Source organism: Aythya ferina (assembly GCF_964211825.1).
Source record: "Aythya ferina genome assembly, chromosome: 28".
NCBI classification, from domain to species: domain Eukaryota; kingdom Metazoa; phylum Chordata; class Aves; order Anseriformes; family Anatidae; genus Aythya; species Aythya ferina.
In genome coordinates this window covers 1,630,337-1,897,774 of record NC_140325.1, presented here as the reverse complement: position 1 = coordinate 1,897,774, position 267,438 = coordinate 1,630,337, and the positions used below count along the sequence as shown (strand labels likewise).

General features: G+C 56.6%; 21 protein-coding genes and 10 long non-coding RNA genes across 50 annotated transcripts; 16 read left to right on the top strand and 15 right to left on the bottom strand.

The window, feature by feature from the left end:
- Positions 1-2,670: 2,670 nt before the first annotated feature.
- On the top strand, positions 2,671-3,729 carry SP7 (Sp7 transcription factor; the record flags this gene model as incomplete). The annotated part of the gene is made up of 1 exon (XM_084500031.1): positions 2,671-3,729. The coding sequence occupies one exon, from the start codon at positions 2,671-2,673 to the stop codon at positions 3,727-3,729; it is 1,059 nt and encodes a 352-aa protein (XP_084356157.1).
- Positions 3,730-7,452: 3,723 nt separating this feature from the next.
- Positions 7,453-13,553, top strand: AAAS (aladin WD repeat nucleoporin; the record flags this gene model as incomplete). 2 transcript variants are annotated; one of them, XM_084500002.1, is made up of 17 exons in its annotated part: positions 7,453-7,575; positions 7,659-7,786; positions 8,132-8,190; positions 8,293-8,384; positions 8,659-8,705; positions 8,879-8,977; positions 9,212-9,412; positions 9,644-9,787; positions 9,925-10,045; positions 10,436-10,560; positions 10,806-10,866; positions 10,964-11,054; positions 11,479-11,572; positions 11,696-11,763; positions 12,570-12,651; positions 12,866-12,950; positions 13,176-13,553. In XM_084500002.1, the coding sequence occupies 17 exons, from the start codon at positions 7,453-7,455 to the stop codon at positions 13,314-13,316; spliced, it is 1,761 nt and encodes a 586-aa protein (XP_084356128.1). In that variant the 3' UTR covers positions 13,317-13,553. The 2 variants fall into 2 exon arrangements, with proteins under 2 accessions (XP_084356128.1, XP_084356129.1); XM_084500003.1 differs by lacking the exon at positions 9,212-9,412.
- On the bottom strand, positions 13,544-14,861 carry LOC311424694 (uncharacterized protein). 2 transcript variants are annotated; one of them, XM_084500038.1, is made up of 2 exons: positions 14,360-14,861; positions 13,544-13,618 (listed from the first exon to the last, which is right to left on the bottom strand). In XM_084500038.1, the coding sequence occupies exon 1, from the start codon at positions 14,779-14,781 to the stop codon at positions 14,452-14,454; it is 330 nt and encodes a 109-aa protein (XP_084356164.1). In that variant the 5' UTR covers positions 14,782-14,861; the 3' UTR covers positions 13,544-13,618; positions 14,360-14,451. The 2 variants fall into 2 exon arrangements, with proteins under 2 accessions (XP_084356164.1, XP_084356163.1); XM_084500037.1 differs by having other exon boundaries at positions 13,589-13,728.
- Positions 14,862-15,010: 149 nt separating this feature from the next.
- MYG1 (MYG1 exonuclease) lies at positions 15,011-18,312 on the bottom strand (the record flags this gene model as incomplete). Its single annotated transcript, XM_084500030.1, has 7 exons — positions 15,011-15,432; positions 15,537-15,718; positions 16,347-16,469; positions 16,558-16,707; positions 16,863-17,022; positions 17,104-17,216; positions 18,139-18,312. The coding sequence occupies 7 exons, from the start codon at positions 18,310-18,312 to the stop codon at positions 15,246-15,248; spliced, it is 1,089 nt and encodes a 362-aa protein (XP_084356156.1). The 3' UTR covers positions 15,011-15,245.
- A 1,033-nt stretch (positions 18,313-19,345) lies between these two features.
- VDR (vitamin D receptor) lies at positions 19,346-55,551 on the bottom strand. Of its 4 annotated transcripts, none has more exons than XM_084499995.1 (11): positions 55,491-55,551; positions 51,170-51,335; positions 37,541-37,612; positions 36,021-36,171; positions 30,459-30,589; positions 23,226-23,410; positions 22,879-23,002; positions 22,323-22,494; positions 21,713-21,864; positions 20,689-20,805; positions 19,346-20,602 (listed from the first exon to the last, which is right to left on the bottom strand). In XM_084499995.1, exons 3-11 carry the CDS (start codon positions 37,602-37,604, stop codon positions 20,343-20,345), a joined length of 1,356 nt encoding a protein of 451 aa, XP_084356121.1. In that variant the 5' UTR covers positions 37,605-37,612; positions 51,170-51,335; positions 55,491-55,551; the 3' UTR covers positions 19,346-20,342. The 4 variants fall into 4 exon arrangements, with proteins under 4 accessions (XP_084356121.1, XP_084356123.1, XP_084356122.1 ...); XM_084499997.1 differs by lacking the exon at positions 55,491-55,551 and adding an exon at positions 53,687-54,086; XM_084499996.1 differs by lacking the exon at positions 55,491-55,551 and adding an exon at positions 51,522-51,646.
- A 5,992-nt stretch (positions 55,552-61,543) lies between these two features.
- On the top strand, positions 61,544-66,204 carry TMEM106C (transmembrane protein 106C). Of its 2 annotated transcripts, XM_084499748.1 has the most exons (8): positions 61,549-61,622; positions 62,583-62,792; positions 62,898-62,961; positions 63,477-63,636; positions 63,730-63,870; positions 64,115-64,164; positions 64,443-64,496; positions 64,902-66,204. In XM_084499748.1, the coding sequence occupies exons 2-8, from the start codon at positions 62,594-62,596 to the stop codon at positions 65,059-65,061; spliced, it is 828 nt and encodes a 275-aa protein (XP_084355874.1). In that variant the 5' UTR covers positions 61,549-61,622; positions 62,583-62,593; the 3' UTR covers positions 65,062-66,204. The 2 variants fall into 2 exon arrangements, with proteins under 2 accessions (XP_084355873.1, XP_084355874.1); XM_084499747.1 differs by having other exon boundaries at positions 61,544-61,622; positions 63,477-63,870.
- Positions 66,205-68,600: 2,396 nt separating this feature from the next.
- On the bottom strand, positions 68,601-88,451 carry COL2A1 (collagen type II alpha 1 chain). Its single transcript, XM_084499965.1, has 54 exons — positions 88,349-88,451; positions 85,322-85,534; positions 83,629-83,645; positions 83,327-83,359; positions 83,162-83,194; positions 82,976-83,029; positions 82,739-82,840; positions 82,574-82,651; positions 82,242-82,286; positions 82,067-82,120; positions 81,901-81,954; positions 81,716-81,769; positions 81,464-81,517; positions 81,298-81,351; positions 81,144-81,188; positions 80,966-81,019; positions 80,789-80,833; positions 80,623-80,676; positions 80,394-80,492; positions 80,153-80,197; positions 79,230-79,328; positions 77,983-78,036; positions 77,453-77,560; positions 77,309-77,362; positions 77,110-77,208; positions 75,849-75,902; positions 75,662-75,760; positions 75,508-75,561; positions 75,322-75,375; positions 74,986-75,039; positions 74,839-74,892; positions 74,680-74,724; positions 74,316-74,414; positions 74,107-74,214; positions 73,950-74,003; positions 73,814-73,867; positions 73,659-73,712; positions 73,506-73,559; positions 73,308-73,415; positions 73,098-73,151; positions 72,956-73,009; positions 72,532-72,693; positions 72,326-72,433; positions 71,896-72,003; positions 71,642-71,695; positions 71,404-71,511; positions 70,816-70,869; positions 70,596-70,703; positions 70,391-70,444; positions 70,120-70,227; positions 69,749-70,037; positions 69,428-69,615; positions 68,872-69,114; positions 68,601-68,758 (listed from the first exon to the last, which is right to left on the bottom strand). The coding sequence occupies exons 1-54, from the start codon at positions 88,428-88,430 to the stop codon at positions 68,612-68,614; spliced, it is 4,467 nt and encodes a 1,488-aa protein (XP_084356091.1). The 5' UTR covers positions 88,431-88,451; the 3' UTR covers positions 68,601-68,611.
- A 10,145-nt stretch (positions 88,452-98,596) lies between these two features.
- SENP1 (SUMO specific peptidase 1) lies at positions 98,597-114,156 on the bottom strand. Of its 3 annotated transcripts, none has more exons than XM_084499972.1 (17): positions 114,025-114,155; positions 113,225-113,349; positions 112,323-112,395; positions 112,065-112,224; positions 110,709-110,865; positions 110,398-110,501; positions 110,073-110,320; positions 109,860-109,914; positions 109,496-109,534; positions 109,319-109,403; positions 108,927-109,073; positions 108,563-108,694; positions 107,964-108,167; positions 107,036-107,115; positions 101,482-101,566; positions 100,995-101,090; positions 98,597-100,404 (listed from the first exon to the last, which is right to left on the bottom strand). In XM_084499972.1, the coding sequence occupies exons 2-17, from the start codon at positions 113,336-113,338 to the stop codon at positions 100,342-100,344; spliced, it is 1,842 nt and encodes a 613-aa protein (XP_084356098.1). In that variant the 5' UTR covers positions 113,339-113,349; positions 114,025-114,155; the 3' UTR covers positions 98,597-100,341. The 3 variants fall into 3 exon arrangements, with proteins under 3 accessions (XP_084356098.1, XP_084356100.1, XP_084356099.1); XM_084499974.1 differs by having other exon boundaries at positions 114,069-114,135; XM_084499973.1 differs by lacking the exons at positions 98,597-100,404; positions 100,995-101,090 and adding an exon at positions 105,350-105,417 and having other exon boundaries at positions 101,524-101,566; positions 114,025-114,156.
- Positions 114,157-115,923: 1,767 nt separating this feature from the next.
- PFKM (phosphofructokinase, muscle) lies at positions 115,924-123,757 on the top strand. The gene is made up of 22 exons (XM_084499968.1): positions 115,924-116,119; positions 116,867-116,940; positions 117,047-117,124; positions 117,362-117,551; positions 117,737-117,902; positions 117,986-118,030; positions 118,117-118,225; positions 118,767-118,862; positions 118,958-119,050; positions 119,149-119,274; positions 120,251-120,315; positions 120,546-120,609; positions 120,682-120,828; positions 121,079-121,149; positions 121,237-121,324; positions 121,422-121,574; positions 121,672-121,836; positions 122,580-122,641; positions 122,717-122,828; positions 122,930-123,029; positions 123,149-123,254; positions 123,370-123,757. The coding sequence occupies exons 1-22, from the start codon at positions 116,029-116,031 to the stop codon at positions 123,515-123,517; spliced, it is 2,349 nt and encodes a 782-aa protein (XP_084356094.1). The 5' UTR covers positions 115,924-116,028; the 3' UTR covers positions 123,518-123,757.
- A 311-nt stretch (positions 123,758-124,068) lies between these two features.
- ASB8 (ankyrin repeat and SOCS box containing 8) lies at positions 124,069-127,443 on the bottom strand. The gene is made up of 3 exons (XM_084499987.1): positions 127,123-127,443; positions 126,102-126,206; positions 124,069-125,658 (listed from the first exon to the last, which is right to left on the bottom strand). Exons 1-3 carry the CDS (start codon positions 127,237-127,239, stop codon positions 125,026-125,028), a joined length of 855 nt encoding a protein of 284 aa, XP_084356113.1. The 5' UTR covers positions 127,240-127,443; the 3' UTR covers positions 124,069-125,025.
- Positions 127,444-128,213: 770 nt separating this feature from the next.
- On the top strand, positions 128,214-132,186 carry LOC311424651 (uncharacterized protein). 4 transcript variants are annotated; one of them, XM_084499979.1, is made up of 4 exons: positions 128,214-128,561; positions 128,639-129,032; positions 129,163-129,258; positions 131,406-132,186. In XM_084499979.1, the coding sequence occupies exons 1-4, from the start codon at positions 128,376-128,378 to the stop codon at positions 131,966-131,968; spliced, it is 1,239 nt and encodes a 412-aa protein (XP_084356105.1). In that variant the 5' UTR covers positions 128,214-128,375; the 3' UTR covers positions 131,969-132,186. The 4 variants fall into 4 exon arrangements, with proteins under 4 accessions (XP_084356105.1, XP_084356106.1, XP_084356107.1 ...); XM_084499980.1 differs by having other exon boundaries at positions 128,214-129,032; XM_084499981.1 differs by having other exon boundaries at positions 128,214-129,036; positions 129,166-129,258.
- A 742-nt stretch (positions 132,187-132,928) lies between these two features.
- ARHGAP9 (Rho GTPase activating protein 9) lies at positions 132,929-140,078 on the bottom strand. 3 transcript variants are annotated; one of them, XM_084499971.1, is made up of 18 exons: positions 139,862-140,074; positions 138,769-139,099; positions 138,404-138,597; positions 137,512-137,736; positions 136,977-137,057; positions 136,718-136,828; positions 136,582-136,643; positions 135,923-136,010; positions 135,689-135,784; positions 135,339-135,437; positions 135,134-135,257; positions 134,938-135,051; positions 134,467-134,565; positions 134,308-134,385; positions 134,123-134,176; positions 133,896-134,030; positions 133,709-133,814; positions 132,929-133,437 (listed from the first exon to the last, which is right to left on the bottom strand). In XM_084499971.1, exons 2-18 carry the CDS (start codon positions 139,067-139,069, stop codon positions 133,257-133,259), a joined length of 2,148 nt encoding a protein of 715 aa, XP_084356097.1. In that variant the 5' UTR covers positions 139,070-139,099; positions 139,862-140,074; the 3' UTR covers positions 132,929-133,256. The 3 variants fall into 3 exon arrangements, with proteins under 3 accessions (XP_084356097.1, XP_084356095.1, XP_084356096.1); XM_084499969.1 differs by having other exon boundaries at positions 135,134-135,437; positions 139,862-140,078; XM_084499970.1 differs by having other exon boundaries at positions 135,134-135,437; positions 136,989-137,057; positions 139,862-140,078.
- A 1,190-nt stretch (positions 140,079-141,268) lies between these two features.
- On the top strand, positions 141,269-146,967 carry MARS1 (methionyl-tRNA synthetase 1). 2 transcript variants are annotated; one of them, XM_084499966.1, is made up of 22 exons: positions 141,269-141,421; positions 141,552-141,642; positions 141,741-141,819; positions 141,922-142,056; positions 142,216-142,291; positions 142,376-142,548; positions 142,669-142,781; positions 142,927-143,043; positions 143,645-143,848; positions 144,006-144,207; positions 144,309-144,383; positions 144,467-144,637; positions 144,725-144,820; positions 144,904-145,021; positions 145,245-145,458; positions 145,530-145,661; positions 145,757-145,861; positions 145,937-146,120; positions 146,219-146,290; positions 146,382-146,408; positions 146,514-146,627; positions 146,708-146,967. In XM_084499966.1, the coding sequence occupies exons 1-22, from the start codon at positions 141,319-141,321 to the stop codon at positions 146,858-146,860; spliced, it is 2,754 nt and encodes a 917-aa protein (XP_084356092.1). In that variant the 5' UTR covers positions 141,269-141,318; the 3' UTR covers positions 146,861-146,967. The 2 variants fall into 2 exon arrangements, with proteins under 2 accessions (XP_084356092.1, XP_084356093.1); XM_084499967.1 differs by lacking the exon at positions 146,382-146,408.
- Positions 146,930-148,347, bottom strand: DDIT3 (DNA damage inducible transcript 3). Its single transcript, XM_084499993.1, has 4 exons — positions 148,216-148,347; positions 147,888-147,935; positions 147,610-147,774; positions 146,930-147,519 (listed from the first exon to the last, which is right to left on the bottom strand). Exons 3-4 carry the CDS (start codon positions 147,748-147,750, stop codon positions 147,106-147,108), a joined length of 555 nt encoding a protein of 184 aa, XP_084356119.1. The 5' UTR covers positions 147,751-147,774; positions 147,888-147,935; positions 148,216-148,347; the 3' UTR covers positions 146,930-147,105.
- A 2,681-nt stretch (positions 148,348-151,028) lies between these two features.
- On the top strand, positions 151,029-151,963 carry LOC311424667. The gene is made up of 3 exons (XR_014686150.1): positions 151,029-151,137; positions 151,360-151,451; positions 151,538-151,963. It is a non-coding gene; the product is annotated as an uncharacterized lncRNA (long non-coding RNA).
- Positions 151,964-152,170: 207 nt separating this feature from the next.
- Positions 152,171-158,503, bottom strand: LOC311424660 (uncharacterized protein). 3 transcript variants are annotated; one of them, XM_084499992.1, is made up of 7 exons: positions 158,468-158,503; positions 153,795-153,931; positions 153,551-153,610; positions 153,382-153,446; positions 152,871-152,937; positions 152,654-152,700; positions 152,171-152,345 (listed from the first exon to the last, which is right to left on the bottom strand). In XM_084499992.1, exons 2-7 carry the CDS (start codon positions 153,921-153,923, stop codon positions 152,204-152,206), a joined length of 510 nt encoding a protein of 169 aa, XP_084356118.1. In that variant the 5' UTR covers positions 153,924-153,931; positions 158,468-158,503; the 3' UTR covers positions 152,171-152,203. The 3 variants fall into 3 exon arrangements, with proteins under 3 accessions (XP_084356118.1, XP_084356116.1, XP_084356117.1); XM_084499990.1 differs by having other exon boundaries at positions 152,654-152,937; XM_084499991.1 differs by lacking the exon at positions 158,468-158,503 and having other exon boundaries at positions 152,654-152,937; positions 153,795-154,070.
- Positions 158,504-163,996: 5,493 nt separating this feature from the next.
- LOC311424668 lies at positions 163,997-169,243 on the top strand. Its single transcript, XR_014686151.1, has 2 exons — positions 163,997-165,934; positions 167,209-169,243. It is a non-coding gene; the product is annotated as an uncharacterized lncRNA (long non-coding RNA).
- Positions 169,244-171,308: 2,065 nt separating this feature from the next.
- On the top strand, positions 171,309-174,691 carry LOC311424671. Its single transcript, XR_014686155.1, has 2 exons — positions 171,309-172,077; positions 173,377-174,691. It is a non-coding gene; the product is annotated as an uncharacterized lncRNA (long non-coding RNA).
- A 1,344-nt stretch (positions 174,692-176,035) lies between these two features.
- Positions 176,036-176,697, top strand: LOC311424665. The gene is made up of 3 exons (XR_014686147.1): positions 176,036-176,173; positions 176,396-176,487; positions 176,574-176,697. It is a non-coding gene; the product is annotated as an uncharacterized lncRNA (long non-coding RNA).
- A 6,821-nt stretch (positions 176,698-183,518) lies between these two features.
- Positions 183,519-204,935, top strand: LOC311424653 (uncharacterized protein). Its single transcript, XM_084499984.1, has 10 exons — positions 183,519-183,636; positions 183,826-183,866; positions 184,388-184,472; positions 184,613-184,725; positions 185,227-185,394; positions 185,758-185,844; positions 202,535-202,674; positions 202,889-203,258; positions 203,665-203,747; positions 204,339-204,935. The coding sequence occupies exons 3-10, from the start codon at positions 184,445-184,447 to the stop codon at positions 204,439-204,441; spliced, it is 1,092 nt and encodes a 363-aa protein (XP_084356110.1). The 5' UTR covers positions 183,519-183,636; positions 183,826-183,866; positions 184,388-184,444; the 3' UTR covers positions 204,442-204,935.
- Positions 186,625-192,792, bottom strand: LOC311424666. 2 transcript variants are annotated; one of them, XR_014686149.1, is made up of 3 exons: positions 191,535-192,790; positions 189,756-191,491; positions 186,625-188,456 (listed from the first exon to the last, which is right to left on the bottom strand). It is a non-coding gene; the product is annotated as an uncharacterized lncRNA (long non-coding RNA). The 2 variants fall into 2 exon arrangements; XR_014686148.1 differs by having other exon boundaries at positions 189,756-192,792.
- A 9,521-nt stretch (positions 204,936-214,456) lies between the features above and the next one.
- Positions 214,457-235,039, top strand: LOC311424658 (SUN domain-containing protein 3-like). Its single transcript, XM_084499988.1, has 8 exons — positions 214,457-214,574; positions 214,764-214,804; positions 215,326-215,410; positions 215,551-215,663; positions 216,165-216,332; positions 216,696-216,782; positions 233,973-234,200; positions 234,607-235,039. Exons 3-8 carry the CDS (start codon positions 215,383-215,385, stop codon positions 234,691-234,693), a joined length of 711 nt encoding a protein of 236 aa, XP_084356114.1. The 5' UTR covers positions 214,457-214,574; positions 214,764-214,804; positions 215,326-215,382; the 3' UTR covers positions 234,694-235,039.
- On the bottom strand, positions 217,563-227,765 carry LOC311424664. Its single transcript, XR_014686146.1, has 2 exons — positions 220,694-227,765; positions 217,563-219,394 (listed from the first exon to the last, which is right to left on the bottom strand). It is a non-coding gene; the product is annotated as an uncharacterized lncRNA (long non-coding RNA).
- On the top strand, positions 219,388-220,537 carry LOC311424672. Its single transcript, XR_014686156.1, has 2 exons — positions 219,388-220,008; positions 220,043-220,537. It is a non-coding gene; the product is annotated as an uncharacterized lncRNA (long non-coding RNA).
- Positions 235,040-235,249: 210 nt separating the features above from the next.
- On the bottom strand, positions 235,250-237,001 carry LOC311424552 (uncharacterized protein; the record flags this gene model as incomplete). Its single annotated transcript, XM_084499845.1, has 6 exons — positions 235,250-235,424; positions 235,733-235,779; positions 235,950-236,016; positions 236,461-236,525; positions 236,629-236,688; positions 236,873-237,001. The coding sequence occupies 6 exons, from the start codon at positions 236,999-237,001 to the stop codon at positions 235,283-235,285; spliced, it is 510 nt and encodes a 169-aa protein (XP_084355971.1). The 3' UTR covers positions 235,250-235,282.
- Positions 237,002-239,991: 2,990 nt separating this feature from the next.
- On the bottom strand, positions 239,992-246,184 carry LOC311424655 (SUN domain-containing protein 2-like). The gene is made up of 10 exons (XM_084499985.1): positions 245,766-246,184; positions 245,335-245,405; positions 244,788-244,831; positions 244,273-244,313; positions 243,880-244,018; positions 243,194-243,278; positions 242,941-243,053; positions 242,271-242,438; positions 241,821-241,907; positions 239,992-241,249 (listed from the first exon to the last, which is right to left on the bottom strand). Exons 1-10 carry the CDS (start codon positions 245,813-245,815, stop codon positions 241,112-241,114), a joined length of 936 nt encoding a protein of 311 aa, XP_084356111.1. The 5' UTR covers positions 245,816-246,184; the 3' UTR covers positions 239,992-241,111.
- A 3-nt stretch (positions 246,185-246,187) lies between these two features.
- On the top strand, positions 246,188-248,068 carry LOC311424663. The gene is made up of 3 exons (XR_014686145.1): positions 246,188-247,200; positions 247,385-247,444; positions 247,549-248,068. It is a non-coding gene; the product is annotated as an uncharacterized lncRNA (long non-coding RNA).
- Positions 248,069-248,196: 128 nt separating this feature from the next.
- On the top strand, positions 248,197-248,823 carry LOC311424675. The gene is made up of 2 exons (XR_014686158.1): positions 248,197-248,341; positions 248,650-248,823. It is a non-coding gene; the product is annotated as an uncharacterized lncRNA (long non-coding RNA).
- Positions 248,824-249,037: 214 nt separating this feature from the next.
- On the bottom strand, positions 249,038-257,921 carry LOC311424551 (SUN domain-containing protein 2-like; the record flags this gene model as incomplete). The annotated part of the gene is made up of 13 exons (XM_084499844.1): positions 249,038-249,460; positions 249,861-249,998; positions 252,771-252,809; positions 253,381-253,467; positions 253,831-253,998; positions 254,501-254,613; positions 254,754-254,838; positions 255,441-255,579; positions 255,834-255,874; positions 256,349-256,392; positions 256,896-256,966; positions 257,327-257,503; positions 257,893-257,921. 13 exons carry the CDS (start codon positions 257,919-257,921, stop codon positions 249,374-249,376), a joined length of 1,218 nt encoding a protein of 405 aa, XP_084355970.1. The 3' UTR covers positions 249,038-249,373.
- Positions 257,922-258,042: 121 nt separating this feature from the next.
- On the bottom strand, positions 258,043-258,814 carry LOC311424673. Its single transcript, XR_014686157.1, has 3 exons — positions 258,542-258,814; positions 258,228-258,319; positions 258,043-258,141 (listed from the first exon to the last, which is right to left on the bottom strand). It is a non-coding gene; the product is annotated as an uncharacterized lncRNA (long non-coding RNA).
- Positions 258,815-259,816: 1,002 nt separating this feature from the next.
- On the top strand, positions 259,817-266,621 carry TROAP (trophinin associated protein). 3 transcript variants are annotated; one of them, XM_084499976.1, is made up of 9 exons: positions 264,152-264,635; positions 264,898-264,944; positions 265,033-265,296; positions 265,375-265,448; positions 265,537-265,614; positions 265,696-265,782; positions 265,894-265,998; positions 266,087-266,179; positions 266,390-266,621. In XM_084499976.1, exons 1-9 carry the CDS (start codon positions 264,199-264,201, stop codon positions 266,543-266,545), a joined length of 1,341 nt encoding a protein of 446 aa, XP_084356102.1. In that variant the 5' UTR covers positions 264,152-264,198; the 3' UTR covers positions 266,546-266,621. The 3 variants fall into 3 exon arrangements, with proteins under 3 accessions (XP_084356104.1, XP_084356103.1, XP_084356102.1); XM_084499978.1 differs by lacking the exons at positions 264,152-264,635; positions 264,898-264,944 and adding an exon at positions 259,817-260,129; XM_084499977.1 differs by lacking the exon at positions 266,087-266,179 and having other exon boundaries at positions 264,146-264,635.
- The last annotated feature ends 817 nt before the right edge of the window (positions 266,622-267,438 follow it).

Sequence of the window (267,438 nt, the reverse complement as noted above, 5' to 3'; positions counted from 1 at the left end):
CATGGGACCCTTGGGATAGGGATCCCCAAGACACAGGACCTTCAGGATATAGGACCCCTGGGATATAGGATCCTGTGGGTTACAGGACCCCTGGGGTACAGGACCCATGGGATACAGAACCCCACGGGATACAAAACCCCATGGGATACGGGACCCCACAGGACAGAGCCCCCCGGGGTGGGTGGCATCGGGGCTCGGTGGCTCCGAGGAGCTTTTCAGCCCTGGGATTTGGGGTCGTTTCCAGATGTGTCCCCATCCCCGTCCCTGCTGCCACCGGGACCCCCGGGTACGGCACCCAGGGGGACAACGGGGTCCCGAGGCACTGGGACACGGAGCGCTGGGACGTGGTGCTCCGGGACCTGCCGTTGGGGACACGTCTGTCCCCAAAGCTGTGGCACCCTGGCCACGTCTTCCCCTGGCACGGGGCCACCCTGGGACAGCCGGGGCCCTGCGGTGACACGGGGCTGGCACCAGAAGCCACCACGGTCCCTTGGAGCCGTGGGGACCAGGACATGGGGACACCCACGTGGCTTGGGACGGGGACCCGGTGTCCCCCTTCCCCTCCCTGTAGGGCCTGACCCTCCCTCCTGCTGTCCCTGTGCCCACCTCGGTGTCCCCCCCAGCCCAGCGGGGTCCCTGCTGTCCCCAGGGAGGGGACAAGGCTGCGGAGGCGAGGGGACAGTGCCAAGTGCCACCTCTGCCACCGGCTGTCCCCTCCAGCTCCACCGTGCGAGCAGGGGGAGCCAGGGCCTGGCCGGGTGAGGGGTGGTCCCCAGGGACCCCCCCCAGGGACCCCCACGTTTGGTGGCCGTAGGATGGAAGGAGCCGGGAGCAGCGGGGATGGGGAAACTGAGGCAGGGGCTGATTTGGGTCCCGGTCTTGGGCCACCCGCTGAGGTTGGGGCTGGGGGAAAGGCACCGTGGGGACAGGGACTGGGGGCTGGGGACATGGGGTTGGGGACGAGGAGTCAGGGAATGGGGACGAGGGAGCAGGGATGGGGGTTTGGGGACATGGGATGAGGTTTGGGGACACAGGGTTGGGGTTTGGGGACATGGGATTGGGGTTTGGGGACATGGGACTGGGGACAAGGGAGCACAAATCGGGGACCAGGAGTGGGATTTGGGGACCTGGGGTCGAGGAAGGGGGATGAGGGACTGGGGGCAGGGGACAGGGGCTGCGCTCTGGGGACCTGGGGATTGGGACCAAGGGGCTGGGGACCAGGGATGGGGTTTGGGGACCTGGGCTTGGGGACCAGGGGACGGATTTGGGGGACTGAGGACTGGGGACCACACTCCAGGGAACTGGAATTGGGGACCAAAAACCACAACCTGGGGACCAGGGACGGGGAACCGGGGCCACCCCGACGGCAGGGTCTGCTCCTGGATATTTGGGGGGGGGATGGCAGGGGATGGGGATCCCCAGCAGGGTACAGGGGACAGGGCACAGACCCGGGGGGCACGAAGCCACCGCAGCCACCGGCCCCGGCAGCAGCCACTCGTGCAGCGAGCTCGCGCCGTTCTCAGCCCGCGGCTCCCCGGGGCGCCGGCCCTGCTCCTAATTTCCCGGCGCAAGCGGAGCTGATTTATGGGAGGTTTACACTATTTTAAGCGTGCCTCCGTTAGACGCTCGCCCTGGTTTTAATTACCTCGGCTCTCGCGGCAGGGCAGCGTTCCCGGGGCACAGGCCTGGCCCTTGTTATCCTTGGAGGGCCGGGAGCGCGCTGCGGCCGCGGCCGGGGCCGGCTTAAAAATAGGAGCAATAACCGCGGCAAAGAGGGAAGGGGGAGGAATTAAAAAAAAAAAAAAAAAAGCAAGAAATGAAATTAAAAAAAAAAAAAAAAAAAGCCACAAAGTGGGTGAAAGGAGGGGAAGAAAAAAAAAAAATGAAAGGGAAAAAAAAAGCTGGGGGTGCCGGCGGCGGGGGGCAGCTCGTGATGCCCGGTCTCAGCCCGGCGGCGCGGGGCTGCAGCGGCTGCTGAAAGCTCAGGGAGGGAATAAAAGCAGAGGAAGTCGCCGAGGAGGGGGGAGGCCGCAGCGTAATTCGATTAAAAGGCCATAAAGGCAGCAGGAGCCGAGATTGGGAGCGGGGGGAGGCGGCGGGGAGGGGGCTGCGGGGTCCCCGCTGCCGGCACAGCCTCGCTACGAGCCCTCGGAGAAGCCCCTGCTCTGGGGGGCGGTGCCCGCAGCAGGAGGGGTGTGGGGGGAAACTGAGGCACGGGGGTGCGGGGAGGGGGGTGGTGGGTGTCCCTGGGGTGCTGGGTGTCGGGGGTGTGGGTGCTGGGTGCCCGTGGTGCAAAGTGCCAATGGGAATGGGTGCCCCAAGGGTGCTGGGTGCCCTGGGGTGCTGGGTGCCCCACTGCACTGGGTGCCCCATCATACTGGCTGCCCCATCATACTGGGTGCCCCAGGGTGCTGGGTGCCCCATTGCAGTAGGTGCTGGGTGCCCCAGAGCAGGGTGTCCCCTTGCACTGGGTGCCCCAGTGCAGTGGGTGCCCCCAGGAGCAGGGTTCCCCATCACACTGGGTGCCCCCCAGCACCACACACCCCCCAGCACCCCCTTCCCCTCTCTTCTAACCCCCTTTTTTTTTTTCCCCTCTTCCCGCAGACCACCATGGCCCCGTGCCCTCGCTGACGGCCGCCCCCTCCGCCAGCACCCTTGGGTGCCCCCGCCATGGGCGACTCCTACACCGCCGCCTTCCCCAGCGGCCCGGGGCTGCTCTCGCCCTCCGCCAGCCCCCAGGCATCGCCCGGTCCTTACGGCCCCGATTACGGCCCCTTCGGGCACCCCTTCCCCGCGCCCGCCGGCACCCAGGAGGTGTTGGGTGCCCCGGTGGTGGTGGCCACCAAGGGGCACCCATCGGGCGACTGCTTGCCGGGCGTCTACCCCTCCCTGGAGATGCCGCACCCCTACGGCTCCTGGTACAAGGGCGGCATCGGCGGGGGGCTACCGGGGGGCTCGGGGCCGGCGGCCCCGGCTTGGTGGGACGTGCACCCCAACGGCGGCTGGCTGGGGGGGCCGGCGGGCGCCGAGGGGCTGCAGGGTTCCCTGCAGGGCCAGCCGGCCCTCAGCCCCCCCCTGCCCGCTTACGGCTCCGATTTCGGGGCTCTCAACCCCCCGCCTTACGCCGGGGGTCCCGGCGCCACCCCGCTCCCCAAAAGCGGCTTGGGGGACGCGGGGGGCAAAGGGCCTCGAGGCGGGGGCTCGCCGGGGACCGGGGGGCGAGCGGCTTGCGACTGCCCCAACTGCCAGGAGCTGGAGAGGCTGGGGGGCAGCGGCGGCGTCGGCGGTGTCGGCGGCGGCGCGGGGGGGCTGAGGAAGAAACCGGTGCACAGCTGCCACATCCCGGGCTGCGGCAAGGTGTACGGCAAGGCCTCGCACCTCAAGGCCCACCTGCGCTGGCACACGGGCGAGCGGCCCTTCGTCTGCAACTGGCTCTTCTGCGGCAAGCGCTTCACCCGCTCCGACGAGCTGGAGCGCCACGTGCGCACCCACACGCGGGAGAAGAAGTTCACCTGCCTGCTCTGCAGCAAGCGCTTCACCCGCTCCGACCACCTCAGCAAGCACCAGAAGACCCACGCCGAACCCGGGCCGCCCAAAACGGCCGGGGGGGCCGCCGAGCAGCAGCAGCAGCAGCAGCAGCAGCCCCCCGCTTCCCCTCGCCGCCCCGCCGCCGCCTCGCCGGACAAGGACGCCGGCAGCCCCGAGGCCGGCAGCTTGCTGGAGATCTGAGCCCCGAGCCTTCCTCCTCCTCCTCCTCCTCCTCCTCCTCCTCCTCCTCCTCCTCCTCCTCCTCCTCCTCCTTTTTCCCCTCTTCCTCCTCCTCCTTCCTCTTCCTCCTCGCCGGGGATATTTATTTCGGGGTCCCCCCCCCCCCCCGGGGCCGGCAGCCGCTCCCCGTTATAAATTATAATTTATGTCTTAAATTATGGCGAGGGGCGCGGGGCGGGGGCTCGCCGAGCGCCGGGGGGGGGATTTTTGGGGTGAGCGCCCCCTTTTTCTCTCCCCCCCCCCCACTTTTCTCGTCTCGCCGGCTGTCTTGGCCCCGCACAGAGCTCAGGGACAGGGTTTGCCCCTTCTCCTCCGCCTCGTTAGCACGCCCAGGTCGTTAGGCGCTGATGTACCCCCCCCCCCTCATTAGCTGGCTACCCCCCCCCCCCAAAAAAAAAATAAAATAAATAAAAGCAATAAAGGGATCAACCAGGAGCAACAGCAGCGTGGTGCCCCCATCCCTTCCCTGGGGGGAAACTGAGGCACGCGGGGACGTGGCTGCATTGGGGACCTGGCCCCACAAAGTGCCCCCAGCCCCCAGGGGATGTCCCTGCTCGGGGTCACTGCAGCGTGAGCAGTGCTGGGGACAATCCCGTTGTGTCCCCTTGTCCCCCGTCCCCGCGTCCTGGTGGCCCCGTGTCGCTGTGCCCTCGTCCCTCTGTGTCCCCATCGCCCCGTGGCCCCGGGTCCCAGTGTCCCCATGTCCCCGTTCCTTGCGTCTCCCCATTCCCAGCACCCTGCAGTCCCGCGTCCCCATAGCCCTGTGACCCCGTGTCCCTATTGCCCCGTGTCCCTTCATCCCCATAACCCTACGTCCCCCTGTCCCCGTGTCCCTGCATCCCCATAGCCCCGTGTCCCCATAGCCCCGTGTCCCCATGTCCCTGCATCCCCATGTCCCCAGGCTCAGGGACCACCCAAGCCCCTTTTGGGGTCCCATCGGGGTCCCCCACCTGCAGTGACCACGCGGGCACATCCCACACATGTGTGCCCCCCCAGCCCCGTGTCCAACAGCCCCGGGGACATCCATGCATGGGAACACGCGACCCCATGTGTGTGAGGCGCCCCGTGCCTCAGTTTCCCCACGGCCGGTGGGGGACACGCGGTGACGGTGTGGGGCCGAGGACCCCAGGATTTTGGGCACCGCGGGCTGGCAGCACCCCCACGCCCCCCCCCCTCTTCACTGAGCAACCCCAGCGCCTTGGGTTCCTGCCAGGGCTTTGAAGCACCGAGCCCCATTTTGGGGCTTTTTTTGTGTATTTTTATTTTTTCTACAAAACCCAAAAAAGCCACGGAAAAAGGCAGAGGAAGGCGGAAGCGGCCTCGTGCTCGGCCGCCTCCCATCCCAGCGCCCACGGGGCCGGCGGCGGGTCCCCGTGCCAGCGTGGCGGGGCCCCGGGTGCCACCACCCCTGGCCACGTGTGCCACCGCGCGCTGAGTCACCGCGCCTGGCAGGGACCCAGGGGTGCTGGGGGGAAACTGAGGCACGGGGACGTCCCCAGCCATGGTGACGCGGTGCCACGGCGGGTGACAACGCCGTCCCCAGGCTGGCTCTGCCACCTCCTCGGGCCTTGAATTCGGGGTGGTGGGTGCCAGCTTGCACGAGGACCCCCCACCGCCGCTCCCCTGCTTGACACAAGTTGGCTTTTTTAGGGGTTTTTCCCCCCAAAACGCTGCTCGCTGTGGGTGGGCCGGTGCCAACGGGCGCCGAGCGCATCCGGCCGCGTCCCCGAGCCAAACCCCGACCGGAGCCTCCCCAAACCACGGGGAGCCCAAACCCACCCTCGCCCCGCTCTGACGGCCCCCCAGAGCCCCCCACGGCGGCGCGAGGTTTCCCAAACCCCCAGGGTGTGTTGGGGGGGGGATTTTTTTTTTTTTTTTTTTTTTTTTGGGGGGGGTTCGGCTCCAACCACCGCGTCCCAGCGAAGGGAAGCCGCGAGGCCACGCCAGCCCTGCGGTGGCTCTGATGTCTTCCAGCGATCGGCGCCGTCCAAATCGTTGTCTCCTATCAAACCCCGCTCGCTCCGTAACGGGTGAGGAATGCAGGGCCTCCCGCCGCAGCCCCCTCCGCCAGAGCGTTTATTTAATATCCTGAAAAAATTAAAATAACTTCTGCGGCCGCTAAGGCAAACACAGAGATAAATGTAATAAAAGCGAGCCGAAAACGGGAGGGAAGGAAAATGAGAGCCCACGAAGAGGAGCTGGGAGAGCTCCAAGCCCGAGGGGCTGGGCTGGGGGGAGCGGGGCGGGCACGGCACCCCTGGGACCCCAGTAGGGGGTGTTCCCATATAGGAACCCCTGGGACCTCAATAGGGGGTGTTCCCATATGGGAACTGACGGGACCTGGGCACCCCTGGGACCCCAGTAGGGGATATTCCCATATAGGAACCCCAATAGAGGGTGTTCCCATATGGGAACCTCTGAGACCCCAATAGGGGATGTTCCCACATGGGAACCCACCAGACATGGGCACCTCTGGGACCCCAATAGGGCTAATTCCCATACGGGCACCCATGGGACCTGGGCACCCCAATAGGGGAGCGTTTCCATACGGACACCCATGGGACCTGGGCACTCCTGGGACCCCAGTGGGGGGTGTTCCCATACAGCACCCACAGCACGTGGGCACCTATGGGACCCCAACAGGGGGATATTCCCATAGGGGCACCCCTGGGACCCCAATAGGGGGGTGTTCCCATACAGACACCCCTGGGACCGCAGTGGGGGGGTGTTCCCATAAGGGCACCCATGGGACCTGGGCACCCAGGGGACCCCAAAACGGGGCTGTTCCCCTACAGGCACCCATGGGACCCGGTCCCCCAGGAGACCCCCGGACGGGGGGGTCCCGCGCAGTCCCCCACGTGCAGGGGGCGCGCCGCCGGCCCCCACGTGCCGCTTTCCCGCCCCCGCGGCGGCGCGCCGCCTCCCTTAAAGGGGCAACGCCATCCGTGGTGGACCCCCCCAAATATTTCTCATCTCCCGTCGCAGCGCGGGGTGCCCCGAGCGTCCCGTACAGAGCTCGGCTGGGGGGAGAAAACAACCGGGAGAGGAGCCCGGTGGGAGTGGGGCGCCGGCCCCGCCGTGCTCCGGGAACTCTCAAGGGGCCGCGGCCGCTTTAAGGCCCCCCCCACCCCCACCGGGGAGCGCGCGCGGAGCCGTTTGGGACTCGCGGGGAACCGGCGGCGGGAACGGGAACGGGAACGGGGAAGGGACCGGGACCGGCACCGGGACCCGGGGGTCGAGCTTGGAACCGAGGCAGGGCCGGGGACTGGGGACCGGGACCAGGAGTGGGGAAGGGGAAGGGGAAGGGACCGGGGACCGGGCCTGGGACCGGGACCGGGACCGGGACCGGGACCGGGACCGGGACCGGGCAAGGGCTGGGACAGGGGCTGGGGTAGGGGTCGGGACACCGGCACCGCGGAAGGGACCGGGAATGGGGCCGGGAACCGGGACTGGGGACCAGAGACTGAGGACGGGCAGGGGAAGGGCTGGGGACCGGGACCGGGACAGGAGAAGGGGCTGGGACAGGGACAGGACCGGCACCGGGGCAGGGCTGGGGAACTGGTACTGGACCGGGACCATGACCGGGACCGGGATCAGGACTGGGACCGGCACCGGGGACCCGGTACCAGGACCAGGACCATGACCGGGACCGGTGTCTCCTCTCCCCGCAGGCCCCGGCTCAGGATGTGCTCCCTGGGGCTCTTCCCCCCTCCGCCACCCCCGGGCTCGGCCACCCTGTACGAGCTCAACAACGTCCTGGTGTGCGGCCGCCTGTGCGAGCCGCTGCCGCTCGCCTTCCAGAGCCAGGTGAGACCCCCCGGGGTGGGCTACGGTGGCCACCCCTCCCCGTGCCCCGTGCCCTGCTCACGGTGCCCGGTTTGTGCCCGCAGCTGGCGGGGCTGCCAGCCCTCAGCCTGCCCAAGGACGGCCTGAAAGCACCGGGCCGGCTGGAGCACGGCACCCGGCCGGCCTTCATCCACCACCGAGAGGCTCTGTGGAAGCGCTGCATCAACGCCTGGTGAGCCCCAGCACCACCGGGGGGGGGGGTTACGACCCCCGGGGGGTACGGCCCCGTGCTGCTGTTTCGCCCGGTGGCTGCCCCCAGCCCCGTTAAACGCAACCTGGAGGCTCCGTTCCTGGAGATGTGCCCTGCTTTGGGGCTTTTCCGTGCCGGGGGGTGAATGCCCAGCTCGCTAAATTGGGGTTTTGTGGTGTAAAAGGGAGCTCGGAGCAGCTGGGGTGGGTTCTGGGGGGGCTCAGGGCCTCGCAGTGGGCACGGGGAGGTGACCCGGGAGCAGGTTTGGGATGGGGACGCGTCCCCACAGCCGTGTCCGGGGGAGGCTCACGCGGCTTTCCCCCGCAGGCGGGACGCGGGGCTGTGCGGGCTGCTCAAGGAGATCGCCAGCGCCGAGGAAGAGGAGGGTGAGTGGGGGGCAGCTGGCGGGGCTGGGGCATCTCCGGGGGCTCTCCAGGCCCCCCTTCGCTCCCCCGGTTGCCGTCCCATCGTGCCCGTGCCCCCCGCAGGTCTGCAGTGGCTGAAGACGGGCTCGAGCTCCGCTCTGGCCGTGTGCCGCTGGCTGTCCTCCCTGCACGGCTCCCTCTTCCCCCACCTCTCCGTGAGTTTGTTTTTTTTTTTTTTGGGGGGGGAACCGGGGATAACGCGGTGCCACGTCCCTGCTCTGGGGGCTGCTTTGGGGGGCGGGTGGGGGCTCGCTGGCTGAAAACACAGCAAAATGTTCAAAGTGCTGGTGGCCACCTAAAAACACCGTAAAGGGAGAACAACGGGTGCCAAAGGGGTGTGGGGGGAGCGACGTGGAGCTGGGGGGGAGAGGGAAGGGATTTGCTGCCAGCTCCGGGCTAACTTTTCTCCCCGTCTGCCCCTTCCTGAAGCTGACCAGCGAAGACATGATCGCTGCCTTCTCCCAGGCTGTCGACTGGTGAGTGCTGAGCTGCGCGAATTTAGCAGAGGAAAAAATTTGCAGGGAATTTAGCAGAGAAAACGACCCCGCCGAGCGGCGGGAGGGAAGGGTTAGGTGTATTTCAGCAGGGACCTTTTGGGAGCTGCCTTTGGTGGCCCCGGGGTGTCACCGCTCCCCATCCGTCCCCGCAGGGCCGGCTGCACCGTGCGCGCCTTCGCCTGGCACCCGCACACCAGCAAGTTCGCGGTGGCGCTTCTGGATGACTCCGTCCGGGTGTACAACTCCAGCAGGTGAGGAGGCTGCTGCCTGCCCTTAGCCCACCCACCCGAAAACACCTCCAGCACGCTCCCAGGACTCCTCCAGCGTCCCCATCCCCGTCCCCGCGCGCTCAGGCTCCGCTCCCGTCGGTGCCACCCATCCTGAGAGCTCTCAGGAGCCCCCCTAGGGCACCTCCCAGGGTCTCCAGCCTCAAACTCTGTTTCTTTTTTCCTCCCGGGTGCCCTGCAGTCTCCTTTCTCCTCCAGGTCTCCCCGCTCCCCCGGCGCGTCTCGGCAGGCGTGTAAAGCCCTCCTGACGAGACGACTCCGCCGCCTCGTCCTGCGGCCCCCCCAGCGCCTCCCCGCTGAGCCGCTCTCCCCCAGCTGGGATTTCAAACCCGCAAGTGCCAGAGCTCCCCCCGGGACTGGGCTGTGGGGAGCACGGGGCTCGGTGCTGAACCACCTGAGGTGTGCTCCGGCTCACCGCGCCGGTGTCACCTGGCTGGGGTCCCCTCTGTCCCCCCCTATCCCACCCCAAAAAGAAGCAGGTCACAGCGGGGCACCCTCACCCTAGGCTTTTTTTAGGCACCCCGCTGCGGTCAGAGCTGGAGAGAAGGACCCTGGGAGCTGCCCCCCGGGTGGGGTGAGCGCTCCACTCCCTCTTTCTGCCCTTCATCACGCTCTCCTCCTCTTCCTCAGCGCCACCATCCCCTCGCTGAAGCACCGCCTGCAGAGGAACGTGGCCGCCGTGGCCTGGAAGCCGCTGTGCGCCTCCATCCTGGCCGTCGCCTGCCAGAGCTGCGTCCTGGTCTGGCACCTGGACCCCACCTCCCTCTCCACCAGGTGCCAGCCCCCCCCCGGGGGGCTGCTGCCGACCCCTTTTTGGTTGGCTCGGGGTTAAACGCAGGGAGATCACGGCGCCGGGATGCCAGGTTTTGGGGTGCCAGCAGCTGGTTTTATTTTCCTCTCCTTCCCTCCAGGCCCTCGTCCGGCTGCGCCCAGGTGCTCTCCTACCCCGGGCACAGCCCCGTCACCAGCCTGGCCTGGGCTCCCAGCGGGGAGCTGCTGCTCTCGGCCTCGCCGGTGGACACGGCCATGCTGGTGAGCTGGGGGGGCTTCTTTTGGTCAGGGGAGCTTTGTTTGGGGAGGGGGAGGCTTCGTTTGGCCAGGGGGGCTTCATTTTGTGGGGTGCTGGAGCTGTCAGCCCACTGCTGGGCCACCTTGGAGGCTCTACGTCCACTGGGGACAGATGGGATTTCCTCAGAGAGTGGTTTAGGTCCTGAATTTGAACTCAGGTTTCCTCAGGGGGAGGTTTAGGTCCTGAATTTGGGGCGCTCAGCCCTGAAAGCCTCACACCTCGCTCCCCGATCCATTCCCCAACCTTCCAGTGTCCCATTTCGGCCCATTTGGCCAATGTCAGGAGCCGTCCCCGTGGCTGTGGGGCTGTGCGGTGTCCCGTTACCCTCCCAGCCCCGTTGTGCCCCTCTCCAGGTGTGGGACGTGTCCACGGAGAACTGCGTCCAGCTGCAGTGGTTTGGGGGCGGCGGGGTCACCTTCTTGGCTTGGTCGCCGGATGGCAGCAAGGTGCTGGCGGCCACCCCCTCAGCGGTGTTCAGGTGAGCTCCTGGTCCTGCTGCTGCTCCCCGGAGCTGTTTTCTCTCAGCCCTCTTTAACATCCTCATTTCCCCTAAATAAAGGGCTCTGTTTGTCTCCTAGCCGCCCCCCTTCCCCCTGTGACCCATGCCGAGGGGGGTAAATTGGGGGTTAGCTGGGTCTGGCCTCTCGGGCTCCTCTCAGGGAGGCAAAAGCGGGGCAGATCCCCAAAATTTGTCCTGCTCACGTCGGGCTGCTTCTCCTCCAGAGTCTGGGAGGCTCAGATGTGGACGTGCGAGAGGTGGCCCACGATCAAAGGGCGCTGCCAGGTAGGACGGTGCCACCAGCGGGCGTTTCATCCCCCCCAACGAGCCACCAGCTCCCCAGCCGTGGCGGCGGGCGCTGACATCCCTCTGTGCCCTGCAGACGGGGTGCTGGAGTCCCGACGGCAGCCGGCTGCTCTTCACGGTGCTGGGCGAGTCCGTCATCTACTCCTTGTCCTTCTCCGAGTACAGAGGTGAGTCCCCGAGGTCCCCGAGGCGCTGCCTTGCTGTCAGCCCTGGCTGGGGTTGGCCACAAAGGCTTTTTGCTTGCTAGGACATGCAGGGAAGGGTGGGGATTCTTCCACAGGTTCCTGGGGGCTCCCAAAACGCAGCTCGGTGCCGATTTTTCCCCCTTTTTGTTGCTCCTTGCTTTGAGTTACGGCCTTACAGTCACTCACAGTTTGCAGGGAAGCTTTTACACTGCCACCACCCAGCTTTTTTCCACGAAGGCAGCTGCTCCTCGCGCTTGTCGAGGGAAATCCTTCCCTGTCCTCCACCCCAAACACAGGCAGATGCTGCCGGGACAGCGGGAGGTTCCTCCACAGCTGCTGCGGGAAACAGAAATCGGGCGTCATGCTGGAAGCAGATGTGATTGAAGGCAACGAGTTTCTCTTTCAGGGGAGATGCAGGGGCAAGTGGGGGGCTCCAAAACAGCTTCCATCGTGGCAGATCTGTCGGAGACCACCTTCGAGACGCTCTACGGGGAGGAGAGGTGGGTCTGCCCCTGCACAATGCTTGTGGGGGGGGGGGCGGAGGGGGTTTGTGCCCCTCTTTCCAGCAGCCCCCGGTGTGGGGGGCGTTGGCGGGGGGCTCACCGTGCTCCTGCGGGTTCCAGGATCGGGGGCGAGGTGCACTCCATGGTGTGGGACCCCACCGGCGAGCGGCTGGCGGTGATCATCAGAGGTAAGGGCGAGGTGCTGCCCCCACATGGGCTGTTCCTTGCTGATTTCACCCCAAAATCCTCAATCCAGTGGGCTGGGAGCGAACCCCAGAGGGGTGAGGGGCCAGCAAGGTGGCACCCGCTCCCTCTCCTTCCTTCCCCACCGGGACTTTGCTGCCCTGAGTCCCTTGGCGAGGGAGCTCCGTGCCCTGTGCCAGCCCAGCCCGAGCTCTCGGTGTTCCCGCAGTGCCCGCACTGCTCCTCCAGCCTCTTGGCTGTGCCAGAGGAGCAGCCCTGGGGATAATCGAGCCATTCAGGCCCTCCTGGCTGCAGCCGGGACGAGCAGTGCCCCGACACAAAGCAGCCCTTTGAGGGAGCACCGAAAACGCGGTGCTGGGGACGCTGCCGCTTGCCTCGGCCTCCCTGCGAGCTGCCGGTGGGGACAGGGCCTGGGTTGCATCAGAACCACTGGGTCTGAGCTCAGCCGCTTTTATTTTGCCCTGCTTCAAGCTGGGTGGGGAGAAAAACACAAGAGGGAAACCTTGGAGGGTCCCAGGACTCCTGTAGCTGGCTCCTCCCCATCCTCTGCGCCCATAGGGGTAGAAAAAGAGAAAATAATCACTGGGTTTGGGGCACGGGGCCCTCACATCATGCCCTGAAGGTTGGGGTGTTCCTAAAGGAGCGGCCTCAGCTGCTGCCCAACCCCTTCTCCCCCAGCTTTACCTGCCTGAGGGCCGATTTTGCTGCCCCCAGCCCGGTTTTGCTGCCCCCGGCGCACCCCTGGGACCACCGGGGGCATCCTGACGGCCGCTTCTCTCTCCTCCCGCAGGGAATCCCGACTCCCCCGGCAGCCAGACGGTGGTGGCCGTGTTTCGTACCCGCAACAGCCCCGTGTTCGAGCTCCTGCCCTGGTGCGTAGCGTGCCGGGGGCTGCCTGGGGGCTGCCCACCCGTGGGACGTGGTGGGGAGGAGGGAGAAGACGCTGCCGTCCTTCACCGCTCCTCCAGGCAGCGTTGTTTTCCCCCAGAATCGGTCATATTGCCCCCATTTTGGCCATATGACCCTCCAAACCCTTTATGTGGGGCCCCGTGGGGGTGCTGACCTCGTCTTTCCCTCCCCTGGCAGCGGATTCCTGCGGGGCGAGCAGGACGCGCAGCCCCAGCTCATCGCCTTCCACCCCTGCTTCCAGCAGGGCGCCCTCCTGACCGTGGTGAGTGGGGCTCCGCGTTGCCAGCAGCTCCTGCAGCTCTGTGAATAACGCAGGGGCTGCAGCACGGGGTTAAAAACGTCCCCAAAGTGTCCCCAAAGTGTCCCTGGGTGGGCAGAGGGCGAGGAAAACGCCTTTGTCTGGGTTTTGGGGAGCTCTGGGACTCATCCTGCTCCTCCAGGGGGGGTTTGGGAGGGTGGTGCTGACCTCTGCTCGTGTCTCCTCCAGTGCTGGTCCACGGGGAAGATCAGCCACGTCCCCTTCTTCTTCGTCAGCGCCCACGTGCCCTGCGCCAGCCCCGGCCGCAGCCCCGTGGTGGCCATGCCCAGCGGCAGCGTGAGGGAGCAGCCCCTCTTCTCGGAGCTCTGAGCCCCCCCCAGAGGCTCCCTTTCCCCAAAAAAACGGGGCTGGGGCGCTCCCTCCGTCACCTCCCCGGGCTTGGCTGCGGGTTCCTCTTCCTCCTGGGACACAACAACGGGGCTCGAGGGGTTTTTGGTGGCATCCGAGGGACTTTTGGTGGCATCTGCTGCGGGTTCCTGCCCCCCAGGTGCTGGGGCGGGCAGCTGGGGGTCGGTGCTGCTCGGATTAAAGGTGATTTTTCCTCCCCTTTGCCTTTTCTGCACCTCGCTTGTTCCTCGCACAAAAGCAGCCCTGGGTTGGCCTTGGAAGTGCTGCGGGGAGCAAGTTCCCAAAGCTGTGCGGGGCTGGGGCTGGTTTTGGGGCTCTGGCGGTGCTCCGTGGTGCCAGGGGTGAGGCTGAACCAGGCCAGCCACGGCGGTGCCTTAATTAATAATTAAAGCAGGTTGGAGGCACCTGCCACAGGGTTTGGGTGCTCTCAGTGCTGCAGGGGTAGGGGTAAGCCTTCGGGGGGGGGTCTGGGTGCTGTTTTGGGGTCGAACAAGGGCTGCTGTGAGGGCTGGGGTGTCCTTGGCCAAAAATGCAGCTTTTGGGCTACAGCTGGAGGGTGTAGGAACCACCTCAAGGGTGTGAAGAGCCACCCCAAGCGGCACAGAGGCTCTGTGGCTTGCTCACACCCCAAATTTTGGCTCCTGGGGGCTGTGAGGGGGGGGCTCGTGCTGGTCCACGTGAGCCCGGCCAGTGCTGAGGCTTTTTTTGGGGAGCAGATGGGCCCCGAGCAGGGATTAGCCGTGAGGGGCAGCGGGGTTAAAACCCAGGATTACACACGGTTAATCCCCGGGATTACGCTGTAATCACCCTGCTAAAGCCTGGGGTGGGGGGAGAGGTGATGGGGAGGGCTTTGGCTCCCCCCCCAGCTCTACAACACCCCCCCAGGACCCCCAAAATGGGGCAAGGACCCTTCCCCCCCCCCAAAAAAAATCCCCTCCCCCTGGGGGCAGGAGGGCAGCAGCCAGCTCCCAGCCAGGGGTAAAAAAAAAAAACGGGGTACGAACCCGCTCCGGCCGCTGGGACAGCTCTGGGGGGGGATTTCACCCCTCGGGGGGGGCTCCCTAATTTTCAGCTGCCTCCTCCTCCTCCTGGCACGTCAGAGGACGGTGCTGAGCGTCTCCTCTTCCTCTTCATCCTCCTCTTCCTCGGGGTTTGGCCGCTGGCAGGGCAGCGCCCGCAGGTACTGGAGGTGCAGCCGGGTCTCGGCGCGGCTCCTGCGCACGTAGCGGCCCAGGCAGGCGAGGAGGGCACCGAGCCACCCCCCCACGGCCACCAACACCCCCGCGTCCGGGGCCCGCGGCCGCCGGCTCCCCGTGGCCGTCTCGTTGTGGCCGTCGGAGGGGGGCAACCCCCGGGGCCCCCCCATGGGGCAGCGGGGGCAGCAGGGCAGCCCCAGGGCCAGCAGGAGCAGCCAGGCCGCCCGCATCGTCCCCGAGCCGTGCTGGGAGCGAGGTGGGGGCCCCGTGTCCCCCCCCAGGACAGCTGGCTGCTGACGCCCGGGCTCCTCAACCAGCTGCAGATGGGACAGGGGGGACACGAGGGGGGGTTTGATGCCCTCAACCAACTTCTCTGCCCCAATTCCCAGCCCCGCTGCACCCCCCCTGCTCCCTGGGGTGCCCACGGACGACCCCCAGCTGCCAGGGTGGGAACCGTGCTGGGACCATACTGGTTTTTACTGGTGTCAGGGCTGGGCAGCTGCAGGTACATCGCAGGAACAGGGGCAAGCTTCTGAGCATTGGATCCTAAACCCCTCTCAGTCAGTTCTCTGCGCTGGCACCAGTCCCACGCCGTAACTGGGACCAGTAAAACCCCAGTGCCGCTGCCTCAGTGTCCGGCTGCGACTGCTCTGTCCCGGGGGGGATTTTTGGGGGTGCCCCCAGTCCGGGGACCTCATTTGCTTTGCTCTCCAGCCTCGTGCCTCAGCGCCAGCGTCCTGCGGGCCATCTGCAGGGCCCCGTCCCGCGTGCGGTTGCCGCCGATGAAGCCGCTGGCGTGGACGAAGACGCAGCCGGGGATGGCGGCGAGCTGCGACAGCTCCTCCTCACGGAACCCCCGCCACGGCTCCGGGAGGGGAAGGCTGCAAAAAAAAAAAAAAAACAAAAAAAAACATGAAAAAAAGGGGAATAAGAAGGTGAAATCCCATCCCAGCTTGGTGGGGGGTGTTTAGGGCGCGGGGCTCACCGGCTCTGGAAGGTGTTTGGCCCCACCGGGACGCTCTGCACCCGCCACTGCCCGCTGCGGTCAGGGAACAGCACCAGCTGCAGGGGGGTGGGCAGCTCCAGCTCCTTCTCCAGGCTGAAAAGGTGCTCCTTCCACGGGCAGCCCCCCTGCGGGAGCTCCAGCACCGCCCCGCTGGCGTCCACCTGCGGGGGGGACACGGTGTGACAGTGCCCTGGCATCAGGGGGGGTGCCCACGCGGCCACGGTGCTGCTGTGGGTTCGGATTCTCTGCCTAAAAGCTAGAGGGAAGAGCCCCCCCCTGCCCCCCGATGGGTCCCGGTGCTGTTGTGGGGGGGTAAAAGCATAGAGGGGGGAGTGGGGGGCACGGGAAGGGGTGTGGTTGGGGATAGGGGTGTGTATGGGGTGGGTGAGAGCAGGTTTTGGGGTGCAGGGGGTGATGTGGGTGGAAATGGGGTGCAGGGGGTGCACGGACACAGGGTACAGGGATATGGGGTGCACGGGGTGCAAGGATGTGGGGCGCAGGGATATGGGGTGCAGGGATTTGGGGCAAGGGACACAGGGATATGGGGTGCAGGGATTTGGGGTGCAGGGGGTGCAAGGATGTGGGGCACAGGGATATGGGGTGCAGGGACGTGGGGTGCAGGGATAGGGGGCACAGGGATTTGGGGTGCAGGGGCTGCAGGGCCATGCCCCATGGCTAAGGGGCTGCGCGGGGAGGCTCAGAGCGAGAGCAGGGGGCCCCTCACAGCCCCGGGGCTCAACCCCACTGTTCTGTCCCCCCCCCAAACCCCAAAACCAGCCCCGGGATCACCTCAAAGCGCCGCCGGATGGCCTCCTCCACGAGCGCCCGCGCGGGCAGCCAGGCCCGGTGGTAATAATCCAGCCTGTCCAGGAACTCGCCCCCCACCAGCTCCAGCGCCCGCTTGAACCCTTCCTGGGGACGGAGAGATTTGGGGGTCAACCCCGAGGAATTCATCCCCGTGGCCCCCACCCCCTCGTGTCCCCCCCCTCCCCGTCCCCACCTCGGTGTCCTGCTCGGGGTCGTTCCAGCGGGGGTTGAGGCGGCCCACGCGGGCGCTGAGGTGGGTGGTGAGGGCGTAGCGGGGCTCCCCGTCCGTCTGCGCCACGCCGTTGTCCACGGCGTCGATCTCCTCCACGAAGTTCTCGTAGAGCTGGGGCCAAAAAAAAAAGAAAAAACAAGGGGAGGGGGCACAGGGAGGGGGGTCAGCCCCGTCTGGAGCGAGCAGCGGGCGCTGGGAGGAAGCGACCCCAATGTTTATGGGGTCACCCCATAAAAAGCTGGTGGGGGGAGCTCCCCATCCCGTACTTTATCGTAGAGTGCTGTCACCACGGGGCCGTCCTCTGGTTGCCCCAGGAGGTTGGCGAGGATTTGGGCGCCGAAGTGGTGGTAAACCAGCCCGGCGCTGCTCAGCTTCGTGGTCCAGGGCTTGCTGGGCTGGAGGCTGTGCATGGATAGGGCGAAAGACCTGCCAGGGAAATGGGGTCAGCCCCAAAGAGCCCCCCCAGCCCCTAAGCGGGGAGCCTGGGGTTGCAGGGGGGGGTCTCACCTCTGGTGGTGGTCGTAGCGGTGCCGCTCGGGGTTGTATTCGCCCCCCACGTCCACCACCACGTCGCACTCGGCCAGGCGCTCGGGGTCGCGGGTGCGCACCACCTCCGCGTCCTGCGGGGGCACGGGGTGAGGTTGGGGGGGGGCTCAGGGGGGAATTTTGGGGGGGTGGGGACCTCAGGGTGGCCGCCAGGTGAGATTGGAGACCCCGACTGCAGCCCCCGGGTGGATCTGGGGACCCTAAGGGAGGAGTGGGGACCCCAGGGTGGTCCCAAGGATGTGGAGGGGGGACCCCAGGGTGGGACCAAGGACCTGAATGGGGAATGGGGACCCCAAGGGGGCTGCCAGGTGAGATCGGAGACCCTAAACGTAGCCCCTGGTGAACCCAGAGACCCTAAGGGAAGACTGGGGACCCAGGGTGGCCCCCAGGTGGGACCGTGGCCACTGAGGTGGGATGGGGGACCCCAGGGTGGCCCCAATGAAGCTGAGTGGGGACAAAAGACCCCAAGGCTTCCCCCAGGTAGAACCAAAGACACCAAGGGGCAACAGGGGACCCCAAGGAAGCCCCCAGGACACCAAGAAGGGGGCTGAGGGACCCCAGGGTGGTCCCAAAGACACCGAGGGGGGGACAGGGGACCTCAGGGTGGCCCCCGGGGTGGTCCCAAGGACACTGAGAGGGGGCAGGGGACCTCAGGGCGGCCTTCCAGTGAGATCAAAGGCACTGAGGGGACATCGGGAGCCCCGGGGTGGCCCCAAGGACACGAAGAGGGGGGTGGAGACCCCCGGGGTGGCCCCGGGGTGGTCCCGAGGACTCCGAGGGGACCCCGGGGAGGCCCCCAGGACACCAAGGGGGGGTTGGGGGACCCCAGGGCGGCCCCACAGACCCCGAGGGTGGCCCCCAGGTGTCCCCACGACCCCTGAGGGGCTCCTCGGGAGACCCCAGCGCGGCCCCCACAGGGACCGGGGCCCAAACGGCGACACCGGGGCCCTAACGGCGGCCTCGGCTCCCTCAGGGGGGGGCCGGGCCGGGCCGTACCCGGTATCGGGGCAGCAGGCGCAGCAGGCAGCACGCCAGCACCTCGTCGCAGTGGAAGGTGCCGTCGTGGGTGCCGATGCGGGGCGCGGGACCGGGACGAGGCCGCTTGGGCCCGGCCCCGCTCCCGGTACCGGCGGCGGCCATGACGGGGAGGGCCCGCGCGGCGCGGCGCATCACTGCGCATGCGCGGCGCTTCGCCGCTTTGACTGCGCACGCGTGACGCTGCCTCGCTGACTGCGCACGCGCCCTCGCCCCGCCCACGCCCGCCCACGCCCTTTTGAACTGCGCATGCGCCGGCCTCGCCCCGCGGGCACGCCCCCGCCCCCTAGCATCGCCCTTCTGCTCTGCGCATGCGCCGAGCCGCGCCCCAAGTGCCCCCGCCCTGCCGCCCTGCGCATGCGTCAAATGGGGTGGGGGGGGGGAAATCGCGGCGCCTGCTACTGCGCGTGCGCGGAGCTGCGGGGGGGGCGGGGGATGGAGGGGGGACATGAGGGGGACATGGGGGGGATGTGGGGGGCTAGGGGGGGATATGGGGGGACATTGGAGGACGCATGGGGACATGGGGGGGTCATGGGGGGGACATTGGGATGTGGGGGGGCGTTGGGGGACACAAGGGGGCATGGGGGGACACATATGGGGACGTGGAGGGATATGGGGGGGACATAGGGACATGGGGGGGACATGGGGACATTGGGGGGACACCAGAGGATATTGGGGGAACATTGGGGGACACGGGGGGGGGCATGGGTATGACATGGAGGGACACCAGGGGACATGGGGGGGCACAGGACACAGACATGGGGAGAACGGACATGGGGGGGACGTGAGCATGGGGGCCATGGACATGGGGAGAATGAACATGGGGACATGGAGGGACATGGAGAACACGGGGGGGACATGGGGGACATGGGGGGGACATGGGGGACACTGACACTGGGACATGGGGAGAATGGACATGGGGGGACACCAGGGGACACGGACACTGGGACATGGGGACACGAGGAGCATGGGGCACAGGGACATGGGCACGGGGACAAGGGGAGAACAGTCATGGGGACATGGGGGGGACAAGGGGGGGACATGGGGACAGGGACACGGGCACGGCTGGACAGAGCATGGGGGACATGGGAGGAGAGCTATGGGGACACGGGGACATGGAAGGACACGGGGACAGACAGACAGACAGTCCCCAAAAACCAGCCCGGGCGCCGTTCCCAAGCGATATTTATTTGCACAGAGCAGCATGTGGCAGCGGTGGCTGCAGCGACCGACCCGGTGTCGTGTCCGTGTCCCCCCCCCCCCTATAAAGTGCACGGCCACCCCGGTGTCACCACTGTCCCCGGAGCCAGGACCTGGTGTCCCGTGGAGAGGGGCGGCCGTGGGGGGAGGGTTTTGGGGCCTCCGGGGTCCCCAAGCTGCCCTCCCCGAAGGCCACCTCTGGAGGGGGGGGGACAGCAGGACACGGGGCACCCCCGGTAGCCTCAGAAGTCCCGGTATGGGTGCACAGGAAACCTCAGCGTGCCCCCCCAAGCCCCCACCTCCATCGTTAAGGCGATGCCTCGTTAGCCCATGGGTGGTCGCAGACCCCAGCCCCACAATGAGGGCTCGGGGGGGCGCTGAAGGAGACCCCCCCACCAGCTCCGCTCCCCCCAGCAGGCAGTAGTGTTAGGAACGCAGCTCGGCTGCTCCCAGACGCGTTTTTTTCTCGTTTTTTCTCCCCGTTTTGCCTTGGAGGAGTGCTTTTAGCATGACCACGGCGTTTCCCTGTGGGGATTTGGGGTGTGCCGCCCCGTTGGCATCGTCCTTCGGGAAGGGGGGCGAGCGCGGGGGTCCCTGGGGTCCCGGAGGGGAGCAGGAGCCGGCGCCAGCAGCTCCCCGGCGCCACGGATGTGCAAAACCCCCGGCTTCTGCCAAAAAGCCCCGAGTTCTCAGGTCAGAAAGAACCGATTCGAGGCAGCCTAGCCTCAAAAACATCCAGAAAGGGATAAATCAGCTCCGGCGGGTGAGAAAACCGCTGGCGGAGGTTTCGGGGACAAAACGTGCAGGTTTTGGTCCGTGCCCGCTCTGCAGCCGTGGACGTGCCAAAGCAGGAGCTGCAGTAGTGTGAAACCAACCCCTCCGTGTCCGAGCTGGCACCCGGGCTCCCCGGGGGGAGGCCGAGCTGAATTCGGGGGACGCCCCCCGGCTCAGGGAGGCGGCGGGAGTCAGGAGATCTCGTTGCCGAAAACCTCGAGCACCAGGGGGGTGAGCTGCATGCTGTGCTCGGGCTGGAAGGAGAGGCAGCGGTACTGCTTGGAGTGCTCCTCGTTGAGGCTGCGCAGGTCGGCCAGCTTCTGGATCATCTTGGCGTAGAGCAGGCGGCTGCCGGGAGGAGGGTGGCGGCAGCGGATGTAGGTCTGCAGGGTGTCCGAGAGGCGATCCTGGATGGCCTCCACCAGCGAGGTGTCCTGCACGCCGGGGCGGTCTGGGGGAGGTGAAAATGGTGAGGAAGGGACGGGGGGTGGTGGGTTTTTGGGGGGTTATCTGGTGGGATGGGGAGCTGGAGCCTACCCGGGGACAGGATGCAGATGGCCATGAGCAGCACGTGCTCTTCCTCGTGAAGGTTCAGCTTCTTCAGGCCCACCTGGAATTTCACCAGCGGCTCCAGCAGGTCCATGCTGTGGCCGGCTGGGGAGAGAGGAGCCGTCAGCACGGAGCCCCGGGACCACAGCCCGGCTCCCCTGGGGCTGGGGGGCGAGCGGGGGGCTCGGCAGCTCCTCCTTCAGCACAGCAAAGGGAGCAGGGGGGTGGAAGGGGACTTCTGAGACAGCTTCAAACACGGCTGTTTATTTTATTTTATTTTACTTTACTTTATTTTACTTAGTAAATAAATTATTTATTATTAAATAAATAAATAAATACATAAATAAATATTTTTTTTACTTAGTAAATAAATTATTTTACTTTATTTTACTTTACTTAGTAAATAAATTATTTATTATTAAATAGATAAATAAATACTTTATTTTACTTTATTTTACTTTATTTTACTTTATTTTACTTAGTAAATAAATGATTTATTATTAAATAAATAAATAAATAAATAATTTATTTACTTAGTAAATAAATTTTACTTTATTTTACTTTATTTTATTTTACTTTACTTTACTTTACTTTATTTTCTTCCTGATGACACTTTTCTCCTTAGCAGGAGATCAGGGAGCAGGTTATTTTGCAAGCCACAAGGCCGATCAGCCCACAGGCGTGTTGCCCCCTTATCACCCCCGGATGCCCCCCGTCCTGCAGGAACATCACAAACCCCCCCAGGCGCCCCGAGCACCCCGCCAGCAGCTCTCACTCCTGCCCTCAGCAGCCCTGTGCCTGCTCCCAGCGCTCTGCCTGGTTTCCTCAGGACCTTGCTTTGGGCTCTGTGCCCTTGCACCAAGGATCCTGGCATCCTTGGGTTACCCTAAATCTCTTCCAAGCGCAGGCAGAGATTTAAAATCCACAATATCTGCAAATCTTATCCCCCCTGCTGGCCCCCAGGGGACGTCTCCTGGCCTGCAGCAAGCAGAAGGCCCGGCAGTGCCCTCACCTTGGGTGACATCGCTGACTTTGTACTTGAAGTCAGTGCTGCCACAGGTCCACGACATGTCCTCGAGGGTGAAGGACTGGTTCGAGCGCAGCATGATCACCTCGATGGCGCTGGATTTCAGCAGGGCGATCTGGTCCTCTGCGGTCAGATCCCTGCAGGGCAGCAAGAGGGCGAGCTGAGAGCTGGCCACCACCAGCGGCACGCACCGGGTCCCGGCGGTGACCCCATCTCTTCCCCATCACCCCAAATTTCTGGGTGATTCTGCAGCTGTATTTAATGAGGGGCTGCACCCAGTGCCCCGGGCACCAGCCTGACTCTCACTGGGCTGGAGTTAGAGGGGATCGGAGGTGCCCCCCAAACCAGGAGGGGCACCGCTCGCACAGCCTTGAGCATCTTTCTTGGGAGCTGAAGCGTTTTGCTCACATGGCTGAGAGCTGAGGATAGAAAAGGATCAACCCCAGGAAGGAGGAGAGAGAGAAAACACGAAGATAGGAACAGAGCTGGGAAGGAGACAGAGCCCTGGAGGTGAGACAGAGGAAAAACGAGTGGGATGGAGTCCCTGAGGGCAGAAAACCACCACAGACACCGGGTCTGGGAACAAAATCCTCACCTGAATCCCGGGATCATTTTGGCAAAGCCGATCACCTTCTGGATGCTGTAGCTGACCAGGTCGGCCAAGTGGGGCAGCATGGAGAGGTGGGAGAACTCGATGTTCATGGAGGAGCTCTCGTCGTTCTCCTCGGACAGGACCAGGTTGGAGAACATCGGGGGCTCCACGGACTCTGGGGGGGGGTCAGAGGACGGAGGTGTCATGGGGACATGGGGACAGGGAGCGGTGCCAGCCCGAAGCAGGAGCGGTGTCCGTCCTGCCAGGGGCTCCCTGTGCTGGGCGTTAGGAATGGGGCTGGGAGGGCACACACAGCCCAGCTCCCCTTACCCCGGAGGGATGAGATGCTCAGAGGGCCACGCTCCAGCCGAGCACTTAATGCCTTCAGCTCACAAAAAGCCCTCTAAACACCCCCGGGAGGCTCTTTGAATTAAATACATTTCCCAGGAGAAGTAAGAGAAGTGTTTTACCCTTGGCCAGACTTCGAAATACCCATTCCCCTTCCACCCCCAGTAGCACATGCACACCCTGAGCCCCCACGGGGAGGTGAGAGCAGTACCGGGGAACGTGCTGAAGGCATCGGAGCCGAAGGCGTCGGTGGAGTCCTCGGAGGAGAAGTCCTGGGTGAGCATGGAGGACGACCGCGCCGCCACCCTGCTGCTGGACCTGCTTCTCACTGGGGGCTGCAAAAGAGAGAGAGTGGGACGTGAGGAACGGGGCTCGCCTGCAGCATCAGGATTTTTGCACCGGGATTTTTAATGGCCAAGGAGAGATCACGGGATGAAACTGGTCGGGTGCAGTTGTTGGGAACCACTTGGGGTTGCTGGAACCATTTGGGGTTGCTGGAACCGCTTGGGGTTGTCGGTGCTGTGCACGGGAACTGGGGCTGGCGCTCCCCTCACCTACCCGAAACTTGGTGAAGTCAGAGTACGTGGGGTCGTAGGTCTTGTGGTGGGCCTCCAGGAGGATGTCGATGACTTTCTGCTGCTCCTCCGAGAGCTTGGGCTTCAGGCTCTCCTTCAGCGCCTCCTCCTCCTTGCGCTTCAGGATCATCTCGCGCTTCCTCTGGACCTCCTCGTCCGTCAGGATGACTGCAGGGCCGGGAGGAAAGGGGAGATTTACAAACAGGCGCTGGGAAAACGAGAAGGAAGCAGCCCAGGACCCCTGCGGCCGGCAGCATCCCTGCCACGTCGCCGATCCCTCCGCTGAACCCATGCCACCCCGTCCTGCTCCGTGCCCTCGCCTGCCGGGTCACGGCTCCCCACTACGAGACCGGCGCCGTTTCCAGCCCGCTCGGGTGCTTTTAGGCGAGGACAGGGTGCAGCGAGGTCGTGCTTGCTCGAGTGCAACCCTCCTGTTTGCTCTGGGCTCTCGGCTGGAAGAAATCTTGCTCCTGCAAGAGGCGGGCCAGAGGGTTCAGCCGGCTCCGGCGCCGCTTTGGGCTGCTGACAACAGAGGGAGCCCGATGCGGCGGCACCGCGCGGCATCCAGCGGGCCACCACGCTGCAGCAGGCAGTCTGGGTGTCCGGCAGCACTTCTGCAATACCTCGGGTATTTTTAAGCTAAAGGGATGTATAAATACACCCGTATATTGCTTATATTACGGGGGGGCAGAATTCATCAGCAGCCAAGGGAACCGAAGGCGCTACGCCAAGCTTCTCCCGTTTATTTAGGGATGGGAGCACCCCCGCAGGAAATTTGGGCTCCGAAGTTACCTTTCCAAGGAGCTTATGGAACTGAATGCCCCCCAGAGGGTCAGGGAAACACCAGAGAGCCACAATCATCCATGGGGGTCGCAACCACTCGTCCTCACACCGAGTCCCACCGGGGACTTCATGCTCCCAACCCGCGGGTCCTAAAAATAGCAGTGCCCCTTGGTGGAGACGCTATTAATCCTACAACCAGTCATTAGCAAAAAAAACAACAAGCACCTTATCTGATGACAGGAGGCTTTCTGCCCTCTGCGGAGACGTGGCGTGGGGCGAGCTGGGGTGGAATTCGCAAGGAGGGGTCGGGGCTGGAGGCTGCAAGGAGCCGTTTGCAGTTCCCGGCCCCTTCCTTCGGCCGTGTTTAGCCGACAGCGTTTTTCCAATACATTTTCGAACTCGCCCAACCTCCGAGGGGATTTAAAGATCTGGGAGGCTCGGGCCAAGAGGTCGCTCCCGTGACCGGCGCGGTGCGGTCAGGGCTGCAGGGAGCCGAACTGGGAGCTCGCCACCTCCCGTCCCTGCTGGAATTGGGGAAAAATCGGATCCATCCGGGTGCTGCGTGCAACGAGGGAAAATCCTTGGCAGAGGAAGGGGAGGGCAGGGAACAGCTCCTTGTGGGGCTGGGGGTGAGGACAGAGCTGAAATTGGGTCTTGTCCGGGTCTCCCACGCTCACCCCAGCACCCAAAACAGAGGAGGAGGAATTGGGAGGGGAGGATGAGGATGGGGCAGTGAAACCCGGCTGCCTGGCCCGTCGGAGCAGGAGCCCACGCCGCCTCCATCGGGAGCAATTACAGGTTAACTGGGGCTTCGGTGTGACCCTGCTGCAATCAGCCCTATTTAAAGGCTCGGCGTAGGAAAGCTTTGCTTTTAAAGGGCTGGCAGAATGGATTTGTTTCTAGTGCCTGCCAGGAGAAACACTGAGGCAGCAGCAATTCTCGCTCTGGTGGGAGCTTCTGAAAAGCAAGAGCATCTCCCAGAGCATCGCCTCCACAGGGGAACAAACACCAGCGAGGTTCGTGCCCCCTGGTCCTGTCCCCTAAGGCACACAGATATCCCTGTACAGGGTCTGCACCAATTCCTGCCTGTCCCAGGGTTTTGGCTTGGCCGACCACGCTGGGGGCTCTGAACCCACTGCAAATCCACCAGCGACGCTGACGGAGAGGGGCCGTGGCCAAAGCTGGCAGCAGGTCCCCGTTTGGGTGTTTAATGCTCTGATAGGACTTGCCGGAGCCCACAGGAGACTAAAACCCAAAGGAAGCCCTGCAGGCAAGTTGAAAAATCAGATAAAGCGGGGCTGCGAGTCCCTTCCAGCCGCGCACTGACACGGCGCTGCTGGTGCAAGCTGCGACAGAGCCCAGCACCAGGGGATTGGGAAACGGCCCGGCACGGCTGGGGAAATCGTTCCAGGTGCCGCCGGGGAGCAGCAAACCCCGAGCACAGCTTGGTCTGGGGAGGGAGAAGCGTTACAGCGGCGCACGGGTGAGGATGCCAGCGCGGTTCCTGGGAAAAAAGGATTAGCATCTCATTTGTGTGCTCAGGAGGACGGATGCGGCCCCGCATGCCCCTGCCTGCCTGCTCCTTCCCCTCGAGATCGCCCCAGCTCCGCTCCTTTCCCCAAAGCCGAGCTGAAAGCATCCAGCCCCAGGCTCCTGGCACGGGCAGAGCGCTTGTGGGCTGCCCTGACCCCAAGCCCACGCGGAGGCTGAGATAAAATCTGCCCATCGCTGCTGGACAGACGCGGGAGCTCTCTGCAGACACCACAAGGACAGCAGGGGAAGCCACAGCCGACCCCAGGGGTTGTGCTGGGCTTACCGAGCGCCGGGGGATGCCAAAAGGAGGGACTCGGCCCGTCGGGTGAGGAAAGGGGCAGCTGAACAGCAGCCAAAAATGAAATTTGGCAAACATCAGGCACGAAGCGCGCTGGCTGGATGTCGTGCAAGCATTTCAAGCCCCACGGCTTGTCCCTCGCCCTGTGACAGCCTGCCTGGCACGGCTCTCGTAGCGGGGTGAAATTCGGGATCTCAGCGGGACAACAAGAAGCAGAAATGCCCCTTGCAGCTGCAGTGAGCTGCAGCTAGACGAGGGCTGAGCAGCAGAAACAGCAGCGCTTCTGTGTTTAACACCACAAGGATGAGATGCACACACTGAGGGCAGAAATCCTCTCTGAGCAGCTCCTCAGGGTGCTGAGACCTTGCTCAGCTGCCACGGGCGCCCAGGATCGCTCTGAGTTCACCTTCGCAGCTGCAGGAGCAAAGCCAAATTCATCCCCGCTGCCTCTCCCAAACCGGTGCCCTCCCCATGTCCCCCAAATCCCAGCTCCCACTGCGGAGCCCTGAGCACCTTCATCAGTGGGACACGGGGTGGTTTGAGATAACACCCTCTGGGTGTTATCAGCCAGCGGGGACGGGACAGGACGAGGGGTGACACGGCCAAAACTGTGCGATGGGAGCACAAACTGCAGCAGGGGGGGGGTTGGCCGGGCAGCACACGTCTATGGCACGTAGAACTGGAGGGGAGGAAGGCTTGGAGCAGGAAACAAAGCAATAAGCAAGCAGCGGGGCTTTAAATCACGGGTCTCGGAGCCAAGCGGAGCAGCCCCAGCGGCTGCAGGGCCCCCGGCTGCCCCCCACGGCTCACCAAAGCGATGCGCGCACAGATTTCGGAGAGGGCTCCCCAGCTGCTCAGCCCCCGCTGCCTTTCCAGCCTGCCCTAATTACGGGGGACACCGGCTGCTTCCAGCGGGCGCTTCGAGCCCCCGGGGAGCAGATGCCCCCCAGCCAGCCCCCAAAGCCCAGAGGCCACCGGGTGCCGTTTTCCCGGCCGGCTGCTGCTCCTCCTTCCCTCTCGTGCTCCCTCTTTGCCTCTCGGCCAGCCTCTGGCGTCAGCACGGGGCCCGGCGTTGCACAAGGGCTGTCGGGGTGGGGAGTAAGGGAATAAGAAAAATTCCACCTTTGGGGCCCTGGGGACGCTGCTCGGTTTCGAGTCCCGCCGTCTGTTCGGGGAAGCGGAGGAGGGCTGCAGGCACCAGCTCCCTCCTGGCGCCCCCACGGCCCTCGCCCATGGTCCCACGGAGTCGGGAAATTCCCTTTTCTCCTTCCAGCTTCTCCTCCTCTCTCCCCGGCTCCCAGAGGATGACTTTTTATTCTCCTCCCTTTAGGGGATTTTCAGTGCTGAGATCATAAATTGGGCCTGGTGGTGAGAAAGCTGAGCATCACCTGCTCGTGACTGCAACCGCAAGCCTTCTCCTTGGGAAAGGGGAAAGTGGAGGAGCAGCCCCGTGGGGCGCAGACCCCAGGGAAACCAGACCTTGCTGTGACATCGGGGACGGGGATCACCGATGTCTGAGGACCTGCAGACAGACAAACGGCCCCAGGATGCAGAGTGCAGCTGGGAGCCTTCCAAGGAGACTCCCTGATCCAAGCTGACGGGCACTGAGACAAGCACAAAAAATTCCCCGGCAGTAACACAGCGGGGAGAGGACAAACGCAGCGCCACGAGGCTGCTGCAGCAACACGTTATTTATCTCCCTGCTTTGCAGCAACACCTTTAGACCGTGCAGGCACGGGGCAGCTGAGGGGAAGCCTGTCCCCTGTCCCCGCGTGCACACGCTGTAAATATCGGAGAGCTGATAAAAGCCAGGGGAAAACAGGGCAGAGACACCAAGAGAGGTGAATCGCCTGTGGGTTAGGGGTGGCTGCGACACCCAGGTCCCTGGAGGGATGGATGTCCCTTCCCGAGTGCCAGGCAGCTGGCAAAAGGCAATTTTTGAGGGCAAAAGGGATAACTTAAGCATTTTCTCGCCACCCAGGCAATAGGACCCTTGGTGCTGCTTTATCCTAGGAGGAATCAGTGGCTAGCAGGCAGGGCAGGCAGTGGTAACCCCGGGGTGGAAACCTGTCCTCATTTACCCCATCCAAAGAGAAGCAGCTCCTGAGCACGTCTCCCACCACCGTGGCTTCTCGCCTGGGCTGCGAGGGGGGCTTTGCCTCTGCTGATCCCCAGCCGCTGTCAGCTTGCCCTGTGCTTTACCCCACGCAGATAAGATGGGTGGAAAACCACAAATATTTGCTAACGCTGGCTGCAGAGAGCTCGGGGTTGAACCGCAGGCGTTGCGGCAAGGCCGGGGATCATCCCGACGGCTGCTGCTGCCCCCAGCCCGGCCCTGACCCTCGCTGCTCCCATGCGCTCGCCGGGCTCAGAGCATTCCTGCTGCCCTCCAGCCTCCACCTCGTCCCCTCCCCGGGGAGTTTTTTGCCTGATTCCCTTCGCCTCGTCGCCCTTCTCCAGCCCGTCACCGCAGCATCGAGCCCGCTGGCGACGTCCCTGCAAACGTGGCTGAGGACGACGTCAAAAACCAGCCTGGCTTTTAGGTCCGAGCACCCCAGGACCCAGGAAGGAGATGGGGCTGCCTGCACCAGACCTCAAATTAACGCAAGCACAAGGCTTGTCAACATCTCCCCTCTTCCTCCTCCTCCTCTTTACCCCCATCTCGCTCTTATTTCTGCTTTGGACCCATCGGCAGCGGAGCAAATCCAGCCCGTCCTTGCCCGTGGCTGTCCTCATCGCCACCAATGACAGCCGGGGGAAGACACCAGCTCCCGTCCAGAGTTTAAAGATCCCCGATGCGACCTATAAATAACAGCAGCACACCTTGTCCCCACTCATTTCACCAGCAGCAAAGTCCGCAGGAAGGTTATTTTTAGGCTCCTTGGTCAGGTTTCATTAATTCAGTAACAATTTGCTAAGGGGGTCGCTTACAAGTTAACTCCTGCCCAGAGCAGGCGGGTCCTGGGCCCCAGCCGGGGCGCGCTGCCGCCGCTGAATTTTCCAGCCCTTCCCAGGTAATTAGCTGGTCCAAGTCAACACGTTTCCCTCGTTAGCAACGGCTGCACCAAATGAGCCGCAGCAACCGGAGCTGAGAGCTTCCAGCAGGCAGCTTTGTGCACTGGGGCATGGCAGCGCTCTCCTTTCCAATAACGCGGCGCCTTCTCTCCGCGCGTCGTGATTACGAGAAAACATTGGCACAAGAAGCACCATCAGAGGAGCCGGGTCTCTGACCACCCTGGGAACATCCCAAGAGGCCTCCGAGATGGTTTTTGGTGCAGAAGGTGCCTGCTGGTGCTGCCCCAACCATGAAAAGCTGCAGCAATAGGTGCCAAAGCAGCAAAATGCCAAGACCGCGCTTTGCACAGAGCATTTTTTAGGTTGCTTGGTCGGCTACGGAGACGGGGGCTGGCTCGTTGCTCCTGTCCAAACGTTAATCTGAGCATTGTTTCTGTGGGACAAAACACAGGATGTGGTCTGAGCTACCGTGGGCTCACCCACCTCTGTACTCACACACGAGAAGGGTTCCCGTGGTGCGCTACCTGCTCTTCACCTCTCCACCTCTCCCCAGGGCATTGCTACCAGCTTAAAAGGAGACCCAGGGACCTTCTACTCCTGGGGATTTGCTTGATCTTTGTGACACCTGGAAATTTGGGCATTTTTTTCCTGCAAACACATGCAAGTTTTGCTTTGCTGGAGGAGCCAGACCTGCGTTTCGGCGGCGCACCGTGACGTCAGGCGCTGTTTGCTCTCTGCTTGTCGCGTAAGGACACCAGCAGCACTCCGATTTTCCAAGCTGGTTCCAAATCTTCAGGTCCATCAATCACGGGACACAATGTCCTGTTTGCAGAGTCTCCTAGCAGAGGGCTGTTATTTTGGTCTGAACGCTACGCGAACGCCTGCCTTCTCCTGAAGACTTAAGACGCGGAAAGCGCGTAGGAGGAAGCGTGTCAAACAGCTTTTATTTTTAAAAGCTGCTTATCTAAAAATATCGTTGAAGAAAATAAATATTTGGACAACATTAGTCTGTTTGGATTGGGTTAAAAACTACTTTGCCTCCCTCTGCTATTTGCTCAAGTCTCCGCCGTGCACGTGGCCAGGTGGCCAGGCTCACGTTGCAAGAACAAAGGCCCAAAAAAAGGGCCCAAAAGGTTTTGCAGAGCAAAAAGTCAGCTGATTCCACGCTGAATCGCCACCAAATGGCAAACCAGTGATATGGGGAAGCCCGTTTGGTTCTCCCTGCCTCCGGGACAGGGTGAGGAGCTTGTGCTGTGCCAGGCCGATGGCTTTGCAAGGGCAAGGCTGCGAGTTAATCAGCGACAGCTCCGGATGCGCTCCCCAAGGGGCTGCCCTCAAGCAGCCCACAGAGACAGCCTGGCTCTGGCACGGGCAGCTAACGGCCACGGGAAAGGCCTCAATCATTAAATGAGCTCCTCTCAATCATTACCCACCACGTCCCCTGCCCTTTGCATCCTCGCCTTACGGAGCTTTTACAGCTTTACGCTCGCGCGCTTTCCTTCCGTGCCGTGCGTTGATTGAGAAGGAAAAGGACGTCGGAGAGCAAGGCAGGTCCCTTCCCCACGGGATGCCCGGCTGCATACTCACACTCCTTCATCATGCCGATGTCCACGCAGCGCTTCAGCCGGCAGGCCTGGCAGTGCCGCCGGTTGTCCTTGGTGATTTTGCAGTCGCCATTGAACGGACACGTGAACATCGCCTTCCTCTTCATGCTTCGCCTGGAGAGGAGCAGAGAAAACACCCCGGGTCACCCAACTCAGTTTTCGGTGCACAAAAAGGCTGCTCTGGACATTGGGGGAGATGCATCACAAACCCATATCCCCCAAATAGCTGGAGAAAAACCCCCAAAGAAAGGGCTCTGACCTGACGCTGTGCAGCTCAGCTGGTCTCCAGCAAGGACCAAGCTCGTAAGGCTGCACCTGGTTGAATACATCTGTGGTTTGATCCCTGAGGTCCAGTTGTTGCTGCACAGCATGGGAAGGATTCCTTCTTAAAAGGACACAGCCCAGGGGTTCGACCACCACTTGCCAGCTTTCTGGTCTCAAACTTCCTTTGAAGCTGGAAAGGAGGTGGAAGGATGGCAGGGAACCCCCCACCCGAGCCACCAGCAACGAAAGGAAAGCAGAGGGCAGGCCAGCACGTACCAAAGCGGTGTCATTAAACATTTACCAGCCTTTAAAGCCCGGCTTTGCTAGAATAACTGGCTGGAGTGCATGTTTGCGTGTGCACAAGAAAAAAAATCTCACTGCAGGATACAAGAGAAACAACACTTAACATAATAACCTCTTCTCCACCAAAACCACACCGTGCCACGTTAATCCGCTGCTACAATCAGGCCTGTAAATCTTCCAAGTACAAAGGGTCAAAGCCACAGCTCCCAGCAAAAAAAAACTCGCCTTCCTGCGCAGCCATCCAGCGCGACATCCACTAATGACACATTGCAGGCATAGCTGAGCTCCTCCATTCAGGGCGGTTTCGGAGATGCCACATCTGGGCTTTGGAGAAAGTTACTCAACGACCTCCCATCGGTGAGCAAAGCTGATCTTGGGCTGCAAGCATCTCCACGCACGCTGCTCACATTAAGTGAAGGTGGAGGGAAAACAAACCCAGCACCTCCAGGCTGGAAAGTCGAAGCGAGGATGCTCAGAGGGGCAAACGCAGTGGAAAAGCCTTTGGGAGAGCGCAGAGCTGAGATGCAGCTTGGGTACAACATCAAGAAGCCAAACCCAGCCACCCCTGAGCAGGTGCTGCATTTCAGAGCCTGGAGGAAACATCCTCTGTGAGGAGGAGCAGTGATAAAATCCCCTCATGGTATCAAACAGGGGGTGCAGGACCCCGAGCTCCCCATGCAAATGACCCTGGGAGAAGGCAGAGAGGCAAGGGCAGACGGAGCTCCAGTCCAGGACCAGCGCCAAGGCTGCACATATAGGGTATAAATATACGTTCCTGGGCTGTTCCAGCGTGCAATTAGAGGCTGCTTTAAAAAGAGAGATGTAAACAACGAGGTTTTGCTCTCCCTTCACCTAACGGATGAATAAATGCATTTAGGAAAACGAACACAGGCGAGGCTGATGGCAGAGCCTCCACAACCTGCCTCACGCAGCGGTGCTCGGCTTGAAATTCGTGTTTCCCCCAGCAGCCAGCTCTCAGTTTTAATCATGTTTCTCTGGGTTTTCCCCTTCCACCAAGGCCAGCGGTGCCTTTGCTTTCCCAGGAACAAGGACAAACGCTTCCCAACCCAGGGGCAAAGCAGGATTTGGAACAGAGCACACTGGAGTCTCCCAGTTTCGGTGAACAACTCGGATATTTTGAGTATCTGGAGCAGCACCTTCTCCCCTACAGCCCAGGGCAAGGCTGCGGAGGGCACAAACAAGAGAAAGACAAGGCCCTGGGGCAGGGAAAGATGTCCTGCGTGCAAACCAACATTATGGTTTTGGTATGAAAATTGCAGCTTATCCAAACCCAGGGCGGCTGGGCACAATAGAGGGTTTCTGAGCAGCCGCTTCTCTGCCCTAGGGGTCGGCGGCTCGTGGCTCCGAAGTGCCCGGCCTTGCATCAGCGGCGTGGAGCACACAGTGTCCTGCTCCGGTGTATTTTTGTAAAGCCCCAGAACTGGCCATTTCAAGGCTCGTTTAGATCCACGTCCCAGGCAGGCTGCCGAAGGTTAAAAATAACGAGATCCCTCCCTGCGCAAACGCAGCCTGCGGGTGGGAGCAAACACAGCCAGCGGCGAGGGAGCTGGGCTCTGCCCAGCAAGGAGCTCCGAGGTCTGTAAGCATCTGTGGGGAAAGGGACAGCGTTTCCATGGGTGTCCTCCAACACAACCACTCGCTGCCTGTGAATGAGGAGCACCAAGCACTGCAAGGCACGGGGGGACACCCATCGCTCGCAGGACGCCCACCCTGCAGGGACACGGAGCCCTCCTGCTTCTGCTGCACCCAAGGGGACTGATCATCAAAGGGAGCCTCTGAATTTTTGTTGGCAAGATGAGATTTTGATGCACGCAGCTCTCCCTACTCATAACCAAACCCTGCAGCCACCTTCTGATCACCGTGTCCTTCTCACCAGCCCCAGGAGCTGGCTGGGAACCACACGGCTGGCACACTGGGGGTCTTTTGGGCACCAAGACTGTGGCAGAAGCACTATTCCCTGAGAAACAGGGCATGGCCAAACTGCTTGGGATCGGATAATTCCCTATTCCTTCCCCGTGCTCCTTCACAGCCCCCTGTGAAGCCCACCACCAACAGCCAAGCCAAGGCTTGGAGCAGAGTGGTGGCTCTAGGGCACTACTCATATTTTCTCCCCCAGATTCCACCTGCTCCATCCTCCGCTCCTGGGAGCTGGTCAGACAACTGCCCCTTGCCCCCAAAAATGTCTTTAGAGAGCCCCTGGCATGTTCTTGCTAGGGAAATAGATCAGGAGCAGCCCTTTGAAGCAAGCCAAGGAGCAAGATCAGTGCTTGGTTTCTTCTGCTTGCTTTCCACCCCTTCCCTAGGCAGCCTGGGCATCACCTTGGGCTGGTGCACGCCTCCTGCTGGGTGCTCAGCCCCCTTCCCCAGGGTCTGGGATCGCTCCTGGCCTCTGCATTACCTGGATCTTCGCATCCTTTCCTCCCCACATACTTAAAAACCACAGACAGGGCTCTCAGGCTGCCTCCTCCCCTCCAGCAACAGCCACGTGGCTGCAGGAAGCCAACACAAGGGGACGGAGTGTTTTAAGCTAAACACCTCGTGGCCCCGGGGAAGCACAAAAGGAGAGATGGATTTATTTTAAAATGCCAAAAAAAAAAAAAAAAAGTCAGCAAAACAGCTTCATGTAGAGCAGCGCAAAGAACAATTGGGGAGGATTATAGGAGTGGGAGATGCAGTGATGCAGACAGGATGGGTGGGGAGCTGGTCGGTTTTGAAACACCCGGAGCCTTTCCAAGCAGCTCTGCTATTAACACCCGGGGTCAGGGCGCTGGGGGAGCCCGGGACTACTGAAGAAACCCGAGGAACCGCAGATGCTTCAGCCAAGTCCCAGCAGAACAAATCAGCGGGGTTTGGCCGCATTGTGAGAGCCCCTGAGCAAACAGCAGAGCTCAATAAAAGGCCACCGTTGCCGTTGGCATCATTAATAAACAGTGGACTTTGAAGCAAGCGGCCAAAGGTTGGCTCGTGCCTGTTTGTGCTGCGGGTTACGTGCACGTCGGAGCACCCAGAGGTGCCCGTAAATTCCTAACGCCTTTTATAGGGCCATTAAACCCGGGACCCTCCTGGGTGATTTCACGCTGGATTAATGCTGGGAAATCATAGACGGCTACGGCCCCGAGGCAGATGAGAGCGACCCAGAGGTCCTTCACCCTCAGCTTTGCTGCTGCAGCTCAATATTCCCAGCTGCTCGCCCTCTTTTAGCTCCTTCCAGTGCAAGGCTGACCCCCGGGGAACAGCCACCAGGAACTGGCACCTGTGCAGCCATTCTCCAAAAACCTGCTCAGGGAAAACAAGCAGATTTCTATTTTTTTAATGCATGTAAGCACAAGCTGGTATAAAGCACAAGGTGCTTGCAAAGGGATCCTTAGCTTTTCCTGGGGGTGTTGTAGGGGTCCAGGCTCCCCCGCTGCAGTGTTCTCAGGCAGAAAGCACTCGGATCTCATGGCAGCAGCAAGCATTAATTAACTCCACGGTTGAAAATGGCTTGTAAACAAGCTCGTTTCAGCAAGAGGGAACACACCAAGACCTAGCGCGGGGACAGCGTGTCTGGGAAGCTTGATTAAAAAACATGGAACGAGCCTCAAATTGAAAATAAAGGCCTTATATGGGGCATGAAGGGCTAGCTGAAGATGAGAGCTTCTCACCTCATTAAAACGTCTGCTCAGAAATACTGTCACAATCACACGTCGTACATGGCTACACCGGTGAGATAATAGAGAAAGGGGAAATGCAGCAGCACTGGAGCCCTGTCAAGGGTTTGTCAAGCAGCACCAGTCATTGCAGGGGTCGAGAGCCACTTCAGCGGCCTCCGCAGGCACAGGGGGGACGGGGAAGGTTGGGGACCCAAACCAGAGCACGGAGGAGGGCACCTGAGAGGAGAGCTCCTCATTTAGCAGCAGCGATTGAGGAAAATGTTGTTGCTCAGGTTGGCCAGGGTTCAGGCAGGCTGCAAGCCTGTGGTATGTGAAAACCCCCATCTAGCCCCGAAATTCCTGCACGAGGAGGAGTCATGATTTTGCTGTGAAAGCCCGGGCTCTGCTTGATGTAAGAGCCCTGCTCGGCGTGCAAAGCCTCCAGCTCTGCTCTTTGCAATCCCCCAGCCACCTGCTGCTGCCATCTCATTACAGTGCAAAATACTTGAGCAAGGCTTTTCCCAGCCAGTCCCACGCCAGTCATTATCTTACTTGGTCTCACCAGCACTTAGTCATTCTCTCACTTGGTGCAAGCGACCCGAACTCCCACGTGAATGGCTCAGCACCCTCGGTGCAGACACACGGGCCGCTAACAAACATCCACAAACCTGCGGCCCCCACAGCCCTGAGATGTTTTCGCTCTGGGACAAGCCAGGGACTGCTCAAGACTCCCACCTGGCAGTGGAAAAAAGCCTCGGAGGAGCTGCACGTCCAGCCTACAGCTGCTTTGGGCTCCAGGAGCAGGGACGGAAAGGCTGCTCGAGCTGGGGAGGGAGCTCGGTGCCACCTCCAGCAGCGAGCAGGTTTCCCCATGCATCCCCCACCACAGAAGCGTGCAGAGCTTCTGAGCAGACAGGCTGCTTTAAAGACAAGCTTGTGCCCAGCAAACCAGCTTAGTTCTCAAAAAACTGCTCATTTCAGGTGTGTTTTTCCCATCCCATAGTGTCCTAGGGGCTTTTATGCTCCTGCTACGCAGCGCATCAGCACACGGAGGTCTGCAAGGCTCCCAGCGAGATGGTTATGGGGAAAATTATTCTGCGGAAGTGGATTGCCACGCCAAGCCACAAAAAGGGAAGTGCTTTGGGGCCTCTCTTGTTGAGATCTGCAGGCGTATCAGCTGGTTGCAGTGCGGGCACGGGGCTGGCAGAGCTGCCCGCAGCCCAGGTAGTGAGCCGCAGCCAGGCAGCACCTCAGGACCAGGTCACCTTCTCCTCAAAGCTCGAGGACGGCAGGGTAAGACTCCTTCTCCCCAGAGATTTGCTCACCTGAAGAAGCCCTTGCAGCCTTCGCAGGTCATGGCGTTGAAGTGGAAGCCCGTGGCCCTGTCCCCACAGACGCCACAGATTCGGGGCACGTTCCTGTCGAACTCGCCGGCTGGGTCGGGAAGCGACGTGCTGGCAGCCACGGTCTCCATGTCTGGGGGAGCAGAGGAAGGCAGGTATTTATTTGCAGCTGTCAACAGCGTCACAAAAAGCTAATTAGGTGCAAGCAAAGGAAGCCTCCTTGCACTCAACGTGATCTGATGAGAAAAGCTTCCAATCCCCCCTGCCCATGCTCCCAGCCTTGAACACACCGCAGATCGTGCTCGCATTTACCTGCTGTTCTTAGATGGGAAGGGTCCTACAGCCCACCCCAAACCCTGATCTATTTTCCCCCCCACACTCCTTTGTGTTTGTTTTCAAGAAAAAGCCTTGAAAGGACCCAAATTCACCCAAACCAGAGCTGCAAAACCACAGGGAAAGAGGTCACACCGCCTGCCAGCTAGAGCAGAATTTCCCTTGTGCACAGACAGGAAGCGACACCAGCACACTCATGCCAGCTCCCGTAAGTGCAAAAAATCCCAAACGCAAGTCAACTGAACGTTGTTTAAAAAAAAAATCCTCAGCAGGGACGTAAACAAGGGAGGAAGGAAACAGTGCTCCTAGTGCAGAGCATGTGCAGCGTAGCTGAAATAAATATTAGAAGGGAGCTTTCAGTAGGCTTTCCCTGGCTTGTGATATCCACCGGTACAAGTCTATCTGCTGTTACAACGACAAAATATCTAAAAACCAACAAGAAAATAAAGGTTAGGAGCTTCCACGGGGCCAGGTCTTGGTAAAGACCCCACAGTTGTGTCTCCAGGTGGCACCACCCCACAGCTCAGCTCCTGTGCCCCTGTGTCCCCACGCGCAGGACGCGTTATCCCATTTGTGCATCTCAGGATGAGAGATTTTTAAGTTGATTCAAGAGCTTCAAGAGAGCTTTTTTCCTGTTTTTTTTCTTTTTTTTTTTTTTTCTTTTTTTAGTTTTATTTATGTATATTCTCAAGAGGTTGCTGCAGATAGCTGCTGTCTAGGTCTAGTCTGCTCTCAGCTGATGCATTGTCCTCCACAAAACATCGTCAGTCACCGGGTGACTGCAGACAATGAGTCTGGAACAAAACTGAGCTCAGAAAAAACAAACAGAACAACAAGAGCCCAACCCTCCAGAGCAATTTAAACCCCACTGTACATCTACCAGACAGCTGGTGCTTGATGCCAGAGAAACCTGGACTCCTCTCGACCTGCTGCTGGGGACAGAGCCCTGCAGAGCTTGGCCACGAAGCCCCAAACCCTGCAGCTGGCAGCGCACGAGGGAGATGTCCCCAGAGCACCTGGGGACCCCTGGGTCCCAAAGCAGCTGCAGCAGCTCTTGGTTCTTGGTTTTTTTTTTGTGTTTCTTGCTTGAAATTTAGCATGACCAAGGCTCCTCTAGCTAGGGGTCCTGCACGGAAAGGGACAGGAGCCTGAGGAGGGCCAGCGTTTACCTGGGTCTGGGAGATAAGCCATGTCCTGCCGGTGCGTTTCCCAGGAGCTCTGGAGCTGGGACATGGAGCCACCTGCAACGACACGGATGGGACAGTCTGAGACAGCTCCGAGGTCGATGAGCCGGGGCAGACCGACCACAGCTCGCACCCCGAGCAGCGTGGGGTGACCTGGAGGCAGCCAGCCCCACCGGGCACCGCTTGTTGGGTTCCCACCGCGGATCCGGGAGGAGATGTCGCAACGCTCCGGCACGTTGCTGGGGGAGCCCGGGGAACGCAGCGAGAGGGAGAAAGAGAGAAAGAGCAAGGGCACGGGAAGGAAAAGGCAGCGCGAGCCGCACGGCTCGTTCCCTTCACCTCGGTAATATTTCCCTATAAATTTAAATTTCACAATTCAGCCTGTCAGGCGCTCAGCGGCGTGCGACCCGCCGGCTCGCGGGGGATGGCATGAAGCGGAGCTGGATGGCTGCTATAAACGCGGCTCCTCGCGCAGCAGAGCACGCGTCTTCAAAGTCAATGGGATCACTGCGGCGCTCAGAGCCGAGGACGGGGAGCTTTTGGGGGTTTTGCTCCCTCCTCACGTCACTTGGCTCTTTCAGCTTGCAGACGGAAGCACCTCACCGGCGCTGGGCTAACGCGGTCTTAAAATAGGGACAGGAAAAAGGTTTTTGGAGATAGGGAAGAGGATTTAAGGTGCTTCGCCTTCCTTAAGGTTCCCTATCTCGGGGAGCAGGGAGCTGGGTGGTTTATCCTTGGGGGTCACCACACTGCTCCTAACACAACCTCACAGCCTGAAGCGATGTCGGTGCCAGAAGAGACCCCTGCGGGGACCCCAAATCTCACTCCTGGGTGTGCAGCCACCTAAAGCATCCACAGACACCACGACACCCGTGCTCCTCCAGCACCTCATGCTGCTCCTGCTCTGCCCCCCTTCCCAGCACCATGCAGAGGGGCACCAACACCCCCAGGATGAGGAAAGCAGGCGCTGGTGGCAGCCTAGGGGAGCTCTCCGAACACCCTCATCACGCCTCTTGCTCTCTGCCAGCTCTCGGTTAAGCAGCAGGAGGTGATTTAGCAGGAGGTGATTTGGTCACCGCCGCTCGTTAGGGAGCAGCAAGCCTGCGCCGGCCACAATTCCCGCAGGGATGGTGGCGCGGCGTCGAGCTGCCATCGCAGACTTCTTGGAAAACCTTACTCAGCCCCATCACGGCCGTGACGTCGGCACGCGGGGTGGAGCGCACGCAGGAGTTTCCCCTCCACCCCCACGAAAGGTCGTTCATTCATCAAACGTGACATTTAGCCTTCACCTCTTGGGGGGGGAAAAAAAAAAAAAAAAAGCAAAATAATTTGTTTTAAAAGCGCTGAGCTCTCCCCACTGGGCACCCAAAAGGTTAAACTAGTTTTGCAGCAGTCATAGCAAAGTTTCGGCGAGCTGGCTTGCAGAGCAGCTGTGATTAGTTAAATTTAAGGTTTTGCAGCACCTCAAACCCAAGGCTCCACAAACAGGTCAGGAGACGTGATTTCCAGTGACCCTTTTTTAAATTTTATTTTGTTTCCCCTGGTTTGTACAGAGCTGTAGCAGCTCGAACAGCCCCAAAACGCCAGAAAGGAAGGCTGTGTGCTCACACTCAGTCACAGCACCCTGCTGGGATGCTGCCAGATGACATTCGGGGAAAGGAGCAGCACAGGAGCTGCTGTGCCCAAGGTTTAAGCCCCTGGGAACCGCTCACCTGCTGGAGACACGTTGAGGGGGGAGAAGAGCACAGCTCGGCCAGCCAGCTCCATGCAAAGCGCTGCCAGCAGCTGCTATTTCAGCCAGGGCTGCGACAGATCCCACGTACCCGGGCTGAGACAGATGGGGGGATGCTGAGAGCGCAGGCACAGGGCAGGAGGTCAGCAGCCGTGCTTGGGGAGAGCTGGGGAACAAACCTGGTAGGAGCAGAATGCCTGGAAACATCCTGGGGAGGGGGCTGACATTCCCCAGTTGCGCCCAGTTTCCTTCGAACTGGGGTAAAATCATCCTGAAGATGGGCATAATACCCTTTGAGCCATAACAGCCACCAAACCCACAACCTGCTGGCCATATGCTGGGACAGCAGGCAGAGGTACGAGGGAAAATTTGAGCAAGAACTGAGTGTAGGAAGTTACCTGCTTGTACCTGCTGCTGAGCCCAAGGGAGGCAGCATTCTCTGCTTTTAAGCCCGTATTTATGTCCGAGTTCCCCCCGGTAGGAAGCATTTTTCTGCAGCGTTTTCTCATGCTTTATCACTTTCCTTTTTCTCCTGCCAGCTTGCAGTTGCAAAACCCCGCGCTCGCGGCTCTTCAAGGCTTGGCAGGAGGGAGAAGGCTCCGGAGGATGACGGCTCCTGCTGGAAGCCTTACTCACCCGCTCCCAGCGTCTGCTTCCTCCCCAGCACCAGGGCGCTGAAACGCTGCCCTCTGACAGCACGTTCCCCTGCTGGCATCAGCAGTGACCGGAGCAAATGCTAGCACGAATCCAGCCAGGACAGCTGCTGCACAAACCCCAGCTCGCCGGGCTCGGCTTCAGGTGCCCCCCACTTTCCCAGGAATGCATTTTGATTTTGACATCAGCTCCCAGGATAGGAAAAGCCTTTAAAGAGTCTGTTTGGGGCTGCATGTGCAAGGAAAACCCAGCTTGCTGAAAGCAACAGGCAAGTTTACAACTAGAATCAAGACCAAGGCTTTGTCTGGCCAAGGGTGCAAATATGAGGAGCCTGTATCCAGCCTCCCATGCCCAGGAGGCTCCGGCTTCACCATCATGCTAAAGTTTTGGGGAGAAAGCGAGCCAGTTAAGGAACAGCTGAGCCTTCCCCGGACAGCGCGGGTGGCACCTCCTTGAAGAGGCTGTGAAGCCTTCAGTGTTTTGGAGACTGACAACCTGAAACCTTCTCAGGACGCCGAAAATACCGTTACAATAGCAGGAAAATATTTGTCAAGTTCTCAATATCTTTGTTCCCCCATCGAAACGCATTTTTGGGTTCGCTTCTTTGCCAAGCAAAACAAAAGCTTTACCCACACAGCCTGAAAAGAGCAGGCTGGCTCCTGACAAATCCTCACCCCAGCGCCGCTTCGACTTGCTGCTGAGGACTCTGCTTCGTTTTGGAGAGGCCCGTTCGTTCACATGGAGGTTTTTTACTATTTCCCTGGCTCTCACACTCAATTCACACCACTGCTGACACGCCAAAACAAAGCGGTGCTGCTCCGTGGAGCATCCCCAGAGCCGCTGGCAACGCACTTGCATCTTGAAGATATTCCAGTACAAATCAGCCTATTCAAAACATCCAGTCACGGCACGCAGGCAACCCCTTTCTCTATTAAAAAGGCAATTAAATCATTTCCCTCTGTAGCTCCAGGGAGCCCTGCTGCTGCTCTCTGTGAGATTTATTAGGGAGCTGACTGACAGCCTCCCAGGAGGACGAAGCGCTGCTTCCACGGGCGCATCTGGAGCCCAGCACCGCTCCGTGCGGGGACAGTGGCTGGATGGATGGAGCAGGTGAAGCTCCCTGCACCACGTTCCCCTCCGTTTCTAGGTTAGAAGCACGCTGTCATTTCTTTTTTGCAACACCCAGAGTGGCTGCAACATCCGGGGAGCTGGGCAAGGAGGCTGTCGAGGGTGGCAGAGTCGGGAGACCGGCAGCTCTTCCTCACCTGCTGCAAGCCAGCTCCTGCCACCCCTTGCCCCATTAACCTGATCAGATGTTAAAACCCTCCTGGAGCGCTACCAACGCCCCCAGACCGGGGCTGGAGGCGCCTCCGTGCCAGGAACACGTAAGCATGACAATTCCTACCCCGCAGAGGCCAGACACTCCCCGTCTGCAAGCAGTGTGTCGCTGCAGTCAGACAGCTGCGGGGCAGCTGGAGGAGCCAACGCCATCAGCCCCCAGGAGGGCAAAGGGACCCGAAAACCCCGCTCGAAGGATGCTAATCCTGCTAATCGGGGCCATCCAAACGCTTCGTGGTGTTGGACAGAGCAAGCCCAGGGACATGGGAAACTCGATCACAGGCACCCCAACGCATCCTGGTGACGCAGCTGGGAGCAGACAGCGGTGCCTTGGTGACAAAACGCAAATAAAGCAGCTTTGATGGAGGGGGATCGGGTCCGTTCTCAGCCCTGCGGGGCCCTTCCCACCCACTGGGGGTGGTGGGGACCCCGCACCATGGGGCGTCTTTGCTGCTGCACCCACAGCTCTGATGGGGTGAATGGGGAAGCAGGAGGGGGGAAGAGGGGATGTGTGGGTTTCTTTGAGTTTCCACGGCCATCGTGCTGATACCGCCTTTCCTGGCTCCTTGGGAAAAGGGTGACAGCTTTCTGAGGGCATCAGAGAAACCCAAACCCCACAGAATAGCTCCAAGAGACCTCACAGGCACACAGAAGCATGCAACCCTCCAAAATCTGTCCCTCACCCCTTGGTGCAGCGACACAGCCTCAAGCAAACACGTGCACGGGGCAGGTCCAAGGGCCGGGGATGTGTTTCCTCTTGCCCCACTGCAGGCTGGAATCTGGGGCTGGAGTCCAGGCACAAACGGCACCAAGAGGCAGGAGAAGGAGCAGGGGACACCGTGGCCAGACGAGCATTGTGAGGCAAGCCCTCAACAGCTTTCCTAGCTTGGACAGACAGGAGAAAAACATCTGGCCATACACAAGCTCTTTTACCACATCAGCCAAGTATCTTTATGGGATCTCACATCGCAATTAGGCAACAAATCCTTACATGTGCAGGTAAAAGCAGAAAATATTTCGGAGCGCCATTCCCCTGACGGGGAGGAATGAAGTAAACAGATTTCCAGATTACCGCTCGGGCACAGCGTCAAAAATACCTCCAACCTGACTCCTCGCTGGCACGGCGCTTTGTCATTGAGGCCACGAAGAGGTAGCCAGAGCCCACAGTGCAGAAACCCCGCTGGATCCGCGAGCCGAGGACACCCCCAGCACCAGATTAGCAGAAATAATATCACTAATATGGGATTTTTGTGAGCAGCGGGTCCTTCCTCAACCTCACCTTCAACAAAGCAGCTTCACGTGGCCGCAACTGCAATAGCTGGTGGATTGTCCTTTTTTTTTTTTTTTTTTTCTCATTTTTAGCTTGTATTGTGGCTTCGTGGCACAAGCCAGTACCTGTTGGTGTCACCTCGGTTGTTTGTAGGTACAAGGGGGGATGGAGGAGGTCTCGTTTGAGCCCACCCAGCCCAGGCTCTGCCCGTGTTCCCAGCCACGACCCTCTCCAAGCCACTCACTCTCTCTTGATGTAAGAGCTTGCAGACAGAGCCAGCTCTCAGGACCGGCTGCCAACTGGGATGAGCAAGCGCGGCACACCCCACCTGCCCATCAGCTGCCGATAAGGGTAATTAATAAAGGCAATTAACAGAGACGAGCGCTCGGTTACGGCATCACCGGAGCGCCCACGGAGCCCCCGTCTCCGCCTGGAGGAGCCACCACAGTGGCAGAGCTCACAGCGAGCACTGAGCCACACGGGGGCTGCTCTGGGCTCCCCCCAGACATCGGAGCTTGCCAAGCCCCTTTCCTACCTCTGACCAGCTCCTGATGCCCACCAGCACGGGGAGGGTCTGTCCTGGGGACACTCGCCCAGAAGCGATGCCCAAAATCGCTCAGAGCACCACCCTGGGGTGAAGGAGCTGTTGCGTTTTAGCATCACGTATCCGTGATTCATTTAGAGATCCAGAGCCCCAAAACATTTCTAGAGCAAGAGCAGTCATAAAAGCTTTCAGATGGGAGCAACGTTTCGGCAAAGCCTTGTTCTCATAGACTCTGATTTCACAGAAGACGTCGGGCAATGATTCAGCACCGACACCGTGCAGAAAAGTCTCTCACACACCTCGAGTCCACATAGACATCACTGCCTCTTTATGAACTTCAGTGTCCTGGGTAATTTTGGCCCTTTGTCCTACGCAGGCACAAAAATATTCCTACAGTAGAAGCCAGTCCCAACCCCAGTGCCTCCAGTCTGAGTGGGTAACCACCAAAATTGCTCTTCTCTTTGCAGACTTGAGCAGCCCCAGCCTGGGGCATCCCCAAAAGCAGGGTCCAGCAGCACTGGGGCCCCACACGGGTTTGGGGGTGAAGCAACCAGCTCAGCCCCCACCAATGCCCTGCCAAACGGGGGCTGGTTTCCAGCAATGGGGTGAACAATTCCCATTTCCCCTCACGGGAGGTGACAGGAGACGACCACCACGTGCTTTAAAGGGGAACAGGAAGGCAGGAGACGCCTCTCCCAGCCCTGTCTGAGTCCTTTTTCCTTGTCTGGCACCAAACCCCACGGGCTGAGAGCCCCAGAGCAGAAACGCGGGGTTTTAGCAGGAAGAATGCCCCAAGCGTGGGGGGAGATGCAGCTGGCACCAGCTCCAGCCACCACCCATACAAAAACCAGGAAAAAAAAAAAAAGAAGAGGGAAGGGTGAAGGTTTGCCAACTGATAACATGCACGCAAGGCAGATCAAACACACCCGTGCTGGGGCAGCTCACCCCAGGAACAAGGCAGTGGCTTTGAGCCCCGGTGCCAAGACGTCAGCCCCCAGCACTCGACCCCATTACCCCACCTCACGAGCGATGTTCCCCGTTTGCTCCATCCCTCCTCAAAGCTCCCCCTCCAAAGTGGCCGCATTTAAGGTGCAGCAGCACATGATGGTGCACATCCACAACTGGTGCACGTTAATAAAGCACGGCCACGGACGTTCCCTGCACCATGAAGGAGAAGCAATGCCACCAACCACCGCCTCTGCACATTTCAGGAGGGCACACGGGTGCTTTGGGAGGGATGCCTGCCCTCCCCATGAGCATCACCCGCAGACGCCGAGTTTATTTCACAGCCTTGCAAGGACCGAGGCTTGCAGAGAGCAAAAAAAAAACCTGGCCACGCAGCCTGAGGGTCAAGGGACAACTTAGCAAACAGCACAGCACCGAGGGGAGAGCGCCCACGGCAGCAGGGCGAGCTGCAGGCTGCCTCGCTTCCTGCGCAGAGCCACAGGAGGATGTTAGTCATGAATGAGAAGTGGTAAGATGACCAAAAAAAAAAAAAAAAAAATCATCAGATCCATGCAATGAAAGTTGTGCTGGTTTCCCTTGGCCCAGAAGCTGTTGCATGTGTTTGTGATTTGTTTCAGGAGAAAGGCAGCTGGTGGATGTTAAACTGGATTATCTCCAAAATGGTTTATGTGCTGCACTCACAGCAAAGTGATTTAAAATTCAGGCACAGCTGCCAGCCTGCTCTGCCGAAAACACGGTGCCTTGGTTATGCCCAAACCCAGCTACACAGCATCCAGAAAATCATTTATTCCTCCCAATCTGCTGGGAGGAAACACAGAACACTGCATTTCCACGCTCACCACCAGCCCCACACTGCTCTGACAGGGCACCCAGCCCTTCCACACCCAGCTCAGCAGCCAAAACCCACGGTGCTTCCTCAGCTGGGCTCAGGTAAGACTGACAGAAAAGCACTTTTTGGCTCCAGCACAGAACGAGCTGGTTTAGACCAAAATCTTCCCGGCCCTTCCTGCACCCAGGAGCACCTCTGCTGGTGCTGAGCACCCCGGGGAGCAGCAGCCAGGGTGACACGCTGCTCCAGGGGCAGTTCTGGTCACTGATGCTGCTCTTTACAGAGCACTTGTGCCCTTGCCACCCCAAAACCTGCAGGGCATGGAGATGGTCACCACCGGTGCAGCCCTTCAGCCACATCCGAGGGGTTTGTTCTGTGCACTTTAGTCTCTAAACGGGAATCCTGGTCTGTCAAAACCAGTCCAGAGCAAACACATGTGGCATGTTCATGCCTGCACGTTGGCCAAGCTGCTGCCAGGATCCCTTCCCACTGCAAACCAGGGCTAAAAACACCGCAGGCAGCGTGACAGCAGCGTGGGAGCCCAACCTCATCCCTCCTGAGCTTGGGGCTGGAGGTGCCACACGACACCTTCAGCCCCGAGGTCAGCAGGAAGGCAGGTGCACGAGCACCAGTTTGCAGGAAGGATTTGGCCCCTCGTGGCTCTCCAAAACAGCCTGCAAGTTGCTCTGGGTTCGGTGGAAGGGCCTGATCCTGGCTGTGCCTCAATCACATTGAGCTGGCCCCCGCACGAGGTGCTCCGAGCGCTGGTCCCTGCGAAGGTGCAGCAGTGGGATTGCTCCTCTGGGGAAAGCTGCTTAAGGCAAAACAGCTCTTTAACAGCCAGCACCGTCCCTGCCTCAAATATTCATTGGTTCATAGGGAAAAAGAGGGACAAAGTACCAAAAAAAAGTCATTCCTGCTATATTTCACACCCCCCCCATATGTCTATGACTTACTGCAGGCTGTGGAAGCCGAGGAAGAAGCCATCTCAGCCTGATCCCAGCTGCACAAAGTCCTGCTTGGCTGTCCTAAGGTGGTCGAGAACTACAGAATAAAGCCAGCTACGGGAAGCTACTCACAAAAAATCAGAATAAACAGTCAAGATTGGAGCTCCCGAAGGCACCTCAGGACGTGCTGAGGCTGGGAGCGCTGCGGGCTGTCGCTACTGAGCCATGTTTGCTTTTCAGATGGACACAGTGAACAAATACATGTTTATTGGCACGGCCTCTCTCCAAACAGCACCGCAGCTGGTACTTATGTCACCCGCTACGGCTTCACCAAAATTTACCACCATCAGGGGACTCAGGAGCCAGGCATTCGCTCCCCCCGAGCTCCCAGGTGGGAATCCGGCAGGTTTGCAGAGCTGGCTGAGCACGAAGCCCTCACAACAGCGGGGAGGGCTCCGAAATTAAATCTCCACCAGCTGCACCGCGTAGCGCTTGGCATTAAGGTGCTGTAACCCTAGCCCATTCACAAATTATCAGCAGCAGATGTCTGCCTTTCCTAACCTTTTGGCTCGTCGTTTTAACTGCAGACAGGAGCAGCGTGCAACAGCCATTTCCTTCTTCCACATTTCCACTTCTTATCTGGAGGAGTTATTTCTCCAAGCCAATGTTTCCAATGGAAACTCTGCCTTCAGCTTAGTCAACATGATTTCCACGCTGATATCTCTGTTGTTCTGCCCGCGCCGTTGTGCCTCGGAGTAACAGCAGCACATCTGCACCCAGCTAATTGCAGGGCACGGCAAGGACAGGGCAAAGGGAATGCTTGGTCCTAACAAAATCACAAGAGCAATTATTTCCACAGATCCTTCCCCGTGACACTTTGTGTCCCCTGAAGCCTCCCTGGGTTTCAGTCACCCCTTCCTGTTGCCCCAAATTGCTTGTGTGCTTCGGCTGTGCCTTCGTTTCCCAAGCACTAATACCTCGGTGAGAGCAGCCGAAGAATCCTCGCTCTCATACACCAAAAATTCAGGAAGGACCAACGGAAAGGAGCTGTCCCTGCATGTGGCAAATACCACACTGCTTAAGGGCTTCTCCCCTATTTCGAAACGTATGCAAACAGGTTCTCGTGAAGAATGCAAACTGCTCTATCCTTCTCCAGAAGGAAAAAAAAAACAAAACAGATCACACCAAGAATATACAACCCCCCAGGAAGTTTGATATTGAAAATCTCTTCTCAGATCAAGTCTATGCTGTTTTTTTGTTTGTTTTCTGCTGGAGATGGAGGACAAGCAATAGTATTCTGCAGCTCGCTCAGCCTAGAGGTAACGACCTGAAGACGTGACCTGGGGAATTGGAGCCTTTGCCCCCTGACACAGAGCAAGTGCCAGGAGGTGCCTGGCCACCCCCCAGCAGAAACAACTCACAGCTTGCTCCAGACCACCAGGAGAGGGTGGGAGGGCTGGAGAGCCACCCGAGCTCGGTGCCAGCGGCTGCAGCCACAGCCAGACCTGACAAAACCAGGTCAGGTGTTACAACAGACATTCCTCAGGCTCCTGCACCGCTAAAAACAAGGGGGTTAAAAACAGGCAAGCACTCGGATATCAAAGCTCCGGGAAAACAGCTCCTCTTTGCAAGGTGCCAACCTGGAGCTCTGCAGAACGAGTCCAGAATTCAAGGTCTTGGGATTCACAAAATCATATCATATGCAGAAAAGATAGGGCCCTTCTGAGGCTGCCGATCTGCTCCAGTGGCCTTTGAAATAATAAACTAATTGACTAAGATTCCAGTAGATAGAGAGCAACATCTGAAGTCGCTCCCAGAAGCGGAGAGCCGGCAGCTCTGGTCGATTCGTGCTGGGAGCAGATGGTAGGCGCTCACCGCGAGGTGCCGAGAACACCCAGCCACACTCACAGACCTACCTTGTGACCAAAAAAATAACACCTTGTGAAAAAACAGCAAAATGTAAGCCTTTTGCATCAACCTAGACGCGTCAAGCTGCTCTGATGGCAGACTTTCTACCCTGCTGCGTTATTTCCTACGCTGCTTTCAGACATTCATTAGGGTGGGGAAAGACACTGACGTGGAGGAAGCCACATTTGGAGAAGCAGCAAGTGACAGGAGCTGATTTGTGATGGATTAGTCACCTTAAACCAACACCATAGAAACACAAGCCTTGACCAGCCCTCGTTACAAGAGGCAGGTAAACCCCGCAGGCTTCCCCGCTGATTTAAAAGAGCTCCAGCTTCACCACCAAGCACATTTCCCAGGAATTTGGCATTACGGCAGACAGCAAGTGCCACCATGAGTCTTACTGCTGAAAAGAGAAAAAAAAATAGCTTCCAAAACACAGCATAACAGGACCAAAAGCCTCACCTGTGCAATCAGGCAGGAAGTTACAGCACAGCCATGGCAGCTGCCAGCTTTTAGGTACGATGGGACCTGGCATCAGCGCATCCCTCGACCTGGGCTGGTGCATCCCTGGGGGCTATTTCCAGTTTGTGGGAGCAACAGACCGGAGCACGCCACCTCCGAGGCCACCCCACAGTCAGCAACATTTGCATGCATGCAAATGCCAGGGGACAGGAGCTGCAAGGGAGCACCTCTGGGACCAAACTCTCCAGCTCCAGTCCCTCAGGGGAGAGCCCTGCCTTGCACACAGGCTCCCGAGGCTCGGCTTGCTGTCGTGCTGTCTCCTCATTGACTCACGACTTGCATTAATTCTCTACCTTCGGGTCATCCCACTTTTCATCCACGCTGAAGCCCAGCCTGCTTGCTTGCACCTTTGGAGCCCAAGCATTCCCAACAAACCTTAATTTCCTTGCGAGCCACGAGCAGAGCAGCGATTCCTCAGCAGATCTCTATCGGCTGCGTAAAGGACAACCAGAAATGCAGCAGCCACAGGTTAAAGCAAACAGACAACAGCACCAAGCCAGAAGGGGGAGGACGGGGACATCAGAGCAAGAAGCAAAACAAGAGACACGGAACAAAGAGGCCATCTCACCGAGGAGAGAAGAGATAAAACAAAGGGACTGTGAAACCTTAAAATTAACTGCAATTTTTCTTGAAAAAGTTTCTCAAAATCACAGCAGATCAGGGACCCTAAAGAAGGCAGCAGACCCATGAGCTCGGTGGAACCCTCGGTCCTCCAGGATTTTTTTTTTTTTTTTTTTTTTTTTTTTACCTGCAATAGGTGCCCGGGGAGCAAGGCTACAAGGAGCTGGCTCCTAGGTCGCTGCTTCTCGTGCCTGTCTGGACGAGCCGATGGGCAAATTCAGGGCTCAGCACAGCTGCAGCACGTGACGTCGAGGCAGAGTCATGCCCTGCCCTCGACAGGCAGTTCCTTCTCCAGCAATTTTACTGCTACTTAAGGAAGTGAGTGGGTGAGCAGGGTTAAAATTGTTCCCCTCTACTCAGAAAAGCAGAATTACCCGCAGATTTCTTCTTCCCAGAGATGAGCTGTAGGAATCCCGTTACCCCACAGCAGCCGGTTTCGGTTCAGTTTGCCTCGAGCCAAGTGCTCTGACCAGGTAGGTCTGGGCTGCACAAAGTCTCTGTGCTTTTAACCACCGTGGTTAAACACTGCTCCGACCTGCCAGGAATTAAACACCGCTGCTCCCACCAGCAGGCCCAGGTTACCCACGGATTTCGGCACCACCTCAGGTCCAGCCTCATCCTTATCGTCCCTGCTAAGTTTTCACAGCAGAGATCCCAACCAGGGCCACAGACAGGTTTTGTCACAACACGCTTCACTGGTTTGAAATTCTGTCATGCATGCAAAGTTAAAAAAAAACTGAAGGAAGGGCCTCTCGCAGTGCACATCCAGCAGCTCTGGTACAAATACAGGGTCTCCTACCCTGCTATAGTGAGCAATAATTTATATTTGAAGAGCAGGCAGCCCAACCACGCCAGCTTTTGCACCCTCTAACAGTAATTTGAAGTCAGTGTCAACAAGGACAGCGTGGGAGGCACCACCAGGAGCAGGGCAGCAGCCCGGCACAGAAAAACAGGTTTCTCCTCTGTCCAGCACCGAGCAGACCACAGGATTACTCGAGTGTCTGAGCACGAAGCCGAGATGCTCGGAAAACAATTGCCTCTCCTTCAAGCGTGCCAGCCAGAGCACAACTTGAAACTCCAGTTATCATGCTGCTTTTACGCAGACACGTATGGGAGCTTCCTGCACCCAGACCCTGGGGCAAAAGGCTAGAGGAAAGCAGGGCACAGGACTGCCAGGCTGAGCAGTTCCCCTCTGTATGAAAGAGCCCCCAAAGAAGAGATTTAAGCTCAGCATCGGGAACTGGTCAGCATCATCTCCCCCTTCAGGGTAACTCAAGCTATCAAATCATGGATTCGTTAAGGCTGGAAAAGGCCTCTGAGGTCATCTGGTCCAAGCATCCCCCTACCACCAGTGTCACCCACTAAACCACGTCCCTGTGCACCACCTAGAAAACACAGCTGGAGTCACATCAACCTTCCTCTGCACATGAGCTTGCTTACGTTACTGAATCCTTCCTGTTTTTCTCTCATCATCCTCAAAACAGAGTGAAAGTCAACATTTTTGTTGGGGGAACTGCAAGGCCCAAATATTCCAGTTTTAGGGAGTAGATAAGCACAGAATGGATGGCTGCTCACGTACTAAGAATCCCTTAAAGTAGGGGAAACGGGACCAAGCCAAGCTTTTTCCCTACAAGCACACAGGGATTAGGGGACAATGGGGACAGAGGGAAGGCCATCGTGTCCCAAGAGGTGTTTTCCAGGGCTCGGGAGCGAGTGCTGCTCACCCTGAGGCCAACAAGCCCGCTAATGCCCGCAGGCCTGAGCGAGGGCACCACACTGTTCCGCAGGGCTAAGCAAGTCTAAATATAGCCGGTGCTCGTATCTTATCTGCTTGCTGTTAAACGGGCGTATTGACGAGGCGATAAATGTTTATGAGGAACCGTCTGTGTCAGCGCTACCCATGCGGGGAGGGGAGGAGAAACCCTCCTGGGCCTGGACATGACCGCGGTCCCCAGGGCCCCGTCCCTCGCCTGGCAGTGGGTGACGGGGACACGAGGCACGAGCCCACCCGGTGGGCGAGGGAATGGGTGCCCCTCGGCACCAACGATTTCCTCGAGAGGGCAGGAGGAGGTGGGAGAAGTGATAAAGCTGCTGTTGGAATTGCAGCCCTAGGTTGGGAAACCAAAGTGCACCCACAGGAGCCCAGCCTGCACCGACGGGACGGGATGGCCCAAAGCAAAGGGGAGAGCAGGCTCCTGCTGGGCAGACCCCTACAAAAAGCCGTGGGTTTGTCAGGAATACAAAGGCAGCCTGGTTAAGAGCACCTCTGTCAACCAAACTCACCTTGTTCGACACGCAGGCTCACCAAAAACCTCCGGGGGCTGGAACCAAGCCACAAGTGGGGCTTTGGGTTAGGACAGAAGGCACGCAGCAGAGCCAGGCGGTTTGGGATCGCAGGTCAGAAGTCAGGGCAGCAGGTCCCAGCAACCAGGGCAGGCAGCACAAATTCCTGGCAATGAAGGAAGGGCTTTGAGATATACAGATAAACGTTCCAGGTATTGTTTTTAATTGCTTTTACACCCCATTTCCAATTATTAGTAGCCAAAAGTCACTTGCATGCGCGAGGTGGTTTAACCACCACTAAAAGCCACAGATAAGGAAACTGCCTGTGAATTGTGGCTGATTCAGCAAGCACCTGAAGGGAAGGCAGACGCATGCAGGAGCAGCACCAGAGGTTACCAAGCTGCCTCGGTTCTTCAGAAGTCACGACGAGGTCTCCCGACTGCCCCAGGAGACCCGTTCCCCCACCACAAAGCATCTGCTTCTTCAGGTCACTGCTGAGAAGCCCTGTTTTAAAGCCTGCAGAGTCATTGACCTTCCTTATCTCCCTGGACTTTTGCTCTCCTTGTCATTTATATTCCTCACGCCCTGGTTTAACCGTCCTTCCCCCTCCCGGCCCCGCGGGCTGTGCCGGTGCCAGATGCTCTGCGGGCAGCTCCACGCCTGTCCCGGCGCTCCTCAAGCTCCCTGGTGGGCTTCACTTCCCATGGCACCGTCCTGCTGCCGTGTTACCACCTGCAGTTTGGGCTTCCCTTCCCTAGGGAAGGGATTACAACACTGAGAGCCCGCTAATCTCCCAAATCTGGAAAAAGGGGGGTTGTTAAAGCGGGGTTCCCAAGTCCCCAGGCTCCATTTACACTCACCAAGGGCATTTCACCCTTCTCATGAGCAATATCGGGAGAGAATACAGTCTCGAGAGCTGAGCAGGAAGAGGGGAAAATGATGCAGGACAGCACTAAGTTCTTCCACGGTGCCTGCTCAAGGCTTTCATGCATTCACAACTCTGCGCTCAGACTTGTTAACCTGCTGCAACGTCTGTCTAGCGTTCGGGTGTCTTATTTGGTTGCCTTTAACCAAGACCTGTGGTTTCTCACATTAAAAACACGCTACTTTTCATTTCCACCTGGTTCGTCGGTGTCCCCCTCTGCCCCAGCACGTACAACCTGAGACAAAACTTAACACCAACAGCCCCGATCAGAGGGACGCCTTCCACGACGGCAGCATTAACACCCAGCTACAAGCCTCAGATCTCCCTCAGAGGTCTCAGTGCCTCTATTTGAAGACACAATTCTTGCTTTTCTCTCATTTGGGGGTTATCTTTTAACCTCTACCCTTGCAAAGAATTGATGCCACTGCCTCCCATGCCCTCCAAGGGGTGTTGCTGGATAGCAGTGGGTGCCCACAGGTCAGGATGAGCACCACGTTTGCTGCCACGCCAGGGAGATCACGGCTGGAAAAGCAACACGGAGGGCGACTGGGAAACTCATGGAGAAGCTGCTACCTCTCGAGAGCAGGCTCACGTGAGAAAACCACCAGGAAAAGCCAGGTCCTGCCCTCCTTGGGCTGCAAGATGAGGAGTCACCTCTCACAACCAGTTTTCCCCAGCAGCCCGGAGATGCGGCAGCTGCTTTGCCCCAGATCTTTCAGCCCGGATGGTGAGCGCGAGCCGTTTCGCATCAGTTACGCCATCCCCAGCGCCGAAATGCTCTGCTGCCACTTCCTACCCCAGGGACGTGGCCAGGAGGCTGCCCGAAGGGGCAACCTGCCCCCCGTAGCCGTGGTTAGAAGCTCGCCAGCCCACAGAGGCCGGGGCAGGCGCTTGCCCAAATTGCGGGTTCCCAGCACCTCCGGCCGCAAGGAGGAAACGTGACACAGACGGCCCCGTGGGGACGGGCACGGACCCTGCCCAGCACGTGGGCAGCCCCCACGTCAATATTTAGAGGCTGTTTGCATCTACTGCCGCGTCACGCTCAGATACTGACGGGCGGCACGCAAAAACAGGCAACTGCAACGTGGTTCCAAATCACGACACCCCGTGCTCAGCACCAGCTTCCACAGAAGTGGGGTTTGAGCCCCAAAACGCCACGCAGTCCTGGGAAAGCCCCTTTCAGCAGAACCCAGTGCCTGTCCTCACCTTGTTTTTATTTATATATATAAATATATATTAAAAAAAACAACATATGAAGTGTCTATGACCATAAACACTCGCGGAACCCTACGCTCAGACGCTGCATGGCAGACACAGACCCACCTCCAGCCACTCGAGGAGGATTATTTATCTCCCAGTGACTTGACATTTCTGTATTTCCCCTCTGAAAAGCCACAGGAAGTTTGGGCCAGACTGACTGCGCTCCGGCTCAGTGACAGCAGGTTAAAAATTATTCTCTCTGGCTAGAGGTGCACTCGGGAAGGAGAGCCGCTCCTCCGAAGTTAGTCATTAAGAGAAAAAAGAGCTTGGATTATTTCGGATTAAGTACACCGGGACTGGGGAAGAAAACACCTAGTGAAAAGCTAACTCACCCGAGGCGAATTCTTGACTCATGAAAAACCTTTTTGTGCCTTTGTTACTTGAAGTGCTGCTGCGAGATCTTGCACCTGATGCGTTCGCAGACGGGATCTCGGGCAGACATCCGCGCCGCCCCCTGCACCTGACAGCTTTGGGTTTTCCCAGCTCCTCGGCTACGCAAATCCCCCAAAATCTCAGCCCACCCCACTATTTTCACCCGGTTGGGTACACCATCCCGAGACCCCATCCGAAAGCTACAAACTCGATCCGATTCAACCCAGCAAAGCGGCTGCTTCGGAGGAGGAAGACTTCAGAGGAGGAAGAAGAGGTTTTGGCTAAATGAGTAATTACAGCCCCAACGTCCTCCCACAGCGGGCTGAGCTCACGGAGGCACCACGGGGGCAGCGTGGCCGGCACGGAGGAGGAACCGAGGGGGTCCGTGGGGGGATGTCCCCCCTTCGGGAGGGGACGCACGCGGCCCCGCTGCCGGCGCTCCCTTCGCCGAGCCCTGGGAGGAAGATGAGTCAGTGCCCAGCTCGCGTGGGAGGAGAGCGCCACAGAACGCCGGGGCCGGCTTCTTGAGAAAAGCCGTTTCCGAAGAAACTTTCAGCGCTGAAGGCTCCAGCCTCGGTCAGCCAGAGGAGGAGGAGGAAGAGGAAGGCTCAGCAAACCGGAGAACGGCACCTCTGACACCCTACGGCAGCCCCCCGCAGCACCCTTGGGTGCCCAGCTGAGTCCGGGGAAAGGAGCGCCCCTTCCTCGGGTGGGGGACGCGGGAAGGTCCCCAGTAGATTCCCAGTACCCCCATTATCCTCGTGCTGGGAGCTGGTGGCTGAGAGGTCCCGGCTGCTGTGGGATCGCTCACGGGCAGCCCAAACCCATGGGGGGATTACAGCGAGCGCGGTGGGTGCCGGGGGGGGGCTGACAGCTCCCCCAGCCCCCCAAAAGCACTAATGGGGTAATCCAATTAAGGACACTGCTTAAAGCTGGTCGTTAATGAGGCGCTCACCTGATTCATTAACTCAAAATGGGATGGAAACCCCAAAACACCAGAGAGGTGCCCGGAAAGGGGCGCACGTGGCTGGGGCAGGGGGACAGGCGAGGTCCCACCCCGGGGAGCTGGGGGACACGGGGGGGGACACGGAGCTGGGGAAGGGGCATCACGGCAGCACGGGGCACACAAGGGGGGCCCAACACAGCCCCCCCAGCACCCCCTGGTTCCGGCCAAACCCTCAAACCCCAAACCCAGCAATGGGGGGGGGGTCTGGATGTGGACCCTGACCCCCCATCCCCATCCCCAAACCAGGAGTCACCCCCACAGGGGGGTCGGGAGGGTCAGGGACCCCCCCACCCTAAGGTAGTCCCCCTGCTCCCCCCATTTCACCCCTCCTGTTCCTAAGAGAGCCCATTTTTGGGGTGGAATCCCTTAGCATCCCTTTTGGACTGGGGACTCCCAGTATGGGGTCACGGGGGGGGAACCCAAATTTTGGGGGGGGGGGGGCACAAAGCACCCGGGGACCCACACACCCCCAGTATCCCAAATGAGTACAGAGGCACGCTGAGCACCGGGGAGCCCCGAGCCCATGCAGGACCCCCAAACGGGGAGGTCACCCCCCCAGAACCCCCCAGAGCCATGGGGGGGGTCCCGGTGACCCCCCCAGCACCCCTTAAACCACTGGGGGGGGACTCCAATACCCCCAGCACCACGCACCCCTCACCCCACAGCAACCACAGCGGCGGGCACCGAGTGGGGGGGGTCCCCAAAATGCCACCATCCCCCCCCGTGCCCCCTCCCTACCCCCGGTACCCCCCCGGTACCTGCGCTCCCGGCGCTGCCTCCCCCTCCCTTCCCCCCCCGCCCCGGAGCCGCCTTTTGACGGGAACCCGCCGGCCGCGCGCCCCGCCCCTCCCCGGGGACACGCCCCCCTCCGCTAAACCACGCCCGCTTTCCCTAAGGACACGCCCCCTTTGCCTGAGGACACGCCCCTCTCCCCGCCCCCGCCCCGTCCTGCCCCCGCCAATGCCAGCGCGGCACCGCCTCGGCACCGCCCCCTCGCGGGCGGGCCCGCCCTGACCCCGCCTCCCATGCCCGTATAAGGTAATGAATAGGTGAGGCCACGCCCTCTGGGGGCGTGGCGTGGGCTGGCGGGAGATTGCACGTGGCGGCCCGGCCTGGGGAGCCCGGCGGGGGGGGGTTCTCAGGCCCCCCGGTGCTTTGGGTGCTGCTGCTGCAATTGGGGTGCTGCTGTTTGGGGTTTTGGGGTGCTGCTGACACAATTCAGTGCTTTGGGGTGCCGCTGCTGCTGCTTGGGGCTTTGGGGTGCTGCTGCAATTGGGGTGTTGCTGCATGGGGGGGTTGAGATTCACCTGCGTGGGGGTTTTGGGGTGCTGGTGCTGCAGTTGGGGTGCTGCTGCTGCTCGGGGCTTTGGGGTGATGCTGGATGGGGTTTGGAGGTGGTCTGCTTAGGGGTTTGGGGTGCTGCTGCAGTTGGGGTGCTGCTGCTTGGGGCTTTGGGGTGCTCTGCTTGGGGCTTTTGGGGTACTGCTGCATCTTGGGGCTTTGGGGTGCTGCTGCTGCAATTGGGGTGCTGCTGCTTGGGACTTTGACATGTTTCTGCCTGGGGGCTTTGGGGTGCTCTGCTTGGGGCTTTTGGAGCGGGGCTGCTTGGGGGAGTTGGGGTGCCGCTTCTTGGGGTTTCTGGGGTGCTGCTGCTGCTGTTTGTGGCTTTTGGGGTGCTGCTGCTGCTTGGGGGCTTTGGGATTGCTGCTGCTTGAATGGCTTCACAGCCATTCCAGAAAGTTCAGCGGGCTCTGCGTGCAGGGGCATGCAGTTCTGCGTCCTCCTTTCCACCTGGCTCTTGGTCAGCCCTTTACTGGGACAGGGCAAAGACCACCAGTACAACGGTGTCCCCCCAGCAGCCCGGGGCAAACATTTTCCTGGCAGCACCGGGTCCTGATCACGTTTAGGTGTCCTTGCAGTGTCTCACCTTTGCTCTGGTGCCTTCTGGAAGTTCAGGCGTCCACGGGGCTGGCCGTGGGTCAGAGTCTCCTTCCCTTCCGGATTTCTAAGCGACGAGCCACCCTGTACCAGGAGCACTCGCCACATTTATCACCTGGCAAGCGGACTCCGTCTCGTCTCTGCAGCTGCAGCATCTGCCGGGCTCGTCTCCTTCCTCTCCCATTTTTGGGATGCCACCCAAGAGACCTGCCACCGCAGACTGCAAATCCCCTCTCTGGTTACAGCTCTTGGAGAGCTCGTGGATTTTTCTGATGCTTAGATCAGATTAAGGGCAGAAGGAGAGCTGATTCATCCCTGGCCTCTAGACTAGAGATAGCAGCATCTGCAAGGGCCCAGGCACAGCTCCAAGCACTAGAGACAAGTAAAACCAAGGGGGGGCAGGTTCCTGCAATGTTTGCAGCCTCCAAGCTGCTCCGGCCCCTCGCTCACCTCGGTGTGGCCGGGACTTCACATCCTGCATGAACGGACCCCGTGCGAAGCCCTTGGCACGTCTCGGGAGCAGGGGCCTGCAGGACTCCGGAGTTTGGCTGCTCCTGCAGGTCCTGGGGGTGTTTGGGACCGTGCAACCGGCCAGGTCCAAGTGCTGAGCTCAGCCACCCAAAATCCCCTCGCTGGGGATGGAAGGAAACCTGGAGGATGCGGATTCGAGCTGAGCTGTTTCAGCTGGTGCTGCAGCTCCAGCCCAAAGCCACTCAATCTTCAGGGCAAGTTACACCCCCAGGCTGAAAAACTCAGGATATTTGGCAGTTCCTCCCTTTCCATCCTCCAAAACCTGTCCAAGGTGCAGACATCAGCAACGTTTTATAAAGCAGCACGGAATGCTTCGAGAAAGCCCCTTCGTGATCTTCCAGGGTTTACTAAGGGCCCCTAAACCCAAAATCCTCGGAGAAAATGAGCCGCCGTGCTGATGAGCACGGGCGGCCGCGCCGCCGTCATGGCAGACGGCAATCAGCACCCCGCAGCCGTGATCACTGAGTTCAACAGCTTTAATTCACGTGGGGAAAGTGCTTTGCTAAATGTTTTCAAATTGGTTTAATGAGGCCAATCAGAGAGAGAGAGAAAAAAATAAAAAAAAGTCTGGGAAGAAACGGGAGTTCATTAGAGACAATTTGGTCACGCAGAACTTTCTCAGGGAACAGGGAGACGAAGGGTGGGGGATTTTGTGCAGAAGGATGCCCATCCCCAGCCCACCGCTGCTGAGTTTAAACCTCAGCCATTTGTCTGCTTAAAATCCATCCTAAGGCTCGACACCGCATGCTTCTCCCTGTCCTTGCCTGAACCAGGCTGGCATGATGTTCCTTTTGACCCCAGAAATCCTGCTCCCAGCTGAACCCCCTTTTGCATGCTCTTTCCCACCCCACTGCAGTTCAGGAAAGGGAATTTCAGGGCTGGATGCAGGCAGAAGTGGGATGGGATGGGGTTGGGGCTGGGATGGGGATAGGGACAAGGATGGGATGGGAATGGGGATAAGGATGGAGATGGAAATGGGATAAAGATGAGAATGAGGATGGGGATGGGGACGGGGACAGGGATGAGGGTGGGATGGGAATGGGGATGGGGATGGGGATGGAGATGGGATGGGAATGGGGATAAGGATGAGAACGAGGATGGGAATGGGATGGGATGTGGATAGGGACAGGGATGGGGATGAGCATAGGGACAGCTCTCCCAGGGTGTCTCCCACACTTGCTCCATCCCCCGGTGAGCACAGGGCTCTCAGGAAGCAATCACAACACCCTGCACAATGTGGGTATGTGGGGCTGGGGGAGCCCCGTCCCTGCTTCCTGCCCATCTGGACTGGCTTGGGAGGGAAAATGAGTTTAAAACTAGGAAAAAAAAAAAAAAAAAAGGACTGATTCAGGACACACATCCCCTAAAATGTCTTTGTGGCATCCCCAGGACAGGACAGCACAGCACTCATGGCTTTGGCGCAGCTTCTGCCCCTTTGGGATTCTCTGTTGTCTGCTATAGGGTTGAGCTCACCCTTCAGGGAGCCTGGTGAAAGCCTCCCTCTCCACACCCCTCCCAAAATGCTGTTTGCAGCCTGTCCGTGTGGGTGTCTGTCTGCGTGGTGCACATCCGCACCCAGGGCATGCAGCAAGCGGGTCCCCAGCTCATCTGGGGGGCACTGGGGGATGCGCAGCCCACCCAATTAAGGGGAGCAATTAGCGTGGACAGCGAGCCGGGGAGCCTCCCTCTTGCTGGCATTTCACTCCCGGGAAGAAGAGAACAAATGATCCATTAAGTTTCCATCGGCAGCACAGGTCGATGGAAATATTTTCTTGCCGTAAACTTAATTTTTATGGTTTGGGCGATTATGAGGGGAAGGAATTTGTTTTTCCACTGAGCTCTCACGTTTATTGTGGCAGAAAAAAAAAAAAAAAAAAAAAAAAAGTGATTGCATGGGAGGCTCTGCAAGTTTATGAGCATCCACTGACCCAAAAGGATCATTTTTTACCTGCTTCTGTCCCAGAGCTATCGGGGCTGGAGGGGATGAGAAGAATTAGGTGGTTTGATTTTTTTTTTTCCCCATTAAAAAATGGTTTTTTTTGGAACTTGGGAACTGGGGCAGGATGTTTTTTTCTGCTATGTTTTTTTTTTTTTTTTTTTTTTTTTTTTTTGTGCATCTGGGGTGCAGAGCCCCTAAAACCCCGATAAATCGGTGCAAAAGGACCGGCACCCCCAGCAGCACGGAAATCCTTGGGGAAAATGAAGGAGAAGGAAAAGCCGAATTTCTCCGGTGCCAGGAAAAACCCTGCGAACCCAGCGACTGCAAATGAGAGGCAATTTCCCCCTTAAACGCCGCGTTTTGGGGTAATTTGTCTGCAGCAGCGCAGCCAGGTTCACTTTTCCTCAGCCGAACCCGGCGGCAGCGAGTCCCCGCAGCGAAGCCCCGCGCTCACAGCCGGCGCCTCTGAGCGCTGTGGGGGAAAAAAGCCTGGATTTGGGGTTTAGCAGCGGGGTGCACCGGGTGCTGGTGAGCTGCTGCTGCTGCTCCTCACCGGCTGAGGCGACATCTAGTGAGGCTGCGGCGAAGGATGGAGTGTGCCGGGCATGCACGGCCCCGTACCAGCACCCAGGGCCTTACATGGCCCTACACCAGCACCCATGGTCTCATATGGCCTCATACCAGCACCCAGGGCTTCATATGGTCCTGCACCAGCACCCAGGGCCTGGCACCAGCACCCATGGTCTCAAACGGCCCTACACCAGCACCCAGGGCTTGATATGGCCTTGCACCAGCACCCAGGGTCTTGCACGGCCTTGTACCCTTGCACCAGCACCCAGGGCCTTGCACCAGCACCCATGGTCTCACACTGCCCTACACCAGCACCCAGGGTCTCATATGGCCCCACACCAGCACCCATGGTCTCGTATGGCCCTGCACCAGCACCCAGGGCCTGGCACCAGCACCCGTGGTCTCACACGGCCTTACACCAGCACCCAGGGTCTCATATGGCCTTACACAAGCACCCAGGGCCTCACACGGCCCCACACCAGCACCCAGGGCCTTGCACGACCCCACACCAGCACCCAGGGCTTCACATGGCCCCACAGCAGCACCCAGGGCCTTGCACAAGTATGCGCAGCCTCGTGGGGTTTGCACAAGCACACGTGGCTTCACACAGCCTCATACTGGGGGGGTGTGCCCCCATAGTGGTGCTGATGGTTTCATACTGGGGGGTGTGTACCCGTACTGGTGCAGGGAGGCTCCGTACTGAGATTGATTCCCCAGTACTGGTGTGGGGACCCTCATACTGGGATGGGTGTCCCCATATTGATGGAGGAGGGTTCATACTGGGATGGGTGATCCCATATCGGTGCACGGGGGTTCATACTGGGACTGGTGCCCTCATACTGGGATGTGTGCCCCTATACTTGCTGCTGGGGAGGGGTCATACTAGGATGGGTGCCCCCCATACTGGTGCAGGGGGACTCTGCACTGGGGTTTGTGTCCCCATACTGGTGCAGAGGGGCTCCGTACTGGGATGGGTGCCCCCATACTGGTGGAGGGAGAGCTTTGTACTGGGATGTGTGCCCCCATACTGGTGCAGAGGGGCTCCATACTGGGACAGGTGTCCCCATACTGGTGGAGGGAGAGCTTTGTACTGGGATGCATGCCCCCATACTGGTGCAGGGGGGCTCTATGCTGGGATGGGTGCCCACATACTGGAGCAGAGGGGCTCCATACTGGGATGGATACCCCCATACTGGTGCAGGGGGCTCTGTACTGGGCTCAGTGCCCCCATACTGGTGCAGGGGGCTCCATACTGGGCCGGGTGCCCCTATACTGGCTGGGCAGGGCTCATACTGGGACAGGTGCCCCCTCCACTGGTGCAGGAGGGCTCCAGACTGGGATCCTCCCCCCGCTCCCCCCCCCCCCTCCGCGCCACGCCGCGCATGCGCGCTGTCTCCCGGCGCCCACCCCGTGTGTGCGCATGCGCGGGCAAAGAGCGGCGAGCGCGGGCACTGCGCATGCGCACGAGGACCCGCCCTTACCTCAACTATACCCCGCCCACCAGCGCCCCCTCCACCCGGGACGTTAATGCGCATGCGCAGCTCCGGACACGCCCCTCAGCCCCACCAACGGGTGTGGCCGCGGACCCGCCCCTCTGCCATCTAGCGCATGCGCACTGAGGGAGAGCCGCGCCCAGGCGGGGCTGCTGTTGTCGTCACGACGGGGGCGGGGCCCACAGCCCCCGCCCACTGCCTCGGGGGGCGGGGCGATGACGCAACGCCCCGCCCGGCGCACGCAATGGGCGTGGCTTCAGTTAGGGGGCGTGGCCAGCGAAGATCCAACTCCCTTTCAGCACAGTGCGCATGCGCCTTCAGCGGAGGGGGCGGGGCGATGATTAGGCTCCGCCCCCTTCTTCCGCCCGCGTCGTCGTCATAGCAACGGCGGCTGCGCGGCCTGAGGGGAGGCGGCGGCGGTGAGGGGGGGGGTCGGGAGGGGACCCCCTGTGGGCCTTGGGGGGCTTTGGGGGAAAAAGGGGGGTGTGGGGGCCTCTTTTTGGGGAAGGGGGGGGTGTGGGGGTCTCTTTTTAGGGTTGGGGGTTGAGGAGGTCTCTTTTTAGGGGGCTGGGAGGGGGGCTCTTGTTTTTTTGGGGGGGGTGAAGGGGGCTGTTTTTTGGGGAGGGGGGTGAGGAGGGCTGTTTTTGGGGGCTTAGGGTTGAGGGGGGCTCTTTGGGGTGTGTGTGAGGGGGGGCTTTTTGGGGGGGCAAGAGGAGTTCTTTTTTGGGGATGAGGGGGTCTCTTTTTGGGGGGTGGGGTTTGAGGGGGTCTCTTTAGGGGTGGGGGCCAAAGGGGGTCTCTTTTGGGGTTTGGGGGTGAGGGGGGTCTTTTTGGGGGGTGAGTTGGGCCCTTTTTGGGGGTGTATATGAGTGGAGGCTCTTTTTGGGGGGCCAAGAGGTGGTCTTTTTGGGGGAGGAGGGGGTCTGTTTTTTAGGGGGGGATACAAGGGGTCTCTCTTTAGGGGTGGGGGGGCAAGGGGGTCTCTTTGGGGGATGTAAGGAGGTTTCTTTTTGGGGCTTAGGGTTGAGAGGGTCTCTTTTGGGGATTGAGCATGAGGGGCCCTCTCTTTTTGGGGAGGGGTTCTTCCTTTTTGGGGAGGGGCGTGGGGGAGCTGAGCCTTTGAGGTGCTCCTGGTGGGGTGCCTCTGCTGGCAGGGTACTGGGGGAGCTCCCCCTGAGGCTGAAAGTCTCTGGGGTGGGGGCTGGACCCCTGGGGGGGGGGGATTCTGACTTGAGGGGGCTTCCCTAAGGGGTGCTGGGAGGGGTCCCAGCTGGGGGGGCTGCCTGAGGGCTGGGTGCTTCCCCCTGTGCACATATTTTGGGGCCGGGTCTCCTGGCCTGCCAGAAATCGTCCTTAATGTCCCTTGTCCCACATCACAGGCTTGGCAGCGATGGGGGCTGCGCTCTCCCCCTCGGCTGGCAGCGCTGCCCCCCGGCAGCAGAGGAAGGCTGGCGGTGACGACGATGATGATGATTTGCTCGACAGCAGGGACCGCAAGGAGGACATCGCCAAGTTCCCCTACGTGGAATTCACGGGGCAGGACAGCATCACCTGCCCCACCTGCCAGGGCACCGGCTGCATTCCCACGGGTGAGCGCTCCCCTCGTGTGTAAAACCAAAAAGCAGGGGGCAGAAACGCTCCTTGTTGAATTTTCCATCTCCAACTCGGTTTTCGTGCTCTTTTTTGCTTTCCAGAGCAGGTCAACGAGCTGGTGGCTCTCATCCCCTACAGCGACCAGCGGCTCCGCCCGCAGAGAACGTAAGTGTGGAGTAAGAGTAACTGCTCCTCTGTGAAGAGCAGACAGGGCTTTTTTTGTCATGTAGTAGCAGAGCTCAACGCTCTACACAGTCTCCAGCCTTTCCTTCACCCTACTGGCTTGTTTTCACCAAAATATGCTAACAAATGCGACTTTTAACTCTAAATATTTCCTGTTAAATCCCACCGTAGGGGTGAGCATGGAAACAATCGTCCCACTCACAGCCTCTGTCCCCGTGCTCTTTACTGAGGGTTTTAGAAAGAAACCGCCGTAGCAGCAGCAAAAACGTGCACTGAAAGCACCACGGGGACAAGAGTGATTCTTGAGGCAGTTTACTTTTTGGTAATGAGTAGCTAAAGGGTGATGGTTTTGAGCAAGATCGGATATCGAAAACGTTCGAGCAGCACTTTGGGCCTCTTTCAGGGAAGGACAAATGGGTGGTTTTTCGCTGGGTTTCAGCTTCGTGAGGTCCCACGGTCACAAGTGTTGTTTTTGAGCCCTTCCCTGCCTCTTCCAGGAAGCTCTACGTCCTGCTGTCGGTGCTGCTCTGCCTCCTGATATCAGGGCTGGTGGTTTTCTTCCTCTTCCCCCACTCCGTCCTGGTGGATGACGGTGGCATCAAAGTGGTTCAAGTCTGGTTCGACAAGAAGAACTCAGTTGTCGTCCTGGCCATCACGGTAAAGTTTCTCTGCCCCTCTCTTCCCGAGGGAACAAGCCCCGTGCTGAGCTGCCCAGGAGGTCGCTGCTACCTCTCTCCCCTTTCTTTCCAGGCCACCTTACGGATCAGGAACTCCAACTTCTACTCGGTGGCAGTGACCAGCCTGACCAGCCAGGTGCAGTACATGAACACCGTGGTGGGAAGCCAGCAGATCACCAACGTCTCCAGCATCCAGCCCCTGAGTGACAAACTGGTATTTGACCTTCTTTACACTCATAATAAGTAAAAGCATCACTAAATCGTGTGAAACCTGTCCAATATTACAAGTTACCTTAAATATTGTCTGTCTATACTTAAAGACAGACATTTGCTTATCAAATACTCATGGGCTGGGCTCTGTGCACGCCAGCTGAAATGTAATAAGGTAGAAAAGAGCCCAAAAGGGATGGATTGAAGTGAGCACGCAGGCTGCATGTGGACATGTTTTTCTTTTGCAGGTGAATTTCACGGTGAAGGCGGAGATGGGCGGACCTTTCTCTTACGTGTAGTAAGCATTCACTGTTCTCTGTGTCTGGCTGGGGAGTGGGAAGGTTTCAGATCCTTTATTTAGCATTTGCTCAGGAAACTACCAGCTTTCTGCTAACTTTCTGAAAAGTAACTTTGCTAGAAATTACTTGAAAGGTTGCTCTGTGAGGATGTTGTGATGGGGTTTTGGACGCTGTCTTGAATTGAGTTAGCACCGAGGGGAAAACAACATGGGAAGGTACCGAGAAGCAGGCTGCTTAGCCTGTGCTGACCTACTTCTTTGTTTTTGGTCTCTTCCAGTTTCTTTTGCACGTTTCCCAAGGTGAAGGTGCATAACATCGTCATCTTCATGAGGTAGGCTGCTTTCTGCGCTGCTCCTGACTCAAAGGGGAACTGCTGCCACAGCAGATCAGGGTGCACGAGGAAAATCCCGCTTGGCAAGCACCCCGGCCTGGTTCCCTGCGTCAGCTTTCATGCAGACCAGTTGACACAGTTGGGTAAAATGTAAGGCAGGGGGGAAAAGGCACCAGATTGCCCTAAACTGAGTTCCCACGTGATGGGTGGCGTGGGGCTGGACTCACCAGCTCTCCCTGCAGCGAGCAGTCCTGGGTGCCCTCACTGGAAATCTGAGAGGATCCACAGCTTTTGAGGGTGGGAAGAGGAGTTTTGTGATGAATGCAGGCTGCTGGTGGCTTTAATTTAACAGAGGGGTCTCAGCCCCTCGTCCTGTCCCCTCTAAGCCTCTCTCCCTTCTCTCAGGACATCAGTGAAGCTCTCCTACATTGGGCACGTGACGCAGAGCGCTTTGGAAACCTACCACTACGTCGACTGCAGCACCAACTCCACGGCTGCCCCCGATCCGCTGCCTCTGCCAGCCCCCTCGACGCAGGGCGCAGCCAAAGCCTGGAGCAAGCCCTGAGCTCGCTGCCGCTGCTCCCTGTGAAATCCGTAGCTGTAGAAAGGACTGGGCACTTTCAAATGGAAGCAGAAGGGATCGTGACTGACTTTGGGGGATACTTGAAAGCTCTGGGGTCCCTCTTGCACTCTCTGGCATGCAGCTGGGCTGCGTTGCTGGCCTGTCCCTCAAATCCACTTCGGGTGTTGTTCGTGTGCAGGCAAGCGGGTCCCTTCCAGAGTAAGGGGCCTGCTGGGCCTGCCTTCCTCTTCGGTTCCAAAGAACTGGGTTTTGGGTAGGGAAACCGGATTCTCAAGCTCTGTGCTTTGTGGTCCAAAGATCTAGAGTTGAGTTTTGCAGCTGTTCTGAAGCTTAGCACCATACCTGGTCCTTCCAGAACGAACTAACAAGTTCTGAGCAATTAATTTATTCCAGTTCTGCTTGGTGGCGGTGTGTCACTGGCATGTTTCAGAGCAGAACTTGATTTTAAAAAAGGGATGAAGCTTTGCCAGGAGCACACAGGCAAGGCGTTCAGGCTTTCACCTGTGTAATTTGCACTAGGAGGAGGAAAAGGAACTGGAGCCAGCAGGGCACAGGCGTTCCCCCTTGCACAGATTCTTGATTTTTGGCAGCTGAGACCCAAACGCTGCGGCCCCGCTGAAGGCTGCTGCTCGGTGTGCAGGGGGCGTTGGGCAGCTGGGGGGTCTCTGGTGTTTGAAACTGGGGAATGCACAGCTCAGTGCTGCTTTGTACTCCTGCCTGCTGCAGATTTAAACTGATTTGGTGGAAGGTTTGGAGGGGGGGGGGGTTTCTTGTTTCAAAGGCTCACCTCGCAGGAGCCAGGCAGTCCCGAAGGACGGTAAAGCAAATAAATCCGCTGTGAAAGCTCAGCCTGCTGCGGTTCTTCTCCAAGCTTCTCCCCCCCGTTTGCAGCTTGGAGGGTTTCATTCTGCCTCTGCCCTTTGTAGTTCTTCTGGAACCCGATCACTGCAGCCCCCCGCGTTTCCTCTCTGCACGCACCTACGCCTTTCTCCAGCCCTCTGTCGGAAGCGAGCGCGTGGAAGCACGGTGCGGGCAGAAGCTGTAGGGGAAGGGGTCTGGTGTTTCTCAATGAAGGACGCTTTGTTTTGTGCGAGTGTGAAATAAAAATACCCTGTTGTTTTCTAAGAGGTGGTGTTTTGGCCTCCAGACTTTCTAGAATTGAGTTATTAAAGCGGGGCTGGAGGGTGCTGTGTGGGGTCACCTCACTGGACATGAGGAAATGCTGTGACCTGTGGCAGGCCAGCTTTGTCCTAGAGAGTGCACCTTGTCTCTCGTTGATGATTTTGGGCAACAAGGGCCAAGAAACTCAAGAAGTGAAGCCGTGGAGCCCCCCAGGTGCCTCTGTTCCCACAGGGGACAGCGGGGACAGGATTTGCAGCCCCGCACTGTGACTGTCACACTGCCCCTTCCCCAGTCACAAGCCTCTCACACGACTTGGTTTTGTAAAACCCCTGTTCCCTTCTCGTAATTATGATGAGCTGAGTTTTCTTTGAGGAAGATGAGGAAGTGCTCTGCTCTGCCCTTTATCCCATTTGCTTCCTGCCCCTTGGCAGCCTTGCAGCGCCTGGTCTGGGGTGATTTGGTGTCCTCGTGGGTGGCAGAGCCCCTTGCTCCCCTCTTCGTGCTGCAGATAACCGCTGCTCTCCTGCTCCAGCCCTTAAAAGCAGAGCTGCTTTTAGCTGGGAGGTTTTTGGGGGGCTCGCTGGGTGCCTGCAGGAACCCAACTCCTGCTGCTTGGCCGAGCAGGAAAAGCGCCGGTGCGAGCGAGAGCCAGAGCGCTGATAATTGGGGGTGCCCTCCGGGTCATGTGGCAAAGCACTTGGCCTTTTAAAGGGCATTTATTGTGAAAATCCTTCTTAATCCTCCAATCCTTTTTAATGAATTTCTTCTGCCAATTTTTTTTTTTTTTCCTAAAAATCCCAGCCCTGGGAAGCTGCCTTAGGTGCTTTAGCAGGAGGGGCTGCTGCCGCGGTGCCAGCTGTGAGCGTTTAAAAGCGAGGTAAGGGCCCTGAAGTAGCATTTTTAAAGTTTTTTTTTCATCCTTTAAAGTCATAATTTCTCTTAATGAGCCTGCGGTACCCGTGCTAGCGACTGAGGAGAAAAGCTGGGGTTTTAACAAAAGCACCATCACGAAACCTGCAGCCCCCGAGCCAGCAGCTGCCCAGTACGTCCTGCTCGTAAAGCTGAAGTTTGCAACTCTTGAGGGGGTCAGTGGGCTAATTTTCTTTAAGATAGTTTAAAAAAAATAAATAAAAATCAACTAGTGAGGCTTTTCCTCTAATTAGCAAGCTGCTTAAGAGCAGCACTTACATGTGTAGCTTTTTATGAAGCCTTAAAGGCAGAGCTGCTTTTACAAGTCAGGGTGCGTGCCCTGTGGCTGTGAACGCCTCCACCATCAGGGTTGCAAGATCTCTCCTTAAATTGCATTTCTGCGTGGCCAAAAGGGGACAAATTCCTTGGGGACGAGGGGAAGGAGCATCAGGGGGCTGAGGAATTAATCCCTGCACCTGGTTTTTGATGGGAATGATGGAATTACTCATCTCCCAGGACTCCGTCCACCCACAAACCTCTCCCTGCTCAGCCCCTGGTTCCAGCTGTGCTGACCTGCACAGGATGTGGCCTCAGCCTCCCTTTCCCCACTGGTTTTACTGGTTTCCTCCAACTGGTGTCCCTAACCCAGGCCTGGAAGGGAGATCCCTTGCCTCAAGGCACCCCGGTGCTGGTTTGGGGTGCAGGGGGATGAGCAAACCCCATAAACCCAGCTGCTGTGTTCATGCCTGGTGCTTTCGAGATTTATCACTTAAAGCATTTTTCCTTCCTTTTTTGAAGGTTTTGTGTTATTATTTTATTTTTTTTCCCCTTTATATGAGGTATTCTTAACCCAGAGAGTTTGAGATTTGACCCTAAACCCCGAATGGCCCCAAAAGAGGGGAAGGGCAGGGGTTAGACCGCAGCCAACACCGTGGGCGAGAGGAAAAAACACTGCGCACATCCACTTGACTTTCCACCAAAAGTTTTTTTTTTTTTTTATATCAACTTGATGTTAAAAAATACAGACTTGTTTTACAAGAATAGCACCATTTGTGTTGTATTATACATTAGCACTCCTGCTGGTGATACACAGGGGGGAGGGAAGGGGCTGGGGCGGGGGGGATTCGTGATACCTGCATTTGCCAGATCCCTTTGGCGGGGAGGGGCCGTCGTACATGCCAGTTAGATTCCCACCTCCACCCGACCTAAAAAATAGGCCTTCCAGGAAGGCAATAAATAAATAAGCCCGTGGTTTTATGTCGCAGTCTGCCCCGTGACGGCGCTGGAGGGAGGCGGTGGTCCCAAGCGCGAGGACCGAGGGTCGTGCCAGCCATTCAGTGCAGAAGTCGTTGGAGTGATTGGGAAGGACGGGTCCTTGGGGTGGGATTGGTTTTCTTTTACTGTATTGGGCTGGATTTCTTTTTTTTAAAAAAAACAAACAAAAAAAAAAACAACAAACCAAAACAACCAACGAACAAACACACAAATAAAACAATCCTTTTTACAAGAAGCAGACGGGGCCGATATCCACGCCAAACTCCTGCTCGGCGCCACCAATGTCCATAGGTGCAATATCTACAATGGGCAGGCGCGAGGTCTTCTGCGACCGGTACTCGATGACTGTCTTGCCCCATTTGCCAGTGTGTTTCTGGGGACGGAACGAGAAGCAGGGATGCCGTCAGCTGCTCCGGGGCCATCCAAACCACCGGGCAGCATCGGGGGTCCGGCCGCAGCCCCCCAACTCCGTCCCCACCGCCTTACCGTGCAGCCGTCCTCCAGGACGCTGTAGGTGAACCTGCTGTTGCCCTCGGCCCTGATCTCCACGTCGTTGGAGCCCTGGATGAGGAGGGCTTTCTTCAGGTTGCCCGTCTCCTCGTCCATGTAGGCGATGCTGTTCTTGCAGTGGTAGGTGACGTTCTGGGAGCCCTCGGTGGACAGCAGGCGGAGGAAGGTCAGCTGGATGCTGGCGGTGGTGGGGGAAAGGCTCTCATCGCCGTAGCTGAACTGCAAGGAAGAGGAAAGAGAGGTCAAAACCCGCGGGCATCATCACGGCGGGTTATTTCCAGCCACCCCTGGGAAGGGACCGCCGAGTTTTGTGCTCCCAGATGGCTGCAAAATCTTTGCCAAAAACACAAAACAACAAAACTTTGACTTGCGGAGCCAAATTGACCCGACTCCACACATTCAAGCTCATCCTAACCCAGCTGCTCCTTCCTCTAACAGCCCTAACCCACCTGCTTCCCACCACATCCACCGAGACGACCCCAAGGAGGGCGTCCCGCGTGGAATTCACCCCCCAGGCAGGCCTCCCACTTACGTGGAAGCCGCCGTTGATGGTCTCGGCGAACCAGACGTGCTTCTTGTCTTTGGTCTTGCTGCTCCACCAGTTCTTTTTGGGGATGCTGCTGGGGGTCGGGTAGACGCAGGTCTCGCCCGTCTCCATGTTGCAGAAAACCTTGATGGCATCCAGGGTGCAGCCCTGGTTCGGGTCGATCCAGTAGTCTCCTGCAGCACAAGGGGGGCACAAACAGCTCGCTAAGGGGGCTCGGGGGGGTCGGGGCGAGGAACCCCAAGGCTGCTTTTGGGTGCCTGGGGTGGGAAGGAAAGCAGGGAGAGGGGAGGCGGCGGTGCCTCGTACCGCTCTTCCAGTCGGGGTGGCAGAGCTTGATGTCGCGGCAGGTCCTGGCCGGGTTCTTCTTGGAGCCCTCGGGGCTGCGGATGCTCTCGATCTGGTTGTTGAGGGACTTGAGGGTGGCGTCCACCTCGACGTCGTGCTGCCGCAGCCCGCCGGCGGCCTCGTCCGCCCGCATGTAGCGGATGGGGTCGGGGCCTTTCTCCGTCTGACCCAAGCCGGCGAAAGCTGACATGTCGATACCGGTGCCGGGAGGGCCGGGGGGACCGGGGGGGCCGGGATTTCCAGGAGGACCCTATGGGAAGAAGAAGAACACATCGTGAGGGGCTGCTCAGCCAGCCGGACCCCGTGCCCTGCCTCCTGCTGCCAAATCTCACCGCAGGGCCGGGTTCGCCGCTCCGTCCGCGGGGGCCGGGGGGGCCGATGGGGCCGGGCATGCCGTTGGAGCCGTCTTTGCCGGAGGGGCCGACGGGGCCGGGGGGACCCTAGGAGAGAGCCCCGAATTCGGGGGGTCAGGTCGGTGAAGGAGCAAAGGGAAGGGTGTAGAGCCATGAGCTCTCGGTGGGGGCTCGAGGCTGGAGGTGCCCGGGGGGGGCGTTGGGAGCTCCTTGGCCTCTCGCCACCCCAAACGGCACCGTCAGGACTTACTCTGGGGCCGGAGGGACCAGCAGGACCAGCAGCGCCTTGGTCTCCAGAAGGACCCTGTGGAAGAAGCGAGGGTGGGCGGCTGCAGCAGGCTCAGCCCCAGCAAAGCCTTCGGGTGGGCTCGGGGGTCCCTCGGTGGCCGCAGAGACCCCCAAAGGAGCTGCATCCTGCGGCTGGGCTCAGCGCTGAGATCCCAAAACCAACTTACGGGGGGGCCGGGAAGACCCTGCAGTCCGGTGAAGCCACGGTGGCCCTTCAGCCCTCTCTCTCCAGCCTCTCCAGTCTCACCTTTGTCACCGCGAGGCCCTTGGGGACCCTAGGAGTGGGGAAGGGGCCGCGTCAGGCTCAGGGTGGCAGACCCCTGCCCAAGGCACCCAGGACCCCATGTTTCACACACGGGACGTGCCAGCAGGCGCAGCACCACTCACCGGCATGCCTCGAGCGCCAGCAGGACCGGAGGGACCCATGGGCCCTTGTGCACCCTGCGGGGAGAAAAAAGGGAGTCAAAAGGAGCCGGGACGGGGGTCGTGCCAAGAGGTGCCAGCACCCCGAAACATCCACAGCCTCGGGGCTGGGATTATGGAGGTTTGGGGGGCGTCTGAACCAGCCCCAGGCACCACACTCCTGTTCCCAGCCCTGCTGGCATCTGTGACAGTGAAAAAAAAGTCTTAATGGGGCTTAATGACAGCTTTAAATATGCTCAGCCAGAGCATGGGAGCATGGAAGGAGCCCTGCAGGTGCCCCGGCAGATTTTGCCTGCTTACAGCTCCCCAGGCTTGCTCTGAAGGGGGCTGTGGGCACTGATAGCTCCTCGGGAAGATGCTCTGAGATGCAAACAGCTCTCGAGGCACCGCTGAATTAGCAGCAGCCCCTAACGGCACCGCCTGGCTCTCCCAATTACTCCAAGCAGCTAATTGCTCCCGGGGAGCCGCTGTCATTTGCTTGCTTAATCTGTGCACGGGGTGGCTGCCGGTTCCCATATCGAGACTTTAAACCCAACGAGCCCTGGCACTCACCGTCTCGCCTCTGTCTCCTTGTTTGCCGGTGGGACCGACGGGGCCGGGAGCGCCGGGGGCACCGGGAGCGCCGGGGGCACCCACGGGGCCGGTCTCGCCGCGATCGCCCTGCGTGCAGACAGCGGGGTGCTCAGATCCGTGCCAAACTTGGGCTTTTTGGGCTCAGATCCGTGCCAAACTTGGGGCTTTTTGGGGCACGGAGAGCAAGCACCAAGGCGGGAGCCCGCAGCAAACTCACCTTCACGCCAGCTGCGCCGTCTCTGCCTGGGGGGCCGTCAGCACCGGGGTTGCCCTGGGAGGAGAAGAGGAGAAATTAGCACCCTGGGATGAGCACCAAGTCGCCTTTCGAGGCAAAAAAATGCCGGTGGAAAGGTGCCCGAGAGCTCCAGGAGCTGAGTTATGCCTGGGATGCTCAGCGATGCCCGGTGCAGCCGTAGCTGGAGGCACCGATCCGCTTCCCTATTTTTTTTCCCCAAGGAGGGGTTCGCCTACCTCACGCCCAGGCTCGCCAGCAGGACCTGTGAGACCGGGGGGACCCACGGGGCCGGGGGGGCCTCGGTCGCCCGCAGAGCCGGGTGCTCCTTGCTTTCCGGGTTCGCCCTAAACAAGGGGAATGTGAAGCGTGTGAACGGGAGAGACCCCGGCACAGCCTTCGCCCACCGACGGGTTTATTTTGAGGCTCCCAGACCCCGCTGCATCCACCCAGCCCTGATATTTCCCCGTCCCTTCTTCAGGGCTTGCACCAGCGGCTCCTGGTGGGGAGAAGCCGGCCCTGCACAACTCCACCCAGCACCCAGACACGGAGACCCCAGGGTGCTCGGGCAGCACTGAGTGGGCTGGTGGCCCCAAGACGTGCCTGGGGTGCTGCAGCCCCCGCGTTTCACCCCCCAGTGAGGGTTCACAGCCCCCAAATTTGACTCACCGATGGCCCTGGCAGCCCGGGGAAGCCTCTCTCGCCGCGCTGTCCGGGCAGACCGACGATGCCGCGCTGTCCTGCCAAACCTTGGGGACCGGGGGGACCATCGGGACCCTGCGGGGAGGCAGAGGGGGGGCTCAGACCCTGTGGGATGGCACCACGCAGCCGGGAGAGCACGGAGAGAGGTGTCCCCCCCCCTCCAAAAAGCTCACCGCAGGGCCGTCCTCTCCGGGTTCGCCTTTCTCGCCAGGGGGGCCAGCAGGGCCTTGGAGCCCGGGGTCGCCGGCACGGCCCGGGGGACCGGCGTCGCCACGAGCACCCTTGGGACCGTCCTTGCCAGCAGAGCCAGGGGGGCCGGGGGGACCTGGGTTACCCTGCGGGGGAGGAAAACAAGGTTGGTGCAAACAGAGGAGGCTTCTCCACCTTCATCGCCCACATCCCGGTGCTGCTCGGGGTCTGGCTCTGCTCCCGAGCCTCAAAACCCTGAGAAAAATCCCTTTTTAGGGGCTGAGGAATGGCCACGAGCAGCCTGGAGTCCCAGAGCCCCTGTAGGGATGCGCTGTCCCCTCCGCCTGGCAGGGGGCAGGAGGCACCCGAACCCTGGGTGGGGGCGACCCCAGACACCCCCCGACTCACATTAGGGCCGGGTGGTCCCACGCGGCCGGCGGCTCCGGGGAATCCGGTGGCTCCCTGGGGAAGGAGAGGAGAAAGGTGGCTGAGATGTGACATCCCGGGGCTGCCCCTTCCCCAGCCCCCTGCCCACCCCCCCGATACTCACGGGGGGACCCTGAGCACCGCGGGCTCCTTTGGGACCAGTTACACCAGTGGGACCCTGGGGAGGAGAGAAAAGCAGGTTGGAAATGCTCCTGGGGGGGGCTGCGACGCCTGCAGTGGGGCCGTGTCGAGGCCATGCCCCAAATTTCGTGGCGCGGGGTCTGCCCCAAATTTCGTGGTGCGGGGTCTGCCCCAATTTGGGGGCTGTACCCACCTGGGGGCCGGGTGCACCCGAGGGACCTTGGGGACCAGGAGCGCCGGCGTCACCCTTCTGCCCGGGCTCTCCTTGCTCGCCTTTGGCACCGGGTTGTCCATCGGCGCCCTGCACCAAGGGGGGGGGGAAAAGCGGCCGCCGTGAGCGGGGAGAGGATGCTGGATGCGTGTTGGGGGGGGGACAGGGCTAAATACTCACCGGGGGGCCAGCAAATCCAGCAGGACCGGGGGCACCGGGCTCGCCACGCTCGCCCTATTGGGGACAGATGCCGGGGTTAATGGTGGGGATGGGGGGAGCGCGGCCAGCGGTGTCACCGCCAGCACCCTTGGGGGCTGTGGGTGTCGCACTTACGGGGGCACCGCGGGCACCGGCAGCGCCAGATGGACCGGGGGGGCCGGATTCACCCTGGAAAAGAGAGGATGGAGAGGTGGGGGCGTTGGTGGCATCTCCCCGGGGAGCACCGTGGGGGCGTCTCGGTGCAGCCGTGGGGTTGGCCGGGCTCTCACCTTCTCGCCGTTGGGGCCAGCGGGGCCAGGGGGGCCGATGGGACCGGTCAGACCCTACAGGAGAGAGAAAAATGAGGACGTGGCCCCCACCAGCACCCTTGGGTGGCCACTTTCACCGTGTCCCCGTCCCACTTACGCGTGCGCCGTCCTTCCCTGGAGCTCCCTCGGGACCCTTCTCGCCGACGTCTCCCTGCGGGGCGAGACGGAGGTGCCATGAGCCGAGCCGAGCCCCGACACCCTTGGGGACACCCCCGGGGACACCCATGGGGTCACCCACGGGACGTGTCACCTACCCGGTCACCCTTGGGGCCGGCGATGCCAGCTGCTCCTCTCTCTCCAGGCATTCCCTGCAGCCCTGGGGGTCCCTGGGCGCCGTTGGGGCCGGCCGGGCCGGTTGCACCCTACAGCGGGAGCAGATTTGGGGTCATCAGGGTGCTCACGGCGGCACGGATCCACGGGGGGGGCACTGAGCCCCCTCCCAGTGGGTCCCCTTGTCACCCACCTTGGGTCCGTCGGTGCCTGGCGTGCCGGGGAGCCCGCGGGGACCCTGCAGCCCTTGTGCGCCGGGGGAGCCGCGCTCACCGGGGAAGCCGCGTTCGCCCTGGCGTGGGGGGGGGGGACAGCGTTAGAAAAAGGCCACGGTGGGGGTCGTGGGGTCCTCGGTAAGGACGTCAGAGGGCAGAGCATCCGTCCTGGAGGGGACTGGGGTGTACTGGGAGGACTGGGGATGCGCTGCGGTGGAGGCTGAGCCACCGGGACTGGAGGAGCATTGGGTGGGGGAGGACGGATTCTGCCCGTTGCCCCCCCAGACCCTCCCCATGGGACAGAGAGAGGGGTCCCGAACCCAATCCAGGAGCGATACTTACTCTGGGACCGACGAGACCGGGGGCACCGGCTTCTCCGGGAACACCCTGAGGGGATGGGGGAAGAGCCGGGGGTCAGCACTGGGGGGGTCTGGGGGTGCTGAGCCCCCATGCGCAGCCGGGGGGGCGATGGGGAGGAGGGAAGGAGGGAGGGGGTCTCACCTGGTCTCCGGGTTTGCCGCTCTCTCCGGGGGGACCTGGTGGGCCGGGCAGCCCCTGGGGGGGCAAGAAGTGGGGTTAGGGGGGTGTCCACGAGCATCACCCCCACCCCAGCACCCTGATGCCCCCCCCCGTGTGCCCCCCACTCACCTGGAAGCCGGAGGGACCGGGGGCTCCTTGCTCTCCTCTCTCGCCAGCGGGACCCTAGGGAAGGAGGGCGGTGACGGCCCCGAAACCCCCCCGGGGTTTCAGATGGGGAGGGGGGCTTCACAGCCCTTCGCCCACCCCAAAATTTGGGGGAAAACCCAAAATCACAGCGAGGCGTGGGGCAAAATCCCTGCACCCCGACCCCGGGGGTCTCGCCCACCCCAGATCCCCAGCATGTGGGGGGTGCCCAGATCTGGGGAGGGTGGGGGGGGGCTATGACCCCCAACCCCGTGTTTCAGGGAGGTTTTGTCCCCAAAATAAGACGCTGGTGACACTCACAGCAGGTCCGGGGGGGCCGGCAGCTCCTGTCTCACCATCCTTGCCAGGAAGACCCTGCGGAGGAGACCCCCCCCCACAAGCTCAGCTCCATCCCGTGCCTCAGTTTCCCCCCCCGGGGGCTGTTTCAGCTGAAGAAGCCCCCAGGAGAGGTTTTGGGGAGGGGGGGGGGCAGCAAAACCAACTCACCCGCAGCCCCGGGGCACCGGGCAGCCCTTTTTCGCCAGCTTTTCCAGGCTCACCCTAAAGGGAAGAGAGGGGCGGTGGTGATGGGGGGGGGCCTTGGCCTTCGCAACCCCATTTTTTTGGGGCAGAAAACACCAGAAAATGCCCCAAAACTTACGTTAGCGCCTTTGGGACCGGGGAAACCCATCACACCGGGCTGCCCGCGGGCACCCTGAGGGCCGGGGGGGCCGGGGCGGCCGTCCTCGCCGGGAGAGCCCTGCAAGGAGGGGGGGACGTCAGTGTGGGGTCACGGCATCCCCCCCCCCCTAAACCTCGAGACCCCCGCCCCGTGGAGCATCACTTACGGTGGGGCCGACTTTGCCTTGAGGTCCAGCATCGCCGGGGCGGCCGGTGAGACCCTGGGGAAGCAAAATTGGGGGGGCTGCAGCGGGTGGTGCCCGGGCAGGGGGGGGACACCGAGAACCCCATCCCACCCGGACACAGTGGGGAAGGCTGTTGGGATGGGGATGGGGCTCACCTGGGGGGCACAGGGGGCTGCGGACCCCCCCCAAAGGGCAGCTTTGGTGACCCCAAATGCTTCCCGGCTAAGCCCCGAGTGTTTTAGGTAGCCCCAAGGAGCGTCGTGGCAAACCCCAAAGAGCCCAGGAGCCTCTTTGCTAAGCCCAAAGAGCCCCGTGACTAATCCCAAATGCACCCAACCTCACCCCAAAGAGCACCTTAACCCCAAATGCACCTTAACTAGCCCCGAGGTGCACCTTAACCAGCCCCAAACGGCACCTCAACCAACCCCAAAGAGCACCTCAACCAACCCCACAGCATCTTTACTACCCCAAAAACATCTCAGCTAACACCAAAGGGCATCCCAACAGGAGCTGAACCAACCCCACCGAGCACCTTAATGCCCAAGAGCGTCTTGGATAACCCCAAGTGCTCCCGTGAACCAACCCCAAAGGCACTTCAACCAACCCCAAATACTCTTTAGCCAACCCAAAAGCTCCTGAAACATCCCCAAATGTTTCTTAACCAACCCCAAACGCCCCTTAATCAGCACAAATGGACTTTGACCAACCCAAAATGCACTTTAACTAACCCGAATGCCCTTTACCCAACCCAAATGCCCCTTAACCAACCCCAAACGACCCTTAACAAACCCCAAATTCCCTTGAACCAACCCCAAGTGCCCCTTAACCAACCCCAAATGCCCTGTGACCAACCCAAATGCCCCTTAACCAACCCCAAATGCCCTGTAACCAACCCCAAATGCCCTGTGATCAACCCCAAATGACCCTTATCCAACCCCAAATGCCCCTTAAACAACCCCAAATGCCCCTTAAACAACCCCAAATGCCCTTTACCCAACCCAAATGCCCCTTAACCAACCCCAAATGCCCCTTAACCAACCTCAAATTCCCTTTAACCAACCCCAAAGCTCCTGACCCCCCCACCAGGAGCCTCCTTGCAGCCCCCCCCCCATCCCCTCCATCCCCCTGCCCCATCCGCTTCCCCCCCATCCACCAGGAGCAGCCCCAGCCCTTTCCCCCCCCCAGCCGCCCCCACCCCAGGGGGGGTTCAGGATGCGCCCCCCCCCCCCCCCCAAGCTCTTACCCTTGCTCCGGGCAGCCCGGGCTCTCCGGGACGCCCGGGGTCACCGGTGGCACCCTTGGGACCGGCGAGGCCAGCGGGGCCGCGTTCACCCGGAGCACCCTGTGTAGGGTTGGGGGGGGGCACAGGGGTGAGGTTTGGGGGCTCTGGGGGTGGGCAACACCCCCAGGACCCCCCCCACCCCATAACCCCGACGTCCCACCTTGGGTCCAGCCAGCCCGTCTTGCCCGGGGAAGCCGCGGTTGCCGGGAGCACCCTATGGAAAAAGGAGAGGAACAAAGGTAAAGTGAGGGGTTTTTTGGGGTTGGGGGGGGCAGCATCTCGCTGAGGGATGGGGGCCACGCACCCTTTCTCCGGGGGGGCCCACGGGGCCGGCAGCACCGGGTTCCCCACGGGCTCCTCTTTTGCCTTCCTCCCCAGCCGGCCCGGGGGCACCTTGGGGTCCTGCGGGGCCCTGAGGAAGAGGAGCAAAACGGGTCAAAAAACCAGCGATTTGGGATGGGAAAAGGGTTGGGGGGGGGACAACCCGTAGACCCCCCCCCAATTCCCCAAACACCCGACCCGCGTGTCACGACGGCGCCGGGGCTCAGCGGCCCCCCGGCGGGGATCCGGCCCCGCGCATTGAGGCTGCTTAATGAAGCGACGGGGGAATGTCCCCGGCCCCCGGGGACGAGGGGGGGGCACGGCGCGGTAACACAGCCCCTATTGTTCCCCCCCCCCCTTTATGGGAGAGGAGGGGGGGGGACGCTGCCCCTCGAGGGGCCTCGTTAGGGGAAGAGGTTCGTTAGCCGAGCCGGGTGGCTCGCCGCAGCGGGGTCTCCAGCGGGGTGGGGGCTGGATTTGTGTGTGTGTCCCCCCCCCGTCCCCAAAACTCACCGTCTCGCCCTTGGGTCCTTGCTCGCCTTTGAAGCCCGCGATGCCGGGTTCGCCCTGGGGAGAGAGAGGGGGGGGGCGACGGGGGGCTCGGTGCTGTTCCCGTCGGGGTTCCTGTCCCCGTCCCTGTCCTCGGCCCCTTTTCTGTCCCCGTCCCTGTCCCTATATGGGTCCCTGTCCCTATCTGCATCCCCATCTCCATCCCTGTCCCCCCCCCATCCCTGACCCCATTCCCATCCCAATCTGCATCCCTGTCCCCAGCCCTGTCCCCACCTTCATCTGCATCCCTGTCCCCATCCCATTTCCTGTCCCCATTCCTGTCCCCATCCTGTTTCCCGTCCCCTTTCCTGTCCCCTTCCCCGTCCCTGTCCCCATCCTCACCCCCTCTCCACCTTTGTCCCCACCCCATCTGTCCCCCACCCCATCCCCACCTGCACCCCTGCCTCCATCCCTATTCCTGTCCCCACCCTACTCGGTGTCCCCTGTCCCTGTCCCCATGTCCTGAGCCCTGTCCCCATCCCCAGCCCTGTCCCAATCCCTTTTCCTGTCCCCATCTTCATCCCTGTCCCCCACCCCATCCCTGTCTCCATTTCCTGTCCCCATTCCTCATTCCTGACCCCAACCTCAACCCCTCGTCCTCATCCCTGTGCCTGTCCCCATTGTCATCCCTGTCCCCATTGTCATCCCTGTCCCCATCCCTTTCCTCCTCCCCGTGCTCATCCTCTTACCTTGCCCCTGTACCCACCCCCATCCCCATCCCATTCCCACCCCCTCCCCATTTCCATCCCATCCCCATCCCATTTCCATCCCATTCCTGTCCCTTCCCCATTTCCATCCCAGTTTCCAACCCCAATCCCATTCCCAATCCCATTCCCACCCCCTCCCCATTTCCATCCCAGTTTCCTTCCCCAATCCCATTCCCAATCCCATCCCCACCCCATCCCCACCCCATTCCCTCCCCCTCCCCATTTCCACCCCATCCCCGTCCCCGTCCCCCCCCTCTGGGGACCACATTCGGGTCCCCTGGGGGCGACCCGAGGATGTTTGGGGGGGGGTCAGGGAGCACCCAAAAGTGGGTCCAAGAATGGGGACAGATCCTAAAAAAGGGGGAGGAGCCTGGGGCGGAGTGGGCGGGGCCATCTGATAGTGGGCGTGGCCATTTTTGAAGTGGGCGGGGCCACAGCCAGGTCCCTCTTGGGGGGCTCTGGGGGGGTTTGGGGGGGTTCGGGGGGGGTCGGGGGGGCTCTTACCGTCTGTCCCTTGGGTCCCAGCGGGCCGGTGGCACCTTGGGGTCCGGGGGGCCCGCGGGGGCCGGGGAAACCTGGAGCGCCCGCGATGCCCGGGGCACCCTGCGGGCAGCCGGTGACCGTCACGGGGGGGGGGACGGGGACACGGCACGGCCCCGTGCGCCCCCACGTCCCCAGGAACCTGCGTCCTCTGCGTCCGACAGCGCGGCCCCCAGCATCTCGTGTGTCCCCCCCACCCCGTGTCCCCCAGGACCCCACAACAGCCATCCCACATCCCCCAGTGTCCCCACACCCCCCAATGTCCCCATGTTCCCAGGATCCTCATATCTCCCAGTGTCCCCATGTCCCCCCAGTGTCCCCATATCTCCCAGTGTCCCCATACTACCCAGCACCCCATGTCCCCCAGTGTCCCCATGCCCCCCAGTGTCCCCATATCTCCCAGTATCCCCACACCCCCCAGTGTCCCCACGTCCCCAATATCCCCGTATCTCCCAGTATCCCCATATCTCCCAGTTTCCCCATGCCCCCCCAGTGTCCCCATATACCCCCAGTGTCCCCATATACCCCCAGTGTCCCCATATCTCCCAGTATCCCCATGTCCCCCAGTATCCCCATGTCCCCCAGTATCCCCATGCCCCCCAGTATCCCCATGCCCCCCAGTATCCCCATGCCCCCCAGTGTCCCCATATCTCCCAGTGTCCCCATGCCCCCTAATGTCCCCATGCCCCCTAATGTCCCCACACCCCCCAATGTCCCCACACACACCTCCACACCCCCCACAACCCCCCCATCATCTCCCCATCACCCCCCAACCCCCCCATTACCCCCCCCAACCCCCTCCCACACCCCCCCGTCCCCCTCATCCCGATGACCCCAACGTCCCCACGTGTCCCCTGTCCCCGTCCCCGTCCCCGTCCCCCACTCACCGCCGAGCCCTTGGCTCCGGGGATGCCGTCGGTGCCGGGGTTGCCCTACGGGACGGAGCAGTCAGCGCCCCCCGTGCCTCAGTTTCCCCACCTCCAGCAGAGCCCCCCCCTGACCCCCCCGGGTGTGCCCCCAGCCCCACAGCTCCCAGGCTGCGGGTGGGGGGCACACAGGGGAGTCAAGCCACCAAGGGGGGGGGGGGGGGGGGGGAAAAGTCCCCAAAAATCCCCTGGGGGCACTTACGGGGGCGCCGGCGGGGCCGGGGGAGCCGGGGGTGCCAGATTCGCCGCGGGGACCTTGGGCACCCTCGGGACCTCGTGCGCCGGTGGGACCCGCTTCACCCTGCGGGGGGGGGGGACAGGACACGGTGGGGGGGGGACACGGAGGTGAGGGAGGGGGGATTTGGGGTGGCCGTGCCTCAGTTTCCCCCTCCCCTTCCCTCCCCGCACCCCCCCCTGCGCTCAGCCCTTACCTTCGAGCCGGGGGCGCCGGGGAAGCCGGGGGCTCCGGCCGGGCCAACGGGTCCCTGGGGGGGGGAAGAAAAGTGTGGGGGGGGCTGCCCCTATTGGGGGGGGGCACCCAAGGGACCCCAAAGGGATTTGGGGTCCAGTGGGGGGGGCAAAAAGCCCTGTACTTACAGGGGGGCCGGCGGGGCCGGGGAGACCGTCGTTGCCGCGAGCACCCTGGGGGGAAACGGCAGCGGGGGGGTCACGGGGGGGGGTTCAGGGCACCCCATGCCCCCCCCTTGAAGCCCCCTGCCCCACTGGGGGGGGGTTACTGGGGTGGGGGGGTCACCGGGGGGGTCTCGCACTCACCGCAGCGCCGGAGGGGCCGGGACGTCCTCGCTCTCCTGGCAGCCCGCGGGGACCCTGGGGGGGGGGCACACGGCGTCAGGTTGGGTTTATTGGGGGGGGGGCACACAAACAGCCCCCCCTCCACCCTCCCCACCTCCCCCATGCCTCAGTTTCCCCACATCCCAGCCCCGATGCTCACCATGGGGCCGGGGGAGCCGTTCTCGCCGGGGGAGCCGGATTCGCCCTGTGGGGGGGGGAGAAGAAAATGAGAAGAAAATGAGCCTGGGGGGGGGGGGGGGGGGCAAAAAAAATGGGGGGGGGGCACACCCTGAAGCCGTGGGGGTCGCGCTCACCTTGGCTCCGGGGGCTCCTGCCTCGCCTTTGGCACCGTCCAAGCCGGGGTAACCCTGGGGGGGGGGGAGATGGGGGGGGGGGCAAGAAGAAGGTTGAGGGGGGGTCACCCAAAAGGGGGGCACCCAGGGTGCTATTTTTTTTTTTTTTGGGGGGGGGGGCACTCACCCGGTGTCCTTTCACTCCGGGCAGACCGGGGGTCCCGGGGAAGCCGCGAGCACCCTGTGGGGAGGAGGAGGAGGGTTGGGGGCATTAAAAAAAAAAAAGGGGGGGGAATAAAAAAAATAAAGGGGGGGGCATAAAAAAAAAGGGGGGGGGGCATAAAAAAAATAAAGGGGGGGGCATAAAAAAAAAAGGGGGGGGGGTATAAAAAAAAAGGGGGGGGGCGCTGAGCCCGGATCCATCCCGGTGCTGCCTCACCTGGGGGCCGGGGGGGCCACGTTCGCCGGATTTGCCGGGTTTGCCTGTCTCGCCCTGCGAGATTAATTAAAAAAAATTAAAAATAAAAAGTTTGGCACAAGGGGGGGGCACAAGGTGAGGGGGGGGGCACCAGTGCACCGAGCTGCCCGTGCTCAGCACTGCCAGCAGGGGGGGGGGACACTCACGTCGTCACCGGGTTTCCCAGGAGGTCCCGGAGGTCCCCGGGGACCCATCGGACCCTAAAAGAGATGGAGAAGAGGGGGGTGAGCAGGGGGGGGGCTTTTTTTTTTTGGGGGGGGTTGGCATGTCCCCAAAGCGGGGGACAAAGGGGTGCGGGGGGGGGACACTCACAGCAGCGCCGGGTTCGCCAGGCTCGCCGGGGTTGCCTTGAAATCCTTGGGGACCCTGGGGGGGGACGGGGACAGAGGGGGTGGCATCAGGAGGGGGGGGGGGCGGTGGAGCAGCCACCCAGAGCCCCCACCCCTCCCCAGACATTTTTTTTTGGGGGGGGGGCACAGGTACTTACGGGAGCGCCGGTGGGGCCGGGGGGGCCGCGGGGTCCCATGGGTCCCTGTGGGGAGAGACAACGAGCACCGGTGTCATTGGGGGGGGGGGCGACCACCATCACCCCCTCCCTGCCTGATAAAGCAGGGGGTGCCCCCCCCAAAAAAAAAAAAAAAAAAGGGTGGCCCCACAGTGGGGTCTGCGGGGATGAGACCCCCCCCAGGGGTGCGTGGGGAGGTGTTTTTGGGGGTCCGCTGTTTGTTTGGGGGGACCCCCTTTGTTTATTTTATTGGGGGGGGTCTGGTTTGTATTTTTTTTGTGGGGGGGGCTGTTTTTTTTGGGGGGGGGGCTTACCATGGGTCCCTGCATGACGCCCATCTGCGCGCCGCCAGCCTTCTCGTCGAAGCCACCCGCCATCTGAGCCGCGAAGTTCTGTAAAATTGGGGGGGGGCTGAGCAACGCTGCCTGCCCCAAAAACATCTCTTTTCACCCCAAAATCCCCAGCCTCCACATACTCACCCCACCGAGTCCAGGGGGGCCGGGAGGTCCGGGGGGGCCGGGGGGGCCGGGGTTGCCGGGGGTCCCAGGTTCTCCATCCCTGCCGCGGGGGCCGGGAGCACCCTGGAGGGGGGGGGGACACAGATAAAAAGCCCCTTGGTACCCCAAAAAGCGCACGGGGCTTCTCTGCAGCACCCATGGGTGCAGGTGGGGGGGGGATTTTTTATCCCCCCCCCCGTATTTTGGGGGTGCGCTCACCTTCTCCCCTTTCTCGCCGCGGTCCCCTCGCTGTCCCTGCTCGCCTGCCGGGCCCTGCGGAGGTTGGGGGGGGGGTCAGTTTGTCCCCGTGCACCCCCCCACACACACAAAATGTGCCCCCCCCCTCCCCAAATTCCTACCCCCCCTCCCACAAATATTCCAGCAATGCGCCCAACGCGTTCCCACCTGCGGTCCCGGAGGCCCTCGGGGTCCTACAACCTGTGGGGGGGGGGGCGAGAGAAATAAAAGGGTGGGGTAAGAGAGGAGCACGTGGGGACCCCAAATCCCCCCCCCACGATGACAGAGCCCCCCCATTTTGGGGGATTTCCCCCCAAAACGGCCAGAACTTACATCTTTGATATCGCCGGGTTCACCTTTCTGTCCCTGCAAGGCAAAGCAGGGGGTGAGACTGGGGGGGGGGAAGAACCCGTTGAGCCCCCCCCCCCCAAAAAATCTCTGTCCCCCTCCCCACATTGTCATGGACCCCCCCAGGAGGTGATGAAGCCCCCCAGGAGGTGACAAAACTGGAGCCCCATGTGGATGCCCTCCCTCCTTTCTCCCCCCCCCCCCCCCAACTCATTTTGGGTGAAAATCCTTGGAAATTGGGATTATGCTGGAAGTATCGGGGGGGGGGGGGGGGAAACCAGCCTCACCTTGGGGCCAGGTTGTCCTGTTGGAAAGGCAAAAAAAAATAAAGAGAAATTAGAGCAGGGAGGGTTTTTTTGGGGGGAGGGGGGGTGAGTGAATCCATCCGCAGCTGGGGGGGGGGGGCATGATGCTGGGGGGGGGCTGCGTGGCCAAACTGGGGGGCACTGGAATTTGGGGGGGGGGGCTCCCCCAAAGCGGGGCGGCGAAGCACGCGGAAGCGGGGCCACGCGGTTTGGGGAGTGGGGGGCACTCAACCCTTCACCCCCCCGAGGCTGGGGGGGCAGGAAAGGGTTAAAAAAGGCAACTTTGGGGTTTTTGGGGTGCTGGGGGGGGGGGGCAGCAGCGGGGCTTGGGGGTGTTCAGGGATACGGGGCCATCGGCCTTCCGCAGGACCCAGGGTGGAAATGTGGTGGTTTGGGGTGAATAATCGGTGATTTGGGGCAGCCACAATATCGGCATTTTTGTTTCATTTCGTTCCATTCCCCCCCCGGGTTGAGGTTGCGGCCAAACCCAAATTAAACAAGGGAAAAATAAAAAAAATCCCAAATCCCAGCCCCGGGGTCAGGGGCCGCGACCTCCCCTCGGGACACACTTGGAGTGGGGCTTAGCAAAAAGCCCAGGTGGAAAATGGGCAAAAAGGGGCGAAAAAGGGCCAAAGGGAGGGGGGAAGGTGCCAAAAATGGGGCCAAAAAGGGGGAAGAAGGGGAAAAAAAGGCATAAAATGGTGAAAAAAGAGGTGAAACGGGTGCAAAAAGGGCCAAAAAAGGACAAAAAGGAAAAAAAGTGCATATTAAGAAAAAAGAGGTAAAAAGAGGTAAAAAAGGGGAAAAAAGGGCAAAAAGGGGCAAAGTAGAATGAAAACGGCTAAAGAATGATGAAGAGGGGCAAACAGGCGAAAAGGGGGCAAAAAGAGGGAAAAGAGGGAAAAAGGGGAAAAAAGAGGGAAAAAGGGGAGAAAAGAGGGGAAAAGGGGGGCAAAAAGTGGGCAAAGAAAAGGTAAAATGGGGCAAAGAAGAGGCTAAAAGGGGGAAAAAGGGCTGAAAGGGGGCAAAAATGGTGAAGAGGGAGGAAAGGCAAAAGGGGAGAGAAAGGCGTAAGGGGGGCAAAAAAGACAAAAAACGGGGGGAAAAAAGGCCCAAAAGGGGCAAGAAAAAGACCCAAAAGGGGCAAATAAGGGCCGAAAATGAACAAATAGGGGCAAAATGGACAAAAAGGGCCAAAAAGGGGCAAATGAAGGCCCAGAAGTGGCAAATAAAGGGCTAAAAAGGGGCAAATTAAGATCCTAAAGGGGCAAATGAAGGCCAAAAAATGGCAAATAAAGGGCCAAAAGGGGCAAGTAAAGGCCTAAAAGGGGGGCAAATAAAGGGCTAAAAAGTGGCAAGTAATGGCCAAAAAGGGGCAAATAAAGAGCCGAAAGGGGCAAATAAAGGCCAAAAAGGGACAAATAAATGCCCCAAAGGTGCTAATAAAGGCCCCAGAGGGGTCATTTTTTCCCGGATCGGGCCTTTTTCCACCCGGGGGGCGTCTCGGAGGGGCCGGGCCCCAGTTGCCTTTTCCCCACCGCACGTCCCCATGGTGGGGGGGGGGGCGGTGTGTGGGGTCTGTGGGGTGTCGGGGTGGGGGGGGGGGTGCTGCCGGCGTGGCGCCGGGGTAATTTATTTATTTGATCGGGCGAAGGGGTCGGAATAAATAAATTACGGGCGGTGGCGGCGGGGGGCTCGGCGGGGCAGATGGGGCAGCACTCTCCGAAGGGGATCTCGGGGCTGGGGCAGTCCCGCAGCTCCTCGCAGATGATCTCGTCGCACAGCACGGTGCCGGTGTCGCAGACGCAGATGCGGCAGGGCTCCGGCTTCCACACGTCCTTGTCGCTGTAGCTCTGCCCGTCCTGCACGCAGCCGCCGCCGGCCTCCGCTGCGGCGGGCCGAGGAGGATGGGGAGGAAATTTGGGGGGTGGGAGGGGGGGGTATGGGGTTGGGGAGGAGGGCGAGGGAGGAGGTTTTGGGGTGGGAGAGGGCACGGCATCACCCCCCTGCGCCGTGGTGGCACGGGGATCCCCCCCCCCCCGCCACTGTGCCTCCCTCCGAAATGATTTGTGGGCACCACGCGCGCCCCCTTATCCCCCCCCCCCTCCCCACACACGTCTTGCTGGAGGAGGAGGAGGAGGAGGAGGATGAAGGCTCCCCAAGCAGCGAGGCGGCGGCGCAGCGAGGGGGGTGCCAGCCTGGCGCGGGGAAGCGGGGAAATCCCCCCCCCCCCCCAAATCCCCAAAACCCCGGTGGCGCTCGGTGTCCCCGTGTCCCCTCCCGGACCCTCGTCCCGCTCGGTGGGACGTGGGGATGGCCCCCGGTGTTCCCAGGGAGCCTGGGTAGCACCTGGATGTCCCCAGGAGGTGCCCCAGGGTCCCCAAAACGCACCTCAGTGTCCCCCAAAGACCTCCTGGAGTCCCCAGGGGTACCCCAGGGTCCCCAAGAGGCACCCGAGGGTCCCCAGGCTGCAGCCAGGGTCCCCAAGAGGTGCCCCAGAGTCCCCAAAAGACATTCCAGAGTCCCCAAGAGGCACCTCAGGGTCCCCAAAAGATATCCTGGAGTCCCCAGGGGTGCCCAAGGGTCCCCAAGAGGCACCCAAGGGTCCCCAAGAGGCACCCCAGGGTCCCCAGAAGGTGCCCCAGGGTCCCCAAAAGACATCCCAGAGTGCCCAGGGGTGTCCCAGGGTCCCCAAAAGGCACCTAAGGGTCCCCAAAAGACATTCCAGAGTCCCCAGAAGGTGCCCCAGGGTCCCCAAGAGACACCCTAAGGTCCCCAGGAGGTGCCCCAGGATATTCGGGAGGAACCCCAGGAGGGACCCAGGGTGGCCAGGAGGTGCCCCAAAGTCCCCAGGAGGTGTCCCCATGTCCCCAGGCTGCACCCTAGGGTCTCCAGAAGGCACCCCAGCGCCCCTAAAAGGTGCCCCAGGGTGACCCGGGGGTGCTCCAGGGTCCCCAAAAGGCACCCCAGGAGGTGCCCCGGTGGCCCTGGGGTGCGCCCTGGTGGCCTCGGGGACCTTGGAAAGCGCCCTGGTGGCCCCACGAGGTGCCCCGGTGGCCCCAGGGTCCCCAGTGTCCCACACTGAACCCCCACGTCCCCAACAGGTCCCTGTGACCCCAACGGGACCCCGTGTCCCCAGTGGGACCCTGCTGTCCCCAGGCTGCCCCCCCTGTCCCCAGGCTGCCCCCCATCACCCAAGGGGTGTCCCCAGGCACCCACGGGTCCCACCTGTACCCCCCCATGGTCCTGATGCTGTCCCCCCCCACCAAAGGCTGTCCCCTCACTTTCTCAGACCTCCCCCCCCGCCCTCCTGTCCTTACACCACCCCCCCGCTGTCCCAGGCTGCCCCCACCCCTACCTCAGACTTTCCCCCCATGTCCCACGTTGTTGCCCCCCCCCTTTGTCCCACATCGTCCCCCTCTGACCCAGGCTATGCCCCCCCCGACCCCCACTCTCCTTGTGCTGCCCCCCCCGTCCCAAACTGCCCCCCCCGCCCCCCCACACTCCCCTTCTGTCCCCCAGTGTCCCGCAATGTCCCCAGCTGCCCCCCCCAAAAAATCCTCACACTTTCCCCTTCTGTCCCAAACTGTCCCCTAATGCCCCCCCCCGCTGTCCTCACACCTTCCCCACGCTGCCCTCCCCCATTATCCTGGGCTGTCCCCCCCACCTCACCCCCTCCCCGTCTGTCCCCACGCTGTCCCCACTCTCCTTGCTGTCCCCCACTGCCCCCCCCCCGCCATCCTCACACTTTCCCCTCTATCTCGTGCTGTCCCCCCCCCCATCCACGCTGTCCCCCTTTATCCTGGGCTGTCTCCCCGTGTGCCCCCCCCCACCTCACACTCCCCCCCTCGTGTGTCCCACGCCGCCCTGCTCCTTGCCACGCTGTCCCCCCGTGTCCCACGCTGTCCCCCCCGCTGTCCTCACCCCTTCCCTTCCATCCCATATCCCACAAAGTCCCCCCCATCCTAAACTGTCCCCCCCATCCCACTCAGCCCTCCCCATCCTACCCTGTCCCCCTCTATCCCATACTATCCCGGTCCCCCCCATCCCACTCTGTTCCTTTCTGTCCCATACTGTCCCCCCATCCTACCCTGTCCCCAGAATCCCAAACTGTCCCCCCCATCCCACACTGTCCCCCTCTGTCCCCCCCAATCCTACCCTGTCCCCTCCATCCTACCTTGTCCCCCCCATCCCACTCAGCCCCCCCCATCCTATCCTGTCCCCCAAATCCCAAACAGTCCCCCCAATCCCAAACAGTCCCATCCCCCCCATCCCACTCATGCTCCCCAATCCTACACTGTCCCCATCTATCCCATACTGCCCCCCCATCCTACAGTGTCCCCCCCAATCCCAAACTGTCCCCCCCATCCCACACTATCCCCTTCTATCCTAAACTGTCCCCCCCATCCCACTCAGTCCCCCCCCATCCCACTCAGCCCCCCTCTATCCCAAACTCTCCCCTCCAACCCCACGCTGGCCCCCCAACCCCAAACCGTCCCCCCCATCCCACCTTACCCCCCTCTACCCCAAACTCTCCCCCCCCACCCCACTCCACCCCACTCCCCCCCCCCCACCCCACTCCATCCCTCCCTCACCCCCCGACCCAATACGACCCCGGACGGCGGGCGGGGGTCCCCCTTTTCCCCTTTTTCCCCCCCTCCCTTCCCCTTTTTGCCCCCCCCCCCCCCCCCACTCTACTCACGGAGGTCCCGGTCCTGAGCGGCGGCGAGCCCGAGGAGGAGGAAGAGGAGGAGGAGGAGGAAGGCTGCGAGGCGGCCGGGCATGGCGAGGCGGCGGCGGGGGCCCCTCACCGTGCACCGGGCCGAGCAGTGCCCGCACGGCCCCCGCCGCCCCCTATAAGGCCCGCCGAGGCCCCCCCCCGGGTCCTGTAACCCGAGCCGGGGACGGCCCCCACCCCCCCCACCCCCCCCCCCCACGGACCCTCCTCCGGGACGGCACCGGCGGCCAGGGAGGGGAGGGGAGGGGGAGGGAGGGGAGGGGGTGAGGGGGGGGTGAGGGGGTAAAGGGGGGGTTTGGGGGGGGTGAGGAGGGGGTGAGGAGGGGGTTGGGGGGAGGTTTGGGGGGGTTGGGGGGTAAATGGGGGGGTTAGGGGGGTAAAGAGGGGGGTTTGGGGGGGTGAGGAGGGGATTTGGGGGGGTTGGGGGGTGTTAGGGGGGTAAAGGGGGGGGATTAGGAGGGGGTTTGGGGGGCTGAGGGAGGGGTTTGGGGGGATTTGGGGGGGTGATGGGGGGTTTGGGGAGGTAAAGGGGTTGTTAGGGGGGTAAAGGGGGGGTGAGAGGGGGTGAGGGGGGGGTTGAGGGGGTGAGGAGGGGTTTTGGGGGGGTGAGTGGGGGTTTGGGGGGGGTTGGGGGGGATTTGGGGGGGTGATGGGGGGCTTGGGGGGGGTGATGGGGGGTGAAGGGGGGGTAAGGAGGGGTTTGGGAGGGTGATGGGGTGTTTGGGGGGGTGAGGAGGGGATTTGGGGGGATGAGAGGGGGATTTGGGGGGCTGAGGGGGGTAATGGGGGGGGTTAGGGGGGTAAAGGGGGGTCTAGGGGGTGGGGAGGGGCCCCCCCCACACCGCTGGACGCCCCCCTCCAGGCTTTGGGCTGAGTGCTGGTAGTGGTGGGGTGAGGGGGGGGTGAGACCCCCACCCCCAAGATCCCATCCGGGGGGTCTTAAGGAGTTCGGACCCCCCCATCCCATCCTGGTGGTCCTGCAGAGCTGATCCCCCCGCCCCCCCATTCCCATCCCATCCCATCCCATCCTGAAGGTCCCATGGGGCTGAAATCCCCCCCCCCTCCCCAAATGTCCCATCCTGGGGGTCCTGGGGAGCTCCCCCATCCCGGGGGGGGGGGGCAGCTGGGGGCTTGCAGCCCCCATCCTATCCTGGGGGTCCTGGAACTTGGCACAGTAAACCCCCCCCCCAAAAAAACAAATAAATCAGGAGGGACAGGACCCAGCATGACCCCCTCCAGCCCCCCCCAGCCTTGAAAATGTGCCCCCCCCAAAAAAAAAAAGGGGTTCAGGATGTTGGGGGGGGTCCCTGCACCCCAAGGCAGCATTGGGGGGGCCACAGTGGGGGCTGTGCAGTGGGGGGGGGGGGGCATTTCCCAGCTCACTTCGAGCTCCAGAAGAGGGGGGGGGGGCTCTGCACCCCCCCCCCCGCCACGTCTGCACCCCGGGAGGGCCCGGATGGGGACATGGGGGGGGGGGGGGCCCTCCTTGGTGGCCCCCCCCCAGCATCAGGTGATGCTGGGGCCGGCCCCAGGGCTTAAAAGAGTCCGGGGGGGGCTCCCCGAACGGCCCCAGGCTGCTGAAAGGGGGTCCCCAATAAGGGGGCCCCCCCATGGGTGTCCCCAATAAGGGGGTCTTCAATAAGGGGGTCCCCAATAAGGGGGTCCCCAATAAGGGGGGGGGTCCGCAGCCCATTTCTACGAGTGCCCCATGGAAATAAACGTGTGGGGGTGGGTGGGTTGTGGGGGGGGGGCAGATATTGGGGTACAAAGGGGGGGGGCAATGGGGAGCACCCCCAGGGCTCCGTCCCGCAGGGTCTGGGCGATGTGCACGGGGATGGGGGGGGGGGGTCCAGGGTTTGGGGGGGTGGGGATGGGCAGGGGGTGCTCGCCCCTGGCCTGTGGGGTGGGGAGGGTCAGGACCAGGGAGGCTGGGGCTGAGGGGGGGGCGAGGACCGGGGAGGGAGGCTGCGGGGGGAGGCCGGTGGTGCTGGGGGGGCGCAGCTGGGGGCATGGCTGGCCTCCCCGGCCTCCCGACCTCCTCCTCCTCCTCCCTGACCTCCCATTTTTCCCTCAGCCTCTCCAGCCTCCCGACCTCCCCGGCCTCCCCCTTCTCACCATTCTCCCCAGCCTCCCCCAGCCTCTCCAACTTCCCCACGTCCTCCCCAGCCTCCCCCAGTCCTCCCCAGTCTCCCCATTCTCTCCATTTTCCCCAGTCTCCTGACCTCCCCAGTCTCCCCCCGTCCTCCCCAGCCTCCCCATCCTCCCAGTTCTCCCCAGTCTCCCGACCTCTCCATCCTCCCCACGTCCTCCCCAGTTTCCCCAGTCCTCCCCAGTCTCCCCATTCTCTCCATTCTCCCCAGCCTCCTGACCTCCCCAGTCTCCCCCAGTCCTCCCCAGCCTCCCCATCCTCCCCAGTCCTCCCCAGTCCTCCCCAGTCTCCCCCAGTCCTCCCCATCCTCCCCAGTCTCTCCATTCTCCCCAGCCTCCTGACCTCCCCCAGTCTCCCCCAGTCCTCCCCATCCTCCCCAGTCCTCCCCAGTCTCTCCATTTTCCCCAGTCTCCCGACCTCCCCAGCCTCCGCTCTGCCCCGCAGCCTCCCGCCAGGCCGGGGCGGACAAAGCCCCTGTGTTACCGCTGCTGCGGCGCCCACGGCCCAAAACAACCCCCCGGGGGGGCCTCGCCTTAGAGGGGGGGGGGCTGCAAACCTCACCCACCCCCAAAAAACTCCGCAGGCAGCGGAGACCCCCCCCCAATTTATCCACAACTCAAGGGGGGGGGAGCTGTGATGCTCCTGCTCCATCCCAGCACGAATCCCCCCCCCCCGTGCCTCAGTTTCCCCAGGTGGTAACGGGGAGCGGAGGCCGCTCAGGGGAGGTTTTTGGGGGGGTCACCACCGTGCTGTGTGTGTGTGTCCCCCCCCCACGGCCCCTCCACAGAGCAGGTGGAGGAGCCCGGCCCTTGGCGGCGGCAGCGCCCGGGAGCAGGGCCAGGCCCTGGCCCCGGCACCACTTTCCAGTGGATTTTAACCCAAAACCGGGACGGGGGCGCGCAGCCCTGCTGCACGGGGGGCGCCCCCTCCTCGTGATGCTCCCACCTCACTACCACGGAACCTTTTTCTTTTTCCTTTTTTCCCACCTGCAGCCCTGCACATCCTCCTGCCCCCCCCCCTCCCCAGCCATTCCTATCAAGCCCGTGCTCGCCCATCTTGGGGCGATTTGCTGCTTTTTCCCCATTTCTGCGGGAGTGGAGGGCTCTGGAAAGGCAATCAGCCCGGGAAGCGCAGGGAAGCATCCAAGTCAGCTCAGGAATTCGAGTGGAAGGAATGAAAGCGGCCTTAACTCTGCCCGCCCCGGGGCTCCGCTGCCACCGCCGCTGTCACCGTCACCATCGTCACCTTCATCACCTTCATCACCATCACCATCATCATCACCGTCACCACCGTCACCACAGGAGCCCCCTTGCTGGGATGCTCTCGGTTTGGGGCTGTCCCCATCCTCGTGCTGCTACCCAGGGCGATGTCCCCATCCTGATGCCACCAGCAGAGCGGGTTGTCCCCATCCTGGTGTCACCTGCCCCGGGTGGATGTGGTGGTGGCAGCTGGGGCTGCTGTCCCGTCCCTGTGTCCCATCCCCATATCCCACCCCTGTCCCCATGTCCCATGTCCCCGTGTCCCATCCCCGTGTTCTGTGTCCCCCCCGTGTCCTGTCCCCGTGTCCCATCCTGTCCCCATGTCCCCGTGTCCCGTCCCTGTGTCCGGTGTCCCCATGTCCCATCCCTTCTCCCCATCCCAGAGGATTGTCCCCAGCGCGGTGCCACCACCCATGGTGAATGTCCCCGAGCTGATGCCACCACCCAGGACAAGTGTCCCCTCCACGATGCCACCAGTTTTTGGCCCCGTTTTGCTCACTTTGGTGATTTGGGAACAAACTGCTTCCATCCCTCTCCCTCCCCTTGCCCCATCTTGAGCCTTTTGTCCCAAAACACCCCAAACAGCCCCAAAACCTGCTTGGGAAAGCCAAACAGCTGCTTTCCAGCACCCCCCATGCCCAAGGAAATTGGGGGGGGGCTCAAAAGCAACCCTGGGAAACTGGGATGATGGGAGCTGGGCATTGCCCTGCCTCTGAGCCCCATTTCGGCCCAATTTTGGCCCCATTTTGGCCCCGATTCAGTCCCATTTCGGCCTCATTTCTCCCCATTTCTCACCCTGCTCATCACACCTCCCAAAATACACTCGCCCCCACTCCCCCCCCCGGGGGCCATCCGTAAAAATAGCCTCAAAATAGAGGGACTTCCTCGCGAGCCAGCCCGAACACACGCTTGGTTGTTTGGTTTTACGGGCAAGGAGGGGGTGACCCCCCCCCCGGTGCTCTTTTTTTTTTTTTTTTCCTTTAAAAAGAGCGTTTTTCAGCAGGGGTAAAAAAAAAAAATATAATCCACTTTTCTCCCTCGAGCGGCGCAAGTCAAACCTGGCAGCTCCCATTAACCTCAGACCTTCCCCCAAATATTTCCCCTGGCTCGGCCGGCCGGCATGGGAACGGGGAGCAGAAAGGAGCTTTGTCCCCGCCGTCCCCAGGGTGCGGGTTTGGGCCAAAAAAAGGCCATTTCACTCCTTTGCATGATGCTATTTGATTTTATTTTTATTACTCCCGTCCCTCCCCGGTGTCTCCCGGTTCCCAAATACACCGGGGCGAGCCCAAAAAGTGGCGAGCTGTTGGGTGCTCGGCTTCCCCGAAAGCTGCTTGATGATGCAACGCTGCAGCATGCCGTGAGCAGCCCCATTTAGGGGAGAATTTGCCCCAAACCAGCCCCTTTGCTGCAGTTCCTCCCCGCCGAGACCCTCGTGGAGGTTTTTTGGGTCCAAAGGGGGTGAATCGCACGCCTCCAGCATCCTTCCTGCAAGCTCCAGGGCCGGGCTCCAAAAACACCCCAACTGCTGGAATTTCTCCCCAAAATCCCACCTGCATCCCCCCCCAAATCCCCTTCATGGCCACATCCATGCCTCTTTGCATCGCCGGGTGGGAATCCGGCCCCGGCTCCTTTCCCAGCTGATCCCAGAGCCGCACGCGGGAAGCGTTAAAGACTCAAAAAGGGATTTTTTTCCCCCATTTTTTTTTTCCCTTATTTTTTTTCCCCCCGCATCGCGTCGCACACAGCCCCTTTGTCCTCTTCGCCTTTCCCCCCCCCTCCTCCTTTCCTCGCCCCTCCTCATCCAAAGCTCTTCTGCCCCGGCCCCTCGTGGCGCGGCGGAAAGGTGGGAAGGGGGCCCCGGGGCCGGGGGAAGACGCCGGCATTTTTGTGAGATGATGTCAAATAACTCCAGCCTTCGCTCAGCCCCCTGCCCGGCCTCTTCCTCCTCCTCCTCCTCGTCCTCCTCCTCCTCCTCCTCCTCCGTCGGAGGTGGCGGGGAACAGGCGGCTCTTTGGGAAGGTGGCGATGCACAAAGAGCTCCTTTGAGCCCCGGCAGACGCCAGCCTCGGCCCGCTCGCCGCCCACAGCCGCCCCCGGCCGCTGCGGCGGGGGGAGGTTTTTTGGAGCAAATCGGGGCGATTCTGGGGGAGAAGTCCCCCTTGCACACCCCTCCAGGCTGGTTTCTCGCTCCCGTGAGGCACGGGGAAGGGGGTGCTGGGGGGTGCCGGAGCTCGGTGCCGAAATGGGGGAGACCTCAGCGTGTTTGTCCTGGAAGGAAATCTTGCCCCAAACCGTGCCATTATCAATACATCGAACTGGATTCCAGAAGGGTTTATTTCGGGAGGGGGCTCCCCAAATCACGGCTCTTCACCCCCCCAAAAAAAAAAAAAACACAACAAAGAGGAGCAAAACCCAACAGCACCGTGTGGGCACAACCTCATAGTAGCCTCCAGAGAATCCCCACGGCTGGGGACGCCTCCAGCATAGCCCAAGCAAGGGTTTGGTGGTGGCTTCTCAGGTGTCTCGTAGGGATGAAGCCTGGACCCTGCTCCGGAGCTGAGCCTCCCTGCAGAAAAATCTGTTAACAGCACCCCCCCCGCCCCAGCCCACCCAAAAAAAGAAAAAAATCAGGAAAAAAACGAAACAAAGCCGCGGGCGCCGGTGCCAGGGAGCGCGGCGGGGTCGGGCGGCACTGGCAGGCGCACGCCCCGCTAATGAGAGCGGCGATTATCCCAAATTAATGAGGGCTGGAGGGAGGCCGGCGGCGTTTGCGGGGCCGGGGAGGTTTGGAGGTGTCGTGTGGGGGGGCTGGATAAATCCTCACCCACCCCCTTCCAACTGCTGGTTTGTAGATTTGGGGTAAAATCCCTCCTGTTCGGGACAGGTTGTGCAAAAATTGTGATTTTTTTTTTTTTTTTGGTAGTTGAAGTGATGGAAGTGGCCTCAATGTGCTGTTATTGGGGGTGACAATTCAAAGCGGGGGGGTCTTTAGGATGTCACCAAAGCCCCATCCCCTCCCAGTGGTGTCACCTGGATGGGGACAACCCTGCCACCGCCATCCCTCTCCCAGGCTGGGGGGTCCCTTAAAAAAAGGCAGAAAAAGGCGAATTACAGGAGTTACAGACCCCGCCCTGCATCCTGAGCATCGCAACGCCTCCTCCGACCCCAAAACGCAAAGCGTTGCAGGTGGTCCCCAAAAAACACCCCCGGCACCCCAAATCCACATGGGGGGGACGGGGACGGGCGTCCAGATCCAGCCACTGCAGCGCGCCCCGTTCCCAGCACGGCGCCGTCGCACTCCAGGCTCCTCGAAAACCAGGAGGATATTTTGGGGATTTTTTTTTCTTTTTTTTTTTTTTTTTCCCATTTTTTCCCTGCATAGGGAGCGATTCAGCCCCCTTTGAAACGCCGCCCCCCCAAAAGGCCACCTATTTACGGTGGAAAGCAGCCAGGGCGCAGCCCGAAGCGCTGCCCCGCGGCGTCCTCCAGCCTGCACAAAGCCACCCTCTGTGTCCCCGGCCCCGGCCGGAGGATGCCGGAAAAAAAAAGGAAAAAAAATAATAATAATAAAAAAAAAACTAAAAGCAGCTTTTTTTCTTTCTTTTTTTTTTTTTTTTTCGAGGGTCCCGGGGCTTGAACGGAGAAAGGGCTCGGGGCCACGGCACCCCAGGGTGGCCGTGCGGTGGGACAGGGCCGTGGATGGGTGGTTTGGGATTTTTTCGGGGGCTTTTTCTGGATGGCAAAACCCCAAGCAGCGGGGTCGTGGGGCCTAATGAGCGGCGGGGGCCGAGGGATTAGCGAGGGACCCTGGGGGGGGGACGCGTCGTTAGCAGAAATTATGATCAGGAGTGTCGTGGAGTGTGCAGCCCCCCCGCCCGCTCTGCGGCTGTTTTTTTTGGGGGGGGGCTGCCATTAGGGTGCCCTCCCCCCCACATTAAACATGAGCATGAGTTGCCTGATATTTTTTTTTTTTTGGGGGGGGGGTAAAGCAGAGGTGGCATTTGCGGGGGGAGAGTGACATCTAGAGGTATTGTCACCTCCCCCTCCGTTGGCAGCTGGGGGGGGGCAGGAGGGGAAACTGAGTCACCGCACGTGTGTCCATCCCTCCACCCATCCGTCTGTCCCGTTCTCCACCCCCCACCCCCACAAAAACTCCTTTTTCAACCCCCCCCTCAGTGGGTGGGTGGGTTTGGGGGTGTCCAGCCCCAGGGGTTCCCCCTCCAGGGTCTCAGGGTGTCTGTGGTGTCCCCAGATGTCACTGCTGCTCTTTGCCCTAAGGACAGGATGGGGTGGGGGGTACAGGTGGGATGCTGTCCTTGACCCCTCCCCGGTCCCTAAATGCCATGAATCGAGCCCCCCTACCCCATCGGTGGACCCTGAGCTCGGATGGGGACCCCTCCCCTGCCTTTCTGGGGGCTCCCCCTGTTGGGGCCGGGGCTGCTCGCCCTCCCCTGGCCCCCCCCAGCCCCCTGGCACAAGGGCAGCTGTGTCCGCAGCCACCATAAATCTGGGGCCGAGCCGGAGCGCCGGGAAGCAACCCGGAAAGGCCGATGTTCCCGACAAAGTTTACCCAACAATACGGATGCCAATCGCAACACGCAGCCGCGCGCTGCAAGCCTACAAAGGGCATTTCTGTCCGGGACGGCTTCTTTTTAATTAACGCCGCGGCCCCATCAGCCGCGCTGGCGGTGGAAACGAAGCTGTAGGGGAAGGAGCAGCCACCCCATAGGTGATGGGGAGCTGCGGGACGAGGAGGTGGTGGGAGATGACACCGTGTTGGCACCTCCCTGCGTGGCCAGCAGGGTTGGGGTGATGCGTTGTGGGGTCGCTGAGATGTGTTGTGGGGTCCCCATGGTGTGTTATGGGCTTCCTATGGTGCATTGTAGGGTCCCTATGATGCATTGTGGGGTCCTCGTGATGTGCTATGGGGGCCCTATGGTACACTGTGGAGTCCCTGTAATGCATTGTGGGGTCACTAGATGTGTTGTGGGGTCCCCATGGTGTGTTATGGGAGCCCTATGGTGCATTGTGGGGGCCCTGTGATGTGCTATGGGATCTCCATGGCACATTATGGTGCATTGTAGTGTCCTCGGGATACATTGTGGTGTCCCTGTAATGAGTCGTGGGATCCCCATGGTGTGTTGTGGGGTCCCCATGGTGTGTTGAAGCGTTCCCCTGGTGTGATGTGGCATCCCCATGGCACACTGAGGGGTCCCCATGGTGTACTGAGGTGTCCCCACAACACATTGAGGTGTCCCCAGAGAACTGAGGTGTCCCCACTGCACACTGAGGTGTCCCGGTGATGGAGGCACACACTGGAGGACTTCTTGGAGCTCGGGGTGGTGGATGAGAACCTTGTGGGGCTGCGAAGACCCTCGGGCCACAGGGCATCCACCAGCCACACCACACATCCCTCCTGCAGGCAGCTCCCATCCCCACCTCCCAGTGCGGCCCAGAGGCCTCCCGGTGCCGGGACCTCCAATTTGGGCCATTTTCCACCCGTTTTCACCCACCCACTCCAGGCCTGGCCTGGCTGCGGCCTAGCACAGGGGGGGAACCAGGAGCTACCGATGCCCGGCTCTCGGTGTCCCGGCCTCCCCCCGGCAGCCAGGAGCGGGTGGGGAAGGCTCCCCGGGCACGGCGGTGCGGGAGGAAAGGAACAAAGCCGACCCTTTTAGCAACCCACACCGCATCTGCAGGCCGGTGCGAAGAGAGGGAGGGTTTCAGCCCCCGTTTCGGTGCGATTTCACGCAGAAAAGGGGTCGGGGACGTCCCACCCCGCAGCGAGAAGCGGACGGGGGAAGCGTCAGCTCCTCCTCGCCCCCATCTCAGAGGCCCTGCGAGGAGCCCCCTGCCTGGTGCGACGCGAGCTCGGCCGCCTTCGAGGCACAGCTCGGCTCGGCGAGTGGATGAATGGGGCATTGAGGCTCCTGGGGGGAGGCAGCGCCGGGGGTATTTACAGAAGCCACGCGTGTGTTTGGGAGGAATGTCAGAGAGGCTGACAACCGGCCCTTTGGAAGCACCGGGCAGAAATCTCGCTCATGTCTAGGAATAAGGATACAGGAAGGAGGAAAAAAGTCAATATGACCTGAAAATCCCCAGACTGGGACAGGCGGGCTGGGCAAGGTGATTTATTCTATTAATAAGCCAGGGAGAAGGGCAGGGATAAATGCTGAATGCATTTTTGGTGGCCGCAGAGGGCTGGGAGCCGTGTGCGAGCCCCTGTAGGTTAGGGGCACACGCAAGGCACAAGCCGCCTTTGACGGGGCCCTTTTCTCCCTGGCTTTTTTGGAAGCAGGGAGCCAAGGAAAACAAGGGGCGCCTTGAGCTCGGCGCAGGGACGTGGCGAGGGGCTGCTGCAGCCACAAACTGCTGCGCAGGGGGGCTGAGCACAGCTGATAGCAGGGAAGGGACACAGCCCCCAGCCTGGGAATGAGCCTGGGAACGGCGCTGAGGCCCCCAGCCCCAAACCCAAGGGCGAGGGCGCCCACCCTGGGGCTGCAAAGGCTTTTTAGCGCTCACAGCAGCGTTAAGGAAGAGAAAGCGCCGGCTGTTTCCTCCCCGTCACGTTGGGTTAGGTGAGAACCACGAGCACTGAACCTCCTCTGTCTTCGGAGAGCCTGAGCCTGCTGAGAGTGATTTATTTTAACTAGAGGGGGAATTATGCAAGGCAGCCGTCCCCGAGCAAGCCCGGGATGCTAACAAAGACTCCTGCTCCTGGTGCTAGCAGGGCTACGGTTCACAGCTAGTTTTATTTCACAGGGAACCATTACACGCACCCCGAGAAAAGAAAAGATAGCAGTCTTTTTTTTTTTTTCCTCAGATCTTTACTTGCAGTAAAAGATAGAAAAAGGTAGTAAATGAACTCAGTATAAAACACACAGAGGGGAGAGGAAGGAGAGGGAAGGATACAAACCAGCCTACAAAGAACACAACGCGGCAGGGGCAAGGGCTAGAAGGGAGAACTTTTGTACAAAACTACTGCTTACAGGTACAGAAAATGTATAAAATGTCACTCCCTATCTGGAGACAAAAATACAAAAGTGGACATTATTTAATTCTTTACTTATACTTAAAAAGGTTATGTACACGAGAGAACAGAACCAGGGTCAGCTGCTGGGGAAGCCTCTCAAACACCCACCGCTTCCTCCCACATCGCACTTGAGAATAAATTAAAAGAGTTGAAAGCAGGAGCAAAGCCCCACGTGAGCCCAGAGGATTCAGGCGCCCAGGGTAAAACGTTCAGAAGCCTCAAGGGCCCCCGGATCCCAACTGCGGAAGGGGTTAAGTGCTTCTGGATATTTTACTTCTCCCCCCAGCTGACAGGGATGAAGATCGCTCATCCTCGAGGCTCCTGAGAGGCACACGCCGAACGTACTCAGATACCTTTGGAAGCACTTCTCAACTTGCTGCCTGCCTTCGATGCAACCTTTGACCTTGTGTCAGCACTCAGCCCCCAGGCAAAACATGTGCAAAATATCACGGAGAGAGGAGCGATTCATCCTGCTCAGCTGGGGCTGTCCGCACAAGGACAAAGGTGGCAAGAAGCCGCGGCCCCAGCTCCTGCGAGGAGGCGAAGCCAGGGCGGAAAAAACGCAGACTTTGTTCTCTGTCGCTCTGGAAAACGCTTGGAAATATATACAGAACAATTCAACGTTGGCTCTACTCTACAGTAAGTCAAACTTGTACCTGAATTTCCGTAAACACTTGATGCTAAAGAACCGGGAGATAAATTCCTCGAGGGGAAAAGCAGCTCCGCAAAAACGGGACCAAAGTTTCCCCCCCCCCCCGGAGACCCCTCAGCTCCTGGAGGATGCCCCCAGCCTGGCTGTAACCTCAGGAGGTGACAACAGGCAGAGGTTGGGGTGGGCGAGGAAATGCTGGCTTTGGGGACGGAGGGGAGGTGATGCAGGAAAGGGCAAAGCAAAAACCACTTCGACCAGTGAAAAGGAGTCGAGTCCCACTTCCCGCTTCCTCCCAGCAACTGCTGGCCCAGCCCTCTGCGGGATATCCGTGCTGGTGTTCAAGCAGGGCCGCCTCTGTGGGCAAACCCTCCCAACATCCACCCCCAAGCACATTTTTGCCCACCCCCAACCCACTCGCAAGCCCCCTCGGTGCAGAGCAGAGCATCCAGAACCACCTAAGTGCTTTCTCCTCCCCTGCAATCCCCCGCCCCCGAGAGTCGTGCCGTCGGCGGCACAAAGCTGGCCGCAAAGGGCTGAAAAAGCAGAAAAAAAATAATAAAAAAAAGTTCCTCCAATGGCCAAAGCTGCCCCCTCAAGTCTCAGCACCTGAAATTGCTTGTAAAAATAGGTCTCGGGAATACAAAAAAAATAAAATAAAAAGGCAAGTGTGCTTCTGAGCATTTCTATTGCGCATTGGTCCGTGAATGGTGTTTTATCAAAAATATCTTACAAGAGTTCGTTTGCTGTTTCTTTGACTGAAGCCCTGGGCAGATCCACGCTGCCATGGCTCAAAACTGCTGAGCTGGGCAAATTTGGGCACTTCTGATACAATCTCGCAGGGAAGCAGCTTTCGGCACAGCGTCATCATAGCAGCTTGCGGTGCAGGATCTCCCAGGCCATTCGCTTTCGGAAATAGGGCATATGTTGCTTTTTTTGGGGGGAAAGAGAGAAAAGAAAGAAAAGGCACATCAGCCCTGCAGGACCACACGTCTAACGGCCGCTCTCCTGGGTGCAGCCTTTCTGGGGGCAAGGTTACTTTCAGATTATTTAAAACAGCACAGTGAACGAGATGGGATTTAGGTAACAACTTTGATGACATTCTGTAAGCAAAACAGTAAAATAATCACGCATGGGATACCACAAGGAGGCTGACAACGTCAGGTAACCTCAAAATTTCTTTGGATTCAGGCCACAATGCCCTACTTTCACTGCAACTATGACTGGGTCCTGTTAGGGGTTTGTGAGCTATCACCAGCCCCATGGGTGACGTGTCCCCATGCGTTTCAGAGTAACAGAAGGCCTGAAGAAGGCTTCTGAGGAATTTTGCATGGTATAAAGAACTGCCCCGGTGCCTTGTGTCAGCTCAACTCCAAGGAACGTCAGCACAATCCGTGCAGAGGAGCCTTAAACCAATGGAGAAGGGAGCAAAGGGCGCTTGGAAGAATGAGAACGTGCACAAGTGTCCCAAACCCGTGCCTCTCCCCTGAGCACGAGGAGCACAGCGGGGTGGGGTTTACCTGCGTGAAGTTGATGGGCTTGTCTTTGGTAATGCAGTCGGCGTATTTGCAGGCAAACATCCCGCAGTCGCTGCCGTTCATCTGCTGTGGGATCTCCTACAACGAGAGGACACAAACCCAGGCGTCATTCCCCGAGGAGCCAGAGCCCAGGTGTCAGCTCGGAGAAGCGAGGAGCCTCTCCCAAACGAGCCCTAACGAAGCGTGGGTGGGTGAATGCCCACACGAGTAAGGGGAGCTGAGGGCAAGCCCCGTGCAGGAGGGCTCGAGGTGGCACTGTGGCACCCCCTGGGCCTCCCTCCCTGCTTCCACGCAGGGCTGGATGGGAATTCCAGCCTGCCACGGAAGCCTTGTGATTTGCTCACCCCCTAGAGTTACCACGAGAACACGGCCACCAGAAAAACCAGCCAGGAAAGGTGCATCCAGGCCAGGAACAAAAGCAAGGACCAAGCCAGACCCCTTCTCCACACCTCAGACTGTGCAAACCCACCTGACTCTTCTTGCTCAGCAGCGACCAGCCATTAGTGTCGAATTCTTTCCTTTTCTTGTCAAGACTTTCCTGTTTTAAGTATTGCCTGTAGGAACGAGAGAACAAAAAGGCTTACTTAGAGGAACAGGGAAAGCCAGCCAGTACACTATATGTCAGTTTACCTAAAGTGTCCTCTGCCATGTTTGCAGAATTAATGCAAAATGGAAGTCCAATATTTTCTTCTCGGTACTGGCCATTTTAAAAAGGGCTCTATAGACCCGGGCTTTGAGGCAGCCAAAAGAAGGACCAAGCAGAACCTAAAAACCCGTCCAAAATAAGTACCTGCCAAGCAGAGAGTCAATACCACAAACAAACCAGCGAGCACAAATCTAATTCATCAGAGAGTGACTCAGAGCAGAGAAAAGCTCGGCAGCCACTGGGCTGCCTCAAACTCCAGCCAAGGGAGCGCTGTACTCGAGAGGAGATGTCCGAGACAGCCTCCGACAGCAGCCTGTGAATCGATGCCTCTTGTCTTTTGAGGAGCTTATTTAGCATAAACATAGACAGCAGCAAACGTGTCAGCATCCCAGCAGCTCCCACACAGTCGCCCTGTGTGTAGGGCAGCAAACACACGTCGTGGAGCTCCTCTGCAGGCTGGCGGCAGGTCCGACACGCTGGCAGATCTTCTCCCAGAGCTCTTCACCTGGGTTTCCCTTCCAGTACTGACCTGAGGCTTCCCTACCATGGCAGGAGAGATCGAGAGCGCTTTGGAGGAGAGGCAAAGTGGGGCAGGTGAGCCCAGTGGCCCCGATCTTCTCCGGTCACGTCCAAGAATGGGGGAAGAGGGGAGGTAGCCACGGGCAAAGCCACAGCGCAGCCAGCTCTGAGATGGTTTGATAGGATGTGACTCGAGCAGGGAACACAAGCAGGAGCAGCCAGCTGTGTCAGGGGGATGTCAAATGCCTTCTGGAAGCCTTCAGCAGAGGAAGAGGAGCCCCACTGCCAGCCCCATTCCTGCTCCTAGAACTGGAGAACAAGGAAAGCTCGCGGGTACTGCTCCATCAACTCTGCCCAAAGAAGCTGCCACCAGATTGGCCTAACTGACACCCCCTGGAAGAACAGAAGCAGAGTGGTTTTGTTTTTCCCCAAACACCTCTGGGCTAAGAGCTCTGCCTCTCTGAAGACATTTAGAAACTCTCCAAGACAACGCACAAAGCGTACCCAGGTAACTGCCATGCTTTATCCCTTGCGGATATGAACGCCTTAAACCATTTCCCTTACTGGGAAGTACAGAAAGGGGGGCTCAAGAGGGGCACCGACACGAAGTTTGGCTTGAGGGAGCCCAGGGAGACCCCGTTGATGGGCTCAGGATGTTCCTCGGGGCCATAATGGAGCCCCCAGCACCGGCTGCTGCTGCCAGTAGGCGACATTCAGCTCTGCAGACACCCTCCGTTCATCTCAGTTACCAAAAGGACCAAGAAGAGCTACAGAAACCATTTCCTTCACGTCTGGCATCTTCTTGGAACAGTTTGAGGACTCTTCTCGCTGCTGTGGCTGCAATCAGACAGCTTGGAAAGGAGAAGCAGAGGATTAGATGCTGCTGGCTCGAGCAGAGGGGTCAAGAGAGCACCTGGCATGGCAAGAGGCGGGTTTGGCCGGCAGCGCGTGGAGTCGTGCCATGTCCCAGCAATCTGATCCACAAAGGCTTGGCTAAAAAGCATCCTGCCATTGGTAAACTCCAAAAAGAGATGGGAGAAGGGGGCGAAGCGACCTGCAGACAAGCCCAGAAGATGCGCGGTGCCGCCCCAGTGCCTATCAGGGGATATTCGGCTTCGCAAATCCAAATAAGCCAAAGGAATAAAGAAAACTTCAGGCACGGCAGAGAAAAGCTCCCCCAGACCCGGGCGACAGAGGACAGACAGTGACCTCTGAAGACTTGAAGCACCCAAGGACAGGCCCCTGCCAAATTTAACGCCACTGCTGTGAAACGTGCGGGTCCTCGAGGGTCAGGGGCTGCTGTCTGCTCAGCGACCCCGACTCTCCTGGGCTGCAGACCCCAAACACCCAGGGGCTGCTGAACGAGGCGCAAGAAACGGCAGCAGAACCACGCAGCAGGCTCTGAACACGGAGCCAGCCCCTTTCCAGCGATCGCATCTCTAGGAAACAGCCAGAAATAGGCTTTGCTGGGTGTTAAAGTGCCGAGGAAGGGAGCCTCCCTTCTGGCAATCCCCCGAGACCAGATCGGGTCCAGACAAGCGTTTTCTATCAGCCTTCATTAGCCGGACACACGCTCCGAGCCCAGTTTCCCAGCACAGGGGCTGCTGGCTGCCAGCAGCTGCTGTAATTGCTCTCAGGAAGCTCCCTGCTCGGCTGCTTTGACTCCGCTGCAGCTTGGACAAGACAACCTCAGCGGGGGGCAAATCCCACAACAGAGCAACTTCCATTGAGAGCGAGATGTCCCCGCATCTCCTCTCCAAAAAAAAACCCTAACGGATGGAGGAGAAACTCCTCACGACTCGGCCAAACGAAGGCTGAGCTGACTGTCCGCACCGCGATACGAGCACGGTGCAAACAGTAATTAATTAACAGCCTCGTTTCAGCAGCCACAAACAAAAAGCCTGGCAATTACAGCCTGCCACAGAACCCACTCGAGTTCCCAGCTGAAAAAGGAGCAGTGCAGCACGGCCTGCTCCGCTTGCAGGTGGCAAACAGGGAGCGAAGCTGCGTGGATAAATAGAGGGATGCTTTGTAAAAGGAACAGGGACGAGCCACCACGCGATGCTGCAGCTCTGTGCACACGGAGAAGGGGTGGGTGCAAGCACAAGACCCAGTCTGGCAGCAGGAAGAAACCTGTGAGGTTTGAAAACAGGCTGAGCTTCAGCATCTGCAGCTTTACCTGCAGCTAGCACAAGCCACAGCTCCAACGCTGACAGGCACGCAGCAGGCAGGGCTTTGAGTTCTCTAGAAGAGCAAGGAAAGAACTCGCTAGGCACAGCTCACATCAGTCGTGACCAGGAGCAATCTCCAGCAATCTAGCGAGCACCACGTGCACGGTGTGAGAAATACAGTCCTGGTCCTGCCTAGGTGACATGCTGAATGATTTTTTTAAGGAGAAACAGGAAAAAAATGCCTTGACTTCCAACCGCGAGACAGCTTCAGGAGGTGGAACTTAATTGTGCCAGGCCAACTTTGTCAGGATCTCAAGAACAGAAGTTTGACACGGTTTTAAACATGATTACTTGCCAAATCAGAAACCCACATGCCTGACACCCCCCATCAAACACTGAGGGGTTTTAAATCTCATTTTCCTAAATCTGGAAGTGGATTTTTGCCCTCCGCAGCTCACACACACAGAAACCTGAGCAGGTGCCTCGAGGAACTGTTGAAACCAACAGCACACTGCTAAATGCCTGAGAGCCTTGAAGCAAAGGGCATGCGAAGGTAAGCACTTGGAGGGCTGCTGCGAGCAGCAGATAAGATTTCACAGGCACCATCAGCGTTGTGTGCCCCATCCCCTAAGCCTTCCTCCAGCCCTGGTCCACCAGAACCAAGCTTTTAGCAAACTGACAGGTTTATATCTGCTCCAAAACACACACCCAGTGGAGATGGGATGCCAAGCACCACGTTCGCAAGGAGAAACCCCCACAAAGCAGGGCCAATTTTCCTCAAAATCCTCTCCAGGTCTCCCAACCGAGCCGTGTGAAAGCCCAGACACTAAACAAAGCGCAGCAGCCAGGCCAGCTACCAGCCTACAAACATCTGCGGTCCCTGTCACGCCCAACGGCCATTGTATTTCATCAGATTCCCTCCTCGTAAGACGTGGGCTAATTACAGACACTCACCACCTTTAGGAAGCTCTAAAGATTGAAAGCATGAAAGGGTCACTAACCATGAATAGGACCTCCGTCCCTTCTTCCCGGTGTGATCCTCCCACTGCATTCAACCAATAAAAGCCTCCTAAAAGGAAACAGAGGGAAAACAATTACGTCCAGGGCAACAGTGACCTGAAATCCCGGGTCTCTACCACTCAGCCTGCACCTCGTGTCCTCTGGAGCTCTCTACAACCAACCTGGGGACCTGCTTCCTCATCCCAGACCCCTCAATGAGCTACGGACGGGACTCCTGGGTCCCCCGCTCACCTCCCAGGTGCTTCACCTCACCAGACGTCCCTGCTTTCTTCCTCGGAACCACAGAAATTCAGGCTGAAAGGAGCCGATTTCACCCAGACCATCCCTGCCCCAAGGCAGGCCAGCTCTGCTCACACCATCCTCCGAGAAACTTTGCACGCAGAGGCAGCACAAGCAACGCAGCGAAGCCGAGACAGCTCTGAGCCGTTTCTAAAGATGTCACACATTTCCTTTCCGTGTCCTCCCTTTCAACCGACACCACAGCACCGTGGAAAAGGGGAAAACGGCTCCTTGAGCAGTTATTTAAATCAGCCCAGCATGCACAGAGCACCTGAACTGGAAAAGGCGCTAAGCAGACTGGAAATGATTAAGCGGCATTTGTCTCCTGTCTGCCTTCATCATCGTTAACATTCCTCGACTGCATGAGTGGCACCGCGGCCGACGGCCTCAGCCTCGCGCCACGAGGCTCGGGATCAGGTTCCCAAAATCAGTGCCGGAGCAGAGCCGAGACGAGAAACAGAACCGAAGGACGACCCCGGGGTCAGCAACGCGGGCTCGCGACTGCGTCTCGTTAAGTCGCTCTGGAATCCGATCGGTATCAGCCCTACGTGACGAGGAGCCTTCGGGAAGAGGCGTTTCCTCCTCCTCCCCTGGGAGATGGGGCTCGTTTTTATCGCATTCCTGGAGCTCCTTCCAAACGTGGGACAAGAGAGCGTCAAGCTGGCTGGTTCTAGACGAGGCAGGCGCGCTCATCTCTTCGATGTGAGGTCAGGAGGGCCTGCGGACAGCTCCACTCCCACAGCAAAGCTCAGGAGGGTGAAAGCAAAACTTCTCTGCGGCTTGAACCCAGGAAGAACGGCTTTCACCAGCTCCCTTTGGAGGCTCTGTGTGCCCTGCGAAGTCCTGGTGGAGCTCAGTATGAAGAGACCTGGGCAAAGCTTCATCCACGTCCTGATGCGACTCTCCCGCACCCTGCAGGTGCTCCCGTGCTCTCCAGAAACTCCTCCTGTTCCTCACCACAAACAGGAAAAGCCTTCACGGCCAGGAGACGCCGCTCCTCCAAGCAGCTGCAGGACAATCAAGGGACCCCTGGTCCTCAGGGTCTGAGAGGCTGCTTTCCTTCCAAAGATGATGCCCAGCAAGGCTGGGAAAGCTCCAAGTCTTTAACAGAGCGGGTCTGAAACCTGCTTATACCTACGAAGGTAACACCAGCCTCACTACGGGATCCTCTGGGAGGAGGAGGCTGGACAGGACTCTCCTGCAGACCAAATTTGCACTGTGTGAGCAGTGGGTGGTGAAATAAAGCCAGGATGTTCCCCCGACTGCCCCTCTCGGGGCCCACGGAGGGGCTGGGCTGCTCCCACCACAGGGTTGTCGCTTTGCGACCAGAGCAGAGCAAGAAGCCGTCTGATTTTTGAACGGGCAGAGCTCAAACAAGCGTTACTCACAACAGGATCCTGCAGGCTTCGCTGTTTATTCCACCCATGGAGTCATAGTAGGTGATGGTTTTCTTCCTGAAGTCTACGACCTACACAAAGAGAGATTCGTTAGGAGAGGCAGGAGGCAAGGAGCTCGTCTCCTCGCCCGGACGCACGCTCTGCCAAGCTCAGCCTTGCTAAAAGGCAGATCAGAGATTGCTGAGGGCTTCGACCTTCCTTGGCACACCACAGCCCTCCCAAACTCCCCTCCCTTGCTGCCGTGTTATTTAAGCACTCCAATCTCTACATCAGGCTCTCCTCAGAGCACCCCGGTGAAACACAAGAGCGCCGTTATCTGCATTGTTAAAGCCAGAGACGCAGGGATACGTTTACAGCAGGCTTTGCTCCACCTGACGTCTGCACCCTGGGCTGTTCTTTGGGGCCCCTCGCTCCCTTTTCACATCCTCGCCCACCTCTCTGCCTCGCTGGGCAGCTCACCAACGCTCCCAGGGCTGAACCAGAGCAGGCTGAAAGGCCACGCGGGATCTGGTCCTGCTCGGGGGCCAGGAGAAGGGACGCAGGAGGTGGAGAAAGCCGCGCGGTATCATTCGCCTGAATCTTTCTGAAACGATCCCGTGGCAGCGTCTCTAAAGGCGAGCTTGTGGGAATGTGGAAATGAGATCTTTCTCCAGAGAATAAGCTAGCCTAACGTGAACTTCACAGTTACCTGTTTTTTTTCTAAGACTGTTTAAAGACTGAAAGACACCAGAAAGCTACAGCTAGCTTTTCACTCACTTCAAATCTTGTTTTTAGCCACCAACGTGCATTTCTCCCCCCACGCACAAACACCTGACAGCTGCCTCTCTCAAGAGCCAGGACATTTTTGATTCAATCACAGGTGAGTTTATAGGACGGTCTGCTCCAGCTACGGGCTGTCAGGAATAACAAAAGCACTCACTGCGAGGCACCAGTGCACTCCCAGATGAATAGGCACCAGGAGGAGATCCACGGAGAAGATATCTACTTTCTTAGTCCACCTTTTCACAGCCTGGTACCCCGCTGTTTTTAATTTGGTAAAGAAGAAAGTATTGAACGCGTGAACTGTCGGCAAGCCCTTTTCTTTGCTCCGCTCCATCAGCAAATTCATGTAGAAGTTAATTATCTGGGAAAGAAAAAGCAAGAGTCGCTAAGAAATTACTTTTGCCTCCACCGTCACTCTGCAGACCTGTCTCTGGGGGGATTTACAATAGCTCAAAAGCCCTGAAACCTACAAAAAATCCAGAAATATTTAAGTGCACAGACCCCAACTCTAAGATTTACATTTTATCCCCTGATCACATCCACTGGCAGTCCCATGCATCCCAATATTATTTTTTCAAGTGCCTGTTCTACACAGGGATTTCCTCCACAGATCAATCACTCCAAAGTGCGAAGCACAGCCCACGTGTCCTGCTCTCTCTGACTTCTTTGAGCAAGGAGAAGGCAGACATTTCTCTCTTGAACCTACTTCTAATTGCCAAAGGACAATGCCTCGATGGCACAGGACAGGCTCCTCACCTCGTCGTTGAGCCAGTTCAGATTATTGAGGGTCTGAATGTCCTTCCGAGTGATTGTTAACCGAAAAGCTTCGCTGAGGACCTCGTCCTGGTTCCCACCTCGGAACACGTTCTTGATTTCCTTCTCCATTTCCTACAGGGAGGACACAAACAGCATTGGAAGGGAGAACTCCTGCTATTCCCATCACAAAGGCTACACGCAAACCCACATTTGCTCTTTGCTCCTTATAAACTGGCTAGAAAACACAGGAGAAAAGGGAACAGCCGTCTGTGCCTACACACAGACCTCAAGAAATGGTATTTGTATTAACAACTGTTACACACACAAGTGTCTGATTCCATCCACCAGACCCCTGCAGATTTACCTCGGTGATTTCAGGGAATTCCTCTTCGCCATCAGCTGATTTCGCATCCTCTTTCTCTTCTGGGACCACAGTGACGGGGATTTCCTTCTCGAGGGGTACTCGAAGGTTCAAATCCACCAGATCCTGCACCGAGTGTTCCTGCAGCCGCTGCGGATGAAACCTTCAGATTAGACAGCACCCAAGGGAGCCACCTCTCCGGGGCTTGTGAGGAAGCTATGGCAGCATTTATCCTGGCCACAGGACTACTGAGAGCCTTGCCACAGCAAGGAGAAGCAACAAAGACACCGGAGCTGCAGGAGCAGATTTTTGCCATTTTTCTCTTCTCAATCTGCCTTCTGCTCCGTGCTTTGACGCTCTGACTCAGGCTGTTTGTTCAGTAACTGTTTTCTTACCTGGCTCTGCAGCTGTAGGGCCAGTGCTTTCTGTTCTTCAATTTGCCGCCACCTCTCCCGAGCTCGTGAATCATAGACACTAGTCCTGAGAAGCAGAGTTTACGTGAGCAAATCTGTATTGATTTCTACACGTCCACACTCACGACAGGAAAAAAAAAGCAGAAAACATCTACTTACAATTCTTTGATCCACAGTTCTGCCTGGAAGAACGGGGGGCTAGAAAGGGGGAGAAGGACACGTGTAAGTGCTCTCCTGTACATGGAAAGCAATTACCTGAAAACTGATTTGTAATATCCCAGGATATCCTTATTCCAAGAGTGATAAGAGCTACAGACAGATCTGACAGTGATTTGCAGCCAGGTCTCCAGAAGGAGGTTAAGGCATCACCCTACAGCTCCTCTATCTATGGCAAACTGCTCTGTCTTGGTAAAACATCCAGTCACCTTCTTTCTACTCTGCAATCTCACCTCTCAGCGAAACCAAAAAATTTGGAGTGAATTCCCCCCCACACTTCCTCTGGATGCCATCTCCAGCCTCTTACCTTGGAGCTGGGGTTCTGGAATCCTTGACCTTGAGCAAAATGACAGAGTCTGACCCTAAAGAGAAAAAGATTAAGGAACGTTGTTATCCCCACAATCACTACCGCCTTCCCCAACTGCTGCAGAAGCCCAGACATGGAGAGGGAGGGAAAAAAAAAGTGATTTTGCCTTTTTTTTTTTTTTTTGATTGCTCGTTTGCTGTTGTTGGTTTTTACCTTCAGACTGCGTGCTAGATGCTGGTACATTTTCTTGGTGCTGCTGGGCAGTGGAGTTTGGGGACTCAAAGATACTGGAGGAATAGCTGGGTGGGGAGTAGAGCGGAGCTTTGTGTGACGGCTGCTCCGGTGCTCCAAGAATGCTGGTTGAGGAACTGGCTGGTGCGATGCTGGGAGCTTCAAACAGCTTCGAGTTCTTGCTGGGAGTTTCTTTCACTATAGTTTTACTGGAATTTGAACACCTGGACCTAGGAACGGGAAAAAGTAAGTTCCCGTGGAATCCACGCGATGACACATGCTGGGGAAGAGCCTTTTGCATACTCACAGGTGGAAGGGGAATAGCGAAGAAGGCTTGGACGTGGAGAACTGTTTGCCCGTCACCACCTGAAGCAACTGCCTGTAGATCTCTCGCTCTTCCTCCCGAACAGTCTGCAGGGAAACAAGCAGAGCCCTGTAGCCAACATGATTCAAACAGCGACACCACGCACGCTGCGGAGGCACACACAGACACCCGTGGAAGTGGAAATTTGACTGCTGCAAGCACATCCAGAGACCCTCAAGAGTTCTCCCCTCAGCCACGATCCGACTGAGCACAAATCGAAGCCCAGAGCTGAAACTCTTGGCCTTTCCCTTTACCTCTTCTGCCGTGCTGATGAAGCGCCGCGGTGTCTTCTTGGGGCTGAGCAGGCTGCGGCGGCACGGGCCGCTCCAGGAAGGGCTGGGAGCGGGTTTGATGGGGAATGAGGCATGGCAGTGGTGGTTCGACTTGCCTACGAAGCTGTTGGACGTCCCGCTGCGAGGGGAGAAGGAAAAGAGCTCCTTTCACCTCACCCTTGTTTCACTCTGTCGCCTCGCTCTCCTCCAGCCCCTCAATCAGTCAAGGCCCAGGCTACCCAGTTTTGATCAGGAACCAGCTTTAAGAAGGCAAATAAAACCTCACCTGGGAGCTGCAGCCCGGCTCTCAGCTCGGCCTGGAAGTGCTGCTGCCAGCGCTTGATGCCAGCAGGTGGCACTGCGAGGCCGGGGAAGCCCAGCCTGCAAACCCCGGGCGAGACCTTCCCGCCAGACCCCACAGCTCCCCTCTTCCAGCCGCGTCCACAAAATGGCTGAAACCCGTCTCCAGGCACTAAAATCGTTCTTTTTTTTTTTTTCCCTTTTTTACACGAGGAGATGCCCTCCCTTCACCCTGCCTCTCCCCGCTCCCACAGCTCACCCGACAGCCTGTTAAAAATACAAGGGCTGCTGGGGAATTTCTCCCGTTTAATTTAATTTCAGATACTGCAACCAAACCTTCTCCATTACAGGGATTTTCCAGAGGAACGAGACTTGCCCTGGCCTGGAGGCACCACCCTACCGAAGGGGCTAACGGGCACATTTTCAGCACAAAACCACACGCTTTGTGCCTCTCTCCTGACCTCCCATGGGTGTAACTGCTCCAGTCCCACCTGGGCGCTCCCAGAACTCCGAGGTTCCTCCCAAAACCACCCCTTCCCTCTTCCATCACACCCGCTGAGCCTCACAAAGAGGCTCACAACCTTCAGAGGGTCAAAACTTTCACACTGCTCCTGCTTTTCTTATCACACCTCCAGCAGAGCGGCCAGGAGAGGTCCCCTTGGCCGGTCAAAGCCCAATCTGCTCTTTCTCCCCCCCCAAAATCGCAGCATCCCACCTTCCTCCATCCTAAACGGCCCCATCAGGGTGCCTGCAAGACACGTGGACTTCTGCACGGGCTCAGCAGCAGCCTCTCACGTTACCTTCCACAAAAGAGATGTGACCCCACACCACGCACTGTTTCCGCTCTCAGAAACACCGCCTGCACCCTTTGGGAAGCCCCTTTATGGGGCGGGTTAAAAACAACCCAAAAGCTCCCAAATCAGCGTGCCAACCACTCCCGCTGACACCAACTCACCACCAATTCCCACCCCGAACTCGCTCTGAGTGCCACCAGCAGGCTGCGAGGGGAAAATTACCCCCCCACGGCCCCGCACGCACCTGGGGATTTTGCGAGCCTCGAGGTAGGAGCCGCGGCTCAGCCGGGGCTTCGGTGGTGCAGAGCCCAGGGTGGGCACCAAGCCCCTCCACTGCCCGTTGGCGCTGGACCCAAAGCCTCGAGGTTCTGCTGCTGGCCGGAAGGTCTCAGGGCACGGGACTTCTGCGGGGGGGAGAAACAGAGGGGTAAGGAGCTGCTGTGGGGAAGGAATGGGTGAAAAAATGATGGAAAAAACACTCTGAGGTTGAAAACTGTCTTACCTGGTCTGTAATTGAGAGCGCACGAGGCATTTCCAGCAGGGCACGCGAAGCCGCCGATCTTGTTCGGTAGAAACTGCGTGGAGAGATCACAGCTCTGCATCAGGAATAAAGCACAGCTCGGAAATTAAACCCCGGGGGCAAGAGGGCCACAGAGGGAGGCGATGACGAGGGGCTGCTCCTCTCCCTCCTCGGGTTCCAAACCGTTACAAGCTCTTACTAACGGTTAGAAACGTCCCTTCTGTCGCCAGAGGAATAAAACGGTTGCATACGCTGGCCTGGCAGGGCAGCACCGCGCTGTCAGGGTGCTGCTCGCCCTCCCGTCCCCCCTAAATCCCTCCCTGCCAGGAGGGATCACAGTTTTAACGAAGAGGAGAAAGATGAGCTTCGTTCCCATCTCATTAAAAGCCAAAACCTGGTTCTGTGGCCACGCTGGAGATCCTGATTCCAGAAGCCAGCAGCTCAGGAAGCGCGGGGCGTTACCACCACGGGGCCCTTTGCATGCCCACAGGGTTTGGAGTGGAACAGGGCGGCTCAGCTGGATGGCACCCCAAAAAATTGAGCCCAAATGCCTCCTCCAGGCCAACAAGATGCTGAAGCAAACAGGCACAGGGCATCGACATCAATGGGGTCGCCTCCCGGCCCTGCTGGCCCTAGGCTGGACAACCCGAGGCTCCTGGCCTCTCCTCCAGCCTCTGTCCCAGCCTCTCTGCCCCTGTCCCATCCCTACCACCCTTTTTTATGTCTCAGAGCCCAGAATCGTGTGCGTGATGCTTGTGGTGAGGCCGAGCAGCGCCTGAGGCACCCCAAAAGGACCCAAAAAGCAGCAGAATCCCCAAAGGGGGGAGCCCCCAAGGGTCTCGTGGTGGTGGTGGAGGGGAACGGGGATGAGGCGGGTGACAAACCTTGGTGTCGGGCTGGCCCAGCGTGTCCCGCAGGCCGGCCCGGGGCTGCGGGGGGAAGGCCTTGAAGAGCGAGCCGTGGTTGGGGTGCGCGGCGTCCCTGGCCTCCATCCTCATCGGGTCCGGGTCTGCTCGGGGGAATAAAAGGGAAAAGGAGGGGGGGAGAATCAGACCCTGAGAGATGTGCTCGGGGCTGCTTATGGGAATAAAAGGGAACGGGGGGGGAGAATCGGACCCTAATAGATAAGCTCGGGTTTCTTTATGGAAATAAAAAGGAACGGGGGGGTGGGACGGGCCCTGGTGGATGTGCTCGGGGGAATAAAAGGGAAAGGGGGGGAAACGGATCGGATCCAAACGGCTGGGAGAGGGAGGGGGAGGAACCGGGAGGAGAACCGGGAGGGGGGGGAGCCAGGGGGTCAGGGGGGGACCAGAGGAGGGGAGCTGGGAACGGGAACGGGAACCAGGAGAGAAAACGGGTGGGGGGATCGGGAGGGGATGGGGGAAACGGGGTAGAACCGGGGGGGGACCGGAGGGGGAAGCGGGGAGGGGGGCTCGGGAGGTCCGGGGGGGGCCAGGGAGGGAACTGGAGAGGGAACCGGGGGTAGAGAAGGGGAAACCTGAGGGGAGAAACCGGAGGAGGGGTCGTGAGGGGACACCGGGGGCCCTCCCGCCAGCCCCGGGCCGCTCCCCGCCGCCCAGCCCCGGGGGGGTCCTGGGTATAACGGGGGGGGGCCCCGAGCGGGGCCCGGTCCCCGCCGCAGCCCCTCCCGGCCCCTCCTCCCCCCGCTCCGGGCCCTCCTCACCGGTCCCAGTCCCGGTTCCGGTTCCGGGCCCTTCCCGCTCTCACCGGAAGCGGAAGCGGCCCCGGGGCGCCCGCGCGCCCCTCCCGGGCTCGGCGGCGGCGGCGGCTGCCGGCAACGAGGCGGGCGGAAGCGGAAGTTGGCGCCGCCGGAAGTGACGGCGGATGCGGGAGGGGAGGGGGGAGAGGGAAGGAGATGGAGGGGGGGGGGGCGCCCCCTGGTGGTGGGGAGGTCCCGGGGGGGGCCTGGGGGGGTTGAGGGGGGCTGGGGGGGGGCAGGGGGGGTTTATTGGGGGGGGGGGGCCTCCCGGGGGGTGAGGTTTTAGGGGGTCTGGAGGGGTTTGAGGGGGTCCATTGGGGGAGGGGGGGCCCTGAGCGGGGGCTATGGGGGGCGGGGGGGGGGGCAGGGAGGTCTGGGGGGGGTCTGGGGGGGGTCTATGGGGGGCTCAGGGGGTTATTGGGGGTGGGGGGAGCAGGGGGGGTCTGGGGGGTGTCCTGGGGGGGGGCTATGGGGGGTTATGGGGGGGCAGTGGTGGGCTGGGGGGATCCTGGGGGGGGCTATGGGGACGGGGGGACCCGGGGGGTTATGGGGAGGGGGGCAGTGGGGGGCCAGGGGGTTATGGGGGGGCGTGGGGGGGGGCAGTGGGGGGCTGGGTGGGGTCCTGGGGAGGGCACAGGGGGACCATATGGGGGCCAGTGGGGGTCTATGGGGGGGTCCTGGGGAGGGGGCTATGGGGGAGGCCAATGGGGGTCTGTGCGGGTCCATAGGGGGCAGCCAGTGGGGGTCTGGGGGGGGTCCTGCGGGGGGTGAGCACCCTATGGGGGAGCCCCCTGTGGAGCAGCGTCACCCTACGGGGTGGGGGGGGGGGGAATCACACGGTCGATCCCGTTCCAAATTCCCCCCCGCGGGAGATCCCCTTGCAGCCGATCCCATTACAGCCGATCCCATTATAACCGATCCCATTATAACCGATCCCGTTACAGCCGATCCCGTTACAGGCGGTCCCCGTGGCCGATCCCCGTGGGCGATCCCGTTACAGCTGATCCCCGGGGGTGATCCCGTTACCGCCGACCCCCCTGGGCCATGGGGGCTCTCCCCGAGCTCTCCCCCGAGGCCGCCCGGCTCCTGGCCTCGGCTGCGCTCGGCCTCGCTGCCCTCCTCGTCCTCCTCACCCTCCTGCCGCCAGGTCAGAGCCCTGGGACCAGTGAGGGGCAGGGACTGGGACCAGTGAGGGAATAGAGCCCAGGACCAGTGAGGGACAGCGACTGGGACCAGTGAGGGGCAGGGACTGGGACCAGTGAGGGGCAGGGACTGGGACCAGTGAGGGACAGGGACTGGGACCAGTTAGGGAACAGGGACTGGGACCAGTGAGGGAACAGAGCCCAGGACCAGTAAGGGAACAGGGACTGGGACCAGTGATTGAACAGTGACTGGGACCAGTGAGGGACAGTGACTGGGACCAGTAAGGGAACGGAGCCCGGGACCAGTAAGGGAACAGAGACTGGGACAATGAAGGAGGTCAAACTGGGGTCAGCAGGGAATAGAGACTGGGACCAGTAAGGAGGGCAGCCAGGGACCAGTAAAGGAACAGAGCCTGGGACCAGCAGGACCCCTCCCCTGGGACACAACGCCCCCCCCCTGCCCCCAGACCCCCCCCCACGCCTCAGTTTCCCCCGAAACCTCCCCATTTTTACACCAGGCTGCAGCAAAAAAAAAAAAAACACCACCATTTTGACATTTTGCATCAAAACAACCCCAGAGGTGGCCCTGGGGGGGCGGGGGGGGGGTGTTGGGGACAACCCAGGGCCACGTCTCCCCCCCCAGTGCCACCCCCGGGGCCGCCCCTCCCTCCCGGTGCCCGATTTAGGGGCTGACGCGGGGCTCGCTGTCACTTCGCCGCGTGACACCGGGGCCGCGCTCGGTGCCTCTCCGCCGCCACCGAGCCCCCCTCCCAGCCCCCAAAAGTTTGTTTTTTTGCCCTATTTCCCTCTTTTTTCAGCCAAGAAGATGGCGCAGCCGCCGAAGGCCTGCGTGCACACGGAGAACCTGGGCGCCGGCAAAGCCATCGCCGTCCTCACCTCCGGGGGGGACGCGCAGGGTAAGGAAGGGATGGGACCCCCCAAAACCCACCCTGGTTGGGCTGTTTGGGGATAAAACAGGCTAAAATGGGGCAAAACGGGCTAAAATGGGGCTTGCGTGTGCCTGGCTCTTGGGGCTTGTTGTTTGTTGTGTCCCCCAGGTGGTTTTTGGGGGGGTCTCCGCGGGCTGGTGGGGGACAGGAGGGTTTGGAGCTTGGGGGTGATGCGGTAACGACCACCAAGAATGGTCTGTGATGACAATTTCCAGTCCTGATTTGGTGTAAATTATAGGAATTTGCGCTAATTGCCCTGCACGGGGACACGATCACCCCAGAGCTGTCAGCAGCCCTGGCGGGGATGTCCCCGAGGTCCCCAAACCGGGGACACGCAGCGCGGGGTGGCCGAGGGAAGGAAGCCAAAACCTGGGGGTTTCAGGCAGCGGGATGGCCCAAAACCACTCAAATTGAGCCCAATTTTGCTGTCTGCCCTCGAAGGGGGCCTCATCCAGGCCGGGGGCTCTGCTTTGCCTCAGCGCCACCGCGGCGTGCCACCAGCTGTCCCCGACACCGGCGTCACGCGGCCCCGGTGCCGCTAAATGTCAGCGGGGCAAAAATAACCCGCAGCTGCGGGGCCGGGGGGGGGGGAGGAAAACAAACAGGGAGCTTTGCGAGATGAGGGCTATGGGGGGGGGGGGACACACGGGGATGGCTTTAGGGCCCCCCCCCCCCACCCCAGCCCCGGATTTGGGGACTCTCCTCTCCCCGCAGGCATGAACGCGGCCGTCCGCGCCGTGGTGCGCGTGGGCATTTACACGGGTGCCAAAGTCTACTTCGTGCACGAGGTTGGTGCCCCCCCCGCCCCCCTTTTGCCCCCCCAAACCCCCACGGGGACCCCAAATCACCGCCGCTTCCCTCCCCCTCACCCCCCCCCCCCCCAATATTTTGCAGGGCTACCAGGGGCTGGTGGACGGCGGGGACAACATCAAGGAGGCCACCTGGGAGAGCGTCTCCATGATGCTGCAGCTGGTGAGCCGGGAAGGGGGGGACACCGAGGGGGGGGACACAACACGGTTTTGCCCCCCCCTTGACCTTCTCAGCTGTAACCCAACGCCACGGGGGCGAAGGGCCGAGCCCGAAAATAACCCGAAACCGGAGCCGCCCGCTGGCACCCGCACGGCGGGGAGCACGGCGCCTGTTTTCGGGGTGCCGCTGCTTGTTTTTAACGACGATTTATCTTTTTTTGGGGGGGTGGGCGCCCCCCAGGGCGGCACGGTCATCGGCAGCGCCCGGTGCCAGGATTTTCGGACGCGTGAGGGGCGCCTGAAAGCCGCCCGCAACCTGGTGAAGCGCGGCATCACCAACCTCTGCGTCATCGGCGGCGATGGCAGCCTCACCGGCGCCGACACCTTCCGCGCCGAGTGGAGCAGCCTCCTGGCCGAGCTGCTGAAGACAGGTACAACCCCCCCCCCAAAAAAAAAATCCCCCTGGTTGTCTTCCAACACCTTCCTTTAAGCGCGTTTTGCACAAAAATGTGGTTTTCGCCACACCGGGATTTGGGCAGTTTTGCCCCAAACGGGTAGGGGGAGGCAGCGGGAAGGGGGGGTGTTGCCCCACACCCTCGCCACCCCGTTTTTTTAGGGGGGATCACGGCGGAGGAGGCGAAGAAGTCGAGCTACCTGAACATCGTGGGCATGGTGGGCTCCATCGACAACGACTTCTGCGGCACCGACATGACCATCGGCACCGACTCGGCGCTGCACCGCATCATGGAGATCGTGGACGCCATCACCACCACGGCCCAGAGGTGACACGGGGACGGCCCCGGCCCGTACCCAGGTCCCCCCTGCTCCTTCCCCGTGGTGTAACTTGGCCCCGCGTCTCTCGCAGCCACCAGCGGACGTTCGTGCTGGAAGTGATGGGTCGGCACTGCGGGTACGTCCCCACGCTGCCTCCGGGAGCTGGATCCCGATGAAAAATGGGGAAAATGCCCCAAATGGCCTCTTTTTCTGCCCCCACAGCTACCTGGCTCTCATCACCTCCCTGGCCTGCGGCGCTGACTGGGTCTTCATCCCCGAGTCCCCTCCCGAGGATGACTGGGAGGACCACTTGTGCCGGAGGCTGACGGAGGTAGGGTGGGCTCCAGGGGGGTGCCACCTGCCTGTCCCTGTCCCCATCCCTGTCCTCGTCCCCATCCGTATCTCTATCCCCATCCCAGTCCCCATCCTTGATCCCATTCCATACCTTTTTCTGTCCTTGTCCCCATCCCCATCCCTGTTTTATCCTTGTCCCTATCTACAACCACTGTTTTGTCCCCATCTCCATCCCTGTCCCTGTTTGGTCCCCATCCTTGTCCCCATCCCATCCCCCTTTCTGTCCCCAACCCCACCTCCATCCCCATTCCTATTTTGTCCCTGTCCCCATCCCATCCCTGTTCCTGTCCCCATCCCCATCTCCACATCCCCACCCCCATCCCTATTTTGTCTCCATCCCATTCCCATCCCCATCCCTATCCCTATTCCTGTCCCCACCCCTCTCCCCATCCCATCCACATTCCTGTCCTTGCCCCCTCCCCATTCCCATCCCTATTTCATCCCCATCTCTGTCCCCACCCCGCTCCATGTCCCCGTCCCCCTTCCTGTCCCCCTCCTCACCTCCACCTCTCCCCCAGACCCGCCTGGGCGGCTCGAGGCTGAACATCATCATCGTGGCCGAGGGCGCCATCGACAAGCACGGCAAGCCCATCACCTCCGACGACATCAAAAACGTAAGCGGGACGGCGGGAACCCCATTTCCACCCCCATTTTTGGTCCGGGGGAGGGTCAGGCACCCCATCCCTGAGCCAAACCCTCCATCTTGCAGCTGGTGGTGAAGCGTTTGGGCTATGACACCCGGGTCACCATCCTGGGCCACGTGCAGCGCGGCGGGACGCCCTCCGCCTTCGACCGTGTCCTGGTAGGTGGCTCCATCCCCCCGTCCTGTGCCGGTCACAGCTAAACGGGGCCATGGTGACGTCCCTGTCCCTGTCCCCAACCCCGTCCCTGTCCCCCTAGGGCAGCCGCATGGGCGTGGAAGCCGTCATGGCCCTGCTGGAGGCCACCCCCGAGACCCCCGCCTGCGTCGTCAGCCTCTCGGGCAACCAGGCCGTGCGCCTGCCCCTGATGGAGTGCGTGCAGGTGGTGAGTGCGGGGCAGGGACACGGAACAGCTCGGGCTGCTGCCATGCGAACCCACCCAGCACAGTGCAAACCCATCCACCACGATGTAAACCCATCCACCACGGTGCAAACCCACCCAGCACGGTGCAAACCCGTCCAGTGCATTGCAAACCCAGCCCATGCGGTGCAAATCCACGCAGTGTGCTTGCTACAACCCCCTCCAGTGTGATGTGAACCCGGCCAGCACGGTGCAAACCCACCACGTGCGGTGTGAAGTCGTGCAGTGTGCTGCAGACCTGGCTGGCGTGGTGCAAACCCGGCTGGGTGTGCTGCAAACTGGCTGGTGCAGTGCAAATCCGTCTGGTAACGGGGCAAAAACTGACCAGCACGGTGCAAAAGCATCTGGAATGGTGCAAAACAACCCCTGGCATGGTGCAAATCCATCTGGTATGGGGTAAAAACATCCAGCACGGTGCAAACCCATTTGGCATGGTGCCAAAACATCCCTGGCACAGTGCAAACTCATCTGGTATGGGACAAAAACATCCAGCACAATGCAAACCCATCTGGTATGGTACAAAACTGTCCCTGGCATGGTGCAAACCTATGTGGTATGGGGCAAAACCCATCCCTGGCACAATGCAAACCCATCTGGCACAGCGCAAACGCATCTGGCATGGTGCAAAATCCACCCCTGGCATGGTGCAAACCCATCTGGTATGGGGTAAAAACATCCAGCAGAGTGCAAACCCATCTGGTATGGTGCAAAACCATCCCTGGCACAGCGCAAACCTGTCCCTGGCATGGTGCAAACCCAGCCAGTGCTGTGCAAATCTGGCCAGAGTGATGCAAAACCATCCCGCGTAGTGCAAACTCAGCCGGCACGATGCAAAACTCATCCACTGTGACACAAAACCCGGCCGGTGTGGCACAAACCCATCGGCACGGCACAAACCAAGTGGGCACGGCACAAACCAGCCCGTCTCTGCTCCCCGCAGACCAAAGACGTGACAACGGCGATGAACGAGAAGCGCTTCGACGATGCCCTGAAGCTGCGGGGCCGGTGAGCACCCACAGCACCCACAGCACCCACAGCACGTCCCTCGTGGGGCTCTGCTCATCCCGAGCGCTCCCTCAACTCTCCCTCTTTCATTTCATTTCATTTCATTTCATTTCATTTCATTTCATTATTTCATTTCATTTCATTTATTTCATTTCATCTATTTCATTTCATCTATTTCATCTATTTCATGTCATTATTTCATTCTTTCCTTTTTCTTTTTCTTTTTGCAGGAGTTTCCAAAACAACTGGAACGTGTACAAGCTGCTGGCGCACATCCGCCCGCCCTCCACCAAGGTGAGGCGTTGAGGAGGGGGCAGCGGGGGGCACCCCGAACCCCCCCTAAAACCATCTCCTCGCCCCCCCCAGAGCGGCTACACGCTGGCCGTGCTCAACGTGGGCGCCCCGGCCGCCGGCATGAACGCGGCCGTGCGCTCCACCGTGAGGATCGGCCTCATCCACGGGCACCGCATGCTGGCGGTGCACGACGGCTTCGAGGGGCTCGCTTTTGGGAAGGTGGGTGAGGAAATGAGGGGGGGAAAAGGGGTGCACGGGGAAAGGGGGTGCACGGGGGAAGGGTGCAGCCCCCAAACCTGCAGCCCCCAGGGATGGGGCTCCCCTTGCAGCTTTGCGTGGGGGTACCCCAATATTGATGCCCGACCTGCACGGTGAGGTCGGTGCGCCCCAAAACTCTCCTGTTCCTTCTTCTCCCCCCTCCCCGCCCCCCAATTTTTGTGTTTGGCTTCCCCCCCCCCCACGCTGCCAGGTGGAAGAGATCAGCTGGGAGAGGGTCGGCGGCTGGACGGGGCTGGGTGGCTCCAAGCTGGGGACGAAGAGGTAACGCCGCCCCGCGCAAACCCGGGTGCGGGGGCCCGGGCAAAGCCCACCCCCGGAGGTTTTACTCCCCCCCAACACTTCGGCCAGGACCTTGCCCAAGAAATACTTCGAGGAAATCAGCGCCAACATCAGCAGCTTCGGCATCCACGGGCTGATCATCATCGGGGGCTTCGAGGTGAGCGGGACAGCAGTGGGACAAGGGTTTGGGGCAGCTCCTGGCGCCCGTGCCTTCATTTTTGGCTGCCCCCCCCCCCCCCAAACTCCTTCCCAAGGCCTTCACGGGCAGCCTGGAGATGATGGAGGGCAGGGCCAAGTTCGAGGAGCTCTGCATCCCGCTCTGCGTCATCCCCGCCACCGTCTCCAACAACGTCCCCGGCTCCGACTTCAGCATCGGCGCCGACACCGCCCTCAACACCATCACCACGGTGCGGCACCCAGCCCCCCGCTTCCCCCCCGTTAATTAGTCGCCCCGTTAATTAGACGCCGCCCCCACCATGGAAATGTTTTCTTGCTGCCTTGCAGACCTGCGACCGCATCAAGCAGTCGGCGGCGGGCACCAAGCGGCGCGTGTTCATCATCGAGACGATGGGCGGCTACTGCGGCTACCTGGCCACGCTGGCGGGGCTGGCGGGGGGCGCCGACGCCGCCTACATCTACGAGGAGCACTTCAACATCCGTGATCTGCAGGTGGGGGCCCCCCCCCGGCCATGCAGCACCCCCCTCCCATCCCCAGGGCACTGCAGCGGGGCCAGGGCTGCGCTCGTCCTCTTGGTGTGCCCCAAACGGAGCCTGGTTGGAGGGGTGGGGGCTGCCTCCATCCCTGTGTACCCCAAAACAGAGCATCATTTTAGGGATGGGGGGCTGCCTTTATCCCTGTGTCCCCCCCCCCAAATTGATTTCCATTTTAGGGGTGGGGGCTGCATTTATCCTTGCCCACATCGCCCCCAATTAGAGCCACATTTTAAGGATGGGGGCTGCCTTGATCCCTGGGTACCCCAAAACAGAGCATCATTTTAGGGGTGGGGGCTGTCTTTATCCTTGCCCACATCGCCCCCAGTCTGAGCCCCACTTTAGGGGTGGGGGCTGCCTTTATCCCTGCCCGTGTCCCCCCCAATCTGAGCCTCATTTTAGGGGTGTGGGTTGCATTTACCAATTCCTGTGTCTCCCAAAACTGAGCTTCCTTTTAGGGGTGGGGGCTGCCTTTATCCCTGTGTCCCCCCCAAATTGACTCCCATTTTAGGAGTGGGGGCTGCCTTTATCCTTGCCCACATCACCCCCAATCTGAGCCCCGTTTTAGGGCTGGGGGCTGCCTTCATCCCTGCTCACCCCCCCCCAGCCAAGCACCACCACAGGGACAGGGCCACCCCATTAATCCCCCCCCCCATGCTTCCAACACCCACATCCCACCCGGCTTTTCCTCACCCCCCCAGATCAACGTGGAGCATTTAACCGAAAAAATGAAGACGACGGTGAAACGGGGGCTGGTGCTCAGGTAAGGACGAGGCCGGGGGGGAAGCCCATGCCCTCGAGCTGCCCCCCCTGAGCCTGGCCTCATCTCCTCGTGCAGGAACGAGCGCTGCAACGAGAACTACACCACCGACTTCATCTACAACCTCTACTCCGAGGAGGGGAAGGGCATCTTCGACTGCCGCAAGAACGTGCTGGGGCACATGCAGCAGGTACGGCTGTGCCCCAAACCCCCCCGCGAGGGGCTGGAGCCCCCCCCCGGGACGCAGCTCTCCCTGCTCTGCCCCGTCACCCGGTGCCGTTTGTCCCGCAGGGCGGCACCCCGACCCCCTTCGACAGGAATTTCGGCACTAAAATGGGCGCCAAGGCGGTGGCTTGGATCACCGGGAAGATCAAGGAGTGCTCCCGGCACGGTGGGTCCTGAGGAGGGGGGTCCCGGGCATCAGAAATAAACCAAACCCCCCTGCACACGTGCTCGGGGGTCTCGGGGAGGGGGGCGAGGTGCTGAGGCTGCTGCTGCCCCTCCTCACAGGTCGCATCTTCGCCAACACGGCCGACTCGGCCTGCCTGCTGGGCATGCGCAAGCGCAGCCTCGTCTTCCAGCCCATCACCGAGCTCAAGGAGCAGACAGATTTCGAGTAGGTGCCCCCCCCAAACCCCCCCGGGGCTGGGGAGGAGGATGACGATGAGGAGGAAGGCTGCAGGCTGGGAGCGCAGCCGGGGCGCTTCACGCCGCCCTCTCCCCCCTGGCAGGCACCGCATCCCCAAGGAGCAGTGGTGGCTGAAGCTGCGCCCCATCCTGAAGATCCTGGCCAAGTACAACATCGAGCTGGACACCTCGGAGAAGGCGCACCTGGAGCACGTCAGGCAGAAGAGGATCTCCCTCGAATCCAACATCTGAGGGGCGACTGGGGGCCCTGCGCAGCTTTCCCTCAGCTGGGGGGGGGGGGGAGGGGGTCCTTGGGGTAAATTCGGGCTGGGTGAGACCCGGTTGTGTGTTTCGTGGGCTTTGTGAGCAGAGCGGCGCTTCCCCAGCGGCGGGGAGAGCGAGGGCTGTGCCCCACGGGGAGCTCTTTAGTTCTGAATTCCCAATTAAGACGCTTCAATAAAACCGGCACCGCTCACGGCGGCGGCAAACTCACCCATGGGCGGAGGGAAACGCGGCACCCTCGTGACTCCCACCCCTTGCTCGACCCCACAGCCGTGTTCCCAGCACAGCAGGAAGGAATTAAAGCCCTAAAATCTTCTTTTTTCCCCCCACGTTTCTCCCATTGCAGCCAGCACCCAGGTTTACCTTCCTCACCCCACCCCAGGTGCCCATTGCAGCTCTCCCAGAGGATCCCCGGCCGCCGACGCGGTGCCAAAACCGTGCCCCACCCCGGGAAACCCCCCCGAGGAGAGCAGGGCACCCCCCTTACCCCCCCGGCCATCGACACAAACCTCCTCCAGGCCTTGCGAGGAGCCGTTTATTTCTGTACACACAAGCTGGGGACGCGGTGGGCTGGGGGCGGGCAGCGGCTCCGGGGGGGGGTTTCGCCCCTCGCCCACCGTCGGGAGCGAGAGGCAGCGACCCGGGGAGCTGCTGCCAGCGCCTCCGCGCGCACGCGGTACAAACACACACAAATAAAACCAGGCACGAGGCGGGGAGGGGGCAGCGCAGAACCAAACCGAGAGCTCTGATGGCTGAGGGGAGCCAAAACCTCCTGCTCGGGAGAGTTTGGTGCCCGGAGCGGAGCCATTCTGGACGGCAGGGAAATGTTTTCTTCTTTCGCAGGAATTGTGGCCAAATTACCAGGGGGAGAGCAGCGAGTGCTGGGCCCCAGTGACATGGGGACACCAGGCCCTGGTCGTGGGGGCCTCCTCCCCTCGCTGGCCTCGTGCCCCACGAAGGTTTCTCGCTCCTGCGGGTGCTGTGCTCCCTCCAGCTCCCCTCCTTCTGCCCCTAACGCGCCGTTACGTCTTAAAACTCAGGGGGACGGGGGTGAACGAAGCTGCTCCGGGTGCCCAGGGGGCGCCCCGGGTGCTGTGCGCGGTGAGGAGGGTGCTCGCCCCACGGGGCTGCGGGCTTGAGGTGTGTGATCACCCACCGGGCCTCTCCGTGCCCTGCAGCACCTCGAGTCCATCCCAAGGGGGAGACTGCGCCCGGAAAGCCTCGCTTTGCCCGCCACAGAACAAAAAAAACACACAAAAAAAAAAAAACACCAAAAGAAGGACCAGGTTAATCCAGCGGCCGCGACGGCTTTGCCATCTGTTAGAGGGAGGCTCGAGCTTCCTCGCCCGGCTGAAAACACAGCGCAGGAGCTCGCCAGGAGCAAGCGTGGCAGGCGCAGAGAGGAGCACGGAGCCTTTCGGAGCGTCCCCGCTGCTCGCCCAGCACCCACGGGTGCTAAAAATCGCTGCTCCGGGTGCCTAGCTGAGGAGCAGCACGTACTCCTTCAGGCAGGTGGGCAGGGGCAGCTGCTCCACGGCCTCAGGCAGGAAACGCACGCCCAGGCTGCGGCGCACGGCGTAACGCGAGAGCGTCTGCAGCGTGCCGGGGGCCGAGCAGAGCAGGGTGAGCTTCTGGCAGAGCTGCTGGTCCCTGGTCACCTCCCAGGGCATGCTGCCGTTCTTGCGCAGCTCGAAGTGTCCGATGGCTCGGTGCAGGAGGTCGAAGCAGGAATCCTCGCGCTCCGTGCCCAGTCCCCGCACCAGCAGGGCCACCAGGCGCGAGATGGGCGTCTGCCCCTTCAGGTTGACCACCCGCACCTCGGCCCCGAAGTCGAGCAGGACGCTGACGCTCTCCAGGTTGCCCTTCATGGCCGCCCAGCTGAGCGGCGTGTCGTCGTTGTAGTCGCGGGCGTTCACCAGGGCGCCGTTCTCCAGCAGCGAGCGGGCGCACTCGGCCATGTTCTTGAAGGCGGCCCAGTGCAGCGGCGTGTCCTTGTTGCCGTCCAGGGCGTTGGGGTCGGCCCCGTACTCCAGCAGGATCTCCACGCAGGTCTCGTCCTTCTCGGCCGCGTAGTGCAGCGCCGTGCGGTTGTAGCCGTCCAGGGCGTTGACCTGCGGGGAGGAAAGGGCGGGAGGGAAACGGGGTGAAAAAACAGCGGGGCAGGGGGTGGGGGCGGCGCGAGGTTCCCCCATAAAAACCAGGCGGCGTTTGGTGGCCCTTCAGGTCTCGCCCTTCCCATCCCAAACTGGCAAAATCTCAGCCAAAAACGTCTCCAAGGTGTTAAAAAATCCCTCCCTGCTCCCTCAGAGTGCCTTCATCCCACCTGTTTTGCCCCAAAAAGGGGCAGAGCAGCCGGTACCGGGGCCGTTTTGCCCCAAAAAGGGGCAGAGCAGCCGGTACCGGGGCCGTTTTGCCCCAAAAAGGGGCAGAGCAGCCGGTACCGGAGCCGTTTTGCCCCAAAAAGGGGCAGAGCAGCCGGTACCGGGGCCATTTTGCCCCAAAAAGGGGCAGAGCAGCCGGTACCGGGGCCGGCACCACCCCAAGGTGCTGTTACCTCTGCTCCCTTCTGCAGCAGCAGCTCCACGCAGTCGGCGTCGGCCACCATGCAGGCGCAGTGCAGCGGCTTCAGGGTGCCGTGCATCCCGTTCACGTCGGCGCCCTACGGGGACACGGAGTCGTTAATGGGGTGGTGATTAGTTACCAGTAATTAATGGGGTGCCCCCAAACAGTGCCTGGAATTAACGGGGTGTCCCTAAATTGGCACCCATCATTAATAGGGTGCCCTCAGCCAGTGCCTGGAATTAACGGGGAACCTCCAGTCGGTGCCTGTCATTAACAAGGAGCCCCTAATTGGTGCCCGTCATTAATAGGATGCCCCTAATCAATGTCCATCATTAACAGGGCACCCCCAACCAGTGCCCGGAATTAACAGGGTGCCCCTAATCAGCACCCATCACTAATGGGGCACCCCCAACCGTTGCCTGTCATTAACGGGAGTCCCCAGCCAGTGCCTGGAATTAATGGGGCACCCCCAATCAGTGCCCATCATTAACGGGGTGCCCCTAATTGGTGCTCATCATTAACAGGGCACTCCCAACCAGCGTCTAGTCACTAATGGGGCACCCCTAATTGGTGCTGTTAATTAACAGGGCGCCCCTAATGGGTGTCTGTCATTAGCAGGGTGCCCCTAAATTATTGCCTGTCATTAATGGGGCACCCCCAACAAGTGCCTAGAATTAATGGGGTGCTCCTAATCAGTGCTTGTCATTAATTGGACGCTCCCAACCAGCATCTGTGTTGGTTGGGAGCATCCCTAATTGGTGCTGTTAATTAACGAGGCGCCCCTAATGGGTGCCTGTCATTAACAGGGCGCCCCCAACCGGAGCCTGGAATTAACGGGGTGCCTGTAATCGGCACCGGTCGTTAACGGGGCGCCTCCAACCGGTGCCTGGAATTAACGGGGCGCCCCTAATCGGTGCCTGACACTAACGGGGTGTCCCTAATTAGCACCTATCATTAACGGGGCACCCCCGGGGGATGGAGGCCCCGGTTCCGCCCCCCCTCCCGGTGCTCACCCGCCCGATGAGGTCCTCCACGTTATCCCGGGGGAAGGAGCGGATGGCGGCGATGGTGCGGATGAGGCGCTCGGACAGCGAGTACTTGCTCTGCACGCTCTGCATGATGTACCACATCCTGCGGCACCGGGGGCACCGGCACCGGGCGCACCGGGACACCGGGACCCCGCCGCCGGGCCCGGCCGGGCCCCGAGGAGGGGGAGGAGGAGGAGGAGGCCGGAGGGGGGCGGGGCCCAGGCCCAGGCCCAGGCCCGGAACCGGCGCCGCCGCCGCCGCCGCCGCAGGCCCACCGGGAGGCGGAAGCGGCCGCCGCCACCCGGAAGTGGAAAGCGGCGGTGGTAGCGCATGCGCGGAGGACTCACCGGCATCGCCCCTCTCGCCTCTCCGCCAATCAGCGCGCGGCGCCCTCCTGGATGCCCCGCCCTCTCAGCGGGCTCGTCCCCGCGCGGTGCTTTTAACCAATCGGTAAGCTCGGCGGAGGGCAAGCCCCGCCCTCGTGGTGGCTCTCAGCCAATCCGCTGCCGCCGGGCTCGGCTAGGGCCGCCGGGGCCCCGGCTGGGGGGTTCGGGGGGGGCGGGGGCGCTGGGACGGGACCGGGCGGGGGGGGGCACGGGGAGGGGGGGCGGGAGGAGCCCCCCCACCCCGGGGCTGCGGGGCACTGGGATGTACTGGGATTGACTGGGACGTACTGGGGGCACTGGGAGGCACTGGGATATACTGGGATGTACTGGGACATGCTGGGGGCACTGGGACGTACTGGGATGTGCTGAGGGCACTGGGATGTGCAGGGAGAACTGGGATGTACTGGGAGGCACTGGGATGTGCTGGGACATACTGGAGGCACTAGGATGTACAGGGAGCACTGGGATATACTGGGATATGGTGGGGGCACTGGGAGGCACTGGGGGCACTGGGACATGCTGGGATATGCTGAGGGCACTGGGAGGTACTGGGATGTGCTGGGCGTACTGGGAAGCACTGGGGGCACTGGGATGTACTGGGACATACTGGAGGCACTAGGATGTACTGGGGGCACTGGGATATACTGGGACATGCTCAGGGCACTGGGAGGCACTGGGGGCACTGGGACGTGCTGGGATATGCTGGGGACACTGGGGGGCACTGGGACGTACTGAAAGGCACCGGGATGTGCTAGGGGCACTGGGACTCACTGGGTACACTGGGATGTACTGGGAAGCACTGGGTATACTGGGACACACTGGGTGCGCTGAGATGCACTAGGACACACTGGGATGTGCTGGGAGGCACTGGATATACTGGGGACGCTGGGAGGCACTGGGACTTACTGGGAGGCACTGAGTATACTGGGATGCACTGGGACACACTGGATGTACTGGGAGGCACTGGGTACACTGGGACACACTGGGGGCACTGAGTATATACAGGGATGCACTGGGACACGCTGGATGTACTGGAAAGCACTGGATGTACTGGAACACACTGGGACACACTGAATGTACTGGGAAGCACTGGGACACGCTGGATGTGGTGGGAGGCACTGGATGTACTGGGAGGCACTGGGTGCACTGGATGTACTGGAAAGCACTGGGTGCACTGGGACACACTGGGACACCCCCACCAGCCCCATCCAGCTGCAGACACGGGGGGGGGTGGATGCAGACCCCCCCCCAGCACCCCCTGCACCCCCCCACATCCATCCCACCCAGGGGGGGGGTCCCCATCTCCCCCCATTCACCCCCCCATTGGGGTCCCCCCTTTGTCCCCGCCCCCCCCCCCGGCTGGGGGGGTCCCGTCCCCCGGTCCCCACGGCCGGGTGGGTTTGATTTGGGGGGGGGGCGATGTGAGGGAGGGGGGGGCAGGAGCTGCGCCATCGCGGGGGCCGAGCGGGAGGCCCCGCCGCTGCCGCCCCCCCCCCACGCCAGGCCCCGGTGAGTCTTTATTTTTTTTTGGGGGGGGGCAGCGATGGTTACGATGAGTTTGTATTTTGAGGGGGGGTCCGGTGGTCCCCCCCCCCCCGCGGCCACCCCATTTCTTTGCTTGTTTCCCCCCCCCCCCCAGCAGCGTTTCCCTATCGGAGCGTGATGGACGCCGAGGGGGGGCCGTCAGCACGGGACCCCCCCCAGGACCCCGAGACCCCCGAGGGCACGGCCGCAGGTGAGCCCCCCCCCACCCGCCCCCCGACCCCAAAATCCCCCCCCCCCGTAGCGTGGGGATGGTCCCGTATTGGGGGGGGGGGCACGGGTGAGCGGGGAGCGGGGGGGTTGGGGGGAGATGGGGGGGGGTTGGGAGGGGGATGCTGCGATCCTACAGCGTGGGGGTGTCGCCATCCCATAATATGGGGGCATTCTGGTTCGTTAGGGGGGGTAAAAGGGGGGCAGGGGTGCCCCCATCCCATAATATTGGGGTGGCTCAATCGAAGGGTGAGGGGGTGTCCTGGTTTGGGGGGGCACCCTCAGCCCATAATATGGGGGTGTCCTGATTTGGGGGGGCGAAACAGGGGTGCCCCCATCCCATAATAGGGCAATGTCCCAGTCCCACAGCATGGGGGTGTCCCGATCCTAGGGTGTGGGGATGCCCCGTCCCCATTTCATTGGGATACCCCAAATGTGGGGTATGGGAGTGCCCCGATCCCAAGGTATGGGGGTGTCCCGGTCCCTTGGCACAGGGATACCCCAAATCTGGGGTATGGGGGGTGCCCAAAACCAGGGGTGTGGGGATGCCCTGTCCCCATTTCATGGGGACACCCCGAATGTGGGGTATGGGGATGCCCCAATCTCAAAGTATTGGGGTGCCCTGATTCCTTGGCACAGGGATACCCAAAAACTGGGGTATGGGGGTGCCCTGATCCCAGGCAGTGGGGGTGCCCCAATTCCTTGGCACAGGGGTGCCCCAATCCCACTTTATGGGGGTACTCTGATCCTAGGGTAAGGGGTTTCCTCGGTCCCTTGGCACAGGGATACCCCAAAATGGGGTATGGGGGTGCCCCAGACCCAGGGTGTGGGGATGCCCCGTCCCCATTTCGTGGGGATGCCTCAAATCTGGGGTATGGGGGTGTCCCGGTCCCTTTGCACAGGGATACCCCAAATCTGGGGTGTGGGGAAGCCCTGATTCCTTGGCACAGGGATACCCCAAATCTGGGGTGCCCTGATCCCAGGGTATGGGGGTGTCCCAATTCTGGGGTGCAGGGGATGCCCCAGCCCATCAGAACAGGGGTGCCCCCTCCCTACGGCACGGGGGTGCCCTAACCCCGCAGCACAGGGCGCCCCGATTTTGGGGTGCAGCGGAGCCCTGCTCCTGCCCCATGGGGTTTCCCGGGACCCCAACTCCAGGAATTTGGGCTCCGGGGTCCCCCTCGGCGGTGCCACCCCCACGCCTGTCCCCACCTGGGGACACGCTGTCCCCGTCCCACACCCCAGGCCTGTCCGGGGGGGGGCACCCTCTGCACCCCAATTCCAGCCTCAGGGGGCTGGTGGGGGTGTCCAGTGGGGTGCCAGCGCTGTCCCCAAAGTGGGGAGGGGGCAGAGGAAATGGGGAAGGGGGGATGGAGGGGGTGGGGAAGGGGAAAGAAGGGTGGAGAAGGTGGGAAGGGGGATGGAGGGGCCAGGCCAAAGGGGTGAAGATGGTGGAAATAGGATGGGGAAGGGGCTGAGAGGATGGGAAAGGGGTCAAGGGGATGGGGAAGGGGCCAAGGGGATGGGAAAGGAGTCAAGAAAATGGGGAAGGGGTCAAGGAGATGGGGAGAGGGTCAAGGGGAGGGGAAAGGGGATGGGGAAGGGATCAGGGGATGGGGAAGGTGCAAAGGGGTGAAGAAGGTGGGAAAGGGGCTGGGGAATGAAGGGGCTGAAGGGGTGAAGAAGGTGGAAATGGGATGGGGAAGGGACTGAGGGGATGGGAAGGGCCCAAAGGGATGGGAGAGGGGTCAAGGGGATGGGAAGGGGCCAAGGGGGTGGAGAAGGTGGGAAAGGGACGGGGCAGATGGAAAAGGTCTGGGGTAGGGACAGGGGCTGGGGAAGAGGTCGGGGAGATGGAGGAGGTGGAAGAGGGACAGAGAAGGGGAAGAGGGGATGGAGAAGGTGGGAGAGGGCTGGGGAGGGGATGGAGAGGATGAAGAGGGGGTGAAGAAGAGGATGGGGAAGGGGCCGGTGGCTGGAGAAGGTACAAAAGGACGGAGAAGGTGGGAGAGGGCTGGAGCAGATGGAGAAACAGGAGGGTGCAAAAGGGATGGGGAAGGGGCAGAGGGGTCGTGGTGCCCCCCGCCTGCCCCGCGCCCCCACTGGTGCCCAGCTCCGCTCTCCCTGCAGCCCTCCCCGGCAGCGAGACCCCCGGGTGCCCGGCGGCGAGGCGGCGGCGGAAGGCACCCGCCCGGCCCCGGGGCAAGGCGTCGGGGGGCTCGCGGGGTTTGGGACCCCTGGAGGAGCTGCTGGGGCTGCGGGGGGGCCGCCTGCGCCCCACCATCTGCGGCGAGTGCGGCAAGGGCTTCAGCCGCAGCTCGGACCTGGCGCGGCACCAGGTGACGCACACGGGCGAGAAGCCCTACACCTGCGGCGCCTGCGGGAAGGGTTTCAGCCAGAACTCCAACCTGGCCACCCACCGGCGCATCCACACCGGCGAGAAGCCCTACGGCTGCGGGGCCTGCGGCAAACGCTTCAGCGAGAGCTCGGCGCTCGTCCAGCACCAGCGCACGCACACCGGGGAGAAGCCCTACCGCTGCGGGGAGTGCGGCAAGCGCTTCAGCGTCTCCTCCAACCTCATCCGCCACCGGCGCACCCACACCGGCGAGAAGCCCCACGGCTGCCCCGATTGCGGCGAGGGGTTTCGCCATAAATCCCAGCTCCGCCGGCACCAGAAGCTCCACGCCGCGTGACGGGGACCCTGGCGCGCGGGGACGAGGAGCGGTGGCGCTACCGGTGCCGATGCTCGGCCAGGATGGGGACCATAAGGGATGGGATGGGGGTTGGGGATGTGTGGCACCCATGCGCCCAGCCCCGGTGCACCCAAAATCCCCAGGACTGGCCTCAAAAGCCAGGCTGAGGAGGCGCTGCAGGGCCGCAACCTGGATCAATAAAAGGTCCCGGTGCCGAATCGCTCGCCCAACGTCTTCCCCAAGTGTCCCCGGGCAGTGTGGGCTGGGTTTTGGGGCCCCCACCGCTGCCACCCCGCTTTGTGCGGCCCCCATCGCCATAACACTAAATAGGACCCTAAGGAACACGAACATTGCCAGGTTCTCCCATTAAAAATGCTCCCAATGGAAGCCTTTGGGTACACCTTAACTCCCCAGGGGAGCCTTTACACAACCCCACACTCAACAGGACTCTGCGCCTTCTCTCCCTCCAAACAACCCTAAACATAAATGGGACTATAACACTCGACCTTAACTAGGACCCTAAAAAATGCCTACGTCGCCACTTTCTCCCATCAAAAAGTGCTCCCATCAGAAGCCTTTGGGTAGACCTGAATTCCCTTTGGGAGCCTTTATGCAACCTCCCACATGACAGGACTCTGCTTTCTCTCTTTCCAAACAATCCTAAACGTAACACTAAACCTTACCCTAATTAGGACCCTACAAAAACTGACGTTTCCAGTTTCTCCCATCAAAAAGTGCTCCCAATGGAAGCCTTTGGGAAGACCTGAACTCCCTTAGGGAGCCTTTAGGCAACCCCACTCTGCACATTCCCTCTTTCCAAACAACCACGCCATGCCACTCGGCATCCTGCAGGCCCCCTGGCCCCCCAGGCACCCCCCAGAGGAACACACACCAGGCACAGCCTGACCCTGCCCTGGTGGTAACTGAGCCACCAGGGCCGGGGCACTCTCCTGGTGGGTCTGACGGTGACAGATACGTTTTTAATGAGTGGTGGAAGTGAATCAATGTCGTAACAGCCTTGGGGAGGCATAGGGGGCATGGCAGAGTGCAGCAGGAAGGGAAGTTTGGGGCTGCCGTATTCCCTAGAGCACGAAGAGGGGGCTCCAGGGGTCTTCTCTGGGAAAGGAACGGGAAGAGGGCAGCTCCTGGAGCTGCAGGACCCCAACCCTGATCCGAGCAGTCCCAGGGAAGGTGCCTGCTTACTGCAGAGTCCACGGTACACAGGGCAGGGAGGGGCAACGGCAGCTGAGCTACCTGTGCCCGGTTTGGGGGGGGGGAGGGATCAGGCTCAAGGAGGGGTGGGGAAGATGCGGTCGAAGTGTGCCAGCAGCAGCTCCACGGCCTGGTTCTGCTGGGACATGCCCACGGCCAGGCTGCCGGGCTCCCGCTCTGGGCGCAGCAGCGTTGGCCCGAACACGATGCCGATGTTCTGGCGCGTCATGAGGTTGACGTCTGCCCGCTCCATCACCCTGGGAACGCCCGAAATTCAGGGAGAGGTGCCTCATGCAGCCCACCTAGCCCCCCCCATTCTCCCTCTGTTGTCCTTGGGGTCTTGTCCACCACGGCTCCATCGCTCTGATGGCATGCCCTAATCCCTCATCCCACCCCATGGGGACCACCCCGTCCCTCCCCAGCTCAGCCCCTGTGATCCTCATAATGCAAACCTTCAGACACCCCATACCCTGAACCCTCTGTGGGGAATCCCCAAGCCCACCCCCAGCCCGGCAGCAGCCCCCTTACCGGCAGAGGTGGGCCACGAGGTAGCGCAGGGTGGCATAGTTGGGGGGGGGCAGGCTCTGCACCAGCTCAGCCACCCGCTGCACCTGCTCCTGGGGGTCCGGCAGCTCTGGGGGAGACACAGGGGTCAGACATCACGCCCCCCCCCCCCAGATCCCACAGCCTTGGGACCCTGTGGGGAGGCACTTACTGATGGCTTCAATGAAGGGGTTGAAGAGCTCGTAAGGCACGAGGGGTTCGGGTAGCTCGCGAAAGAAAAGCTTGAGGGCACCGGTCACCACATGGATGTCGCTCCACTCAGGGTCCTCCAGGCTGAACCGCTCCTCTGGGGGGGAAATGGGGAGGCTCAGCCTGCGTCTGGGCCACCACGGGCTTGGCAACCACCAGGGCAACCTCGGCACAGCCACCCCGGCTCACCTTGGCACAGCTGCTCGGGGAAGACGTAGCGCCCATCCGAGGTCACAGCTCGTTCTGCAGAGATCAAAGGGTATTTGGGGTGTGTTGGGGACAGGGATGGATGGTCACCTCCCCCCTGTCTGTGTGTGTGTTCTCCAGCACAGCCCCCTTGCCCCCGCCCAGCTGGTGCCCCCTCATCCCCTCACCCTGGTCGACGGCAAAGCGCAGCTTCTGGATCACGGACAGGTTCCCGTTGATCCGGTAAATCCCATCGACGTCAAGGCCTGGGGACAACGATGGGGTGAGACAAAGCAGGTGGCCCTGTGCTAACTGGGGGGGGAGCTGTGCCCCCCCGGGGTACCGACCTCGCTCCTCAACAGCCTCCACGCAGAGCCGGACGAAGCGGGGCACCGTGGTGTTCTCCCGCTGGCACAGGGCTTCCAGGCGGCACCCGAACACCTGGTCTGGGACAAGGCAGTGCTGGGGCAAACTGGGAGCGGAGGGAATGGGGTTTGGGGACTGGGGCTGGGGGGGGGGGAAGCAGGGAATTAGGGAGACTGCCAGCAAGGGCAGGGAGGGGCACCAGGAATGGGGTAAGTCACTGAGGTCAGAAAGCGGCTCTGGGATGGGAGACCCCGAGTCCAGTTGGGACTGGTGGGGGCACGGGGACTTGGGGTGGGGATGGGGACAGTGGGACAACTGGGGACCAGCATCCAAATCTCACTCTTACAACCTCGCCTCCCGCTTTTGAGTGCCAAGGGGGTATGTGGAAGGGTTTGGGGGGTTCCAAGGGTGCAGTGGGATTTAGGGGAGGTCCCAGAGCTGGGGATCCCCACCTCGAATGAGCCCCTTCTCCTGCAGGCTCTGGAGCGGGGGCCGTTTGATGATGAAGCGCCTCAGCCTGCTCTTCACCCGTTTCTTCTCTGAGCTGTCAGGAGCAGGGGGGGTACCTGGAGGCAGAGCAGGCCTGGGGGGGTCACCACAGCCCCGAGCCCTAACCCTAAGCCTTCCACCCTCAATCCCCAGCCCTACCTGGGGACCTGGTCCCCTCGGTGACCCATGGCGCCTCATCCTCGTCCCCGCTGAGCTCCCCCAGGAAACTGCTGGGTAAGTGGCGCAGCCACCCGAAAGGCACATCCATGGGGTTCTCCAGGTCCTGGTGGTGATGGGGAGGGTCAGCAGCGAAAGGCAGAGCTGTGGGCGACCACCGGGCAGCCCCCGTCCCCCAGGCACTCACCAGCCGGTGGATTACGTCCCGTATAGCCCGGGCCCACTCGTGGATCGTGGCCTCGTGGTCTGACTGCAGCAGGAACTCATTACCTGTCACCGTGCGGAGCTGGGGAGGTAGCAGGACGTGGGAGAGGGGCAACGAACCCAGGGGAACCCAGAGCCTCCCACCCTGCCCTAAACAGGGGCTCCTGGGGTGACCCCAACCCAACTGGGGGTCTCCGTGGCCCCGGCTGAAGTGGCAACCCGTGGCCCATTCTGGGGCATGTTTTAGGGGTCCCCTTGTCCGAGAGGGCATCGCTGTAAGGTCTGGGTGTTTTCGGGGAGCCTGTTGTGCATTTAGGGTCCCGCTGCACTCACGTGGATGACGTTCTTCTTGCTGGAGAGGTGGCGGGCCCAGTCCAGCGCAGCCCCTCGCAAATCCACGCTGCTCTCGGGACGGCTGCTGGCAGGGCACTGCGGGGCAGGGGGGGTCAGGGGTACCCGGTGTCTCCACAGCCCCCACCCCTGCTGTCCCCACTGTCCCCCCGTGCCTCCCATTGCCTTGGCAGCCCCCCAGCTGCCCCCCCCAGCTCCTGCGTGCCCCCAACTCACCCAGGTGGCGGGTGCCGGGCCCTTGGGCTCCTTGTAGAAGACGAGGCTGTTCCCGGCCAGCACCACCCAGCAGACCCCCCAGCTCTTCCTGGGGGCAGTGGGCGAGGGGCACCTCACCAGGGCTGGGGGCAGGCTCGGTGCCCCCCTCCCCAGTAGAGGGTCTCTCCATGGGCCTCCAGCGCTCTTTGATCACTCTTGCCCCAGATTCCCCCCCCCCCCATCCTGGCACAGCCAAAATCACACTTTTTTTGCCCAGGACATTGCGTGCCTGAAGCTGTAGAGCCCCCCCCTACCCCCCAGGTATGACACAGCCCCTCCAGCCTGGCATAAACTCCCCACCCCAGCTCGCACAGTCCAAAATGGGGATCCCTTCTCCCCCCCAAATCCGGCATGGACCCACAGCCTGACACAGCCCCCCCGTCTTAATACGGACCTCTGCAAGGCTGCACAGTCCCTTCTGCTTTACCAGAGGACCCCTCTGCCCTGGCAAAGCCCCCCCATGCCCTGACACCTCCCCTTAATTAATGAGAGCCCCCCCGCCCTGTGGTGAACCCCACCTTAACCCCTGATTAAGCACCCCATGAGCTCCCCAACCCCAGTCCCCCTTCCACCAGGACCCCCCCATCCTGGGGCAACATCCCACCTACCCCAGCCCTCACCTGAGCTTCCTGCCCCCCTCAGCGATCTTGGTCCTGTTGAGCTGCCCGGCCTTCTGCACCTCCTGTGGGAGCACAGCCCCACGCAGTCAGCGCTGCCCCCGCTGCCCCCAGCCCCCCCGGCCCCAGGGTAACTCACGGTGGGTAATTCAGGGCTGCAAGGAGGGGGCTTGGCGGGGGCCTGGGGGGGCAGCGAGGTGGCTGCGCAATCCTCCTGGGTATGCTGGGGTCGGGGCTGGCCATGGATCACCTGCGGGGAGATGGTGAGAGCCCCGGATACCTGCCAGGCGCTCGGTGCTGCTCCTGTTTCCCATCCACACTGCCTCGACGCCCCCCCTGCCCAGCCCGGTGCCCCCCATCCTCCTCCTTCCCCTCCCACCCCATCCCCGTGCCCGCACCCCGTGGCTCACGGTGCCGCCGCTGTCCGGGGAGCTCTGGTGTGCCGGGCTCCTGGGGCGCTCCGCAGCAGGGCTCTGGTCCTGTGCACGATGGAGGGGACACGGCTCAGCCTCGGGGAACGGCACGGCTGGAGACCCGCAAGCTGGGGCTCCCCACGGCAATTAACACGAGCGCTAATTGCCAGCAGCACGGTGGGGCCATGCCAGGGATGTGGGTGGGTATGGAGAGGGTTTGGGGAGGCATCGGGAGAGGTGCGGGGGGCAGTGGTGGGGCCACAGGGGAAGGGTGGGAATGAAGATATAGGATTTAGGATATAAGATATAGGATATAGGATGTAGGATATAGGATAATGGGAGAGCATCGGGGGGTCACGGGGAATATTGCAGGGGGGAGATGGAAGGGGATGGGTGGGCATTGGTGGGGGCACAGAGGGCACGGGGAAGGATGCTGGTGGGGAAATGGAGCACACAGGGGTGCACGGAGGGGTGGGGGCGTGTAAACCCAGCCATTTGGGGTGCTGCCCCCCATGCCCACCGCCTCCCGGTGCCGCCGGGGGGGTTTCCAGGAGGTCACGCCCGTCTGGGGGTTGTAGAAGAAGCACCGACCGGTGCTGGGGTCCTGGTGACGTTCCCAGGCCCCCAAAACCTGGAGGGGGGCCCCAGCTGGCACGGGGGGCTCTGCTTGGCCCCCCGCCCGCTGCAGCTCCTCGAAGTTGCAGTAGATGGGGGGGGTCACCATGCCAGCTCCGGGCAGGGGCACCTGTGCAGAACAGACCCTCACCTTGATGCTGCCCTGTCCTGGGGGCTTAACCCTTGCACCCCAACCCTCTACAACACCCCCAGCCCCAGGACCCCCCCCCCCAGCAGCAGCACCCCCTCTCCTTGCCCTTCTGCCGTGCCCCCAGCCCCACGCCGTGCCCCCCACATCACACCCCAAAACCTGCACCATGCCCAGCGCTGGTCAGGGTTTTGCAATCACCTCCCCGCAGACATTTCCCCTGCTGTGTCCCCCCCCACCGGCATCTGTGCCCTGTGTCCCCCCCCCCCCAGGCCTGATGCCTCTCTCCCACCTGATGCCCGCAGCAGCGCAGCCCCGGCCCTTGAGCCCTGCTGTGGGCAGCACGGCCCCCCCCGGACACCCCCCCCCCCACTGCACTTCCTCCGCTGCCCCCACCAAGATGAGGAAGCGGTGGCAGCGGGGGCGGGGTTGGAGGGTGCTGGGGTGCAGGGGGGGGGTGCGTAGGGTGCGGTCCAGCGAGGTTCAGGGTGCAGGCAGGAGGTGCAGGGGTGTGGAAGGTGGGTGCATGGATTTTTTTTTTATTTTTTTTTTTTGGGGAGGGGGGGGGGCAGCAACAAGGGGGGCAGGTGCTCCGAGAGGGACAGGGCTGGGGGCTGCCCTCGGAGAGCCCCCCTCACTCCCCACTTACCCCAGTGCCCTGGCCCAGCAGCTCCTGCTGGGATTGGGATGGTGGCGGGGCTGGGGGGCCAGGCAGGGCCCCCCCTGCCAGCTGGCTGGTGCTGACGCTGCGGCCCACGGGGCGCAGGGGTCCGCTGGCCTCCCGGGGAGGGGCAGAGGGGGGGCCACACAGGTTCTCCACTGAGTGGTACTTGGACAGCAAGCCTGGAGGAAGAGAGCGGGGCACCCACCAACCTAAAAGGATGCTCCGGGGGGGGGCAAAGTCCCCAGCCCCATGACCTTTGTCTCCCCCAGTGCTGTACCCTCTGCTCCCAGTGTCCCCAAACGCCCCCAGCCCTTTGCTCCCTGTGCCCCCCCCATCCCCACCTCACTCACCCGTGTACGCCGGCAGGCTCGGGGGCTGCACGTCCCATCTCCCAGCCTCACCGGGCTCCAGCTCGGCCACGTAGGTGGCAGGGACGAAGAAGGGCCGAGCCCACCGGGGCTCGCTGGCCCGCCTCACCTGCCACCAGTCCTCGTTGGCCTTGCGGAGCAGCAGGAATTGCTCGCCCGCGGCCATGGCCACGCGCCGCCCGTCCTCGGCACAGTAGGCGTAGTCGTAGAGGGCGCGCAGCACCACGGCCGGCTCAGCACGCCGCCACCGCCGCCCCTCCAGCCGCCACCTCCCCGCCAGCATCCTGGCTCAGGACGCCGGAGCCCCGGCCATCTGTAGGGCGCGACGTCGGGGGGTCAGATGTGCCCCGCACCCCCATAGCCGGCGCGGCTCCGCGTTGTGGTGCAAAAGGGATTGGCGGTGGGGCAGCAGCGGGGACCCTGTCTGTAGGGTCTGGGGTCTCCGGGGAACACCGAGCCCCGAGGCCAGGCTGTGCCCTGCCACCACCGCGGTGGCACACGTGCACCCCGTACCCCACTATCGTGGATTTCCCCCCCCACTTACAGCAGTGCCCCATGGCAGGCCCAGCCGTGAGCAGTGCAGGGATCCGTGCGCTGCCCCGGTTCCTGATGCCGAGGGAGCCGGCGTCTGAACCTCGGTGTGGGGGGCAGCGAGGGGAAGCGAGGGGGCTGTGGTGTGGGGTTGGCTGGGGGTGCGGGGGGTGCTGGGGGTATGGGGTTGGCTGGCGCTCGGGGACCTGACGGAAACGCAGCAGTTTCTGCAGCAGGAAGCAGCAAGGCTGCGGCTTCCTCGCACCGCACGCTATGGGGTTGGGGGGCATTTCCCGGGGTGGTCTCGGCCCCAGGTTCCCCAGCGCCCATCTCCCACGGTCCCACGGCCCCAAAACTCCCCACGCGTCCCCCGTTCCTCATCCCACAGCCCCACAGTGTCACGGCCCCCGCTCCTCACCCACGGCCCTGCCGCTTTCCCGGTTCCCCGCTCCCCATCCCAAAGACCCTCCAACCCCACAGCCGTGCTTCCGGACCCCCAACCCCACAGTTCAGCAGCTCCCGGCCCTGTTGGGGTCCCACTCACCATCTTTGGGGTTCTGCCATGGAGCCAGCGGGCAGGACCCGACGCCGGGTCACGGGGGTGCCGGGGACGGACGCGGGGCACGGGCAGAGGAACCGGGCGTCCCCCCACCCGCCCCCCCCCAGCCCCACTCGACCCCAAAAGCCTTTCGGCTCTGCCCACCCGTTAAGCAGAGGGGGCGACACCCGTGGGGCCGAGCCCCGGTGGCAACCAGCCCCGGGGTGCTCGCACCGCCCCGGTGGCAAAACCGGCCCTGTTCCGGGGGAGGACCCCAGCCCGATCCCCGCCGCCCGCCCCCGCTTCCCTTCGCTCCCCCCCCTGCACGGCGGCGGCCCGGGGACCGGGACCGGGACCGGCACCGGGATTGGGACCGGGATTGGGACCGGGGGGGGGTGAAGCCGGGCTGCATTTGCACGGAGCCCCCGGTGCGGCCCCCCCGACGGCTCCCCCCGGGATCTGCACCTGCCGGGGGGGGGGGGGCAGCGGCGGTGACGCGGGGCGTGCTGCGAGGCGGGGCGGGACGGGACGGGTGGGACGGGGCTGGAGGGGGCTGGACGGGGCTGGATGGAGCGGAACAGGACCGAACGGGACGGGACCGGACGGGACGGGGCTGGAGGGGACGGGTCGGGACAGGACGGGACAGGACGGGACAGGACGGGGCTGGACGGGACTGGACGGGACTGGACGGGTGGGACGGGGCCGGACGGGACCCGACGAGGAGGGACGGGACAGGATGGGACGGGACGGGGCTGGACGGGACGGGACGAGACTGTACGGAACCAGACGGAACCAAACGGGACGGGACCGGGCTTGACGGGACCAAACGGGACGGGGCTGGACGGGACAAGACGGGACGGGACAGGACCAAACGGGGCTGGACGGGACGGGACGGGACCGGGCTGGACGGACGGGACCAGACGGGACTGGGCTGGACGGATCCAGACGGGACCGGACGGGACTAGACGGGACCAGACGGGGCGGGACGGGGCACTCTGACGCCCGCGGGCCGTTCTCGGTCCGAGGTCAGGGCTCCGGCTGCGCTCCCGGGAACGCGCCCGGTGCCGGCGGCTGCCCCCCGTGGGAGGGGGGGGGGGGGGGGGGCGGCCCGCAGCTCCTCTCCGTGACGTCACCGCCCCGTGCCCCGACGGCAGCGGAGCCGCAGCGGCCGCGCTCGGTTGCCATGGCAACGCCGGCCGGCGGGCTGCGCCGCGAGGAGGCTCTCGCGAGAGCTTGGGCGAGCCCGCGCGGAGCATTGTGGGAGTTGTAGTTCTACTAAACGGGGACTGCCTATGTCGGAAGCTCCCCGCGCGGAGCATTATGGGAGTTGTAGTTCTAATAAACCAGGACGCCCCGTGTCGGAAGCTCCTCGCGCGGAGCATTGTGGGAGTTGTAGTTCCGGGCCGAACCGGACGCCCCGTCCCGGAAGCCGTCGCCCTCCCGCCCCGGTTGCATCAGCGGCGATGCGGTTGCAGGTGGCGGCGGGCGGCCCCGCGGCGCTGAAGGTGGTGGCGGCCGCCGAGTTCGCCGCCGCCCCGGTGCGGCTGTGCTGGACCCCCCCGGCAGGTCAGGCCTTTGCTGTGAGGGTTGGGGGGGGACCGGCAGCACCGGGAGGGGGGGACCCGGGGCACCGGGAGCCCCCCCCGTGCCCCCCCCACGCCTCACGGCCTGTCCGCCCCCCCCCCACCCCCCCCAGAGCAGCCCCTGTCGCCGCTGTGCTCGCCGTGGGTGCCCGCCCTGCAGCTGGACAGCGGCGCCGTCCTCTTCTCCCCCAACGCCATCTGCCAGTGAGTACCGGAGGGGCTGCGGGGCACCGGGACACCGAGTGGGGACCGGGGACGGAGCCGCAGCGCTGCCCCTGCCCCTCCTCTCCCCCCTCTTGCAGGTATTTGTTCCTGGCCGGCGGGCAGGAGCCGACCGACCTCACCAACCAGTGGCTGGAGTGGGAGGCCACGGAGCTGCAGGTGGGTGGCTGAGGCGCTGCTGGGACACGGTGAAGGGGTCGGGGTCGTGGCCTCGCCTGCCTGACCCCCGCCCTGTCCTGTTCCGCCCTCTGCTCCTTCCAGCCGGTGGTGGCGGCGGCCCTGTACGCGCAGCTGGTCCATGGCAAGAAGGGGCTGGAGGCGGCGGGGCAGCTGGGAAAGCTGCTGGCTTACATCGAGCAGAGTTTGTCCGGGAGAGGCACTGCCTACCTCGCTGGGGTAAGTGGGACCCCAGCGTGGGGGAATCCTGCTCTCAGGGTGGGATTCGGAGGGCAGCCCTTTCCCCAGGGAGCTGTGCGCCCTCCTGTGTTCCCTGAGGCAGAGCCCCGTGCCTGGGCTGGGGCTGTCTCAAGGCTTGACGCTGCTTTTCTGGCCCAGGATACGCAGTCGGTAGCTGATGTGGTTGTGTGGGGAGCCCTGTTCCCTGTGCTCCAGGATGAGGCCAGCCTGTCAAGTAAGAGGGAAATCAGTGTGTCAGGAGGGGGATATTTCCTGTGTCCCCACAACTATAAGAACCGCCTACTGTCTCCTCCCCAAGACGAGCTGCAAGCGCTGAGAACCTGGTTCCAGACCATGACGCTCTCGGAGGCCTGCAGGAAAGCTGCTGACTCCGTGCTGATGCCCAAGGGGCTCCTGGAGTTCAAGTCCTACCTGCAGAAGCAGCCTCCACCTTGCCTGGCCATGGAGAGAGCCACCAGCAACGAGCCTGAGGTACAACCCTGCCCGCCTTGCTCAGCCACGACACAGGAACAGGTTTCCCCTTGAGACTGATGGCACTAATCACGCAGCCCCCCGCTGGGACCTGCTGACCCCTCGCTGTTTTCCCCACAGGAGGAAGAAGCTTCCGAGCGGGCCCTGACAGAGGAGGAAATCACAGCTGCTGCAGACGCCTGGGCCCGTGGTGCTGCGGCACTGCCCAAGCCCTGGCAGCCACAGAAACCTGTGTGAGTCCCAAACTGATGCAAGGTTTGGGCTGTTGCGGACACTTGGGCGAGCTGGAAGGGGGTTGCAGGCTGATGCTGTATTGCTGCAAGGTGAGCTGGCCTCGTTGCCCTTTGTGTTTGCAATAACTGCTCCTGCCTGTGCCAGGTTGCCTGTGGAGGGCATGAGGAACGTCCTGATCACCAGCGCCCTGCCCTACGTGAACAATGTGCCTCACCTCGGGAATATCATCGGCTGCGTTCTCAGCGCTGACACCTTCGCTAGGTGAGTTCTGGGCACCACAGCACGAGAAGGACGTGAAACTGGTGGAGAGTTCCAGAGGAGGGAGACAAAAATGGTGAAGGGCCTAGAGGGGAAGAGGTATGAGGAGTGGCGGAGGGCACTGGGCCTGTTCAGCCTGGAGAAGAGGAGGCTGAGGGGGGACCTCATCACGGTCTACAACTTCCTTGCGAGGGGGAGTGGATGATGCAGGCGACCTGTTCTCTGTAAGACCAGTGGTAGGACCCACGGGAATGGCATTAAGCTGAGGCAGGGGAGGTTCAGGCTGAACATCAGGAAGAGGTTCTTCACCGAGAGGGTGGTTGCACACTGGAACAGGCTCCCCAGTGAAGCAGTCACTGCACCGAGCCTGTCTGAATTTAAGAAGCGATTGGACTGTGCGCTTAGTCACCGGGTCTAAACTTTTGGGTAGACCTGTGCGGTGCCAGGAGTTGGACTTGATGATCCTTACGGGTCCCTTCCAACTCGGGATATTCTATGATCAGATTCTGGCCGGTGGAAGCTCCCTGGTGCCAGAGGTTCATTGGGGGAGGTGGAGGGGGCAGCCCCCAGCACCTGCACAGGTGTCAAAGCCCTCTGCCCGCAGGTACTGTCGCCTGCGGAACTGGAACACGCTGTACGTGTGCGGCACGGACGAGTACGGCACGGCCACGGAGACCAAGGCGGTGGAAGAGGGGCTGACTCCTCGGGAGATCTGTGACAAGTACAACGCCATCCACGCTGACATCTACCGCTGGTTCCACATCTCCTTCGACTACTTTGGCCGCACCACCACGCCTCACCAGACCACGTGAGCCGCTGCGTGGCCCAGGGCTTCGTGGGAGGGTGGTTTTGGTGCTGTGGATTTTGGGGAAACCCCAGCGAGCCCGGCTGAGGGTGTCCTAGGGCTCTCGTGTGTCTTCTGGCTGATTTGTGACTGCTCTGTTCCTTTTTCTGGACTTTTGTAGGATTGCCCAGGACATCTTTCAGCGCCTGCTGGCCCGTGGCTTCCTGCTGCAAGACACCGTGGAGCAGCTGCAGTGCGAGGGCTGCCAGCGCTTCCTGGCTGACCGCTTTGTGGAGGGCATCTGCCCCTTCTGCAGCTACGAGGAGGCACGGGGGGACCAGTGTGATAAATGTGGCAAACTCATCAACGCCGTGGAACTGAAGGTGGGATGGGATCCCTCTGGGAGGCCCGTTGCTTTGCCTCGGACCCCAACTGTGTCCTGGGCTCTATCCAAGCCGCGTTTTTCTGTTTTTCTTCCCAACAGAGGCCCCAGTGCAAGCTTTGCAGGGGCGTCCCTGTGGTAAAGCCCACCCAGCACCTCTTCCTAGACCTTCCCAAGGTAAGCTTCCCTCTCCCTGGGGGGCTGGGGAGGGGACAGGACCCTCCCTGGCACCGCTTCCCATCCCGGTGTGCTGCCAACAGCTGGAGGAGCAGCTGGAACCGTGGCTGGAGCACTCCTGGAGCACCGGGGACTGGACAGCCAATGCTCGCTACATCACTCGCTCCTGGATCCGGGACGGGCTCAAGCCCCGCTGCATCACCCGTGACCTGAAGTGGGGCACGCCCGTGCCTCTCGATGGCTTCCGTGACAAGGTGGGGAGCTCCCCAGCCACAGGGTGTCCTCCAGTGGCCAGCCGGGGCGTTCCTTGCTCAGATATTGCTTCCCTCCTTCCCCCCCAGGTGTTCTACGTGTGGTTTGATGCTCCCATCGGCTACTTGTCCATCACGGCCAACTACACGGACCAGTGGGAGAGGTGGTGGAAGAACCCGCAGCAGGTAAGAGCTGGGGCAGGTGCAGGGTTGGGATTGGGGCAGAGCCGGGCTGCTGGGGTCTGCTCATGTCCCCCCCTGCTTCGCAGGTTGAGCTGTACAACTTCATGGCCAAGGACAACGTCCCCTTCCACAGCGTCATCTTTCCCTGCTCGCTCCTGGGCGCTGATGACAACTACACCCTGGTGAACCACCTCATTGCTACAGGTACCGGGGGGCTCTCCGGGGATTTTGGGGGGGTCTCTGCTTTCCCTCAGTCCTAGGAGCAGTCCCGTCAGCCCCACGCGGGCACAAAACAAAAACATTTCCCTACTTTGATTTGGAAAACCCCCGTGAGCAGAGCGTGGGGCTACGACTATATGGCCGTGCCCTCTGTGTTGTGGGACCGTTCCTTGCCTGAGTCCCACGGTGATGTCTCTGCCCTCCCCAGAGTACCTGAACTACGAGGATGGGAAATTCTCCAAGAGCAGAGGCGTGGGGGTGTTCGGGGACATGGCCAAGGACACGGGCATCCCAGCCGACATCTGGCGCTTCTACCTGCTGTACCTGCGGCCCGAGGGGCAGGACAGCGCCTTCTCCTGGAGCGACCTCATGCTCAAGAACAACTCAGAGCTGCTCAACAACCTGGGGAACTTCATCAACAGGCGAGGCACAGTGGGGAGGGTGGAGCACCTCCAGCTCCAGCCTCTGCTCACGCCTGCCCCTCCGTCCCCAGAGCTGGAATGTTTGTCTGCAAGTTCTTTGGTGGTGTCGTCCCCAACATGATCCTGACAGCGGATGACAAGAGGCTGCTGGCTCGGGTCACCCTGGAGCTGCGCCAGTACCACCAGCTGCTGGAGAAAGTCCGGTGCGTGGCTGAAATCTCAGGGCCGGGCAGTTCAGGGAGGTGGGGGTGAAATCTGAGCAGGCACTCAACCCCTCTCTGCCCTCCCCCCCCCCAAGAATTCGCGATGCCCTGCGCTGCATCCTCAGCATCTCCCGCCACGGCAATCAGTACATCCAGGTCAACGAGCCCTGGAAGAGGATTAAGGGCAACGAGGAAGACAGGTAGGAAGAGGTTAGGAGCAGGGGGGCTGCCAGGGCTCAGGAATTAGTGCTGACAGAGGGGTTTCTGCCTGGCAGGCAGCGCGCAGGCACCGTGACCGGCGTGGCAGTGAACATGGCCTCGCTGCTGGCCGTCATGGTGCAGCCCTACATGCCCAGCGTCAGCCTGGCCATCCAGGGGCAGCTCTGCATCCCCCCGGAGTGCTTTGTCCTCAGCCACATCTTCACCTGCACCTTGCCCCCTGGGCACCGTGTGGGCACGGTAGGCGGCCGGCTGCGCTCCTTGGACAGGGGATGGGTGGGGTAGGGGGGGTTAACCAGAGCCCCGCAGGGCTAAGCCCTCTTTTTCCCCGGTTCCAGGTGAGTCCCCTTTTCCAGAAGCTGGAGAATGACCAGATTGAAGCCCTCCGCAAGCGATTTGGGGGAGGGCAGGTGAGTGGGGGCCATAACTCTCCTCTGACTTGGGCAGCTCCCATTTGCTCCATCTCTCCTGCTTCTTTCCTCACTGTCTCTCCTTTCCCAGCCTGAAGACCTCACTGTAGTATGTCAGGTAACTCCCTGGTGCTGCTGTAACTCTTCCCCAGCATGCAGGGGGTGCATGGATGCATAGCTCTGTTTCTGGACCCTAACACCACCCCCTTCTGTCCTTCCACAGGCTAAGCCAACCCCTCCAGCCTCAGCCCCTGTTCCAGCTCCAGCCTCTGGGCCTGTTGTGGCTCCAGGTGACCCCCAGCTGATCCAGGAGCTGACAGAACAGGTAGCCAAGCAGGTGAGTGCATAGAAGCTGCCCCATCTCAACCCTTTTCCCCTCTCCCTGGCCTCACAGCCCTCACCCCCGGCCTTCCCCAGGGCAACCAAGTGCGGCAGCTGAAGGCCAACAAGGCAGAGAAGGCAGAGATTGATGCTGAGGTGGCCAAACTGCTGGAACTGAAGAAACAGCTGGCACTAGCAGAGGGCAAAAGTCCCGAAGTGCTTGTACCGAAGGGGAAACGGAAGAAATAGCACCTGGCTTCCCTGTATCACGGGACAGCTGCAGCCCTGGAGCTACAAAGAGACCAGACTGAACTGTGCTGATGGTTACATGCGTGTAATAAAATGCAAGAACTGTACAGTGTCTGGAAGCTATGCCTTCCCCATGGCATCAGTCTGTGCCAGGTGGGCAGCGCCCCTCCAGTTCATGGCTGCCCCCCAAGTCCATCGGGGACAGCAGAGTCCTGGTCCCGGTGCCTACAAGGCCGTGTCAGCAGCTAGGTCTGGCGGAGGTTCACTATGCGGTTGATGAGCGCTCTCCGGGTGTTCTCCACCTCAGCACTGAGCCGCCGGATCTCCTCCCGGAGCTGCTCGTTGCGGGCTGTCAGCTCCAGCACCCGCTGCTCGTTGCTCAGCTCCCGGTTCTTGGCCAGCGCCTTGTTTGCTGTCACACCACTGCCCCTCTTCCTCTTCGCCTTGTGCCCCGCCTGTTCGTCCTCGGTGCCCACCTGAGTGGGGGAGCTCCTGCAGAGAGCAGGGTCCGGTGGCTGCACTGCCTCAGTGCCCGCTGCGCTGTGTGGTCCCAGCAGCTCCTGCAGCTCTGCAGTCAGGGCAGCATCCAGCTCACAACTCTCTGGAACACTGCCAGTCCCCTCCGGGCCCCACAGGGGGGCTGTCTCTGATGGCCCTTCCTACAGGGAAAAAAGAAGGAGCCAGTCCCAGATGACAGACACCCCCTGACCCATCTCTCCCCCCAGAGCATCCCCAGCCCCTCTGCTCACCTGTTCAGCCCCCCACGGTGCTGGAAGGCCCGTGGGCTCCGCTGCTGCCAGCACCTCCTGCAGGTCCTGGTACCAGGCCTCAAGCTCCCAGCCAGGCAGGCCACCAGTGGGCCCTGCCACAGGCAGCCCCTCAGCTGCCATCGTCACCTGCAGGCCAGCCTGGGGCTGCAGGGAAAGGGAAATAAGTGCAGTCAGGACCCCTGACACCACAAAACCGCTCCTGGGGAGCAGGGCTTCTCCCCCAGCCCCCCCGCACGCAGGGTGAGGCTCCCCCTTACCTGCTCTCAGGTGTGGTGATCCACCAGGATGCACTTTCTCCGTGATGCCTGAGGAGCAAGAGGAGCGGGATCAGACGCGCTGTGCCCCCCTCCCACGGCTTTAGGGACAATCCCGGAGCCCCCAGCCCACCCCCCAGCTCCCCGGGGGTGTACACGGAGCCCCCCCCCCCCCCGGTACCACAGCCGGGCCTCCCTCCCGCCTCACCCCGGGGGCAAGGCCTAGGCCCCGGCCCCCCGCCCCCCAAAGCCACCGGTGCTTCGGGACCGGACCCCTCGGGACCGAACCACACCGGACGGGACCGGGCAGCCCCGCGGGGTCCCCCCGCACCTTTCTGCGCGGCCCCGGCTCCCCACGGCTCCGTCCCGCGCGCTGCCCCCGGCCCATCCTCATCCGCATCTTCCCCGCTCCCGCAGTGCCGCCGCCCGCCCCCGCCGCTCCTTTTAAGCCCTCGCATGACGCGAGGCTTGCGTCACCCGTGTCCAATGGGCGCCCGCGGCGGCCGGAGGGGCGGGAAGAGCGAGCCAATGGGAGAGGGAGGGGGGGGGCGCGCGGCCCCCTCGCCCGACGGTCACGCGCCCCGCGGTGGGTCACGTGGGGGGGTGATGCAACGGCTGGAAACAGGGCGCGCTCTGCCCCGCCCCGCCTTAAAGGGCCCGCAGCGAGGCCGTGCGCATGCGCAGAGGCGCTGCTCCGCCTCTGATGGGGCTGGGGGTTTGTTTAATCTCGTGAATGATTTATAAATAAAATAATTATTATTAGGGAAGCCAGGAAGGGGAGAACTCTTAATCTCGTTTGAATGGATGTTGCTGAGTGTCTTTGCTTAGTACCGTGCAAATGAGGAGCCTCGGGGCCCCTCGCAGAGGGTGTTTCCTGGCAAGAATGGGGAATCTGCCTCAAAAACAAAAAAAAAAACCTGTCTGAAAAGACCGACTGTGTGGGTCGGACAAGAGCCAAGGAGCAGCTGAGTCTGTACAAAGGCAGGGGGTGATGACGAGGAGTCGTCAGCCTTCATCCCCACGGCCCCCAGCAGCAGGCACTGCGCAGGCAATTGGGAGGAGTTTATGCAAAGGACTCCTTGGAGCTCATTTTAATACAAAGCGGGGACTGGTTATGCATATGTGTAGGCGTACTGGGAAACTTCATGCATACGTAACCCTTTGCTGCATATAACGAAGGCAAGTTGCCGTGTTGGGGTGTGCATGCCTTTGGGAGCTATCCCAGCGCCGAAATAAACCACGTATCTATTTTATATCTCATTTGCTTTGAGCTGTAGAGTTCTTCCATGGATCACACAAGCAGAGAGCTAGGAGCAGGGCTGAGCATGATGGAGAGGCTGAGCCCTGCAGCTGCTGCTTGCAGACCGTCTCTTGCTCAGGAGCACCGGGATCAGATGGGAGCACCTCACGAAGGTCCCACACCAGCACACACAGCCTGGTCAGAGAGGTGACAGATGCAGAAGGGGTTCTGAGAGCAAGCCCATTCCCCCGTATCCCAATCATGGGGAGAGGAGAGCCGCACGAAGGGAGACACAGCGCTGGGCTGGGGTATGAGCCCCCCGTCAGGCTCTTTCCCACCTGCACCTTGCCATAAGTCTTTGCAAAGACTTTGCGAGTCTTTGAGACTTTTCAAAATGAGGGGGGTTGATTAAGGAGGCATTGGGGAGGCAAGGACAATCCCCAGACAAGGACTGTATATCTCGAAACAAGACACTGGAACTCACGATAAGGAAGTGGCAGATGGACAGAGAAACAAATGGAAGGACTATAAATCTCAAAACTGGACATTGGAATTCATGATAAAGATACAACAAACGGAAGAATTAGCAACAACCAGCTCTTGCAATTAAGAAACCTGCCAACTCAGCAGATTCCTGACCAGAGGTGAAAAGTACACTGTGAGGAAGACGCGGGGTCTTCCTCCCAAAGACCCCTGCCCACGTCCCAAAGACCCCTGCCCACAAGTCTTGGGAGGCTTGACGCAGGCGCAAGGTGCCAAAAGGCTAATTAGCATGAGAAGCGAGGGAAGGCGGGGATAGGTAATGAATATGTATAGGTGCTTGTAGAATATTGATAGATTGGTTGTAGAAATTCAAGACTGCTTTCCGCTTTGGGTATGCACGATAGGTGGAGAGATCCCCCATGCATCCAGCGCTGCAATAAAGAATATACCACTTAAAGGAATTTCGGCTTCGATCTTTGAATCGGGGTGTAGCTGCTTCTCCCTCAGGCTGTGATGGCTTCTCCCATTCTCTTGCTTGTCAGAGGCATCCCTGGGTGACCTGCCCCACAGAGTACCCGTGGGATGAGGGGTAAGTGATGAGAACAGCCCCAAAGGCTTCCAGACGTGGCCCCTGTACTGTGTCTGGCTGGGATAGAGTTAATGTTCATAATAGCAGCTTGTAAGGTGCTGTGTTTTAGAGCTGTGGCCAAAACAATGCTGGTAGTGCCCTGAAGTTGTTAGCTTTTGCTGACCAGTGTTTGCACAGCGTGGAGGCCTTCTCTATTTCTGTTACACCTATTTTTACAGCTATTTACACTCTATTTTTCTATTACACCCGCTCCTCAAGTGAATGGCCTTGGGGTGAGCCAGAGGTTGGGAGGAGACATAACCAGGCAGAGCAACCAAACTAACCAACGCCATGAAACGTCAGGCTCCGCAATAAAAAGGTAAAGAGGGGGTTCAGAGAGTTGTGACACATCCTTTCCAGGATTGGTCCCATCACTGGGATTGGCCATTTTAGAGTAGAATGGAATAAAATTGCTCAGTCAGAAGGGATCTTCAAAGATCATCCAGTCCAACAACTTAACCGCTCCAGAGTTAACTAAAAGATAAAGCTTATTATTGAGGGCATCATCCAAATGCCTCTCGAACACTGACAGGTATGGGGAGCTGTCACCTCACCAGGAAACCTGTACCAAGGTTTGCCACCCTCATGGTAAGGCAATTTTTCCTCATGTACAGTCTGAACCTCCCCTCGTGCATCTTTGTGCCATTCCCACACATCCTTTCATCATTTACCAGGGAGAAGAGATCGACACCCGCCTCTGCGTTTCTCCTCCTCAGGAGGTTGTAGAAAGCAATGAGGTGGCCTCTTGGCCTTCTCTTCTCCAGCCTCGACAACCCAGGTGCCGTCAGCCTCTCCTCACAGGACAAAGCTTTCACCAGCTTTGTTGCCCTCCTCTGGATGCTTTCAAGGACGTTCACATCCCTTTTATATCGTGGAGCCCAGAAGTGCACACAACACTCAAGGTGAGGCTGCACACATAGTAAATACAGCAAGATAATTAGTTATTAATTAATTAATTAATTAAATGCAGCAAGATAATTAACAGCTGGCTTTACTGGGTTGAATGCACTCCAGAACAACGTAAGGGGCAAGGAAGGGGGGTGCTGGGGACAGTGGCGTGGCCTGACAAGGGAGGTCCTGGGGTCTGGGGGCCCTCCCGTGCTGAGTTTTCGCCTCCTTCCCAGCCACACAGTTTGGGCAGGTCCTTGTGCACCTGGACACCACACAGCAGGATTTAGCTGGTGTTCTCAAGGACAACACCGTGCTGCTGGCAGAGGCGAGTCTCAGCAGCATGTGCTGGGGTGGGAGGGGTCCCCATCCTGTCCCCCCTGCTCACTCCCTTCCCCACTGACCCCCCTGCAGGTCCAGAAGACGATGAAGGAAAACCTGGCCATTGCAGAGGACAACCTTGCTGACATAGAAGCCCGCATCAAGCGGCTGCAAAAGTGAGAGCACCCTGGAGCACCTCCCTGAGCTTCTGCATCCCCCCCCAGCGTCATGGTCCCCTGGGAATCTCTCCCTCTGCCTGCAAGTAGCTGTCCCTGTTTGTGTGTACCTGGCCGTGCTCCCCTGCACAGAACGGGGCTGTGGAGGGGCCCTTCCCAGCCCTCCATTAGCACCCAGGGGTGGGTCACTGCCCCCCATACCTGTGGTCACGCTGAGGTCTGTTTGATGCCCTCTGCTAGCCCCACACACTGGTAAGCTGCCAAGCAGACATTCAGCAGGCGTATTTGGCTTTGCTCCATCACTGTTTTCAGCAACAAATATATTGCTGCTTCTCTCTTACAAGGGAAGTGCATGATTCCTTTTGCAACACAGGCAGAAGCACAGATTTCTGAGCTGGGATTCTTGTTGTTTCATATTGCTCACTGTGGGGTGCATCAAACACCCAGCAGGCCACCAACTGCTCGGCAGCATCATGCAGTCAGCACCGGCCATGCAGAATGTCTGCCCTGCCCTTCCCCGCTAATAAAAGACCGCGGATTATTGGTAGGGTTATTGATAAAGGGCTGCGGTTTATTGGTAGGGTTAGAAGAGAAAGGGTCGTGGTGGATGGCTTCCAAGGGCAGATGCCAGCCCTGGAGGAAGGACCCAGTGGAGGATGTCCCTCTTCAGCAGGACCAGGATGAGGAAGGCGAGCTGCAGGCCGGCAAAGGACACCAGAAATCTCCTGCAGAACAGAAGAAGGTTCAGACAGAGCCAGCGATAAATTTGTCCCAGCTCTTTCCAACCATCCTCTTTAAGCGCTGCCATGGGACCCTGTGCCGTGCTGGGAGCAACAGATACTGCTCAGGAGTGGGGTGAGGAACCTGCCTATCCCTCTTGGCTCTGTGGTACTTTGAGGGCCAGGGGAGGCTGACATCCACACCCCGCCTGCTTCCCCAACCCAGGAAACAAAGAAATGCTGAAGCAGTTCATCCTGGAGAAGTCAAAAGCTGCCTAACGCCTTGGGAGCCACGACCTCCGAGAGCAACTCACCGCAGCCAAGTAGTGATTCTGTGCCTCCTTGATGCCAACTGTTCATCCTACAGGACAAGGCAAAGCAGGGCCACGTGTTGGGGCACGCAAAACAGGGAAGGCATTGGGGGCGCTCAGACCCCCTCCCTCGTTCCCACTGAGGTGAATGGCCCCATGTCCTCTGGGGCCGAGTCCAGACCGCCCCCCCCCAGCCCCACAGCAGGGGTATCTCTCCTACCAGCTGCGCAGCCACGATCTCCTGCATCAAAGTCTTGGGCAGCTTGGCCGCCTGCTTCCTCTTCCCCCTGTTACAGACACCACAGAGTTTCTGGGCTGCGAGAAGAGACCTCGGCCAGCATTAGGACTTCCCCCTTGACTGAGGTGGCCAGGAGGGGCTCAGGGTGCTGCCCAGCCTCTGCTGGAGCAGGGACGAGGCATCTCATCGTCCCAGCACCGCATAAACCTACACTCCCTCCCTGCATCCTCTGCCTCCTCCCTGCCCCAGGCCTTGGGGGTGGGGGGGTCTCTGACAAGAGGCTGGGAGCTGCTCACAGTCGTGCAGCATTGCTAAAAGGAGTCAAGAGTTGCTCAGAGATGCTTGGAGCTGCTTAGGAGAAGGCAAAAGGCTCCCCAGAGCAGCTGTGAGGAGCTGAAAGGAGCCCCCAAACTGTGACACAGGTGCCTGGATGCTGTGCAGATCCTCCCCGCTGTCTACCCCTGGTCGGGGTCAGGGCCCTGTCCCCACTCACGTGGCAGTTTGTGTTTCAAGAGCCTCCTTTCTCTCCCGGAGGTGCTTAATCTCCTCCCTCAGCGCCTGGAGAAACAAAGGACCAGGTTGTGAGTCCACCCTACACCTGCTTGGAGGGGGCTTCCCCCCCCACAAACACATTGATCTCCCCTCCCTCCTGCCCTCAGGACCTTGTTGATCTCGGCTCTTTCAGCAACAGCCTTTTCCAGCTCTGCACGCCTCCGTTCGCACTGCAAAGCAACCGGGACACATGGCATGGAGTCACGGTGGGAAAGGGAATCCCCAGCCTATCCCCAGGGCTCTGCAAGGCCAGGCCAGAACCAGGGCGGCAAGCGCTAAGGCGTTCTGGGGATCGCAGCACTCCCCAGCAGCTCTGCCGTGCCCCTGTTGGATTTCTGCCTTTGGGTTACAGACCTTGAAGAACTCCTCCAGCGCCGCTTCCAAACCAGCCCTTGCCTGACGGAGCTGTGCCAACACCTCTGCCATGTTCTGGCCGCACTCCTGCGCACGCTCCAGGGACCCCTTCACACCCTCTGCCTCCATGGCTTCACCTGCACGTCACAAGCCAGCACAGCGTGAGGAGCATGGCCATGGGCTCAGACTGCAGCACCAGCAGCTCCCTATCCTTCGAGTCCTGCATCTCCGTCAGCTCTTAATTGCGGGCCTACATGTGCTCCAAGACCCCTTCATGACCCCCCCCCCAGTGCCTGCACCTGCACAGCGTGCACAGGGCTCCTCGACCCGTGGGCCTCCGTGAGGCCACCTCCAGTGTCAGCATCCCACCCTGTGATGTTACCAGTGCCCACAGCCCCTGGGACCCCTTTCCTTTGCCCCCCTGCCAGCCTCAGCTGCCCCACGCAGCTCTCCCTCGTGGCCCCAAGACAGCTGGGGGGGCTCCTGCCCGCCCCTCACTGCTTGCAGCCTCACACGCAGCCCTGTTCACCCCCTCGCCCGCCTGCGGGCTGTACGGGCTCCGGGGAGGTCACTCTGCCCTCACCCTCTTCTCCCAGTTTGGCGGCCTCACCCTGCGTGGCAGCCGTGGTGTGGCTTGTCAGAAGCACCCCCAAAAGCCAGACACAGCAGATAACCTCAGCAAGCAGCCCTCCCTATACTCTCTGAGGCAGCCGTATCACAATGACACACCATGGTGACACAATGGTGACATAGCCACTGCTGCCCACTGGGACATGGCTGGCACTGAGACCATGGGGGACAATGGGACATGGCGGTCACAGAGATCACGGGGGACAGTGCAAGTGCTTTGCACAAGTCCATGAAGATGATGTCTGTTGCTCTTTCCCCACCCACCAAAGCTGTAACCCCATCATAGAAGGCCACCAGATTTGTCAGGCACGATCTGCCCCGAGTGAAGCCATGTTGTCTGTCACCAACCACCTCCTTATTTCCTATGGCCCTTAGCAACAGCTTCTCAGGTATGACGGCCAGCGGGTGGTGAAGGCTCTGCAGCCCCACAAAGGGAGGAAGGCCGTGGGGGGAGCTTTGTTCCCCTTTAACAGGGAGGAGGACAACTCCTCCATTGACACTCGTGTGTGCCCCCACTCCTATATGACCTCATTTCCCCTCACCAGTTCCACTCCTATGGCCATTATACCCCCACTGTCACTCACATGTGCCCCCCAACATGCAGCCCCATGTCCTCCACCCTGAGCTGCTCCCCCCGCATCTCCCCCCACACTTTGCAGAATCACAGAGTTGTAGGGGTTGGAAGGGACCTCGAGAGCTCATCGGGACCAACCCCCCTGCCAAAGCAGCTCCCTACAGCAGGCTGCCCACGTAGGCCTCCAGACGGGCCTTGAATATCTCCAGAGAAGGGACCCCACAGCCTCCCTGGGCAGCCTGTCCCAGCGCTCCGGCACCCTCTCTGTGAAGAATTTCTTTCGTCTGTTGGTGCGGAACTGCCTGGGCTCCATTTTGTGGCCGTTGCCTCTTGTCCTGTCCCCACAGGCCTCTGAGAAGAGGTTGGCCAAATCCCTGTCTCCCACGCTTCACATATTTAAGCACATTGATGAGATCCCCCCTCAGTCTTCTCTTCCCAAGGCTGAACAGCCCCAGGTCTCTCAGCCTCTCCTCCTAGGGAAGATGCTCCAGGCCCCGTATCACCTTCGTGGGCTCCGCTGGACCCTTCCCAGGAGATCCCGGTCTGTTTTGTACCGGGGAGCCCAGAGCTGGACCCAGGACTCACGAACTGCATTCAGTCCTCAGCACGGGATACAGTACAGTTCTCCCTGACTGTGTGCTCCAGGTGCCCCCAGCCCCATGTGTCCCCTTAGCTCTGTGTTGTTCCCCCCCAGCACCCCCCACATCATGCCCCCAGCACAGAACCTTCCAGAGCGGCCCTGCACACCCAGCCCTGCCCTGCCTCAGCTCTTCCTTGCACCTGAGGGTGATGAAGGCTCTGCACCCCCACGAAGGGAAGAAGGCTTGTAGCTCCCGGGCCTTCCTCTTTCCCTTTTTAAACACTGGGGCTAGATTTTCCCTCCTGCAGTCAGTGGGAACTCCTTAAACGCACTTCCACAACTTCTCAGGTATGAGGGACAGTGGCTTAGCAAGTCCACCGGTTCCCTCAGGACCCGTGGATGTACGTTGAAGACATCGTGTGGGGCAACCCAGGAGAGGATGCTTTTGAGAAAGGGGAGAAAATAATAAAAAATTGGATGGCTGCTTTTTTCACGTTAAACACAGTAAGGTGAAAGGATGTGCGCTGGAAATGCTTTTATTTAGGAATAAATTGGCAAGATGGAGGTCATCAGCTCCCTACGGATGTGGTCAGTAAAAGAGCAGCTATGCCCATGCCTGAGGCCTCGCCGACAGATTCTCGTTGTGCACCTGCGCGGGGGCTCCGTCTGCACTGGTTCCCAAGGCCTCACCTCCCTCCTCTGCACCCCTTGTGCTGAGGCTGTTGGGGCGTATTTGGGGCTAGCACATGCCATATAAGGGCATATGACGTCATCCCTCCTTTATGACATCACACACCATATAAGGTCATGTGACGTCACCCCTCCTTTATGACGTCACAGCCAGACCCAGTATATAAGGCCCCGCTCGCGCCCACAGGGCCAGCAGTAGAGATTGCCTCTGCTGCTGTGCGGTGCTGGTGTTTGCCAAGGGCTCAGAGCCTGCTGTCCCTCTCAGGCCCAGGCCGTGCGATTGCTGGTAGCTTTTGCTAGCAGCGTTTGGTGACTGTTCACCAATTTGTAATTCTTTGTTCACCAATTTGCAATTCTTTCAACGATGAGCCGGGGTGGTGTTGGCCAGGGACCCATGGTGTCTGGTCACTCCTCATCCCGTCGGGGCCCAGCGCGACGTCCCAGCAGCCCTGTGCAGCAGAAGGAGCACGGGCAGGAGCTGGACGAACTGCGGGTCCAGCTGGAGGCCGAGCGTCTCCAGACCCAGGAGCTGCAGCGCCGCTTTGCTGATGAAGCCCGTGACATAAAGAAGCGGGCAGAGCAGGAGCGGCAGCTTCTGGCTGAGAAGCTACGCTCCAAATGGGAGCAGGAGCGGGTGCGGGAGCTGCAGCGGTTCAAGGAGCAGAGCCAGACGCAGCGGGTGGCGGAGATCCGTCAACTGCTGCGCGAGAAGGATGCCGAGCGGTGCCAGGCGCACGAGCTGCTCCAGCAGCAGCGGGACGATTCCGTCCGCCAGGCACGGGAGCTGCAGTGGCAGCTGGCTGAGGAGCTGGTGAGGAGAGGCTGGAGAGGAAGCAGCGAGGTCCGCAGCAAGCTGCAGGAGGTCCACAGGCAGCTTAGCGGGCGGGCAAATAGCAAGCAGGCCACCCAGATCCTGAGCCTCCAAAATGAACTGCAAGTGCAGAGGAGACTCTTCCTGCAGTACATCCTGGAGCAGGGTAAGGGTGGGTCGCCTGCCTCCCACAAAGGGGACAAGGCCTGGCACCGCCTGCAGACTCTCCTGGGCATAGGAGCCACCGGGCCCTGCATTTCAAAGCGCCCTGGTGCATCTGGTGCATCTGGTGCTGCTGGTGGAGGACGGCAGCAGACAACCCCCTCCAGCTTAAAAGACGCTCACCTCCAGGGAGATGGGAAGAGCAGCGGGCGCTCTGTTGCAGACGTGGGTGTTCAGGTCGCAGCGCAAGAAGAGGCCTGTCCACCTGGCAGCGGAGACAGCCAGCTCCTGGAGCTGAAAGTTCAGCTGCAGCATGCTGTGGAGGACCTGCGGAGGCAATGCAGTGCCCTTCAGCAGGAGACCCGCTGCCTCATAAAGAAAAGCTCTCTGGAAGTGACGGAGGAGGTGGAGTGGCTCAAGAAGAACACTAGTACGCTAGGCCTCCTTACCAAGCTTCTGCAAGAAAGAGCCAGGCAACTGAAAGAGGTTGCAAAGACAGAGCAGGTCGACCAGCAGCAGAGAGGGCAATTGGAAAGCGAGGCTGGGAAAAAGCTTAGGCCTCACATGAACCTGGATGAGGAACGCACAAGACTGCGGAAAAGGTACGAGGACCTGAAAGTGCGTCTAGCAGAGATGACAAATGAAAATGCCAGACGCGCAGAAGAAAATTCTCAGCTCCGCGGGCAGAAGGATTGGATAGAGGAGGTCCAATCTGAAAACGCTGTTCTGAAGGCAAAACTCGTGCAAGTGACAGAGCAGCGAAATTCTGCCATTGCAGAGGTCAAACATCTTCAAACGCAACTGAAAGGTCTGGGTTGTGAACTGAATGCCATGCGTCAACTGGCAGAAAAAAGGCAACAACAGGAGAAAGACCTCGAGGAAACAAAGCGACTGTTGCAGAACAAAGCAGAGGAAGTTGAGCATTTCCAGAGGGCTTGGGCAGAGCAAAGAAGGACACATGAGGAAGACTTGCAAGTGGCTCAGGCGCAGCTGAGGGAATTAGAGAAGCAGTATCAGCAGCAAAGTCAACAATGTGAGCTGCTCTCTCAGCAACTTGAGCAAGAAAAAAGAAAAAAATCCAACCATATCACCTCAGAACTACTCCAGGTGACATCTCCTCCCACAGCACAGGCCTCTGCAGAGCAGTGCCATGACCTTTGCAACCAGGAAGACTGCTACGATGCTTCTGAGAAGGCAACCGAAGTGTTGGCATCCCACACAAATACCTCAACATCGGATGCCGCACACGACAGTCCTGGTTGCAGCCTTCTTTCAGACGAGGGCCCTGTGGGTGAGACCGGAGACTCAGGAATTGAGCATGTGTCCTTTGAACTGCCGTCCCTGGGACAAGGATTGCTAAAACTTCGAAGATTTATAGCTCGCTATAGCTACAATCCTTTTGAGGGTCCTAATGAGCACCCCGAAGCAGAGCTTCCTCTGACTGCAGGAGAATACGTTTATGTACTTGGAGACATGGATGAGGACAGCTGGTTTGTGGGAGAGCTGACGGATGGCAAACGAGGATTTATCCCCTCTAATTTTGTAGAAGAAGTTTCAGACGATGAGCCAGTGACAAATGTACCTCCAGAGCTACGTGATCTCCTGCAGGATAGTGATGATGAAGTGAGGTTCTGCAGCAGAAGTAGAAGGAAGAAACAAAAAAAAAATAAAAAGTCTTAATCAAAGAATCTGTGTCTCTTTTTTGGGATGCGAGGGAAAAGCAGTGTGGGATCCTAAAGGGCTGACACAATGTTTAGGGGAGGAGCAGCTGCGGGGAAATTAAGGGGCAGCTGGCACCTTGAGCTGATGGGGGTTTGCCTGCATGTGCACGAGTGGAGAGCAAGTCCGGTGAGCAAGCAGCACGAGTGTTCTCCAAGGGATGCCAGTTCTGCGCGTGCATGCGCCGGTGAATCTCTAGGGGTGAGAGCACAGCATGGCCAGCTCCACACCTCGGTTTGGAGCACCCTTTTTCCTTCATTCTTGGTCACAATGGTGACCATGACTCTGCTTTACCTGGCTTGTGGAAAGGCTGCTCAGCCTGTAACTTGCCATGGTTGTGCTCCCTGCTACGAGTTGGTTGGAAAGCTCCAGCTCTTTCAGAACCCAATTTCCCCTTTGGACCAATGGCTCAGGTGTGCTCGTGGTGGCGGTGTGTGCCAGCTGAGATGGATTTCACATCATTGCTGCTTCTGGAAGCCTGCTGCAGGCCCACCAAGCCAGCTATCTCATGCTGTGTGGTGTCCATGTGCACAAGGACCTGCCCAAATTCTGTGGCTGGGAAGGAGGCGAAAACTCAGCACGGGAGGGCCCCCAGACCCCAGGATCTCCCTTGTCAGGCCACGCCACTGTCCCCAGCATCCCCCTTCCTTGCCCCTCACCTTGCTCGTGCAGCTCCCTGAGGGTCAGCAGTCGCTACAACTTCCTCGTAAGGGGGTGTCGAGAGGCAGGAGACCTTTTCTCCATTAACACCAGTGACAGGACCCGCGGGAACGGGGTTAAGCTGAGGCAGGGGAAATTTAGGCTTGACATCAGGAGGGGGTTCTTCACAGAGAGGGTGGTTGCACACTGGAACAGGCTCCCCAGGAAAGTGGTCACTGCACCGAGCCTGTCTGAATTTAAGAAGAGATTGGACTGTGCACTTAGTCACATGGTCTGAACTTTTGGGTAGACCTGTGCGGTGTCAAGAGTTGGACTTGATGATCCTTAAGGGTCCCTTCCAACTCAGGATATTCTATGATTCTATGATTCTATGATCTGCACGGTCTCCTGGGGAAGGAGAAAAGGGTGGTTGGGGGCAAGCATTGCCCAAGTGCCATGGGCAGGGGAGGAGAAAAGTGTCCCCACTCCATGGCCAACTGTCCCTGGAGTGCAGTCAGCACAACAGAGCTAACCGGTCAAAAGAAGTGACATTCCCAATCCATATTGGCTCCCCAGTGTGAGAAGGAGATTAAAAATACCAGCATGGGCCCAAAGGAGGGCAGCTCCCTGTCCTTGTGCTGTGTTTCCCAGCTGTCCACGGTTGGATCCTGTGCCAGCTTTTGGCCAGCCCAGCCAGCCATGTCCCAGTGGGCAGCAGTGGCCATGTCACCATGGTGTCACCGTGGTGTGTCATTGTGATACAGCGGCCTCAAAGGGTAGAGGGAGGGCTGCTTGGTGAGGTTATCTGCTGGGAGGTGGGTGTCTGTCTGTGCACGGGGAATCTGATGGACCCTCATTCCTGCAGGCGGCAGAGATTCTCATGGCAATCCAGGGAGCCAAGAAATGCTGGACAGGCCCTGCGAACTCCAGGAGCACCTGACGGAGCTCAGCAGAGAGGTTGGTGTCCCCTCCTTTGTCCGTGTCCCTCAGCTGTGACAGCTAGGGCAGTGTCAGGGGCTAAGTGCCTCTCTGCCGCTCCTCTTTGCAGAAACGTTGCATGGCCCAGCTGCAGGAGTTGGTGGCACCTGTGAAGGTGAGTTCACAGACCCTCAGACTCACAGAGTCACAGAAGGCTTGAGGTAGGAAGAGGTGGCTGGTGGCGATGATCTTATTAATCACAAATTCAAGGCGAATGGCAAGGATATCTTGCCAGGTGGAGAGCTCACAGGAGTGCCTCAGTGCCCTGATGGCTACTCCTCTTCCCCTTCCATCTCACAGAAACACACGCTGGAGCAGGGAAAAAAGACAGTCGCAAAGACCAAGATATAAGGAACAATGTGGCTCATCCTAACAGAGAAGGGGGGAGAGGGAAGGGGGGCAGTGCTGGGTCCATGCACCCCCTGTGGCATATGGCAGCTCTACTCTGCTCTCCTGAGACCCCATCTGGAGCACTGTGTTCAGCTCTGGGGCCCCCAGAAGCAGAAGGACATGGAAATATTAGAACGAGTCCGGCAGAGCACCACAAAGATGATCAAGGGGCTGGAGCACCTCTGCTACAAAGACAGGCTGAGAGAATTGGGACTCTTCAGCCTGGGGAGGAGAAAGCTCCACAGAGACCTTTAATAACCTTCCAATACCTAAAGCTGAAGAAAGCTGGGGAGCGCAGTGATACTTGACAAGGAGTAATGGCTTTAAACTAAAAGAGGGTAGATTTAGATGAGATACAAGGAAGAAATTCTTTACTCAGAGGGTGGTGAGGCACTGGAACAGGCTGCTCAGAGAAGCTGTGGATGCCCCATCCCTGGAAGTGTTTAAGGTGATTAAGGAGGTATTGGGGAGGTATTGGGGAGGCAAGGACAATCCCCAGACATGGACTGTATATCTCGAAACAAGACACTGAAACTCATGATAAGGAAGCGGCAGATGGACAGAGAAACAAACGTAAGGACTATAAATCTCAAAACTGGACATTGGAATTCATTATAAAGATACAACAAAGGGAAGAATTGGCAACAACCAGCTCTTGCAATTAAGAAACCTGCCAATTCAGCAGATTCCTGACCAAAGGTGAAAAGTACACTGTGAGGAAGACTCGGGGTCTTCCTCCCAAAGACCCCTGCCCACGTCCCAAAGACCCCTGCCCACAATTCTTGGAAGGCTCTACGCAGGCGCAAGGTGCCAAAAGGCTAATTAGCATGAGAAGCGAGGGAAGGCGGGGATAGGTAATGCATATGTATAGGTGCTTGTAGAATATTGATAGATTGATTGTATAAATTCAAGACTGCTTTTTGTTTTGAGTATGCACGATAGGTGGAGAGATCCCCCGTGCATCCAGCGCTGCAATAAAGAATATACCACTTAAAGGAATTTCGGCTTCGATCTTTGAATCAATCTGGCCACCCAGATGGGACAACCTCTCTGCCGGACCGCAGGACCCGCTGGGGACAGGACTCCCTAGGGTACCCCCGGGATTTCCCGGAGGGACTCCTCGACTCACCGGATCACTGCGGAGGCAGACAAGGACCCCATCATTGTAAGTGAGTATATTCTTTATTCTGGTTTGGTTTTCTGGTAGACCGGTCATCTGGGACTGTCCAGTAAGTCGGAAGGTGACTTCTGCAGGACAGTATTTGGTATATACTTTGTGGTTAGTACCACAAGTATATCTGGGGACCTTGGGGTCCATCTGTATCTGGAACTGTCTGTAAGTCAGAAGGTGATCTTCTGCGAGGCAGTGTTTGGTATATACTTTGTGGTAAGCACCATAAGTATATTTGGGGACCTTAAGGAAAGAGCTCGCTTTAAGGTCCATCTGGAATTGTGTTGTCTATTTCGGTTTTCTGACTCATGGAGTATGGTATTTAACTTTGGTTATTGTTACTGTGATTTTGGCTATTTTTCTGGTGGTAATAGTAGGTTCGTGGCATTGTTATAAGAAAGATATCGTTACGGTGTTACACAGTTTGGTTTTCTGACTTATCGCATGTGGAATTTGACTCTGACTATTGTTATTGTGATTTTGGCAATATTGCTGGTAATAGTAGTTTTGTGACATCGCTACTGAAAGATATTGCGTGCCCGTATTTTTGTGAGTGATACGTTTTGTGATATGCTTTTGTAAGTAACATGTGTATTCTGAAAGTGTAAACTGGAAACTGGGGGGGCAAACAAGCAGTGAAATTTTAAAGAAAAGTGTGTTAGGATGTGTTTTAAGTCACTGGAAGGATATTGGAGGATCTGCCGGTGGAAGTGTGAACAGGAAAACATTGATAAAATATCGTAATCAGTGGTGGCCGCTTTATAAGCTGGAATGTGGAGAAAAGTGGCCCCTAAATGGAACTTTAAACTATAATATTTTGCTACAGTTAATGTTGTTTTTTGAAGAAGCAGAACAGGATGAAATGTTGTATACTGATGTTTCAGCATCTTGGTGGGAAAAGGTACAGAATTAAGTTGGCCCCTGACTGAGCCTTTGATGATGGCATTAGAGAAGTACAGGCTGGAGAAAGATAAAGGAAGTGTTAAAAGGGTTGTTGAAAGTGTTAAAGGTGTTTGAAGTTGAATGAGCAGGGAAAGAGGATGTAGGAATGATAATAGTTCTGCCTCTGCCCGAGGCAGAGATCTTAAAATCATGGGTGTTAGCCCTTTGGGGCAAAGGGACCATGATGGGTCCGAGAGAGTTGTCACAGAAACAGAAAACCAGTTAACTCTTAAAACAACCTGAGTTCATGTGCGAGCTCAGATTGCCGATGGGACCGCTCAGGGAACTGTGGACAATTGCATTCCCCTGACCGACCCCCACTAAGACCCGAATCATCCCGAAAATTATGAACGGTTAAGTAAATACTAAAATCTGGATGAATTGGGAATTGAGAATATGCTTCCAACAAGGTCTAAAAGAAACCCCTATGGAATTTTTAGACCAACTCTGAAATGTAATGAAAATAAATAAATAAATAAATAAAACAAAACGGTTTGGACCTGGCTTCGGAGGACAAATTGACTAGCCTTTTCCTAGGGTAATCGACCGCTGATTTCAACAGGAATAATGGGGACCTGGGGAATCTACCCTAGCGGATCCTCCACTGGTTATAATGAAGCTAGGGGAGGAATGGAAGTGAAATTTCTTATTGATATGGGGCAACGTATTCAGTTCTAAATCAGGCATTAATGCCTTCACAGAATTATTATGTTAGGGTAAAAGGTGTGTCGTGGTTTAACCCGGCCGGCAGCTAAACACCACGCAGCTGTTTGCTCACCCTCCCCCTCCCTCTCTGGGACGGGGGAGAGAAATGGAAAGTGAAGCCCCTGAGTTGAGATAAAGACAGTTTAATAAGACAAAATAATAATAATAATAATAATAATAATAATAATAATAATAATAATAATACAATGATGATAATAGTACCACTACTAATAATGTGTACAAACAAGTGATGCACAATGCAATTGCTCACCACCCGCTGACCGATGCCCAGCCTAACCCCGAGCAGTCCGGCCCCCTCCCCCTGGCTAGCCACCCCTATGTATTGTTTAGCCTGACATCAGATGGTATTAGCCTGACATCAGATGGTATGGAATACCCCTTTGGCTAGTTTGGGTCACCTGTCCTTGGTCTGTCCCCTCCCAGCTCTTACTGCACCCCCAGCCTGCCTGTTGGCAGGACAGAGCAAGAAGCTGAGATGTCCTTGGCTTGGTATAAGCACTGCTCTGCAACAATTAAAACATCAGGGTGTTATCAGCACTCTTCTCATCCTAAGCCAAAACATAGCATTCTACCAGCTACTAGGAAGAAAATTAACTCTGTTCTAACTGAAACCAGGACAAGGTGTAACCGAAAAGGCTTATTTTTGTGAACCTTTGAAGTACAAGTTAGGGAAACAATGGGGCATACACAGATTTTTATATATGCCTAACTCCTCATGGGCACTCTTAGGTAGAGATTTATTAGAGCAAGTAGGAGCAGAAATTGTCTTTGAAAAAGGGAAAATGGAATTAAGAATAGGAGAAGAACAACTAACAAATGTGTTAAGTTTGGCACTAATACAAACTGACCCTAAAAGTGAAATACCTTTAGAGATCACAGATCAAGTATGTCCAGGAGTTTGGGCTACTGAAACCCCTGAAAGAGCTAAAAATGTGACCTTAATAATTATTAAATTAAAGCCAGGAGAGAAACCCATTAAGGTTAAGTAATATCCTTTGAGGATAGAAGATAGGAAAGGAATTAAAGAGATAATTAATAAATTTTTACAGTATAGATTATTGATTGAATGCGAATCAGAATACAATGCACCCATATTGCCAATTAAAAAGGCAGATGAAAAAGCTATAGGCTAGTTCAGGATTTGAGGGCCATAAATAAAATCACTGAGGAAATATATCCAGTAGTGGCAAACCCTTATACTTTGCTGACTAAATTAAAGAATAGTCAAGTCTGGTTTACCGTACTGGATTTAAAAGATGCCTTCTTCTGCCTAGGCTTAGCCACAGAAAGCCAAAACCTATTTGCCTTTGAATGGGAAAATCCCGATTCAGGCAGAAAGACGCAGCTTACGTGGACATTACTACCTCAAGGATTCAAGAATAGCCCCACTATTTTTGGAAACCAATTAGCAAGGGAACTCGAAACATGGATGCCTCCGGACACTGAAGGTGCTTTGTTACAATATGTAGATGATCTCTTAATAGCTACTGAGACTAAAGGGAGTTGTATTCAATGGACTATAAGTCGTCTTAATTTTCTGGGTTTAAATGGATATCAAGTCTCTTGACAGAAAGTCCAGCTGGCTCAACAAAGTGTGACCTATCTGGGATTTGAAATTTCGGAAGGACAACGAGAACTAGGAACTGAACATAAGGAAGTCGTTTGCCAGACTCCAGAACCTCAAATGGTAAAGGAGCTACAAACCTTTTTAGGAATGACAGGTTGGTGTCGCCTTTGGATTTATAATTATGGACTATTGGTAAAGCCTCTATGTGAATTGATAAAGATTAACCAGTCAAAGTTAGTCTGGACTGGAGAAGCACAAAAAGTCTTTAAACAACTTAAACAAGAATTGATGATTTTGAAATATCAAGCAATATTGGTAGAACAGGACAACGTGGAAATTGTGATAACTAATATTGTGAATCTAGCCTCTTTTCTTAGTGATGCTCCGGCACAACCTGTGATTCACGATTGTTTAGAAACTATAGAGACTGTGTATTCCAGCCGACCAGACCTTAAGGAGGAGCCCATGGAAGATGCGGAAGAAACTTGGTTCACGGATGGGAGCAGTTTTGTTATGCAAAGACAACGTAAAGCTGGATATGCTATAACAACTACTCAGCAGGTAATCGAGTCTAAGCCTTTACCCCCTGGAACATCAGCTCAAAAGGCGGAGATAGTTGCTCTCACGAGAGCATTGGAACTGGCAGCGGGAAAAAGGGTAAATATTTGGACAGATTCTAAATATACATTCGGCATGGTACATGCTCATGGAGCAATTTGGAAAGAACATGGATTGCTGACCGCTCAGTGAAAACACATAAAGTATGCTGAAGAAATTTTAAAATTGTTAGAGGCTGTAAAACAACCAGAAAAAGTAGCTATCATGCATTGTCAGGGACACCAAAAGGGGAACACCGATTTTGAAATTGGAAATCGATTGGCAGAGGCTAAGCAGGCAGCTGAAATAACTGAGGTGAAGGCATTGTCTTTGATACCAGACGGTAAAATCCAAACTATATCCAAATTATACAAAAGAAGACTTAAAATTAATTGAAGATTTGAAAGGTAAAATGAAACCAGATGGATGAGTATATTTAAAAGATAACCACATAGTAATACCCTCTAGTTTGACATGGCCCATAGTTCTTACAGAACACAATAAAACGTATTGGGGAGCTGGCACACTGCATAAGAGCCTGAGTCAGACATTAGTGGGATGATATGATAAAACAAGTAACTCAACAATGTAGCATTTGCTTACACAATAACCCCAATACCAAGAATAGAATAAAATTTGGAATAATCGGTAAAGGAAATTATTCGGGGCAACAGTGGCGAATTGATTTTTCAGAACTCCCTAGAAAAGGGGGGTATCATTATTTACTGGTTCTGACTGACACGTTTTCAGATGCTTTGGATTCTAGTAGCAATGTCTTCTGATAGAGTTTTCACATTTTGTGCACAAGTGGTAGAACAGATAAGTAAGATTCTAAAGATAGATTGGCAACTGCATACTCCTTATAGACCACAGGCAAGTGGACAGGTAGAAAAATGAACCATTTAATTGAACAATAAATAGCTAAAATTGGATAAGAAGCTAATTTGTCATGGACTCAATCCCTCCCTTTAGCATTACTTGGAATTAGAGTTAAACCTAGAATAAAAGGGAATTTGAGTCCCTTCAAAATCTTATATGGAAGGCCATAGCAATTTCTATTTAGTGGAGAGGACCTAACGCAGTTAGGATCAGAATATTTATTTGCTTATATAACTGAACTTCAGAAACAATTAAATAAAGTACATAAATTTGTTTTAGGGACCAGGGCTAGAGGGTTGGATCAACCAATCCACCCCTTTAAGCTTGGGAATTATATATATATATAAAGACTTTTTCAGGACAACCCCTACAGGAAAAATGGAAGGAAAGTGGATGGGACCATACCAAGTATTACTGACAACACACACCGCCATTAAGATTAAGAAGCAAGCAGCTTGGATCCACAATTCAAGGGTGAAGAAGGCCCCGGCGAGGATATAGACCACCACTCCAATTGGACCAACAAAATTACGGTTTTCCAGATCCTAATGATTGCAGGGGTGCGGTTCTCGGATTCGGGGTGGGCAACTTGGGATGAGAACTTACACCTGACCTTAATACAAACAATTTCTCAAGTAACTAATAAGACGAACTGTTGGGTATGCACCCATCTGCCACAGCATGGGAATAAGGGTGTATCGTTAATCGGGATTCCGTTGCCTGCAAACTTATCTTGGACTAATTTGTGGGAAAACACATCTTGGGGTCGAAAATATGAAGAAGTTTTGGAACTAGAAGTTAGTAGCTTCGTGCCGTTGGAATCTTACTATGTATGTGTACAAAGGTGTAACCCGCCTAAGGGTATGGGAAAACAGGATTGTATAAATACAGGTACTACTTATGTGGGGAATCAGACATCTTGTAATCGAAAAATTGATATTAGTACAACTAGCAGTTGGGCAAATTCAACCAGCTGGCCAGTACCAGAAGGAAAAGGGTGGTATTGGCTATGCAATGATACAGCCTGTAAGGTCTTGCCCGAGAATTGGAAGGGAACTTGCACTCTAGGAGCGGTAGTCCCCAATATGGCAGTACACGATGTAGTGCCTCGAGCCTACTTGAGAAATCATATGCGGAGAATCAGACAAAAAATTAACAATCCATTGATAGAGAGACACACCGCTTTTCATAGTTTTGTTTGATGGTTTATCCCATGGTTAGGAGTGAGTGAATTGGAAAAGGCAATAGTTAATATTTCTGCAATTATAGAGAAGTTAGAAAACAAAACTCTGGATGCTATAAAGGCTCAACAAGAAGAGATATCTAGTTTATCACAGGTAGTATTACAAAATCGGATGGCCCTAGACTTGTTACTGGCCGCTCAAGGGGGAGTCTGTACAGTAATAAACACAAGTTGTTGTGTGTATGTAGATCAGAGTGGAAGGATCTCTACCGACCTGGAAGAAATATGGAAGCAGACAAGGGTCCTACATGATATCAGTAAAGATGATCTTTTGTGGAGTTTTAGTGAAATATGGAATAAGTTAACCTCCTGGTTGCCCAATTTTCAATGGTTGAAACAAGTGTTCATTGCTCTAATCGCATTAGTAGTATTAGGAATATTTGTGTGCATGTTGTTTAGATGCCTGCTTTGTTGTGTTACTGTAAATAATGAAAGTATCTGATGCAAAAGAATTTGCATGGGAAAAGAAAAGGGGGGATTGATTAAGGAGGTATTGGGGAGGCATTGGGGAGGCAAGGAGAATCCCCAGACATGGACTGTATATCTCGAAACAAGACACTGAAACTCATGATAAGGAAGCGGCAGACGGACAGAGAAACAAACGTAAGGACTATAAATCTCAAAACTGGACATTGGAATTCATTATAAACGGAAGAATTGGCAACAACCAGCTCTCGCAATTAAGAAACATGCCAATTCAGCAGATTCCTGACCAAAGGTGAAAAGTACACTGTGAGGAAGACTCGGGGTCTTCCTCCCAAAGACCCCTGCCCACGTCCCAAAGACCCCTGCCCACAATTCTTGGAAGGCTCTACGCAGGCGCAAGGTGCCAAAAGGCTAATTAGCATGAGAAGCGAGGGAAGGCGGGGATAGGTAATGCATATGTATAGGTGCTTGTAGAATATTGATAGATTGATTGTATAAATTCAAGACTGCTTTTTGTTTTGAGTATGCACGATAGGTGGAGAGATCCCCCGTGCATCCAGCGCTGCAATAAAGAATATACCACTTAAAGGAATTTCGGCTTCGATCTTTGAATCATAAATATTTATGTAAACTCAAAAGAACCTTTTAGTTTGGAAGAAAGTGAATATGCACATTTGTGGATCAGCTCGGAAACTCGAGCCAATTTATATCCTCTAAAAGAAAAAGGAGGGGATGGGAGGCACAAGAAAAACCGAGAATTAGAGATCCCAGCCCCACTGCCTCCCTATATTCCACCACCCCCACCTGCAGCCCCTCTGACTCCCGGGCTTCTTTATCTGCAACCCCAGGGAGATGCCAATAACAACTCTGACTCTAGCGCTCAGGGACCAGTGACTAGGAATATGTGGCAGTCCCCATTAACTCCGGGGACGTCTGAGATTTTAAGAAAGAGACAGGAGGAGGGTAAGCGAGCTTTAATGGCAACTGGCATAATGTTTGCAGCTGCTGAGGAATAATTCTAACTGGAATAATAACTGCACATTGTATATTGTATATATAAAAGCCCGGGCATTTTTGTTAAAGTGTTCTTTTATACATATGTTAATATGTTAATATGTAAATATAAGAACTGCCATTGAGGTGTATGTCTAAGGGAACAAAATTTGCCCAGGCATATTATCGGCTCATCAGGTTTAAATGTCCCCAGTGTAATTGTCTACAGGCAGTTAATTTACAGTGGTTTGATTTTACTTGTGTATCTGTATATTGTGGATTTTGGAGGGATTGGGATTGACGAGTAAAGAGCTTCTAGGAAAACGGTGGAATATTAACCACTGTAGATTACAATAGGAAAAGTTCAAAGCAAAGAAATCCCGAGGAAAAGCCTCCTAGGATGTATACTAACACATTGGAGGGATATAGTGGGCTGAGAGGGTACAGAGAGTAAAAGAGCCCTTATCAAATATTGTAATCAGTGGTGGCCACTTTATAAACTAGAGGATGGAGCGGAGTGGCCCCTAAATGGAACTACTAATTATAACACCATATTACAGTCAATGTTGTTTTGTGGAAAGAAGGAAAACAGGATGAAATGTTATATATTGATGTTGTTTCAGCATCTTGGAGGGAAAAGGTACGGAATTAAGTTGGCCCCTGACTGAGCCTTTGATGTCGGCATTAGAAAAGCAAAGGCTAGAGAAAGATAAAGGAAGTGTTAAAAGGTTTGTTGAAAGTGTTAATGGTATTCGAAGTTGAATGAGCAGGGAAAGGTGATGTAGGCATTATCTAAGTAACAGTCTAGAAGTTTTGGTATATTTGCATAGTTGTTGTGGTGTTTGTTCAGTTTCCCAAGCATCGGGGAGGGGGGAACAGCCTGCTCCACCAGGGGCCTCCCCAGCGGCCGCAGGGGGGCTTCGGCTCCAGCGCCTGGAGCGCCTCCTCCCCCTCCTTCTGCACTGACTTTGGTGTCTGCGGGGGGGTTTCTCGCTCTCCCAACTGCTGTTGAGCAGCAGGTTTTTGTTTCTTTCTTTGTTTGTTTGTTTTCATGGATGTGCTCTCACAGAGGCACGGACTGTGTTGCTATGGCTTGGCTCTGGGCAGCAGTGGGCCCCTTTAGGGCCAGATGAAGTTGTCCCTTATCTACCACGGGGAGGTTTCTGTTTGTTGTTGTTGTTGTTGTTGTTTTTCACGGGGGCTGCCACTGCAGTTTCCCACCCCCACACCCCTCACACCCCCCAAACCTTGCCATCAAACCCAATACACTGGAGCAGCTAAATCATTACTGACTTGTAAAGTATCAGCGATTAAATTAACTAATGAAACCTTAAATGTGATGGGGGTAGAAGGGACTGGGATAACAGTGCCACTTTTGGGGGATACCAAGCTGAGACTAGGGGATAAAATGATCACTGGGGGATAAAATGATCACTTGGATACATTGTATGTATCCAAGGAGGAGACTAACTTGTTGGGAAGGGATTTGATGATTAAATTGGGCATTCAACTAGTAAATTGTTAGACTGGAATAACAGTGTTATTAATGGAGTGCTCTCTGGCCCTGAGAGCAAACGTACATGTATATTCACCTCTGACTGGAAAGACCCTGAAATGGGGGCGGAAGCAACAATATAGGTGGACAATTCTACCTCAGGGGTTTACAGGGCCACCTATCTATTTGGGTAAATTCTAAAAAAGATTTTGGAGCAATTACAACCTCCCAAGGAGGTATTAATGTTACAAATATGTGGATCATTTTAAGGAAAACCGATACTCCCTGATGGGAGAGAAATGCTGAATAAAGTGATAATGAGGCAAATATTAACTGTTTTACATCAGAAGAGTCATTGGGAGGTGCAAGCAATGTGTGATGTTCTAAGAAAGCATGTCTGTATAGGAATATATACTTTAGGGAAGCACACATGCAGAGGATGTACTATATGTCAAAGGGTAAATAAAATGGTCTTCTGTAACCTATCTAGAGGGGGACAGGAGCCAGGGCTTTGACCTTTCCAAAGTACACAGGTAGACTTTACTGAGTTACTTGTTTGTCCTAATTGACCACCTGACTGAATGGGTGTAAAGCTTTACTGCAAGGATTAAAGCAGGCCTTAGAGATTGAGTGGGATTTTCACAGCCCTTGGCACCCCTCCTCTTCTGGAAAGGTAGAGCGAATGAATGGTGAAATTAAGAAACAACTAACAAAACTTGTGCTGGAAACTAAGGCTTCTTGGGTAAAATGCTTACCTCTTGCACTGTTAAACATATGGACACAGCCCAGAACTGATGTAGGAATTTCTCCTTTTGAGATGCTATATGGTATGCCCTATGACTCGGAATTGCCACTTGATCACTCTCAGTTCTAATTAAGACTTGGAAAGAGACTTTTTAAACACCACTATGGGGAAGGCCCCTATGTTGTTTTGCTTACCACAGAAACGGCTATTCGAACTGCGGAGAAAGGATGGACGCATGCCAGCCGTGTGAAAGGACCAGTCCGGGAAAGTAAATGGGAGGCAGCTCCAGGCCCTGACGACTTGAAGCTGACACTAAGACGGACTCGGTAAGTGTTGTATATTATCTGTGTATCGTGGGAAGGGGAGGAGGCCCTGTTTCGAAGGCTCCCTAGTAGGTTCCCCTGAAAAACACTGCTGCTGCCAAGAAGAACCGATACCTTGTAGTTTGCTGCAACCGAACTGACAAGCGAGGCAGAGAAGTGAAAACGGTGGGGGACTGAGGGGCCGACAATTTAGATGGGCTCCGACCACCTCCTACGATACATGGGAGTCAGTATCATCGTTTTGGTCAGCTATGGGTCTGCGCATCCCCACCAGCCTTTTAAATGGAGCTTGATCAGATGGGAGGATCAATTCGTCATCCAGCAAACAACGACAGCGGGTGCTCCCAGTTCCGCATCACATTATGTGACCTGGTGTCAGTGCAACCGTGCTTTAACCAATCAGGATTTTATTTCTGCCCAAGTTCTAACCCGGGAAAGGGGTACTGTAAATGCCCGAACGCATATTATTGTGCATACTGGGGGTGTGAAACCATTGCTACGGACTGGACACTCGGGGCTGGTCAGAATAAATTCTTACAAGTGGGATATGGGCCGCAAGGTTGTAACTGACAAGTGGATCCCCGTTACAGGTGGCAAGGGCATGGTATAGGGTATACAGGAACCTTCCACGGAAATAAAGAAATTTGCAAGGTTCTATATATATAAATATAACAAACTTGGACGATACTAGCTGGGTACTAGGAAAAATGTCAGATTTTACGAACACGGAACAGATAGGGGAGGACTCATACTAATAAAAAGGAGGATGCTGATAGGCAGTAGGACCAAATGAGGTATTGTCAGAAAGCGTCCAGGGAATCCAGCCTGCGGAAAATACTACAGTGGCAACCCTCAGCAGCCCTATGAGCTCAGGTAAAGCCGAGAATGATAACATAGCTGAGAATAACATATGGGGGGGTCATGAATGCCAGCTACCAATTATTAAACAAAACAAACCCAAATGTAACAAAACACTGTTGATTATGCTTTAGTATAAGACCTTCATATTATGATGCTATTGGGGATCCTGGAGAGCCCACCCGCACAAACGAAAACAACCCTCTACAATGCAGTAGGGGAAAAGACATAAGGGTAACACTAACACAAGTCACTGGAGGTGGTAGGTGTGTGGGCACAGTTCCTACTGGGAAGTGTCACCTATGTAATATCATGGAGAATGGAAAACAATCAACCGAGTGGCTAATCCCAGCCAACAACGCTAGGTGGGTTTGTTTGTCAGTGGGCGTAACTCCTTGTCTATCACTAAAACTCTTCAATGCGTCTCCTGATTTTTGTATACAGGTGATAATTATACCACGGATTCTATACCACCTTGAGGATTGTATGTATACCCAGCACACAGTGGCAAGTTATCATCTGGAAAGACGGGAACCATTCACGGCTCTAACTTTGGCCACCCTAATAATCCTGGGAGGAGCTGGAGTGGGGACCAGGGTAGCCTCATTGGTTAAACAAAATCAAGAATTTACTTCCTTACGCATTGCTGTGGACGAGGACCTGACCCAAATTGAATAATCCATCTCGGCCCTGGAAAATCTATCAGGTCACTTTCAGAGGTAGTGTTACAAAATCGTAGGGGATTAGATTTGGTATTTTTTTTTACAACAGGACAGGCTGTGTGCAGCCCTGAAAGAGGAATGCTGTATATGCTGATCACACTGGAGTGGTAAGAGATACAATGGCAAGACCCAGGGAAGGGTTGGAAAAAAGGAAACGGGAGAATGAAGCCCGACAGAGCTTTTACGAATCTTGGTTTAATTATTCACCTTGGCTTACTACTTTATTATCAACCATAGCAGGACCTTTGTTGTTTTTAATAATAGCACAAACTTTTGGACCATGTATTTTTAATAAATTGATTGCGATTGTAAAGGGATGTTTAGAAGCGGCACGTCTAATGCTCATACATGCCAAATACGAGCCAATAAGTACCAACAAAGGAATCAAGGAAACATTAGTTCTTAGTAGCCAGGCATTGCAGAGATTCAATGAACAAAATGAGTAACTTAAAGAAAAAGGAGGGATTGTAATACACAATAAATGTTTGTTCATTGCCTTTTGTATTATAAAACAAGGAGTTCCGTTTGAGGAGCAGGAGTTGCAAAAGCTGTTGCAAGTAAGATGTATAATACTTGGCTAGACACTATGAAAATTCTTTTGCTTAATGTAACAAAAAGAGAACCCCCTCCCCTTCTCTCCTTCTGCATCTCAGTTGCCTCTTTTGTTCAAAGACACTGCTGCAAAGCTCATGGAACCATCTCCTGGTAAGTTGCTAACCTAGTGTATCAACATCCTGCCTTCCTGTCTCACGCTGGGCCAACATGACCAAATAAAAAAAGAAGTTGAACCACAACGCTGAGGAAGACTACGACCTTCATCTTCACGACCACCAGAGGGACAGAGACGACCCCCTAGCAACAGTGCGCGCAGTCGCAGAATATCCCAGGATGTGCTGCGTAATCCCGGAATTACCAAGATAGAAAAAGGGACCCTGGCGGGGGTGAGGTGCGCGCCGTTGGCGGAGCCGAGACTCCCCGGCCGCCCAGCGCTGTTTTGCTTGCTGTTGCTTACTCAATAAATTCCTTTCTATTATTAATGCAATGCTCTCTGAAAATTAATTAAGGGGGCAACTTATAACAAATTATACCCCCACTGTCACTCACATGTGCCCCCCAACATGCAGCCCCATGTCCTCCACCCTGAGCTGCTCCCCCCGCATCTCCCCCCACACTTTGCAGAATCACAGAGTTGTAGGGGTTGGAAGGGACCTCGAGAGCTCATTGGGACCAACCCCCCTGCCAAAGCAGCTCCCTACAGCAGGCTGCCCACGTAGGCCTCCAGACGGGCCTTGAATATCTCCAGAGAAGGAGACCCCACAGCCTCCCTGGGCAGCCTGTCCCAGCGCTCCGGCACCCTCTCTGTGAAGAATTTCTTTCGCCTGTTGGTGCGGAACTGCCTGGGCTCCATTTTGTGGCCGTTGCCTCTTGTCCTGTCCCCACAGGCCTCTGAGAAGAGGTTGGCCAAATCCCTGTCTCCCACGCTTCACATATTTAAGCACATTGATGAGATCCCCCCTCAGTCTTCTCTTCCCAAGGCTGAACAGCCCCAGGTCTCTCAGCCTCTCCTCCTAGGGAAGATGCTCCAGGCCCCGTATCACCTTCGTGGGCTCCGCTGGACCCTTCCCAGGAGATCCCGGTCTCTTTTGTACCGGGGAGCCCAGAGCTGGACCCAGGACTCACGAACTGCATTCAGTCCTCAGCACGGGATACACTACAGTTCTCCCTGACTGTGTGCTCCAGGTGCCCCCAGCCCCATGTGTCCCCTTAGCTCTGTGTTGTTCCCCCCCAGCACCCCCCACATCATGCCCCCAGCACAGAACCTTCCAGAGCGGCCCTGCACACCCAGCCCTGCCCTGCCTCAGCTCTTCCTTGCACCTCAGGGTGATGAAGGCTCTGCACCCCCACGAAGGGAGGAAGGCTTGTAGCTCCCGGGCCTTCCTCTTTCCCTTTTTCAAAACTGGGGCTAGATTTTCCCTCCTGCAGTCAGTGGGAACTCCTTAAACGCACTTCCACAACTTCTCAGGTATGAGGGACAGTGGCTTAGCAAGTCCACCGGTTCCCTCAGGACCCGTGGATGTACGTTGAAGACATCATCGTGTGGGGCAACCCAGGAGAGGATGCTTTTGAGATAGGTGTAGTGGGTTTACGTGGCAAGGTTTTGGTAGCAGGGGGCCATAGGGGTGGTTTCTGTCAGAAAGATCTAGAGGATGCCCCATGTTTGGGAAGGGCCCCATTGTTTTCCAGAGCTGAGCCAGTAAGTGATGTTGTTTTGCGCCTCTGTGAGAGCATATTTGTGCTCTCACAGAGCATAATTAAGCTCTCAACCTCCTGAGGAGGTTGTAGAAAGCAATGAGGTGGCCTCTTGGCCTTCTCTTCTCCAGCCTCGACAACCCAGGTGCCCTCAGCCTCTCCTCACAGGACAAAGCTTTCACCAGCTTTGTTGCCCTCCTCTGGATGCTTTCAAGGACGTTCACATCCCTTTTATATCGTGGAGCCCAGAAGTGCACACAACACTCAAGGTGAGGCTGCACACATAGTAAATACAGCAAGATAATTAGTTATTAACTAATTAATTAATTAAATGCAGCAAGATAATTAACAGCTGGCTTTACTGGGTTGAATGCACTCCAGAGCTACGTAAGGGGCAAGGAAGGGGGGTGCTGGGGACACTGGCGTGGCCTGACAAGGGAGGTCCTGAGGTCTGGGGGCCCTCCTGTGCTGAGTTTTCACCCCCTTCCCAGCCACACAGTTTGGGCAGGTCCTTGTGCACCTGGACACCACACAGCAGGATTTAGCTGGTGTTCTCAAGGACAACACCGTGCTGCTGGCAGAGGCGAGTCTCAGCAGCATGTGCTGGGGTGGGAGGGGTCCCCATCCTGTCCCCCCTGCTCACTCCCTTCCCCACTGACCCCCCTGCAGGTCCAGAAGACGATGAAGGAAAACCTGGCCATTGCAGGGGACAACCTTGCTGACATAGAAGCCCGCATCAAGCGGCTGCAAAAGTGAGAGCACCCTGGAGCACCTTTTGAGAAAGGAGAGAAAATAATAAAAAATTGGATGGCTGCTTTTTTCACGTTAAACACAGTAAGGTGAAAGGATGTGCACTGGAAATGTATTTATTTAGGAATAAATTGGCAAGATGGAGGTCATCAGCTCCCTACGGATGTGGTCAGTAAAAGAGCAGCTATGCCCATGCCTGAGGCCTCGCCGACAGATTCTCGTTGTGCACCTGTGCGGGGGCTCCGTCTGCACTGGCTCCCAAGCCCTCACCTCCCTCCTCTGCACCCCTTGTGCTGAGGCTGTTGGGGCGTATTTGGGGCTAGCACATGCCATATAAGGGCACATGACATCATCCCTCCTTTATGACATCACACACCATATAAGGTCATGTGACGTCACCCCTCCTTTATGACGTCACAGCCAGACCCAGTATATAAGGCCCCGCTCGCGCCCACAGGGCCAGCAGTAGAGATTGCCTCTGCTGCTGTGCGGTGCTGGTGTTTGCCGAGGGCTCAGAGCCTGCTGTCCCTCTCAGGCCCAGGCCGTGCGATTGCTGGTAGCTTTTGCTGGCAGCGTTTGGTGACTGTTCACCAATTTGTAATTCTTTGTTCACCGATTTGCAATTCTTTCAACAATGAGCCAGGGTGGTGTTGGCCAGGGACCCATGGTGTCTGGTCACTCCTCATCCCGTCGGGGCCCAGCACGACGCCCCAGGAGCCCTGTGCAGCAGAAGGAGCACGGGCAGGAGCTGGACAAACTGCGGGCAATGCAGTGCCCTTCAGCAGGAGACCCGCTGCCTGATAAAGAAAAGATCTCTGGAAGTGACGGAAGAGGTGGGGTGGATCAAGAAAGAGAGTGGCCCAAAACAGAACACAGTACTCGAGGTGCGGCCTCACCAGAGCCGAGTACAGGGGGATGATCACGTCCCTAGCCCTGCTGGTCACACTGTTTCTTATGCAAGCCAGGATGCCGTTGGCCTTCTTGGCCACCTGAGCACACTGCTGGCTCATATTCAGCCGTCAATTTTCAGTCAGCACAACAGAGCTAGCCGGTCAAAAGAAGTGACATTCCCAATCCATATTGGCTCCCCAGTGCGAGAAGGAGATTAAAAATACCAGCATGGGCCCAAAGGAGGGCAGCTCCCTGTCCTTGTGCTGTGTTTCCCAGCTGTCCACGGTTGGATCCTGTGCCAGCTTTTGGCCAGCAGTGCCAGCCATGTCCCAGTGGGCAGCAGTGGCCATGTCACCATGGTGTCACCGTGGTGTGTCATTGTGATACAGCGGCCTCAAAGGGTAGAGGGAGGGCTGCTTGGTGAGGTTATCTGCTGTGTCTGGCTTTTGGGGGTGCTTCTGACAAGCCACACCACGGCTGCCACGCAGGGTGAGGCCGCCAAACTGGGAGAAGAGGGTGAGGGCAGAGTGACCTCCCCGGAGCCCGTACAGCCCGCAGGCGGGCGAGGGGGTGAACAGGGCTGCGTGTGAGGCTGCAAGCAGTGAGGGGCGGGCAGGAGCCCCCCCAGCTGTCTTGGGGCCACGAGGGAGAGCTGCGTGGGGCAGCTGAGGCTGGCAGGGGGGCAAAGGAAAGGGGTCCCAGGGGCTGTGGGCACTGGTAACGTCACAGGGTGGGATGCTGACACTGGAGGTGGCCTCATGGAGGCCCATGGGTCGAGCAGCCCTGTGCACGCTGTGCAGGTGCAGGCACTGGGGGGGGGGTCATGAAGGGGTCTTGGAGCACATGTAGAGCTGTTGGAGCAATTAAGAGCTGACGGAGATGCAGGACTCGAAGGATAGGGAGCTGCTGGCTCTGCAGGCTGAGAGCACCCGGCTGGCAGAGGAGCTGGCAGGGGGCAGAGGGCCATGGTGTCCCGTGGGAGGCGGGTGTCTGTCTGTGCACGGGGAATCTGATGGACCCTCATTCCTGCAGGCGGCAGAGATTCTCATGGCAATCCAGGGAGCCAAGAAATGCTGGACAGGCCCTGCGAGCTCCAGGAGCACCTGATGGAGCTCAGCAGAGAGGTTGGTGTCCCCTCCTTTGTCCGTGTCCCTCAGCTGTGACAGCTAGGGCAGTGTCAGGGGCTAAGTGCCTCTCTGCCGCTCCTCTTTGCAGAAACGTTGCGTGGCCCAGCTGCAGGAGTTGATGGCACCTGTGAAGGTGAGTTCACAGACCCTCAGACTCATAGAGTCACAGAAGGCTTGAGGTAGGAAGAGGTGGCTGGTGGCGATGATCTTATTAATCACAAATTCAAGGCGAATGGCAAGGATATCTTGCCAGGTGGAGAGCTCACAGGAGTGCCTCAGTGCCCTGATGGCTACTCCTCTTCCCCTTCCCTCTCACAGAAGCACATGCTGGAGCAGGGAAAAAAGACAGTCGCAAAGACCAAGATATAAGGAACAATGTGGCTCATCCTAACAGAGAAGGGGGGAGAGGGAAGGGGGGCAGTGCTGGGTCCATGCACCCCCTGTGGCATATGGCAGCTCTACTCTGCTCTCCTGAGACCCCATCTGGAGCACTGTGTTCAGCTTTGGGGCCCCCAGAAGCAGAAGGACATGGAAATATTAGAACGAGTCCGGCAGAGCACCACAAAGATGATCAAGGGGCTGGAGCACCTCTGCTACAAAGACAGGCTGAGAGAATTGGGACTCTTCAGCCTGGGGAGGAGAAAGCTCCACAGAGACCTTTAATAACCTTCCAATACCTAAAGCTGAAGAAAGCTGGGGAGCGCAGTGATACTTGACAAGGAGTAATGGCTTTAAACTAAAAGAGGGTAGATTTAGATGAGATACAAGGAAGAAATTCTTTACTCAGAGGGTGGTGAGGCACTGGAACAGGCTGCTCAGAGAAGCTGTGGATGCCCCATCCCTGGAAGTGTTTAAGGCCACGTTGGATGGGGCTTGGAGCAACCTGGTCTAGTGGAAGGTGTCCCTACTCATGGCAGGGGGCCTGGAATTTGATGATCTTTAAGGGCCCTTCCAACCCAAGCCCTTCTATGGTTCTGTGATCCTATGAGTGCCCTTCCTGTGGGTCTGGAGCTCCAGCAGCTGGAGGGATGGTCGCCAGGAGGGGACACTGGCAAGGATCTCCAGCTAGGCAGAGATCTCTCAGCAGTGCCCCAGTGCCCTGATGGCTGCTCCTCTGCTTTTCCTCTCCCACAGGAACTTGAGCTGAAAGCGAACGAAGAGACATCTGACGGCCTGAAGGTGGGGTGCAAGGCAGAGGGCAGAAGTTGGCCCTTCCTTCGAGGGTCAGAGAGGGGGGTGCCAGCGCTGCTTCTGTGCAGCCCAGCGGCCTCAGGCAGCGGTGTAGCTGGGCCAGACATTTGTGCCAGAATGCGGTGGAGAGGGAAGGGGGGGGGCATCATTTCCCTGTGCCTGTCTATGAGTCGACAGCTCTCCCTGTGCCTTGGGGCAGTGGGGGAGCTAGATGGCATGGCCCCAAAGCTGGAGAGCAGTGAGGGTCCCTGGGTCCCAGCACGATTGTCCAGAATACTGTGCCTGTTGTTTTGCAGCACATTCCCAAGCTGGAAGAGCAGCTGCAGGAGGAGGAGGAGCAGACAAAGGTAGCGTGCAGGGGCCAAGGGGAACCGTGGGGTGCCCGCTGGCACAGGGTGGGTGATGTGGGGGAGGGCTGGAGTAGGGACAGGGAGTCAACAGCTCTGTCTCCCAGGTGCTGCGTCAGGAATTAAGATGTCTACGGGAGGATGTAGAGGAGAAAGAAGTAGAACATGCCTGGTGAGTGGGGACTGCCCCTTCCCCTCCCTTGCCCCACACTTCACAGAATCACAGAATTGTCTAGGTTGGAAGAGACCTCCAAGATCACCCAGTCCAACCTCTGACCTAACACTAACCAGTCCTCCACTAAACCATATCACTAAGTTCAACATCTAAACGTCTTTTAAAGACCTCCAGGGATGGGGACTCCAACACTTCCCTGGGCAGCCCATACCAATGTCCAACAACCCTCTCAGTAAAGAAGTTCTTCCTAATATCCAACCTAAACATCCCCTGGTGCAACTTTAGCCCATTCCCCCTCATCCCAAGCTTCGCTGCCCTTCTCTGGACTCTCTCGAGCACCTCCATGTGCTTCCTGTAGTGAGGGGCCCAAAACTGAACACAGTACTCGAGATGCGGCCTCACCAGAGCCGAGTACAGGGGGACTATCACTTCCCTAGACCTGCTGGCCACACTGCTTCTTATACAAGCCAGGATGCCGTTGGCCTTCTTGACCACCTGAGCACACTGCTGGCTCATATTCAGCCAACTATCCACCAATACTCCCAGGTCCTTCTCTGCCAGGCAGCTGGATTTGACTCCATTCACCACAACTCTTTGGGCCCGGCTACCCAGCCAGTTTTTAACCCAATGAAGTGTACGCCAGTCCAAGCCACTTGTACCCAGGGGGTTCTCCACAGCACCCAGTGGAGCAATGGGACCGCCAGGGCTGGAGACGGGCAACCAGGGATGGAGTGTGGGAGCCCGTTCTGATCAGCACCTGGTGTGACAGAGGAGCCCAATCCCGGTCCAGGGGTGTGCACATTCTGCTGGGGAGCCCCCGTGGTGCTGGAGTTCTGCACTCACCCAACCAAAAACCCTGTTACCTGCAGGCAGCAGCAGCAGATGGAAGTGCAGGCCGTGACACCAGGGAGTGTGATGATGGAGGTGCTGGAAGCAGAACAGGTAAGGGGGAGAGCCCATGTCAACCCCTGCCCCTGCCCCTGCCAGCATGGGGCTCCCTAGGGACAGGGGTCCATGGAGCGCTTGGTCCAGGCCCAGGCTGCGCTCCTGCAGGCAACTCCTGCACTTGGGCATCAGCCCGGACTGTGCAGTGGGGCCTGACAAGTGTCCCTACCTTGTGTTGCCCTACAGAAGGAGAAGCTGGCGAGAAGAGGTGCCATTTCCTGGCTGTGGTGAGTGTCCCCTCAGGTGCCCTCAGGCCGCAAGCCCACACCCAGGTTCCCCTGCAGGACGCCTGCTGCGGCGTGTCTGCCCAATGCCAAGGTGTCTCACGTCCAAGCGAGCAATGAGAAATGCCTGGAGGGGCAGCCTGTGGGGCTCCCAGAACAGTCCCCTCTGGCATGGGTGCGGGATGTGTCCAGCCTGCCCTTTTTCCAGCCCTTTTTCTGCCCCACAGGACATTCTGCCTTATCTTCGTGTCCTTGGAGCTGGCCGTCCTTTTCATGCTGGGAGTTGCGGTGCTCTACGCCTCCTGTTATGACCAGGAGTTCTTCTACCACCTGCTGCTTCATGTGCTGCCAGAAGACACCTACACTGACCTGGTGTACTTCCTTGAAGACACCCTGCCTCTGGTCAGTGAGGGCGTGCTGCCCTACTGACATCTCTTCTAAATAAATCTGAGGCTTCTCTACCCAGTTCCCCTGTGCTTGTGCAAGAAAAGGAATTGACCAGAAAAAAACAAGTAGCTGAGTCCCTCTACAGATAGGTAGGAGAAACTTCATGTTTGCAGGGTCCGGTCCTCCCAGGGGACTTCAAGCCCCATCTGTCTGCTGGAGGGATCACACTGCAAGACATCAGCAATCCAGGAGGGTCCTGGGGTGTGCTGATGGCAGCTTCCTCACCCAAGGGTTAAGGAGAGCCCACAAGGAGAGGTGTTGGGCTGGACCTCATGCTCACCAGCACCAAGGGGCTTTCTGGGAATCACGGAATGGTTTGCCTGGAAGGCACCTTGAAAGATCATCTGGTTCCAAAGCCCCTGCAATGGGCTGGGACATCTTTCACGATGGATTTTCTGCTCACACTGTAGTTTGACCAGAAGGTCCTTACTCAGCCATGCTTTTTCTCCTGCATTCGCTGCCTGATTGCTATCACATGGGAATGGAGAACTCTTGCTCCCTAAGAAAAATGTCCGTAAGGAGCTGCTGTCTCTTCATGCACAGGTCAGAGGCAGCCTTGTCTGTGAGTCGACAGCTCTCCCTGTGCCTTGGGGCAGTGGGGGAGCTAGATGGCATGGCCCCAAAGCTGGAGATGATTCAAAGATCGAAGCCGAAATTCCTTTAAGTGGTATATTCTTTATTGCAGCGCTGGATGCACGGGGGATCTCTCCACCTATCGTGCATACCCAAAGCAAAAAGCAGTCTTGAATTTATACAATCAATCTATCAATATTCTACAAGCACCTATACATATGCATTACCTATCCCCGCCTTCCCTTGCTTCTCATGCTAATTAGCCTTTTGGCACCTTGCGCCTTCGTAGAGCTTTCCAAGAATTGTGGGCAGGGGTCTTTGGGACGTGGGCAGGGGTCTTTGGGAGGAAGACCCCGAGTCTTCCTCACAGTGTACTTTTCACCTTTGGTCAGGAATCTGCTGAATTGGCATGTTTCTTAATTGCGAGAGCTGGTTGTTGCCAATTCTTCCGTTTGTTGTATCTTTATAATGAATTCCAATGTCCAGTTTTGAGATTTATAGTCCTTACGTTTGTTTCTCTGTCCGTCTGCCGCTTCCTTATCATGAGTTCCAGTGTCTTGTTTCGAGATATACAGTCCATGTCTGGGGATTGCCCTTGCCTCCCCAATGCCTCCCCAATACCTCCTTAATCAGAGAGCAGTGAGGGTCCCTGGGTCCCAGCACGATTGTCCAGAATACTGTGCCTGTTGTTTTGCAGCACATTCCCAAGCTGGAAGAGCAGCTGCAGGAGGAGGAGGAGCAGACAAAGGTAGCGTGCAGGGGCCAAGGGGAACCGTGGGGTGCCCGCTGGCACAGGGTGGGTGATGTGGGGGAGGGCTGGAGTAGGGACAGGGAGTCAACAGCTCTGTCTCCCAGGTGCTGCGTCAGGAATTAAGATGTCTACAGGAGGATGTAGAGGAGAAAGAAATAGAACATGCCTGGTGAGTGGGGACTGCCCCCGTGGTGCTGGAGTTCTGCACTCACCCAACCAAAAACCCTGTTACCTGCAGGCAGCAGCAGCAGACGGAAGTGCAGGCTGTGACACAAGGGAGTGTGATGATGGAGGTGCTGGAAGCACAACAGGTAAGGGGGAGAGCCCATGTCAACCCCTGCCCCTGCCCCTGCCAGCATGGGGCTCCCTAGGGACAGGGGTCCATGGAGCGCTTGGTCCAGGCCCAGGCTGCGCTCCTGCAGGCAACTCCTGCACTTGGGCATCAGCCCGGACTGTGCAGTGGGGCCTGACAAGTGTCCCTACCTTGTGTTGCCCTACAGAAGGAGAAGCTGGCGAGAAGAGGTGCCATTTCCTGGCTGTGGTGAGTGTCCCCTCAGGTGCCCTCAGGCCGCAAGCCCACACCCAGGTTCCCCTGCAGGATGCCTGCTGCGGCGTGTCTGCCCCACAGGACATTCTGCCTTATCTTTGTGTGCTTGGAGCTGGCTGTCCCTTTCATGCTGGGAGTTGCGGTGCTCTACGCCTCCTGTTATGACCAGGAGTTCTTCTACCACCTGCTGCTTCATGTGCTGCCAGAAGACACCTACACTGACCTGGTGTACTTCCTTGAAGACACCCTGTCTTCATGCAGCCCCATGTCCTCCACCCTGAACCCCTCAGTGCCCTCTCAGTGCCCTGGACACTGGTGGCCTTTTCCAGGCTTCACGTGGTTCATCTGGGAATGCTCACAGTCTGGCACCTTTTCTGACAGGTCTTGCCTTGGGTTTTCTGACACGGAGCCCTTCCTTAGCTCTCTGCTAGGAGTCTGCTCATGCAGAACTGCTGTGTGTTTGTGCTCACTGCTGTATCTCCATTCCTTTTTTTATTATTATTATTTTTCCCCAGAACATTCTGCACTTCACAACGAACGCATTTGAAAAGGCGCTTAAAATCTACACCTGGATGCCTGACTGGGCCCTGAAATCCTTAGGTATGTAGACAGAGTTCAGCTTGTGTCTGACTCTCCCCAAAGCAACAAGCTCTGCATTCAGCGTGAGAAACACATCATAATTCACTGCTTCTGCTAATCTCCTGCCTGTCCTGGTGAACTTCTTCCCATATTCATTTCAGGTGCCACAATTGATGTGCAGAGGACTTCCAAGAGTTATGGCGGGAAAGACGCAAAGAAGTGGTGGATTTTTCCACTCTTTTCTTTTGCAAAACATCCAGAGACCATATTGCAGGTATTGTAAGAGAAATTGTGACAGCTGGTTTACTTTCTTGCTTTCTGGTTGGGAGACCATGCGTTTCTAGTGTGGGTGGGAGTTCTGTGAGTGTGCTGAGCCATGGAAGCTGCAAGAGATGTTTTCTGGGCCCCCAACACTGATCTGGTCAACCAAATCAGCCCGAAGAATGCCTGAAATGGTCCTCACAGGTCCAGCTCAGTTTTTGAAGGTTGATGGAGTGACATACATGTACATTAGGAACACCACCCTGCCTCTGCCTTTCAGAAAGCCTCTCAGGCCTCTGCCTTTGAGAAAGCAGAACTGGATTGCGAAAGGCAATTGAGCCTAGGCACTCTCAAAACTTGTGCATCTTCACCTTCTGTTCATAGCCTAGCGTTTACCTGTGAGCTGAATTGCGACCTATAGAGAAGGCAAGGTCTGTGGCTCCTTGCTGAACAGCCAGGTCTGTTGGCCCTCTGACTGCCTTGCCACTGACGGTCACTGGCTTTCTCGTTGCAGCCCAGTATCTCCCCAGGCAACTGCTGGGCCTTCCAAGGATCTCAGGGACACGTCGTCATTCGGTTGCCGGTGAAAATCTGGCCAGCAGCTTTTACCATCTGGCATATCTCCAGGACAGTCTCTCCTTCCGGAGAAGTCAGCAGCGCCCCCAGAGAGTTTGCTGTCTCTGTAAGTCTCTGCCTGGCACTTCTTTTTGGGAGGCCCTGGCCGCAAGGAAAAGCAGCGCCAGAAAGCGTGGTGTGTTCCCTCAGGTATCTGAGGATTGGTTGCTGCAGAGCACCGCATCCTATCGAGGGGCACTGGAGACACTTGAGCATTGTTAGACACGCCTGGAACCTTCTTCTGTGGTTCACAGACAAGGATCTGGGAGCAATTGCTCCAAGTGCCCTGACTTGGGTTCACTCTCACTTGCACTAGAATACTGCTAGAGCCAAGGAAGGTGGGAAAGGGTTCCCAGCTTTGGCCTCAGCATATTCTTTTTCTGATGGCCTGCTTGAGACTGACCTGCCCCCATCATCTCTTGTCTTTGAGGGAGTGGATGAGGACAAAATGGAAACGCTCCTTGGGCTATTCACCTACAACGTGGATGGAATGATTGCTCAGACCTTCCATGTGCAGGTATGGCAAGTGCGTGTGGGCAGGATGGCAGGGAGGAAGGACGGGTTGTCTGCTAGTCTCTGGAAGAGAGGGTTCAGATGATCACCCAAGCCACCCTCTGCTCTCCCATGTGGCTGCCTCCTGCTGGCAGGATGAGGTGGTTAGCCCACCTTTGGAAGTGCTTTCCTTTTCTTTCTGGTAAAGCAGAAAAAGCAGCAGTGGGAAGGGGCTCTGGAAGGGAATTAGTCCCCTTTAGGGCGAGGAGGAAGAACTGGGGGTGGGAGGGGAGATTGCAGACATCTGTCTCCATCAGCAAGACTGTCCCAGTGTCCCAAGGCAGCATAGGCAGCAGAGCAACTTGGGTTTCCATAGCTCCCCTCAGCAAGCCTCTGAGGCCAGGGCTTTGCTGTCTAGGCACAGAGGGTGCCTCTATGGCCCTGGTGAGAAACGGCCTTCTGATTTCCCTTGCTTCCTCCTCTGTCGGGGCTGCCATTTGGTCAGGGATTTGGCCAACCTCTTCTCAGAGGCCTGTGGGGACAGGACAAGAGGCAACGGCCACAAAATGGAGCCCAGGCAGTTCCGCACCAACGGGCGAAAGAAATTCTTCACAGAGAGGTCTCTTGCGTCAGCCGCGTCCAATGGGCGCCCGCGGTGGCCGGAGGGGCGGGAAGAGCGAGCCAATGGGAGAGGGAGAAGGGGGCGCGCGGCCCACCCGCCCGGCGGTCACGCGCCCCGCGGTGGGTCACGTGGGGGGGGGATGCAACGGCTGGAAACAGGGCGCGCTCTGCCCCGCCCCGCCTTAAAGGGCCTCAGCGAGGCCGTGCGCATGCGCAGAGGCGCTGCTCCGCCTCTGATGGGGCCGGGGGTTTGCTTAATCGCGTTAATGATTTATAAATAAAGCTATCGTTTTTAGGGAAGCCAGGAAGGGGAGGACTCTTAATCTCGTTTAAATGGATGTTGCTGAGTGTCTTTGCTTAGTACCGTGCAAATGAGGAGCCTCGGGGCCCCTCACAGAGGGTGTTTCCTGGCAAGAATGGGGAATCTGCCTCAAAAACAAAAGAAAAAACCTGTCTGAAAAGACCGACTGTGTGGGTCGGACAAGAGCCAAGGAGCAGCTGAGTCTGTACGAAGGCAGGGGGTGATGACAAGGAGTCGTCACCCTTCATCCCCACGGCCCCCAGCAGCAGGCACTGCGCAGGCAATTGGGAGGAGTTTATGCAAAGGACTCCTTGGAGCTCATTTTAATACAAAGCGGGGACTGGTTATGCATATGTGTGTTATAAGTTGCCCCCTTAATTAATTTTCAGAGAGCACTGCATTAATAATAGAAAGGAATTTATTGAGAAAGCAACAGCAAGCAAAACAGCGCTGGGCGGCCAGGGAGTCTCGGCTCCGCCAACGGCGCGCACCTCACCCCCGCCAGGGTCCCTTCTTATAGCTTGGTAATTCCGGGATTACGCAGCACATCCTGGGATATTCTGCGACTGCGCGCACTGTTGCTAGGGGGTCGTCTCTGTCCCTCTGGTGGTCGTGAAGATGAAGGTCGTAGTCTTCCTCAGCGTTGTGGTTCAACTTCTTTTTTTATTTGGTCATGTTGGCCCAGCGTGAGACAGGAAGGCAGGATGTTGATACACTAGGTTAGCAACTTACCAGGAGATGGTTCCATGAGCTTTGCAGCAGTGTCTTTGAACAAAAGAGGCAACTGAGATGCAGAAGGAGAGAAGGGGAGGGGGTTCTCTTTTTGTTACATTAAGCAAAAGAATTTTCATAGTGTCTAGCCAAGTATTATACATCTTACTTGCAACAGCTTTTGCAACTCCTGCTCCTCAAACGGAACTCCTTGTTTTATAATACAAAAGGCAATGAACAAACATTTATTGTGTATTACAATCCCTCCTTTTTCTTTAAGTTACTCATTTTGTTCATTGAATCTCTGCAATGCCTGGCTACTAAGAACTAATGTTTCCTTGATTCCTTTGTTGGTACTTATTGGCTCGTATTTGGCATGTATGAGCATTAGACGTGCCGCTTCTAAACATCCCTTTACAATCGCAATCAATTTATTAAAAATACATGGTCCAAAAGTTTGTGCTATTATTAAAAACAACAAAGGTCCTGCTATGGTTGATAATAAAGTAGTAAGCCAAGGTGAATAATTAAACCAAGATTCGTAAAAGCTCTGTCGGGCTTCATTCTCCCGTTTCCTTTTTTCCAACCCTTCCCTGGGTCTTGCCATTGTATCTCTTACCACTCCAGTGTGATCAGCATATACAGCATTCCTCTTTCAGGGCTGCACACAGCCTGTCCTGTTGTAAAAAAAAATACCAAATCTAATCCCCTACGATTTTGTAACACTACCTCTGAAAGTGACCTGATAGATTTTCCAGGGCCGAGATGGATTATTCAATTTGGGTCAGGTCCTCGTCCACAGCAATGCGTAAGGAAGTAAATTCTTGATTTTGTTTAACCAATGAGGCTACCCTGGTCCCCACTCCAGCTCCTCCCAGGATTATTAGGGTGGCCAAAGTTAGAGCCGTGAATGGTTCCCGTCTTTCCAGATGATAACTTGCCACTGTGTGCTGGGTATACATACAATCCTCAAGGTGGTATAGAATCCGTGGTATAATTATCACCTGTATACAAAAATCAGGAGACGCATTGAAGAGTTTTAGTGATAGACAAGGAGTTACGCCCACTGACAAACAAACCCACCTAGCGTTGTTGGCTGGGATTAGCCACTCGGTTGATTGTTTTCCATTCTCCATGATATTACATAGGTGACACTTCCCAGTAGGAACTGTGCCCACACACCTACCACCTCCAGTGACTTGTGTTAGTGTTACCCTTATGTCTTTTCCCCTACTGCATTGTAGAGGGTTGTTTTCGTTTGTGCGGGTGGGCTCTCCAGGATCCCCAATAGCATCATAATATGAAGGTCTTATACTAAAGCATAATCAACAGTGTTTTGTTACATTTGGGTTTGTTTTGTTTAATAATTGGTAGCTGGCATTCATGACCCCCCCATATGTTATTCTCAGCTATGTTATCATTCTCGGCTTTACCTGAGCTCATAGGGCTGCTGAGGGTTGCCACTGTAGTATTTTCCGCAGGCTGGATTCCCTGGACGCTTTCTGACAATACCTCATTTGGTCCTACTGCCTATCAGCATCCTCCTTTTTATTAGTATGAGTCCTCCCCTATCTGTTCCGTGTTCGTAAAATCTGACATTTTTCCTAGTACCCAGCTAGTATCGTCCAAGTTTGTTATATTTATATATATAGAACCTTGCAAATTTCTTTATTTCCGTGGAAGGTTCCTGTATACCCTATACCATGCCCTTGCCACCTGTAATGGGGATCCACTTGTCAGTTACAACCTTGCGGCCCATATCCCACTTGTAAGAATTTATTCTGACCAGCCCCGAGTGTCCAGTCCGTAGCAATGGTTTCACACCCCCAGTATGCACAATAATATGCGTTCGGGCATTTACAGTACCCCTTTCCCGGGTTAGAACTTGGGCAGAAATAAAATCCTGATTGGTTAAAGCACGGTTGCACTGACACCAGGTCACATAATGTGATGCGGAACTGGGAGCACCCGCTGTCGTTGTTTGCTGGATGACGAATTGATCCTCCCATCTGATCAAGCTCCATTTAAAAGGCTGGTGGGGATGCGCAGACCCATAGCTGACCAAAACGATGATACTGACTCCCATGTATCGTAGGAGGTGGTCGGAGCCCATCTAAATTGTCGGCCCCTCAGTCCCCCACCGTTTTCACTTCTCTGCCTCGCTTGTCAGTTCGGTTGCAGCAAACTACAAGGTATCGGTTCTTCTTGGCAGCAGCAGTGTTTTTCAGGGGAACCTACTAGGGAGCCTTCGAAACAGGGCCTCCTCCCCTTCCCACAATACACAGATAATATACAACACTTACCGAGTCCGTCTTAGTGTCAGCTTCAAGTCGTCAGGGCCTGGAGCTGCCTTCCATTTACCTTCCCGGACTGGTCCTTTCACACGGCTGACATGCGTCCATCCTTTCTCCGCAGTTCGAATAGCCGTTTCTGTGGTAAGCAAAACAACATAGGGGCCTTCCCCATAGTGGTGTTAAAAAAGTCTCTTTCCAAGTCTTAATTAGAACTGAGAGTGATCAAGTGGCAATTCCGAGTCATAGGGCATACCATATAGCATTTCAAAAGGAGAAATTCCTACATCAGTTCTGGGCTGTGTCCATATGTTTAACAGTGCAAGAGGTAAGCATTTTACCCAAGAAGCCTTAGTTTCCAGCACAAGTTTTGTTAGTTGTTTCTTAATTTCACCATTCATTCGCTCTACCTTTCCAGAAGAGGAGGGGTGCCAAGGGCTGTGAAAATCCCACTCAATCTCTAAGGCCTGCTTTAATCCTTGCAGTAAAGCTTTACACCCATTCAGTCAGGTGGTCAATTAGGACAAACAAGTAACTCAGTAAAGTCTACCTGTGTACTTTGGAAAGGTCAAAGCCCTGGCTCCTGTCCCCCTCTAGATAGGTTACAGAAGACCATTTTATTTACCCTTTGACATATAGTACATCCTCTGCATGTGTGCTTCCCTAAAGTATATATTCCTATACAGACATGCTTTCTTAGAACATCACACATTGCTTGCACCTCCCAATGACTCTTCTGATGTAAAACAGTTAATATTTGCCTCATTATCACTTTATTCAGCATTTCTCTCCCATCAGGGAGTATCGATTTTCCTTAAAATGATCCACATATTTGTAACATTAATACCTCCTTGGGAGGTTGTAATTGCTCCAAAATCTTTTTTAGAATTTACCCAAATAGATAGGTGGCCCTGTAAACCCCTGAGGTAGAATTGTCCACCTATATTGTTGCTTCCGCCCCCATTTCAGGGTCTTTCCAGTCAGAGGTGAATATACATGTACGTTTGCTCTCAGGGCCAGAGAGCACTCCATTAATAACACTGTTATTCCAGTCTAACAATTTACTAGTTGAATGCCCAATTTAATCATCAAATCCCTTCCCAACAAGTTAGTCTCCGCCTTGGATACATACAATGTATCCAAGTGATCATTTTATCCCCCAGTGATCATTTTATCCCCTAGTCTCAGCTTGGTATCCCCCAAAAGTGGCACTGTTATCCCAGTCCCTTCTACCCCCATCACATTTAAGGTTTCATTAGTTAATTTAATCGCTGATACTTTACAAGTCGGTAATGATTTAGCTGCTCCAGTGTATTGGGTTTGATGGCAAGGTTTGGGGGGTGTGAGGGGTGTGGGGGTGGGAAACTGCAGTGGCAGCCCCCGTGAAAAACAACAACAACAACAACAACAAACAGAAACCTCCCCGTGGTAGATAAGGGACAACTTCATCTGGCCCTAAAGGGGCCCACTGCTGCCCAGAGCCAAGCCATAGCAACACAGTCCGTGCCTCTGTGAGAGCACATCCATGAAAACAAACAAACAAAGAAAGAAACAAAAACCTGCTGCTCAACAGCAGTTGGGAGAGCGAGAAACCCCCCCGCAGACACCAAAGTCAGTGCAGAAGGAGGGGGAGGAGGCGCTCCAGGCGCTGGAGCCGAAGCCCCCCTGCGGCCGCTGGGGAGGCCCCTGGTGGAGCAGGCTGTTCCCCCCTCCCCGATGCTTGGGAAACTGAACAAACACCACAACAACTATGCAAATATACCAAAACTTCTAGACTGTTACTTAGATAACGCCTACATCACCTTTCCCTGCTCATTCAACTTCGAATACCTTTAACACTTTCAACAAACCTTTTAACACTTCCTTTATCTTTCTCTAGCCTTTGCTTTTCTAATGCTGACATCAAAGGCTCAGTCAGGGGCCAACTTAATTCCGTACCTTTTCCCTCCAAGATGCTGAAACAACATCAATATATAACATTTCATCCTGTTTTCCTTCTTTCCACAAAACAACATTGACTGTAATATGGTGTTATAATTAGTAGTTCCATTTAGGGGCCACTCCGCTCCATCCTCTAGTTTATAAAGTGGCCACCACTGATTACAATATTTGATAAGGGCTCTTTTACTCTCTGTACCCTCTCAGCCCACTATATCCCTCCAATGTGTTAGTATACATCCTAGGAGGCTTTTCCTCGGGATTTCTTTGCTTTGAACTTTTCCTATTGTAATCTACAGTGGTTAATATTCCACCGTTTTCCTAGAAGCTCTTTACTCGTCAATCCCAATCCCTCCAAAATCCACAATATACAGATACACAAGTAAAATCAAACCACTGTAAATTAACTGCCTGTAGACAATTACACTGGGGACATTTAAACCTGATGAGCCGATAATATGCCTGGGCAAATTTTGTTCCCTTAGACATACACCTCAATGGCAGTTCTTATATTTACATATTAACATATTAACATATGTATAAAAGAACACTTTAACAAAAATGCCCGGGCTTTTATATATACAATATACAATGTGCAGTTATTATTCCAGTTAGAATTATTCCTCAGCAGCTGCAAACATTATGCCAGTTGCCATTAAAGCTCGCTTACCCTCCTCCTGTCTCTTTCTTAAAATCTCAGACGTCCCCGGAGTTAATGGGGACTGCCACATATTCCTAGTCACTGGTCCCTGAGCGCTAGAGTCAGAGTTGTTATTGGCATCTCCCTGGGGTTGCAGATAAAGAAGCCCGGGAGTCAGAGGGGCTGCAGGTGGGGGTGGTGGAATATAGGGAGGCAGTGGGGCTGGGATCTCTAATTCTCGGTTTTTCTTGTGCCTCCCATCCCCTCCTTTTTCTTTTAGAGGATATAAATTGGCTCGAGTTTCCGAGCTGATCCACAAATGTGCATATTCACTTTCTTCCAAACTAAAAGGTTCTTTTGAGTTTACATAAATATTTATGATTCAAAGATCGAAGCCGAAATTCCTTTAAGTGGTATATTCTTTATTGCAGCGCTGGATGCACGGGGGATCTCTCCACCTATCGTGCATACCTAAAGCGGAAAGCAGTCTTGAATTTATACAATCAATCTATCAATATTCTACAAGCACCTATACATATGCATTACCTATCCCCGCCTTCCCTCGCTTCTCATGCTAATTAGCCTTTTGGCACCTTGCGCCTGCGTAGAGCCTTCCAAGAATTGTGGGCAGGGGTCTTTGGGACGTGGGCAGGGGTCTTTGGGAGGAAGACCCCGAGTCTTCCTCACAGTGTACTTTTCACCTTTGGTCAGGAATCTGCTGAATTGGCATGTTTCTTAATTGCGAGAGCTGGTTGTTGCCAATTCTTCCGTTTATAATGAATTCCAATGTCCAGTTTTGAGATTTATAGTCCTTACGTTTGTTTCTCTGTCCGTCTGCCGCTTCCTTATCATGAGTTTCAGTGTCTTGTTTCGAGATATACAGTCCATGTCTGGGGATTCTCCTTGCCTCCCCAATGCCTCCCCAATACCTCCTTAATCAATCCCCCCTTTTCTTTTCCCATGCAAATTCTTTTGCATCAGATACTTTCATTATTTACAGTAACACAACAAAGCAGGCATCTAAACAACATGCACACAAATATTCCTAATACTACTAATGCGATTAGAGCAATGAACACTTGTTTCAACCATTGAAAATTGGGCAACCAGGAGGTTAACTTATTCCATATTTCACTAAAACTCCACAAAAGATCATCTTTACTGATATCATGTAGGACCCTTGTCTGCTTCCATATTTCTTCCAGGTCGGTAGAGATCCTTCCACTCTGATCTACATACACACAACAACTTGTGTTTATTACTGTACAGACTCCCCCTTGAGCGGCCAGTAACAAGTCTAGGGCCATCCGATTTTGTAATACTACCTGTGATAAACTAGATATCTCTTCTTGTTGAGCCTTTATAGCATCCAGAGTTTTGTTTTCTAACTTCTCTATAATTGCAGAAATATTAACTATTGCCTTTTCCAATTCACTCACTCCTAACCATGGGATAAACCATCAAACAAAACTATGAAAAGCGGTGTGTCTCTCTATCAATGGATTGTTAATTTTTTGTCTGATTCTCCGCATATGATTTCTCAAGTAGGCTCGAGGCACTACATCGTGTACTGCCATATTGGGGACTACCGCTCCTAGAGTGCAAGTTCCCTTCCAATTCTCGGGCAAGACCTTACAGGCTGTATCATTGCATAGCCAATACCACCCTTTTCCTTCTGGTACTGGCCAGCTGGTTGAATTTGCCCAACTGCTAGTTGTACTAATATCAATTTTTCGATTACAAGATGTCTGATTCCCCACATAAGTAGTACCTGTATTTATACAATCCTGTTTTCCCATACCCTTAGGCGGGTTACACCTTTGTACACATACATAGTAAGATTCCAACGGCACGAAGCTACTAACTTCTAGTTCCAAAACTTCTTCATATTTTCGACCCCAAGATGTGTTTTCCCACAAATTAGTCCAAGATAAGTTTGCAGGCAACGGAATCCCGATTAACGATACACCCTTATTCCCATGCTGTGGCAGATGGGTGCATACCCAACAGTTCGTCTTATTAGTTACTTGAGAAATTGTTTGTATTAAGGTCAGGTGTAAGTTCTCATCCCAAGTTGCCCACCCCGAATCCGAGAACCGCACCCCTGCAATCATTAGGATCTGGAAAACCGTAATTTTGTTGGTCCAATTGGAGTGGTGGTCTATATCCTCGCCGGGACCTTCTTCACCCTTGAATTGTGGATCCAAGCTGCTTGCTTCTTAATCTTAATGGCGGTGTGTGTTGTCAGTAATACTTGGTATGGTCCCATCCACTTTCCTTCCATTTTTCCTGTAGGGGTTGTCCTGAAAAAGTCTTTATATATATATATAATTCCCGAGCTTAAAGGGGTGGATTGGTTGATCCAACCCTCTAGCCCTGGTCCCTAAAACAAATTTATGTACTTTATTTAATTGTTTCTGAAGTTCAGTTATATAAGCATATAAATATTCTGATCCTAACTGCGTTAGGTCCTCTCCACTAAATAGAAATTGCTATGGCCTTCCATATAAGATTTTGAAGGGACTCAAATTCCCTTTTATTCTAGGTTTAACTCTAATTCCAAGTAATGCTAAAGGGAGGGATTGAGGCGATGACAAATTAGCTTCTTATCCAATTTTAGCTATTTATTGTTTAATTAAATGGTTCATTTTTTCTACCTGTCCACTTGCCTGTGGTCTATAAGGAGTATGCAGTTGCCAATCTATCTTTAGAATCTTACTTATCTGTTCTACCACTTGTGCACAAAAATGTGAAACTCTATCAGAAGACATTGCTACTAGAACCCCAAAGCATGGTATTATTTCATTTAACAAGACTTTAACCACTTCTCTTGCTTTGTTTGTTCGACAGGGAAAGGCTTCAGGCCTTCCTGAAAACGTGTCAGTCAGAACCAGTAATAATGATACCCCCCTTTTCTAGGGAGTTCTGAAAAATCAATTTGCCACTGTTGCCCCGAATAATTTCCTTTACCGATTATTCCAAATTTTATTCTATTATTGGTATTGGGGTTATTGTGTAAGCAAATGCTACATTGTTGAGTTACTTGTTTTATCATATCGTCCCACTAATGTCTGACTCAGGCTCTTATGCAGTGTGCCAGCTCCCCAATGCGTTTTATTGTGTTCTGTAAGAACTATGGGCCATGTCAAACTAGAGGGTATTACTATGTGGTTATCTTTTAAATATACTCATCCATCTGGTTTCATTTTACCTTTCAAATCTTCAATTAATTTTAAGTCTTCTTTTGTATAATTTGGATATAGTTTGGATTTTACCGTCTGGTATCAAAGACAATACCTTCACCTCAGTTATTTCAGCTGCCTGCTTAGCCTCTGCCAATCGATTTTCCAATTTCAAAATCAGTGTTCCCCTTTTGGTGTCCCTGACAATGCATGATAGCTACCTTTTCTGGTTGTTTTACAGCCTCTAACAATTTTAAAATTTCTTCAGCATACTTTGTGTTTTCACTGAGCGGTCAGCAATCCATGTTCTTTCCAAATTGCTCCATGAGCATGTACCACGCCGAATGTATATTTAGAATCTGTCCAAATATTTACCCTTTTTCCCGCTGCCAGTTCCAATGCTCTCGTGAGAGCAACTATCTCTGCCTTTTGAGCTGATGTTCCAGGGGGTAAAGGCTTAGACTCGATTACCTGCTGAGTAGTTGTTATAGCATATCCAGCTTTACGTTGTCTTTGCATAACAAAACTGCTCCCATCCGTGAACCAAGTTTCTTCCGCATCTTCCATGGGCTCCTCCTTAAGGTCTGGTCGGCTGGAATACACAGTCTCTATAGTTTCTAAACAATCGTGAATCACAGGCTGTGCCGGAGCATCACTAAGAAAAGAGGCTAGATTCACAATATTAGTTATCACAATTTCCACGTTGTCCTGTTCTACCAATATTGCTTGATATTTCAAAATCATCAATTCTTGTTTAAGTTGTTTAAAGACTTTTTGTGCTTCTCCAGTCCAGACTAACTTTGACTGGTTAATCTTTATCAATTCACATAGAGGCTTTACCAATAGTCCATAATTATAAATCCAAAGGCGACACCAACCTGTCATTCATAAAAATGTTTGTAGCTCCTTTACCATTTGAGGTTCTGGAGTCTGGCAAATGACTTCCTTATGTTCAGTTCCTAGTTCTCGTTGTCCTTCCGAAATTTCAAATCCCAGATAGGTCACACTTTGTTGAGCCAGCTGGACTTTCTGTCAAGAGACTTGATATCCATTTAAACCCAGAAAATTAAGACGACTTATAGTCCATTGAATACAACTCCCTTTAGTCTCAGTAGCTATTAAGAGATCATCTACATATTGTAACAAAGCACCTTCAGTGTCCGGAGGCATCCATGTTTCGAGTTCCCTTGCTAATTGGTTTCCAAAAATAGTGGGGCTATTCTTGAATCCTTGAGGTAGTAATGTCCACGTAAGCTGCGTCCTTCTGCCTGAATCGGGACTTTCCCATTCAAAGGCAAATAGGTTTTGGCTTTCTGTGGCTAAGCCTAGGCAGAAGAAGGCGTCTTTTAAATCCAGTACGGTAAACCAGACTTGACTATTCTTTAATTTAGTCAGCAAAGTATAAGGGTTTGCCACTACTGGATGTATATCCTCAGTGATTTTATTTATGGCCCTCAAATCCTGAACTAGCCTATAGCTTTTTCATCTGCCTTTTTAATTGGCGATATGGGTGTATTGTATTCTGATTCGCATTCAATCAATAATCCATACTGTAAAAATTTATTAATTATCTCTTTAATTCCTTTCCTATCTTCTATCCTCAAAGGATATTACTTAACCTTAACGGGTTTCTGTCCTGGCTTTAATTTAATAATTATTAAGGTCACATTTTTAGCTCTTCCAGGGACTTCGGTAGCCCAAACTCCTGGACATACTTGATCTGTGATCTCTAAAGGTATTTCACTTTTAGGGTCAGTTTGTATTAGTGCCAAACTTAACACATTTGTTAGTTGTTCTTCTCCTATTCTTAATTCCATTTTCCCTTTTTCGAAGACAATTTCTGCTCCTACTTGCTCTAATAAATCTCTACCTAAGAGTGCCCATGAGGAGCTAGGCATATATAAAAATCCGTGTATGCCCCATTGTTTCCCTAACTTGTACTTCAAAGGTTCACAAAAATAAGCCTTTTCGGTTACACCTTGTCCTGGTTTCAGTTAGAACAGAGTTAATTTTCTTCCTAGTAGCTGGTAGAATGCTATGTTTTGGCTTAGGATGAGAAGAGTGCTGATAACACCCTGATGTTTTAATTGTTGCAGAGCAGTGCTTATACCAAGCCAAGGACATCTCAGCTTCTTGTTCTGTCCTGCCAGTGGGCAGGCTGGGGGTGCAGTAAGAGCTGAGAGGGGACAGACCCAGGACAGGTGACCCAAACTAGCCAAAGGGGTATTCCATGCCATCTGACGTCATGCTAAACAATATATAGGGGTGGCTAGCCGGGGGCCGGACTGCTCGGGGTTAGGCTGGGCATCGGTCAGCGGGTGGTGAGCAATTGCATTGTGCATCACTTGTTTGTACACATTATTATTAGTAGTATTATTATCATCATCATCATCATATTATTATTATTATTATTATTATTATTTTGTCTTATTAAACTGTCTTTATCTCAACTCACAGGCTTCACTTTCCATTTCTCTCCCCCGTCCCAGAGAGGGAGGGGGAGGGTGAGCGAACAGCTGCGTGGTGTTTAGCTGCCGGCCAGGTTAAACCACGACACATCTTTTACCCTAACATAATAATTCTGTGAAGGCATTAATGCTTGATTTAGAACTGAATACGTTGCCCCATATCAATAAGAAATTTCACTTCCATTCCTCCCCTAGCTTCATTATAACCAGCGGAGGTACTAGGGTAGATTCCCCAGGTCCCTGTTATTCCTGTTGAAATCAGGGGTCTATTATCCTAGGAAAAGGCTAGTCAATTTGTCCTCCGAAGCCAGGTCCAAACCGTTTTGTTTTATTTATTTATTTATTTATTTATTTATTTATTTATTTATTTTCATTACATTTCAGAGTTGGTCCAAAAATTCCATAGGGGTTTCTTTTAGACCTTGTTGGAAGCATATTCTCAATTCCCATTTCATCCAGATTTTAGTATTTACTTAACCGTTCATAATTTTCAGGATGATTCGGGTCTTAGTGGGGGTCGGTCAGGGGAATGCAATTGTCCACAGTTCCCTGAGCGGTCCCATCGGCAATCTGAGCTCGCACATGAACTCAGGTTGTTTTAAGAGTTAACTGGTTTTCTGTTTCTGTGACAACTCTCTCGGACCCATCATGGTCCCTTTGCCCTAAAGGGCTAACACCCATGATTTTAAGATCTCTGCCTCGGGCAGAGGCAGAACTATTATCATTCCTACATCCTCTTTCCCTGCTCATTCAACTTCAAACACCTTTAACACTTTCAACAACCCTTTTAACACTTCCTTTATCTTTCTCCAGCCTGTACTTCTCTAATGCCATCATCAAAGGCTCAGTCAGGGGCCAACTTAATTCTGTACCTTTTCCCACCAAGATGCTGAAACATCAGTATACAACATTTCATCCTGTTCTGCTTCTCAAAAAACAACATTAACTGTAGCAAAATATTATAGTTTAAAGTTCCATTTAGGGGCCACTTTTCTCCACATTCCAGCTTATAAAGCGGCCACCACTGATTACGATATTTTATCAATGTTTTCCTGTTCACACTTCCACCGGCAGATCCTCCAATATCCTTCCAGTGACTTAAAACACATCCTAACACACTTTTCTTTAAAATTTCACTGCTTGTTTGCCCCCCCATTTTCCAGTTTACACTTTCAGAATACACATGTTACTTACAAAAGCATATCACAAAACGTATCACTCACAAAAATACAGGCACGCAATATCTTTCAGTAGCAATGTCACAAAATTACTATTACCAGCAATATTGCCAAAATCACAATAACAATAGTCAGAGTCAAATTCCACATGCGATAAGTCAGAAAACCAAACTGTGTAACACCGTAACGATATCTCTCTTATAACAATGCCACGAACCTACTATTACCACCAGAAAAATAGCCAAAATCACAGTAACAATAACCAAAGTTAAACACCATACTCCATGAGTCAGAAAACCGAAATAGACAACACAATTCCAGATGGACCTTAAAGCGAGCTCTTTCCTTAAGGTCCCCAAATATACTTATGGTGCTTACCACAAAGTATATACCAAACACTGCCTCGCAGAAGATCACCTTCTGACTTACAGACAGTTCCAGATACAGATGGACCCCAAGGTCCCCAGATATACTTGTGGTACTAACCACAAAGTATATACCAAATACTGTCCTGCAGAAGTCACCTTCCGACTTACTGGACAGTCCCAGATGACCGGTCTACCAGAAAACCAAACCAGAATAAAGAATATACTCACTTACAATGATGGGGTCCTTGTCTGCCTCCGCAGTGATCCGGTGAGTCGAGGAGTCCCTCCGGGAAATCCCGGGGGTACCCTAGGGAGTCCTGTCCCCAGCGGGTCCTGCGGTCCGGCAGAGAGGTTGTCCCATCTGGGGTGCCAGATTGATTCAAAGATCGAAGCCGAAATTCCTTTAAGTGGTATATTCTTTATTGCAGCGCTGGATGCACGGGGGATCTCTCCACCTATCGTGCATACCCAAAGCAAAAAGCAGTCTTGAATTTATACAATCAATCTATCAATATTCTACAAGCACCTATACATATGCATTACCTATCCCCGCCTTCCCTTGCTTCTCATGCTAATTAGCCTTTTGGCACCTTGCGCCTGCGTAGAGCCTTCCAAGAATTGTGGGCAGGGGTCTTTGGGACGTGGGCAGGGGTCTTTGGGAGGAAGACCCCGAGTCTTCCTCACAGTGTACTTTTCACCTTTGGTCAGGAATCTGCTGAATTGGCATGTTTCTTAATTGCGAGAGCTGGTTGTTGCCAATTCTTCCGTTTATAATGAATTCCAATGTCCAGTTTTGAGATTTATAGTCCTTACGTTTGTTTCTCTGTCCGTCTGCCGCTTCCTTATCATGAGTTTCAGTGTCTTGTTTCGAGATATACAGTCCATGTCTGGGGATTGTCCTTGCCTCCCCAATGCCTCCCCAATACCTCCTTAATCATTTAGGGCCTGGCAAACCCAATCTTCAAAGGACCCAAACACGGGCCAGTAAAGGTGGTCTCCTCAAATCTGTTTACCACCCCAAACTTCAACACAATAATGTATCACTTTTACTTTATTCCTTTCCCGCCTAAAAGGGGAATCCTCCCAATTTTTAATCATTAATCCCGGGGTAACCTAACATCTGTCATTACCCCGCCCATGGGACCAGAAGGCTTACTCTTCTTCTGTCCCATCTTCTGGAGCGCCTTCACACACACACACAAAAATCGCTTCCCCCTTTTCATGGCCCAGTCCCTCGCGGGATGTGGGAACCGCACTACCGAGGGGTCCACACTCGCTTTGTCCGCAATTGGACGTCTCACAACGACACGCTCCAGGATACCCAACCCCAACCGAACGGATCGCCGGCCTATACTTACTCACTCCTGAGTCTTCGTTCGGTCTTCATGCACAAAGATTACTAGGGGTTGCCGGCTTTATTTGCTTGCTGCCGAATTTAGGGTTCGTCGGTGAAGAGTTTGAATGAAAGTAATCCTAGCGAAGGCCGCTGAAATCAGCGGGGCGCCCCCTCCGAAGGTCTTTCAATCAGATTGCCTTCATCTGAGTCACGGCACCAAATTTGTTATAAGTTGCCCCCTTAATTAATTTTCAGAGAGCATTGCATTAATAATAGAAAGGAATTTATTGAGTAAGCAACAGCAAGCAAAACAGCGCTGGGCGGCCGGGGAGTCTCGGCTCCGCCAACGGCACGCACCTCACCCCCGCCAGGGTCCCTTTTTATATCTTGGTAATTCCGGGATTACGCAGCACATCCTGGTATATTCTGCGACTGCGCGCACTGTTGCTAGGGGGTCGTCTCTGTCCCTCTGGTGGTCGTGAAGATGAAGGTCGTAGTCTTCCTCAGCGTTGTGGTTCAACTTCTTTTTTTATTTGGTCATGTTGGCCCAGCGTGAGACAGGAAGGCAGGATGTTGATACACTAGGTTAGCAACTTACCAGGAGATGGTTCCATGAGCTTTGCAGCAGTGTCTTTGAACAAAAGAGGCAACTGAGATGCAGAAGGAGAGAAGGGGAGGGGCTTCTCTTTTTTGTTACATTAAGCAAAAGAATTTTCATAGTGTCTAGCCAAGTATTATACATCTTACTTGCAACAGCTTTTGCAACTCCTGCTCCTCAAACGGAACTCCTTGTTTTATAATACAAAAGGCAATGAACAAACATTTATTGTGTATTACATGTGTAGGCGTATTAGGAAACTTCATGCATGTGTAACCCTTTGCTGCATATAACGAAGGCAAGTTGCCATGTTGGGGTGCGCATGCCTTTGGGAGCTATCCCAGCGCCGAAATAAACCACGTATCTATTTTATATCTCATTTGCTTTGAGCTGTAGAGTTCTTCCATGGATCACACAAGCAGAGAGCTAGGAGCAGGGCTGAGCATGATGGAGAGGCCGAGCCCTGCAGCTGCTGCTTGCAGACCGTCTCATGCTCAGGAGCACCGGGATCAGATGGGAGCACCTCACGAAGGTCCCACACCAGCACACACAGCCTGGTCAGAGAGGTGACAGATGCAGAAGGGGTTCTGAGAGCAAGCCCATTCCCCCGTATCCCAATCATGGGGAGAGGAGAGCCGCACGAAGGGAGACACAGCGCTGGGCTGGGGTATGAGCCCCCCGTCAAGCTCTTTCCCACCTGCACCTTGCCATAAGTCTTTGCAAAGACTTTGCAAGTATTTGAGTCTTTTCAAAATGAGGGGGGTGTAGCTGCTTCTCCCTCAGGCTGTGATGGCTTCTCCCATTCTCTTGCTTGTCAGAGGCATCCTGGGGTGACCTGCCCCACAGAGTACCCGTGGGATGAGCTGTAAGTGATGAGAACAGCCCCAAAGGCCTCCAGACGTGGCCCCTGTACTGTGTCTGGCTGGGATAGAGTTAATGTTCTTAATAGCAGCTTGTAAGGTGCTGTGTTTTAGAGCTGTGGCCAAAACAATGCTGGTAGTGCCCTGAAGTTGTTAGCTTTTGCTGACCAGTGTTTGCACAGCGTGGAGGCCTTCTCTATTTCTGTTACACCTATTTTTACAGCTGTTTACACTCTATTTTTCTATTACACCCGCCCCTCAAGTGAATGGCCTTGGGGTGAGCCAGAGGTTGGGAGGAGACATAACCAGGCAGAGCAACCAAACTAACCAACGCCATGAAACGTCAGGCTCCGCAATAAAAAGGTAAAAGAGGGGGTTCAGAGAGTTGTGACACATCCTTTCCAGGATTGGTCCCATCACTGGGATTGGCCATTTTAGAGTAGAATGGAATAGAATTGCTCAGTCAGAAGGGATCTTCAAAGATCATCCAGTCCAACAACTTAACTGCTCCAGAGTTAACTAAAAGTTAGAGCTTATTATTGAAGGCATCATCCAAATGCCTCTCGAACACTGACAGGCATGGGGAGCTGTCACCTCACCAGGAAGCCCCTATCAGTGTTGGCCACCCTCATGGTAAGGCAATTTTTCCTTATGTACAGTCTGAACCTTCCCTCGTGCATCTTTGTGCCATTCCCACACATCCTTTCATCATTTACCAGGGAGAAGAGATCGACACCGACCTCTGCGTTTCTCCTCCTCAGGAGGTTGTAGAAAGCAATGAGGTGGCCTCTTGGCCTTCTCTTCTCCAGCCTCGACAACCCAGGTGCCCTCAGCCTCTCCTCACAGGACAAAGCTTTCACCAGCTTTGTTGCCCTCCTCTGGATGCTTTCAAGGACGTTCACATCCCTTTCATATCGTGGAGCCCAGAAGTGCACACAACACTCAAGGTGAGGCTGCACACATAGTAAATACAGCAAGATAATTAGTTATTAACTAATTAATTAATTAAATGCAGCAAGATAATTAACAGCTGGCTTTACTGGGTTGAATGCACTCCAGAGCTACGTAAGGGGCAAGGAAGGGGGGTGCTGGGGACAGTGGCGTGGCCTGACAAGGGAGGTCCTGGGGTCTGGGGGCCCTCCCGTGCTGAGTTTTCGCCTCCTTCCCAGCCACACAGTTTGGGCAGGTCCTTGTGCACCTGGACCCTCTTCTCACACAGCAGGATTTAGCTGGTGTTCTCAAGGACAACACCGTGCTGCTGGCAGAGGCGAGTCTCAGCAGCATGTGCTGGGGTGGGAGGGGTCCCCATCCTGTCCCCCCTGCTCACTCCCTTCCCCACTGACCCCCCTGCAGGTCCAGAAGACGATGAAGGAAAACCTGGCCATTGCAGGGGACAACCTTGCTGACATAGAAGCCTGCATCAAGCGGCTGCAAAAGTGAGAGCACCCTGGAGCACCTCCCTGAGCATCTGCATCCCCCCCCAGCGTCATGGTCCCCTGGGAATCTCTCCCTCTGCCTGCAAGTAGCTGTCCCTGTTTGTGTGTACCTGGCCGTGCTCCCCTGCACAGAACGGGGCTGTGGAGGGGCCCTTCCCAGCCCTCCATTAGCACCCAGGGGTGTGTCACTGCCCACTGCCCCCCATACCTGTGGTCACGCTGAGGTCTGTTTGATGCCCTCTGCTAGCCCCACACACTGGTAAGCTGCCAAGCAGACATTCAGCAGGCGTATTTGGCTTTGCTCCATCACTGTTTTCAGCAACAAATATATTGCTGCTTCTCTCTTACAAGGGAAGTGCATGATTCCTTTTGCAACACAGGGAGAAGCACAGATTTCTGAGCTGGGATTCTTCTTGTTGTTTCATATTGCTCACTGTGGGGTGCATCAAACACCCAGCAGGCCACCAACTGCTCGGCAGCATCATGCAGTCAGCACCGGCCATGCAGAATGTCTGCCCTGCCCTTCCCCGCTAATAAAAGACTGCGGATTATTGGTAGGGTTATTGATAAAGGGCTGTGGTTTATTGGTAGGGTTAGAAGAGAAAGGGTCGTGGTGGATGGCTTCCAAGGGCAGATGCCAGCCCTGGAGGAAGGACCCAGTGGAGGATGTCCCTCTTCAGCAGGACCAGGATGAGGAAGGCGAGCTGCAGGCCGGCAAAGGACACCAGAAATCTCCTGCAGAACAGAAGAAGGTTCAGACAGAGCCAGCGATAAATTTGTCCCAGCTCTTCCCAGCCATCCTCTTTAAGCGCTGCCATGGGACCCTGTGCCGTGCTGGGAGCAACAGATACTGCTCAGGAGTGGGGTGAGGAACCTGCCTATCCCTCTTGGCTCTGTGGTACTTTGAGGGCCAGGGGAGGCTGAAATCCACACCCCGCCTGCTTCCCCAACCCAGGAAACAAAGAAATGCTGAAGCAGTTCATCCTGGAGAAGTCAAAAGCTGCCTAACGCCTTGGGAGCCACGACCTCCGAGAGCAACTCACCGCAGCCAAGTAGTGATTCTGTGCCTCCTTGATGCCAACTGTTCATCCTACAGGACAAGGCAAAGCAGGGCCACGTGTTGGGGCACGCAAAACAGGGAAGGCATTGGGGGCGCTCAGACCCCCTCCCTCGTTCCCACTGAGGTGAATGGCCCCATGTCCTCTGGGGCCGAGTCCAGACCGTCCCCCCCCAGCCCCACAGCAGGGGTATCTCTCCTACCTGCTGCGCAGCCACGATCTCCTGTGTCGAAGTCTTGGGCAGCTTGGCCGCCTGCATCCTCTTCCCCCTGTTACAGACACCACAGAGTTTCTGGGCGGCGAGAAGAGACCTCGGCCAGCATTAGGACTTCCCCCTTGACTGAGGTGGCCAGGAGGGGCTCAGGGTGCTGCCCAGCCTCTGCTGGAGCAGGGACGAGGCATCTCATCGTCCCAGCACCGCATAAACCTACACTCCCTCCCTGCATCCTCTGCCTCCTCCCTGCCCCAGGCCTTGGGGGTGGGGGGGTCTCTGACAAGAGGCTGGGAGCTGCTCACAGTCGTGCAGCATTGCTAAAAGGAGTCGAGAGTTGCTCAGAGATGCTTGGAGCTGCTTAGGAGAAGGCAAAAGGCTCCCCAGAGCAGCTGTGAGGAGCTGAAAGGAGCCCCCAAACTGTGACACAGGTGCCTGGATGCTGTGCAGATCCTCCCCGCTGTCTACCCCTGGTCGGGGTCAGGGCCCTGTCCCCACTCACGTGGCAATTTGTGTTTCAAGAACCTCCTTTCTCTCCCGGAGGTGCTTAATCTCCTCCCTCAGCGCCTGGAGAAACAAAGGACCAGGTTGTGAGTCCACCCTACACCTGCTTGGAGGGGGCTTCCTCCCCCACAAACACGTTGATCTCCCCTCCCTCCTGCCCTCAGGACCTTGTTGATCTCGGCTCTTTCAGCAACAGCCTTTTCCAGCTCTGCACGCCTCCGTTCGCACTGCAAAGCAACCGGGACACATGGCATGGAGTCACGGTGGGAAAGGGAATCCCCAGCCTATCCCCAGGGCTCTGCAAGGCCAGGCCAGAACCAGGGCGGCAAGCGCTAAGGCGTTCTGGGGATCGCAGCACTCCCCAGCAGCTCTGCCGTGCCCCTGTTGGATTTCTGCCGTTGGGTTACAGACCTTGAAGAACTCCTCCAGCGCCGCTTCCAAATCAGCCCTTGCCTGACGGAGCTGTGCCAACACCTCTGCCATGTTCTGGCCGCACTCCTGCGCACGCTCCAGGGACCCCTTCACACCCTCTGCCTCCATGGCTTCACCTGCACGTCACAAGCCAGCACAGCGTGAGGAGCATGGCCATGGGCTCAGACTGCAGCACCAGCAGCTCCCTATCCTTCGAGTCCTGCATCTCCGTCAGCTCTTAATTGCGGGCCTACATGTGCTCCAAGACCCCTTCATGACCCCCCCCCAGTGCCTGCACCTGCACAGCGTGCACAGGGCTGCTCGACCCGTGGGCCTCCGTGAGGCCACCTCCAGTGTCAGCATCCCACCCTGTGACATTACCAGTGCCCACAGCCCCTGGGACCCCTTTCCTTTGCCCCCCTGCCAGCCTCAGCTGCCCCACACAGCTCTCCCTCGTGGCCCCAAGACAGCTGGGGGGGCTCCTGCCCGCCCCTCACTGCTTGCAGCCTCACACACAGCCCTGTTCACCCCCTCGCCTGCCTGCGGGCTGTACGGGCTCCGGGGAGGTCACTCTGCCCTCACCCTCTTCTCCCAGTTTGGTGGCCTCACCCTGCGTGGCAGCCCTGGTGTGGCTTGTCAGAAGCACCCCCAAAAGCCAGACACAGCAGATAACCTCAGCAAGCAGCCCTCCCTATACTCTCTGAGGCAGCCGTATCACAATGACACACCATGGTGACACAATGGTGACATAGCCACTGCTGCCCACTGGGACATGGCTGGCACTGAGACCATGGGGGACAATGGGACATGGCGGTCACAGAGATCACGGGGGACAGTGCAAGTGCTTTGCACAAGTCCATGAAGATGATGTCCGTTGCTCTTTCCCCACCCACCAAAGCTGTAACCCCATCATAGACGGCCACCAGATTTGTCAGGCACGATCTGCCCCGAGTGAAGCCATGTTGTCTGTCATCAACAACCTCCTTATTTCCTATGGCCCTTAGCAACAGCTTCTCAGGTATGACGGCCAGCGGGTGGTGAAGGCTCTGCAGCCCCACAAAGGGAGGAAGGCCGTGGGGGGAGCTTTGTTCCCCTTTAACAGGGAGGAGGACAACTCCTCCATTGACACTCGTGTGTGCCCCCACTCCTATATGACCTCATTTCCCCTCACCAGTTCCACTCCTATGGCCATTATACCCCCACTGTCACTCACATGTGCCCCCCAACATGCAGCCCCATGTCCTCCACCCTGAGCTGCTCCCCCCGCATCTCCCCCCACACTTTGCAGAATCACAGAGTTGTAGGGGTTGGAAGGGACCTCGAGAGCTCATCGGGACCAACCCCCCTGCCAAAGCAGCTCCCTACAGCAGGCTGCCCACGTAGGCCTCCAGACGGGCCTTGAATATCTCCAGAGAAGGGACCCCACAGCCTCCCTGGGCAGCCTGTCCCAGCGCTCCGGCACCCTCTCTGTGAAGAATTTCTTTCGTCTGTTGGTGCGGAACTGCCTGGGCTCCATTTTGTGGCCGTTGCCTCTTGTCCTGTCCCCACAGGCCTCTGAGAAGAGGTTGGCCAAATCCCTGTCTCCCACGCTTCACATATTTAAGCACATTGATGAGATCCCCCCTCAGTCTTCTCTTCCCAAGGCTGAACAGCCCCAGGTCTCTCAGCCTCTCCTCCTAGGGAAGATGCTCCAGGCCCCGTATCACCTTCGTGGGCTCCGCTGGACCCTTCCCAGGAGATCCCGGTCTGTTTTGTACCGGGGAGCCCAGAGCTGGACCCAGGACTCACGAACTGCATTCAGTCCTCAGCACGGGATACAGTACAGTTCTCCCTGACTGTGTGCTCCAGGTGCCCCCAGCCCCATGTGTCCCCTTAGCTCTGTGTTGTTCCCCCCCAGCACCCCCCACATCATGCCCCCAGCACAGAACCTTCCAGAGCGGCCCTGCACACCCAGCCCTGCCCTGCCTCAGCTCTTCCTTGCACCTGAGGGTGATGAAGGCTCTGCACCCCCACGAAGGGAGGAAGGCTTGTAGCTCCCGGGCCTTCCTCTTTCCCTTTTTAAACACTGGTGCTAGATTTTCCCTCCTGCAGTCAGTGGGAACTCCTTAAACGCACTTCCACAACTTCTCAGGTATGAGGGACAGTGGCTTAGCAAGTCCACCGGTTCCCTCAGGACCCGTGGATGTACGTTGAAGACATCGTGTGGGGCAACCCAGGAGAGGATGCTTTTGAGAAAGGGGAGAAAATAATAAAAAATTGGATGGCTGCTTTTTTCACGTTAAACACAGTAAGGTGAAAGGATGTGCGCTGGAAATGCTTTTATTTAGGAATAAATTGGCAAGATGGAGGTCATCAGCTCCCTACGGATGTGGTCAGTAAAAGAGCAGCTATGCCCATGCCTGAGGCCTCGCCGACAGATTCTTGTTGTGCACCTGTGCGGGGGCTCCGTCTGCACTGGTTCCCAAGGCCTCACCTCCCTCCTCTGCACCCCTTGTGCTGAGGCTGTCGGGGCGTATTTGGGGCTAGCACATGCCATATAAGGGCATATGACGTCATCTCTCCTTTATGACATCACACACCATATAAGGTCATGTGACGTCACCCCTCCTTTATGACGTCACAGCCAGACACAGTATATAAGGCCCCGCTCGCGCCCACAGGGCCAGCAGTAGAGATTGCCTCTGCTGCTGTGCGGTGCTGGTGTTTGCCGAGGGCTCAGAGCCTGCTGTCCCTCTCAGGCCCAGGCCGTGCGATTGCTGGTAGCTTTTGCTGGCAGCGTTTGGTGACTGTTCACCAATTTGTAATTCTTTGTTCACCGATTTGCAATTCTTTCAACAATGAGCCAGGGTGGTGTTGGCCAGGGACCCATGGTGTCTGGTCACTCCTCATCCCGTCGGGGCCCAGCACGACGCCCCAGGAGCCCTGTGCAGCAGAAGGAGCACGGGCAGGAGCTGGACAAACTGCGGGCAATGCAGTGCCCTTCAGCAGGAGACCCGCTGCCTGATAAAGAAAAGATCTCTGGAAGTGACGGAAGAGGTGGGGTGGATCAAGAAAGAGAGTGGCCCAAAACAGAACACAGTACTCGAGGTGCGGCCTCACCAGAGCCGAGTACAGGGGGATGATCACGTCCCTAGCCCTGCTGGTCACACTGTTTCTTATGCAAGCCAGGATGCCGTTGGCCTTCTTGGCCACCTGAGCACACTGCTGGCTCATATTCAGCCGTCAATTTTCAGTCAGCACAACAGAGCTAGCCGGTCAAAAGAAGTGACATTCCCAATCCATATTGGCTCCCCAGTGCGAGAAGGAGATTAAAAATACCAGCATGGGCCCAAAGGAGGGCAGCTCCCTGTCCTTGTGCTGTGTTTCCCAGCTGTCCACGGTTGGATCCTGTGCCAGCTTTTGGCCAGCAGTGCCAGCCATGTCCCAGTGGGCAGCAGTGGCCATGTCACCATGGTGTCACCGTGGTGTGTCATTGTGATACAGCGGCCTCAAAGGGTAGAGGGAGGGCTGCTTGGTGAGGTTATCTGCTGGGAGGCGGGTGTCTGTCTGTGCACGGGGAATCTGATGGACCCTCATTCCTGCAGGCGGCAGAGATTCTCATGGCAATCCAGGGAGCCAAGAAATGCTGGACAGGCCCTGCGAACTCCAGGAGCACCTGACGGAGCTCAGCAGAGAGGTTGGTGTCCCCTCCTTTGTCCGTGTCCCTCAGCTGTGACAGCTAGGGCAGTGTCAGGGGCTAAGTGCCTCTCTGCCGCTCCTCTTTGCAGAAACGTTGCATGGCCCAGCTGCAGGAGTTGATGGCACCTGTGAAGGTGAGTTCACAGACCCTCAGACTCATAGAGTCACAGAAGGCTTGAGGTAGGAAGAGGTGGCTGGTGGCGATGATCTTATTAATCACAAATTCAAGGCGAATGGCAAGGATATCTTGCCAGGTGGAGAGCTCACAGGAGTGCCTCAGTGCCCTGATGGCTACTCCTCTTCCCCTTCCCTCTCACAGAAGCACATGCTGGAGCAGGGAAAAAAGACAGTCGCAAAGACCAAGATATAAGGAACAATGTGGCTCATCCTAACAGAGAAGGGGGGAGAGGGAAGGGGGGCAGTGCTGGGTCCATGCACCCCCTGTGGCATATGGCAGCTCTACTCTGCTCTCCTGAGACCCCATCTGGAGCACTGTGTTCAGCTCTGGGGCCCCCAGAAGCAGAAGGACATGGAAATATTAGAACGAGTCCGGCAGAGCACCACAAAGATGATCAAGGGGCTGGAGCACCTCTGCTACAAAGACAGGCTGAGAGAATTGGGACTCTTCAGCCTGGGGAGGAGAAAGCTCCACAGAGACCTTTAATAACCTTCCAATACCTAAAGCTGAAGAAAGCTGGGGAGCGCAGTGATACTTGACAAGGAGTAATGGCTTTAAACTAAAAGAGGGTAGATTTAGATGAGATACAAGGAAGAAATTCTTTACTCAGAGGGTGGTGAGGCACTGGAACAGGCTGCTCAGAGAAGCTGTGGATGCCCCATCCCTGGAAGTGTTTAAGGCCACGTTGGATGGGGCTTGGAGCAACCTGGTCTAGTGGAAGGTGTCCCTACTCATGGCAGGGGGCCTGGAATTTGATGATCTTTAAGGGCCCTTCCAACCCAAGCCCTTCTATGGTTCTGTGATCCTATGAGTGCCCTTCCTGTGGGTCTGGAGCTCCAGCAGCTGGAGGGATGGTCGCCAGGAGGGGACACTGGCAAGGATCTCCAGCTAGGCAGAGATCTCTCAGCAGTGCCCCAGTGCCCTGATGGCTGCTCCTCTGCTTTTCCTCTCCCACAGGAACTTGAGCTGAAAGCGAACGAAGAGACATCTGACGGCCTGAAGGTGGGGTGCAAGGCAGAGGGCAGAAGTTGGCCCTTCCTTCGAGGGTCAGAGAGGGGGGTGCCAGCGCTGCTTCTGTGCAGCCCAGCGGCCTCAGGCAGCGGTGTAGCTGGGCCAGACATTTGTGCCAGAATGCGGTGGAGAGGGAAGGGGGGGGGCATCATTTCCCTGTGCCTGTCTATGAGTCGACAGCTCTCCCTGTGCCTTGGGGCAGTGGGGGAGCTAGATGGCATGGCCCCAAAGCTGGAGAGCAGTGAGGGTCCCTGGGTCCCAGCACGATTGTCCAGAATACTGTGCCTGTTGTTTTGCAGCACATTCCCAAGCTGGAAGAGCAGCTGCAGGAGGAGGAGGAGCAGACAAAGGTAGCGTGCAGGGGCCAAGGGGAACCGTGGGGTGCCCGCTGGCACAGGGTGGGTGATGTGGGGGAGGGCTGGAGTAGGGACAGGGAGTCAACAGCTCTGTCTCCCAGGTGCTGCGTCAGGAATTAAGATGTCTACGGGAGGATGTAGAGGAGAAAGAAGTAGAACATGCCTGGTGAGTGGGGACTGCCCCTTCCCCTCCCTTGCCCCACACTTCACAGAATCACAGAATTGTCTAGGTTGGAAGAGACCTCCAAGATCACCCAGTCCAACCTCTGACCTAACACTAACCAGTCCTCCACTAAACCATATCACTAAGTTCAACATCTAAACGTCTTTTAAAGACCTCCAGGGATGGGGACTCCAACACTTCCCTGGGCAGCCCATACCAATGTCCAACAACCCTCTCAGTAAAGAAGTTCTTCCTAATATCCAACCTAAACATCCCCTGGTGCAACTTTAGCCCATTCCCCCTCATCCCAAGCTTCGCTGCCCTTCTCTGGACTCTCTCGAGCACCTCCATGTGCTTCCTGTAGTGAGGGGCCCAAAACTGAACACAGTACTCGAGGTGCGGCCTCACCAGAGCCGAGTACAGGGGGACTATCACTTCCCTAGACCTGCTGGCCACACTGCTTCTTATACAAGCCAGGATGCCGTTGGCCTTCTTGACCACCTGAGCACACTGCTGGCTCATATTCAGCCAACTATCCACCAATACTCCCAGGTCCTTCTCTGCCAGGCAGCTGGATTTGACTCCATTCACCACAACTCTTTGGGCCCGGCTACCCAGCCAGTTTTTAACCCAATGAAGTGTACGCCAGTCCAAGCCACTTGTACCCAGGGGGTTCTCCACAGCACCCAGTGGAGCAATGGGACCGCCAGGGCTGGAGACGGGCAACCAGGGATGGAGTGTGGGAGCCCGTTCTGATCAGCACCTGGTGTGACAGAGGAGCCCAATCCCGGTCCAGGGGTGTGCACATTCTGCTGGGGAGCCCCCGTGGTGCTGGAGTTCTGCACTCACCCAACCAAAAACCCTGTTACCTGCAGGCAGCAGCAGCAGATGGAAGTGCAGGCCGTGACACCAGGGAGTGTGATGATGGAGGTGCTGGAAGCAGAACAGGTAAGGGGGAGAGCCCATGTCAACCCCTGCCCCTGCCCCTGCCAGCATGGGGCTCCCTAGGGACAGGGGTCCATGGAGCGCTTGGTCCAGGCCCAGGCTGCGCTCCTGCAGGCAACTCCTGCACTTGGGCATCAGCCCGGACTGTGCAGTGGGGCCTGACAAGTGTCCCTACCTTGTGTTGCCCTACAGAAGGAGAAGCTGGCGAGAAGAGGTGCCATTTCCTGGCTGTGGTGAGTGTCCCCTCAGGTGCCCTCAGGCCGCAAGCCCACACCCAGGTTCCCCTGCAGGACGCCTGCTGCGGCGTGTCTGCCCAATGCCAAGGTGTCTCACGTCCAAGCGAGCAATGAGAAATGCCTGGAGGGGCAGCCTGTGGGGCTCCCAGAACAGTCCCCTCTGGCATGGGTGCGGGATGTGTCCAGCCTGCCCTTTTTCCAGCCCTTTTTCTGCCCCACAGGACATTCTGCCTTATCTTCGTGTCCTTGGAGCTGGCCGTCCTTTTCATGCTGGGAGTTGCGGTGCTCTACGCCTCCTGTTATGACCAGGAGTTCTTCTACCACCTGCTGCTTCATGTGCTGCCAGAAGACACCTACACTGACCTGGTGTACTTCCTTGAAGACACCCTGCCTCTGGTCAGTGAGGGCGTGCTGCCCTACTGACATCTCTTCTAAATAAATCTGAGGCTTCTCTACCCAGTTCCCCTGTGCTTGTGCAAGAAAAGGAATTGACCAGAAAAAAACAAGTAGCTGAGTCCCTCTACAGATAGGTAGGAGAAACTTCATGTTTGCAGGGTCCGGTCCTCCCAGGGGACTTCAAGCCCCATCTGTCTGCTGGAGGGATCACACTGCAAGACATCAGCAATCCAGGAGGGTCCTGGGGTGTGCTGATGGCAGCTTCCTCACCCAAGGGTTAAGGAGAGCCCACAAGGAGAGGTGTTGGGCTGGACCTCATGCTCACCAGCACCAAGGGGCTTTCTGGGAATCACGGAATGGTTTGCCTGGAAGGCACCTTGAAAGATCATCTGGTTCCAAAGCCCCTGCAATGGGCTGGGACATCTTTCACGATGGATTTTCTGCTCACACTGTAGTTTGACCAGAAGGTCCTTACTCAGCCATGCTTTTTCTCCTGCATTCGCTGCCTGATTGCTATCACATGGGAATGGAGAACTCTTGCTCCCTAAGAAAAATGTCCGTAAGGAGCTGCTGTCTCTTCATGCACAGGTCAGAGGCAGCCTTGTCTGTGAGTCGACAGCTCTCCCTGTGCCTTGGGGCAGTGGGGGAGCTAGATGGCATGGCCCCAAAGCTGGAGATGATTCAAAGATCGAAGCCGAAATTCCTTTAAGTGGTATATTCTTTATTGCAGCGCTGGATGCACGGGGGATCTCTCCACCTATCGTGCATACCCAAAGCAAAAAGCAGTCTTGAATTTATACAATCAATCTATCAATATTCTACAAGCACCTATACATATGCATTACCTATCCCCGCCTTCCCTTGCTTCTCATGCTAATTAGCCTTTTGGCACCTTGCGCCTTCGTAGAGCTTTCCAAGAATTGTGGGCAGGGGTCTTTGGGACGTGGGCAGGGGTCTTTGGGAGGAAGACCCCGAGTCTTCCTCACAGTGTACTTTTCACCTTTGGTCAGGAATCTGCTGAATTGGCATGTTTCTTAATTGCGAGAGCTGGTTGTTGCCAATTCTTCCGTTTGTTGTATCTTTATAATGAATTCCAATGTCCAGTTTTGAGATTTATAGTCCTTACGTTTGTTTCTCTGTCCGTCTGCCGCTTCCTTATCATGAGTTCCAGTGTCTTGTTTCGAGATATACAGTCCATGTCTGGGGATTGCCCTTGCCTCCCCAATGCCTCCCCAATACCTCCTTAATCAGAGAGCAGTGAGGGTCCCTGGGTCCCAGCACGATTGTCCAGAATACTGTGCCTGTTGTTTTGCAGCACATTCCCAAGCTGGAAGAGCAGCTGCAGGAGGAGGAGGAGCAGACAAAGGTAGCGTGCAGGGGCCAAGGGGAACCGTGGGGTGCCCGCTGGCACAGGGTGGGTGATGTGGGGGAGGGCTGGAGTAGGGACAGGGAGTCAACAGCTCTGTCTCCCAGGTGCTGCGTCAGGAATTAAGATGTCTACAGGAGGATGTAGAGGAGAAAGAAATAGAACATGCCTGGTGAGTGGGGACTGCCCCCGTGGTGCTGGAGTTCTGCACTCACCCAACCAAAAACCCTGTTACCTGCAGGCAGCAGCAGCAGACGGAAGTGCAGGCTGTGACACAAGGGAGTGTGATGATGGAGGTGCTGGAAGCACAACAGGTAAGGGGGAGAGCCCATGTCAACCCCTGCCCCTGCCCCTGCCAGCATGGGGCTCCCTAGGGACAGGGGTCCATGGAGCGCTTGGTCCAGGCCCAGGCTGCGCTCCTGCAGGCAACTCCTGCACTTGGGCATCAGCCCGGACTGTGCAGTGGGGCCTGACAAGTGTCCCTACCTTGTGTTGCCCTACAGAAGGAGAAGCTGGCGAGAAGAGGTGCCATTTCCTGGCTGTGGTGAGTGTCCCCTCAGGTGCCCTCAGGCCGCAAGCCCACACCCAGGTTCCCCTGCAGGATGCCTGCTGCGGCGTGTCTGCCCCACAGGACATTCTGCCTTATCTTTGTGTGCTTGGAGCTGGCTGTCCCTTTCATGCTGGGAGTTGCGGTGCTCTACGCCTCCTGTTATGACCAGGAGTTCTTCTACCACCTGCTGCTTCATGTGCTGCCAGAAGACACCTACACTGACCTGGTGTACTTCCTTGAAGACACCCTGTCTTCATGCAGCCCCATGTCCTCCACCCTGAACCCCTCAGTGCCCTCTCAGTGCCCTGGACACTGGTGGCCTTTTCCAGGCTTCACGTGGTTCATCTGGGAATGCTCACAGTCTGGCACCTTTTCTGACAGGTCTTGCCTTGGGTTTTCTGACACGGAGCCCTTCCTTAGCTCTCTGCTAGGAGTCTGCTCATGCAGAACTGCTGTGTGTTTGTGCTCACTGCTGTATCTCCATTCCTTTTTTTATTATTATTATTTTTCCCCAGAACATTCTGCACTTCACAACGAACGCATTTGAAAAGGCGCTTAAAATCTACACCTGGATGCCTGACTGGGCCCTGAAATCCTTAGGTATGTAGACAGAGTTCAGCTTGTGTCTGACTCTCCCCAAAGCAACAAGCTCTGCATTCAGCGTGAGAAACACATCATAATTCACTGCTTCTGCTAATCTCCTGCCTGTCCTGGTGAACTTCTTCCCATATTCATTTCAGGTGCCACAATTGATGTGCAGAGGACTTCCAAGAGTTATGGCGGGAAAGACGCAAAGAAGTGGTGGATTTTTCCACTCTTTTCTTTTGCAAAACATCCAGAGACCATATTGCAGGTATTGTAAGAGAAATTGTGACAGCTGGTTTACTTTCTTGCTTTCTGGTTGGGAGACCATGCGTTTCTAGTGTGGGTGGGAGTTCTGTGAGTGTGCTGAGCCATGGAAGCTGCAAGAGATGTTTTCTGGGCCCCCAACACTGATCTGGTCAACCAAATCAGCCCGAAGAATGCCTGAAATGGTCCTCACAGGTCCAGCTCAGTTTTTGAAGGTTGATGGAGTGACATACATGTACATTAGGAACACCACCCTGCCTCTGCCTTTCAGAAAGCCTCTCAGGCCTCTGCCTTTGAGAAAGCAGAACTGGATTGCGAAAGGCAATTGAGCCTAGGCACTCTCAAAACTTGTGCATCTTCACCTTCTGTTCATAGCCTAGCGTTTACCTGTGAGCTGAATTGCGACCTATAGAGAAGGCAAGGTCTGTGGCTCCTTGCTGAACAGCCAGGTCTGTTGGCCCTCTGACTGCCTTGCCACTGACGGTCACTGGCTTTCTCGTTGCAGCCCAGTATCTCCCCAGGCGACTGCTGGGCCTTCCAAGGATCTCAGGGACACGTCGTCATTCGGTTGCCGGTGAAAATCTGGCCAGCAGCTTTTACCATCTGGCATATCTCCAGGACAGTCTCTCCTTCCGGAGAAGTCAGCAGCGCCCCCAGAGAGTTTGCTGTCTCTGTAAGTCTCTGCCTGGCACTTCTTTTTGGGAGGCCCTGGCCGCAAGGAAAAGCAGCGCCAGAAAGCGTGGTGTGTTCCCTCAGGTATCTGAGGATTGGTTGCTGCAGAGCACCGCATCCTATCGAGGGGCACTGGAGACACTTGAGCATTGTTAGACACGCCTGGAACCTTCTTCTGTGGTTCACAGACAAGGATCTGGGAGCAATTGCTCCAAGTGCCCTGACTTGGGTTCACTCTCACTTGCACTAGAATACTGCTAGAGCCAAGGAAGGTGGGAAAGGGTTCCCAGCTTTGGCCTCAGCATATTCTTTTTCTGATGGCCTGCTTGAGACTGACCTGCCCCCATCATCTCTTGTCTTTGAGGGAGTGGATGAGGACAAAATGGAAACGCTCCTTGGGCTATTCACCTACAACGTGGATGGAATGATTGCTCAGACCTTCCATGTGCAGGTATGGCAAGTGCGTGTGGGCAGGATGGCAGGGAGGAAGGACGGGTTGTCTGCTAGTCTCTGGAAGAGAGGGTTCAGATGATCACCCAAGCCACCCTCTGCTCTCCCATGTGGCTGCCTCCTGCTGGCAGGATGAGGTGGTTAGCCCACCTTTGGAAGTGCTTTCCTTTTCTTTCTGGTAAAGCAGAAAAAGCAGCAGTGGGAAGGGGCTCTGGAAGGGAATTAGTCCCCTTTAGGGCGAGGAGGAAGAACTGGGGGTGGGAGGGGAGATTGCAGACATCTGTCTCCATCAGCAAGACTGTCCCAGTGTCCCAAGGCAGCATAGGCAGCAGAGCAACTTGGGTTTCCATAGCTCCCCTCAGCAAGCCTCTGAGGCCAGGGCTTTGCTGTCTAGGCACAGAGGGTGCCTCTATGGCCCTGGTGAGAAACGGCCTTCTGATTTCCCTTGCTTCCTCCTCTGTCGGGGCTGCCATTTGGTCAGGGATTTGGCCAACCTCTTCTCAGAGGCCTGTGGGGACAGGACAAGAGGCAACGGCCACAAAATGGAGCCCAGGCAGTTCCGCACCAACGGGCGAAAGAAATTCTTCACAGAGAGGTCTCTTGCGTCAGCCGCGTCCAATGGGCGCCCGCGGTGGCCGGAGGGGCGGGAAGAGCGAGCCAATGGGAGAGGGAGAAGGGGGCGCGCGGCCCACCCGCCCGGCGGTCACGCGCCCCGCGGTGGGTCACGTGGGGGGGGGATGCAACGGCTGGAAACAGGGCGCGCTCTGCCCCGCCCCGCCTTAAAGGGCCTCAGCGAGGCCGTGCGCATGCGCAGAGGCGCTGCTCCGCCTCTGATGGGGCCGGGGGTTTGCTTAATCGCGTTAATGATTTATAAATAAAGCTATCGTTTTTAGGGAAGCCAGGAAGGGGAGGACTCTTAATCTCGTTTAAATGGATGTTGCTGAGTGTCTTTGCTTAGTACCGTGCAAATGAGGAGCCTCGGGGCCCCTCACAGAGGGTGTTTCCTGGCAAGAATGGGGAATCTGCCTCAAAAACAAAAGAAAAAACCTGTCTGAAAAGACCGACTGTGTGGGTCGGACAAGAGCCAAGGAGCAGCTGAGTCTGTACGAAGGCAGGGGGTGATGACAAGGAGTCGTCACCCTTCATCCCCACGGCCCCCAGCAGCAGGCACTGCGCAGGCAATTGGGAGGAGTTTATGCAAAGGACTCCTTGGAGCTCATTTTAATACAAAGCGGGGACTGGTTATGCATATGTGTGTTATAAGTTGCCCCCTTAATTAATTTTCAGAGAGCACTGCATTAATAATAGAAAGGAATTTATTGAGAAAGCAACAGCAAGCAAAACAGCGCTGGGCGGCCAGGGAGTCTCGGCTCCGCCAACGGCGCGCACCTCACCCCCGCCAGGGTCCCTTCTTATAGCTTGGTAATTCCGGGATTACGCAGCACATCCTGGGATATTCTGCGACTGCGCGCACTGTTGCTAGGGGGTCGTCTCTGTCCCTCTGGTGGTCGTGAAGATGAAGGTCGTAGTCTTCCTCAGCGTTGTGGTTCAACTTCTTTTTTTATTTGGTCATGTTGGCCCAGCGTGAGACAGGAAGGCAGGATGTTGATACACTAGGTTAGCAACTTACCAGGAGATGGTTCCATGAGCTTTGCAGCAGTGTCTTTGAACAAAAGAGGCAACTGAGATGCAGAAGGAGAGAAGGGGAGGGGGTTCTCTTTTTGTTACATTAAGCAAAAGAATTTTCATAGTGTCTAGCCAAGTATTATACATCTTACTTGCAACAGCTTTTGCAACTCCTGCTCCTCAAACGGAACTCCTTGTTTTATAATACAAAAGGCAATGAACAAACATTTATTGTGTATTACAATCCCTCCTTTTTCTTTAAGTTACTCATTTTGTTCATTGAATCTCTGCAATGCCTGGCTACTAAGAACTAATGTTTCCTTGATTCCTTTGTTGGTACTTATTGGCTCGTATTTGGCATGTATGAGCATTAGACGTGCCGCTTCTAAACATCCCTTTACAATCGCAATCAATTTATTAAAAATACATGGTCCAAAAGTTTGTGCTATTATTAAAAACAACAAAGGTCCTGCTATGGTTGATAATAAAGTAGTAAGCCAAGGTGAATAATTAAACCAAGATTCGTAAAAGCTCTGTCGGGCTTCATTCTCCCGTTTCCTTTTTTCCAACCCTTCCCTGGGTCTTGCCATTGTATCTCTTACCACTCCAGTGTGATCAGCATATACAGCATTCCTCTTTCAGGGCTGCACACAGCCTGTCCTGTTGTAAAAAAAAATACCAAATCTAATCCCCTACGATTTTGTAACACTACCTCTGAAAGTGACCTGATAGATTTTCCAGGGCCGAGATGGATTATTCAATTTGGGTCAGGTCCTCGTCCACAGCAATGCGTAAGGAAGTAAATTCTTGATTTTGTTTAACCAATGAGGCTACCCTGGTCCCCACTCCAGCTCCTCCCAGGATTATTAGGGTGGCCAAAGTTAGAGCCGTGAATGGTTCCCGTCTTTCCAGATGATAACTTGCCACTGTGTGCTGGGTATACATACAATCCTCAAGGTGGTATAGAATCCGTGGTATAATTATCACCTGTATACAAAAATCAGGAGACGCATTGAAGAGTTTTAGTGATAGACAAGGAGTTACGCCCACTGACAAACAAACCCACCTAGCGTTGTTGGCTGGGATTAGCCACTCGGTTGATTGTTTTCCATTCTCCATGATATTACATAGGTGACACTTCCCAGTAGGAACTGTGCCCACACACCTACCACCTCCAGTGACTTGTGTTAGTGTTACCCTTATGTCTTTTCCCCTACTGCATTGTAGAGGGTTGTTTTCGTTTGTGCGGGTGGGCTCTCCAGGATCCCCAATAGCATCATAATATGAAGGTCTTATACTAAAGCATAATCAACAGTGTTTTGTTACATTTGGGTTTGTTTTGTTTAATAATTGGTAGCTGGCATTCATGACCCCCCCATATGTTATTCTCAGCTATGTTATCATTCTCGGCTTTACCTGAGCTCATAGGGCTGCTGAGGGTTGCCACTGTAGTATTTTCCGCAGGCTGGATTCCCTGGACGCTTTCTGACAATACCTCATTTGGTCCTACTGCCTATCAGCATCCTCCTTTTTATTAGTATGAGTCCTCCCCTATCTGTTCCGTGTTCGTAAAATCTGACATTTTTCCTAGTACCCAGCTAGTATCGTCCAAGTTTGTTATATTTATATATATAGAACCTTGCAAATTTCTTTATTTCCGTGGAAGGTTCCTGTATACCCTATACCATGCCCTTGCCACCTGTAACGGGGATCCACTTGTCAGTTACAACCTTGCGGCCCATATCCCACTTGTAAGAATTTATTCTGACCAGCCCCGAGTGTCCAGTCCGTAGCAATGGTTTCACACCCCCAGTATGCACAATAATATGCGTTCGGGCATTTACAGTACCCCTTTCCCGGGTTAGAACTTGGGCAGAAATAAAATCCTGATTGGTTAAAGCACGGTTGCACTGACACCAGGTCACATAATGTGATGCGGAACTGGGAGCACCCGCTGTCGTTGTTTGCTGGATGACGAATTGATCCTCCCATCTGATCAAGCTCCATTTAAAAGGCTGGTGGGGATGCGCAGACCCATAGCTGACCAAAACGATGATACTGACTCCCATGTATCGTAGGAGGTGGTCGGAGCCCATCTAAATTGTCGGCCCCTCAGTCCCCCACCGTTTTCACTTCTCTGCCTCGCTTGTCAGTTCGGTTGCAGCAAACTACAAGGTATCGGTTCTTCTTGGCAGCAGCAGTGTTTTTCAGGGGAACCTACTAGGGAGCCTTCGAAACAGGGCCTCCTCCCCTTCCCACGATACACAGATAATATACAACACTTACCGAGTCCGTCTTAGTGTCAGCTTCAAGTCGTCAGGGCCTGGAGCTGCCTCCCATTTACTTTCCCGGACTGGTCCTTTCACACGGCTGGCATGCGTCCATCCTTTCTCCGCAGTTCGAATAGCCGTTTCTGTGGTAAGCAAAACAACATAGGGGCCTTCCCCATAGTGGTGTTTAAAAAGTCTCTTTCCAAGTCTTAATTAGAACTGAGAGTGATCAAGTGGCAATTCCGAGTCATAGGGCATACCATATAGCATCTCAAAAGGAGAAATTCCTACATCAGTTCTGGGCTGTGTCCATATGTTTAACAGTGCAAGAGGTAAGCATTTTACCCAAGAAGCCTTAGTTTCCAGCACAAGTTTTGTTAGTTGTTTCTTAATTTCACCATTCATTCGCTCTACCTTTCCAGAAGAGGAGGGGTGCCAAGGGCTGTGAAAATCCCACTCAATCTCTAAGGCCTGCTTTAATCCTTGCAGTAAAGCTTTACACCCATTCAGTCAGGTGGTCAATTAGGACAAACAAGTAACTCAGTAAAGTCTACCTGTGTACTTTGGAAAGGTCAAAGCCCTGGCTCCTGTCCCCCTCTAGATAGGTTACAGAAGACCATTTTATTTACCCTTTGACATATAGTACATCCTCTGCATGTGTGCTTCCCTAAAGTATATATTCCTATACAGACATGCTTTCTTAGAACATCACACATTGCTTGCACCTCCCAATGACTCTTCTGATGTAAAACAGTTAATATTTGCCTCATTATCACTTTATTCAGCATTTCTCTCCCATCAGGGAGTATCGATTTTCCTTAAAATGATCCACATATTTGTAACATTAATACCTCCTTGGGAGGTTGTAATTGCTCCAAAATCTTTTTTAGAATTTACCCAAATAGATAGGTGGCCCTGTAAACCCCTGAGGTAGAATTGTCCACCTATATTGTTGCTTCCGCCCCCATTTCAGGGTCTTTCCAGTCAGAGGTGAATATACATGTACGTTTGCTCTCAGGGCCAGAGAGCACTCCATTAATAACACTGTTATTCCAGTCTAACAATTTACTAGTTGAATGCCCAATTTAATCATCAAATCCCTTCCCAACAAGTTAGTCTCCGCCTTGGATACATACAATGTATCCAAGTGATCATTTTATCCCCCAGTGATCATTTTATCCCCTAGTCTCAGCTTGGTATCCCCCAAAAGTGGCACTGTTATCCCAGTCCCTTCTACCCCCATCACATTTAAGGTTTCATTAGTTAATTTAATCGCTGATACTTTACAAGTCAGTAATGATTTAGCTGCTCCAGTGTATTGGGTTTGATGGCAAGGTTTGGGGGGTGTGAGGGGTGTGGGGGTGGGAAACTGCAGTGGCAGCCCCCGTGAAAAACAACAACAACAACAACAACAAACAGAAACCTCCCCGTGGTAGATAAGGGACAACTTCATCTGGCCCTAAAGGGGCCCACTGCTGCCCAGAGCCAAGCCATAGCAACACAGTCCGTGCCTCTGTGAGAGCACATCCATGAAAACAAACAAACAAAGAAAGAAACAAAAACCTGCTGCTCAACAGCAGTTGGGAGAGCGAGAAACCCCCCCGCAGACACCAAAGTCAGTGCAGAAGGAGGGGGAGGAGGCGCTCCAGGCGCTGGAGCCGAAGCCCCCCTGCGGCCGCTGGGGAGGCCCCTGGTGGAGCAGGCTGTTCCCCCCTCCCCGATGCTTGGGAAACTGAACAAACACCACAACAACTATGCAAATATACCAAAACTTCTAGACTGTTACTTAGATAATGCCTACATCACCTTTCCCTGCTCATTCAACTTCGAATACCATTAACACTTTCAACAAACCTTTTAACACTTCCTTTATCTTTCTCTAGCCTTTGCTTTTCTAATGCCGACATCAAAGGCTCAGTCAGGGGCCAACTTAATTCCGTACCTTTTCCCTCCAAGATGCTGAAACAACATCAATATATAACATTTCATCCTGTTTTCCTTCTTTCCACAAAACAACATTGACTGTAATATGGTGTTATAATTAGTAGTTCCATTTAGGGGCCACTCCGCTCCATCCTCTAGTTTATAAAGTGGCCACCACTGATTACAATATTTGATAAGGGCTCTTTTACTCTCTGTACCCTCTCAGCCCACTATATCCCTCCAATGTGTTAGTATACATCCTAGGAGGCTTTTCCTCGGGATTTCTTTGCTTTGAACTTTTCCTATTGTAATCTACAGTGGTTAATATTCCACCGTTTTCCTAGAAGCTCTTTACTCGTCAATCCCAATCCCTCCAAAATCCACAATATACAGATACACAAGTAAAATCAAACCACTGTAAATTAACTGCCTGTAGACAATTACACTGGGGACATTTAAACCTGATGAGCCGATAATATGCCTGGGCAAATTTTGTTCCCTTAGACATACACCTCAATGGCAGTTCTTATATTTACATATTAACATATTAACATATGTATAAAAGAACACTTTAACAAAAATGCCCGGGCTTTTATATATACAATATACAATGTGCAGTTATTATTCCAGTTAGAATTATTCCTCAGCAGCTGCAAACATTATGCCAGTTGCCATTAAAGCTCGCTTACCCTCCTCCTGTCTCTTTCTTAAAATCTCAGACGTCCCCGGAGTTAATGGGGACTGCCACATATTCCTAGTCACTGGTCCCTGAGCGCTAGAGTCAGAGTTGTTATTGGCATCTCCCTGGGGTTGCAGATAAAGAAGCCCGGGAGTCAGAGGGGCTGCAGGTGGGGGTGGTGGAATATAGGGAGGCAGTGGGGCTGGGATCTCTAATTCTCGGTTTTTCTTGTGCCTCCCATCCCCTCCTTTTTCTTTTAGAGGATATAAATTGGCTCGAGTTTCCGAGCTGATCCACAAATGTGCATATTCACTTTCTTCCAAACTAAAAGGTTCTTTTGAGTTTACATAAATATTTATGATTCAAAGATCGAAGCCGAAATTCCTTTAAGTGGTATATTCTTTATTGCAGCGCTGGATGCACGGGGGATCTCTCCACCTATCGTGCATACTCAAAACAAAAAGCAGTCTTGAATTTATACAATCAATCTATCAATATTCTACAAGCACCTATACATATGCATTACCTATCCCCGCCTTCCCTCGCTTCTCATGCTAATTAGCCTTTTGGCACCTTGCGCCTGCGTAGAGCCTTCCAAGAATTGTGGGCAGGGGTCTTTGGGACGTGGGCAGGGGTCTTTGGGAGGAAGACCCCGAGTCTTCCTCACAGTGTACTTTTCACCTTTGGTCAGGAATCTGCTGAATTGGCATGTTTCTTAATTGCGAGAGCTGGTTGTTGCCAATTCTTCCGTTTATAATGAATTCCAATGTCCAGTTTTGAGATTTATAGTCCTTACGTTTGTTTCTCTGTCCGTCTGCCGCTTCCTTATCATGAGTTTCAGTGTCTTGTTTCGAGATATACAGTCCATGTCTGGGGATTCTCCTTGCCTCCCCAATGCCTCCCCAATACCTCCTTAATCAATCCCCCCTTTTCTTTTCCCATGCAAATTCTTTTGCATCAGATACTTTCATTATTTACAGTAACACAACAAAGCAGGCATCTAAACAACATGCACACAAATATTCCTAATACTACTAATGCGATTAGAGCAATGAACACTTGTTTCAACCATTGAAAATTGGGCAACCAGGAGGTTAACTTATTCCATAGTTCACTAAAACTCCACAAAAGATCATCTTTACTGATATCATGTAGGACCCTTGTCTGCTTCCATATTTCTTCCAGGTCGGTAGAGATCCTTCCACTCTGATCTACATACACACAACAACTTGTGTTTATTACTGTACAGACTCCCCCTTGAGCGGCCAGTAACAAGTCTAGGGCCATCCGATTTTGTAATACTACCTGTGATAAACTAGATATCTCTTCTTGTTGAGCCTTTATAGCATCCAGAGTTTTGTTTTCTAACTTCTCTATAATTGCAGAAATATTAACTATTGCCTTTTCCAATTCACTCACTCCTAACCATGGGATAAACCATCAAACAAAACTATGAAAAGCGGTGTGTCTCTCTATCAATGGATTGTTAATTTTTTGTCTGATTCTCCGCATATGATTTCTCAAGTAGGCTCGAGGCACTACATCGTGTACTGCCATATTGGGGACTACCGCTCCTAGAGTGCAAGTTCCCTTCCAATTCTCGGGCAAGACCTTACAGGCTGTATCATTGCATAGCCAATACCACCCTTTTCCTTCTGGTACTGGCCAGCTGGTTGAATTTGCCCAACTGCTAGTTGTACTAATATCAATTTTTCGATTACAAGATGTCTGATTCCCCACATAAGTAGTACCTGTATTTATACAATCCTGTTTTCCCATACCCTTAGGCGGGTTACACCTTTGTACACATACATAGTAAGATTCCAACGGCACGAAGCTACTAACTTCTAGTTCCAAAACTTCTTCATATTTTCGACCCCAAGATGTGTTTTCCCACAAATTAGTCCAAGATAAGTTTGCAGGCAACGGAATCCCGATTAACGATACACCCTTATTCCCATGCTGTGGCAGATGGGTGCATACCCAACAGTTCGTCTTATTAGTTACTTGAGAAATTGTTTGTATTAAGGTCAGGTGTAAGTTCTCATCCCAAGTTGCCCACCCCGAATCCGAGAACCGCACCCCTGCAATCATTAGGATCTGGAAAACCGTAATTTTGTTGGTCCAATTGGAGTGGTGGTCTATATCCTCGCCGGGACCTTCTTCACCCTTGAATTGTGGATCCAAGCTGCTTGCTTCTTAATCTTAATGGCGGTGTGTGTTGTCAGTAATACTTGGTATGGTCCCATCCACTTTCCTTCCATTTTTCCTGTAGGGGTTGTCCTGAAAAAGTCTTTATATATATATATAATTCCCGAGCTTAAAGGGGTGGATTGGTTGATCCAACCCTCTAGCCCTGGTCCCTAAAACAAATTTATGTACTTTATTTAATTGTTTCTGAAGTTCAGTTATATAAGCATATAAATATTCTGATCCTAACTGCGTTAGGTCCTCTCCACTAAATAGAAATTGCTATGGCCTTCCATATAAGATTTTGAAGGGACTCAAATTCCCTTTTATTCTAGGTTTAACTCTAATTCCAAGTAATGCTAAAGGGAGGGATTGAGGCGATGACAAATTAGCTTCTTATCCAATTTTAGCTATTTATTGTTTAATTAAATGGTTCATTTTTTCTACCTGTCCACTTGCCTGTGGTCTATAAGGAGTATGCAGTTGCCAATCTATCTTTAGAATCTTACTTATCTGTTCTACCACTTGTGCACAAAAATGTGAAACTCTATCAGAAGACATTGCTACTAGAACCCCAAAGCATGGTATTATTTCATTTAACAAGACTTTAACCACTTCTCTTGCTTTGTTTGTTCGACAGGGAAAGGCTTCAGGCCTTCCTGAAAACGTGTCAGTCAGAACCAGTAATAATGGTACCCCCCTTTTCTAGGGAGTTCTGAAAAATCAATTTGCCACTGTTGCCCCGAATAATTTCCTTTACCGATTATTCCAAATTTTATTCTATTATTGGTATTGGGGTTATTGTGTAAGCAAATGCTACATTGTTGAGTTACTTGTTTTATCATATCGTCCCACTAATGTCTGACTCAGGCTCTTATGCAGTGTGCCAGCTCCCCAATGCGTTTTATTGTGTTCTGTAAGAACTATGGGCCATGTCAAACTAGAGGGTATTACTATGTGGTTATCTTTTAAATATACTCATCCATCTGGTTTCATTTTACCTTTCAAATCTTCAATTAATTTTAAGTCTTCTTTTGTCTAATTTGGATATAGTTTGGATTTTACCGTCTGGTATCAAAGACAATGCCTTCACCTCAGTTATTTCAGCTGCCTGCTTAGCCTCTGCCAATCGATTTCCAATTTCAAAATCGGTGTTCCCCTTTTGGTGTCCCTGACAATGCATGATAGCTACCTTTTCTGGTTGTTTTACAGCCTCTAACAATTTTAAAATTTCTTCAGCATACTTTGTGTTTTCACTGAGCGGTCAGCAATCCATGTTCTTTCCAAATTGCTCCATGAGCATGTACCACGCCGAATGTATATTTAGAATCTGTCCAAATATTTACCCTTTTTCCCGCTGCCAGTTCCAATGCTCTCGTGAGAGCAACTATCTCTGCCTTTTGAGCTGATGTTCCAGGGGGTAAAGGCTTAGACTCGATTACCTGCTGAGTAGTTGTTATAGCATATCCAGCTTTACGTTGTCTTTGCATAACAAAACTGCTCCCATCCGTGAACCAAGTTTCTTCCGCATCTTCCATGGGCTCCTCCTTAAGGTCTGGTCAGCTGGAATACACAGTCTCTATAGTTTCTAAACAATCGTGAATCACAGGCTGTGCCGGAGCATCACTAAGAAAAGAGGCTAGATTCACAATATTAGTTATCACAATTTCCACGTTGTCCTGTTCTACCAATATTGCTTGATATTTCAAAATCATCAATTCTTGTTTAAGTTGTTTAAAGACTTTTTGTGCTTCTCCAGTCCAGACTAACTTTGACTGGTTAATCTTTATCAATTCACATAGAGGCTTTACCAATAGTCCATAATTATAAATCCAAAGGCGACACCAACCTGTCATTCATAAAAATGTTTGTAGCTCCTTTACCATTTGAGGTTCTGGAGTCTGGCAAATGACTTCCTTATGTTCAGTTCCTAGTTCTCGTTGTCCTTCCGAAATTTCAAATCCCAGATAGGTCACACTTTGTTGAGCCAGCTGGACTTTCTGTCAAGAGACTTGATATCCATTTAAACCCAGAAAATTAAGACGACTTATAGTCCATTGAATACAACTCCCTTTAGTCTCAGTAGCTATTAAGAGATCATCTACATATTGTAACAAAGCACCTTCAGTGTCCGGAGGCATCCATGTTTCGAGTTCCCTTGCTAATTGGTTTCCAAAAATAGTGGGGCTATTCTTGAATCCTTGAGGTAGTAATGTCCACGTAAGCTGCGTCCTTCTGCCTGAATCGGGATTTTCCCATTCAAAGGCAAATAGGTTTTGGCTTTCTGTGGCTAAGCCTAGGCAGAAGAAGGCGTCTTTTAAATCCAGTACGGTAAACCAGACTTGACTATTCTTTAATTTAGTCAGCAAAGTATAAGGGTTTGCCACTACTGGATGTATATCCTCAGTGATTTTATTTATGGCCCTCAAATCCTGAACTAGCCTATAGCTTTTTCATCTGCCTTTTTAATTGGCGATATGGGTGTATTGTATTCTGATTCGCATTCAATCAATAATCCATACTGTAAAAATTTATTAATTAAATCTTTAATTCCTTTCCTATCTTCTATCCTCAAAGGATATTACTTAACCTTAACGGGTTTCTGTCCTGGCTTTAATTTAATAATTATTAAGGTCACATTTTTAGCTCTTCCAGGGACTTCGGTAGCCCAAACTCCTGGACATACTTGATCTGTGATCTCTAAAGGTATTTCACTTTTAGGGTCAGTTTGTATTAGTGCCAAACTTAACACATTTGTTAGTTGTTCTTCTCCTATTCTTAATTCCATTTTCCCTTTTTCGAAGACAATTTCTGCTCCTACTTGCTCTAATAAATCTCTACCTAAGAGTGCCCATGAGGAGTTAGGCATATATAAAAATCTGTGTATGCCCCATTGTTTCCCTAACTTGTACTTCAAAGGTTCACAAAAATAAGCCTTTTCGGTTACACCTTGTCCTGGTTTCAGTTAGAACAGAGTTAATTTTCTTCCTAGTAGCTGGTAGAATGCTATGTTTTGGCTTAGGATGAGAAGAGTGCTGATAACACCCTGATGTTTTAATTGTTGCAGAGCAGTGCTTATACCAAGCCAAGGACATCTCAGCTTCTTGTTCTGTCCTGCCAGTGGGCAGGCTGGGGGTGCAGTAAGAGCTGAGAGGGGACAGACCCAGGACAGGTGACCCAAACTAGCCAAAGGGGTATTCCATGCCATCTGACGTCATGCTAAACAATATATAGGGGTGGCTAGCCGGGGGCCGGACTGCTCGGGGTTAGGCTGGGCATCGGTCAGCGGGTGGTGAGCAATTGCATTGTGCATCACTTGTTTGTACACATTATTAGTAGTAGTACTATTATCATCATCATCATCATCATCATATTATTATTATTATTATTATTTTGTCTTATTAAACTGTCTTTATCTCAACTCACAGGCTTCACTTTCCATTTCTCTCCCCCGTCCCAGAGAGGGAGGGGGAGGGTGAGCGAACAGCTGCGTGGTGTTTAGCTGCCGGCCAGGTTAAACCACGACACATCTTTTACCCTAACATAATAATTCTGTGAAGGCATTAATGCTTGATTTAGAACTGAATACGTTGCCCCATATCAATAAGAAATTTCACTTCCATTCCTCCCCTAGCTTCATTATAACCAGCGGAGGTACTAGGGTAGATTCCCCAGGTCCCTGTTATTCCTGTTGAAATCAGGGGTCTATTATCCTAGGAAAAGGCTAGTCAATTTGTCCTCCGAAGCCAGGTCCAAACCGTTTTGTTTTATTTATTTATTTATTTATTTATTTATTTTCATTACATTTCAGAGTTGGTCCAAAAATTCCATAGGGGTTTCTTTTAGACCTTGTTGGAAGCATATTCTCAATTCCCATTTCATCCAGATTTTAGTATTTACTTAACCGTTCATAATTTTCAGGATGATTCGGGTCTTAGTGGGGGTCGGTCAGGGGAATGCAATTGTCCACAGTTCCCTGAGCGGTCCCATCGGCAATCTGAGCTCGCACATGAACTCAGGTTGTTTTAAGAGTTAACTGGTTTTCTGTTTCTGTGACAACTCTCTCGGACCCATCATGGTCCCTTTGCCCTAAAGGGCTAACACCCATGATTTTAAGATCTCTGCCTCGGGCAGAGGCAGAACTATTATCATTCCTACATCCTCTTTCCCTGCTCATTCAACTTCAAACACCTTTAACACTTTCAACAACCCTTTTAACACTTCCTTTATCTTTCTCCAGCCTGTACTTCTCTAATGCCATCATCAAAGGCTCAGTCAGGGGCCAACTTAATTCTGTACCTTTTCCCACCAAGATGCTGAAACATCAGTATACAACATTTCATCCTGTTCTGCTTCTCAAAAAACAACATTAACTGTAGCAAAATATTATAGTTTAAAGTTCCATTTAGGGGCCACTTTTCTCCACATTCCAGCTTATAAAGCGGCCACCACTGATTACGATATTTTATCAATGTTTTCCTGTTCACACTTCCACCGGCAGATCCTCCAATATCCTTCCAGTGACTTAAAACACATCCTAACACACTTTTCTTTAAAATTTCACTGCTTGTTTGCCCCCCCATTTTCCAGTTTACACTTTCAGAATACACATGTTACTTACAAAAGCATATCACAAAACGTATCACTCACAAAAATACAGGCACGCAATATCTTTCAGTAGCAATGTCACAAAATTACTATTACCAGCAATATTGCCAAAATCACAATAACAATAGTCAGAGTCAAATTCCACATGCGATAAGTCAGAAAACCAAACTGTGTAACACCGTAACGATATCTCTCTTATAACAATGCCACGAACCTACTATTACCACCAGAAAAATAGCCAAAATCACAGTAACAATAACCAAAGTTAAACACCATACTCCATGAGTCAGAAAACCGAAATAGACAACACAATTCCAGATGGACCTTAAAGCGAGCTCTTTCCTTAAGGTCCCCAAATATACTTATGGTGCTTACCACAAAGTATATACCAAACACTGCCTCGCAGAAGATCACCTTCTGACTTACAGACAGTTCCAGATACAGATGGACCCCAAGGTCCCCAGATATACTTGTGGTACTAACCACAAAGTATATACCAAATACTGTCCTGCAGAAGTCACCTTCCGACTTACTGGACAGTCCCAGATGACCGGTCTACCAGAAAACCAAACCAGAATAAAGAATATACTCACTTACAATGATGGGGTCCTTGTCTGCCTCCGCAGTGATCCGGTGAGTCGAGGAGTCCCTCCGGGAAATCCCGGGGGTACCCTAGGGAGTCCTGTCCCCAGCGGGTCCTGCGGTCCGGCAGAGAGGTTGTCCCATCTGGGGTGCCAGATTGATTCAAAGATCGAAGCCGAAATTCCTTTAAGTGGTATATTCTTTATTGCAGCGCTGGATGCACGGGGGATCTCTCCACCTATCGTGCATACCTAAAGCGGAAAGCAGTCTTGAATTTATACAATCAATCTATCAATATTCTACAAGCACCTATACATATGCATTACCTATCCCCGCCTTCCCTCGCTTCTCATGCTAATTAGCCTTTTGGCACCTTGCGCCTGCGTAGAGCCTTCCAAGAATTGTGGGCAGGGGTCTTTGGGACGTGGGCAGGGGTCTTTGGGAGGAAGACCCCGAGTCTTCCTCACAGTGTACTTTTCACCTTTGGTCAGGAATCTGCTGAATTGGCATGTTTCTTAATTGCGAGAGCTGGTTGTTGCCAATTCTTCCGTTTATAATGAATTCCAATGTCCAGTTTTGAGATTTATAGTCCTTACGTTTGTTTCTCTGTCCGTCTGCCGCTTCCTTATCATGAGTTTCAGTGTCTTGTTTCGAGATATACAGTCCATGTCTGGGGATTGTCCTTGCCTCCCCAATGCCTCCCCAATACCTCCTTAATCATTTAGGGCCTGGCAAACCCAATCTTCAAAGGACCCAAACACGGGCCAGTAAAGGTGGTCTCCTCAAATCTGTTTACCACCCCAAACTTCAACACAATAATGTATCACTTTTACTTTATTCCTTTCCCGCCTAAAAGGGGAATCCTCCCAATTTTTAATCATTAATCCCGGGGTAACCTAACATCTGTCGTTACCCCGCCCATGGGACCAGAAGGCTTACTCTTCTTCTGTCCCATCTTCTGGAGCGCCTTCACACACACACACAAAAATCGCTTCCCCCTTTTCATGGCCCAGTCCCTCGCGGGATGTGGGAACCGCACTACCGAGGGGTCCACACTCGCTTTGTCCGCAATTGGACGTCTCACAACGACACGCTCCAGGATACCCAACCCCAACCGAACGGATCGCCGGCCTATACTTACTCACTCCTGAGTCTTCGTTCGGTCTTCATGCACAAAGATTACTAGGGGTTGCCGGCTTTATTTGCTTGCTGCCGAATTTAGGGTTCGTCGGTGAAGAGTTTGAATGAAAGTAATCCTAGCGAAGGCCGCTGAAATCAGCGGGGCGCCCCCTCCGAAGGTCTTTCAATCAGATTGCCTTCATCTGAGTCACGGCACCAAATTTGTTATAAGTTGCCCCCTTAATTAATTTTCAGAGAGCATTGCATTAATAATAGAAAGGAATTTATTGAGTAAGCAACAGCAAGCAAAACAGCGCTGGGCGGCCGGGGAGTCTCGGCTCCACCAACGGCGCGCACCTCACCCCCGCCAGGGTCCCTTTTTCTATCTTGGTAATTCCGGGATTACGCAGCACATCCTGGGATATTCTGCGACTGCGCGCACTGTTGCTAGGGGGTCGTCTCTGTCCCTCTGGTGGTCGTGAAGATGAAGGCCGTAGTCTTCCTCAGCGTTGTGGTTCAACTTCTTTTTTTATTTGGTCATGTTGGCCCAGCGTGAGACAGGAAGGCAGGATGTTGATACACTAGGTTAGCAACTTACCAGGAGATGGTTCCATGAGCTTTGCAGCAGTGTCTTTGAACAAAAGAGGCAACTGAGATGCAGAAGGAGAGAAGGGGAGGGGGTTCTCTTTTTGTTACATTAAGCAAAAGAATTTTCATAGTGTCTAGCCAAGCATTATACATCTCCTTACTTCAGCAGGAAGCTTTTGCAACTCCTGCTCCTCAAACGGAACTCCTTGTTTTATAATACAAAAGGCAATGAACAAACATTTATTGTGTATTACATGTGTAGGCGTACTGGGAAACTTCATGCATATGTAACCCTTTGCTGCATATAACGAAGGCAAGTTGCCGTGTTGGGGTGCGCATGCCTTTGGGAGCTATCCCAGCGCCGAAATAAACCACGTATCTATTTTATATCTCATTTGCTTTGAGCTGTAGAGTTCTTCCATGGATCACACAAGCAGAGAGCTAGGAGCAGGGCTGAGCATGATGGAGAGGCCGAGCCCTGCAGCTGCTGCTTGCAGACCGTCTCATGCTCAGGAGCACCGGGATCAGATGGGAGCACCTCACGAAGGTCCCACACCAGCACACACAGCCTGGTCAGAGAGGTGACAGATGCAGAAGGGGTTCTGAGAGCAAGCCCATTCCCCCGTATCCCAATCATGGGGAGAGGAGAGCCGCACGAAGGGAGACACAGCGCTGGGCTGGGGTATGAGCCCCCCGTCAAGCTCTTTCCCACCTGCACCTTGCCATAAGTCTTTGCAAAGATTTTGCAAGTATTTGAGTCTTTTCAAAATGAGGGGGGTGTAGCTGCTTCTCCCTCAGGCTGTGATGGCTTCTCCCATTCTCTTGCTTGTCAGAGGCATCCTGGGGTGACCTGCCCCACAGAGTACCCGTGGGATGAGCTGTAAGTGATGAGAACAGCCCCAAAGGCCTCTAGACGTGGCCCCTGTACTGTGTCTGGCTGGGATAGAGTTAATGTTCTTAATAGCAGCTTGTAAGGTGCTGTGTTTTAGAGCTGTGGCCAAAACAATGCTGGTAGTGCCCTGAAGTTGTTAGCTTTTGCTGACCAGTGTTTGCACAGCGTGGAGGCCTTCTCTATTTCTGTTACACCTATTTTTACAGCTGTTTACACTCTATTTTTCTATTACACCCGCCCCTCAAGTGAATGGCCTTGGGGTGAGCCAGAGGTTGGGAGGAGACATAACCAGGCAGAGCAACCAAACTAACCAACAAGATGTTCCATGCCATAAAACGTCAGGCTCAGCAATAAAAAGGTAAAAGAGGGGGTTCAGAGAGTTGTGACACATCCTTTCCAGGATTGGTCCCATCACTGGGATTGGCCATTTTAGAGTAGAATGGAATAGAATTGCTAGGTCGGAAGGGATCTTCAAAGATCATCCAGTCCAACAACTTAACCGCTCCAGAGTTAACTAAAAGTTAAAGCTTATTATTGAGGGCATCATCCAAATGCCTCTCGAACACTGACAGGCATGGGGAGCTGTCACCTCACCAGGAAGCCTGTACCAAGGTTTGCCACCCTCATGGTAAGGCAATTTTTCCTCATGTACAGTCTGAACCTCCCCTCGTGCATCTTTGTGCCATTCCCACACATCCTTTCATCATTTACCAGGGAGAAGAGATCGACACCCACCTCTGCGTTTCTCCTCCTCAGGAGGTTGTAGAAAGCAATGAGGTGGCCTCTTGGCCTTCTCTTCTCCAGCCTCGACAACCCAGGTGCCCTCAGCCTCTCCTCACAGGACAAAGCTTTCACCAGCTTTGTTGCCCTCCTCTGGATGCTTTCAAGGACGTTCACATCCCTTTTATATTGTGGAGCCCAGAAGTGCACACAACACTCAAGGTGAGGCTGCACACATAGTAAATACAGCAAGATAATTAGTTATTAACTAATTAATTAATTAAATGCAGCAAGATAATTAACAGCTGGCTTTACTGGGTTGAATGCACTCCAGAGCTACGTAAGGGGCAAGGAAGGGGGGTGCTGGGGACAGTGGCGTGGCCTGACAAGGGAGGTCCTGGGGTCTGGGGGCCCTCCCGTGCTGAGTTTTCGCCTCCTTCCCAGCCACACAGTTTGGGCAGGTCCTTGTGCACCTGGACCCTCTTCTCACACAGCAGGATTTAGCTGGTGTTCTCAAGGACAACACCGTGCTGCTGGCAGAGGCGAGTCTCAGCAGCATGTGCTGGGGTGGGAGGGGTCCCCATCCTGTCCCCCCTGCTCACTCCCTTCCCCACTGACCCCCCTGCAGGTCCAGAAGACGATGAAGGAAAACCTGGCCATTGCAGGGGACAACCTTGCTGACATAGAAGCCTGCATCAAGCGGCTGCAAAAGTGAGAGCACCCTGGAGCACCTCCCTGAGCATCTGCATCCCCCCCCAGCGTCATGGTCCCCTGGGAATCTCTCCCTCTGCCTGCAAGTAGCTGTCCCTGTTTGTGTGTACCTGGCCGTGCTCCCCTGCACAGAACGGGGCTGTGGAGGGGCCCTTCCCAGCCCTCCATTAGCACCCAGGGGTGGGTCACTGCCCACTGCCCCCCATACCTGTGGTCACGCTGAGGTCTGTTTGATGCCCTCTGCTAGCCCCACACACTGGTAAGCTGCCAAGCAGACATTCAGCAGGCGTATTTGGCTTTGCTCCATCACTGTTTTCAGCAACAAATATATTGCTGCTTCTCTCTTACAAGGGAAGTGCATGATTCCTTTTGCAACACAGGCAGAAGCACAGATTTCTGAGCTGGGATTCTTGTTGTTGTTTCATATTGCTCACTGTGGGGTGCATCAAACACCCAGCAGGCCACCAACTGCTTGGCAGCATCATGCAGTCAGCACCGGCCATGCAGAATGTCTGCCCTGCCCTTCCCCGCTAATAAAAGACCGCGGATTATTGGTAGGGTTATTGATAAAGGGCTGCGGTTTATTGGTAGGGTTAGAAGAGAAAGGGTCGTGGTGGATGGCTTCCAAGGGCAGATGCCAGCCCTGGAGGAAGGACCCAGTGGAGGATGTCCCTCTTCAGCAGGACCAGGATGAGGAAGGCGAGCTGCAGGCCGGCAAAGGACACCAGAAATCTCCTGCAGAACAGAAGAAGGTTCAGACAGAGCCAGCGATAAATTTGTCCCAGCTCTTCCCAGCCATCCTCTTTAAGCGCTGCCATGGGACCCTGTGCCGTGCTGGGAGCAACAGATACTGCTCAGGAGTGGGGTGAGGAACCTGCCTATCCCTCTTGGCTCTGTGGTACTTTGAGGGCCAGGGGAGGCTGAAATCCACACCCCGCCTGCTTCCCCAACCCAGGAAACAAAGAAATGCTGAAGCAGTTCATCCTGGAGAAGTCAAAAGCTGCCTAACGCCTTGGGAGCCACGACCTCCGAGAGCAACTCACCGCAGCCAAGTAGTGATTCTGTGCCTCCTTGATGCCAACTGTTCATCCTACAGGACAAGGCAAAGCAGGGCCACGTGTTGGGGCACGCAAAACAGGGAAGGCATTGGGGGCGCTCAGACCCCCTCCCTCGTTCCCACTGAGGTGAATGGCCCCATGTCCTCTGGGGCCGAGTCCAGACCGTCCCCCCCCAGCCCCACAGCAGGGGTATCTCTCCTACCTGCTGCGCAGCCACGATCTCCTGTGTCGAAGTCTTGGGCAGCTTGGCCGCCTGCATCCTCTTCCCCCTGTTACAGACACCACAGAGTTTCTGGGCGGCGAGAAGAGACCTCGGCCAGCATTAGGACTTCCCCCTTGACTGAGGTGGCCAGGAGGGGCTCAGGGTGCTGCCCAGCCTCTGCTGGAGCAGGGACGAGGCATCTCATCGTCCCAGCACCGCATAAACCTACACTCCCTCCCTGCATCCTCTGCCTCCTCCCTGCCCCAGGCCTTGGGGCTTGGGGGGTCTCTGACAAGAGGCTGGGAGCTGCTCACAGTCGTGCAGCATTGCTAAAAGGAGTCGAGAGTTGCTCAGAGATGCTTGGAGCTGCTTAGGAGAAGGCAAAAGGCTCCCCAGAGCAGCTGTGAGGAGCTGAAAGGAGCCCCCAAACTGTGACACAGGTGCCTGGATGCTGTGCAGATCCTCCCCGCTGTCTACCCCTGGTCGGGGTCAGGGCCCTGTCCCCACTCACGTGGCAATTTGTGTTTCAAGAACCTCCTTTCTCTCCCGGAGGTGCTTAATCTCCTCCCTCAGCGCCTGGAGAAACAAAGGACCAGGTTGTGAGTCCACCCTACACCTGCTTGGAGGGGGCTTCCCCCCCACAAACACGTTGATCTCCCCTCCCTCCTGCCCTCATGACCTTGTTGATCCCGGCTCTTTCAGCAACAGCCTTTTCCAGCTCTGCACGCCTCCGTTTGCACTGCAAAGCAACCGGGACACATGGCATGGAGTCACGGTGGGAAAGGGAATCCCCAGCCTATCCCCAGGGCTCTGCAAGGCCAGGCCAGAACCAGGGCGGCAAGCGCTAAGGCGTTCTGGGGATCGCAGCACTCCCCAGCAGCTCTGCCGTGCCCCTGTTGGATTTCTGCCGTTGGGTTACAGACCTTGAAGAACTCCTCCAGCGCCGCTTCCAAATCAGCCCTTGCCTGACGGAGCTGTGCCAACACCTCTGCCATGTTCTGGCCGCACTCCTGCGCACGCTCCAGGGACCCCTTCACACCCTCTGCCTCCATGGCTTCACCTGCACGTCACAAGCCAGCACAGCGTGAGGAGCATGGCCATGGGCTCAGACTGCAGCACCAGCAGCTCCCTATCCTTCGAGTCCTGCATCTCCGTCAGCTCTTAATTGCGGGCCTACATGTGCTCCAAGACCCCTTCATGACCCCCCCCCAGTGCCTGCACCTGCACAGCGTGCACAGGGCTGCTCGACCCGTGGGCCTCCGTGAGGCCACCTCCAGTGTCAGCATCCCACCCTGTGATGTTACCAGTGCCCACAGCCCCTGGGACCCCTTTCCTTTGCCCCCCTGCCAGCCTCAGCTGCCCCACACAGCTCTCCCTCGTGGCCCCAAGACAGCTGGGGGGGCTCCTGCCCGCCCCTCACTGCTTGCAGCCTCACACACAGCCCTGTTCACCCCCTCGCCTGCCTGCGGGCTGTACGGGCTCCGGGGAGGTCACTCTGCCCTCACCCTCTTCTCCCAGTTTGGTGGCCTCACCCTGCGTGGCAGCCCTGGTGTGGCTTGTCAGAAGCACCCCCAAAAGCCAGACACAGCAGATAACCTCAGCAAGCAGCCCTCCCTATACTCTCTGAGGCAGCCGTATCACAATGACACACCATGGTGACACAATGGTGACATAGCCACTGCTGCCCACTGGGACATGGCTGGCACTGAGACCATGGGGGACAATGGGACATGGCGGTCACAGAGATCACGGGGGACAGTGCAAGTGCTTTGCACAAGTCCATGAAGATGATGTCCGTTGCTCTTTCCCCACCCACCAAAGCTGTAACCCCATCATAGACGGCCACCAGATTTGTCAGGCACGATCTGCCCCGAGTGAAGCCATGTTGTCTGTCACCAACCACCTCCTTATTTCCTATGGCCCTTAGCAACAGCTTCTCAGGTATGACGGCCAGCGGGTGGTGAAGGCTCTGCAGCCCCACAAAGGGAGGAAGGCCGTGGAGGGAGCTTTGCTCCCCTTTAACAGGGAGGAGGACAACTCCTCCGTTGACACTCGTGTGTGCCCCCACTCCTATATGACCTCATTTCCCCTCACCAGTTCCACTCCTATGTCCATTATGTAATACACAATAAATGTTTGTTCATTGCCTTTTGTATTATAAAATGAGGAGTTCCGTTTGAGGAGCAGGAGTTGCAAAAGCTTCCTGCTGAAGTAAGGAGATGTATAATACTTGGCTAGACACTATGAAAATTCTTTTGCTTAATGTAACAAAAAAGAGAAGCCCCTCCCCTTCTCTCCTTCTGCATCTCAGTTGCCTCTTTTGTTCAAAGACACTGCTGCAAAGCTCATGGAACCATCTCCTGATCAGTTGCTAACCTAGTGTATCAACATCCTGCCTTCCTGTCTCACGCTGGGCCAACATGACCAAATAAAAAAAGAAGTTGAACCATAACGCTGAGGAAGACTACGGCCTTCATCTTCACGACCACCAGAGGGACAGAGACGACCCCCTAGCAACAGTGCGTGCAGTCGCAGAATATACCAGGATGTGCTGCGTAATCCCGGAATCACCAAGATATAAAAAGGGACCCTGGCGGGGGTGAGGTGCGCGCCGTTGGCGGAGCCGAGACTCCCCGGCCGCCCAGCGCTGTTTTGCTTGCTGTTGGCTTACTCAATAAATTCCTTTCTATGATTAATATAATGCTCTCTGAAAAATTAATTAAGGGGGCAACTTATAAATAACACTCCAGTCAGTGGGAACTCCTTAAACACACTTCCACAACTTCTCAGGTATGAGGGACAGTGGCTTAGCAAGTCCACCGGTTCCCTCAGGACCCGTGGATGTACGTTGAAGACATCATCGTGTGGGGCAACCCAGGAGAGGATGCTTTTGAGAAAGGTGTAGTGGGTTTACGTGGCAAGGTTTTGGTAGCAGGGGGCCATAGGGGTGGTTTCTGTGAGAAAGATCTAGAAGCTGCCCCATGTTTGGGAAGGGCCCCATTGTTTTCCAGAGCTGAGCCAATAAGCAATGTTGTTTGCGCCTCTGTGAGAGCATATTTAAGACAGGAAAAAAAACACTGTGCCACACAGCAGCTGGGAGGGAGAGAGCAGTGAGAAACAGCCTTGCAGGCATCAAGGTCAGTGTAGAAGGAGGAGGAGAGGTGCTCCAGATGCCGGAGCAGAAGTCCCCTGCGGCCTGTGGTGAGGACCATGGTGAAGCAGGATGTCTCCCTGCAGCCCATGGAGTACCACGGTGGAGCAGGGTTCCACGCTGCAGCCCGTGGAGGAGACCACGGTGGAGCAGGTGGCCCTGCACCGACGGAGGCTGCCGCCTGTGGAAGACCCCTGCCGGAGCAGATTCCGGGCCGGACCTGTAGCCCGTGGAGAGGAGCCCACGCAGGAGCAGGTGACCTGGCAGGAGCTGCTGCCCGTAGGGGAGCCAGGTTGGAGCAGTTTTCTCCTGAGGGATGGACCCCGTGGTACGGACCCATATCTGGAGCAGTTCTGGAAGACCTGCTGCCTGTGGGAAGCCCACGCCAGATCAGTTCATCAAGGACTGCATCCCGTGGGTGGGACCCCACAGCACAGGGGACGAGAGTGACCGAGAAGGAGCGGCAGAGAAGAAGTGCTGTAGACTGACCATAACCCCCATTCTCCCGTTCCCTTGCGCCGCGCGGGGGGAGGAGGTGGAAGAGCGTGGATGGGGGAAAAAAGGAGGAACGTTGCACCCCCATGCTGCGTCTCGAACCCGTGACCTCAGATTTCTCTTCACATCGCGAGGTCAGGGTTATGCGGGAATGGGGGTTATAGGGGAAGGTGCTTTTGGCTTGCTTTTTCCTTTGTTTTCTCACTTCTCTCGCTTGTTAGTAATAGGCAATAAATCTTACTATCTCCTTATGCCGAGTCTGTTTTGCCTGTTACAATAATTATTGCGTGATTTTCTCGTCCTTATCTCAACCCTTGAGCCCCTTTTCACATATTTTCTCCCCGTTCCTCTTTGAGGAGGGGGAGTGAGAGAGAGGCTGTGGTGGAGCTCGGCTGCCCGTTCGAGTGGAACCACGACAAAGGGGTAGTCTGATTAGACTTTGGTGACACCTCCACATAGGAAGAGCCATCACCTTCACCATTGTCCAGTTGTCCTCGCAGAGCAGCGTACCTGTTCTGCAGGGGCAGCTGGGGACGTAGGGGAACCACCGGGCTGGTGTACCTGTTACGTTTGTAATACTGACCTCAGTGTTTTGCCATTGCCCCCTGTCCCCCAGTTCATCACCATCATTGTTAGGGGGAGAAGAGAAGAGGAGAAGAGACGAGAGGGGGTTCTCTGTGGCAGGAGCTCTGTCTGCCTGCTGGTCCCCTCCTATTAGCTGCTCACAAGGCAGTAGGGGGTGATGTGCTTCTCACGGAGCCTCTGCTGGCTGCCTAAGCCTCAGGGCTGCTAGGGACGGGCTCCACCAATCTATCTCCGTCTCACTCTCCCTAACGCTCCTCAGCCTCCCCACCTCTTCCTTCAGGTCAGCCACAAGGCTGAGTAAATCATTCACCTGGTCGCATCTGATGCAGGAGTTGTCTCTGCTGCCCTGCACTGCAAGGGCCAGGCTCTGGCACTCGCATCCCGAGATGCATCCTGTATCTGGCACTCTGGCAGCCCGAGCCCTGTGCACTCACATGTTTGCGTGGGACCTCTGTCTGGGTCTCCATTCATTTTTCTCGACAACAGCCTTCTGCTGGGGTCCAACCACGGCAAACTAGCAGGCTCGCTAGAACTCCCTGTGGTAGCTTCCTTGCTAAAATTCTAAGTTGTAAGAGGCAGAGTTCCCAGAGGAGAGGGGAGGAAGAGAAAGGGAGGTGGGAAAGGGAGGAGAGGATACTCCCCATGCTCCTCCCAGCCCCACGCAAACTGCCTGTGCTAACTGCCAAGCCTATCCCATTTGGGCGTCCTGTTTGCAGCATTCCTGGGTCATGGCCCTCCCTAGGGACTGCTTTTATACTGTCAGGGGGTGGCTGCAGAATGGCAGCGACACCCAATTTAAAACTCAGAACACCCCTGCAGCCCCCTCCGGCTACCAACGCCTTGTCATGTAAACCCAGTGCACTGCTTCAGGGACCACCCTCAGGGTTGGCTGAAACACATGAAACTGAGCTGCCACGTCTTTCTAACATTATTATTCGTGTTTAAGAAATTCTTGTGTCTTTTCTATCCACCCATGAACCTGCACTCGATAGATGCAGGTGTATTCTGGGTTTCCCCAGTTGCTTCGCACCTCCAATCTGATATGGCGGAACGTTTTGGGAGGCTTCTTCTGTAAAGAAAACAAGGGGAAGCATCATTACTCAGGTGGGAAGAACTGCAGCACAACCATGTAGCTCTCTTTGCCAGCACTCCCCTTGCTGCAGACCAAATGGCAGCCCCGACAGAGGAGGAAGCAAGGGAAATCAGAAGGCCCTTTCTCACCAGGGCCATAGAGACACCCTCTGTGCCTAGACAGCAAAGCCCTGGCCTCAGAGGCTTGCTGAGGGGAGCTATGGAAACCCAAGTTGCTCTGCTGCCTATGCTGCCTTGGGACACTGGGACAGTCTTGCTGATGGAGACAGATGTCTGCAATCTCCCCTCCCACCCCCAGTTCTTCCTCCTCGCCCTAAAGGGGACTAATTCCCTTCCAGAGCCCCTTCCCACTGCTGCTTTTTCTGCTTTACCAGAAAGAAAAGGAAAGCACTTCCAAAGGTGGGCTAACCACCTCATCCTGCCAGCAGGAGGCAGCCACATGGGAGAGCAGAGGGTGGCTTGGGTGATCATCTGAACCCTCTCTTCCAGAGACTAGCAGACAACCCGTCCTTCCTCCCTGCCATCCTGCCCACACGCACTTGCCATACCTGCACATGGAAGGTCTGAGCAATCATTCCATCCACGTTGTAGGTGAATAGCCCAAGGAGCGTTTCCATTTTGTCCTCATCCACTCCCTCAAAGACAAGAGATGATGGGGGCAGGTCAGTCTCAAGCAGGCCATCAGAAAAAGAATATGCTGAGGCCAAAGCTGGGAACCCTTTCCCACCTTCCTTGGCTCTAGCAGTATTCTAGTGCAAGTGAGAGTGAACCCAAGTCAGGGCACTTGGAGCAATTGCTCCCAGATCCTTGTCTGTGAACCACAGAAGAAGGTTCCAGGCGTGTCTAACAATGCTCAAGTGTCTCCAGTGCCCCTCGATAGGATGCGGTGCTCTGCAGCAACCAATCCTCAGATACCTGAGGGAACACACCACGCTTTCTGGCGCTGCTTTTCCTTGCGGCCAGGGCCTCCCAAAAAGAAGTGCCAGGCAGAGACTTACAGAGACAGCAAACTCTCTGGGGGTGCTGCTGACTTCTCCGGAAGGAGAGACTGTCCTGGAGATATGCCAGATGGTAAAAGCTGCTGGCCAGATTTTCACCGGCAACCGAATGACGACGTGTCCCTGAGATCCTTGGAAGGCCCAGCAGTCGCCTGGGGAGATACTGGGCTGCAACGAGAAAGCCAGTGACCGTCAGTGGCAAGGCAGTCAGAGGGCCAACAGATCTGGCTGTTCAGCAAGGAGCCACAGACCTTGCCTTCTCTATAGGTCGCAATTCAGCTCACAGGTAAACGCTAGGCTATGAACAGAAGGTGAAGATGCACAAGTTTTGAGAGTGCCTAGGCTCAATTGCCTTTCGCAATCCAGTTCTGCTTTCTCAAAGGCAGAGGCCTGAGAGGCTTTCTGAAAGGCAGAGGCAGGGTGGTGTTCCTAATGTACATGTATGGCACTCCATCACCCTTCAAAAACTGAGCTGGATCTGTGAGGGCCATTTCAGGCATTCTTCAGGCTGATTTGGTTGACCAGATCAGTGCTGGGGGGAATAGAGAACATCTCTTGCAGCTTCCATGGCTCAGCACACACACAGAACTCCCACCCACGCTAGAAACGCATGGTCTCCCAACCAGAAAGCAAGAAAGTAAACCAGCTGTCACAATTTCTCTTGCAATACCTGCAATATAGTCTCTGGATATTTTGCAAAAGAAAAGAGTGGAAAAATCCACCACTTCTTTGCGTCTTTCCCACCATAACTCTTGGAAGTCCTCTGCACATCAATTGTGGCACCTGAAATGAATATGGGAAGAAGTTCACCAGGACAGGCAGGAGATTAGCAGAAGCAGTGAATTATGATGTGTTTCTCACGCTGAATGCAGAGCTTGTTGCTTTGGGGAGAGTCAGACACAAGCTGAACTCTGTCTACATACCTAAGGATTTCAGGGCCCAGTCAGGCATCCAGGTGTAGATTTTAAGCGCCTTTTCAAATGCGTTCGTTGTGAAGTGCAGAATGTTCTGGGGAAAAATAATAATAAAAAAAAAGGAATGGAGATACAGCAGTGAGCACAAACACACAGCAGTTCTGCATGAGCAGACTCCTAGCAGAGAGCTAAGGAAGGGCTCCGTGTCAGAAAACCCAAGGCAAGACCTGTCAGAAAAGGTGCCAGACTGTGAGCATTCCCAGATGAACCACGTGAAGCCTGGAAAAGGCAACCAGTGTCCAGAGCCAAAGCACAGACCGCCTTCAGGTTCTGCCTGAGAGCCATGTTCCCCACCCTGTGTACTCTCCAGACCAGCCTGGAGATGGAGTCATGCCCTGAGCCAGCTGCTGCATGCAGAGGCCCCCTTCCAGCTGGGCCGGAGGATGGGACTGACCTGCAAGTTTCTAGGAAGGGCCTCCAAAGCTGAGCCAAGCCCAGCAGGTGCCTGGCTGGACACCCAGCCCAGGGAGAAGTTCACAGTGCTGCTCAGAGTGCAAGCAAAACTGAGCCCTGGCAGTCAGGTGTGGGGCAGGCAGCACAAGGACAGAGCTACCACCGAAAAGGGCCTAGAGGAACCAGCAGGAGGAACCCCTCAGAGGGCACTGAGCTCTCTGACTCGCCCCCAGCACCTTTACCTCTCTCTTCTCCCCTTGGATGTGATTATCTTCCAGAACCTTGCTCACTGCCTGCACAAACTGTTCCACTACAGCAGACACATGGGCTTCCTTCTCCTGGAGCTCCTGCCTCTTCTGGTCACGCCAAACCAGTGAGGTCCTGGAGGCAAAGGGAAAGCAGATCTTGTCCAGCAGCTGCCCATCGGAGGAAAGGGTTCCCATGGGCCATCTACCTCCCCCCTTCCCCAACCCCCTCAGCCCCTTTTCCCTTACTCTGGTTTACAAAAGGCTCCTTTCCACTACCCTAGGTAAAGGTCGGGAGCCCTGAAAACAAGGCAAGGGAGTGCAAAAATAGCACACAGCTGGCTGAGCCAAATCCCCAGGAAAACTTCCATGTCAAGAAAGCGCTCTTACCCGGTAGACTTGTGCTCTGCTTCAGGCACCGCTAACGTTGTCTGGAAGATAAAGACACTCCACTGGAGAAAGCACGAGGAGCACTGCCAGGGCTTCCCAAAGGAGAATGCCCCAGTAACAGCTGGCAAAATTTTCCCCTGCTTTGAGGCAGTTTTGAGAGATCCCAACCCAACAGTCGGGCTCTTTAACTAGCCATGCTCAGCAGAGCACCGTCTGCATTCCCATTTGCTTTCCTATCCCACCCAGCCTCTCCCAGCAGTACAGAGGGAGCAAACGCCTCTTCTGCCAAAGTGCTCCTCTCTTCATCCTGTCCCTGCACAGGTCACTTGGGAAGATCCGTCTGCACATTGAAGCCCATCCAGGTGCCAAGATGGACTGACCAACACAATTGCCCACCACCCACTCTCTGTCTCAGCAGTGATGAGCCTTTGACCAAACTCCTCATTTTCCACATGGACACAGCAGGGCAGATCCGTGGCCTTTGCAGGCATTGGCTTTCCCACACCAAGACTTACTTGCAATGCTTCTTTTCCCCACAGTGTCCAGCAGTAGTCACCAGCTGTGGGTCACATCATCAAGAGAGAGTTATTTTCTTAGACTGCTAATGATCCCTGTAGCCCCATTTTCTTCTTTCACACCCACGGAGGGGTTTGGCTGGGACAGCTGCAACTGCAGAGAGAGGCTTCCACCCCAACCTCCTGGTCATACACCAGGCCCAGAAAATGGAATTTAGAAAATTTAGAAAATGGAGGAGCCCTGCTCCGACAGACCTGCTGACGAGACCAGTGGTGTGGTCTAGTGCCTGGAGAACATGCACAGAGACCACGGTTGATTCTACTCACAGGGTCAAAAAGCAAAGCTATAAAGCTATACTTAGGGAATTTTACTGGCTGCAAGCCTGTCACTGCCAGCAGCCATACAAAGCCTTAGGCAGGCAGGAGCCTGCCTGTAAAGGACATCGGTGGCATTCACTGCATCACAGAAATGGGCTTGTCAATGGTGTACAAGGACAGTCTCTCTCCCTAGCTCTGCAAAGATGATTTTTGGTCAAGGAATACTCACCAAAAAGGACTGGAAGCAGAAGAAGAAGGAGCTTGAGAATCCTCCTGCCTTTCTGGTGAGTGACGCTTCTTCTAAAGGAGAGGGAAGACTGTGGTTATCACAGCCCACTTTTGGGACACACATTTTCCAGGCATCTGTTGAGGAGCTAGCTTGTCACCAGTTTCCTCTGCTCAATACAGCTGAACCCCTGAGGGCCCGCGGGCCTTTGGTAAGATCTGGCTAGTGGCACACCACCCACGGTATGCAAAGGTGGCTTAAGAACTCTGGCGTGACAGGGGGAAAGCAGCCTGGCCCCATTCATCTCTCCCCAGAGAAGGAGCAGGGCTGTGCCCACAAAAGAGGGTTGCTGGGTTTCCTGGCTGAAGGAATCCAGGCAGCATGCAGGGCTTCTCACTTTCCCCTCCCAGCTTTCTGGGCTCTCCTGCACCTACCTGCCCAGCCTGGCTGGCATCTCCGCAGCACCAGCACACTGGCCAGGCATATGGAAAAGTCTGCTCCCCTCCCAAGACCCAAGAAGATCCTTTCTGGGCTCCGGCTGGTTCTGGAAGCCTCTCTGGTTGGTGCCGCTGCACACCTCGTCAGTGCAGGGTTTAATACAGGACAGCCAGCTGTGACATCACAAGAAGCAACAGCTGTAATTGTAAGGTGGCGTCCCTGATGACCTCAGAGGGGCTGCCCAGCAAGGAGAGATCCTGTGGGTTAGTCCGCAGCTCTGCCTTCTCAAAGCTGTCGTGGTTCCACTCGAGTGGGCAGCCGAGCTCCACCACAGCCGCCTTATATACTGTGTCTGGCTGTGACGTCATAAAGGAGGGATGACGTCATATGCCCTTATATGGCATGTGCTAGCCCCAAATACGCCCCAACAGCCTCAGCACAAGGGGTGCAGAGGAGGGAGGTGAGGGCTTGGGAACCAGTGCAGACGGAGCCCCCGCGCAGGCGCACAACAAGAATCTATGATGGGGTTACAGCTTTGGTGGGTGGGGAAAGAGCAACGGACATCATCTTCATGGACTTGTGCAAAGCACTTGCACTGTCCCCCGTGATCTCTGTGACCGCCATGTCCCATTGTCCCCCATGGTCTCAGTGCCAGCCATGTCCCAGTGGGCAGCAGTGGCTATGTCACCATTGTGTCACCATGGTGTGTCATTGTGATACGGCTGCCTCAGAGAGTATAGGGAGGGCTGCTTGCTGAGGTTATCTGCTGTGTCTGGCTTTTGGGGGTGCTTCTGACAAGCCACACCACGGCTGCCACGCAGGGTGAGGCCGCCAAACTGGGAGAAGAGGGTGAGGGCAGAGTGACCTCCCCGGAGCCCGTACAGCCCGCAGGCGGGCGAGGGGGTGAACAGGGCTGCGTGTGAGGCTGCAAGCAGTGAGGGGCGGGCAGGAGCCCCCCCAGCTGTCTTGGGGCCACGAGGGAGAGCTGCGTGGGGCAGCTGAGGCTGGCAGGGGGGCAAAGGAAAGGGGTCCCAGGGGCTGTGGGCACTGGTAACGTCACAGGGTGGGATGCTGACACTGGAGGTGGCCTCACGGAGGCCCACGGGTCGAGCAGCCCTGTGCACGCTGTGCAGGTGCAGGCACTGGGGGGGGGTCATGAAGGGGTCTTGGAGCACATGTAGGCCCGCAATTAAGAGCTGACGGAGATGCAGGACTCGAAGGATAGGGAGCTGCTGGTGCTGCAGTCTGAGCCCATGGCCATGCTCCTCACGCTGTGCTGGCTTGTGACGTGCAGGTGAAGCCATGGAGGCAGGGGGTGTGAAGGGGTCCCTGGAGCGTGCGCAGGAGTGCGGCCAGAACATGGCAGAGGTGTTGGCACAGCTCCGTCAGGCAAGGGCTGATTTGGAAGCGGCGCTGGAGGAGTTCTTCAAGGTCTGTAACCCAACGGCAGAAATCCAACAGGGGCACGGCAGAGCTGCTGGGGAGTGCTGCGATCCCCAGAACGCCTTAGCGCTTGCCGCCCTGGTTCTGGCCTGGCCTTGCAGAGCCCTGGGGATAGGCTGGGGATTCCCTTTCCCACCGTGACTCCATGCCATGTGTCCCGGTTGCTTTGCAGTGCGAACGGAGGCGTGCAGAGCTGGAAAAGGCTGTTGCTGAAAGCGCCGAGATCAACAAGGTCCTGAGGGCAGGAGGGAGGGGAGATCAACGTGTTTGTGGGGGGGGAAGCCCCCTCCAAGCAGGTGTAGGGTGGACTCACAACCTGGTCCTTTGTTTCTCCAGGCGCTGAGGGAGGAGATTAAGCACCTCCGGGAGAGAAAGGAGGCTCTTGAAACACAAACTGCCACGTGAGTGGGGACAGGGCCCTGACCCCGACCAGGGGTAGACAGCGGGGAGGATCTGCACAGCATCCAGGCACCTGTGTCACAGTTTGGGGGCTCCTTTCAGCTCCTCACAGCTGCTCTGGGGAGCCTTTTGCCTTCTCCTAAGCAGCTCCAAGCATCTCTGAGCAACTCTTGACTCCTTTTAGCAATGCTGCACGACTGTGAGCAGCTCCCAGCCTCTTGTCAGAGACCCCCCCACCCCCAAGGCCTGGGGCAGGGAGGAGGCAGAGGATGCAGGGAGGGAGTGTAGGTTTATGCGGTGCTGGGACGATGAGATGCCTCGTCCCTGCTCCAGCAGAGGCTGGGCAGCACCCTGAGCCCCTCCTGGCCACCTCAGTCAAGGGGGAAGTCCTAATGCTGGCCGAGGTCTCTTCTCGCAGCCCAGAAACTCTGTGGTGTCTGTAACAGGGGGAAGAGGATGCAGGCGGCCAAGCTGCCCAAGACTTCGACACAGGAGATCGTGGCTGCGCAGCAGGTAGGAGAGATACCCCTGCTGTGGGGCTGGGGGGGGACGGTCTGGACTCGGCCCCAGAGGACATGGGGCCATTCACCTCAGTGGGAACGAGGGAGGGGGTCTGAGCGCCCCCAATGCCTTCCCTGTTTTGCGTGCCCCAACACGTGGCCCTGCTTTGCCTTGTCCTGTAGGATGAACAGTTGGCATCAAGGAGGCACAGAATCACTACTTGGCTGCGGTGAGTTGCTCTCGGAGGTCGTGGCTCCCAAGGCGTTAGGCAGCTTTTGACTTCTCCAGGATGAACTGCTTCAGCATTTCTTTGTTTCCTGGGTTGGGGAAGCAGGCGGGGTGTGGATTTCAGCCTCCCCTGGCCCTCAAAGTACCACAGAGCCAAGAGGGATAGGCAGGTTCCTCACCCCACTCCTGAGCAGTATCTGTTGCTCCCAGCACGGCACAGGGTCCCATGGCAGCGCTTAAAGAGGATGGCTGGGAAGAGCTGGGACAAATTTATCGCTGGCTCTGTCTGAACCTTCTTCTGTTCTGCAGGAGATTTCTGGTGTCCTTTGCCGGCCTGCAGCTCGCCTTCCTCATCCTGGTCCTGCTGAAGAGGGACATCCTCCACTGGGTCCTTCCTCCAGGGCTGGCATCTGCCCTTGGAAGCCATCCACCACGACCCTTTCTCTTCTAACCCTACCAATAAACCGCAGCCCTTTATCAATAACCCTACCAATAATCCGCGGTCTTTTATTAGCGGGGAAGGGCAGGGCAGACATTCTGCATGGCCGGTGCTGACTGCATGATGCTGCCGAGCAGTTGGTGGCCTGCTGGGTGTTTGATGCACCCCACAGTGAGCAATATGAAACAACAAGAAGAATCCCAGCTCAGAAATCTGTGCTTCTCCCTGTGTTGCAAAAGGAATCACGCACTTCCCTTGTAAGAGAGAAGCAGCAATATATTTATTGCTGAAAACAGTGATGGAGCAAAGCCAAATACGCCTGCTGAATGTCTGCTTGGCAGCTTACCAGTGTGTGGGGCTAGCAGAGGGCATCAAACAGACCTCAGCGTGACCACAGGTATGGGAGGCAGTGACCCACCCCTGGGTGCTAATGGAGGGCTGGGAAGGGCCCCTCCACAGCCCCGTTCTGTGCAGGGGAGCACGGCCAGGTACACACAAACAGGGACAGCTACTTGCAGGCAGAGGGAGAGATTCCCAGGGGACCATGACGCTGGGGGGGGATGCAGATGCTCAGGGAGGTGCTCCAGGGTGCTCTCACTTTTGCAGCCGCTTGATGCGGGCTTCTATGTCAGCAAGGTTGTCCTCTGCAATGGCCAGGTTTTCCTTCACCGTCTTCCGGACCTGCAGGGGGGTCAGTGGGGAAGGGAGTGAGCAGGGGGGACAGGATGGGGACCCCTCCCACCCCAGCACATGCTGCTGAGACTCGCCTCTGCCAGCAGCACGGTGTTGTCCTTGAGAACACCAGCTAAATCCTGCTGTGTGGTGTCCAGGTGCACAAGGACCTGCCCAGACTGTGTGGCTGGGAAGGAGGCGAAAACTCAGCACGGGAGGGCCCCCAGACCCCAGGACCTCCCTTGTCAGGCCACGCCACTGTCCCCAGCATCCCCCTTCCTTGCCCCTTACGTTGTTCTGGAGTGCATTCAACCCAGTAAATCCAGCTGTTAATTATCTTGCTGCATTTAATTAATTAATTAGTTAATAACTAATTATCTTGCTGTATTTACTATGTGTGCAGCCTCACCTTGAGTGTTGTGTGCACTTCTGGGCTCCACGATATAAAAGGGATGTGAACGTCCTTGAAAGCATCCAGAGGAGGGCAACAAAGCTGGTGAAAGCTTTGTCCTGTGAGGAGAGGCTGAGGGCACCTGGGTTGTCGAGGCTGGAGAAGAGAAGGCCAAGAGGCCACCTCATTGCTTTCTACAACCTCCTGAGGAGGTTGTAGAAAGCAATGAGAGCTTAATTATGCTCTGTGAGAGCATAAATATGCTCTCACATAAATATGCTCTCACAGAGGCGCAAAACAACATCACTTACTGGCTCAGCTCTGGAAAACAATGGGGCCCTTCCCAAACATGGGGCAGCTTCTAGATCTTTCTCACAGAAACCACCCCTATGGCCTCCTGCTACCAAAACCTTGCCACGTAAACCTACTACAAAAGCCTAGAATCAGAGAGCCAGGTTTCTGTGATGGCAACTACATCAAAGTTTCCTCTAGCACAGTGGCCTCCAGCTCCTCCTGGTTGTTACCCATACTGCGTGCATTGCTGTAAATGCCACCTTTTGGGACGGAAAAGCCCTAATACCCTCTTGACCATACTTGGGTGTTTCCATAGTTAACCAACCCTTGTGTCCTTCCTGCAGAATGTTATGCCATCCTCCTCCTTCACCAAGACACTGACACGCAGAAAAGACTCCACAACCATGGTGTTGTAAAGTAGGCATACTTTATTGCGGTGCACTGGGCGCACTGGGAATAGCTTCCCTCAAAAAGGTGCACACCTGCCCGGTCGTTTCTCACAACATTATACATGAATACTGTTACATGTTACATGAGCTCTAATACATATTCATTATTTTCCCCCAAAAGGCAGACCTCTTCCAAGTACTCATTTCCATACTCCTCGCCCTTAACTCCTTCTGGTTGTGCCTGTGCAATGTAGCCTGGTGGTCGTGGGCAGGGGGCTTTCAGGATGAAGGCAACGAAGAAGAGGAGGTTAAATGTTCTGCCTTTCTGGACTTTGACCTTCTGTTGGACAGTATTTAGAAGTTTTTTGTTTATCTTTGCCTTGTTTCCTGCCACCAAGTTGTTCGTCCTTCCCTCATCCATTGGCCTTGAGCGATATCTTTTTACATCTGTTTCTCATCTACATCCCGAGTAATTAGGATATTTTTAGGTTTCAATTTACATCCCGATAATTAGGATATTTTACCATATATGTAGCTAAATATTAATTCAGATAAGTTTTAGCATCTTCGCCATCTCAACACAAGACTGCAATGTCTTGCTAGCACATTCCTCACCCACAAGAACTGGCATGTTACATTCAGGCTCCATTCTAGTGACCCCGGTTCCACCCCCACCCCCCTTCATACCAACTGAAAAAAGCCAACTCTCATCCTAAAACCCTTTTCTGATGGTGGAATAAGCTATTCCTGTCTGTTCTCAGCAGGCCTGGTCTCATGTAAATTGAGCCAAGGTCAAAAAACCCAAACCCCTGCCAGTGATACCAGACTCAAAGCCAAGTCTTAATCTGATAGCTCATTACGTCCAGTCCCTCATTTCTTCCTCTAACTGGAGGGGTAGAGGAGAACACGACTTGCGCTCCCGAACCCTTGGCCAGTCTCCCCAAGGCTCTGAAGTCCTTCTTCATAGTCCTTAGAGAAGGCCTTCCTATTTCATCACTGCCTACCTGAAACAACAAAAACCTCCTTTTTAAGGAGGAGGTTTTAATGCAAGGGGTAGTCTGATTAGACTTTGGTGACACCTCCACATAGGAAGAGCCATCACCTTCACCATTGTCCAGTTGTCCTCGCAGAGCAGCGTACCTGTTCTGCAGGGGCAGCTGGGGACGTAGGGGAACCACCGGGCTGGTGTACCTGTTACGTTTGTAATACTGACCTCAGTGTTTTGCCATTGCCCCCTGTCCCCCAGTTCATCACCATCATTGTTAGGGGGAGAAGAGAAGAGGAGAAGAGACGAGAGGGGGTTCTCTGTGGCAGGAGCTCTGTCTGCCTGCTGGTCCCCTCCTATTAGCTGCTCACAAGGCAGTAGGGGGTGATGTGCTTCTCACGGAGCCTCTGCTGGCTGCCTAAGCCTCAGGGCTGCTAGGGACGGGCTCCACCAATCTATCTCCGTCTCACTCTCCCTAACGCTCCTCAGCCTCCCCACCTCTTCCTTCAGGTCAGCCACAAGGCTGAGTAAATCATTCACCTGGTCGCATCTGATGCAGGAGTTGTCTCTGCTGCCCTGCACTGCAAGGGCCAGGCTCTGGCACTCGCATCCCGAGATGCATCCTGTATCTGGCACTCTGGCAGCCCGAGCCCTGTGCACTCACATGTTTGCGTGGGACCTCTGTCTGGGTCTCCATTCATTTTTCTCGACAACAGCCTTCTGCTGGGGTCCAACCACGGCAAACTAGCAGGCTCGCTAGAACTCCCTGTGGTAGCTTCCTTGCTAAAATTCTAAGTTGTAAGAGGCAGAGTTCCCAAAGGAGAGGGGAGGAAGAGAAAGGGAGGTGGGAAAGGGAGGAGAGGATACTCCCCATGCTCCTCCCAGCCCCACGCAAACTGCCTGTGCTAACTGCCAAGCCTATCCCATTTGGGCGTCCTGTTTGCAGCATTCCTGGGTCATGGCCCTCCCTAGGGACTGCTTTTATACTGTCAGGGGGTGGCTGCAGAATGGCAGCAACACCCAATTTAAAACTCAGAACACCCCTGCAGCCCCCTCCGGCTACCAACGCCTTGTCACGTAAACCCAGTGCACTGCTTCAGGGACCACCCTCAGGGTTGGCTGAAACACATGAAACTGAGCTGCCACGTCTTTCTAACATTATTATTCGTGTTTAAGAAATTCTTGTGGCTTTTCTATCCACCCATGAACCTGCACTCGATAGATGCAGGTGTATTCTGGGTTTCCCCAGTTGCTTCGCACCTCCAATCTGATATGGCGGAACGTTTTGGGAGGCTTCTTCTGTAAAGAAAACAAGGGGAAGCATCATTACTCAGGTGGGAAGAACTGCAGCACAACCATGTAGCTCTCTTTGCCAGCACTCCCCTTGCTGCAGACCAAATGGCAGCCCCGACAGAGGAGGAAGCAAGGGAAATCAGAAGGCCCTTTCTCACCAGGGCCATAGAGGCACCCTCTGTGCCTAGACAGCAAAGCCCTGGCCTCAGAGGCTTGCTGAGGGGAGCTATGGAAACCCAAGTTGCTCTGCTGCCTATGCTGCCTTGGGACACTGGGACAGTCTTGCTGATGGAGACAGATGTCTGCAATCTCCCCTCCCACCCCCAGTTCTTCCTCCTCGCCCTAAAGGGGACTAATTCCCTTCCAGAGCCCCTTCCCACTGCTGCTTTTTCTGCTTTACCAGAAAGAAAAGGAAAGCACTTCCAAAGGTGGGCTAACCACCTCATCCTGCCAGCAGGAGGCAGCCACATGGGAGAGCAGAGGGTGGCTTGGGTGATCATCTGAACCCTCTCTTCCAGAGACTAGCAGACAACCCGTCCTTCCTCCCTGCCATCCTGCCCACACGCACTTGCCATACCTGCACATGGAAGGTCTGAGCAATCATTCCATCCACGTTGTAGGTGAATAGCCCAAGGAGCGTTTCCATTTTGTCCTCATCCACTCCCTCAAAGACAAGAGATGATGGGGGCAGGTCAGTCTCAAGCAGGCCATCAGAAAAAGAATATGCTGAGGCCAAAGCTGGGAACCCTTTCCCACCTTCCTTGGCTCTAGCAGTATTCTAGTGCAAGTGAGAGTGAACCCAAGTCAGGGCACTTGGAGCAATTGCTCCCAGATCCTTGTCTGTGAACCACAGAAGAAGGTTCCAGGCGTGTCTAACAATGCTCAAGTGTCTCCAGTGCCCCTCGATAAGATGCGGTGCTCTGCAGCAACCAATCCTCAGATACCTGAGGGAACACACCACGCTTTCTGGCACTGCTTTTCCTTGCGGCCAGGGCCTCCCAAAAAGAAGTGCCAGGCAGAGACTTACAGAGACAGCAAACTCTCTGGGGGCGCTGCTGACTTCTCCGGAAGGAGAGACTGTCCTGGAGATATGCCAGATGGTAAAAGCTGCTGGCCAGATTTTCACCGGCAACCGAATGACGACGTGTCCCTGAGATCCTTGGAAGGCCCAGCAGTCGCCTGGGGAGATACTGGGCTGCAACGAGAAAGCCAGTGACCGTCAGTGGCAAGGCAGTCAGAGGGCCAACAGATCTGGCTGTTCAGCAAGGAGCCACAGACCTTGCCTTCTCTATAGGTCGCAATTCAGCTCACAGGTAAACGCTAGGCTATGAACAGAAGGTGAAGATGCACAAGTTTTGAGAGTGCCTAGGCTCAATTGCCTTTCGCAATCCAGTTCTGCTTTCTCAAAGGCAGAGGCCTGAGAGGCTTTCTGAAAGGCAGAGGCAGGGTGGTGTTCCTAATGTACATGTATGGCACTCCATCACCCTTCAAAAACTGAGCTGGACCTGTGAGGACCATTTCAGGCATTCTTCAGGCTGATTTGGTTGACCAGATCAGTGCTGGGGGGAATAGAGAACATCTCTTGCAGCTTCCATGGCTCAGCACACACACAGAACTCCCACCCACGCTAGAAACGCATGGTCTCCCAACCAGAAAGCAAGAAAGTAAACCAGCTGTCACAATTTCTCTTGCAATACCTGCAATATAGTCTCTGGATATTTTGCAAAAGAAAAGAGTGGAAAAATCCACCACTTCTTTGCGTCTTTCCCACCATAACTCTTGGAAGTCCTCTGCACATCAATTGTGGCACCTGAAATGAATATGGGAAGAAGTTCACCAGGACAGGCAGGAGATTAGCAGAAGCAGTGAATTATGATGTGTTTCTCACGCTGAATGCAGAGCTTGTTGCTTTGGGGAGAGTCAGACACAAGCTGAACTCTGTCTACATACCTAAGGATTTCAGGGCCCAGTCAGGCATCCAGGTGTAGATTTTAAGCGCCTTTTCAAAGGCGTTCCTTGTGAAGTGCAGAATGTTCTGGGGAAAAATAATAATAAAAAAAAAAGGAATGGAGATACAGCAGTGAGCACAAACACACAGCAGTTCTGCATGAGCAGACTCCTAGCAGAGAGCTAAGGAAGGGCTCCGTGTCAGAAAACCCAAGGCAAGACCTGTCAGAAAAGGTGCCAGACTGTGAGCATTCCCAGATGAACCACGTGAAGCCTGGAAAAGGCCACCAGTGTCCAGAGCCAAAGCACAGACCGCCTTCAGGTTCTGCCTGAGAGCCATGTTCCCCACCCTGTGTACTCTCCAGACCAGCCTGGAGATGGAGTCATGCCCTGAGCCAGCTGCTGCATGCAGAGGCCCCCTTCCAGCTGGGCCGGAGGATGGGACTGACCTGCAAGTTTCTAGGAAGGGCCTCCAAAGCTGAGCCAAGCCCAGCAGGTGCCTGGCTGGACACCCAGCCCAGGGAGAAGTTCACAGTGCTGCTCAGAGTGCAAGCAAAACTGAGCCCTGGCAGTCAGGTGTGGGGCAGGCAGCACAAGGACAGAGCTACCACCGAAAAGGGCCTAGAGGAACCAGCAGGAGGAACCCCTCAGAGGGCACTGAGCTCTCTGACTCGCCCCCAGCACCTTTACCTCTCTCTTCTCCCCTTGGATGTGATTATCTTCCAGAACCTTGCTCACTGCCTGCACAAACTGTTCCACTACAGCAGACACATGGGCTTCCTTCTCCTGGAGCTCCTGCCTCTTCTGGTCACGCCAAACCAGTGAGGTCCTGGAGGCAAAGGGAAAGCAGATCTTGTCCAGCAGCTGCCCATCGGAGGAAAGGGTTCCCATGGGCCATCTACCTCCCCCCTTCCCCAACCCCCTCAGCCCCTTTTCCCTTACTCTGGTTTACAAAAGGCTCCTTTCCACTACCCTAGGTAAAGGTCGGGAGCCCTGAAAACAAGGCAAGGGAGTGCAAAAATAGCACACAGCTGGCTGAGCCAAATCCCCAGGAAAACTTCCATGTCAAGAAAGCGCTCTTACCCGGTAGACTTGTGCTCTGCTTCAGGCACCGCTAACGTTGTCTGGAAGATAAAGACACTCCACTGGAGAAAGCACGAGGAGCACTGCCAGGGCTTCCCAAAGGAGAATGCCCCAGTAACAGCTGGCAAAATTTTCCCCTGCTTTGAGGCAGTTTTGAGAGATCCCAACCCAACAGTCGGGCTCTTTAACTAGCCATGCTCAGCAGAGCACCGTCTGCATTCCCATTTGCTTTCCTATCCCACCCAGCCTCTCCCAGCAGTACAGAGGGAGCAAACGCCTCTTCTGCCAAAGTGCTCCTCTCTTCATCCTGTCCCTGCACAGGTCACTTGGGAAGATCCGTCTGCACATTGAAGCCCATCCAGGTGCCAAGATGGACTGACCAACACAATTGCCCACCACCCACTCTCTGTCTCAGCAGTGATGAGCCTTTGACCAAACTCCTCATTTTCCACATGGACACAGCAGGGCAGATCCGTGGCCTTTGCAGGCATTGGCTTTCCCACACCAAGACTTACTTGCAATGCTTCTTTTCCCCACAGTGTCCAGCAGTAGTCACCAGCTGTGGGTCACATCATCAAGAGAGAGTTATTTTCTTAGACTGCTAATGATCCCTGTAGCCCCATTTTCTTCTTTCACACCCACGGAGGGGTTTGGCTGGGACAGCTGCAACTGCAGAGAGAGGCTTCCACCCCAACCTCCTGGTCATACACCAGGCCCAGAAAATGGAATTTAGAAAATTTAGAAAATGGAGGAGCCCTGCTCCGACAGACCTGCTGACGAGACCAGTGGTGTGGTCTAGTGCCTGGAGAACATGCACAGAGACCACGGTTGATTCTACTCACAGGGTCAAAAAGCAAAGCTATAAAGCTATACTTAGGGAATTTTACTGGCTGCAAGCCTGTCACTGCCAGCAGCCATACAAAGCCTTAGGCAGGCAGGAGCCTGCCTGTAAAGGACATCGGTGGCATTCACTGCATCACAGAAATGGGCTTGTCAATGGTGTACAAGGACAGTCTCTCTCCCTAGCTCTGCAAAGATGATTTTTGGTCAAGGAATACTCACCAAAAAGGACTGGAAGCAGAAGAAGAAGGAGCTTGAGAATCCTCCTGCCTTTCTGGTGAGTGACGCTTCTTCTAAAGGAGAGGGAAGACTGTGGTTATCACAGCCCACTTTTGGGACACACATTTTCCAGGCATCTGTTGAGGAGCTAGCTTGTCACCAGTTTCCTCTGCTCAATACAGCTGAACCCCTGAGGGCCCGCGGGCCTTTGGTAAGATCTGGCTAGTGGCACACCACCCACGGTATGCAAAGGTGGCTTAAGAACTCTGGCGTGACAGGGGGAAAGCAGCCTGGCCCCATTCATCTCTCCCCAGAGAAGGAGCAGGGCTGTGCCCACAAAAGAGGGTTGCTGGGTTTCCTGGCTGAAGGAATCCAGACAGCATGCAGGGCTTCTCACTTTCCCCTCCCAGCTTTCTGGGCTCTCCTGCACCTACCTGCCCAGCCTGGCTGGCATCTCCGCAGCACCAGCACACTGGCCAGGCATATGGAAAAGTCTGCTCCCCTCCCAAGACCCAAGAAGATCCTTTCTGGGCTCCGGCTGGTTCTGGAAGCCTCTCTGGTTGGTGCCGCTGCACACCTCGTCAGTGCAGGGTTTAATAAAGGACAGCCAGCTGTGACATCACAAGAAGCAACAGCTGTAATTGTAAGGTGGCGTCCCTGATGACCTCAGAGGGGCTGCCCAGCAAGGAGAGATCCTGTGGGTTAGTCCGCAGCTCTGCCTTCTCAAAGCTGTCGTGGTTCCACTCGAGTGGGCAGCCGAGCTCCACCACAGCCGCCTTATATACTGTGTCTGGCTGTGACATCATAAAGGAGGGATGACGTCATATGCCCTTATATGGCATGTGCTAGCCCCAAATACGCCCCAACAGCCTCAGCACAAGGGGTGCAGAGGAGGGAGGTGAGGGCTTGGGAGCCAGTGCAGACGGAGCCCCCGCGCAGGTGCACAACGAGAATCTGTCGGCGAGGCCTCAGGCATGGGCATAGCTGCTCTTTTACTGACCACATCCGTAGGGAGCTGATGACCTCCATCTTGCCAAGTTACTCCTAAATAAATGCATTTCCAGTGCACATCCTTTCACCTTACTGTGTTTAACGTGAAAAAAGCAGCCATCCAATTTTTTATTATTTTCTCCCCTTTCTCAAAAGGTGCTCCAGGGTGCTCTCACTTTTGCAGCAGCTTGATGCGGGCTTCTATGTCAGCAAGGTTGTCCTCTGCAATGGCCAGGTTTTCCTTCATCGTCTTCTGGACCTGCAGGGGGGTCAGTGGGGAAGGGAGTGAGCAGGGGGGACAGGATGGGGACCCCTCCCACCCCAGCACATGCTGCTGAGACTCGCCTCTGCCAGCAGCACGGTGTTGTCCTTGAGAACACCAGCTAAATCCTGCTGTGTGGTGTCCAGGTGCACAAGGACCTGCCCAAACTGTGTGGCTGGGAAGGAGGCGAAAACTCAGCACGGGAGGGCCCCCAGACCCCAGGACCTCCCTTGTCAGGCCACGCCAGTGTCCCAAGCATCCCCCTTCCTTGCCCCTTACGTTGTTCTGGAGTGCGTTCAACCCAGTAAAGCCAGCTGTTAATTATCTTGCTGCATTTAATTAATTAATTAGTTAATAACTAATTATCTTGCTGTATTTACTATGTGTGCAGCCTCACCTTGAGTGTTGTGTGCACTTCTGGGCTCCACGATATAAAAGGGATGTGAACGTCCTTGAAAGCATCCAGAGGAGGGCAACAAAGCTGGTGAAAGCTTTGTCCTGTGAGGAGAGGCTGAGGGCACCTGGGTTGTCGAGGCTGGAGAAGAGAAGGCCAAGAGGCCACCTCATTGCTTTCTACAACCTCCTGAGGAGGTTGTAGAAAGCAATGAGAGCTTAATTATGCTCTGTGAGCATAAATATGCTCTCACAGAGGCGCAAAACAACATCACTTACTGGCTCAGCTCTGGAAAACAATGGGGCCCTTCCCAAACATGGGGCAGCTTCTAGATCTTTCTCACAGAAACCACCCCTATGGCCTCCTGCTACCAAAACCTTGCCACGTAAACCTACTACACCTTTCTCAAAAGCATCCTCTCCTGGGTTGCCCCACACGATGATGTCTTCAGCGTACATCCACGGGTCCTGAGGGAACCAGTGGACTTGCTAAGCCACTGTCCCTCATACCTGAGAAGTTGTGGAAGTGCGTTTAAGGAGTTCCCACTGACTGCAGGAGGGAAAATCTAGCCCCAGTGTTTAAAAAGGGAAAGAGGAAGGCCCAGGAGCTACAAGCCTTCCTCCCTTCGTGGGGGTGCAGAGCCTTCATCACCCTCAAAATGGAGGTGGCCACAAAATGGAGCCCAGGCAGTTCCGCACCAACAGGCGAAAGAAATTCTTCACAGAGAGGGTGCCGGAGCGCTGGGACAGGCTGCCCAGGGAGGCTGTGGGGTCTCCTTCTCTGGAGATATTCAAGGCCCGTCTGGAGGCCTACGTGGGCAGCCTGCTGTAGGGAGCTGCTTTGGCAGGGGGGTTGGTCCCGATGAGCTCTCGAGGTCCCTTCCAACCCCTACAACTCTGTGATTCTGCAAACTGTGGGGGGAGATTTGCCGAGGCGATCGGCTCCGGGGCAGACGCGTTCTGCAGCGGAGCGGGGGATCGGGCCAGGCAGGGCTAATTTTGTCCGGCATCGAGCCTACTTGAGGGAGCCGCCAGGACCCGGCAGCTCTCGTGAGGGAGGCTGACGAGGCGAAGGCGGAGCCAGCAGCGCCCCCTCCCCAGCCGTTCAAAAGCAGCCCCTAGGGAGCGCGAGCGACCAGGGCGGGCAAACAGGGCGTGGCGCGTCAGAGGGAGTGGCGCGGCAGTTAGCGCGGCAGTTCGCGCAGGCAGGGCGTGCAGGCAGGGCGTGCAGGAAGGGCAGAGCGCTCCCCCTACACACAAACAACACCTCGTTAACAACAGCCGTAACTAGGCGATAATGGTCGCCACCAGGCACGGCGCGCTCTCCAGAAAGTCGGTACACACGCAGACCGACTACCCGTTAAAAAATGCCGCAGTTCAGGTCACCGGATGCAAGGAGTGTCTGAGCCTGTTGCTGCCATCGGCGGGAGGCAGAGAAACTGCGTGCGTGAGGTGCGAGCAGGTGGATGATCTGGTCCGCATGGTGGCGGAGCTCAAGGAGGAGGTGGAGAGGTTGAGGGCCATCAGGGAGTGTGAGCGGGAGATAGACTTCTGGAGTAACTCCCTGCAGGGCCTCAAGGGGAGGTGCCGAGGTGAGACTCCCCAGATGGGGGCGGACCCCCCGCCCTGTCCCTGTCGGGCAGAGGGAGGGGATCTGGGAGCTGAGGAGGAATGGAAACAGGTCCCTGCTCGACATCGCAGGCGATGCTCTCCCCTTCCGGCCCCACCTTCCCAGGTGCCCTTACACAACAGGTTTGAGGCCCTAGAGATTGAGAGGCCGGTGTGTGAGGAAGAGGTAGCAAATGTTCCCAGGAGGATGCCTGGGGCGAGGAGATCAACTCCGCGCCTCAGGACTGCCTCCACCAAGAAAGACAGGAGGGTTATTGTTGTTGGTGACTCGATTCTTAGGGGAACAGAGGGCCCTATTTGTCGGCCTGACCCTACCCGTAGGGAAGTCTGCTGCCTCCCTGGGGCCAGGGTCAGGGACGTTGCCAGGAAGCTTCCTAACCTGGTACGCCCCTCTGACTATTACCCCCTTTTGATAGTCCAGGCGGGCAGTGATAACATCGAAGAGAGAAGCCTCAAGGCTATCAAAAGGGACTTCAGGGGACTGGGTCGGTTAGTGGATGGAGCGGGAGTGCAGGTGGTGTTTTCGTCCATCCCTATGGTGGCAGGGAGGGGTTCAGAGAGGACACGGAAAGCCCACCTGTTAAACACGTGGCTCCGGGGCTGGTGCCAACGCAGAAATCTTGTTTTTTTTGATCATGGGGCACTTTACTCAGCACCTGGCCTGATGGCCGCAGACGGGTCCCTATCTTTTAGGGGAAAAAGGATCCTGGGCCAGGAGCTGGCAGGGCTCATTGAGAGGGCTTTAAACTAGGTAGGAAGGGGGATGGGGCTGAGGCTAGGATTGTTGGGGCTGTGCTAGGGGGAACAATGGCAAGGCCGGAGGATAAGGCAATGGCCCAGCTGAAGTGCATCTACACCAATGCACGCAGCATGGGTAACAAACAGGAGGAGCTGGAAGCCATCGTGCGGCAGGCAGGCTACGACTTGGTTGCCATCACGGAGACGTGGTGGGACCAGTCTCATGACTGGAGTGCTGCAATGCCTGGCTATAAGCTCTATAGAAGGGACAGGCAGCATAGAAGGGGTGGTGGTGTGGCTCTCTATATTAGAGAGTCTTTCGAGGTTGTAGAACTCGAGGTTGGGAATGACAAGGTCGAGTCCCTTTGGGTTAGGATCGGCAGGGACAACAAGGCTAGTGTCCTGGTCGGGGTCTGCTATAGACCGCCGAACCAGGATGAGGAGACGGATGAGGAATTCTACAGGCAGCTGACAGAGGTTGCAAAATCATCAGCTCTTGTACTCGTGGGGGACTTCAACTTCCCTGACATATCCTGGAAGCACAACACAGCCCTGAGAAAGCAGTCTAGGAGGTTTCTGGAGAGCGTGGAAGATAGCTTCCTGACGCAGCTGGTTAGTGAGCCTACCAGGGGAGGTGCCCCGCTAGACCTTCTCTTCACAAACAGAGAAGGACTGGTGGAGGACGTGATCGTCGGGAGCTGTCTTGGGCAGAGTGACCACGCAATGGTGGAGTTCACTATTCTTGGCGAGGCCAGGAAGGGGACCAGTAAAACCGCTGTATTGGACTTTCGGAGGGCTGACTTTGAGCTGCTCAGGACACTGGTTGATGGAGTCCCTTGGGAGGTGGTTCTGAAGGGCAGAGGGGTCCAGGAAGGCTGGGCGCTCTTCAAGAGGGAAGTCTTAATGGCGCAGGAACGGTCTGTACCCACATGCCCAAAGACGAGCTGGCGGGGAAGAAGACTGGCCTGGCTCAACAGAGAATTGTGGCTTGATCTTAGGAGGAAAAAGAGGGTTTATAAGCTTTGGAAAAGTGGGCAGGCCACTAAGGAGGACTTTAAAGAAGTAGCGAGGCTGTGCAGGGACAAAATTAGGAAGGCCAAAGCTCATCTGGAGCTCAATCTGGCTACTGCCGTTAAAGATAACAAAAAACGTTTCTATAAATACATCAACACAAAAAGGAGGACTAAAGAGAATCTCCATCCTCTACTGGATGCGGGGGGAAACTTAGTTACAAGAGATGAGGAAAAGGCGGAGGTGCTCAATGCCTTCTTTGCCTCAGTCTTTAGCGGCAATACCGGATGTTCTTTGGATACTCAGTACCCTGAGCTGGTGGAAGGGGATGGGGAGCAGGATGTGGCCCTCATTATCCATGAAGAACTGGTTGGTGACCTGCTACGGCACTTAGATGTGCACAAGTCGATGGGGCCGGATGGGATCCACCCAAGGGTACTGAGGGAACTGGCAGAGGAGCTGGCCAAGCCACTATCCATCATTTATCAGCAGTCCTGGCTATCAGGGGAGGTCCCAATCGACTGGCGGCTAGCAAACGTGACGCCCATCTACAAGAAGGGCCGGAGGGCAGACCCGGGAAACTACAGGCCTGTCAGTTTGACCTCAGTGCCAGGGAAGCTCATGGAGCAGATCCTCCTGAGAGTCATCACGCAACACTTGCAGGGGAAGCAGGCGATCAGGCCCAGTCAGCATGGCTTTATGAAAGGCAGGTCATGCCTGACGAACCTGATCTCCTTCTATGACAGAGTGACGCGCTGGGTGGATGAGGGAAAGGCTGTGGATGTGGTCTACCTGGACTTCAGCAAGGCTTTTGACACCGTCTCCCACAGCATTCTCCTCAAGAAACTGGCTGCTCTTGGCTTGGACTGGCGCACGCTTCGTTGGGTTAGAAACTGGCTGGATAGCCGGGCCCAAAGAGTCGTGGTGAATGGAGCCAAGTCCAGTTGGAGGCCAGTCACTAGTGGCGTCCCCCAGGGCTCGGTGCTGGGGCCGGTCCTCTTTAATATCTTCATCGATGATCTGGATGAGGGCATCGAGTGCACCCTCAGTAAGTTCGCAGATGACACCAAGTTAGGTGCGTGTGTCGATCTGCTTGAGGGTAGGAAAGCTCTGCAGGAGGATCTGGATAGGCTGCACCGATGGGCTGAGGTCAACTGCATGAAGTTCAACAAGGCCAAATGCCGGGTCCTGCACCTGGGGCTCAATAACCCCAAGCAGAGCTACAGGCTGGGAGAGGAATGGTTGGAAAGCTGCCAGGCAGAGAAGGACCTGGGAGTGATGGTGGACAGTCGGCTGAATATGAGCCAGCAGTGTGCTCAGGTGGTCAAGAAGGCCAACGGCATCCTGGCTTGTATCAGGAACAGCGTGACCAGCAGGGCTAGGGAGGTGATCGTCCCCCTGTACTCGGCTCTGGTGAGGCCGCACCTCGAGTACTGTGTTCAGTTTTGGGCCCCTCGCTACAAGAAGGACATGGAGGTGCTTGAGCGGGTGCAGAGAAGGGCAACGAAGCTGGTGAGGGGTCTGGAGAACAAGGCTTATGAGGAGCGGCTGAGGGAGCTGGGCTTGTTCAGCCTGGAGAAGAGGAGGCTCAGGGGTGACCTTATCGCTCTCTATGGGTACCGCAAGGGAGGCTGTAGCGAGGTGGGGGTTGGTCTGTTCTCCCACGTACCTGGTAACAGGACGAGGGGGAATGGGCTTAAGTTGAGCCAGGAGAGTTTTAGGTTGGATGTTAGGAAGAACTTCTTCACTGAAAGGGTTGTGAGGCACTGGAACAGGCTGCCCAGGGAAGTGGTGGAGTCACCATCCCTGGAAGTCTTCAAAAGACGTTTAGATGTAGAGCTTAGGGATATGGTTTAGTGGGGACTGTTAGCGTTAGGTCAGAGGTTGGATTCGATGATCTTAAGGTCTCTTCCAACCTAGAAATTCTGTAATTCTGTAATTCTGTAATGATTTTGTGATTCTGTGGGACCGGGACCGGGACCGGGACCGGGACCCCCGACCCCTCCCGCGCCCGCCGCTCTCCCCCCGTCCGCAGGGGGGCGCTGTGCCGCCGCCTCCTCTCTATGGTCGGCCACTCCCTGCCGGGACAGCTGATAGGGGGCGGTGCTTGAGCGGCGCTGACCAATCCCGACCGCGCCGCTTCCGTCGCGAAGCCTCCTATTGGCCCACCCCGCCCCGCGCGGGGACCAATCCCCGCCGCCGTTAGTTTGTAAACCGGCGGCGCGCGGAGCGGGGCTCGCAGAGGGGGTCCCGGCAGGGCCGGGCGCAGGGCGCGGAGCCCCCATGGCGTCTCGCGGCCTCGCCGGCGGCGGAGGGAGCCCGGCCGCGGAGCCCCGCGGGACTCCCCCGTTCCAGGCGGACCCGGCGGCGCTGGCCGCGATCCTCAGAGGACCGGGAGTGGGAGTGGTACCGGGAGCGCGGCCCAAGGCTGGGCCCGGCGGCGCCGGCAGGGCCTCTCTGGCCGGACGCGTCCCGCTGCGCCTCGGCTCCCTCCGCACCCAAGGGAGCGCCCCCGGGGCCGCCGCCCGGAGCCGCCGCCGCTCCGCGTCCCGCTCCCCGCAGGCCTCGCGGCCCCTCCAGCGCCTCCTCGACCGCGCCTCCGGTTTCTCCCTTCGGGTTCCCGGGGCCCCCCCGCTCCCCCGCGCCCTCCCTGCCGCCGCCCCGGGTCTCGGGCCCCGCGGTGAAGCCCCGAAGGAGGCGGCCGGGGCCCGGTCCCGCAGGTGAGGGGAGGGAGGGGGGAGCCCCCCGGGGTGGGGAGGAGGAGGAGGAGGAGGAGGAAGGGGAGAGGCCGGTGCCGGGACGCCCCTCCCGGGACCGGGTCCGGCTTTGGGGCTGTCCCGGGGGTGCTCGGTTCCTGCCACGATCGAGCCATGCACAGGACAATGCCCCCCAGCCACCCCCTCCCCCGCTGTTTTTTTGTTGTTTTTTTTTTGGGGGGGGGGGTTCCTAACCCTACCCCTAAATCCCCTCCCGCCTCTGCAGCCTCAAAAAACACACAGACCAGCAGCCCCCTGCAGCGGCAAAGGCAGGTGGGTGCCCCCCACCCCACCCCCTGCAGGCCCCAGCTGTTTGGGTGCTGCCCCCCCACCCCATAACTCTGCCTCTCCCTCCCCACAGAGACCCCCCCGGCTGTGCTGGCCCCTGTCCTGCCCAGCGAGCAGCTGAGTGAGGTGGGGGGAGCCGCTGGGGGCAAACCCTGCCTGGCTCGCAGAGTGCCTGCCCGTGTCCCCTTGGCCAGGGGCACTGCAGGAGCTGCTCGGGGGGCACAGGGGCCCACACAAACTATGGGGGGGACCCAGGCTGCACCGCCAGCTTCCCTCCTTACCCAGGAGAGCACATCCCTATTCCCAGACCTCCTCTCGAGTGAAAGCAGCACCCCAGGTATGCCCCCTGTTCCCCCCCCCGCCCCCACGCTGCTTGGGGGGGCTGTGCCGAGGCTCAGGACCCCCCTGCCTGCAGATGCTGAGCCCCTCAGAGCATCTGGACCATCCAATGTTGGCTTGGCTCGCCGTGTGCCCCTCACCAAGGCCATGGTTTGTACTGGGGGGGGGTTGTTAAGGGGCAGGCACCAGTGCTGAGCCCCACGCCCCCAAATCCCCCCCCCACCGTCTCGCCCTGCAGCGCCTCGAGGTGTCCAAAGAGCGCTTCTTCCGCACGCCGCGCCTCACCCCCCGCAGCTGCGTGTCGGGCACCCACCAGGTGGGCGACAAGCCAGGGGGTTGGGGGTCTAAGCCTGCCCCCCTCCCTCCCTCCCCTGCTGATGGCAGCGTCACCCCGCAGCGCCCCCTGAAGTGGAGACTGGCCCTGACTCCCCAGCGTGGCCCCAGCACCGATGCTGCTGACAGCAAGGAGGAGGCCCCACCCTGGGTGAGTGCTGAGCCCTTTGGGGTCCCCCTCTTTTGAGGCTGGGACTTGTGGCAGTGCCCCCACCCCCACCCCCCCAACGTCTGCCTTGATTTTTGGCATCCTCCCCTGCAGGAGAACATCGTGGTGCAGCTCTTCAGGGAGGACGAGGGCCAGCAGGACCCCGAGGGGCCAGTGCAGGCTCTGCCCAGCACCTCGCCAGGCTCCAGCACAGCTCAGGTGGGGAAGTCCCGGGGGGGGGTGGTCCCTGGGGAGGTGTGGGGAGGTGTGGAGGATGGAGCTTAACTGGGGGGGATCCTCCTCCCAGGACAAGGCTGTGGTGCAGCTCTTCGGGGGGGACAAGGGCCAGCAGGACCCCAAGGTGATCGTGAATGCGGTGCTGGCTCTGCCCAAGGCTCAGGTGGGATGGCTTTTTGGGGGGAGGGAGGTGAGGGAGACCTGGGGTCAGAGGGGGAGCGGGGCAGGGGGACATTCCCTGGGGAGGTGGAGGGGACTGCGTGGGGCAGGGAGGTGGGGGGCATCCTGGGATCGTCCCCTCGTTTCGGGGGGTGCCCCCCCCATGCCGGGGGTGTCCCACGCAGAGCTGTTCACTCAGGCTTTCCCCCCGCAGCGTGTGCTCCTGCTGCTGCAGCTGCTGTGGCAGGACTTGCAGGACCTTCCTGGCGTGACAGAGGTGCTCAGGAACCTTTGGGGCTGCGTGGCCCAGCACGGCCTGGTCCCCCTGTCCCCCCACCAGGGCCCCTGCAAGCACCCGGGGCAGCTGTGACCACGTCCACCCCCCTGGGGCTGGGGGCTGCCCCCATGGGCACCGCCGCGCTGCTAATAAACTCTTCTGTGCTGCACGTTGCTGTGGGGTCTCTGTGGGTGCTGGGAGTCCCTGCTCTCCAGGACAGCCCCCGTGGGGGCCCTTGGGTGCTGCCCCCCTGGCAGGCAGGGCTGCGTTGTCCCCCCCTGTGATGGTCACGCAGTGCCTGTGCTGGGGAGGGGGTCCTGGGGGGGGGCTGTGGTGTGTGGGGGACATCTTGGGGCATCCTCCTGCCACCCTGCAGCCTCACCAGAGCCGAGTACAGGGGGACTATCACTTCCCTAGCCCTGCTGGCCACACTGCTTCTTATACAAGCCAGGATGCCGTTGGCCTTCTTGGCCACCTGAGCACACTGCTGGCTCATATTCAGCCGACTATCCACCATCACTCCCAGGTCCTTCTCTGCCTGGCAGCTTTCCAACCATTCCTCTCCCAGCCTGTAGCTCTGCTTGGGGTTATTGCGCCCCAGGTGCAGGACCCGGCACTTGGCCTTGTTGAACTTCATGCAGTTGACCTCAGCCCATCGGTGCAGCCTATCCAGATCCTCCTGCAGAGCTTTCCTACCCTCGAGCAGATCGACACACGCACCTAACTTGGTGTCATCTGCGAACTTACTGAGGGTGCACTCGATGCCCTCATCCAGATCATTGATAAAGATATTAAAGAGGACCGGCCCCAGGACTGAGTCCTGGGGGACTCCTCTATTGACTGGCTTCCAGCTGGATTTGACTCCATTTACCACAACTTTGATTCCATTCACCAAACTCTTTGGGCCCGGCTACCCAGCCAGTTTTTAACCCAACGAAGCGTGCACCAGTCCAAGCCAAGAGCAGCCAGTTTCTTGAGGAGAATGT

Excerpts from the sequence above, each read along its gene's own strand:
- LOC311424694 (XM_084500038.1), bottom strand. The coding sequence starts at position 14,781 with ATGCGGGCGGCCTGGCTGCTCCTGCTGGCCCTGGGGCTGCCCTGCTGC.
- VDR (XM_084499995.1), bottom strand. The coding sequence starts at position 37,604 with ATGTCCCAGCTCCAGAGCTCCTGGGAAACGCACCGGCAGGACATGGCT. Across the intron at positions 23,003-23,225 it reads CTGACTTCACCAAGTTTCGG|CCCCCAGTGAGAAGCAGGTC; the intron begins GTAGGTGAGGGG and ends TCTCTTTTGCAG. Across the intron at positions 20,806-21,712 it reads AGTCAGCGATGTCACCCAAG|CCGGCCACAGCATGGACCTG; the intron begins GTGAGGGCACTG and ends CTCTCTCCCCAG.
- TMEM106C (XM_084499747.1), top strand. The coding sequence starts at position 62,594 with ATGGGGGCTGCGCTCTCCCCCTCGGCTGGCAGCGCTGCCCCCCGGCAG. Across the intron at positions 62,793-62,897 it reads CACCGGCTGCATTCCCACGG|AGCAGGTCAACGAGCTGGTG; the intron begins GTGAGCGCTCCC and ends TTTGCTTTCCAG. Across the intron at positions 63,871-64,114 it reads AGCCCCTGAGTGACAAACTG|GTGAATTTCACGGTGAAGGC; the intron begins GTATTTGACCTT and ends TTTCTTTTGCAG.
- COL2A1 (XM_084499965.1), bottom strand. The coding sequence starts at position 88,430 with ATGCCCGGCCGCCTCGCAGCCTTCCTCCTCCTCCTCCTCTTCCTCCTC. Across the intron at positions 82,841-82,975 it reads GCGGCGAGAAAGGGGAGAAG|GGTGCTCCCGGCCCCCGCGG; the intron begins GTGAGCGCACCC and ends CCCCCCCTCCAG. Across the intron at positions 79,329-80,152 it reads CCGGAGCCAAGGGCTCGGCG|GGTGCCCCGGGCATCGCGGG; the intron begins GTGAGTGGGGGA and ends GGCTGCCCGCAG.
- SENP1 (XM_084499972.1), bottom strand. The coding sequence starts at position 113,338 with ATGAGGATGGAGGCCAGGGACGCCGCGCACCCCAACCACGGCTCGCTC. Across the intron at positions 112,225-112,322 it reads CGCTCTCAATTACAGACCAG|AAGTCCCGTGCCCTGAGACC; the intron begins GTAAGACAGTTT and ends TCCCCCCCGCAG. Across the intron at positions 110,321-110,397 it reads TCGCTATTCCCCTTCCACCT|GTCCAGGTGTTCAAATTCCA; the intron begins GTGAGTATGCAA and ends TCCCGTTCCTAG.
- PFKM (XM_084499968.1), top strand. The coding sequence starts at position 116,029 with ATGGCGCAGCCGCCGAAGGCCTGCGTGCACACGGAGAACCTGGGCGCC. Across the intron at positions 116,120-116,866 it reads CTCCGGGGGGGACGCGCAGG|GCATGAACGCGGCCGTCCGC; the intron begins GTAAGGAAGGGA and ends CTCTCCCCGCAG. Across the intron at positions 118,226-118,766 it reads TGTGCCGGAGGCTGACGGAG|ACCCGCCTGGGCGGCTCGAG; the intron begins GTAGGGTGGGCT and ends CCTCTCCCCCAG.
- ASB8 (XM_084499987.1), bottom strand. The coding sequence starts at position 127,239 with ATGTGGTACATCATGCAGAGCGTGCAGAGCAAGTACTCGCTGTCCGAG. Across the intron at positions 126,207-127,122 it reads TGGAGGACCTCATCGGGCGG|GGCGCCGACGTGAACGGGAT; the intron begins GTGAGCACCGGG and ends GTGTCCCCGTAG. Across the intron at positions 125,659-126,101 it reads TGCTGCAGAAGGGAGCAGAG|GTCAACGCCCTGGACGGCTA; the intron begins GTAACAGCACCT and ends TCCTCCCCGCAG.
- LOC311424651 (XM_084499979.1), top strand. The coding sequence starts at position 128,376 with ATGTGCTGGGAGGCACTGGATATACTGGGGACGCTGGGAGGCACTGGG. Across the intron at positions 129,033-129,162 it reads CCCCCCCACGCCAGGCCCCG|CAGCGTTTCCCTATCGGAGC; the intron begins GTGAGTCTTTAT and ends CCCCCCCCCCAG. Across the intron at positions 129,259-131,405 it reads CCCCGAGGGCACGGCCGCAG|CCCTCCCCGGCAGCGAGACC; the intron begins GTGAGCCCCCCC and ends CTCTCCCTGCAG.
- ARHGAP9 (XM_084499969.1), bottom strand. The coding sequence starts at position 139,069 with ATGCTGGCGGGGAGGTGGCGGCTGGAGGGGCGGCGGTGGCGGCGTGCT. Across the intron at positions 134,566-134,937 it reads GGAGAAGGGGCTCATTCGAG|ACCAGGTGTTCGGGTGCCGC; the intron begins GTGGGGATCCCC and ends GCCTTGTCCCAG. Across the intron at positions 134,031-134,122 it reads CCCCGAGCAGCTGTGCCAAG|AGGAGCGGTTCAGCCTGGAG; the intron begins GTGAGCCGGGGT and ends TTTCCCCCCCAG.
- MARS1 (XM_084499966.1), top strand. The coding sequence starts at position 141,319 with ATGCGGTTGCAGGTGGCGGCGGGCGGCCCCGCGGCGCTGAAGGTGGTG. Across the intron at positions 141,643-141,740 it reads TCCCCCAACGCCATCTGCCA|GTATTTGTTCCTGGCCGGCG; the intron begins GTGAGTACCGGA and ends CCCCTCTTGCAG. Across the intron at positions 142,782-142,926 it reads TGGCAGCCACAGAAACCTGT|GTTGCCTGTGGAGGGCATGA; the intron begins GTGAGTCCCAAA and ends TGCCTGTGCCAG.
- DDIT3 (XM_084499993.1), bottom strand. The coding sequence starts at position 147,750 with ATGGCAGCTGAGGGGCTGCCTGTGGCAGGGCCCACTGGTGGCCTGCCT. Across the intron at positions 147,520-147,609 it reads CACCGTGGGGGGCTGAACAG|GAAGGGCCATCAGAGACAGC; the intron begins GTGAGCAGAGGG and ends TTTTCCCTGTAG.
- LOC311424660 (XM_084499990.1), bottom strand. The coding sequence starts at position 153,923 with ATGGAGGCAGAGGGTGTGAAGGGGTCCCTGGAGCGTGCGCAGGAGTGC. Across the intron at positions 153,611-153,794 it reads CGCTGGAGGAGTTCTTCAAG|TGCGAACGGAGGCGTGCAGA; the intron begins GTCTGTAACCCA and ends GTTGCTTTGCAG. Across the intron at positions 152,938-153,381 it reads CTTGAAACACAAACTGCCAC|GGGGAAGAGGAAGCAGGCGG; the intron begins GTGAGTGGGGAC and ends TGTCTGTAACAG.
- LOC311424653 (XM_084499984.1), top strand. The coding sequence starts at position 184,445 with ATGCCTGACTGGGCCCTGAAATCCTTAG. Across the intron at positions 185,395-185,757 it reads CCAGAGAGTTTGCTGTCTCT|GGAGTGGATGAGGACAAAAT; the intron begins GTAAGTCTCTGC and ends CTTGTCTTTGAG. Across the intron at positions 203,748-204,338 it reads TGCATCAAGCGGCTGCAAAA|GGTTAGAAGAGAAAGGGTCG; the intron begins GTGAGAGCACCC and ends GTTTATTGGTAG.
- LOC311424658 (XM_084499988.1), top strand. The coding sequence starts at position 215,383 with ATGCCTGACTGGGCCCTGAAATCCTTAG. Across the intron at positions 215,411-215,550 it reads CTGGGCCCTGAAATCCTTAG|GTGCCACAATTGATGTGCAG; the intron begins GTATGTAGACAG and ends TATTCATTTCAG. Across the intron at positions 216,333-216,695 it reads CCAGAGAGTTTGCTGTCTCT|GGAGTGGATGAGGACAAAAT; the intron begins GTAAGTCTCTGC and ends CTTGTCTTTGAG.
- LOC311424655 (XM_084499985.1), bottom strand. The coding sequence starts at position 245,815 with ATGCCTGGCCAGTGTGCTGGTGCTGCGGAGATGCCAGCCAGGCTGGGC. Across the intron at positions 244,832-245,334 it reads TCTGCTTCCAGTCCTTTTTG|CTGGTGACTACTGCTGGACA; the intron begins GTGAGTATTCCT and ends TGTGACCCACAG. Across the intron at positions 243,279-243,879 it reads TCCAAGGGGAGAAGAGAGAG|AACATTCTGCACTTCACAAC; the intron begins GTAAAGGTGCTG and ends ATTTTTCCCCAG.
- TROAP (XM_084499976.1), top strand. The coding sequence starts at position 264,199 with ATGGCGTCTCGCGGCCTCGCCGGCGGCGGAGGGAGCCCGGCCGCGGAG. Across the intron at positions 264,636-264,897 it reads GCCGGGGCCCGGTCCCGCAG|CCTCAAAAAACACACAGACC; the intron begins GTGAGGGGAGGG and ends CCGCCTCTGCAG. Across the intron at positions 265,783-265,893 it reads AGGAGGAGGCCCCACCCTGG|GAGAACATCGTGGTGCAGCT; the intron begins GTGAGTGCTGAG and ends CCTCCCCTGCAG.